The sequence below is a fragment of the Rhinopithecus roxellana genome, chromosome 10 (genome assembly GCF_007565055.1).
Source record: "Rhinopithecus roxellana isolate Shanxi Qingling chromosome 10, ASM756505v1, whole genome shotgun sequence".
Classification (NCBI taxonomy): Eukaryota; Metazoa; Chordata; class Mammalia; order Primates; family Cercopithecidae; genus Rhinopithecus; species Rhinopithecus roxellana.
Window position 1 is genome coordinate 84721641 of NC_044558.1, and position 263362 is coordinate 84985002.

General features: G+C 44.8%; 4 protein-coding genes and 1 pseudogene across 7 annotated transcripts; 1 reads left to right on the forward strand and 4 right to left on the reverse strand.

Annotated features, from left to right (window-relative positions):
- Window positions 1–11512: 11512 nt before the first annotated feature.
- On the reverse strand, window positions 11513–12198 carry LOC104666357 (annotated as a pseudogene). Its single transcript, XR_004059707.1, has one exon. The product of XR_004059707.1 is annotated as a chloride intracellular channel protein 1 pseudogene (transcript).
- An 8125-nt stretch (window positions 12199–20323) lies between these two features.
- Window positions 20324–159574, forward strand: SPPL3 (signal peptide peptidase like 3). The gene is made up of 11 exons (XM_010368307.2): window positions 20324–20829; window positions 111644–111721; window positions 131995–132083; window positions 138518–138637; window positions 139374–139452; window positions 140359–140471; window positions 154399–154505; window positions 154973–155136; window positions 155862–156061; window positions 157073–157182; window positions 158312–159574. The coding sequence occupies exons 1-11, from the start codon at window positions 20807–20809 to the stop codon at window positions 158381–158383; spliced, it is 1155 nt and encodes a 384-aa protein (XP_010366609.1). The 5' UTR covers window positions 20324–20806; the 3' UTR covers window positions 158384–159574.
- Window positions 159575–189180: 29606 nt separating this feature from the next.
- Window positions 189181–201871, reverse strand: ACADS (acyl-CoA dehydrogenase short chain). 2 transcript variants are annotated; one of them, XM_030939735.1, is made up of 10 exons: window positions 201715–201871; window positions 200445–200608; window positions 192084–192233; window positions 191749–191860; window positions 191027–191166; window positions 190749–190919; window positions 190529–190666; window positions 190288–190383; window positions 190008–190064; window positions 189181–189908 (listed from the first exon to the last, which is right to left on the reverse strand). In XM_030939735.1, the coding sequence occupies exons 1-10, from the start codon at window positions 201758–201760 to the stop codon at window positions 189756–189758; spliced, it is 1227 nt and encodes a 408-aa protein (XP_030795595.1). In that variant the 5' UTR covers window positions 201761–201871; the 3' UTR covers window positions 189181–189755. The 2 variants fall into 2 exon arrangements, with proteins under 2 accessions (XP_030795595.1, XP_030795593.1); XM_030939733.1 differs by lacking the exon at window positions 191027–191166 and adding an exon at window positions 191226–191377.
- Window positions 201872–203962: 2091 nt separating this feature from the next.
- On the reverse strand, window positions 203963–217229 carry UNC119B (unc-119 lipid binding chaperone B). Its single transcript, XM_030938399.1, has 5 exons — window positions 216952–217229; window positions 214210–214323; window positions 210841–210952; window positions 210538–210710; window positions 203963–207718 (listed from the first exon to the last, which is right to left on the reverse strand). Exons 1-5 carry the CDS (start codon window positions 217193–217195, stop codon window positions 207606–207608), a joined length of 756 nt encoding a protein of 251 aa, XP_030794259.1. The 5' UTR covers window positions 217196–217229; the 3' UTR covers window positions 203963–207605.
- Window positions 217230–227031: 9802 nt separating this feature from the next.
- Window positions 227032–242896, reverse strand: MLEC (malectin). Of its 2 annotated transcripts, XM_010368304.2 has the most exons (6): window positions 242244–242896; window positions 234883–235061; window positions 233830–234006; window positions 233678–233735; window positions 232291–232516; window positions 227032–228425 (listed from the first exon to the last, which is right to left on the reverse strand). In XM_010368304.2, exons 1-6 carry the CDS (start codon window positions 242473–242475, stop codon window positions 228092–228094), a joined length of 1206 nt encoding a protein of 401 aa, XP_010366606.1. In that variant the 5' UTR covers window positions 242476–242896; the 3' UTR covers window positions 227032–228091. The 2 variants fall into 2 exon arrangements, with proteins under 2 accessions (XP_010366606.1, XP_010366607.1); XM_010368305.2 differs by having other exon boundaries at window positions 227032–232516.
- Window positions 242897–263362: the final 20466 nt, after the last annotated feature.

The window sequence follows — 263362 nt, forward strand, 5'->3', positions numbered from 1 at the left end:
CCTCAGCCTCCTAAGTAGCTGGAATTACAGCCATGTGCCACCACACCTGGCTAATTTTTATATTTTTAGTAGAGATGGGGTTTTACCATGTTGGCCAGGCTGGTCTCAAATTCCTGGCCTCAAGTGATCTGCGTGTCTTGGCCTCCCGAAGTGCTGGGATTGCAGGCATGAGCCAGTAAACTGGGTCCCTTTATATTCACAGCTCATCCATACCTGTTCTGCACCTGCTCTGTGCCAAGCTCTGTGCCAAGCTCCGTGCCAGGTAGGCAGCGAGGAGCAACAGGGTAGAGCTTCCAGGGTAGCAAGGGAGATAATAGCCAAGTAATCAGTTGAGTCAAGGTAAACTCAGTAGTGATACATGAACGGCCGAGATGCTGGAGCTGAGCGGCCAGGGAAGACTCGGTTATTTGAGTCACCATGGAATGTGCTAGGAGTGGAAGGGTCACATCTGTTTCCTTTTCTTGGGTAGCATTCCCAGGCCTCGCCTTGTTGGGGTCCTTGTCTCACCTGAGAAGTCAGGTTCTCCCAACCGCTGACCCAGGATAGCAGATCAGTTCTGTTTTTCCCCCGGCAAGCCAATGCCAGGGGTTTCTCAGTTGCGGAATGAGGCTGTTCAGAGGACAGGATCCTCTGAACCACTGGCAGGGCCAGAGGGGTTTGAGACTTGCTTCTACCTGCCCAGGTAGGCCCAGGCTCTAGGGCAGGGGCGTTACCTGTGACTCATCTCAGGCAACGCTAGGAAGCCTATTGTCGTTCTACCCTAGTTCTACGCCTCTGGGACAGGATCTGAGTAGAGACGTTCATGAAAATAAGGGCTTGTGATCACTGGGACAACCTCCACCCCCATCCCCCAGCAGGGACCTTGGTGAAATTTGAGATTCATTTCCAACTCCTCCTGTGGGAAGGAGGTGTGGACCTTGATGTCAGTATTTCTTAGGGAGTGGCTGGACCTCAGAGGCAGCATCTGAGACACTGGCTCAAGGGGGCAGCTACGGGGCAGTAATTCCCCCCCAAATACTCACCAGCCATGTGTTTGTTTGTTTGTTTGGAGACCGGGTCTCACTTTGTCATCCAGGCTGGAGTACAGTGGTATAATCATAGCTCACTAAAGTCTTCACCTCCTGGGCTCAAGTGACCCACCCACCTCAGCCTTCCCATAGGTGGGACTGCAGTGTGTGCCACCATGTCTGGCTAATTAAAAAATATATATCCTTATCATGGCACTGGCTAATACTTTTATTTTTTGTAGAGACAGGGTCTGGCTATGTTGCCCAGGTTGGAATGCAGTTGCGTGATTATAGCTCACCCCAGCCTTGAATTCCTAGGTTCAAGCGATCATCCTGCCTCAGCCTTCCAAGTAGCTGGGACTACATGAGACTACAGGTGTGCACCACCACATCTGTTTTTTGTTCTGTTTTGTTTTGTTTTTTGATAGAGACGGGGTCTTGTTACGGTGCCCAGACTTGTCTCGACCTCCTGGCCTCAAGCGATCCTCCTGCCTTGGCCTCCCAAAGTGCTAGGATTACAAGTGTGAGCCACTGTGCCTGGCTGCCCTTTGCTCCTTCTTCCTTAGAATCACCTCCTTCAATGCCCACTCAGTTCCTCTCTTTGTGCCCCCATCTCAGTCACTCAAATCCAGACCCTTCCACTTCCTGGGGTACCACATGGCCCTGCATTCAAAGCCTAACCCCACCATCCACCTGTGACCTGTCTGCCCTTCCACCATCTCTTTACCTTCTCTATGTGTCCATTTCAAGTTTTTGTTTTGTTTTGCTTTTGTTTTTTGAGACGGAGTCTCACTCTGTCGCCCAGGCTGTAGTGCAGTGGCGCGATCTCGGCTCACTGCAACCTCTGTCTCTCAGGTGCAAGCAATTCTCCTGCCTCAGCTTCCCAAGTAGCTGGGATTACAGGTGCACACCACCACACCTGGCTAATTTTTTGTATTTTTTAGTAGATACAGGATTTCACCATATTGCCCAGGCTGGTCTCAAACTCCTGAGCTTAAATGATCTGCCCACCCTATCCTCCCAAAGTGCTGGGATTACCAGGCATGAGCCACCACACCTCGTCTAGTTTCATGTTATATAAAACAGGAACAAAGAGTGCAGCTTTAGCTGGGTGTGGTGGCTCCCACATATAATCCTAGCACTTTGGGAGGCTGAGGTGGAATGACTGCTTGAGCTCAGGAGTTCGAGACCAGCCTGGGCAACATGGTGAGACCTCATCTTTACTTATAAAAAATAAAATAAAATAGGCCGGGCACGGAGGCTCATGCATGTAATCCCAGCACTTTGGGGGGCTGAGGCAGGCAGATCACCTGAGGTCATGAGTTTGAGACCAGCCTGGCCAACATGGCAAAACCCCGTCTCTATTAAAAATACAAAAAAATGGCCGGGTGCAGTGGCTCACGCCTGTAATCCCAGCACTTTGGGAGGCCGAGGCGGGTGGATCATGAGGTCAGGAGATCGAGACCATCCTGGCTAACACCGTGAAACCTGGTCTCTACTAAAAATACAAAAAATTAGCCGGGCGTGGTGGTGGGCGCCTGTAGTCCCAGCAACTAGGGAGGCTGAGGCAGGAGAATGGCCTGAGCCTGGGAGGCGGAGCTGCCGTGAGCTGAGATGGCGCCACTGCACTCCAGCCTGGGTGATAGAGCGAGACTCCATCTCAAAAAAGAAAAAATTAGCCAGGGGTGGTGGTGGGCACCTGCAATCCCAGCTATTCAGGAGGCTGAGGCAGGAGAATTACTTAAACCCGGGAGGCAGAGGTTCCAGTGAGCCAAGATTGTGCCACCGCACTCCAGCCTGGGTGACAGAGCAAGACTCTGTCTCAAAAAATAAAACAAAACAAAACAAAACAAAAGAGTCCAGCCGTATAGGGTTATTATCAAAATTTTCACCCAGCAAATATTATATGAGTTAAGAGATATAAGGCACTTTGAAGAGTCCCTGACAGACAGTAAGCACTCAATAAATGGTAGCTGTTTTACTGTTACCATGGTTAAATAGTTAGCAAGTACCTATTCTACTAGATGTTGGGGATGTGATGAGGAAAGCAGACACTGTTGCAGTGATGAAGTAAGATAAAGGATGTATAGCACCTGTCACCTAGGGGTCCCCCAATCAATGGTGGGTCCTCCTCTCTTCCTTCCCAGCTCTGAGGCCCCTCCATTGTTCTCATTGTCCATGGAAACCTACAGATCTGACATGTGCTGGAGGCTGAGTGAACACTGCTAGGCGCAGAGGAGCCCCAAGGACTGTTCCAGGTGCTAGTCATCTTGGGGTGTGCTACTTAGGAAAGGTTTCCCTGGGGAGGAGTCCTGAAGAGAAATTTGCCAGATGGGAGGATGGGAGCAAGCTTCGAGGATGTTGACTGAGTCCTCTTCTATCCACCAACCTGTTCATCCAGCATCTAGAAATAGGGCGTTTGACTTAGGCTGGGGGCAGTGGCTCATGCCTGTGATCCCAGCAGTTTGGGAGGCCAAGGCAGGCGGATCACTTGAGGTCAGGAGTTTAAGACAAGCCTGGCCAACATGGCAAAACCCAGTCTCTAATAAAAATACAAAAATTAGCTGGAAGTGGTGGCAGGTCCTATAGTCCCAGCTAATCAGGAGGCTGAGGCAGGAGAATCACTTGAGGTAGAGGTTGCAGTGAGCCAAGATCGTGCCACTGCACTCCAGCCTGGGCGACAGAGCAAGACTCTGTCTCAAAAAAAAAACAAACAAATAAAAAGAAAAAATAAAAAGAAAAATCAACTACACTATGATGAATAACACAATCTTTATTTAAAAAAAAAAAAAAAAAAAAAAAGGCCAGGCACGGTGGCTCATGCCTATAATCCCAGCACTTTGGGAGGCTGAGGCAGGCGGATCACGAGGTCAGGAGATCGAGACCATCCTGGCTAACATGGTGAAACCCCGTCTCTATTAAAATACAAAAAATTAGCTGGGCATGGTGGCCGGCGCCTGTAGTCCCAGCTACTCGGGAGGCTGAGGAACCCGGGAGGCGGAGCTTGCAGTGAGCCGAGATCCAGCCACTGCACTTCAGCCTGACTCCATCTCAAAAAAACAAAAAAAAAAGTAGAGTTTGACTTAGCCTGGGCAACGTGGCGAAACCTTGTGTCTACAGCAAATATAAAAATTAGCCAGGCGGCCGGGCGCGGTGGCTCAAGCCTGTAATCCCAGCACTTTGGGAGGCCGAGACGGGCGGATCACGAGGTCAGGAGATCGAGACCATCCTGGCTAACATGGTGAAACCCTGTCTCTACGAAAAATACAAAAAACTAGCCGGGCGACGTGGCGGGCGCCTGTAGTCCCAGCTACTCGGGAGGCTGAGGCAGGAGAATGGCGTGAACCCGGGAGGCGGAGCTTGCAGTGAGCTGAGATCCGGCCACTGTACTCCAGCCTGGGCGGCAGAGCGAAACTCCGTCTCAAAAAAAAAAAAAAAAAAAAATTAGCCAGGCATGGTGGCATGTGCCTGTAGTCCCAGCTACTTGGGAGGCTGAGGTGGGAAGATGGCTTGAGCCCAGGAGGTTAAGGCTGCAGTGAGCCATGATTCTGCCATTGCACTCCAGCCTGGGTGACAGAGTGAGACAAAAAATAAAATAAAATAAAAATTTAAGAAGAACTTGCCTTTCTGGGGTCCTCTTAGTTAAGCCTGGTTTCCCTTAGAATCCTCTCTCAGGCCCAAGTCTTGGGAACAGAGGTGGGCATTTTCGGCTTTGTGATTTTAACATCCCATTCTGGCATTCAAAGTTGCCCTCAGGGTGTCACTGAAGGTATGGCCTCTAACAGGCAAGAAGGGGTAGAGCCCGAGGCTGGGGAAATCTGAACCACCCCTAAGAAGTTCTTTGAGGCTTTGGGCTAGATTTAAAATGCTTCCTGTTTACGAAAGAGGGACCCAGCGTGGGGGATGGATCCGTTGCAAGAATAGAGGTTGGGAGAGGGGAATTCTGAAATAATTTAGATGACCTAGGCCGGGTGTAGTGTCTCTTGCCTGTAATCCCAGCACTTTGGGAGGCCAAGGCGGGTGGATCACTTGAGGTCTGGAGCTCGACACCAGCCATGGCTAACGTGGTGAAACTTCGTCTCTACTAAAATTACAAAAATTAGCCAGGTGCCTGTAATCTCAGCTACTTGGGTAAGGTAAGTAGGATCTTACCCAAGTAGGTAAGGCAGGAGGATCGCTTGAACCCAGGAGGCGGAAGTTGCAGTGAGCTGAGATCGCGCCACTGCACTCCAGTCTGGATGACAGAGCAAGATTCCGTCTCAAAAAAAAAAGAAAAAAGAAAAAAAAACACAGAAAGCTTAAGTATAGTTTAACTCTAGAAGCTGGATTTAAATAGGACATATAACAGTTCACGACTGCAGAAAAACAGAGAGAATATGAATAGTTACAATCTATTGAGTGCTTATCAGGTGCCAGGCACTGTGCTAAACACTTCACATGCGTTATCTCATGAAGTGGCAGAACAACCTTGTAAGGCTGGTGTTATTATCTCCAGTTAGGAGATAAGAAAACAGGAGGGTCACAGAGGTGGAGCCACCTGCCCAAGGTCACACAGCTAACAAGCAACAGAGGCAGAATTTGAACCTACATGGAGTGACTCCAGAACCCGCAGCATTAACCTCAGCACCAGTGTCACCATCTAGGCTAGGCATGATGGAAAAGTTGGTCTTGAGCTACAGTAGACAGAAGAATATCGGTGTAGATACTTTGCCTTTACCACAGAAGTTCTCAACCCTGACTGGACATTAGAATCAGCAGAGAAACAGGAAAAAAAAAAAAAAAAAAGCCAGACTGCCACTTAATTACAGGAATTGAGGCTGCAGTGACCTATGATTGTGCCATTGCACTCCAGCCTAGGCAACAGAGCAAGATCCTGTCTCTAAAAAAAAAAAAAAGACTGGATACAGTGGCTCACACCTGTACTCCAGCACTTTGGGAGGCCAAGGCAGGAGGATTGCTTGAGTCCAGGAGTTTGAAACCAGACTGGGCAACATAGTGATACCCTGTCTCTACAAAAAAACTAAAAGATTAGCTGGATGTGGTGACACATGCCTCTAGTCCCAGCTACTTAGGAGGCTGAGGTGGGAAGATTGCTTGAGCCTAGGAGGTCGAGGCTGCAGTGAGCCAAGACTGTGCCACTGTGTTCCAGCCTGGGCCACAGAGCAAGACTCTGTCCTCTGCCCCCCTCCAAAAAAAATGTTGGCCAGGCACAGTGGCTCATGCTTGTAATCCCAGCACTTTGGGGGGCTGAGGCAGGCAGATCACTTGAGGCCAAGAGTTCGAGATCAACCTGGCCAACATTGTGAAACCCTGTCTCTACTAAAACTGCAAAAATTAGCTGGGCTTGGTGGTGTATGCCTGTAATCCCAGCTACTCAGGAGGCTCAGGCAGGAGAATTGCTTGATCCTGGGAGGCAGAGGTTGCAGGGAGCCAAGATTGCACCACTGCACTCCAGCCTGGGCAAAAGAGCGAGGCTCTGTCTCAAAAAAAAAAAAAAAAAAAAAAAAGTAGATTCCCAGTCTCTACCACTAGAGCTACTGATTCAGTAGATGGGGTCTAGCATCTCTATTTTTCATAGTTTCTCAAATGACTCTGATGCTCTGGGTTGAAAGCTACTGCCCTAGCCTGAATAGGAGTTTTGAGGGCTCTTATCTCCTGCCAGCCCCAAATACTTTCCAGAGGGCTCTAGGCTGGAATCCAAATCACCTTGAGGTGTTTAGGAATCGTGGTGAAGTGGAGCAAGCATAGGATTATGTGATCTGACTAGTTTTACATCTTGGCTCTTCCATAAACTAGCTGTGTGACCTTCAGCAAATGGTTTCCCTTGCAGTGCCTCTGTCTCCTCAGCTTCAAAATGGGGGATAGGCGGGGCACAGAGGCTCATGCCTGTAATCCCAGCACTTTGGGAGGCCGAGGCAGGCGGATCACCTGAGGTCAGGAGTTTGAGATTAGCCTGGGCAACATGGAGAAACCCCGTCTCTACTAAAAATACAAAATTAGCCGGGTATGGTGACACATGCCTGTAATCCCAGCTACTTGGGAAGCTGAGGCAAGTGAATCACTTGAAATTGGGAAGAGGAGGATGTGGTGAGTCGAGATTGCGCCATTGCACTCCAGCCTGGGCAACAAGAGTAAATCTCTGTCTCACCAAAAAATAAAAGGGGGGGGCTCATTATACTAATCTTAAAGAGGCGCTCTGAGGAATAAAACAGTTAAAAAATATAAGGGGGTTATAATAGCACAATAATTTGGTCAGAATAGTCAAGCCTCAGATAACAATTATAAAACCGAAACAAGGGCCAGGTGCGGTGGCTCACGCCTATAATCCCAGCACTTAGGGAGGCTGAGGAAGATAGATCATCCGAGGTCAGGAGTTTGAGACCAGCCTGGCCAACATGAAGAAACACCATCTCTACTAAAAATACACAAAAAATTAGCCAGGCTTGTGGTGCACACCTGTCATCCCAGCGGCTCAAGAGGCTGAGGCAGGAGAATCACTTGAACCCAGGAAGTGGAGGTTGCAGTGAGCCAAGATCGCGCCACTGCACTACTCCAGCCTGGGCGACAGAGCAAGAGTCTGTCTCAAAAAACAAAAAAACAAAAAAACCAAAAAACTGAAACAAGGCCAGGTACAGTGGCTCATGCCTGTAATCTTAGCACCTTTGGAGACTTAGGTGAGACTTAGGTCTCACCTAAGCTGGAGACTTAGGTGAGAGGATCACTTGAGGCCAGGAGTTCAAGACAAGCCTAGGCAACATAGCAAGACTCCATCTCTATCAAAATAGATTTTTAAAAAATTAGCTAGGCATGGTGATATGCACTGGTAGTCCCAGCTACTTGAGAGGCTGAGGCAGGAGGATTGCTTGAGCTCAGAAGTTCAAGGCTGCAGTTTGCTATGATCACATCACTGTGCTCCAGCCTGGGCAACAAAGCAAGATCCTGTCTCTTAAAAACAAAACAACAACAACAACAACAAAAACCTGGCCGGGTTCAGTGGCTCACACCTGTAATCACAGCACTTTAAGAGACCGAGGCAGGTGGATCACCTCAGGTCAGGAGTTCAAGACCAGCCTGGTCAACATGGTGAAACCCTTGTCTCTATTAAAAATACAGAAATTACCCAGGTGTGGTGGTGCACACCTGTGTTCCCAGCTACTCAGAAGGCTGAGGCAGGAGGATCGCTTGAACCTGGGAGGCAGAGGTTGCAGTGAGCTCAGATCGTGCCATTGCACTCTAGCCTGGGCAACAAGAGCAAAACTCCATCTCAAAACAAAAACCAGCCAAACCAAAATGAAACAAAAAACAAAAAACCTGAATAAAATAAACAACAACCAAACCTAAATATTTGAAGGTACTGGAGAATGTCTAACAGCAATTAGAAATGTGAGGAAAACCAACTCTTGAAAGGTGGGAGCTGCCCTGTACTAGATTTATATTTTTGTGATCATTCGTGTGAGGGCACTCTGTAATTTGTGTGGGAGGTGGAAAGGAATAGAAACCTGCGGTCTTACTGGTTCGAGGTGCCAAGTGAACAGAGTTATAGGCGAGTAGTGTGGCTGGAAAATTAAGAGGCAACTCACAGAAAGAAATTCTACAGAGCAAACAAGTCCCAAAATCTGGACACAAACTCTGTCCAAATCCTTGGTTGTCCAACTGCACATATGCACAGGAGTCCCAGTAAAATCAGTAGTTGGGAGCAAGAACTGAGTAGAAATTCCAGCTACTGCCTTTCACAAGGGAAAAAAGATAGGAGATTTGGTCCAACCAAGTTAATTGCCTATTAGAACAAAATTAACACTCTTGAGAGGAACATAACAAAATCCATAGTCTTGACAATGTCCAGCTACAATAAACAAATACTAGGCATATGAAGAAACAGAAAACTGAATCATACTCAAAACTCACTCTCGCTGGGTGCAGTGGCTCACACCTGTAATTCCAGCACTTTGGGAGGCTGAGATGGGCGGATCATGAGGTCAGGAGATTGAGACCATCTGGCTAACAACGTGAAACCCCATCTCTACTAAAAATACAAAGAATTAGCTGGGCGAGGTGGTGGGCGCCTGTAGTCCCAGCTACTCGGGAGGCTGAGGCGGGAGAATGGCGTGAACCTGGGAGGCGGGGCTTGCAGCAAGCCAAGATCACACCACTGCACTCCAGCCTGGATGACAGTGCAAGACTACGTCTCAAAAAACAAAACAAAACAAAACAAAACAAAACAAAACAAAACAAAAAACCTCACTCTCAGAGAGAAAAGGTTATGACCCAAATGTTGGAATTCCTAATCTTGAGAATTGGCAGCAAGGATTTTAAAGCAACTTTTATAATTATTTTCTCTTTTTGAGATGGAGTCTCCCTCTGTTGCCCAGGCTGGATTGCAGTGGTGTGATCTCAGCTCACTACACCCTCTGCCTCCCAGGTTCAAGCAATTCTACTGCTTCAGTTTCCCAAGTAGCTTGGATTACAAGTGTGTGCCACCACGTCCAGCTAATTTTTGTATTTTTAGTAGAGATGGGGTTTCACAATGTTGGCCAGGCTGGTCTTGAACTCCTGACCTCAGATGATCTGCCCTCCTTGGCCTCCCAAAGTCTGCGGATCACAGGCATAAGCCACCATGCCCAGTCTCATTTTCAAGGCCTTACAGGAAAATGTAGTCATAATGAAAGAACAGATATGGAACTTCAGAAGCGAAATTTTAATTATAAAAAAGAACCAAATGGAAATTCTAGAAGTGAAAAGTACAATAACTGAAATGAAAAATCAACTTGATATATTTAACAGCAGAATGAAGATTACAAAGGAAGGAGTTAGTGAATATAAAGATAAAGCAATACAAATTATTTATTCTAAAGACCAGAGAGTTTAAAAAAAACTGAAAAAATTAAACAGAGTTTTATGGATTTGGGAGGCAACATTAAAAGTTCTATATACCCAGCCTGGCCAACATGGTGAAACTCCATCTCTACTAACAACACAAAAATTGCTGGGCACAGTGGCTCACTCCTGTAATCCCAGCACTTTGGAAGGACGAGGCAAGCAGATCACATGAGGTTGAGAGTTCGAGACCAGCCTGACCAACACAGAGAAACCCTGTCTCTACTAAAAATACAAAAATTAGCCTGGTGTGGTGGTACATGCCTGTAATCCCAGCTACTCAGGAAGCTAATGCAAAAGAATTGCTTGAACCCAGGAGGCGGAGGTTACAGTGAGCCAAGATCACACCATTGTACTCCAGATTAGTGGACAAGAGTGAAACTCCATCTTTTCTAAATGTTAAAAATAAAAATTAAAAAATTATGTATACCATATGTAATTTGAATTTTAGAAAAATAGAAGAGGTAGAAAGGAGCATTAAAATATTTGACAAAGTATGTGCTGATTTCTCAAATTTATTCAAAGACAAATTTATAGATTCAAAAATCTCAGTGAAGCCCAAGCAACCTGAATACAAAACAATCTGCCAAGGCATGGCATAGTCAACTTTCTAAAACCTAAAGGTAAAGAGAAAAATATTGAAAACAGCCAGAGAAAAATGATACGTTAAAAATAAGAACTATGATTCAAATGACAGCTGACTACTCATTGCCAACAGTGGACGTTTGAACCCAATGGATCAACATCTTTAAAGTACAGAGGGAGAAAGAGAAGAAAGAGAAAGAATGAAAACAGACACTCAAATTAGATTTCTATATCCAGTAACACTATCCTTCAAAAATGAAGACAAAATAGAGACATTATCAGATAAACAAAAACTGAGTTTGTCACCAGCAGACCTGTATTATAAGGAACATCAGCAGGGCATGGAGGCTCATGCCTGTTATCCCAATACTTTGAGAGGCTGAGAAGGGCGGATCATTTGAGGTCAGGAGTTTGAGACCAGCCTGGCAAACATGGTGAAACCCTATCTCTACCAAAAACACAAAAATTAGCCAGGCATGCTGGTAGGCACCTGTAATCCCAGCTACTCAGGGGGCTGAGCCAGGAGAATCCCTTGAATCCAGGAGGCGGAGGCTGCAGTGAGCCGAGATCATGCCACCACACTCCAGCCTGGGCAGCAGAATGAGACTCCGTCTCAGAAAAAAAAAAAAAAAAAGAAACACCAAAGAAAGCTCATCTGGCTGAAGGAGATGGTATCGGATAAAAACTCAGAAATATAGAGAGGAATAAAAAATACTTGAGATGATAAACAGGTGAGTAAATGTTTTTAAATTGTATTTAAAATTTTTTCTTTATTTCTTAGGTGGCTGCTTATTTATTTTTTCATTTTTTTCTCTATTTTGTTACTGAAATATGTTGTCCTGCCCATGCCACCCCACAATAAAAATCGTACCCAGCTCCCCCATTTCTTTCCCTCATCCCCTCTTCCACCACACCATCCCAGAACAAGGGCTCCAGGATTTCCTGCCCACTGGCCATTTTGGAGTGTGTCCCTTGGGTAGCAATGTGGAAACCACCGGGGCCTTTGTGGAGAAAACGGAGGGCGTTGAGGAAGTCCCAGGAGGGGCTTATTTGAAGGCCTTGGCCCCTTGCTCATAGGCAAGCTTGATCTCCTCGCCACCTGGGCAGGTGGAGGCAGATTCTTCCACGCATAAGCATTGCTCAAGTGCCTAGGCACTCCGGGGAAGGCCTCGGGGATGGTAAATCCCCAGTACTTCTTACATACCACCTGTACTATGTGTAGCTTTGGCAACAGGTTGCAGTCAGCCAGGGTGAGTTCGTTGCCATTCAGAAACTTCCTCTGAGAGATGCCCTCATCTTCAGCACTAGTTCCATCCACTTCTTCTGGGAGCGGGGATGTTAAGTAATTGTCTAAAACCTGCAGGGCTTCCAGGAGTCCCTTCTCCAGATTATCATTGAGTGCTGAGTTTGAATTCTTGATGTAGGCAGAAAATTTGGCAAATATGTCCAGCCCAGCTGTGTTGGACTCAGGGTTCAGAGCTGCCAGCTTGGGGTATCTGGGAGGGCACAGCACTGCCTCCGGAAATTCCTCCATCTCGTTGGTGTCTGTGTGCACTTCAGTGCCATACAGCAGGAATGGGAGCTGCCCTCCTGGGCACAGCTTCTGCACTCTCTCGGTCCATCTCTTGGTGTCAATGGTGGTAACATTGAAGGTGACTCCCTTGACCCACAGCACCCACTTCTCTCGGGGAGAAGGGGCAGTTCCCAATCTCGGCCCCATCACTGCCAGCCTTCACGAACAGTTCAATTGGCGGTTGTTCTTCAGCCGTGTTTGCGTCCCTTTTTTTTTTTTTGAGACAGAGTGTCGCTCTGTAGCCCAGGCTAGACACAGGCTGGAGTGCAGTGGTGCGATCTTGGCTCACTGCAACCTCTGCCTCCCAGGTTCAAGCAATTATCCTGCTTCAGTTTCTTGAGTAGCTGGAGCCACAGGCATGCGCCACCATGCCTGGATAATTTTTTTGTGTGTTTTAGTAGAGGCGGGATTTCACCGTGCTGCCCAGGCTGGTCTTGAACTCCTAAGCTCAGACAATCCACCCGCCTCAGCCTCCCAAACTGCTAGGTTTACAGGCGTGAGCCACTGCGCTCAGCCGGCACACACTTTTTATTTATTTATTTATTTGTTTGTTTGTTTGTTTATTTATTTATTTATTTATTTTTTGAGATGGAGTCTTGCTCTGTCTCCCAGGCTGAAGTGCAGTGGCGCGATCTTGGCTCACTGCAAACTCTGCCTCCCGGGTTCACGCCAGTCTCCTGCCTCAGCCTCCCGAGTACCGGTGACTACAGGCACCCACCACGCCTGGCTAATTTTTTTTTTTTTTAAGTAGAGAAGGGGCTTCACCATGTTAGCCAGGATGGTCTCTATCTCCTGACCTCATGATCCACACGCCCCGGCCTCCCAAAGTGCTGCGATTACAGGCATGAGCCACCGCGCCTGGCTGGCACACACTTTAAATACAAACCCACACTGAGGTTGAGAGTAAAAGGTTGGAAAAATGACCTAAAATAAAAACACACGTCATAAGAAAGCTATATTAATATCAGATAAAGTAGACTTCAAAACTAAGAACCTAAGAGAGGTGTTTCATAATGATAAAAGGGGCACTTCATTAAGAAGATATAACAATTTTAAAGTCTCAACCTAATCATAGTTCCAAATACATAAAGGAAAATGGATATAATTAAATGAAGAAGTAAACAAATTCATAATTAGAAATTTAATTATCTGTTAATAATTGATTGAGCTGCTAGACAAAAAAATCAGTAAGGACATAGAATACCTGAACAACATTATCAGCCACCTTGAATTAGTTGACTATTATAGAACACCGCACCCCAAAATAATAGAATTCTTCTAAAGTGCATCTGGAATAGTCACTAAAATAAACCATATGTTGGCTATAAACAAGTTTCAATAAGCTTCAGAAGACTGAAATCTTACAGAATATATTCTCTGACCACAACATAATTAAATTAGACATCAATAACAAAGAAGATATCCAGGAAAGCCCCAAGTATTTGGAAATTAAACAAGATTCTTTCAAAAAATCCATAGTATCCATGGTATACCCAAATAAATTGAAAACACATCCACACAAAACCTACACACAGGCCAGGCGCGGTGGCTCACGCCTGTAATCCCAGCACTTTGGGAGGCCGAGACGGGCAGATCATGAGGTCAGGAGATCGAGACCATCCTGGCTAACACGGTGAAACCCCGTCTCTACTAAAAAAATACAAAAAACTAGCCGGGGGAGGTGGTGGGCGCCTGTAGTCCCAGCTACTTGGGAGGTTGAGGCAGGAGAATGGCGCAAACCTGGGAGGCGGAGCTTGCAGTGAGCTGAGATCCAGCCACTGTACTCCAGCCTGGGCGACAGAGCCAGACTCCGTCTAAAAAAAAAAAAAAAAAAAAAACCTACACACAAATATTGAGAGCTGCTTTATTCATACTTGCCAAAAGTTGGAAGCAACCAAAGTGTCCTTCAATAGGTGAAGGGATGAACAAACTCTGGTACATTCATACAACGGAATATTATTCAGCAATAAAGAGAAATGAGCTATCAAAACACGAAAAGACACGGAAAAATATCAAAAGTATACTGCTAAGTGAAAAGCCAGCCTGAAAAGGCTACATGCTGTAAGACTCCAATGATAGGACATTCTGGAATAGGCAAAACTATGGAGACAATAAAAAGATTCGTGGTTGCCAGAATTTGATGGGGAGGGAGGGATGAATGGGCAGAGGGTGGGAGATTTTTGGGGCTGTGAAACTATTCCGTATAACATTATAGTGGTGGTTACATACCATAGTATATTTGTCAAAGCCCATAGACTGTACAACATGAAGAGTAAAACCTAATCTCATTATTGGCTCATCAACTGTAACAAATGTACTACACTAATATACCATGTGATTAATAGGGGAGATTTACTGGAGGGAGAGGCCTATATGGGAACTCTCTGTACTTTCCCATCAATTTTTCTGTAAACCTGAAACTTCTCTAAAAAACGTTTTCTGAAAACCCGTGTTCAAAGAACTCAAGTGACCCTGCGTCTAATAAGCTCACCATATACCTCACTTCTGATCTGCCTTCCCGTATCTCTCTTCCCTTAAGAACTCTCACTCTTAGTCAAGGAGGGAGTGGCGGAGGACAGAAGTGGATGTTGAGTATGACATCAGGCAAAACAAGTTGTTCTAGATCCTGGCTTGCTTTCCCCTTCACTCAAACGTTCATTCTACAGACATCGCACTTCTATTCTGGGCTAACCTCTCTGCTGGGCACATAGGCTATAACTGGCAACAAGTTACAATCCCTTCCCAAGAAGCATTCACAAGGTAAGGGAGAAACTGACAAGTAAACGGTCGATGACAGTTCATTATGCCAAGTGTCATGTGGGCAAATTCAGAGGACGATGAGAATGCAGAGAAGTATCTAACCCAGCCCAGGTTTTGGTCAAGTAAGATTTCCTGGAGGATGTGACATTGCAGTCAAGCCCCCAAAACTATAAGCAGCAGTTCAGAGGCAATGGGAGGCCAGGCACCGTGGCTCACACCTGTGATTCCAGCACTTTGGGAGGCAAAGGCGGGTAGATCACTTGAGGTCAGCAGTTTGAGACCAGCCTGGGCAACATGGCCAAACCCGTCTCCACTAAAAATACAAAAAACAATTAGCCGGGCATGGTGGTGGTGGGCAACTGTAATCCCAGCTACTCGGGAGGCTGAAGCAGGAGAATCACTTGAACCCAGGAGGCGAAAGTTGCAGTGAGCTTAGATGGCACCACTGCACAGCAGCCTTGGCGACAGAGTGAGACTTTGTCTTAAAACAAACAAACAAAAAAAAGCCAATGAGAAACCTCCTGGACTTGATCAGAGGTTCAGAAGCAAAAAAGACAATAGCCCATGGGGAAGCTGCAAGCAGGTCATTAAGGAATACAAACAAAGTGCGCATGCATGTGTGTGGGGGCGAGGGGTAGATGACAGAGGGGAGAAATGGGCTGGAGGGACAGGTAGAGCCAGGTCAGACCTGAGCCTTGATGTTCTCAGAAACAATGCTTAGGCAGCCCAGACAGACCTGGTAATGCCAGCTCCCTGGAGTCTGTGCCTAAGGCAGAGGACCCATCCTGGGGGAGACTCCCCAAGTCTCTTTTGAACATACTTGGTAGAAGAAGCTATCCTATAATTACTGTGTTGATAATTAGAGGCACCTCCATAGCCTCTTTCTTTCTTTTTGTTTTTTTGAGATGGAGTCTCGCCCAGTCGCTCAGGCTGCAGTACAATGGCACGATCTCGGCTCACTGCAACCTCCGCCTCCCAGGTTCAAGCGATTCTCCTGCCTTAGCCTCCCTAGCAGCTGGGTTTACAGGCATGTGCCACTACCACTCAGCTAATTTTTGTATTTTTAGTAGGGACGGGGTTTCTCCATGTTGGCCAGGCTGGTCTTGAACTCCCAACCTCAGGTGATCTGGCCGCCTAGGCCTCCCAAAGTGCTGGGATTACAGGCGTGAGCCACCGCACCAAGCCTCCATGGCTTCTTTTAACAAACACTGCACACGTTGTAGCGCTCTCACCTGCAGTGGGGTGCAGAGAGACAAAGCACTCCTCCTGGGGGGAGCCTAATGTCTGAGTCTCTTGCCAAGCACACCTGCCTGATACAACTGGGAGTTTGAGACCAGCCTGGCCAACATGGTGAAACCCCGTCTCTACTAAAAATACAAAAAGTGGCGGGTCATGGTGATGGGTGCATATTAATCCCAGCTACTTGGGAGGCTGAGGCAGTAGAATGGCTTGAACCCAGGAGGTGGAGGTTTCAGTGAGCTGAGATTACGCCACTGCATTCCAACCCATATGACAGAGCAAGCCTCTGTCTCAAAATAAAATGCAAATTTAAAAAAATTAAAAAGTCTCTCCCCAGATGCCATAGTCTGGGCAGTTCACAGCCAAGCCACAGGCTTCAATTTATTCCAACCTTGCCCTCTGGGGCGACTTCAAACCTGTAGAGATGTTGACTAGGATCTGGAGGTGCCATCTACTAAGGCAACCTTAGCCTGAGATGCTCAAGCCATTAGTCTCTGGGCCCACACTTCATCTTCCTGGGACCAGCTACACGGTATTTCCATGGCCTGAACACCATCCCGGCCCTGGCAAGTGCTTGTGGGTTCTTATAGGGTCTGTAGCCACACTTCCTCAAGAAACACTTCGGAGGTCTCTGGTTCAGACAGAGAGAAGAAAACCTCTCCTCATTCACTGTACCTTCACCAAACCCCTTCTCCCTCCTTTCTTCCACCAGATGTTTTCCCACTGAAAAGAATGGCCCCTTTGCTTCTGGGAAGGCCTCGACTTTCCTACTCCAGCAGCTCCCGTTTCATTCATCCAGCACCAACTTTCCACTTGGCTTTGACTTCTGTGACTCACTGGGAACCAAAGCCCGAGTGAATCGCCCAGAGGCTCAGCGTGGCATTTTTATTTCAAAAGTGTCATGTCTGATCTGTTTTGTTCTTAGCTCTCCAAAGAAAAAGCTTCTGCATCACCCAAAGCCACTTCCAACGGCTTCTGGCCTCTTCCATGGGACCTAAAGCCTCACTCTGTGCCCCTTCGAGACTCAGAATGACTGTGTCACGTTCAAGGACACAGTTGGCTTTCTGTAAAATCACTTGGCAACGTTGTAAGAGCTAAATGAATGTCAAGAATTTAGGCCCTGGTTGGGCGTGGTGGCTCATGTCTGTAATCCCAGCACTTTGGGAGGCTGAGGTGGGCGGATCATTTGAGGCCAGGGGTTCGAGATCAGTTTAGCCAACAGGGTGAAACTCCATCTCTACTAAAAATAAAAAATAAGTTAGATGTGGTAGTGCACGCTTATAATCCCTGCTACTCGGGAGGCTAAGGCAAGAGAATCACTCGAACCTGGGAGGCAGAGGTTGCAGTGAGCGGAGATCACACCACTGCACTCCAGCCTGAGTGACAGAGCAAGACTCTGTCTCAAAAACAAACAAACAAAAACATTAATTAAATTAAAAAGAATTTAGCCCCTTTGTCTTCTCATCTCCCCTTAATATCCCTACATCTGGTGGGTTTATGGCTGGACAGGTCTTTGCAGGCTGGTGTCTTCCTGTGAATAGCGAGAATAAGGGTCCCTGATGATCTCATATTTTCTTGTTGCCCTGCCTCAAACCCTCCCCTGGACCTTGATCTTTTTTTTTTTATTGAGACGGAGTCTCACTCTGTCGCCAGGTTGGAGTGCAGTGGCACGATCTCGGCTCACTGCAACCTCCACTCCCCGGTTCAAGCAATTCTACTGCCTCAGGTCTCCCAAGTAGCTGGCACTATAGCCATGGGCCACCACGCCCAGCTAATGTTTGTATTTTTAGTAGAGACAGGGTTTCACCATGTTGGCCAGGATAGTCACGATCTCTTGACCTCCTGATCCACCTTCCTTGGCCTCCCAAAGAGCTGGGATTACAGGCGTGAGCCATTGAGCCCAGCCTGGACCCAATCTTACCAGTGAGCCTTTTCCCAGGGCTCTCTGACAGAGCTTTGGAGGAAACACTTGGAACCTAACTGGTCCTGGCACCTGGCAGTGGGGGAATAAGGAAGGAGCGCTTGCTTCTGAAGGGAAAGTGTACTTGGCTTTCTCTTTAAAGGGTTTCCCTTGGGGAACAAGCAAGTAGCAGATGTATGGGCAATGGCCAGCTGATCCATTTGGAGATAGATTCAGGGTGTGGTGTTCCCTGTATGCCTGGGCAGGCCCTGGGAAACTGGAGCAGAGCTCAATTCTGGCCTAAAGTTGGGCAAGCTGCAGAGAAGCTTGAGTACGTTGGTTTCAGGTGTGTGAGTTTCGCCTTCTGCAGAGAAACTGGGGGGTGAAGGGTGGGGGTGGAGGGGTGTCCAGGAGGGTTAGTGTTATCTGTTGCCCAGGCATGTTTCTAGATTCTGAAGCTGCACTGGTTAATCACTTTTATTCACGAACACAGTAACTGGCAGGGAGGCTTAGCTGGACCCTCAAAGTCTGGCCTCAGTGCATCTCTTCAGTATCTTCTCCCAACACTCCAGCACAAATCACCCATTCGACTCTTGGATTCAAGCTCACCTTGAATTGGGCCTTACTTCACGCCACTCTATCTTCCTAGAATGTCTTTTCTTTCTTTCTTTCTCTCTTTCTCTCTTTCTCTCCTCTTTCTCTCTTTCTCTCCTCTTTCTCTCTTTCTCTCTTTCTCTCTCTCTCTCTCTCTCTCTCTCTTTCTTTCTTTTTTTTTCTTTTGAGATGGAGTCTTGCTCTGTCGCCCAGGCTGTAGTGCAGTGGCCTGATCTCGGCTCACTGCAAGTTCCGCCTCCCGGGTTCAAGCCATTCTCCTGCCTCAGCCTCCCGAGTAGCTGGAATTACAGGCGCCCGCCACCATGCCCGGCTAATTTTTTGTATTTTTAGTAGAGACTGGGTTCACTGTGTTAACCAGGATGGTCTCGATCTCCTGACCTCATGATCCGCCCGCCTTGGCCTCCCAAAGTGCTGGGATTACAGGTGTGAGCCCCTGCACCCGGCCCAAAGAATGCCTTTTCTTTGATAAGCCTCTCACCCTTTCAGAGGGCTTCACCGCTTCTGGGGAAGCATTCCCCAGTACCTGGGGCCTCAATTAATTTCTCCCTCCAAGTCCCAGATTCACGCTGTTGGTCTCTGGTCTAGCTCTACTGTGTCTACTTCTGTGTCTGCTTCCAGTCCTCCAAATGGACGGTTTCCTGAGCTTTCTGCCCTTGCTGTTCCCTCTGCCAGGAACTCTTTTCCTGTGGATCTTTGCAAGGCCAGCTCTCTGCCATCATTTAATATCAGCTCAAATGTCACGTCCTAAGCGAGGCCTTCCTTGACCACCCTATCTAAAGTAACCCACACTTCTACTCACTCTCTGTCCCCTCACTTTGTGTTAGTGGTGGCTCACGCTTGTAATCCCAGCACTTTGGGAGGCCGAGGCCGGCGGATCACGAGGTCAGGAGATCGAGACCATCCTGGCTAACACGGTGAAACCCCGTCTCTACTAAAAATAGAAAAAATTAGCCGGGCGTGGTGGTGGGCGCCTGTAGTCCCAGCTACTCGGGAGGCTGAGGAAGGAGAATGGCGTGAACCTGGGAGGCAGAGCTTGCAGTGAGCCGAGATCGCGCCACTGCACTCCAGCCTGGGCGACAGAGCGAGATTTCATCTCAAAAAACAAAAAACAAAACAAAACAAAACACAACGTGTTTTCGTAAAACTTAGCAGCATCTGAAATTATCTTATTTTATTTGTGGGCTTGGACTATGTCTCTTCCTCTAGAATGTAAGCTCTAGGAAGGCAGAGTGGGTTGACACATGGTTGGCACCCAACAAATAGCTGTTGATTGATTCAGTTAAGGCAAGCGTGGGGTATCCGACTTGGTCCCGGGCCTGGGCGCAATAAAGGTTGGCTGCCTGGAATATTTGCTACCTGAATGAATGAACCAAGGAATATACGAACGAAGGAATGCAGCCCTCTGCCTGCTGACTGACAGGTTGACTGACAGTTGGGGCGCCTGTGGCCAGCAGACTGTTGACTGACGGTTGACAGCTGAGTGGTAGCCAACAGACGCGCATCGGGGTTCCCGATTGGCTGGTGCAGCAGCCCCTCGGAAAGCGGCGGAAGAGGGTACCCGAGGCGACATCTCCGCCTGGGGAGGGGGGCGGCACCAGGCAGCGGGAGGCGGCCCAACAGCTCGGGCTGCGAGAGCAGCAGCCGCCTAGAACCCACTGGCCGAAGTCTCCGCGCATGGGCCCGGCTCGAGGGGCGTGGCGCGCGTCACGTGAGCGTGTTTTGGGCACGTGACCCGCGCAGGGCCAAGGCTCGCCCCCGCCTCCGCCCCTCCTCCCCTTGGCGGGTGTGATCGAGTGGCCTCGCCTCATCGCCTAGCGCCCCCCTCAGCTGCCGCCGCCTCCGCCCGCCGGCCATGTCCCCCGGCCGCCGCCGCCGCCGCCCGAGCGCGGCGCTCCTGCGGCCCGGCGCGCAGTGAGCACGGGCCCATCTTCCCGTTCCCCCGCACCGGGGCCCCCTTGTTCTCCGCGCCGCCGCCGCCGCCGCCATGTTGGGTTTGGAGCTGCAGCGGAGCCGCCGCCGCCGCCGCGGGTGAGGGAGGCCGAGAGCGGAGCCCGCCCCGCCCCGGGGCCCAGGGAGCGGGGCCGCCTCGGAGCCCGGCCTCTCCCCGCCAGTCGCCTTCCCGGCCTGCCGTGCAACCAGCGAGCCAGCGAGCGAGCAAGCGCCGGACCCCGGCCGCGCCTTCAGCTACGGCCCGAGCGAACCCGCCGCCGGGCCCGGCCACAGCCTGCAGCGGAGCCCACGAGAGGCAGCGCCATGGCGGAGCAGACCTACTCATGGTGAGTGCGGGGCTCCAGGAGGCCGGGGCGCGGCGAGGGTGGGGGTCGGGGCGCCGGCGCGGCCCGCCGGGGGGAGGAGGAGGAACAGGTGCGTGTCGTGGGGGCGGCGCGGGTTGGGGTGCACGCCCCCCTCCTCCCCACCGGAGGGGGCAGCTGGCGCGCGCGGAAGGCGGTGAGTGGCCGGGGACCCGGCATCCAAGAAGGGGGATGGAGGAGGAGGCAGCGGCGGATGTCATCTGGCTATGGGCGGAGCAGGTGATGGAGAAGGGGAGCACGACCCCGGGGGTGGGAATCCCACGGATGGGAAGTTGAATCCGACCGGCACCCCGGAACTGACTCTTGGGGTGTTTCCTGGGCAGGAGGACTCGAAAGGGTGGAGAGAGGCAGGCCAGGGCAAAGGTGGGCCGCTGAGATGAGAGGAAGCTCTAGTGAGAACAGGTGATAGAGGCAGAACTTCCTAAGTTGGGAGAGTGGAGCAGCCGCCGCAGCTGCGGGGCCGCTGCTTAGCTCTGGGACAGGGAGCCCAGGGAGAGTTGGTGAGGTGGGCAGAGGCCCGGGAGTGAGGGGAGGAAAACTGCGCGGGGAGAGTCCGCGAACCTTGGAGGGGAGTCACTGGTCTTCGAAGAGGTTGGAAGAGGAGCCTGTTTGAAGAACCTGTTTAGGAATTCGTTGGTGACAGTGGGGCATGGGCAGAGTCTTTGTAAGGGTTAGTACTATTATTTTAAGAGGAATGGCGCCCAGGGCCAAGTATGGAGGTGGAGGACCTGCAAGTTAAGTTCATTTCTGTGGGGCTTTTAAAGTTAGTAAGTAGCTCGTTAAGGGCCGAGAAGCTAGAAGCTACTATGTAGTTTATTAAGGGCCGAGAAGTAAGAAGCTGCTATGTAGCTTATGGGGTGACAACCTGCATTTCCGGAGAAGGGAGTGCCAGGGTTTGGGAGAAGGATCGTAAGAGGTCTTTAGCATGCAGAGGTGGGATATTTGGATGACGGGTTGAAGGAATGATGGCAGATTCCATGAAGAGTGGAAATCGGGTAGTGAGAAGGAAGTCATAGCTGGAGAGTGAGGAAGCAAGAAATGGCATGATTGTAGGAGTGGGGGACCTGGCTGCAGTCTAGAGAAATGGTTTGAAATGGTTTACTCTTGAAGCAAGTGTGGTTTGGGACAGAACTGTAGACATTCCCTTCTTAGAAAAGAGCATAATAGAATGAGAAGAGCATGGCGTGTGAAGTTGGAAGACCTATTTCGGAGGTCCGGTTTGCCATCAACTTGCTTTGTTGATACGACATGATTGTGAGTTCTTCGGTCCTTTTTCCTTACCTATAAAGTAGAGGGAATTACCTTTTCCACAGCCTGTAAGGATTGAGTACGTTTAGAAAGCACTTGGCAAACTGTGAAGTGCCGCAGATCTTACTATATTAATTTTAATTATCCTAGAGAAACATCCAAGAAATGGATAATACCTGAAAATAAGGAATGGTTTTAGGTAGAAGAGTTTGAGTGGATTATTTATAGTGTTAGAGGTTATAAGTCAGTAACTCATTGTGTCTTCACATAGAGAAAGGGAGTTGGGGATGGAAGATGATAATTCTTTTTTTTTTTTTTTGAGACGGAGTCTCGCTCTGTCGCCCTGGCTGGAGTGCAGTGGCCGGATCTCAGCTCACTGCAAGCTCCGCCTCCCGGGTTCACGCCATTCTCCTGCCTCAGCCTCCCGAGTAGCTAGGACTACAAGTGCCCGCCACCTCGCCCGGCTATTTTTTGTATTTTTAGTAGAGACGGGGTTTCACCATGTTAGCCAGGATGGTCTCGATCTCCTGACCTCGTGATCCGCCCGTCTCGGTCTCCCAAAGTGCTGGGATTACAGGCTTGAGCCACCGTGCCCGGCCGAAGATGATAATTCTTAAGGGAACTTCAGTGATGTATATGCAATCTCAAGAAGGTAACTGAGAGACAAAGTAACCCCAAAGGAAGAACTAAAATCTTGGTGAACACGTGCTCTAAGAAGAGGTTTAAGCTAATTTCATAGTTTTGAGTGACAGCTGCCCTTCAGTAGCAGGTCATAGGGAACACAAGATTACAGTTTCAGCTTCCTTCTGGACAGAGTAAGAAATGAAGGTGAAGGTGTTTTTGTCATGCCTTGTGGTTACTCATCTTGAGCTTCGCATACTCTGGCCCTAATGGCTGTGGCCCTGACAGTCCTAATGGCTGCTTTGCTGTTTTTACTGTGCTGTACAAAGGCCACGGATGGTTGAAAGAATAGAAAACTCAGTGCTCAAGAAATGGGGAAAATGAAAATGTTTTACAAGGTAGGTTGGACGCACACTACCTCTCTCTGACATTAGTTGGCACTATTAAGGAGGGATTACTTTGTGAAGTTTGACAATTTACACATTTATTCTACTAAAATACTTCCTTCAGGGTCCGCTCTGTTTGCTTTGCAGGCAAAGAAATTCCTTGAAATCAGGGAGCTTAGCCCCTCACCTTTAGCAGGTTTTTGAGATGGAGAAAATTTTTACATGATCTAGAGAGAGGGTGGCATACAAGCGGAGACTGGGGAAACCGGGCAGTTTGCTTTTTTTTTTTTTTTTTTAAGACAGAGTCTCGCTCTGTCACCCGGGCTGGAGTGCAGTGGCGCCATCTTGGCTCACTGCAGCCTCCGCCTCCCAGGTGCAAGCAGTTCATGTGCCTCAGCCTCTCGAGTAGCTGGGACTACAGGCATGTGCCACCATGCCCAGCTTTTATTGTAATTTTAGTATAGATGAGGTTTCACCATGTTGGCCAGGCTGGTCTCGAACTCCTGACCCTGTGATCTGTCCGCCTCGGCTTCCCAGAGTGCTGGGATTGCAGGCATGAACCACCGTGCCCGGCCGCAGCTTCCTATTTAATAGTTGTTCCTGAGTCAACTGACTAATAATGTAATAAAATAAGGAGCTATACACATGGCATTAAATATACACATTTAATTCTCACAAGTTTCTGAGGTAGGTGATACTTCCCTATTTTATAGAGGAAGAAACAGGCTTGGGAGGCCAAGTGATATGTTTTAAGTACTTCACTTGTGATGCTCTATTTTGTCTGACATGAATTCTCCCATCATTTTACTCATTCTTATTGAAATATAAGTATGGAAAAGGTATTCCAGTAGTCTGTGTAAACTGATTTTTGGATTATCCGTCATTTTGCAGTTATCTTTGTCTCTCTTCCTTTGGCTTGTGCAAACAATCAAGAGTTGATTACTTTTTGTGTGTGTGTGAGAGACAGGTCTCACTCTTTCGCCCAGGCTGGAATGCAGTGGCCCGATCTAAGCTCATTGCTCACTGCAGTCTCTGCCTCCCAGGTTCAGATGATCCTCCTGCCTCAGCCCCCCGCAGGTGGCTGGGACCACAGACGTGCGCAACCACGTCTGCTAGTTGTTTTTTTTTTTTTTTTTTTTTTTTTTGTATTTTTACTAGAGAGAAGGTTTTGCCATGTTGCCTAGGCTGGTCTTGAACTCCTGACCTCAAGCAATCTGCCTGCCTTGGCCTCCCAAAATGCTGGGCTTACAGGCGTGAGCCTCCATGCCCGGCAATTGATCTCTTTTTTTTTCCCCCTTGAGATGGGGTCTCACTTTGTCATGCAGGCTGGAGTGCAGTGGCAAGGTCACAGCAGCGCCTCCAGGGCTTAAGCGATCCTCCCACCTCGGTTTCCTGAGTAGCTGGAACTACAGGCGTGCCCCACCACGCCCGGCTGATTATTGCATTTTTTTGTTTCGCCATGTTGCGCTTGCTGGTCTTGAACTCAGCCCAAGTGATCTGCCTGCTTTGGCCTCCCAAAGTGCTGGGATTATAGGCATGAGCAACCCTGCCCGGCCCCGCTTTATTTTTTTAAACAGACTTGTGCTTTTTATTTGTATGCGACCTTTGGAAAAACCAAACTGTGGAGACTGTTGTGCCACTATCGATTTGTCTGAGGATGGAATCAGTGAAGAATGTAAAGGCGTATGCAGATGGGCTCCTTTAGGATTTTCATATAATAAGACATGTAAATTATTAGTAATGAGTTGATCATTACTGGAGCTGGGTGATGAGTACGTGGAGGTTTATTGTTCTGTTGACTTTTACATGTTTAAATTTTTTCAGGATAAAAAGTTTTTTCAAAAAGCCCTTATATGTAAGTTCATGTGTGCTTGCTATCTTCCTAGCAAATTCCATCAAAATTCTGTACTCAAGGGTTCAACTCAAATTCTGCTTAGCTGTGAAGCATTTTCTGACCACCCCATATGAAAATGATATAGTTTTTTTTTTGAGGCAGGGTCTTGCTGTGTCGCCCAGGCTGGAGTGCAGTGGTGCCATCTCGGCTCACTGCAACCTCCGCCTCCCAGGTTCAAGTGACTCTCCTGCCTCAGCCTCCCCAGTAGCTGGGATTACAGGCACCCGCCACCACGCCTGGCTAATTTTTTGTAGTTTAGTAGAGAAGAGGTTTCACCGAGTTAGCCAGGATGGTCTTGATCTCCTGACCTCAGGTCATCCGCCGGCCTCAGCCTCCCGAAGTGCTGGGATTATAGGCGTGACCCACCGCTCCCAGCGATCTTTTAATTTTTAATACTTACAGTTTTGTCTGCATCATTCCTTCCTTATCTCATGTAAATACCTAATCTCCTAACTAGATTGTAAACTCCTTGAGTGTAAGGACCATGTAACACTAACCTTGGTTCTCCCATAGTGCCTAGCACATTGTAGTACACATAGCCCCTGCTTAGTAAATACCGAGTGGTAAATAGGACACTGAATTTCAGGATGCTTCATTCTTTGTTGAAAGAATAGTAAACATAAGGAGAATGCTACTGAATGAAAGGTAATTGTTTATCACCCATGTACTTATCAAAGAGGGCTTTTGGTAACTTGGTTTCCTGATGTACCAGTGCTGCAAGAATGAGGAATGCCATCCTTTATTAAAGTCCTAAATAAAAGCTATTGACAAAATAAATGGAAATAATTCGTAACACCAGAATCTTTATCACAATTTAACTACAAGATTCTGCGTATAGCCTTTTTTCTCACATGCACTGAGGAAGTAAAAGAATGCGTGTGAAAACATAGATTGAGTGTGCTAACTGGACTTTTATTAATTTGAGAAAAACACCTTGCTTCCTGTATATTTATGAGCAGTTTTAGTGTAAGTTCTGTGAGAAACAGGAACTCGTCTCTTGATGAAGCAAAATGTGATACTTATATATAACTGCTATTGAGCCCTGCTAAACATTACTAATGTTGGTGTGAGGGAAAAGGAAGTCAATTTATTTGAACTCCTTCAAGTGAGTTTTGTTACCAAAGTACTATCGTAATAACTTGTGTATTTTCTATGTGATAGAGTTTTACAAGCATTGCTAAGTAAGGAAATTGAGACTCAAAGCGTATAAGTAACTTGCCCAAGGGTGTAAATCGTAAAGGGCTCAAAGTGAAGATTATCTAACACCAAAATTCTGACATTGAATCTGTCCACTTAATGTTTCCACAGTCTTTACTGTAAGCCAGCCCTCTTGCTTGAGTTCCTATATTGGCCTCTTTGCTGGGTTTCTTGCATTATCTACCTGTTGGTACCTTCTTGGCCTTCTAACAGCCTAAGTCAAATCTTGCCAGTTCTCTGCTTAAAAGTATGGGTTTTGGCCACACTTAGAATAAAACCCAGATTCTTTAGTGTGGTTCTTCATGGTCTGATCTCGTATGTGTCTCTGAGGGATAACAGACAATAAACAAAATAAGCTACATAAGGATAAAACCCTTTCTGTTCTGGTACTCTCTCCAGTGCTTGGCATTTAATAGATACAAGTAGGTGGCTGCTCTGTGCTGCCCATCTTTTTTTCTTTTTTTTTTTTTTTTTTGACGGAGTCTCGCTCTGTCGCCCAGGCTGGAGTGCAGTGGCCGGATCTCAGCTTACTGCAAGCTCCGCCTCCCGGGTTTACACCATTCTCCTGCCTCAGCCTCCCGAGTAGCTGGGACTACAGGCGCCCGCCACCACGCCCGGCTAGTTTTTTTTTGTATTTTTTTTAGTAGAGACGGGGTTTCACTGTGTTAGTCAGGATGGTCTCGATCTGACCTCGTGATCTGCCCGTCTCGGTCTCCCAAAGTGCTGGGATTACAGGCTTGAGCCACCGTGCCCGGCCTTTTTTCTTTTTTTTTTTAAAGACAGAGTCTTGCTCTGTCCAGGCTGGAGTGTGGTGGCGCGATCTCGGCTTACTGCAACCTCCACTTCCCAGGTTTGAGCAATTCTCGTGCCTCAGCCTCCCGAGTAGATGGGACTACAGGCACGCTCCACCGTGCCCAGCTAATTTTTTGTTGTAGACATGAGGTTTTGCCATATTGGCCAGGTTGGTCTCAAACTCCTGACCTCAAGCAATCCACCCACCTTGGCCTCCCAAAGTGCTGGGATTACAGGCATGAGCCACCATGCCTGGCCCATGCTACTAATTTTAAGTTCTGATCTCAGGGCTATATTATATTGAGGTGATGTATTGTTGTGATAATGGACATTACATGTCAGGTATTTACAAATATTACTAAACCTGAGAATGACCAATAACACAGGTCTCCGTATCTAGTAGAAGTCAGTTCTACTTTTGGATTACGGTTGTGTATTGTTGTATCTGGTATGATCATATCCGACTGTAGCTGATGGAAGTTTTTCAGAGAGAAAGTAGTTGAAAATGTGTATCTAGCATTATAGACTTTAGAAGATTTGCTCATTATTATTATTATTTTTTGAGACGGAGTCTCACTGTGTAGCCCAGGCTGGAGTGCAGTGGCGTAATCTTGGCTCACTGCAACCTCCGCCTCCCGGATTCAAGCGATTCTGCTGCCTCAGCCTCGCAAGTAGCTGGGACTACAGGCGCTTGCCACCATGTCCGGCTAATTTTTGTAATTTTAGTAGAGTTGGGGTTTCACTGTGTTAGCCAGGATGGTCTCCATCTCCTGACCTCATGATCTACCCGCCTCGGCCTCCCAAAGTGCTGGAATTACAGGCGTGAGCCTCCACGCCTGGCCCTTGCTCATTATTTTAAAAACGTATTTTGCCTACTATAGTTAAAGTGCTATGATAATGTTGTTTGGGTGATGTGTGATTTAAACTAAAATTAGCCAAAGTTAACACCATGAATTTATATTTAAATCATTTTCCTCAAGGTTTGTTATAAAGCGTTCAGGGGGTAAAGAAAGCTGGAGAGTGTAACCATATCAACCTGTAAGTATCAGGTAGTACTGTGAATTTAAATGCTTAATGATCTGGCCGGGCACGGTGGCTCAAGCCTGTAATCCCAGCACTTTGGGAGGCCGAGACGGGCGGATCACGAGGTCAGGAGATCGAGACCATCCTGGCTAACATGGTGAAACCCCGTCTCTACTAAAAATACAAAAAATTAGCCGGGCAAGGTGGCGGGCGCCTGTAGTCCCAGCTACTCGGGAGGCTGAGGCAGGAGAATGGCGTGAACCCGGGAGTCAGAGCTTGCAGTGAGCTGAGATCCGGCCACTGCACTCCAGCCCGGGCGACAGAGCGAGACTCCGTCTCAAAAAAAAAAAATAATAATAATAATAAATAAATAAATAAATGCTTAATGATCATGCATTTCTCAAAAAGATTTTTACATGATCATTTATTTTAGAGATGACAAATGCCATTGGATTGTGACGTGTAGATCTATATATTTGTATTTTATTTCAACATTAATAATTATTTCATTCTCATCGTTCATATCTGTTTTATCAAACCATCTCTTGAAAATTTAGAGATGGCTTAAGAAGAGAGAGTGTTAATAACCAAGTGCCGTTTTATTTAGTTGGCTGCTTTTGGCATCTGAAACTTTTTGTGACTGCTGTCATGACAGTAAAGCTATAAGTATAATTTGATTTTTAAAATTCAATAATCTATTTTTGATGTTTCTAGAGTTTAATGGTTCCTTCTTAGGAATTTAAAATGCTGATTGTATGTGATGTATGTATAAATTGTTTGCAACTTTCACTTTCTTTTCTTTTTTTTTTTTTTTTTTTTTTTTGAGACGGAGTCTCACCCTGTGACCCAGGCTGGAGTGCAGTCGTGCGATCTCGGCTCACTGCAACCTCCACCTCCCAGGTTCAAGCAATTCTCCTGCTTTGGCCTCCCAAGAAGCTGGGATTACAGGTGCGCACCACCTCGCCCGGCTAATTTTTTTTTAATGTATCTTTAGTAGAGACGGGGTTTCACCATGTTGGTTAGGCTGGTCTCGAACTCCTGACCTCATGATGCCTGCCTCAGCCTCCCAAAGTGTTGGGATTACAGGCATGAGGCACCACGCCCAGCTAACTTTCACTTTCTGTAATGTATTTTCTTATCCTCACTTAAAGAGTTAGAGGCAGAATATTTGTCTTCTGGAATTTTAAGCTCTGAGGAGCTCAGAGGGGCTCCAAATGATCAAGTTCAGTTTTACAGGGAAAAATCGACAGTTAGTCCCTATGATCCTCTCAATGAATTGTTACCTCTCACATTTTATTAATAAGTCAAACTAGGGCCACAGCTTAAAATGAAACAGTCCCACTTCATTGTTGTGGTATGACTAGGTTGAGCCCCTAAGAAAAAGTTTTTGTAGGTATCTTCAAGGTATTAGACCAAGGAATATACCTTAGCCTAATGGAGACCTTATGGGAAAATCCCATTTCTTGGTTTGTAGAGTTTTCCTTAACCTGGTAGGAAAACTTAATTATCTCTCTTTTGGAGTTCCAGCATGTATAGTGAGGAACCACCAAAGGATTTGTTTTTTAAGTGCTCTGAAGTGGAGGTGTGTCCTAGTTGTTTTTACATATTTTGAATTGTATTGAGTGTAAGTGATTATTCAAAAAGTATTCAGTTGTGTTATGCCACTCATTAAATTTTCATTTGAAATCTTGAGATATGAGCACCTCATTCTGTTATGGTTTCTTCTAATCGGGAAATGTTTAATGTGAGGGTGGTTTTCATCTCTAGTTAACTGTGACCTAGCCATGTCTTAGTCCTGGTGTTGTATTTGGTACAATAGTTATACCTGTTGTACTCCACAGGTACACCTCGTTGTGAGGATTTAGTGAGATGATGTACATAAAAATGCTTCGTACATTGCAAAGTGCTCCCTGAAGCATGCTGTTTGTTCTGTACATTATTTGTTAGAGCCAGATAGGTTCCAGATAGAGTTCCTCACTATAGAAATGACTTCTTGTTTCACAGTTTAGCCAGCACTTATGTCCTTTGTATTGAGAATGTCACATAATGTTATATACAAAGAAGTAATGGTCTCCAAGTTGTCACTGGTTTATAAGTTTCATAGTCCATGGCTACGTTCCACAAGAAGAAAGATAAAGAGTAAAGCTGTTTCTTTTTTTTTTTTTTTTTTTTTTGAGATGGAGTTTTGCTTTTGTCACCCAGGCTGGAGTACAGTGGCACAATCTTGGCTCACTGCAACCTCCACCTCCTAGGTTCAAGCGATTCTCCTGCCTCAGCCTCCTGAGTAGCTGGGATTATAGCTGTGCGCCAACACACTCGGCAATTTCTGCATTTTTCGTAGAGAAAGAGTTTCACCATGTTGGCCAGGCTGATCTCAAACTCCTGATCTCAGGTGATCCACCCACCTCTGCCTCCCAAAGTGCTGGGATTACATGTGTGAGCCACCACGCCCAACCTGTTTTTTCATGTTAGTTTTATCTTAATTTTGAAGACATTTTCCTTCATAATCTGCTTAAATGAAGAAAGAACAGCAGAGTGGATAGTTCTCATCTTTCCCTGCTTTTCTTTGGAATGCATGGTACGGTTTTCTACCCTTCTTTTTTTTTTTTTTTTTTTTTGGTTTCTGCCCTTCTAAAATGCCTGAGGAGGAGCTGCTAGCAGGTTTTTTTTTTTTTTTTTTTTTTTTTTTTTTTTTTTTTTTTAAGAGGGGCTCTCGCTCTGCTGTCTGGGCTGGAGACTAGTAGCTGAGATTATAGGCATGTGCCACCACACCCAGCTAATTTTTTATATTTTTAGTAGAGACAGGTTTTCTCCATATTAGTGAGGCTGGTTTTTAGTCAGGCTAAGTCTTGAACGTGTGACCTCAGGTGATCCACCCACCTCAGCCTCCCAAAGTGCTGGGATTACAGGCGTGAGCCACTGCGCCTGGCCAGCAGTTTATCTGTTTCCTTATCCCACATCATGCCTGACAAGCACACCCACTTCCCTTCATCTGAGGCCTCAGGCTTGGGCTTCACTCTTGACCTAGATAGGGCAGGTGTAGCAAATAAAGTTTTGCTCATTGTTTCTTCAAGCTACTTGTACAGTCATTGAGACCAACGTACAGTGCCTGACTTTGCTTTGTTTTGTTGTTTCTTTAAGTTCTATCTAGACCTTGTTTAGCTTCCAAACGTGACTAAATCTTCAAGCTTTGCCTGATAGCCTTTGACTATATACTCTGACTTTATAAACTTTTGAAATTTACACTCATTTCTTTGTTTTGTTTTGTTTTGTTGTTGTTGTTGAGATGGAGTTTTGCTCTTGTTGCCCAGGCTGGAGTGCAGTGGCACCATCTTGGCTCAAGCAATTCTTCTGCCTTAGCTTCCTGAGTAGCTGGGATTACAGGCATGCACCACCACGCCCAGCTAATTTTGTATTTTTAGTAGAGACGGGGTTTCTCCATGTTGGTCAGGCTGGTTGTGAACTCCTGACCTCCGGCTGATTTGCGTGCCTTGCCCTCCCAAAGTGCTGGGATTACAGACAGGTGTGACTCACTGTACCCAGCCCCCTACTTGCAAAAATACTACTTTTAGAAGTAAAGATTAGTTGTGAAAAACAAATACCTTTGCCATTGATTAGTGCAAATGTTTCTAGAAATGCCACCTGGGACCGTGGCTAGGCTGGCTAGAACTAGTTGAAGATATGAGGTAAGAACAATTAACCAAAAGGTAAGAGTATGTAGAGGAAAGAATGGAAGACCAGAAATTGAGGCTTGGGAAACTCACAAATAAGAAATGGCAGGAAGAAGAGGAGTCAGAAGAGGCTCCATCAGAGGTAGGATAATTAGGAAAGTGCAGTGGCGATGAAAAGGCACAAGATGATTTTTAGGGGCAGGAGTGTAAAATGCTACAGGATTCAGAGAGAGTGAAGAAAAGCAGGCTATTGAATTTGTAAAGGAAGTCATTATTGAGAGTGCACTAATAAAGATCAGAATAGTAGGGTGGAAGCCCAATCAGGAGTAGGTCATAAAGAAATAAAGGCATCTTCTGGGTACTGGCCATTTGAGAAGATGTGAAAGATTTGAGGAAAGAGAATGGTATAGACAGCAGGGTCTAAAGGTCTTTTGTTTTTGTTTTTTATAAATAAGGGAGATAATTGTATATTTGCAGGCAGGGAGAGGAAATTGATCTCAGAAAAAATATATACATATTTTTTCACGCCATTCTCCTGCCTCAGCCTCCCGAGTAGCTGGGACTACACGTGCCCGCCGCCTCGCCCAGCTAATCTTTTGTATTTTTAGTAGAGATGGGGTTTCACCATGTTAGTCAGGATGATCTCGATCTCCTGACCTCGTGATCTGCCCACCTCGGCCTCCCAAAGTGCTGGGATTACAGGCATGAGCCACCATGCCCGGCCCAATATATATATATTTTTTACTGTAGTTTCAGTTTAGAGATTTCTACCTTTTAAAAAATTGTTATGGATTTCAGTTAGAAGTTGTAAAGAGACTTTCAGAGGAGTCCTTAGTGTGTACATTTAGTTTTTGTCTTTCTTGGTTTGTATGTTGTCCACTGAATTTTGGATTGTATTGTATTTTAATAGCGTTTGGGTTTTTTATTGATAGAATATAAAATCCAGCCTCTTCAATCTGACTTTCAAAACAATCTGGTCTTATAACCCTGCTTCCCTATATTTCCTTTAAATATTACTTGTTACTTCAGTCAAACTGGGTTACTTCTGTTTCCTCTTTTATGTAAGGTGACTCTTCTGCTGTGTTTGCCGTTCTTCCAAGTCTCTTAAACATGTTGACTCCTACCCATTGTTCAAGATCCAACTGCAATGCTTTCCCTTTGCTGTGGAGCCTTCCGATTGGCCCAGGAGAAATGTTTTTCTGATGCCTACACCTCTTTTCTTTTCTTTTTTTTTTTTTTTTTTTTTTTTTTTTTTTTGAGATGGAGTCTCACTATGTCGCCGGGGCTGGAGTGCAGTGGCCGGATCTCAGCTCACTGTAAGCTCTGCCTCCCGAGTTCACGCCATTCTCCTGCCTCAGCCTCCCGAGTAGCTGGGACTACAGGCGCCCGCCACCTCGCCCGGCCAGTTTTTTGTATTTTTTAGTAGAGACGGGGTTTCACCATGTTAGCCAGGATGGTCTCGATCTCCTGACCTCGTGATCCGCCCGTCTCGGCCTCCCAAAGTGCTGGGATTACAGGCTTGAGCCACCGCGCCCGGCCCTACAGCTCTTTTCTATCATATGGGCAGCACTCAGGATTTTCTGACCTTGTATTGAATGTATTTAATGTGACCATCTTCCCATTTTGACAATGAACTCTGTGAGGGTAGGTTCAACGCCGTTAATTTCATGGTGCAAAAACCTACAGATAGTTTTTGTAGTCAGATTCTCTTTGTAAAGGAATGAATATTTTAGGGGTGAAATTTGTTAGATGCTGGATTTTAGAATAGAATATCTCCCTAAAAATACGGTGACAAGGCACATGGAAGAGAGGAGAGAACATCTTACTGCTCTTTGAAGGGAATACAGAAATAAAATGGTTACTGTCAAGTTCGTTCAAGTGTTATGGCCAGATTTGTCTAACTTCCTAATATCCTGACAACATCTAGAGAAAGAAAGGGGCGCAGCTATGAGACATTTACAAAGGGCCACAAGCCCTTTAGAGTGTCATCTTCATTTAGCTCGGTCTTCTTGAACTTGACCACTGACTCACTTACAAAAGTGTGAGTAAAATATAAGTTTATTTATACTTTGTATTTCCCAGACAGCCACTTGTTAAGTATGTGGCATATATTAACTTGTTTTCTAAAGTGGAGATGCTCTGCCTTTTTTTTTTTAAGAATTTGCAAAACAGTCTTAGGGAAAAAAATTTCAATAACATACTCGTGAAAATATTTTGCAGGAAACATCTCTTGAGATATGAGTAACTATAAGCTGTATGTAAACTAGCTTTTGAACAATGTAATATTTCTCTCTCTCTTTTGCCACTATATCTGGAATTCATAGTCTTCATATTACGCTGTTGTGTAAAAACCTAAAAAAAGTTTTTAATAGAATCTTATTTTACCATTTTTTTCTCCTTTTTCTAAAAGTCTTTTCTTTTTCAGCTCATTTCTTGTCCTTTGTTTTATAATTACTTGGAAAAGGCAATTGAAAAAAATCTCTTGGCCTGATGTGTGCATATTTTAAAGTTAATAGATATAGCAGTGCCTCAATCTTAGGTCAGAATTAAATAACACCGTCGTCTGGAATAGGCATAAACCAGACATTTGGGGGATTAGGAGTTAGTTTTGTTTTTGAACCTTTGTATGCTTTGCAGTGGTGAAAACTTACAGGCCTAAGGCTGATGTATTAGGCTGGATTCCTAGATAGCAAAGGTCATACAACCATGGGCACATGTTATCAACCAGCTCAGGAAAAAGGGAATAACAAGTAGAAGTAGGGAAGAAGTGTGCAGGGCAAATGTAATTGAGCAATAGAAGCAGAGGCGAAGGTTAGAGAAGAAGTGGAAAAAGGAGGCAGCTACCAAAAAGTAGACAGCTAAACCAGAGTCATTGTGTAGCAAAGGTGCAAATAGCCCAAGACATCTCTGGAAATCACCTTTGTGTTCAGGTTAGATTTACCAAGTTGATAATGAGTCAACCTTTAGTGATATAGGGTAGATAGTCTTAGCTTGTCCTGTTAGCTGTTGAGAGCATCAGGTTTGGGCTTCACAGCTAGAGACCTCAGAGACACTCTTGATTCTCATCAAGTAAGTCGGTAAGGCCTATTGACTTTTTGCTCCATGTTTGTGTGTATATGTAGAATATTATTTAATATATTTTAAATTTGCTTTCTCTCCCTTCCCCTAAATTTTTGTTCCAAGATGACCCTTCCCTTTGTTCCCTTAAAGTTTTGAGGACATGAATAATGTTCATGTGTTTATCGTCAGTGGTCTGGCACATAGTTTATTAAAGTGAAGATTATTCTGGATTTAATTTTTGTTTTTTGTTTTTTTTGAGACGGAGTCTTGCTGTGTCGCCCAGGCTGGGGTGCAGTGGCCGGATCTCAGCTCACTGCAAGCTCCGCCTCCCGGGTTCAGGCCATTCTCCTGCCTCAGCCTCCCAAGTAGCTGGGACTACAGGCGCCCGCCACCTCGCCCGGCTAGTTTTTTGTATTTTTTAGTAGAGATGGGGTTTCACCGTGTGAGCCAGGATGGTCTCGATCTCCTGACCTTGTGATTCGCCCGTCTCGGCCTCCCAAAGTGCTGGGATTACAGGCTTGAGCCACCGCGCCCGGCCTTTTTTTTTTTTTTTGAGACGGAGTCTGGCTCTGTTGCCCAGGCTGGAGTGCAGTGGTGCGATCTCACCTCACTGCAACCTTTGCCTCTTGGGTTCAAGCGATTCTCCTGCCTCAGCCTCCCGAGTAGCTGGGACTACAGGCGCCCACCACCATGCTCAGCTAATTTTTTGTATTTTTAGTAGAGATGGGATTTCACCATTTTGGTCAGGATGATTTTGATCTCCTGACCTCGTGATCCGCCTGCCTTGGCCTCCCAAAGTGCTGGGATTACAGGTGTGAGCCACCACGCCCAGCCCTGGATTTGATTTTTTAAAAATACCCTGAAAAAGTAAAATTGTTTATTTTTTTGAGAAGGAATTTTGCTTTTGTTGTCTAGGCTGGAGTGCAGTGGCGCGATCTTGGCTCACCACAACCTCTGCCTCCCAGGTTCAAGCGACTCTCCTACCTCAGCCTTCCCCAGTAGCTGGGATTACAGGCATGCACCACCACACCCGGCTAATTTTTTTGTAGTTTTGATAGAGACAGGGTTTCTCCATGTTGCTCAGGCTGGTCTCAAACTCTCAACCTCAGGTGATCCACCCACCTTGGCCTCCCAAAGTGCTGGGATTACAGGCGTGAGCCACCACGCCTGGCCTTTTTTTTTTTTTTAAAGTAAAGTGGAAGAATATATGATGTCTTAAATTGCTATCAGTCCTCAGTTAAGAGCTTAAAGGGCAGGCATCAAACATAATTTATGCTTGTCTTATGTTAAGTGAAAAACTACTATTCAAGGTGTTAGGCTGGACCTACCTTGATAATCACTGTTTAATTTATAGGACCTCTTCATAACACAGTGGGAGAATTGGTGACTATATCAGTTAGTTATTGCCACAATAACAGTGCATGACAAATTATACCAAAACTCAGTGGATTAAATAACAATACGATATTCTTATGCATCTACAGATTGGCTGGTGCAACTCTGCTTCTTCCGATCTGTAAGTTGGTTGAGATGACTCTGCTTCAAGTGCATTCAGTTTAGACCCAGAGTGAATGGGCAGCAGCCACATAGGGGAAGCTCTTCTCTAGGCAGTGCCAGGGGCACAAGAGGGCAAGTGGAAACCTGCAAGACCTCTTAAGGTTTAGGCTTATAACTGGCACACTGCCATTTCTGCTCCATTCTTTTGGCCAAAGCAACTCATATGGTTGAAACCAAAGTCAAGGAACCAGAAAAATAAATCTTACCCACATGAGTGGGAGGAACTGCAAAATCATATGGCTAAGGAGTAGATCCTGGGAAGGATGAGGAATTAGGGGCCGTAATGCAGTCTACCATAGGTAAAGTTCCCTCTTCTGTTTCAATAGGGCTAGTTATCGCTTTTTCATTCTCTTCTAAAATGAAGCATTTCATATAGGCACATTTCATAGAAGTCCTTTCTATGGCATTCTGTTTTTCATTCTAATGTTTATATTTTATAAATAGCTTTTGAAAGATATAATTCACGGACCGGGTGCAGTGGCTCATACCTGTAATCTCAGCACTTTGGGAGGCCGAGGTGGGAAGTTCACCCGAGGTCAGGGGTTCAAGACAGCCTGGCCAACATGGCGAAACCCCATCTCTACTAAAAGTGCAAAAATTAGCTAGGTGAGGTGGTGTGAACCTGTAATCCCAGCTATTTACTCGGAAGGCTGAGGCAGGAGAATCACCTGAGCCCAGAAGGTTGAGGTTGCAGTGAGCTGAGATTGCACCCACTCTACTCAGCCCTGGGTGACAAAGCAAGACCCAGTCTCAAAAAATAAAATATAAGATATAATTCACATACTGTACAATTCAGTCATTTAAAGTGTACAATTCAATGGTTTTTATTGTATCTGCAGAGTTGGGCAGTCATCACCACCATCATTTTTATAACATTTTCTTCATCTCAAAACAAACTGTACATATTAGCAGTTACTGCTCATTACCCTTCTCCCCAGCCCTTGGCAGCCACTAGTCTACTTTTGGCCTCTATGGATTTGCTATTTTTCTGTTAATTGAATAATACATAGCTTTTGTTTTGTTTCTGGCTTCTTGCACTTAGCACAATGTTTTTAAGGCTCATCCATGTTGTAGCATGTGTCAGTGCTTCATTCTCTTTATTGCCAAATCATTTTCCTTTGTTTAAACCACATTCAGCTTATGCATTCGTTAGTTGACAGGCATTTGGGTAGTTTCCACATTTTGGCTAATATGGATAATGTGGGGCCGGGTGTGGTGGCTCATGCCTGTAATCCCAGCACTTTGAGAGGCCGAGGCAGGTGGATCACCTGAGATCAGGAGTTTGAGACCATCCTGCCCAACATGGTGAAACCCCGTCTCTACTAAAAATACAAAAATTAACTGGGCACGGTGGCGGGTGCCTGTAGTCCCAGCTACTCGGGAGGCTGAGGTAGGAGAATCGCTTGAACATAAGAGGCGGAGGTTGCAGTGAGCAGAGGTGGTGCCACTGCACTCTAGCCTGGGCAACAGAGCAAGACTCTGTCTAAAAAAAACAAAAAAATAATAATAATAGTAATGTGATGAACATGTGTATACAAGTTTTTGTGCAGATGTATGTTTTTATTTCTCTTGGGTGAATACTTTGGAGGAAAAGTTGCCAGCTCATAGTTTCTCTGTTTTTAACATTTTGATAAACTGCCAAACAGCTTTCCAAAACAACTGCACCATTTTACGTTACCACCAGCGATGTGTGAGATTCTAATTTCTCCACATCTTCACCAATACTTGTTACTGTCTTTTAAATTATAGCCATCCTAGTGAGTCTAAAGTCATATCTCATTGTGGTTTTATTTGTGTAGTGTTTATATTTAATTAAGGGTTTGCAGAGGAAAAAAGCAGTAGTTTAAAATGTTAGGTCTGATTGTTTTTAGACATGTAGTACCAAAGTTGAACCTCTGTTTTAGTTAACTAAAAATCGTGTATCAAGAACAAAAATTTAATAGACCTTTGGTTCACAGATTTTTCTTCAGGCTACTTCTTATTTCTTTTGCATGCTAGAATCATTTAGGAAGAAATTAGCTTCAGATAATTGTTAAACTAGTTTCTTCCCTTTGGTTAAGTGATTAACCAAATTACTCTGGCAACCTGCTGCATCATCAGTAAGCCTGGGACTAGGACTGGTTTAATGACTGAAGGTTTGGTGGGTGGAAATGGGGGTGAGGGGTGCCTTAATGTGTCAGTTCTTTGCCAGGAAGATAATCACTGGAGGAGTTAGTTGTAAAATACTACCTTTTCTAGAGCAGCACTGCCCAATAGAAGTATAATGTATAGTACATAATGTAATGTAAAGTTTTCTAGTAGCCACATTAAAAAGTTTTTTTACAATGGTGATACTAATTTACATAAAATTATTTATTTCACACCTGTAATCCCAGCACTTTGAGAGGCCGAGACAGGTGGATCACGAGGTCAGGAGTTCAAGACCAGACAGGCGAATATGGTGAAACCCCGTCTCTACTAAAAATATAAAAATTAGCCAGGCGTGGTGGCACACACCTGTAGTCCCAGCTACTCAGGAGGGTGAGGCAGGAGAATTGCTTAAACCTGGGAGGCAGAGGTTGCAGTGAGCTGAGATCGTGCCACTGCACTCCAGCCTGGGTGACAGAGTAAGACTCCGTCTCAAAAAAAAAAAAATTATTATATCACTGATGGTATGTAATCAGTGTACAAATTAATGAGACATTTTAACTCTTTTTAGTACAAGATCTTCTCAATTCAGACTAGCGACATTTCAAGTGCTCAGTAGGTACGTGTGGCTAGCAGCTCCTATATTTAACAGTGCGATTCTAAAGGTGGTAAATACTTAAGATCTAGATTCTTGCTCACATGTGTAATCTGTGTATCTTGAGGAAAAATAGATGAGTGTGATCACTCTGTATTTCTAGTTCTTTAATTTTATATTGTTACTGCCGGGTTTTCTTTCAGTGTGGAAGAGGTTGTTTAGAGGGTTGCAGAGAGGAAGCTCCTCATAGCTCAGATTTTTGGTTGCGAGCAGATAAATTCGCAGGAGGAAGAAAATTGCCTCCCTCCTCATTAGAGATGTACCAGATTCTGTAGTTCTCAGCACGTAATTCTGTTGAAACTTTTATTGTTTGGTCCTTGTTCTAATTGTTCTAGATGTTCAAGGTCTGCTTTGGCCTGTTGTGTATCAGTTATATACTACTTGTACTGCCTAACCACACAGCTCACTTGGTTAGACAGAATAAGGTTATGAATTTAATCTCTGTATATAATGAATGACTTTATGCTTTTTGGGGCTCTGCTATAGTAACTAAAATAGAATAAAGCAGATCCTCTTTCATCAGAAGTTTATATAGTGTTGTTAGAGACTGGGTGTCAAATGCCAGCAGATGTAATTAAGACAATTTAGAGACAAGGAGATTTCAGAGTGGGCCATTGTATAGATTGTGTCTCCCAGTCAGTCAATTGATTACTAGGACTGAATTTGGGAAAAAAAAAATATATATATATATATATATTTTTGGCCGGGCATAATGGTTCACGCCTGTAATCCCAGCACATGGAGAGGCTGAGGTGGGTGGATCACCTGAGGTCAGGAGTTCAGGACCAGCCTGACCAACATGGACAAATCCCGTCTCTACTAAAAATACAAAATTAGCTGGGCGTGGTGGCACATGCCTGTAATCCCAGCTACTCCAGAGGCTGAGGCAGGAGAATCGCTTGAACCTGGGAGCTGGAGGTTGAGGTGAGCTGAGATCGTGCCATTGCACTCCAGCCTGGGCAACAAGAGCAAAACTCTGTCTCAAAAAAAAAAAAAAAAAAAAAAAAAAAAAAAAAAAGGTTTTAATATTTGAATGGCTTTACTCACAGCTTACGTTTTCTAATTTGCCTCAGTCCCCATCACTTTCTGTTGTTGTACACTGAATCTCTACCTCACTAATTTATGCTATTTACCCAGTGTCTGGAGGCAATTGAGTTGTGATCCCTTAGCATAGTTGTAGCTGTTTGCCTTAAGGATGGTTGGAGAGAGGGATAGCTGATCAGTGCTCCAGTGACAGGATTAAAAAAACAACTTTGTTATGGGCATTTGCATGTTTATATACAGATACTTTCACAGAATTTGACCATTGCATTAAGTATTACTACTGGATGCCTTAAGTACATGTAGTTATTCTAAGTGGTATTCACATGCTTTTGAGTTGGAGTCCATGAATGGTATTCTGACCAAGAGAACAAGGATCATGACTTAATTTACATGCTATATTCTGGCATTTGTGATAGTATGGACCCAGGGCCCATTTGTGAGTTCACTGATTTGTTTGAATTTGAAGGCCATGTGAAATACTTACGTGTTGTAGGTCCAGTGCACAATTATAGAATTAAAAAACACCGTAAGTGGTATTATCTTTTTAATTGCCAGTTTATTTGGTGGTTATGTTGAGTTTTTGTATACATTATTATTTTGATAATTTCCAAATATTTTATACTTTGACACTTGTTGATTAACTTCATTTTTGAAATGTGTTTGAAAGCCTTACCCTTAGTAAGAAAGAAATGCCTTTTAGTTGAGTTTGAAAGGCTTTGATTTGTTGGTATTACAAATTATTAATGTAAGGGTTTTTTATTTGTTCCCAGCTGAGTGCAGTCTGCAGTGATTAAGCTCCAACTTAGTTGGGCCATTAGGGGCAGAATTAGAAGTCTTACTTACGCTAAATAATTCCATTCCTTTAGGGGATAAAATCTGGTTTAGACCTCTTTGGTAACAAAACAAGACCTTAACTGAAGTTATTTATAATGTCTATTTATTGAGTATGTGTGACTTGTCACCCACTTTACACACCATTGTTACCTTTCTGAAAGCCAAAAAAAAAAAAAGAGAGAGAGAAAATCAGAATTTTGAAACATCTCCAGCCATAAGGGTGTCAGATAAGGAATTATAGAACTGTAATACCATGTTTTATTGGTGAAAATATTGAAAAGTGCAGAAAAACACAAAAAGAATAGAAAGACTACCCACAATTCTACCAACACAGAGAGATCTTTCATTACGTTTGTTGCACATCTTTCAGGTTTAAAAAAATGCATATATTGTGACAGTTTTTTTTTTAAATTACACAAAACAAGTTATTGAAACCCAGAAATCCCAAATAGTAAGAAAAGAAAAATTATAATTACCTAATATTTAACTTAGAAAATTTATGGTAACACATTTCATGTTACCCTTTTGGGAATTACATATAGAAACTATAGATCATTTTTTACACAAAAGCAGGGACAGGTTTATACTGTGTTTTCATTTTTATGTGATATTTAATATCTACAGAAGAATGTATGTTTTGTATGTGTAACATAATGAATGCTCATGAACTTCACCAGTTAAACTGTAGGATTACCAATGTTCTGGAAGCCCCGTGTGTACTCTCCTTTGTCCTTCCTCCTGCCTCTGTCCCCTGCCCCGTTTAAGTGTAACCACTGTCGTGAATTTTGTTTACCATCCCTTTGCTTTTTAGAAATATCAGATTTACACCTGCATTTTTTTTTTTTTTTTTTTTTTAATTGAGACATAGTTCTGCTCTTGTCGCTCAGGCTGCAGTGCAACGGCGCAGTCTCAGCTCATCGCAACCTCCGCCTCCCGGGTTCAAGCGATTCTCCTGCCTCAGCCTCCTGAGTAGCTGGGATTACAGGCATGTGCCACCACACCCAGCTAATTTTGTATTTTTAGTAGAGACCGGGTTTGTCCATGTTGGTCAGGCTGGTCTTGAACTCCCGACCTCAGGTAATCCGCCCACCTTGGCCTCCCAAAGTGTTGGGATTACAGCCGTGAGCCACCGCTCCTGGCGTCCATCTACATTTTAATGTTTTACTGTACAACATGTTTAGTTTTGCTTTTTTAAATAAGTTTATAGAGATGATATATATTGTCTTTTATAATGTTTTTTTCAGTCAGTATTTTTTCTAAGATTTGTCCCAGTTGTTGCACTCCTTTCCAGTGCTATATAATGTTCCATCCTATGAATATATAATCACATTATTTATCTCTTCTCTTGCTGATGAATATTTAGGTTTAAGTTTGAGGCTATTTCAGAGGAGTCTTGTGAACATTCTTATATATTTTCCTGGTATTCATGTTTCAGAGTTTTCCTCGGGTTTCTATGCCTGGGAGTAGAATCTACCATTCTCTTTTATGGTGAGTGCTTTTTGTGTCCTAAGAAATTCTTCTAGCCTGAAGTCTTGAAGATAGTCTCCTATTTATTCTTCTAAATAGGAATAGATTAGTGTTAGGGTTCAAGCTTTGCTTTTCACATAGAAGTTTTTAATCCATCTGTAATTAAGTTTTATATAATCTATATATGGATTAGTTAGGAATCCAGTTGTCCCAGAACTATATGTTGATAAAATAGTCCCTTCTATCCTCAGCGATCTGTAGCATTACCTCTGTGATTGGTTTTAAAGAGCCAGGGTCTAGCTCTGTTGCCCAGGCTGGAGTGCAGTGGTGCCATTTATAGTTCACTGTAACCTTGAACTCCTAGCCTCAAACAGTCCTTTGCTTTGGCCTCTCACAGCACTGGGTTTACGGATGTGAGCCCCTGTGCCCAGGTGGAGATTGTTTTTGTATGTGTGTGTCTGAAATAATGTTAAAATGGTAAATAGCGTTTTGTTATATGCTTTTTAAAATTTAATGTATCTTGAATGTCTTTTGATACCATTTAATATATAATCAGTTTTTGTGAATACGTAGGGGACCACTGTATTCAATCCCTCTAGTTTTTATTATATCACTTTCATTCCTGATCTTCCAGTCACCCTCTCCAAGAAAGCTTGTAACCGCTTTTTTTCTATCTTTCTAGAAATGTGTGCATGAAAACACATGTGTATACAAAGTCCTATGCAGTTACCCTGTTACATTGCAGTAGAATATACATAGCATAAAATTGAACATTTTTAAGTGTCACTGAACTCAATGGCATTAAGTACATGCACGTTTTTGTGAAACCATCACCACCATCCATTTCCAGAACTTTTTAATCTTCCCAGATTGACACTGTATACAGTAGTCCCCTCTTATCCACATCCCAAGACTCCCAGTGGATACCTTGAAACCGCAGATAGTACTGAACCCTGTATATACTGTTTATTCAATCTGATAACCAAGGTGGTACCAAATGTCTTTAACTGGTGGGTAGGGGTAGTGTATATATAAAGCATGAAGATGCTGGACAAAGGGATGAGTCACATTCCAGGCAGGAGGGAGCAGGACAGCATGAGACTTCATCATACTGCTCAGAATGGTCCACAGTTTAAAACTTATGAATTACTCTTTTCTGGAAATTTCCATTTAATATTTTCAGACTATGGTTGACTGCGTGGAAGGCGAAACCATAGATAAGTTTAATGGGAGCTGCTGTACCCATTACACGGTTAACTCCTCATTCTCCTCTCCCCACACCTTGGCAACCTTTGTTCTCCTGTCTGTCTCTGTGATTTGATTATGCTAGGTACCTAATCTAAATGGAATCTAACTAACTATATATATATATATATATTGTTGTTGTTACTGGCTTTTTCAATTACAGTAATGCCCCCCAAGGTTCATCTATATTTAGGGTGTGTCAGAATTTTCTTCCTTTTAAAGGCTGGATAATACTTCACTGTATGGGTAAGACTACATTTTGTGTATCTATTCATTTGTTGATGGGCGGTAGTTGCTTCCACCTTGTAGTTACTACAAGTAATGCAGTGAGTATTGGTGTACAAATATCTGAGATCCTGCTTTCATTTCTTTTGGATATAAATCTAGAAGTGGGATTGCTCAGTCGTATGGCAATTCAACGTTTAATTTTTTTTTTTTTTTTTTTTTGGAGACAGAGTCTCGCTCTGTTACCCAAACTGGAGTGCAGTGACCGGATCTCAGCTCACTGCAAGCTCCGCCTCCCGGGTTTACGCCATTCTCCTGCCTCAGCCTCCCGAGTAGCTGGGACTATAGGCGCCCGACACCTCGCCCGGCTAGTTTTTTGTATTTTTTAGTAGAGACGGGGTTTCACCGGGTTAGCCAGGATGGTCTCAATCTCCTGACCTTGTGATCCGCCCATCTCGGCCTCCCAAAGTGCTGGGATTACAGGCTTGAGTCACTGCGCCCGGCCTCAACGTTTAATTTTTTTCCTCCCTTCCCTTCCCTCCGTTCCCCTCTCCTCTCCCTTTTTTTTTTTTTTTTTTTTTTTTGAGACAGAGTCTCACTCTTTTGCCCAGGCTGTTCTGTGGCACCATCTTGGTTCACTGCAACCTCTGCCTCCTGGTTCAAGTGATTCTCTCGCCTCAGCCTCCCAAGTAGCTGGGATTATAGGCACATGCTAACACACTCGGCTAATTTTTGTATTTTTAGTAGAAACGGGGTTTCACCATGTTGGTTAGGCTAGTCTTGAATTCCTGACCTCAGGTAATCCTACTGCCTCAGCCTCCCAAAGTGCTGGGATTACAGGTGGGAGCCGCCATGCCTGGCCAACGTTTTAATTTTTTGAGGGTCCACTGTTACCATTTTCCATAGTGACTGCAACATTTTACATTCCCACCAGCAGTGCATAAGGGTTTCAGTTTTTCCACATCCTTGCCAACACTAGTTGAATTTTGTGTGTGTATGTTTTCTTTCAATAGCTATCCTAGTGGACATGAAGTGGTATCTCATTGTGGTTTTTATTTATATTTCCCTAGTGATTAGTGATGCTGAGCCTCTGTTCACATGTTTATTGACCATTTGTGTATCTTTGGAGTAGTGTTTATTCAAGTGCTTTGTCCGTTTTTTTGGCTAGGTTGATTGTTGTTGAGCTGTAGTTCTGAGTATATTCTGGATATCAATCCCTTATCAGTTATATGATTTGCAAATACTCCCCCCCCCCCCGGGACAGAGTCTCTCTCTGTCACCCAGGCTAGAGTGCAGTGGAGCAATCTTGGCTCACTGCAACTTCTGCCTCCCAGGTTCAAGTGATTCTCCTGCCTCAGCCTCCGTAGTAGCTGGGACTACAGGCATGTGCCGCCACACTTGGCTAATTTTTTGTATTTTTAGTAGAGTTGGGGTTTCACTATGTTAGCCAGGATGGTCTTGACCTCGTGATCCGCAAGCCTCAGCCTCCCAAAGTGCTGGGATTACAGGCATGAGCCACCACACCCGGCTGATTTGCAAATGATTTCTCCCATAATATGGGTTGTCTTTTGATTTTGTTAGTCTTTTGATTTTATTAATAGTGGCCTTTGGTGCACAGGTTTTTACTTTTGATGAGGTTCAATTTTTCTGTCTTTTGTTGTGTGTGCTCTGGTGTCACATTCGTGAAATCTGCTAAATCCAATGTCACGAAGCCCTTCTCCTTTTTCTTCTAAGGGTTTTTAGTTTTAGCTCTTATTTGTATGTCTTTGATCCATTTTTGAGACCATTTTTGTGTAATAATAAGGGTCCAACTTCATTCTTTTGTGTAATTCATTTTTAATAGGGTAGTAGTGTACCATATACGCTGAGATTCGTTATCTGGCTTTTTTCACTCAATAGCATGTCTCAACTCCCGTGTTTTCTTTTTTTTTTTTTTTTTTGAGACGGAGTCTCGCTCTGTCGCCCAGGCTGGAGTGCTGTGTCCGGTTCTCAGCTCACTGCAAGTTCCACCTCCCGGGTTTATGCCATTCTTCTGCCTCAGCCTCCGAGTAGCTGGGACTACAGGCGCCCGCCACCTTGCCCGGCTAGTTTTTTGTATTTTTTAGTAGAGACGGGGGTTTCACCGTGTTAGCCAGGATGGTCTCGATCTCCTGACCTCGTGATCCACCCGTCTCGGCCTCCCAAAGTGCTGGGATTACAGGCTTGAGCCACCGCACCCGGCCAACTCCCATGTTTTCTTTTCATCCTGTCCTCCAGTATCCTGTTGAGTGGTGTGAGTTAATATGTAGGAAAGCTTTTGAACATGACTCCCTTCACTAACAGTTGAAATTAAAAGAAAATCAAGTAGGATTGTTAAACCTAGGAATGAAAAGTGAAGAAAAAAAAGACAAAAGCAGGGAAGAGAGGTGGAGAGTGGGAATTCCAAGTATCACCAACTTCTCCTTTTAGGGCAAATTGCAACTTTATTGAAAATTTGTGAGGCACATTATTAAGCTTGGTAAAAAATCACATTTGATTACATATGTGTGTATATATATAACTTTCATCTTTAAATCAGCCCCTGAAATGTAGGGTTTTTTTTCTCATTTTACAGATGAAAAACTGATTACTTACCCAAGATTTTGTAGTTGAGTGGCACAGGTCGCATTTGAACACAGGTGTTTTTGACTCTGCAGTTGATGGTTCTCTGTGATAGTGAGAACCTTTAATCAAGTAAGCTTGAAAAAGGTTGCATATTAAATCCCTCTTTTGGGAATTTGGTCTGACTTAGCATATTATGAGCTCTGAGATGTTGGGCAGGAAAAAACCCTGTTTAATTTGCTTTAAATGTTAAGACGCTTACTTGCTTAAGGGAAGAGTTTGCTCAGCATCTTAACAATACCTGGAACAGTTTTCCCTTAACATTATTTTGGGAAGTACCACTCACACTCACCATTCTATTTTCTTGTATCAAATCAAAGGACAGTAAGTTAAATCCTAACTACGTGAAGAAGAGAATCAGTCCGTAGAATTCTCTAACATGGACCAGGGGTGCAGCTTTTGGAGCGGGGTAGATCAGTTTATGCTTCAAAGTCTACTGCGACGTAACTCAAAAGTAATGTGCTTTTCCAGAGGTAAATTGCATGTGACTACAGCTTCCCTTGTCCACATCACAGGTTTTAAGCTGTAGCTTTATTTATTTTGGTTTTATCATCTTATTCTTAACCCTACAAGGAATGCAATGTTGTAGTTTTATTTCAGTGTGTATGATAGGTAAAATAACACAACAGAAGGATTTAAGACATAGATACTTAAGAAAAAATAATTTTTGACCAACAATACTTCTTACATATGGGCTTCGAGTTAAGGATTTTATCTTGGTCATGAATTGTTCATTTTAGCTCTGCCACTGATAAACATAAGCTGTGATTTAGGAAATGAAAGATTGTCTCTATTATGGGTGTGTTATTTAAATATTGAACAGAAACTTGTGTCAGAGATGGTCAGCAAATGAATGAATCAGCAGCCCATTAGCATTTAGCTTGTAAGAGAAAATCATTTATCAGCTGAATTGAGACCCAGTCCCTTGATTAGGCATTGCTTTTAGTGTTCAGTAGGGCTAATCCTAGCTTTGTTTTTACAGAATATTCTTTGATATTTTTGCCCACTTATATTTCCAAGTTTTCCCAAGTTCTGTAAAGTATCTTGTTAATGATTGCGTTGGAAGTACGTTACAGCTGCTATTTAACTGGGACAAAATCTTCATGATATTCTGGTGTATTCCTTCTCTGCAACTAAGTTTTTGGTTTTTTTAGTACTACGTTAATTACCAAATATTGTATACTTTTTGTTGTTTTGGTGAAGATATTTCTTCATTTTTTTCCTAGCTGGTCATTACTGGTATGTAGAAATACATTTTATTTTGGCTTTTACGATTCCTTTCTGATTTCTCACTCTGAGATTTTTATTTTCCTGTTTTTTTGTTTGTTTGTTTGAGACGGAGTCTCGCTCTGTCGCCCAGGCTGGAGTGCAGTGGCATGATCTCGGCTCACTACAAGCTCCGTCTTCCAGGTTCACACCATTCTCCTGCCTCAGCCTCCTCAGTAGCTGGGACTACAGGCGCCCACCACTGCACAGCTAATTTTTTATTATTTTTTTATTTTTACTGGAGACGGCGTTTCACCATGTTCGCCAGGATGGTGTGGATCTCCTGACCTCGTGCTCTGCTCACCTCGGCCTCCCAAAGTGCTGGGATTACAGGCGTGAGCCACTGTGCCCGCCCTATTTTTCTGTTTAATTAAAAAAATTTTTTTTTCTCTTTAAGGCAGAGTTTTCCCTCTGTTGCCCAGGCTGGAGTGCAGTGGTGCAATCTTGGCTCACTGCAGCCACCGTGCCTGGCCTACACTGATTGCTTTTCAAATGTTAAACCAGCCCAGAATTCCTGAAATGATAATGTGTTATGCTTTTTTTTTTTTTTTTAAGATGGAGTTTTGCTCTTGTTGCCCAGGCTGGAGTGCAATGGCACGATCTCAGCTCACTGCAGCCTCCGCCTCCTGGGTTCAAAGAATTCTCCTGCCTCAGCCTCCAAAGTAGTTGGGATTACAGGTGCCCGCCACCATGCTTGGCTAATTTTTTGCATTCTTAGTAGAGATGGGGTTTCACCATGTTGGCCAGGCTGGTCTATTCTTGATTTACTGGCTTCACATCTTTGTTTTATATTTTTAGTAGTTGATATAAGGTGTACAGTATGCATCTTTATCACCATCTATGTTGAAATAATGTTACACTGTTTCACCTTAACTTAACTTAAACATAATTCTAAAAATTTAAAATTTTTTCTATTTTTATTTTTTTCTGTTTTAGTTATTTTAATGGCATAAAAGGCCACCGGTAATTAGTGCTTTCAAACAACACTATAGCCAACTTAGTCTGTGGGTTAGGCATTTGGATGGAGCACAGCAGAGAAGTTCCGTCTCTGCTTCATGATGTCTGTGTCTTCTGCGGAGGCAGCTCAAAACTGGGGGCTGGGATTATCTGAAGGTTTACCCACTTGCATGTCAAGCAGTTGATGCTGGCTCAGACCTTAGCTTAGTCTGTTGACCGGAACCCACGCACATGACCTTTTTATGTGGTCTAAATTTTCTTACAATCTGATAGTTGGGTTCCAAAGGCAAATGTCCTAGGAGAAGAGAGCCAAAAAGAAACTATATTGGCTGTTGTGACCCAGCCTTGACTGGTGTCACTTCTGCTATATTTTTTAGGTGGAGGCAGTTACAGAGGTTTGCCTGAATTCAAGGAGAAGGTGCATAACCACCTCCTACCCCACCAACACACACACACACACACACACACACACACACACCCACACACACACACACACACACCCTCCTATCCCAAACTCTCCCTCACATCACAAACACCCTCTCGTATCCCAACTCACATGCTCTGCTTCCAATGTGACATTGACAGGAATATTGATGTCCTATTGGAAGCAGGGCATGTGGGCTGGAATAGGGGGCAAGTCTTTGGAAAATACAGTCTACCACACTGCTACCTTTGTGCTGCTATTATCAGGCATTTTAATTCTTTGTATGTTATGTTACACAATACATTATTATTTTTGTTTTAAACATGTATTTTACATTTACTCACTTATTTACCATTTCTTATTTTTTTTATTTTTTATTTTTTGCAACAGGTTCTTGCTCTGTCATCCAGGCTGGAGTGCAGTGGCGCAATCTCGGCTCACTGTAACCTCCGCCTCCCAGGTTCAAGTGATTCTCCTGCCTCAGCCTCCTGAGTAGCTGGGATTACAGGCACCTACGTCCACGCCCAGCTAATTTTTATATTTTTAGTAGAGACGGGGTTTCACTATATTGACCAGGTTGGTCTTGAACTCCTGGCCTCAGGTGATTCGCCTTCCTCGGTCTTCGTAAGTGCGAGGATTACAGGCATGAGCCACCACACCTGGCCATATGTACCATTTCTTTCACTCTTCATTTATTTTTGTACATCCACATTTCCATCTGGTATTTTTCTTCTGTGTGGAGAAATTCCTTTAACATTAGTTGTTGTGGGGTTCTGCTGATAATGAATTATCTCAGCTTTTGTTGGTCTAAAGTATTTTGTCTCCATATTTGAAAACTGTATCAGTGGGTGTAGAAATTTATATTGACTTTTTTTCTTCAGTACTTCAAAGATCTCCCATTTTCTTCTTGTTGCATGATTTCTAGTTTCATATTTTAATTAATTAATTAATTTTTTTTTTTTTGAGATGGAGTCTAGCTCTGTCGCCCAGGTTGGAGTGCAGTGGCATGATCTTGGCTCACTGCAGCCTCTGCCTCCTGGGTTCAAGCGATTCTTCTGCCTCAACCTCCTGAGTAACTGGGATTATAGGCACATGCCACCACGCCTGGCTAATTTTTGTATTTTTAGTAGAGACGGGATTTCACATGTTGGTCAGGCTGGTCTCGAACTCCTGACCTCGTGATCCACCCACCTCAGGCTCCCAAAGTGCTGGGATTACAGGCGTGAGCCACTGTGCCTGGCCTCTTTTTTGTTTTTGTTTTTCTGTGAATAATACAGCCTTTTCCTTCTGATGCTTGAAGTTTTTCGTTTTACCACTGATTTTTAGCACTTTGGTTATAATGTGCCTTGATGTGGTTTTATGTATGTGTCTTTTGTTTGGGGCTTTTTGAGTTTCTTAGGTCTGTGAGTTTATGGTTTTCATCATATGTATGAAATTTGCAGCCGTTACATCTTCAGATTTTTTTTGTGCTTTCCCTTTTGCCCTTCCTGTATTCTAGTTCAGCTGTGTTAGACCACTTGGTTGTGTTCCACAGGTTACCGAGGCTTTGTTAATATTTTTTCAGTCTTTTCACTGTAGGTACTTTTTATTGCTGTGCCTTCAAGTTAAACCATCTTTCCTTCTGCAGGGTCTCATCTGCTGTTATTTTCAGCCAATGTGTTTTTCATTTGAGATACTGTACTTTTAAAATCTTTACAATTTCCATTTGGGTCAGAAAAACTATTTCTCTCCTTTCCACGTCAAATTCATATGAACTATATATTGTTTGTTTTAACGTCCTTGTATTCTGATTCCATTATTTCTATCATTTGTAGATTTATTTCAATTAATTTTTCATCTGGGATATGGGTCATCTTTTTCATTTCTTTGTATGCTTGGCCATTGTGAATTTTATATTTTATATTGCTGGACACTGGATTTGTTATATTCCTCTAAAGACTGTCAGATTGTATTTGGTCACACAGATAAGTAATGTTTGGCTCAGTTTGATCCTTGTGAAGCTTACTTTTAAGGTTTTTGTGGCTAGTCATAGCAGCCTTTATCCGTGGACTAACTTAGCCACCCCTCTACTAAGGTATTGATCCTTTTAGGGACCCCATGTTTTTTTCATGGTCAGAGTGACCAGCCCTGTGGGAGCTCTGGGAAGTGTTGGGCCTGTTACTTTCCAGTAGATTGTTCCCTGAACTTGGGGAGACTTCCTCTCAAGCACTTGGAAATCCAAGACCAAAAGGAACCCTTCTGCCAGACCTCCAGAGCCCTCTGCATGCAGCCCCCGCTTCTCCAGTACTGGGTCCTGAAAATTGTAGCTGCCTCAGCTTCCCCTAGCTCTGTTGGCTCCTCGTTGCACTGAGACCCTTGGATTTGATTTCAGTGTTCTGTCCCTGAAGTGAAGCCTAGGAGTTGACTCCAGGCTGTAAGTTTGGTTAATCATAAAATTTACTTTCTTTTTTCCTTTCCCTGGAGGAGGATCACAGTCTTGTGCTACTTTTTGCCCTGTGTCTAAAAGCTGTTACTTCATGTGTGTTGTCTGGTTTTCTAGCTGTTTATAGTGGGAGGACAGTTCTTGTACCAGTTACAACTTTCATGTTCCAAATTGAGAGTCCTCCTGTTTAAATTTTGTTAATACAGTCAGCCCTCTATATCTGTGGGTTTCTCATATTGTTGGATTCAGCCAACCTTGGATCAGAATATTTGGAAAAGAAAATAATAACAATACAATGATAAAACAACACACATTCTTTAAAAATACAGCATAACAACAACAGGTTGAGTATCCCTAATCCAGAAATCTGAAGTGCTCTGAATTCTGAAACTTTTTGAGTGCCATGATGCTCAAAGGACATACTCATTTGAGCATTTCAGATTTTCAAATTAGGGATGTTGAACCAGTAAATATGTAATGCAAATATTCCAAAATCTGGAAAATCCCAAATCCAACACTTCTGGTCTCAAGCATTTCAGATAAGGAATATTCAACTATATTAATATGACATTTACATTGTATTAGCTGTTATAAATAATGTAGAGATGATTTAAAGTAGGAAGGATGTGTGTAGGTTATATGCAAATACTGTGCCCTTTTTTTCCCCCACGAGACAGAGTTTCACTCTTGTCACCCAGGCTGGAGTGCAGTGGCACAATCTCAGCTCACTGCAACCTCCGCCTCGCAGGTTCAAGCGATTCTCCTGCCTTAACCTGCTGAGTAGCTGGGATTACAGGCATGCACCACCATGCCCAGCTAATTTTTGTATTTTTAGTAGAGACAGGGTTTCACCATGTTGGCCAGCCAGGCTTGTCTCGAACTCCTACCTCAAGTGGTCCACCCATCTCAGCCTCCCAAAGTGCTGGGATTACAGCTGTGAGCCACTGCACCTGGCCATTTTACATAAAGGACTTCAGCATATGTGGATTTTGTTATCTGAGGGGGATCCTGGAATCAGTCCCCCATGGATACCGGGATACCAAGGGATGATTATGCTTTCAGTGATTTATCAGTTTCATTTGCCAACAGATTTTATGTCAGTTCTACTTTCTACTTTGCCAGCTTTTTTTCTTTTTACTCTTTTTTAAAAACTGTGATAAAATGTATATATAACATAAAATTTGCCATTTTAATCATTTTTAAATGTACCATCTTGTAGTATTATGTACATTCACATTGTTGTGTAGTCATCATCACTCTTTACCTCCAGAACTTTTTCATTCTTTCTTTTTTTTTTTTTTTTTTGAGACGAGTCTTGCTTTGTCGGCCAGGCTGGAGTGCAGTGGCATGATCTCAGCTCACTGCAACTTCCACCTCCTGGGTTCCAGCGATTCTCCTGTCTCAGCTTCCTGAGTAACTGGGACTATAGGCCCCTGGTGCCCTGCCCGGCTATTTTTTTTTTTTTTTGTATTTTAGTAGAGATAGGGTCTCACCATATTGCCCAGGCTGGTCTTGAACTTCTGAGCTCAGGCAGTCTGCCCACCTCTGCCTCCCAAAGTTCGTATTCTTTTTTTTTTTGAGACGGAGTCTCGCTCTGTCACCCAGGCTGGAGTGCAGTGGCCGGATCTCAGCTCACTGCAAGCTCCGCCTCCCGGGTTCACGCTATTCTCCTGCCTCAGCCTCCGGAATAGCTGGGACTACAGGCGCCCGCCCCCTCGCCCTGCTAGTTTTTTTTTTTTTTTTTTTTGTAAGTAGAGACGGAGTTTCACCGTGTTAGCCAGGATGGTCTCGATCTCCTGACCTCGTGATCCGCCCGTCTTGGCCTCCCAAAGTGCTGGGATTACAGGCTTGAGCCACCGTGCCCGGCCTAAAGTTCGTATTCTTAAACTGAAACTCTGTACTTACTAAACAGCAGCCCCCTTTTTCCTCTCCCTGAGCCCCTGGCAGCTACCATTCAACTGTCTATGAATTTGACTGCTCTAGGTATGTCACATCAATGGAATCCTGTATTTGTCTTGTGACTGGCATACTTCACTTAGCATGTCTTCAAGGTTCATCCCTGTTGTCGCATGTATCAGGATTTATGAATTAACCTTCTCTTTTTAAAAGCTGAATAATACTTGAATGTGTAAATAGGCCACATTTTTGTTGCCCATTCTTTCATCGCTGGGCATGGGTTGCTTCCACCCTTTGGCTGTTGTGTGAATAATGCTGCTGTGAACATTGCTGTACAGACGTCTCTTCAAGACTCTGCTTTCTTTTCTTCCCAGCTTGATTTTTATATTTATCTTTGTATCTTTTTTTCTTTTTTCTTTCTTTTTTTCTGTTTTTTGAGACCGAGTTTCACTCTTATTGCCCAGGCTGGAGTGCAGTGGTGCAATCTCGGCTCACTGCAACCTCCGCCTCCCGGGTTCAAGCGATTCTCCTTCCTCAGCCTCCCAAGAAGCTGGGATTACAGGCATGCGCCACCACGCCAAGCTAATTTCGTATTTTTAGTAGAGTTTCTCCATGTTGGTCAGGCTGGTCTCGAACTCCCAACCTCAGGTGATCCAACTGCCTCAGCCTCCCATAGTGCTGGGATTACAGGCATCAGCCACCGCACCCGGGCCTTTTTTTCTTTATTACTTAGCTTTTATTCTGAATCTGAAGATACGTCCTTTTTTCCATATCGACAATACAATAATTTAAAATGTAAACGTTTCTTTTACAGTCTACATCCTTTACAGCAAAGTAAACATTTTTGGTTACAGTTGTTGAAAACAGTATGAAAGATTCAGTGACTTTATGTCACTGACAAATTTTCATTTTGGACAACATGCTAGTGTGAGTAGTTTCTGGTCCAGTGAAATCCAGTTTTCGGGTTTTCCTATTTTTGGATTCTCAGCTGCATATTTGAAATCATCACATTTGAAATTCGTTTGTTCCAGAACATATATGTTCTCATTCTTGTTTGTACTTGAGTCATGTTTAATCACATATTTGTAGTATGCTTAGATGTAGTAGTTTCTATTTTCATAACTACTTTTCTATTGATCCATTATGGTGAATTGCAGCTACAAAGTCATGCTGGGTAGTAGCGAAAATGCTAACATAAGAAGTAAATAGTAGCAAGCAAAGGATTTTTAAAATATCCAACCTAGTCATATATACCCATTTAGCTCAGTAGTTTTCAGCTGTGGTAATACCATTCTCTGGGGTGCGTTTTTGAAATTTGTGAGAACATTTTTGTTTGGCACCATAGTAGAGGTCATTACAGGCATTTGATGGACAGTGTTTAGGTCTGCTAGATGTCTTGGAGTGTGCAGGAAAGTCTATACAACGAATAACTATTCTGTCTCATACGGTGTTTGAAGCTCCTTTACTCACATCTAAAATATTTTACATGTAAACACAGATCATTTTTTACATGATACACTACATTTTCTATGAAAGGCACTGCTGTGTAAATCAAGGAGTGAGTAATGTTTTTTCATTTAAGGCTTTACCAAGAGTTTGCCATTTTGGTAAAATGTATCACCTACAGCAGTACTCCTCATGGTATCATAGTCACCATTCGACATACCTGATTCAGTTTGCATTCAGGTTGCGGTGAGCTGAGATCATGCCTCTCTGCACTTTAGCCTGGGCAACACAGAGCGAGACTCCATCTGAAAAAAAAGTTTTTTTTTTTTAATACATGAATTTTCTAATACCATAGTTGTTCAACTGTAAGATAAACTTCTCAACACCATTACAATTTTTTTTTTTTTTTTTTTTTTTAAGACAGAGTCTTGCTCTACAGCCAGGCTGGAGTGCAGTGGCACGATCTCGGCTCACTACAGCTTCCGCCTCCTGGGTTCAAGCAATTCCCCTGCCTCAGCCTCCCAAGTAGCTGGGACTACAGGCATGCACCACCACACTCAGCTAGTTTTTTGTATTTTAGTAGAGATGGGGGTGTCCCCATTTTCGCCAGGATGGTCTCGATCTCCTGACCTTGTGATCTACCCACCTCGGCCTTCCAAAGTGCTGGGATTACAGGCATGAGCCACTGCGCCTGGCTACACTGTTAAATATTTTTGATGGTCCTTTGTAGTTCTTAATGTCAAAAGAAATTCACCAAGTGCTGTTGCAGATGTCATTGCCTGCATATATATAAACTTTGCCGTGCATGGAGGTGTCTTCAACCATTTATCATCAGATTAAAGTTATTTGCACTGACATTACACATGACTGAATTTTAAGTTAAATTTAGATATGTAGTTACTTTCTATATCTTTCTCAAAAAGAGTATGGTACGAGGATTATTTTTATATATAGGAAATACCCTGTGCCAAGATAAAGAATACAGTTAAAAGCAATGGAAATTGCTAAATCTTAGGAGTACATTGTAGAGTTTGAGAGTTAGTGGAGGTTACCTGTGACTGATTTGTGACTTGGGATGGATTATCACTCAAGCACTAATTTTTTTTTAAAAAGTTCCTTAATTTAAAGAGAAACCGCTTAATTTCTAGGGATGTTTATTGAAGAAAGGTGACACTGAGTTTAAATACAAAATTCAGGGGATTCTCAGATGTTTTTTTATCTGCCTCAGAATTATGCTGTCAGTTCCAAAGATGTTAAAAGAACAGAATTCTGACTTTTGAGAAGTGACATGTTTGATACTATTGCATAACTGGCGATGGCCAAAAGTTCAGAAAAATCATTAGACTTTGAATGTGAAGAAAGTTTCAGTTCAAACTTTGATCAGATTCTGAAGAGGAAAGTGGTATGTAATTGTTTTTGAGAAATGTATGCTATTATTTTGCAATCCATTGTGTCTTAGAAGAAATGCATTATTTCTCTGTTTTAAATTCTTTCATTTTTTTGAACATGCCTTTTTCAAGATAAACTTTGCCAGGTGTCTTTTCAAGGTAAATTATACTTTACTATTTCAATTAATTCAGAAAATGACTTTTGATGATTGATTATCTTTTAGTAGTTATAAAGTCCTCAAATATAATGTTGTCTCTAGAGGTATATGTCCCAACATTGCATAATAATAGGAATTTCCTAACATGTTGTTTCATGGATTCTCAGGCTCTTTCCCTTAAGTTTATGATGTATAGTCTAGGGTGGAACCCAGTAATCTAGATTTGGTGGAGGTACTTTAGGTCACAGGCCTCCAACATTTTTGGCACCAGGGACTGGTTTTGTGGAAGACAGTTTTTCTATGAATGGGGAGGAGGGGGAGGACGTTTTGGGGATGATTCAAGCACATTACTTTATGTTGCATTTTGTTTCTGTTACTATATTATAATATATAATGAAATGTAATTATGCAGCTCACCATAGTGTAGAATCAGTGGGAGCCCCGAGCTTGTTTTCCTGCAACTAGACAGTTCCATCTGAGGGTGATGGGAATCAGTGACAGATCATCAGGCATTAGATTCTCAGAAGGAGCACGCAACCTAGATCCCTCGCATGCAGTTCACAATAGGGTTCTCACTCCTATGCGAATCTAATGCCACTGCTGATCTAACAGGAGGTGGAGCTCAGGCGTTATTGCGAGCCATGGGGAGCGGCTGTAAATACAGATGATTTTGCTCACTTGCCTGCCTGTCTCCTCCTGCAGTGTGGCCCAGTTTCTAACAGGCTACTAACCGCTGGCAGTCTGTGGCCTGGGGATTGGAGACCCCTGCCTTAGGTGATTTTTCCAGGCTAGCTTGGGAAATACTGCTGTAGAGCGTAGGCTCCTTCCTGGGGATCCTGCCTAGTCTTGACTACTGTATGAAATTGCTTTGCTACAAAGTAGAATACATCTACTATCCCAGGATTATAGTAATATAATATATACTAATAAATACAGTAATGTTTAGAATATTGGTAACAGGTTGTGAGCACTTACTGTGTGTAAAGACCCATGCCAAACACTGAATAGGTTGTTGAATCCTCACAAGTTTCATGGATAGATACTATTATACTCATTTTGCAAATAAGGTTAAATAATCTGTATAAGGCCTTTAGCTAGTCAGTGGTAGACCCAGGATTGGAACCCAAGCAAACTGACTTTAGAGCCTGTGTTCCTAAACCACACTGTACTGGCTATTGCAGATCAGATGCTGAGCTGAGCTGATTGCGCAGTGCATTGTAGAGCAGTGTACAGTTCACTATGAGTGTGAGGTAACATCTGGTAAGACATGAAACAGTGGCAGTTTCCTGTAGGAGGGCGTCAGAGCAGTCAGCAGTTCTATTAAAACAGTAACCAATCTTGAAGGGCCACAGAGTGATCAACTGGATAACTGTTGATGCTTCTCTAGATGAGCACTTCTCAAAGCGTGGCCCCTGTTACCCTGGAAATCCCTGAAAATCGCTCATAGGATCCTCAAGGTCAAACCTTTATGTAGTATTTCTGAGAAGCTATCTTTTTCTCTTTGTTAACATTTGTATTGATGGTACTGGTGGTGCCTAAGCATGAATTAAGGCAGTGGCACCAAAGTGTGCTCATAGACATTGTATTCCACACACTCTACAGTTTTGTTTTGTTTTGTTTTTTTAATCCAGTTTCACTTAAGAATGCCCTTAATGAATCAAAAAATACTCCTTTGATTAACTCTTAACACTAGATCGCACATCTTTTTCATGCTTTGTGTGATGTAGTGGGAAGGTCACACAGAGCACTTCTGCCACATGTTGAAGTACTGTGGTGGTTTTAAGGAAGAGAACCTGTAGGGTTGAGTTACATGCTGACCTAGCATCTTTTTTCACGGACAACATTTTTACTTGTAAGAATAACTGATAAACTATAGTTATTCAGATTTGAGTATTTGGCAGATTTTGTCAAAAATGAAAGGACTGATAATATTTGTTGCCAGTGATAAGATCTTTGGGCTTGACGACCTCCTAGTATTTGTTTTTGTTATTTGAGATGGGTTTTCATTCTTGTTGTCTGGGCTGGAGTGCAATAGCATGATCTCGGCTCACTGCAACCTCCACCTCCCAGGTTCAAGCAATTTTCCTGCCTCAGCCTCCCAAGTAGCTGGGATTATAGGCATATGCCACCACGCCAGGCTAATTTTCGTATTTTTAGTAGAGACAGGGCTTCACCATGTTGACCAGGCTGGTCTTGAACTCCTGACCTCTGGTGATCCACCTGCCTCAGCCTCCCAAAGTGCTGAGCCACACAGGCATGAGCCACCAGGCTTGACCTACAACTTCCCAGTATTTAAAGACTTCTGTGATGAGATCAGTGGTAATAGTAACAAATGGAATTTTTAGTATTGGATAACGAAATACATAAGCATTTTGAATAGCTCACAACTCAGGAAACAAATATCTATTAACTTACCAATGCATGATGTACAGAATTATGCATGGGTAAAGATCCATTCAAAGTGAAGGCAGACATGGATTTTAATGTAACAGAGTACGGAAAGTTCATTGATAGGGTGTTAGATTTTACATTGGAGGTAACCTTTAGGAAACGATCATCTAGGCTGTGTGTGGTGGCTCATGCCCAGGATCCCAGCACTTGGGGAGGCCAAGGTGGGAGGATTGTTGGAGGCCAGGAGTTCAAAACCAGCCTGGGGAACAAGCAAGGCTCCATCTCTACAAGAAAAAATAAAAATAAAAAATAAAAAAAATTTAAAAAACTAAGTGTGGTGGCTTGACCCTGTGGGCCTAGCTACTTGGGAGGTTGAAGCAGGAGGATAGCTTCAGCCCAGGAGTTCGAGGCTATAGTCAGCTGTGATCACTCCAGCCTGAGCAATAAAGCGAGAATACAGTTCAGAAAGAAAAAAAAAATCTGCCGTCTGTAGAATTTCATTTCAGTATTGAAGAATAAGGTCTACGATTATCTGAAAGGCTCTTAAAATACTCCTCACATTTTAAACTATAGATATACTTGCAGTTGAATTTTCTTCATGTACTTGAACCAAACTATGTATCACAATACAGATTAAATGCAGAAGCAGATACGAGAATACTGCTGACTTCGATTAAGCCAGACATTAAAGATATTTGCAGAATGTAAAATGGTACCATTCCTCTCACTAATTTTTATTTTCAAAAGAGTTATTTTTCATTAAAACATGTTTAGTTTTTGTTTTTTTTTTTTTTGAGTTTCACTGTCACCCAGGCTGGAGTGCAGTGGTGTGATCTCAGCTCACTGCAACCTCTGCCTCCCGAGTTTAAGTGATTCTCCTGGCTCAGCCTCCTGAGTAGCTGGGATTACAAGCATGCACCACCACACTCAGCTAATTTTTGCATTTTTAGTAGAGACGAGGTTTCACCATCTCTTGTTGGCCAGGCTCGTCTCCTGACCTCAGGTGATCCACCCACCTCAGCCTCCCAAAGTGCTGGGATTACAGGTATGTGCCACCACGCCTGACCTAGATATTGTGATATAATAAGAAATATATATTAGGTCTTCATCCCAGGTTCCTGGCATAATAGCTTTTATAATAAAGCCCTTAGAATTTTCTGATAGAGGAGAGAGGAGCATCTTTTGTTATAAATGAGAAGTCCCTTTCAACCCTACCTTAGTTTATGCTAATGAACTGAGTGTTGGTGGGCCCCTCAGTAGCTTCTGGATCATGACTGGTTGCCACAAGAACCAACAGAGGGTTGGAAATACAACCTCTTCCCTCAACCTCTGCAGAGGGGAGAGGGGCTGAAGATTGAGCTCAGCCACAAATGACCGGTGATTTAATCAATCATGCCGGTGTAATGGAACCTCCAAAAAATCCTTCAAATTTTGAGTTCCGAGAGCTTCCAGACTTGTGAAACTGGTGCTGGGAGGACAGTGCACCCACAGAGGGCATGGAAACTTTGCACACTCCTCTCCGCCCTCCATACCTTGCCCTGTGCATGTCTTTTATTTTTCTGCTCCTAAGTTGTATCTTTTATAATAAACCAGCAATAATAAGTAAATTGTTTTCCTGAGTTCAGTGAGCCATCCTAGCAAATGATCAAACCTAAGAAAGGGGTTGTGGAAACCCCTAGCTTTGTAGCTGATCAGTCAGAAGTACGGGTGACCTGGACTTGAGATTCGCACCTGAAGTAGAGGCAATCTCATGATTGCCTTAACATGCAGGGCCTGTGCCACCTCTGAGTAATAGTGTCAGAATTGAATTGATGAACATCCAATTATTGTTGGAAAATTGATTATTGACATGGAAAAAACCCACACATTTGGTGTCAGAAGTGTTAAGAGTAGAAACAGATCATAGAAATATGTGTAATTTATGTTAATGTATAGTGAGTTTTTTTAAATGAGTAAATATTTTTCATATTCACAGTTTCAATGTCTAATATGGTAAATATCAGGAAGTATAATCTATATAAACAAATGCCTTTTGGGGTCCTCAACTAGAGTCCTGAACCAAAAAGTTTAAAAACTACTTCCCTGGACACTGTGGACATTATTTTCTGTAGTACTGCCTACATTGTAATTCATGTTGACTTATTTACTATTGTTTTGGAATCGTAATCTCTTCAAGTATGTTGCTCAAAATTCTAGAATTGAAGACATGAAGATGTTGAGCACTACAGCCCAAAGGGATATTCCCAATCCTTTGAGTTCCCAGTCCCTCACTTACCCCCAACTCCCTCACAGCCCTTCTGTTCTCTCCTTTTGGTATCTCAGAAATCTTGGGTATCAGAAGTCATTTCATAATACAAGTAACAAGGAATAGGATAACCTGTTAGAAGATTGGATTGGTTTTTATATGTTACGATTTCGAGCATATGATTTTTAAATCTGCCAGACAGGTGATTGTATACTGAGTGTAATATCAGTCAGTGTACTCCCCTGCCAGAAAAACCAGGACTCAGTCCACTGCTAGGATGCATTTCAATGAAGATATCTGACCTGTGTAGTATCTCTTCAGGGCATTGTAGTTAACAGTAATAATGCAGGGATCTACCACAACCTGGTTAAAATATGACTAGAAATGTGGCTGCTGGAATAGCTAGATGAAATATAGACCACACTGATAAAAAGCGAGACTCTGTCTCAAAAAAAAAAAATCTTATTCTTTTCCCATTCCTGTTATTTATTGCCAACACCCTTTTCAAGGGTCTGTCCCTTTGGAGAATTTTTGTACTTTGTCGCCTTCCTTTTTCTGTTTTTCTAGCATGTTCTTATATAAGAATAAGCAAACTATGGCCTGCAAGCCAAATCTGACTTGCAACCTGTTTTTGTAAATAAAGCTTTATTGTAACACAGCCATGCCCATTTGTTTACATATCATCTATGGCTGCTTTCATGCTAGAATGGCAGAGTTGATTTGAGTACAGTTGGCCCTGTTTCTATGGGTTCCACATTCATGATTTAATCAACCTCAGTTAAAAAATACTTGAGGGAGAAAAAAAAAGTGATACAAATGAAAACAATATGGTAAAACAAGTATTTATATAGTGTTTTCGTTGTACTATGTATCATAAGTAATGTAGCGATGATTTAAAGTTTATGGGAGTCCTGTGGAGCCCTGAAATGAGAGGGGAAAAAAAGTATACAGGTGGATGTGTGTAGGTTGTATGTAAATACTACACTGTTTTATAAGGGACTGAAGCATCCAAGGATTTTAGTATATGCAAGGGGAGTAGGGAGTTGTCCTGGAACCAGTCCCCCAAAGATACTGAGGGAGAACTGTAATTGCAATAGAGACCATATTACTTACAGTACCTGAAATATTTACTCTTTTACAGAAAAAGTTTGCCACCTTCTACTTCTCATCCTATTTCTGGCAAAGTGCAAGACTAGTTTCTCCTTCCTCCCTCCCTCCAATTTGTCACGAACAAACTTGTGTGTGTGCAAAATACAGTATACACAGATTACCAGGAAAAAGAACAAAAACTTACAAAATGCATGCCCAGATTTTTCATTATTAGAGTCAACAGACAGAAAATTACCAAATTGCTATAATGAGGTTTAAACATCCTCAGTTTTTGCACTTACCTTGATATGGATCCGTTACTAACAGTTCATGAAGCAATACCAGTGCTAAACCCACACTTTAAACAGTCTTGTTCTTGTAGTCTGTTACTGGACAACTTTTATATTCATACAACTTATTTACTTTCCTGTAAGTATTTTTATTGACTGAGTATATTATACATACATTTCTGGTTGAGTATGATGTATAGGCAATGATACACACTGAAAGTGATGTAGACGGACCTCCATTGGTGAGCCAGCCCTTTCTGGATAATGTGATACAATCTTTATTGCCTTAAAGACCCTGTTCAGTGACTGAGTAGACTTTATTTTTGAGGCAGGGGCTTGCTGTGTCACCCAGGCTGGAAGTGCACTGGCATGATCATGGCTCACTGCAGCCTTGATTTCCTGGGCTCAAGTGTTCCTCCCACCCAGCTGATTTTTTATTTTTTATTACTTTTAGAGATGGGGTCTCCCTATGTTGCCTAAGCTCTTCTTGAACTGTTAGCCTCAAGCAGTCCCTTCGCCTGGGCCTCCCAAAGTGCTGGGACTACAGGCATGAGCCTCTGCACCCAGCTAGACTTTCTGTTTGTTTGTTTGAGATGGAGTCTTGCTTTATCGCTTGGGCTGGAGTTGCAGTGGCGTGATCTTGGCTCACTGCAACATCTGCCTCCCGGGTTCAAGCAGTTCTCCTGCCTCAGCCTCCTGAGGAGCTGAGAGTACAGGTGCACACCACCATTCCCAGCTAATTTTTGTATTTTTAGTAGACACGGGGTTTCACCATGTTGGTCAGGCTGGCTTCGAACTCCTGACCTCAGGTGATCCACCCGCCTCGACCTCGCAAAGTGCTGGGAGCCACCGTGCCAGCCCCAGCTAGACTTTTTGAGTCTGTGTGTTTTCTGTTGTGTTTAGGTGTAGTGTAGCTTCCTTTTTAATGGGGATGATAATGGCTGTAGAGATACGTTTCAAAAAGAATTCTTCGATATCAGTGGTTTCCATAGGATTTGTGTTTCAAGTACTGTTTGAAAAAATGAAACTTTTTTTGTCAAAGTAATAATGCACACTGCTACCTACTGTCTCAATTCTTACCTCAGTTATTGCTTGAAAAGACTATTTACATAGATTCAGTCATCTTTATCTTATTAAGGAAGGCATGTAAGCATTTTTAATTGTTTCTCTTACAGCACACTACACGTTGAGCATCCCATATCCCAAAATCCAAAATTATCCAAAATGCAGAACTTTTTGAGCTCCAACATGATGCTGAAAGGAAATGATCATTGTAGCATTTTGGATTTTTGATTTTTGGATTTGCAGTGCTCAACCAGTAAGTATAATGCAAATATTCTGAACCCCCCCCCCCCAAAAAAGAAGAGGGAGATCTGAAACACTTCTGGTCTCAAGCATTTTGGATGAAGAATACTTAATCTGTATGTTTTCTTTATAGGAAAAAATTTAAAATTTACCCATAGAAGGATTTTCTTACTATGCCTTCAAGAAACACAATGAGGCAGAATAAAAATAGAAAACATAACCATCTCTTATACGGAACCTAGAGTGACTAAATAAGTAAATACTAATAGATTATAAAACGAAACTGATTTGTAAAAAGTTAAACAAATTTACCATATGACCATGCAGTTTCACTTTATAGTTTGGCTGCTTATAAATTCTCATTTCATTTTCTCTTACTATGTTTTTCCATAGAGTGTTGCTGTCAGAGACTAATGATATTTAAGTTACTGTTTTTAGTTTTTGTTGTGCTTCCTTGCTTTGATTTTCTTCGTTGAGGACTCCTATTATATACATTTTGGATCTTCTTTGCCTGTTTTTCTATAGATTGCTGCTCCCTAATCTTTTTATCCCTCTCTTAAGTTTTCCCTCCTATTTGTTTGCTAGTTTCCTTAAGGCACTATCTGTTACCTGTTGGTGGTTCATTCTTGTGTTTCTTTTAGTTTAGTGTTCATTTCTGAAATTTCTGAGTTTTATCACCCATTTTGAGTTGTTCGAATTCAGATTTATGTTCCTTCTTCATATGATGTCATTTTCTTTTTGTTGTTGAGATGGAGTCTTGTTCTTGTTACCCAGGCTGGAGTGCAATGGTGTGATCTTGGCTCACTGCAACCTCGGCTTCCCGGGTTCAAGCGATCCTCCTGCCTCAGACTCCTGAGTAGCTGGGATTTCAGGCGCCCGCCATCACACCTGGCTAATGTTTGTATTTTTGTAGAGATTGGGTTTCACCATGTTGGCCGAGCTGATATTGAACTTCTGACCACCTCAGCTTCCCAAAGTGCTGGGATTCATGCGTGAGTCACTGTGCCCAGCCATGATGTCATTTTCTTAAAAATTTTAAAATTTCAAAATAATAACTGTGTTACAGTTTTTACCTGTTTTAAAGGCACGTTTTTTTTTTTTTTTTCTGGTATGTTTTCATTATTTTTACAGATGCTATCTGCCCCCTTTTCTCTCTTTAAAATAATGACTTTGAGATAAAACCACAGTGCTTTCCTGTTGCTCATTTTTAATGAAAAGTAATTTTCTTTCTTTTAAAATATATATTAAGTTCCAGGATACATGTGCAGGACATGCAGGTTTGCTACATAGGTAAACATGTGCCATGGTGGTTTGCTGCACCTATCGACCCATCACCTAGGTATTAAGCCCCGCATGCATTAGCTGTTTATCCTGATGCTCTCCTTCCACTGACCCCCGTGACAGGCCCTGGTGTGTGTTGTTCCCCTCCCTGTGTCCATGTGTTCTCATTGTTCACCTCCCGCTTATGAGTGAGAATATGGGGTATTTGGTTTTCTGTTCCTGTATTAGTTTCCTGAGGATGATGGCTTCCAGCTCCGTCCATGCCCCTGCAAAGGACATGATCTAATTTCTTTTTATGGCTGCACAGTAGTGTATATGTACTACATTTTCTTTATCCAGTCTAGCATTGATGGGCATTTGGGTTGGTTCCATGTCTTTGCTATTATGAATAGTGCTGCAATAAACATACACATGCAGCTTTCTTTATAATAGAATGATTTGTATTCCTTTGGATATGTACCCAGTAATGGGATTGCTGGGTCAAATGGTATTTCTGCTTCTGGATCCTTGAGGAATCGCCACACTGTCTTCCACAATGGTTGAACTAATTTACATTCCCACCAGCAGTGTAAAAGCATTTCTATTTCTCCATAGCCTTGCCAGCGTCTGTTGTTTCTTGACTTTTTAATAATCGCCATTCTGACTGGTGTGAGATGGTATCACATTGTGGTTTTGATTTGCAGGAGATTAATTTTCATGAACTGAGAGAGAAGTGGGCAGGGATAACTTTAGCTTTCTGGCTCTAGAGCTCCCTCTTTTGACTTTTCTGGTAGAGGGGAGGAGGGAAGCCTAGCACTTTCAGACATCTGGTCATTACTCTTCCTGGTTCTTTATTTGGGCCATCTTCTCCTCTTCTACTGGATTCTGTTCCCAGTCGTTTCTCCTCAGTACAAGACTTTGTCCTGAAAGAGAGCTTCAGATGGTTAGCTTTCAGTTTAGATGGTCCCTATCACTCCATCCCCTTGAGACAGCCACAGGCCGTAAGTTGGAATGTACAGAGCTCCTTGAAGGTTCAACTGCTATTCGTAGTTCAGCTCACTGTGCTTGCCAGTACCTGTTGTCTCGTTTGGGGTTTTCCTAATTTCAGATTTATCAGATACCCTGTTGCTTCCCTTTGCTGCTTCTCACACAAATGGCAATTGCACACCAGTCTTTAGCAGTCAGTAGTTTGTCCGCATCTGCTTGTTTTTTGGGTTTTGTGAGGCTACCTTTTAGCTTTGTTGTAGGTGCAGATTTTCAGTTTTGCATCCAGATTGCTCAGTCTGTTTTTATGGGAAAATTCAGGAGAATTCAAACCAACTATGCCCTGGATGCTGCCATCGTTCCAGAATCTTGTCCCATAGTTAAAATTTTGTTGTTGTTTGAGATGGAGTCTCACTCTGTCACCCAGGCTGGAGTACAGTGCCACGATCTCGGCTCACTGCACGCTCTGCCTCCCGGGTTCACGACATTCCCCTGCCTCAGCCTCCCAAGTAGCTGGGACTACAGGCGCCCGCCACCACGCTCAGCTAATTTTTTTTTTGTATTTTTAATGGAGGCGGGGTTTCACCATGTTAGCCGGAATGGTCTCAATCTCCTGAGCTTGTGATTCACTTGCCTCGGCCTCCCAAAGTGCTGGGATTACAGGTGTGAGCCACCGCATCTGGCCAGTATTTTTTTTAAAGATGTATTTTGTTTAGTTTAAAGCAGTAGAGAGATAAATGGAGGAGATACAGGAAAAAAATGTATGTTCGTACCTGTACCTGAATAACGATATCTTTAAATGAATCCTTGGGTAGTGTACAGGTAGTTATTTTACTATAAACCATATTTATTTTTCTTAGTAGTCTGGCCTTAATATGTGCTAATAAAATGATATTTAGCTAAGTACTTATGACCCATCATTAGAATATATTTGTTCTGTAAGTATGTCCTTTGGAATTGATATCAAATCTGATCTTTAAATGCCTACATTCATTTCAGTTGTGTTCTAAGAAAAACAGCTTGCTTAATTTGCTTTTACTTTGTTTATCTTACAAATTGGCATCTTTTTTAGCTGCAAGTAACAAAATCCTGATTTGACTGAGTTAATAAGAACTTGTTTAATTCATGTGGACAGAGAGTTTCATCTATTGTGCTTGTTGCTGTATCCTCAGTCAGTGCTTCGGAAATATTTGAATAAGCAAAAATATCTGAAATATCAAGAATTACAGGCTCACACCTGTAATCCCAGCACTTTGGGAGGCCGAGGTGGGCGGATCACGAGATCAGGAGATTGAGACCATCGTGGCTAATACGGTGAAACCCCGTCTCTACTAAAAATACAAAAATTAGCCGGGAATGGTGGCGGGTGCCTGTAGTCCCAGCTACTCAGGAAGCTGAGGCAGGAGAATGGCGCGAACCCGGGAGGCGGAGCTTGCGGTGAGCCAAGATCGTGCCACTGCACTCCAGCCTGGGCGACAGAGCAAGACTCTGTCTCAAAAAAAAAAAAATAGATGATAGATGAAAATTGTTCATTTCCACCCCAGTGGCCGGGTGGCTCAGTGGAGTAGCAAGGGTCCATGTTCTGTGCATTCTTCTGTTCTGCTCTCCAGTATGTTAACCTCACTTGTAGGCTTGCTGCGCTGCCTGCAACATTTCCGAGATACCACATCCTCAAGACCACAAAAAAAGAACCTTCTCTTCCTTGTGTTTCTTTCGTTTTTTTTCTTCTTTCAGATCAAGGGAAATCTTCCCCTTCTGTCTCATTGACGAGAATTGCCATCGTAAGCCTAAGTAAGCCACAAGGGGAATGGAATCTGCATTTAGGTTTGTGCTGTCCAGTAAGATAGCCAATAGCCACATGGGGCTATTTGAATTTAAGTTCATTAAAATTAAGTACAACTACAGATTAAGTTCCTTGGTTGCACTCACCGCATTTCGAGTGCTCAGTAGTCCCATGTGGCTAGCGGCTACCTGATTGGACAGTGCAGTAATGTTACTAGAATGTTTTCATGATCACAGAGTTCTGATGAACAGTGCTGCCTTACATTAATCACGATTCACTCCCTGGGCCTTTTCAGAATTGCATTCAGTCTTGGAATTTTCTCAGGTGCCTTCCAGAAAGCATGTACATGGTGAACAGCCACAGAATCTGACGGTGAGACCACCCCTCTGGCTCTGGGGCTTCAGGTACACCCCCATTCGTTTGCATGACTGTAATAATTTCTCTCTGTAGGAGAAACAATAAGGTTGTTTTACTGCCAGAAAAAATACTGAACACATTTCTGAAGTAAGTACTGTTTTTCTTTTCTTTTTTCTTTTTTTTGAGGTGGCGTCTCATTCAGCTGCCCAGGCTGAAGTGCAGTGGTGCAGTGTTACGATCTCAGCTCACTGCAACTACCGTCTCCCGGGTTCAAGTGATTCTCCTGTCTCAGCCTCCCAAGTAGCTGGGATTACAGGCACCTGCCATCATGCCTGGCTAATTTTTGTATTTTAGTAGATACGGGGTTTCACCATGTTGGCCAGGCTGGTCTTGAACTCGTGACCTCATGTGACCCGCCCGCCTCGGCCTCCCAAAGTGTTAGGATTATAGGTGGGAGCCACAGCGCCCGGCATGTTTTTCTTGAAACCAGTAATTTTATTCGAAAATTAAGCTTTGAGGTCGTACTAAATAGCTGGGGCCTATAATTTACTTGAAAAAAATTGTTTTTTTATACATTTGTCAGTTTCTGATTGGTTAGTTGGAAAATGCCAGAAAACTGTTATTTCTGTTCATTTATTATGCTGTATGGAATCTCTTATATTGAGGGGGTATACTTTATTAGTACAAGGATTAATCACTAATAGTCCCTTCTCGTAATTCTTGCACTCTGTGGGATCCAGTGATCCATCCATGCAAAGAGAAGAAACGGTGGCTGGAGGGATACTGAGTTCCCTCTCCTCTTTCCTACACACTAGAAGTAGGGTCAGGTAAGCCCTGCATGCTTCTTCCTTCCCTCTCCCTTCCCTGCCCCTTGTGGAGGGTCATCATGAAACAGTTACATGCAGGTGTTATAAAAATCCTGATGTGTTGGCCGGGTGCGGTGGCTCAAGCCTGTAATCCCAGCACTTTGGGAGGCCGAGACGGGTGGATCACAAGGTCAGGAGATCAAGACCATCCTGGCTAACACGGTGAAACCCTGTCTCTACTAAAAACTACAAAAAACTAGCCGGGCGAGGTGGCGGGCGCCTGTAGTCCCTGCTACTCGGGAGGCTGAGGCAGGAGAATGGCGTAAACCCGGGAGGTGGAGCTTGCAGTGAGCTGAGATCCGGCCACTGCACTCCAGCCTGGGCGACAGAGCGAGACTCCGTCTCCGGGAAAAAAAAAAAATCCTGATGTGCTCTTAGGTCCAAATAGTGATCTTGAATGTCATAAATATAAGAATATTCTTATTGCACTGTTTGTCCTCAGTTGAGCGGGTTTTGATTATAACAAAACAAATGCCCCGCTTTGAAAACACTTGGTATTGACTGTTATTTAAAAGGAGTAGGAATAGGAAGTTAGCTTCTCATTGTTGACTTTTGCAAAGGTTTGTAACTTCGTGATGCTTCCTTAGACTTTGGGGCATACAGGCTGACTGAATTTTAGATAGACCCAGTTGACAGTCATTTTTGCTTGAGTCTTTTAGAAAATCTTTTTAGTATTGTTAAAATGGTTTCTTGCCCTAATAAAATATACAGAATATATAATTTAACATGTATTTGGCTTTGATAGCACCTCAGGCTCTTGCCCATCAATTATTGTTTTAGTGATGTATAGGTGTAACTGTTGCAAAAGGAAGGTGGTCACACACCACATAGCTGCCATGACTTAAAAAGAAAAAAAAAAAAAAACCTGTGCTGTCAGCTTGCTTACTTCTCTTTTGTATGTTGGCAAGGCTAGATTTACTCAACATCAGACTACTAGAGTATAATTCGACATGTATCACCAAACTTAGTTTCTTCAGCATTCTAAAATTGTTTAGGGGTGGACCATGTTTACCTCCCACTGAAAGTGGAGAATTTTTCTGGTGCTTCATGGTGAATCCTTGGCTTTTCTGACCGTTGTTTCCTCTGCCCACCTCACAGGAGGCTGCTACATGTGTTCTCACATTTACTCCTTGAAGAGCAGTCAATAAAGGGTACATTGATAACTTGCACAGTCATGAGTAATTCAGTTCGAGTAGCTAGGTTTATCCTGTCTCGGGAACTGTCTGTCACTGTGGGCTTTTCTCCTCCTCCTGGCCTTTGTTTTCCACTGTGTGTTTGTGTGTGTATATGTGTGCATGTGTGTGGTGGTGGTGGTGTTTGTTTTCACACGGTGGTTTTGGGGGTTGGGTTTTTTTTGTTTTCTCTTTTTTGTTTTTGCTATTCCAAATAATTCATCTCACCTGCTTTCATAATATATTCAGTAATTTTTCTGAATTGCTGTGAAAATGTGAATTTTATCTAAAACTAATTTTTAAGGTATGGTCTTTCGACTAGTAGTAGCATCTATATTGCCTGGGAGCTTTTTAGAAATTTATGAATGCTTGGCTCTGCCCCGGATTTGCTGAACCGGAAACTCTGGGGTAGGGACAGCAATCTGAGTTTTAACAAAACAGCAATCTGAGTTTTAGCAAATCCTCCAGGTTATTTGGATGCACCATCAGCTTTGAGAACCACTGGTCTAGAAGATCCATGAATTTACATCATTTTGAAGAAATGCTGAAACTTTCTATGTGCTTTGGTGCACATCATATCTTCTTTTTAGTCTTAAATTTATATCAAAAGAATTAGGAAATATGACGGTTTGTTACAGCTTCTTGTTTTGCTACTATTGTGTACATTTTTAGAAGTTACTACAGAAAAAATTTTATGTTTGGTGTCAGATGTTTGTCCATGTGACATTTGAATGAGTAAGTGCAATTCCTTTGGGCAGATAAAAATGTCAGCGTACTTTATTTGTCTAACAAGAATTCTCTGCTTGTAGATGTAATATAGTTCTATAGACTTAGAATCAAATATTTACCATATACAGACATTTTCCTTCATTTGCTTGCCTTAGGAAAAAAGTGGAAGAGCAGATAAGATGATGATAAAGAATATATCTTTAGGCCGGGCGTGATGGCTCATGCCTGTAATCACAGCACTTTGGGAGACTGAGGTGGGCACATCACCTAAGGTCAAGAGTTGAAGACCAGCCTGGCCAACATGGTCAAACCCTGTCTCTACTAAAAATACAAAAAAAAACTAGCCAGGTGTGTTAGCGGGCACCTGTAATCCCATCTACTTGAGAGACTGAGGCAGAATTGCTTGAACCCAAGAGGCGGAGGTTGTAGTGAGCCGAGAACGCGCCATTGCACTCCTGCCTGGGCAACAAGAGTGAAACTCCGTCTTAAAAAATAAATATATATATATATATATACACACACACACATTATATATATAAATTAATATATATAAATATTAAAGATATGTATCTTTACATATCATGTCAAATTGACATGTAAATATGTGCCATGACGAACTGGGAGTTTCCTACATTATTTGAGCCCATTATCTGGAGCTTCAGCTATGCATTTTGCATAATAGCACACTTTTGTCAAAACAGGTCTGTACAAGCAGTAATGTGAGGAGCACAGACCTGCAGGTTCAGACTCACATGGGTATCACAGAGTATTTTTAACCTTCAGTGAAACACAATGACATCTGTTAGATATCATACAAACTGGTAGCTTAAGGTAGTTCACAATTCAGCATTAAATCACCGAATTCCTTTTGATGATGCCATATCTTTGCAAAGCTGGGATTTTGGCCATTGCTCTGAAATAAAAGCAGTACTGTATGAAAATCAATGTGAAACGGGCCAGGTACGGTGGCTCACGCCTGTAATCCCACCACTTTGGGAGGCTGAGGCGGGCAGATCGCTCGAGCCCAGGAGTTCAAGTCCAGCCTTGGCGAAACCCTGTCTCTACAAAAAATACAAAAAATAGCCAGATGTGGTTGCGCTCACCTGTAGTCCCAGCTAATCAGGAGGATGAGCTGGGAGTATCACCTGAGCCGGGGAGGTCAAGGCTCCAGTCAGTCGTATTTGCGCCACTGCACTCCAGCCTGGGTGACAGGCTGTCTCAAAAACAAACAAACAAAAAAGAATGTGATACAGGAAATGAGAGTGGCAGTGTCCCATCTGATTCTAAGATTTGAGAAGTGGTGGAGTGCCCAGAAGCTCTGAAGCTGTTAGGACATAAATATTACTTCTACTGAACAGAGCTATTGGGCATTTTTTTGGCCTCAAGCATGCCATAAAAAAATGACTGAGATTTTAAGGGAGCCATGACCTGAGATCATTTGAGGAATCTCTGATGTGGGTTACTTTTTTTGGTAGATTGCAGTTTGGACTATGAGTATGATTTTAAAAAAAGAAAAAAAAAAGCTGTATAAGAAAATGAGAGGCCAAAGGCCAGTGATGAACAGGCAGCCTGGTGGAGTAGAAGTGGTGTGTGCTGCTGCTACATGGTCTCTAGGGCCATATGCTCTAGTTTGAGTTCTAGTTCTTTGACTATATCAGTGTGGCTAAGCAATGAAGTTTCTAGACCTGCGTTCTCGTTCATTAGGAATGATAACACCTCGTATCTAAACGAGATGCTGTAGGTAAGAGTACTTCATAGAATTTCAAATCTGATAAGTTTGTGGTAGGCTGAATAATGAACCCTAAAAGATGTCCATGTCCTGATCTCTAGAACCTATGAATATAGGAAAGGAGACTTTGCAGATGGCATAAAATTAAGATTTTTGAGATGAGGAGATTATCCTGGATTATCTGTGTTGGCCCAACATAATCACACAGGTCCTTGGAAGAGGTAGGCAGACCAGAGTGAGTGGTAGCAGATCTGATGATGGAAACAACCGATCGATGAAGGGAATGTGAGCCAAGGAAGGCAGGTGGTCCTCTAGAAGATGAAAAAGGCAAGGACACATTCTGCCTTCAGAGCCCTCACAGGGAACCAACCCTGTAAAACCGATTTCAGATTCATGACCTCCGGAACTATGAGAATAAGCTTGTGTAAAGTCAGTATTTGTGGTAATTTCTACAGCAGCAGTAGGAAACCAATATAGTGTGTTACTCACATTAAAAAGTGTTTGAGAAACCCTAAAGTCCACTGTCAAAGACCTAACATTCTTTCATTCTTTTTCACAGTATGAAGTCCAGAATAGCAGCATTTGGCTTTTTTTTTTTTTTTTTTTTTTAAAGGCTGGTCTTACTATGTTGTCCAGGCTGGTCTTGAACTCTTGGGCTCAAGCAATCCTCCCACTTCAGCCTCCCAAGTAGCTGTGGATTCATTTGGCTTTTTAGACATCCTTACAATGTGGCATAAACTTCTGTGGTGTAGACATGTTAAGAAGATTTCCTTTGGCCTTAACAGAAAGCTCTAGAGACTCTAAGTATTTAGATTTGAAAGGGGCAGCAGAGAGGACTCATAAACCTCTGGAACATCTAAGATGAGTGTCTCTGGAAAGCCTAATTTTATGGGAAGGGTTTTTGGAACTGAGTTCTCTTGGCAGCCCCTAGAGTTACCCTTTACCAACCATCCATTATATTTCTAATTCTAGCTGGTCCAACAAGTTGCTTTGGAACAGTTTCTCCAAGCCCTGTGTGTTTTATATTTGCACTCCAGAGGGTAGTATTTCAGAGCCTCTCAGGTGCAAACTTGGGGTTTTCCATGGCCCAGTGACTCAGCTGAGGAAAGCTTCTGACCAGTGACTGCCTGTTTGTATCTACATACTCTGTTAGGAATGGATATTTTTACTGAGTCCTTGTCAACATCCTGTCAATCCCAGATTTTCCAGTAGAAATACTTCACACTAGAATTATGTTTTTATAAAGCAGCAGCTGTCACAAAGAAGTGGTAAGGCCTGAGGACATGAGAATTGTAGGGGGAGGGTATGTGTGAGAAGATCCAAAACCTATAACCAAGAGTGGTTTTCAGGAGTCTCGGGTGATAGGATTTTTCTGGTCCCAAAAGGTAAAGACTGCATGCATTGTCCACTAGTCAGGCTTCCTCATCGCTAACTAGTATGCGTGATAGAAGCTAGAAATTTTCTTGGACATATTCTCAGATGCTACATGCAAAAATCACTTCATACAGAGTATATATTGATCTGTTTTTTTTAGAGCTATTTGGATTTTTAAGTAAAATTCATGATTTTACCTGTATTTGCTATATATTGGTAACCAGAAGCCATTGCTAGTGTAGACAGATCATCCTGTTTCACTTGCCTCTGTGGTGGCTCATTGACCTATTTGTATCTACTTAAACAATAGAATATCTTCGGAAATTGTGCTGCCAGTTGGCTACAACTTTGTAGAAGTTGGTACCAATGACCTGAAATTATGTTTTACCTTTAGAGTACTGATTTAGATGCTTGTTAGAGTTGAGCCCATCTCTAGTAAGTTTGTTAGAGGGAAAAGAGAGTATCAGGTAAAGTTTAGGTTTAGTTTTACTTTTTATTATTGTTGTTTTCTTTTTTTTTTTTTTTTTTCTGGTTTTAGAGAGAGGATCTCTTGCTCAGGCTGGAATTCAGGGGCGTTGACTTAGCTCACTGCAGCCTTAAATTCCTGGGCTCACGCAATCCTCCCATCTCAGCCTCCTTGAGCATGTCTAAGAATATAGACATGCGCCACCATGCCCAACTAATTTTTAAATTTTTTGTGGAGACGGATATTTACATAGTAATCAAGTTTGTATTACATCCTGGGCCTTGAAAGATGGCCCAAAAAAACAAACAAAATTGAATGTTACACAAGTCACCTGTAGCTTGCTCATTGATCATTAATGTTATTACACTAAAGTGATAAAAAGTAGTTTATTCACAAATTTTTAAGGAATTTTTTTTCTTACTATTTTCTTTCTTTTTTTTTTTTTTTGAGACGGAGTCTTGCTCTGTCACCCAGGCTGGAGTGCAGTGGCCGGATCTCAGCTCACTGCAAGCTCTGCCTCCCGGATTCACGCCATTCTCCTGCCTCAGCCTCCCGAGTAGCTGGGACTACAGGCGCCCGCCACGTCGCCCGGCTAGTTTTTTTTTTGTGTTTTTTTTTTAGTAGAGACGGGGTTTCACCATGTTAGCCAGGGTGGTCTCGATCTCCTGACCTCGTGATCCACCCGTCTCGGCCTCCCAAAGTGCTGGGATTACAGGCTTGAGCCACCGTGCCCGGCCTCTTACTATTTTCTTACACATTAGATATAATGAGCTATGGGAAAAGAGCAGTAATTTAAAGCACCTGTGAGAAATCTGACCTTTCCCTATGTAACCTTTTGGATTTAATTGTGATTTTTGAGAAATGGAACAATCAGAAGTAGTTATGAAAATTATAAATTTGGCTTGTATTAAATATATAGATTAATTTACAAGTCCATGGAAAATATGCAGATGACTAAAATAATACAGCAATTCTAAAATAATGCTTGTTAGCTAGACTAGCACTTTCTGGGGTGTGGAGGGGGCAAGTAAGTTAGTTAAAGTAAACCCTTGCCATTCTGTTAATGATACCACTATTCTCAGTCATTAGATTGGACAAGAAATAGCAGTTTTGGTATTCCACCCCTCTCGGGCTCCCTGCCATGTTCAAGCACTTGAACTTGAGGTCTTAGCTCTGTGATTGTAAGAATAACTCTAGTAGTCCTCAGTGCGATCTTATAGCTGCAGTTTGGCCCTTCTTCCCACTCCTTGAGATATATCCCGATCCTGGTATATTAGAAAGTGGCTGTTGGAGAACAACACTGCAAGTACAACTTGCTTATAGTGCCAATTAGAGCAGCCTTGAGATTCCTTCAGGGCAGTGCTAGTGAATTTCCTCTCCCTTTAATAGACTCTGCTGCCCAGTTCATCATAAGCTGGTAAGTAGTGCAGGTCAGAATCTGCTCTTGTGCACGTGCACCACCACCTTCTTACCTCACACACCAGTGTGTTGAACAATAAGACTAGATTTGAAGTTTTACGTAATGCCTGACTTCCCTTTTTCTGTCACCAGACATTCAGCCACTTATAAAAATTACTCTCTCCCAAACTTGTGATTATCTCCTTTATCTCAGTAGTTAAAATGAACACAGTTCAGATTCAGTGTGGCGTTTTGAAAGCCAGGCGACACACCCAGGGTGATGATGGTACCCAGGTACAGGAGAACAGAAGGACAGTTCTCTGCTATGGAATATTAATTATAAACATTAGCTCTCTTTTTACTAGATTCAAAGGCAGTTCAGTGGTTACTGAATCAGGGCCAGGTGTGGTGGCTCACACCTGTAATCCTAGCACTTTGGGAGGCCAAGGCGAGAGGATCATTTGAGCTCAGGAGTTTGAACCCATCCTGGGCAGCAGAGTGAGACCCCGCCTCTACTTAAAAAAATAAAAAATAAGGCCAGATGTGGTGACTCACACCTGTAATCCCAGCACTTTGGGAGGCCAAGGCAGGAAGATCGCCTTGAGCTCAGGAGTTCTAGGCCAGTTTGGGCAACATGGTGAAACCCCATCTCTACAAAAGATACAAAAATTAGCCAGGTGTGGTGGCGCACTGTGGTCCCAGCTGCTTGGGAGGCTGAGGCTGGAGAATTGCTTGAACCCAGGAGGCAGAGGTTGCAGTAAGACAAGATCATACCACTGCACTGCAGCCTGGGTGACAGAGTGAGACCCTGTCTTAAAAAATAAACAAATAAATAAGAAAAATGAATAAATAAAAATAAACTGAATTCATATTTCCACCCTCCCCAAAGAGACGCTAAAATCTTCTCCTTTTTTTTTCCTCTCTAGTGTTGAAATTGATGTTACATCTCCCTTTCTTCTGGTTTTTTGTTTGAATTTATTTTTCTCTTTTCCTTATGTTTGGTTTTATGCATAATGAAGTTTGAGGCTATTGGTGCAGGTATTCAGTAACATAAAATTTTGTTTATCTGTGTTTATAAGTCAGAATCCTATTTTACTTCTCCCTGAGCCTGAGGGGAAATCTTAGAAAAGTCTATTGAGATTTAGTTATAATAGACATAGTACTTAATTACTGCACAAGCTTAACCACAGAGTTTGCTGTCACAATATAAACACCCAGATGAGGGCCTGAGAGAAGCGTCCTCACTCCCACCCACATGAGCTCTGTTGGGTGTTTTCTTCCTGCCCTCTATCTGGCAAACAAAAATATGGAATCAGTTCCAAGAATTTCCATGAAACCAGTTTAGAAACTTTATAAATGGCTCAACTAAATGCTCAAAACATGACTACTTCCATTCCATTTTGCCAGCTTTCTCCAAACCATTTTTTTAAAAATTTTAAAAAAGTGATTTTTGTGGAGCCTTGTTATTCTTAAGAAATTTTATCTAATTTGTTGTTTCTAAAACTCCAATTTTGAGACTTCTCTTTCCACTCTTAAATAACATACACTAAGTAAGCGGATCAACCGTAGCTTACCATTTTACTCTCCATAGCTTTTATGGAATAAAACATGCTCAGGCTTTAAAATTCTAAGGTAACTATTTTAAATGGAAATACTAGCAGCTATGCAAGTAAACCAGACACTGTTGGTTATTTTGTCGATGTAAAACAATAAAATTCCATTGTTTTTAATATAATTGAAAATCTATTTAAAGAGGCCAGCATATATCTTTGACAAAATTTCCTTGCTAAACAAATATGTCATTACTGTGCATGTATTTGAAATGAATTTATGAAGTTAGAAAATTATTTTATTGATACTCTTGGAATGTCCCTACTTTTCAATTATTCAGTCACTTAAAATATTTAAGTGAGTAAACTCTTCTCCATATCTGTAGCCTCTTAGTGTATAGTATAATGTTCTGCCATTATCTTAGGTCGAGGAACAGGTTTTTAATACTTGTCTGTAGATGTCTTTAACTTTGTGGTGCTAGTTGTCATTATAACTTTTATGAATCAAGTACACCTTCAGGGGATGTTTATAACCCTGTTCCCTCTTCTTATCTACCTAAAAAATACCCGGTTTCTATGTGTGATTTTGGGCCACAATTTCAGATTTTGAGCCCTTCTTCTTGCCATCACAATTTTAAACCATTTATTTTCTATCTGAAATACTGTACACAGTCTATATTGGTGATCTAAAATAATTCAGTCTGCAGATCCTCAAATTTGCTATTCCAGATATCGACAAATATTGGGGCATGATGGAAGTTTTAGATGTAATAGTTTATTTAGTATCAAATTTTGCCTTAAATGCCTAATAGTACAGGTGCACACTTAAATATACGAGCCAGTAATCCTGTGACTCGCGCTATTGATCAGTGGGGAAAGCAGAAAGCTATGTTATATTGATGCTTATTTTGCTGTAAAGAAAGAAGTAATTGCTAGCTTGTCAGATATTGAGCCTCTCTAACCAAAAGAAATTGAGTTATCGCTCTGTGTTTGACCTTTCACTTTCCAAACTCAGAAACCGAATAGATTTGGATAACAAGGGATACTTGTTTTTGTAACATTGGGCTAATTGTATAAAGCACAGACTGGGACTTGCCCAATTAATACATTTTGTTTCATATTGCAGAACTTCTGACACAGTCAAGTAATTTTAACATAATTCACATGAATGAACAAACTCAGGCAATTTCTCTTTTCACCCTTTTACAGAAAATAATTATAACTTGGCCTTTATCATACTTCCATAACACGAAGGTTTCAGGAATCTATAATGAAAACCTCAGCTGGGATGGGGAGACTATCCAGATGTTTTGCGCATATATATAAAAAACTTTTTTTTTCACTTAAAAGTACACTAGCAAAGAAAACTGATGAATAATAAAGATTTTAATAGTTCAAAGTATTGTATATCTCTCTTTTTTTTTTTTTTGAGATGGAGTTTCGCTCTTGTTGCCCAGGCTGGAGTACAATGCCACGACATGGCTCACAGCAGCCTCCACCTCCCGCGTTCAAGCCATTCTCCCGCCTCAGCCTCCTGAGCAGCTGGGATTACAGGCATGCACCACCACACCTGGCTAATTTTGTATTTTTAGTAGAGACGGGTTTTCTCCATGTTGGTCAGGCTGGTCTCAAACTCCCGACCTCAGGTGATCTGCCTGTCTCAGCCTCCCAAAGAGGTGGGATTATAGGCATGAGCCACTGTGCCTGGCCTATTTCTTTTTTTAGTAAGTTTTTAACAGACCATAAGATTTATCCCTTCATAATGTAGAATTCTATGATTTGTTAATTTATTTGTGTGTGAAGGAATGAATGAGATGGAGTCTCACTCTCTTGCCCAGGCCGGAGTGCAGTGGCACAGTCTCGGCTCACTGCAACCCCCTGGGTTCAAGTGATGTTTTTATTTTTATTTTATTTTTTCAGACTGGTTCTCAGTCTGTTGCCCAGGCTGGGGTGTAGTGGCACAATCTCACCTCACTGCAACCTCTGCCTCCCAGGCTCAAGCCATCCTTCCGCCTCAGCCCACCAAGTAGCTTGGGACTACAGGTGCTCACCACCCCGCCCAGCTATTTTTGTATTTTTTGTAGAGATGGGTTTTTCCCATATTGCCCAGGCTGGTCTTGAACTCCTGAGCTCAAGCGATCCACCTGCCTCAGGCTCCCAAAGTGCTGCCACCGCATCTGGCCACAATTCTGTGGTTTTTAGTTGTGTAATCATCATCACTAATTTTTATCCCCCTCAAAGAGAAACCTGTACATATGAACATTTATTTTCCGTTCCCCTATTTCCCCACCCCAGCCCTGTGTAACTATTAATCTACTTGCCTGTTCTGGACATTTCATATAAATGGAATCATCCAATATATATGGCCTTTTATATCTGACTTCTTTCACTTAGCTTTCATGTTTTCAGAGTTCATCCATGCCAAGCAAGTATTCGTATTTTACTGCTTTTCTTTTTTTTTTTTTTTTTTGAGACAGAGTCTCACTCTGTCACCCAGGCTGGAGTACAGTGGCGCTATCTTGGCTCACTGCAACCTCCACCCGCTGGGTTCAAGCAGTTCTTCTGCTTCAGCCTCCCAAGTAACTGGGATTACAGGCGCTGCCACAAAGCCCGGATAATTTTTGTATTTTTAGTAGAGACGGGGTTCCACCATCTTGGCCAGGCTGGTCTTGAACTCCTGACCTCGTGAGCCACCATGCTCGGTCGTATTTTACTCCTTTTTTATGGCCCAAAATATTCCATTGCATGGATATATAGCACAATTGGTTTATTTCTCAGTGGTGGACATTTGGGTTATTTCTGCCTTTGGGTTATGAGTACTGCTGCTTTGAACATTTGTTTCATTTTTTTTGTAGATGTGTACATGTGTTTTCAGTTCCCTTGATTGTATACCTAGGAATGGGATTGCTGGGTCATATGGTAACTGTGCGTTTAACAATTTGAGGAGCTGAACTGTTTTCCAAAGTGACTGCACTGTTTTACCTTCTGTATCTTATTGTTTCTTAATATAGTTGTTGACTAGTCCAGTGAAAGAATGTGTTGTCACATATACATCCATACAGAAAAAATCATTTAGCTGCAGAGTTAGGAATTTCAGTATGCTATTTCCCACCTTTGGTTATTTAAAGAAAAAGACTTAAATTTAAGATGAGTTCAGGAAAGCTCATGAGGTTTTTTGAGTCTGACCACTCTCTTGGAATGGTAACTGTTATAGATACCAACAGGTACCTTGGCAATACCTCTAATTCTGACTTTACATATGCTCCTTGTTTACTCTAAAAATTTTATCTGTTGAATGTTTGGATGCAAATAACAGAGAGCCCAAATGGCTTAAGTGATTCCAATACAGTAACTGAAAAATCCAGGTAAAACTGGCTTCAGCCAAGACTTGATCCTCCACACTGACTAGGACAGCGTTCCCGGGAGGCTTAAATGGAAGTCCCCGAACCAAATCTTGGCCCTGCTTGATCTGCCTTGGCTGTGTGCTTGTTTTTGGTCGCAGTAAGCTGGAGCTGGGAGTGAATACAATCCAAATCAGGGTTCTCCTAGGAGAGGAAGGAAGAATGTATGCTGGAGAAGTATCCAACAAGGGTGTACTACAGAGTCACACCTCTCTTGTAGAGCTGATAAGGAAATAATAAATACACATTCCCTGCACTCGAGTCTGTATCTGATAAGCTACTGAATTCAGATAGCCATCTTTCAGGAGGCCAGTTATTTTTCTAGCCTTTCGCAAGGATCCTTTATATGTCTACGTCCTTTTATTCTTTCTTGTTTTGGTAAACCTTAGTATAGTTTTGTTTAAGACAGTTCCTTTGTTTTACGTAGTAAATGTGGGCTGTGTTTATAATCACTGTGTCTGAATTTTATTTTATTTTATTTTATTTTTTTGAGAGAAGTCTTGCTCAGTCGCCCAGGCTAGAGTGCAGTGGTGTGATCTCGTTTCACTGCAACCTCCACCTCCTGGGTTCAAGTGACTCTTCTGCCTCAGCCTCCCAGTAGCTGGGATTTCAGGCACCTATCAACACACTGGGATAGTAGAGACTATACCATTTTGATATTGTCAGAATTTAGGCACTAGTCATGTGTGTGTGTGTGTATATTTATAACAGCTACAGGAAAGGTAGGAAATGCATTATTTTAAAAATCAGGATTATTTTACCAAAAAGGAGGGAGAGAATAAATGTTGGAAGTAAGTTTGCAGTCTCTGCCATATTATAGTTTTTGTTTTTTCCTTTTTAGGTGGGTATTTTTAATTGCCTATTAAATTGTGGTAGTTGAAGTTATCTATTGACTTACAGGAATCACATTCCCTTCTGATAATAAATGGAAGGTTGCTGTATGATGTCAAGAGTAAGTACAAATACAGTGCTAAAAAGCATTATAGAAAATTCAGAAATCTTCAATGCCTTCAAATGCAGCTAAATACCAATTTGGATTCAGGAAGAACTAAGATTTTAATATCATGTATTTCAGCTAATTGAAGACTGTTGATTTAACATTATTTTTGTACCACCAATAAAAAAAATGCTGCCAGTTATAAAATGCGCTCCAATTTCAGAGTTGTTAAAATGTGAGGAAAGTACGTCTTTGACAATATTAACCTTTTTCATGTCTGCCTTTTGTCTCTTCACATTTCTCTCTAGCCAGTTGAAGGGACAGTTACTGCTTGTGATTGAGAACTGTTTGGTCAAATGCAGATAAACTAGGCAAAAATAATACACCATATTAAAAATATAGCTAGCACTTACTAACATCAGATATACAGCCAGTTAGTCTTTCCTTATAAATCTGAGCTAACAAGTTACATTAAAATATTACGGCTCTGTATCAGTTATCTATTATCTATTGCTATAAAACAGACTACCTCAAAACCTAGTAGCTTAATGTCACCATTTTGAAATTTTTATGACATAATTATAGATTCACATGCAGTTATTAAAAATAAAAACAATGCAGAGAGATCTCATGTTCTCTTTGCCTAGTTTCTCCCAATGGGCAGCATTTTGTAAAACTCTTAACAATACAACCAGGATATTGGCATTGATACAACCCATTTATCTTATTCAGATACCCCTGGTTACTTGCACTCATATTTGCACGTGTGTATGCACACGTATGTGCCTATTAAGTTGTGTACAGTTTTATCACCTGCCTATGTGTCTATGTGCACCACCACAGTCAAGATGGTGAAGGGAACTAACACTGGAAGTATCCCCTGGGTTGCCCTTTTGTAAGCATATCCCACACCTTCCCGGTGCTAACCCTCCATTCTCATTCTGGTCCCTGACACCTGGCAGCCACTAACCTGTTTACCATTTTAAAGTTTTGTCCATCCAGAAGTGTTGCATTTGCTCATGATTCTTCGGATCTGCATTTGGGCAGGGCTCAGTTGGGATGGTTTGTCTTTGTCCCGTGTGGTGTCTGCCGGACTCTACCAGCACTGAAGGATTCAGGATGGTCTCATTCACATTCTTAGAGCCTTGGTACTGGCTTTTGGGTTGAGGTGTCTAAGTGCTCCTCCCCACAACTTCTCTCATGTAGTTGCCTTCTGCTGGGCTTCTTTCTCTGTATGGCCTCTTTCCAACAGGAGAGCCTGGACTTCCTTACATGCCAGCTTCAGGTGCCAAGAAGTCAAAAGTAGAGCCTGCTAGATCACTTTTCAATCTAGGCCTAAAACTGGCACAGCCTGCTTTCTGTAGCAGTCTTTTGGTTGGCGAAAGTTGTAAGGATAGGCCAGATTCGGGGGAGGGGAAACAGACTCCCCTTCTTGGTGGGAAGAGTAGCAGATGTATGCAGAGACGAGAGGCATTCTTGGTGGCCAGCTTTACAGATAATGTGGTGCATACTCCAAAGTTACAGAAATGGTGGCACATGGATCTGCTTGGATTTGTTGTAAGTGCTCCCTTACTTCAATTTTGAAATGTGAATTCGTTTGAATTCCATAAAAAGTACAAAGGAGAATGTGATATGGTTACATAGTTTTCTGTTGCTAATGCCCATTTCAGATAGAACAGTTCTGTTGCAGGGAAAGTTGCCAGAATTTAAGTTATCAACCAAATCTAAGGATTCCCAAGAGGCCTGTGGTATTTGCAGAACAAGTGGTTGCTTGAAGTGGCTGTTAAGATGTTAGGAATGGTTCACCTCTCTCTCGTTTTCCCAGGCTAGCTGTTTCTTGTGATCCTAAAATAGCAGGGGCTTGTATACATAGTGCCAGAATTCTATAATACTGACTTGGAGAGACCACACAGATTTCTGTCTTTACATTAAGCTTTTTACATCAAGGCGTAAGGATATTGTTTTTCAAGATACTATTAACATAGAAGAGATATTTTAAGAGGGAGAAGAGTTTTTCCACCAAGGAAATGAAACCAGTAAAACATTTTAAGATTTTTCTGACTGTAAAATGTTAAACTTCCTTCGTTTTGTTGTAAGAGTGATAGCATAGTGGGTCAGAGGATAGATCTTAGATTTCATTGTCAGAATTATTCATCATCTATAACTGTATGTATAACATCATACATAGATGTATAACATCTGTGACTAACGAATAAGCTTGCCTAGATTTCTGGAAGGAGAGATAACTAAAGAACTATTGCTTAGCAAGGGCTACATGCTTAGAGAGTATTTCATAAATCATGAGGATGGTTAAGGGTAGGTGTGGTTTCAAAAATAAAATGCATTTTTCACTCTGAGTTTAGAATTATATGTTATTTGGCTAAGCTTCCTTCCTGCCTTCCTTTCTGAGTGATAACTGATTTTACAGACATTTAGTATGCACTGTCGATCTGTGTAGTATATTGTTAGATATCATTAAAAGGAAGTTAGAACAGGGTCCCTATTTTCCGGGAGACTGTGGTCTAACAGGACAAATAAGATGTATGCAGAGAGCTAATATAATACCAAGGTGATTAACAGAAGAGTTTCAAAATGAGGCAAGAATGTTACAACAAACTAAGCTTCCTGAACCACATTTTTCACCCCTATAAAATAGATTTGTACTATTTTTCTTCCATCTGTAAAGTATTAATAGTTCAGAAATGTATGTTTCAATTGTTAGTTGGAGGGTTAGTTTTTATAAGATGTATCAGATTCCATGTGATGATTTGAAAGATTATTGTATAGTTTTGGCACATTTTACCTACTATGTGCACACAGTTATGAACACTTGTTTTATTGTTGTTAATGAAAAGAGTACAGAAAGGGAAACACAAAAGGTTACTTTTAGCTCTGGTTAAACTAGAGTAGTATAGGACCTTCATTTACTGGTTTTCATACTAATGGTGAAAGTAGCACAGCTGGTCTCTGTTCACTAAGAAAGAAAAGGAGAATGAGTGTAAGACTGCAGAAGGAGTATTACCGTGATGGGAAAGGAAATGCCTTCCTTTGTTTTAGCAAAGATTTGTAACATCTCCTTAGTTGGCAGCATCCATGGTTCTCCTCTGCTTCCCACCTCCCGAATATGAAGGTGTTTACATGGAACCTGTTCATGGCCTGTCTCTCTTATGGGCAGTCTCTCAAACGGTACTTCAGAGGGCAGAGTCCCCATCAACCACCCCTACTCAGAGCCTACTCCAACCCCTGTTGGAGACAACCTAACAGACTTCATGGACCACTGATCGCACTTCACCACTCCATTGCCTGTTTGTTAGCCAGGGGCATGGTTGGCTTGGAACTGGTTAGCACATGATTGTGCTGCAGGGTCAGGCAGCTACAAGGAGTAAAAATGAACTGAAAGATTCTCATTCTATCTCAGTTGTCTGTTATAAACTGAATACTTAAAATTCCATCTGTGGTGGTTTCCTTTTTTCTGTATTCAGCAGAGGTGGTTAACATAAAACTAGTTCTAACTGTGAACTTGTTGGCTAGGAAGAACTTACAGGACAAATACTGTAATTTCAGGACATGATACTATTTCTCTCACAAGGTTGCTTCTTAAGGATTAAAGCAGAGCACATGTGAAAGTGTGTCACCCTGTATGCATGCTTATTCTCAAAGGTCAGTACTGCGCAAACTCACAGCTTCACGTGTGTATGTCAAGATGAGATCTCAGTTTTGAGCTGTAGCATCACATTTGCAGCCTACTTCAGTTATGTAAATTAAAAATGGATCTCGCCACTTAAATATTCCTCTGTCACTTGAAACTCAACACACACACACACTTTAAAACTCAACAACTCTCCTTTTTTCTCCCTACTTGTATGCATCTGTTTTTCCTCCTTTCTTTCTCTTTTTCCTTTCTTTTCTTTTCTTTTTTTTTTTTTTTTTTTGGAGAGATGGAGTCTCACTATGTTGCCCAGGCTGGTCTCCAACTCCTGGCCTCACGTGATCCTCCCACTTCAACTTCCCAGAGGGCTGGAATTATAGGCATGAGCCACTGTGTCTGGCTTGTTTCATGTTTTTATTACCCTGCTTCCATCCTCTCATTTACCCAGCTTCATTCCTATATGTCTGTTGCTCCTCATACTAAGTCATTCCCAAATGCTGTCCATCCTGCTTGTTAAAATGTTTCTGGTATCTGCCTTGATTCAGACATTCTTCCTAGAACATTATACTAGTTTCCTATCTAGGCTGTCTCCTTTTTAAGGCCTGCCGCAGACATTTAACCTCTCTGGACAATCTTGTTTTCCTCTATACCCTTTCTGGTACCCATGCTCCAAGTAAGCTCCAAGTACTTAACACATGCCCCACACTTCTTTGCCATTATGCCATCGTTCTTATTGTACCCTTTGCTTCTGAATCTTGTTCTCGCTAATCGATCTCACATTTTCACATCCTGCTTATTCTTCAAGAATAATTCGAATTTTACCTCTTCAGAAGGGGCTAATTTGACCTCCACTGTTGGAAGCAATCTCTTCTTCCTCTGAACTCCTATAGCTCTTATGTTCCTTTATTGAAATTTAGATTTCTTTGTAGTGCATTTAAAGTTATTTTATGCACATCTTATTACTTAGATTGTAATCTTGACTCAGAAGCAGTGAGTTATCACCAGATCCCCATAATGCTGATGTGGTGCCTAAAATAGTCTCTTTTACTTTGGAAGTGCTCAGTAAAACGTTTATCTGACACACTGGCTGTTTTTAAAGAGTCTTGCTGTGCAACTCAAATCTCTGATATTAAACTACAGTATGGAAACAGGCCTCCTGTATGATATAGTGAGCTTTGGGCCTGCTGTGAGGGCAACCTTGTGTTTCTTCCTTGGATATAAGGATTTCCAAGTAAAATAAGAAGAATTTCACTTTCATTTCCAGATAGTGTTTTGTTGTTGTTGTTGTTGTTGTTGTTGTTTCAAACGGAGTTTTGCTCTTGTTGCCCAGGCTGGAGTGCGATGGCGTGATCTCAGCGCACTGCAACCTCTATCTCCTGGGTTCAAGCAATTCTCCTGCCTCAGCCTCCTGAGTAGCTGGGATTACAGGCGTGCACCACCATGCCTGGCTAATTTTTTGTATTTTCAGTAGAGACGGGGTTTCTCCATGTTGGTCAGGCTGGTCTTGAACTCCCGACCTCAGGTGATCTGCCTGCCTCGGCCTCCCGAAGTGCTGGGATTACAGGTGTGAGCCACCATGCCCAACCCCAAATGGCTCATTTTCTTTAAGAGGTGGCACACCTGTTTTTTCCTTTCTCTTTTTTAATATTAGAGTCAGAAAATAATAATATAAGACAAAACCAATCTCTCATAATTCTTGGGGGGATTAATTAAATGTTATACTCCGCAGTACACAGCCTAAATGTTGCTTCTTACTTATCTCTAAGGTGTCCTGTTTTTATGGGTAGTAATAATGAAGCTTTATGGATTTCAGTTTCACATTTAAGCTTATGGTCTGTTTTTGCATACAGTGTGAGGTTTTTTGTTTGTTTTGCATATTTATATCCAGTTGTTCAAACACTATTTGTTGAAAAGACTATTCCTAGTCTGGACCCAGTAGCTCATGCCTCTAATCCCAGAACTTTGGGAGGCTTGAGGCAGGAGGATCACTTGAGCCTAGGAGCTCAAGACCAGCTTGGGCAACGTAGGGAGACCCTCATGTCTACAAAAAATAAAAAACTTCAGCCAGGAGTGGTGGCACATACCTGTAGTCCCAGCAACTCGGGAGGCTGAGGCAGAGGATCTCTTGAACCCAGGAATTCGAAGCTGCAGTGAGCTGTGATCACACCACTGCACCCCAGCCAAGGCAACAGAGCAAGCAAGACTCTATCTCTAAAACAAAAAAGACTGTTTCTTTCCTCTTGGCACTTTTGTTAGAAATTCATTGGTTATAAATTTGTGAATTTCTGGAATCTGTGTTCCAGTGAACACTACGTGTATTCCTCACCAATTCACACTATAAATACTGTAGTTTTACAGTAAGTCTTTAAATCAGTTAATGTGAATCCTCCAACTTTTTTTCCCTAAAATTGTTTTGGCTATTTTCCTTCCTTTGCTTTCATACAAATTGTAGAACTAGCTGATTGATTTCTGCAGAAAGGAATTTTGTAGTTTTCAGTCTCATTGATTTCTGCTCTGTATTACTTCCTTCCTTCTGTTTGCTTTGAGTTTAATTTGCCTTTTTTTTCTAGTTTTTTTTTTTTAAGGTGAAAACTTAAATCATTGATTTTTAAACCTTTTTTTATTTTCCAATATAATCACTTAATGCTGTAGATTTGCCTCTATAAACATTGCTTTAGCTGCCTTCCACATATTTTGATATGTTTTGTTTTCATCCTCATTCAGTTCAAGATATTTTCTAATTTTCCGTATGATCTCTTATTTGACCCATGGGTTATTTAGAAGTGTGTTTCATTTCCACATATTTGGGGATTTCACAGATTTTGCTTTGGGTGATTTCTAATTTAATTCCACTGTAGTTGGAGAGCATATTTTGTATAATATCAGTCCTTTTAAATTCTTTGAGACTTGGTGGCTCATGCTTGTAATCCCTACACTTTGGGAGGCTGAGACGGGCAGATCACTTGAGGTCAGGAGTTCGAGACCAGCCTGGCCAACATGGCAAAACCCCATCTCTACTAAAAATACAAAAATTAGCTAGGTTTGGTGGTGTGCACTGAAGTCCCAGCTCCTTGGGAGGCTGAGGCAGGAGAATCACTTGAACCCGAGAGGCGGCGAGTACAGTGAGCCAAGATGGCACCACTGCAATCCAGCCTGGGCGACAGAGTGAGACTCCAAAGTATGTGCTGTGGGACATAAGACCTGTTACCTGCTCTAAGAAAAAAGAGGAGGAAAGGATAAATTTTGTGGGAAAATGTATTATGAGCTTCGTGAAGCTCTCTACTCAAGGCCAGAAAAAAGTCAAGTGGTGAAATGCATTGTGCTTAGCTAATAAGCACTTACCAGACCTACTTGTCCATCACTGCTTTTAGTCATGTAAATCAGTTAAGTTCTTGAAGAGACTTTTGTTCCATAGAATCTGCTTGGGAAACACTAAGAATTTTTCATCGATATTAAAGTTTTCTAGATGTTTGCCTATTGGCACCTTTATGTTTGCTTTAAGGCATTAGCCCAGCCATGACTTCCTTTGTCTTAACCATTTCTTCCCTCTGAGTCACTAAATCCTTAGTGTAACCAAAGCACTTTAAGTCTGGCCTCCTTTAAAGAAGTTGGCCTGCTTTACAAATGAGGATGGATGGGAGCAAGGGGGAACTTGGAATTTAAATATGACCTTAGTGTAAACATGTGTTTATAACATTACGGAAAAACAGCAACAAAGTTTTTTTCAGGGGGTCGGGGCACTTGTATTACGTGACTGCTGCATGATAAATTGCCTTTTATATTGAGTTGATGAGTGGTGGCCATGTCTAACACGCTGTAACTAGATTAGTGTACAGATTCTGAAGTCAGTCTCCCCTATAGAATTAAAATAATTTTCTTTACTCTTCTCATTTAATCATTCCTCAGTTGAAGAATTTATAGTGATTCCCTTGACCATAGTAACGTTACTTGTTACTAACACTCTACCTACCAGATAACGTTCATTGAGGCTGGGTGGGGTGGCTCACACCTGTAATCCCAGCACTTTGGGAGGCTGAGGCGGGCAGATCACTTGAGGTCAGGAGTTCAAGACCAACCTGGCCAACATGGTGAAACCCCATCTCTACTAAAAATAATTAACCGGGTGTGGTGGCAGGTACTTGTAATCGCAGCTACTTGGAAGGCTGGGGCAGGAGAATCGCTTGAATCAGGGAGGCAGAGGTTGCATTGAGCCAAGATTGCGCCAGTGCACTCTACCCTGGGCAATAGAGCGAGACTCCATCTCAAAAAAAGGGAACATTGATTGAGAGCTTAACTCTGTAAGATACATATCATCACCCTCACTTTATAGGTAAGAACATTGAAGACTAGAGAGGCTAACTTGCCCAAGGTCACATGATTTGCAAAGGACAGAGTCGGGATTTGAACCCAGGCCATCTGCTACAGAGGCTGTGATCTTAACTGTTCTGTATCACAAGGCACTTCTCTGTCTGCTCTGCATGTTTCTTCATTCTCCCCATTCTCATTATTGCCTTAGGTGTTGCTCCCTCTCAAGCTGAGCCAATTTGGGGCATTTCCAACTTCTTACTATTATATGTGCCATTTCTTGTGCTTAAAATACACCCTTTTTTTTCAACCAATCTTCTGAGAAACCTTCTGTAGTTTACCTTGCCCAACTCTTGATGTCTTTCTTTGGCATCGTGACTCGTTTCCATAGTGCTTAGACAGTCATTATTCTTTGAAAGGAATTTAGGTCTCTCTCTCGCTCGCTCGCTCTCTCTGAGACAGAGTTTCGTTCTTGTTGCCCAGGCTCAAGATTTCGTTTTTCTTGCCCAGCCGAGATGGCAGTGGCACAATCTCAGCTCACTACAACCTCCACCTCCCAGGTTCAAGCAATTTTCCTGCCTCAGCCTCCTGAGTAACTGGGATTACAGGTGCCTGCCACCATGCCCGGCCAATTTTTTTTGGTATTTGGTATTTTGGGTAGAGACCGGGTTTCACCATTTTGGCCAGGCTGGTTTCAAACTCCTGACCTCAAGTGATCCGCCCGCCTCGGCCTCCCAAAGTGCTGGGATTACAGGCATGAGCCACTGCACCCAGCCTTAGGTGTCTCTTTTTATATGTTAACTCAATATAGAGAATTTCTACCTTATGAATTTTATTAAAGTAGGTGATTATTTTATGAAACCAATTCTTGAATTTAAGGACATTTCAGCTTAGGGTACTTTCCAGTCTTGCGTTTTCTTTGAACCTGCTGTACGTAGCTTCTTTACGTCATACTGAATAACCCTGCAGCTTGTTATATGGAGGTGATTGAGACCTGCTGGCATGAGTTTTTCATAAAGTCTCATCTCTGCTTCAGCTTGTTATTGCTTATCTGACCTTTCTGGTCTCAGTAGAGAAGGTGTTGTTTCTCTTTCCTGAAGCTGATCCTTTCTTTCTTGTTTTCTCTAGAATCTTGCCCGCATAGTCATTTCCCTCATTTGGTTATCATTAATCTTTTGCTCTCTAAGAGCTTCTATTTTTTCTGTCTTCGGAATGGCACAGGTACCCCCTGCCATCCTTAAAAACCCATAAACAAAGCCACTGTATTGACCTTTCACATTGTCATTCAATTTCTCTCCTATCTTCTACTGCTCAACTTCTATAGAAAATGACATAAACTCACTATTCCCACTTTCTCTTTCCCCACAATTCTATTGAAACTGCTGTAGGAGATCACGTGTAATAATCTCTATTAAAACATGTAATAATCTCTGTTTCAGATAGCCTACTCTTAACCCTTATGCTCTTCTGCTGATATTAAGAGGAGTAATGTGGTGTAATACAAGCATGGACTGTTGGAGCCATACTGACTGTTCACATTCTGTTTCTGTCACTTTCTGTCCATTTAACCTTGGACAGTTTTCTTGTATGTTGCTGCCCCAGTTTGCTCGGCACATGTACTCAGCATTTAACTCTTTCTTGTATCCCAAAATGATCTTTTCTCAGCTCTCGTCTCTCCTTGTAGTAACTCCTAATTTCCATTGAGGCAGCTGTTGAGGAAAATGAAACCGAAGATTTGAGTGCTGAGAGGAAACGTTTTACTATCAAAGAGAGATCCCAATCCAGCATAGAGTGGAGGCTCTGGGAGATGAGGTTTGAGGGAAGAAAAATGGGATAGGTCTTTTAAAAGTCAAAAGACAGCAGAACACCTCAGTTCCGTATTAGGAAGGTAGAGTGTCTGGATGTTGCTGATTGGTGGTGCTGTTTGGGCTTGTTTTTAGGTAAACTTTAGGCCAGGTGGAGGTGATCCCCGTCAAGGTTTCTGCCTTAAGTTGTGACCTCTAACTGTCTGTGCTACATACATGAGTGCCTAAATTGGGATTTTAGTGCACAGTCAGGTATCCACCACTGTTAGTAGGCAAGGTAGGTAGGTTGGTCTAGGTTTCAGTTTGTCATAACCTGTGGAAATTTTGACTCTTGCCGTGATTTCTTTTTTTTTTTCTTTTTTCTTTTCTTTTTTTAAGATGGAGTTTCACTCTTGTTGCCCAGGCTGGAGTGCAATGGTGTGATTTCGACTCACCGCAACCTCTGCATCCTGGGTTCAAGCGATTCTCCTGCCTCAGCCTCCCAAGTAGCTGGGATTACAGGCATGCGCCACCACGCCCGGCTAGTTTTGTATTTTTAGTAGAGACAGGGTTTCTCCATGTTGGTCAGGCTGGTGTCGAACTCCCAACCTCAGGTAATCGGCCTGTCTCAGCCTCCCAGAGTGCTGGGATTACAGACATGAGTCACCGTGCCCGGCCTAACTCTTGCCTTGCTTTCATTCTCTTTGTCCAGTGAATGTGTCACTGGAGATTGACACACTGGACAAAGAAAGGTCCCATTAGTTCTTTCAAAATGTAGTTTGTGACTATAGCACCTCCTCTTTCCACTTCTTACTAACCTAGACTTGGTCACCTTGTGCCTAGATTATCATAAGAACCTTACTTGGTCTCCTTGATTCTAGTCTATTCTGCCCAGTTTATCTACACTGAATATTTCTGCCTGATTAATTTTCCAAAAATATTATTATACAGTCTTAAGATTTTTACTCTACTAGTTGAATAAAAGTAATGTTTTCAGGTGACTTTAAAACTCCAGCAGCTAAAATCCTGCTAACAAACCTTGGCTTCAAGTACACCATAATTTAACCCCTCTGTAAACAGAAGCTGACCTTGCAGTGCGTCTCTCTGGAATTCCACTCTTCTGTAAGACAAGCGATACTTGCTCCTATTGATGATATTCCTGTGTACCTGTTCCCTGTTACTAGAGGGTTAAGATCATGACCTTTATTCTTTTGGGATTTGTTTTCTCGCCTCCACTCTATTTTCTGTCTACCAAGCCAAACTCCTTTGAGGTGCTCAGTAAACAGATGCTCTTTAGTGTTTCATAACTCACAGAAAAATTTTTCTGTGAATACATTAGGTCTGTTTGATAACAAATTCAGTTAACTGAACTGGGGCTGCTTTTGCCATAATTTCCTTTTTAGTGTGTTAGGCTTGTTTTTTCAAACTAAATAATTGGATTATGTAGTTTTTCAATTATTAATTTAGTAAAACTTTATTATTTTGGATTTAATGAATTAAAATTTGTGAACATTGTTCTGGATCAAACTGACGTTACATAAGTTTGGATCTGTCCTTTTTTTAAAATGAGTTTAAGGTGTTAGTAATTAAGATTCCATTTGTGTTATAAATACAATGACTATCCAGTAAACTTAAGGTAGTGTCATATGGGGAAGGGCACACTTTGAGAAAGGGACTGGGGGTGGGGGCATGTTTACCCTTTAACATTTGTTCCATTCATCTGCAATTAAGCTTTCTAGAAATGTATTGTCACAGTAGCTACTTAATTAAATTGTCTTTTCAAGTGAATAGGGCATGGAAGCTTGTTTCTGTTTCCTGTGTGAAAAACAATGTCAAAAGTTTAAGAAGGTCAGGCATGGTTCACGCTTATAATCCCAGCATGTTGGGAGGCCAAGGCTGACGGATCACTTGAGCCTAGGAGTTCAAGACCAACCTGGGCAATATGGCGAAACCCCATCTCTACAAAAATTGCAAACAAAAAAAAAATTAGCCTGGTGTGGTGGCATGTGCCTGTGGCCTCAGCTAATTGGGAGGCTGAGGTGGGAGGATCACTTGAGCCCAAGGAGGTCAAGGCTGCAGTGAGCCGTGATCATCCCACTGCTCTCCAGCCTGGATGACAAAGTGAGACCCTGTCTCAGGAAAAAAAAAAAAAAAGTTTAAGAAAACCGTTGTATTTAAATTGGGCTCTTTGAAAATTAAATTCTATAGAACTTACTCTGTAGTATTACTTGTTAAATTCTATATCGGACTGAAGAACACAAGCTTTTAGTATTTAGTATAAGTGAAAAATATAGCCAAATCAGACATCACTAACACTTCTTTGTCTTTTTTGCTAACGTGTCCACCAGAATCCTGTGTTCCATTAAAAAAAAAAAAATTACTGTTATTTTAAAAACTCAAATCACACAGAAATGTGAAGTAGTCCCATTTTTAATAAAAGTGGTTTTATGTAATACATAGGTCTTCAGCTTGCTTCTTCCTAACAATTCTTCATGCCATTCTTTTACATTTCTTTGTGGGCTGGGTGCGGTAGTTCACGCCTGTAATCCCAGCAGTTAGGGAGGCTGAGGCAGGCGGATCACGAGGTCAGGAGATCGAGACCATCCTGGCTAACACGGTAAAACCCTGTCTTTACTAAAAATACAAAAAATTAGCCGGGCGTGGTGGCTCCTATAGTCCCAGCTACTCGGGAGACTGAGGCAGGAGAATGGCGTGAACCTGGGAAGCAGAGCTTGCAGTGAGCCGAGATTGCGCCACTGCACTCCAGCCTGGGCGACAGAATGAGACTCCGTCTCAAAAACAAACAAACAAAATTTCTCTGTGAAAGAGTGAATTATACAAAACACAATGACTGTAGTAAAACCAACAGGCTAATTCACCCCACTATGTTTCAGGTTTTTCATCTGTACAAAATGGGGATCATAATGGGAAGCACTTAGGACAGTGCTGGGCACATGACTCAGTGAAAGGTCGCTGTTACTACTTGGAAAAGGGAATCGTCAGCATATACAGATGATAACCAAAGGCACGAGAGTAGCCAGTATCACCCAGAGATAAGGTGTGGAGGAAGAAGTAAAGAGAACCGATAACAGAGCCCTGATGGGCAGAGGAGGAGGAGAGAGTAAGGAGCCAGAGAGTGGGGAATAACTCCAGTAGGATGTCATGGGAGCTGGGATAAAATCGTTTCAAGAAAAGGAAGTGGCTACTGTTGTCAGATCCTGCAAGGGGAGGGAGGATATCAGGTAAGATACTGACTGAAGTGTTACTAGATTAAGTAACAAGATTGTTGATGATCTTGGGGAGAGCAAATTCCATAAAGTGCTGGGGATAGAAGGCACAGTATGACAAGGAGATACCAGCAAAGACAGCAAATACAGCCAGATCCCTAGGTTTGGTAGCCCTATGTGAACTGGCCTTTCTTCCTTTCGTTGCCTGTCCTCCCCACTCCCCCCCACCACACACATACTCTCCATCTCTCACAGGCACCTTTGTGGGAATATGCTCTAGCTCTTGCTTTTTCTTTCTGTCTCTTGCACGCATGATCACTCACTCTTGCTGTCTCCTCTCTAGCCCAACTGAATTGCTTGACTGCTTTGTGATCTCCCAGCAGGTCACACTGTCACATAGGCCTCCATGCTGAGTTCCTACACCTGTCTGTGCCATGGCATGATTTGGTAACCTGTTTACTTCTTTTTGTCTCCCTATTATGCAATTCTTGGTGGGTGGTAGGGTCTGAGTCTTCATCATGGAGTGCCAGTACCTCGCAGAGTACCATGCATGTGGTGATACATAAGATAGGACGGAACAGTGACCAGAGGCATTTATTCTAGTTGAAGCTTGCAGCAGATATGAGATACTGCAAGTTGATGGGTAGATTTGGTTTGACTTTTAGATATGTTGAATTTGAGGTGACTGCAGAATATGCAGGTAGAAGGGGAGATTTGCTACTGAAATTCAGTCTGTCTTAGAAATCCCTCCTTGCTCTGGGACCCAGGAGACTTTTCAACTTTTTCATCATCCCAGATAGAAACTCTAGTTTGTCCTGATAGAAGTAATGGATGAACTGTGATTTAAACTCTTAGGCTGCTGTTTGCTTGTCCACAGAATTTGTCACTAGGAGAGGTTAGCCCCTAGGAAATAACTAAATGTCAATCTGTAGCATTCATTTTTATAAGTCATTGGAAATTTTCTTCTTGAAGTCTAGATTTTGGAATTGTACAGATGCTTTTAAGACTTCATTTCTAGAATCATTTCTAAAACTATTATCAGCATTAAATGGCAGGGAATAATCTTTTAATGAAACTGATATGGTGAAAAACCAGTTCCTTTAGAGGTTAAGACCAGTTGTTAAAAATTTCCTAAAGTTTTATAAAAGTTGTTATTGTAAAATATACATAACATACAATTTAAAATTTACCATTGAACTGTTTCTAAGTGTACAGTTAAGTGGCATTAAGTACATTCACTTGTGTTTTGTGCAACAGTCACCACTATCCATTTCCAGATCTTTTTCATCATCCCAAACAGAAACTCTGTATGCATCAAACAAAAACTCCCCATTCCCCTTCTCTCCAGTCCTGGTATCCGCTATTCTGCTTTCTCTTTCTATGAATTTGCCTAATCTAGGTCTGTCATGTGAGGTGAATCATAACAATATTTGTCTTTTTGTTTCTGGTTTATTTCACATAGCATCATGTTTTTGAAGTTGATTTATGTTGTAGCATGTATCAGAATTTTCTTCTTTTGTAAGGCTGAATAATATTTGATTGGATGGCTGTACCACATTTTGTTTATCCATTCCTTCACCGGTAGACACTTGGGTTACTTCCACCCAACCCAACCCAACCCATTATTCACAGCCAAGCCATTGTGAAAATTGGTGTACAAGTATCTGTTTGAGTCCCTGCTTTCAATTATTTCAATTTTCAATAATTTCAATTATTGAAAATTATTATTTCAAGTATCAAGCAGATACTTAGGCTTTATTAAGTTTTATGAGCACATATCCTGAGAGGGTATTTAGATATTCAGTAACATTTTTCTTATGAAATAGTAATTTCGACCAGCTTGTTAACACAGATTTTGGCGAGTTTTTAAGGAGATTTATTTTGTACAAGTTCTAAAGCAGTCTTGGATTGTGATATACAAAGATACCTTCAAAAGCTGCATTATAATTTTTTTTTCTGTAAATGAGTCCCTTGGCCAAATAAAAATGCAAAACTGCTTTATCCAGCTTGTACCTATTGGCATTGTCTGAGGAAACCAGTTGCCTAATTTTTTTCCCTTGCCTTATGTTTGTTACAGCCAGTACAGGGCTGTTTCTGGCTGCAGTGTTGAACACAGGAACTGCAGTGTGTTGCTGGTTGTATGCTCAAATCACGATAAAATGCACATGCTTTTGAAACTATGATGTGAGGACCTATCTTAGAGGATAATTCATAGGAAAAAGTTGAAGCATATTGCCATCGAAGCCTTTAATGTAGGGTCTTCTTTCTGTTTCACCCCTGCCCCCGCAATAAATCGTTTCTTATCTATCCTAGGCAGTAAGATGTATTTGAAAACAAAATTACTCCAGATCATCTTGACTGCCTTGAAGAGTAATACCTTTCTTTCATATGAATTTGCTCAGTCAGCAGGTTTTATATCTCCGGTGGAAGCAATCATTTTTTCTTTGTACTAGTCTTGGTAAAATATAAAATATCAACATATAGTATATTTCATATATGTCTTTCCATGAAATATTTTGTGATAATGCAGGGATAGTATTTTGATACTTTTGCAAAGATGGGGGTCTCCCTGTGTTTTTCACGTTGGTCTTAAACTACTAGGCTCAAGCAATCCTCCTGCCTCAGCCTCCCAAAGTGTTGGGATTACAGGCGTGAGCCACTGCGCCCAGCCTTAAGTAACTGTTTTATTTACGACTTGTACCTTGCACGTAAATGGTTAAATTTAATGTATTAAATTTTTATTTGATAAGTACCTATTCTGTTATTAAGCTTATAATACATACTTGGTTTTTTCCTTTAAAATATGGGGAAATGTGGAAAAGAATTATTTCCAACATTATATTAGACTAATATTTTTAGATAAAGATACAAATTAAGTCTTATTTCAGCATATTTCCATAAAGGGAAAAATGAACATTTCCTTAGGCATGGAATACAAGTCATTTTTTGCATATAATTTTTAAATTTGAAATTTTGGATAGCAAAAAAATCGTAACAACTTTTGGTGTTTTGTAATCTGTAACAATTACATGTGAGAAGGTGTTGGCAGTTTGCATAGCCAGAACTTTTGTGGGTAAAGGCAGAAGGCAGCAATTCCCGAAATGTGGCTCATGGACCATGGGAGATTCCTGAGAACCTATCATGGGGGTCCATAGGGTCAAAGTGTTTTCATAATAATACTAACATTACTTGTCTTTTTCATTTTTGCACCTTTTTTCTCATGGTGGCAAAGCAATGGCGGGTAAAGCCTCTGGTGCGCCCTCACCTGAATCAAGGTGGTGGCACCAGGCGGTACTGGTAATCTTGGTATTCTCCACCACCAGGCACACAGGTTATCTTCTGAAATGCCATTTACACTTAGAATGGTCTTGACGAAGCAGTAAGTTTATTTTATTAAATTTCAACCCTTGAGTACACTAAGTGATAAAATGGAAATTTTTAATGATAAAATGGAAAATTTCCACAAAGCACTTCCGCTATATACCAAAGTACTATCGGTTATCTTGAGGAAACCGCTTGTGCAGTCATTTGAGATGCTAACTGAACTTTGGGAGGCCGAGACGGGCGGATCACGAGGTCAGGAGATCAAGACCATCCTGGCTAACATGGTGAAACCCCGTCTCTACTAAAAATACAAAAACTAGCCGGGCGAGGTGGCGGGCGCCTGTAGTCCCAGCTACTCGGGAGGCTGAGGCAGGAGAATGGCGTAAACCCGGGAGGCGGAGCTTGCAGTGAGCTGAGATCTGGCTGCTGCACTCCAGTCCGGGCAACAGAGCGAGACTCTGCCTAAAAAAAAAAAAAATTGAAATAGCATTTTAACTTGAAAGAATGACTGATGGGCATATTTGGCAGATAGTTTCTCAAAAACAGATCAAGTGAGCCTATCACTGAAAGGGAAAAAAAATGTTTTTATCAGTGATAAAATTTGAGCTTCCAAGTGAAAACAGAATTTTTGAAAATTTGTATTTGCTACCATGAGCCCCAAGAATGATACTAACAAATATGATTTTTCAGATATTGTATAATGAAAAGAGACAACATCTGGAAGAGCAGCATAACTCAGCGAATCAGTGTCTTCCAGATTACCAATGCATGATGTTACAAAATCATCCATGGGTAAAAAGGTTCACACAAAGTTTAGGATAGTCCAGTGGATTTTAATGTAATATAGTAAAATCCAAAAAAATCCCCTGAGATAGTTTCAAATTCAACATTGCAGTAAACCTTTAAGAAATTACCACTTGTTGAATTTTAGTGTAGTATCAAAGAAGAATATTGATAGTTATCCAAAGAGGCTATTAAGTACTCCTTCTTTTCCAACTATCTGTGTAAAGCTGGATTTTTTCCTCCATAGAGTTCAGTTCAAACAACATATGGCAATAGATGGAATGCAGAAGCCGATATGAGAATCCAACTATCTTCCATTTAAGCTAGACATTAAAGAGGTTTGCAAACATGTAAAGAATGTCCCTTGTCTCGCTTAATTGTTTTGTTCTGTTTTGGAAAAGAGATATTTGCCCTTTAAAAAATGTTATTTATGTTAACATGTAATGGTTTTATTATGTATAAATAAATATTTTAACTTTTTCTCAGCTTTAATTTCTATTACGGTAAATACTACTAACCCACATGTACTAAAGCTCTTTGGGAGTCCTCAATTTTAAGAGTGTAAATTGTTCTGCAACCACAAAGTTTGAGAAGTGCTGGTCTAAGGCAATGTCTGTGCAGTGTTAGAATAGTAGTTGCCTGGTTTTGGGGAGGACAAGAATGCTTTCATTGTATAGCTGGAAGGCTGACACATAGAACACGTTATAGAACAGTACTCTCTGTGTCTCAGTTTGGCATGATTTTTAGCAGGATATGTGTTATAAGCACTTGCTGGTAAAGCAGCTAGAAATAGATTTTTGACCGTAGAGCAGTTACTAAAATCCAGCATGGCTCTAAAAATCTTAGGGTTTAGAGTTTAGTCTTGTATATGAGAGACATTTCTGGTAACTCTTTGTCTATTAAGGTAAAGGCTTGGAATGTAGTTAAAGAATTAGTGGTCTTCATAATGAATATATAAAATATTTCAACTCAACAGCTGGCCTATATTGATACGTCAGTTGACAAAGTATTCAAGACTGTTTTCAATACATTTGGCTAACCTGATTTTGGCATGTCTCAAATGCATGTATTTAGTTTCTTTCTGTGTTTCAGTAAGAGTTCCTTTATCTCAGAATAGAGTAGTTGCTGTCTTTCATGTCCATCCAGAACCTCTGGGAACAGACACCTCAGTAGGAGGGCCTGAAGAATGACACGTTTCTGTTGATGCTTTGGTAGAGTCTGAAATGTAGGATAGGGAGAGACTGTAAAATAAGATTGTGGGCTTTGATTTCCTGTTATTGGCCAGACTTACCCACCCTTTTTCCTTGGAATACCTTTTCTTCCCTGCCTGCTCCATTTATCATAGTCTTACCCCAGTTCCCCAAACTGCAGTTCCTTTAGTAAAATCTGTGTCTGTTTCTGAAATGCTGATGAAGGCTTTCATTCTTTGTGTGGGCAAAGAGCAGAACAGAGGATGATACAGGAGGGGCCTTCCTCCTCCCTGTCGTTACCAGCAGTGAAAACCTTTAGACATTTTTGAAACCGCTCTGTGCTCATTTTTATGAGCTTGTTGAGTAGGTGAAAATTGAGCCTACTTCAGGAGACCAAGGGCATAAACAAATATTGGATAAAGCAGTCTAGCAGAAGGAAAATGAAGAGTTTGTAAGTTAGCCTTAGGGCTGGCCACATTTTTAAAAAAGACCCTAGAGAAGAATTTCCCATGGGTTGAATAAATGAACCAGAGTTGCTACCCAAGGTAAGATGATGGCTTACCTTCATATATCTCTACTGGAGTAAGGTAAGATTTATATTAAGCCATTTTTAAATCTGTAAATATTGGGTGATTAAAAGAGGAAAATACCAGTTTTAGTCACCTGGAAACAGGGTCATCTTTGGCAGTGCTGATTTACCTATGTCAATGATGGGCAAAATGAAAGATGGAAAGAGTATTTCAGGTAATATTTCTATTTTTTGAAAGCAAAACAATATAAATACAGACTTTAAATTTTTTTGAGACCGGATTTCGCTCTGTCCCCCAGGCGAAAGTGCAGTGGCATGCTCATAGCTCATTGCAGCCTCAAACTTGTGGGCTCAAGGGATCCTCCTACCTCAGCCTCCCAAGTAGCTGGAACTACAGGCATGCCCCACCATGCCTGGATAATTTTTTTTTTTTTAATTTTTCATAGAGTCACATCTAATTTTGTTGCCCAAGCTGGTCTTGAACTCTTGGGCTCAAGCAGTCCTCCCACCTCGGACTCTCAGAGGGTCAGAATTGCAGGTGTGAGCCACACGCCCAGCCAGAACCTAGACCCTTGAAAAATAAAAATTAATTGGGCTTTCAAGTTTATCTGGGCCCAAAGAGGATTTTATAGATAATAGAAAGATATAAAGGATTGCCCAGGGAGGGTTACATAGCTAATTACTATATGATTACAGATAGAAACTTCAGTTTGTCATCCAGTTTTGGGCAGATACTGAAGTCAATTTGGGAGACTCTGGAATTAGGCCACCTAAGATCAGAAGTGCATCTGGCTCTTGATTTTAAAAAACCCTAATAATCACAGAGATTCACAGTTCTCCAAACCCCAAAATGAAAACCCAGAAGTTTTCTCTGATTCGTTTGGCAGTAAAACCTGACCTAAATTGATAATGAAGCTATTTATAACCTTTATGCTATTTAGTGTGAATATTCATGTTTCACTACAGAAATATTAGTATTTGATTACAGATTACTGCTCCAGACTGCAGTAATGGGGGTGTTTTCTTTGTAAAACTCCAGAAAATTCTGAATCAATTTGTTCTCGAGGCATTTTTTTGGATAAGGACTTCTAGACATGTAGTACTTGTAGAGTGATGTGAGAATTTAAAGTGTTAGATGTTGTTGCTATTACCACTAATAAAAGCCCAGAACCCTAGTTTTGAAATATAACGTATCTTTCTTTTTTTTTTTTTTTTTGAGACAGAGTCTCGCTCTGTCATCCAGGCTGGAGTGCAGTGGCGCAATCTTGGCTCACTGCAAGCTCTGCCTACCGGGTTCACACCATTCTCCTGCCTCAGCCTCCCAAGTAACTGGGACTACAGGCGCCTGCCACCACGCCTGGCTAATTTTTTGTATTTTTAGTAGAGACGGGTTTCACCGTGTTAGCCAGGATGGTCTCGATCTCCTGACCTCCTGATCCGCCTGTCTCTGCCTCCCAAAGTGCTGGGATTACAGGCTTGAGCCACCGCGCCCGGCCCTATTAATCTATCTTTCTATAGAGATGCATGTCATTGCAGTCCACTAGAACTTTTCACGATGATACAAATGTTCTTTATCTGGCCATCCAATACAGTAGCCACTAGCTATAGAACACTTGGAAATGCAACTGGTGCAACTTAAGAAATTTTAATTGTATTTAAATTTAAATAGCCACATGTGGCTAGTGGCTGCTGTATTGAACAGCACAGCTCTGTGTAATTCGAGCTCATGTTCCATTCAAACTTTAGTTTTGCTGTCTTTGTAATCATCTCCTTCTACTGATTAAGAATACAGTGCAGACCCAGCAGATTATTTATTAGCCAAGACAGCTATTAACAGTAAGAGAGCAAGAACTGGTTTCTTTCTTTTTTTTTTGTTGATGGAAGTCTTGGTCTGTCGCCCAGGCTGGAGTGCAATGGCACGATCTCGGCTCACTGCAACGTCCGCCTCCTGGGTTCAAGCGATTCTCCTGTCTCAGCCTCCCTAGTAGCTGGGTTTACAGGCGTGTACGTAACACCACACCCCAGCTAATTTTTTAATATTTTGTAATTTTGTATTGTAATTTTTTGTAGAAACGGGGTTTCACCGTGTTGGCGAGACTGGTGTCCGAACTCCTGACCTGGAGTGATCCACCTGCCTCCAAAGTACTGGGATTACAGGCATGAGCCACCGTGCCTGGCCACAAGAACTTGTTTCTAAGTACATCCTGGGCTTAGCATCAGCTAATATTTCCTTCTGTCTCCAGGGCTTTTTAAAGACTTTATAGTAAAGGGTACGTATTTCTACTTGAACTTCACTAAGGCAACCTCTAATGACCTCAACTTGGGTGATTAATAAAATATAATCCATCTATGCTAAGAAGTCCCTAGCCTTAGAGAATTCAAGTGGCAGAAATTTCCCTGGTAAATAGGGAAAAAGAGAACTTCATTATGAAGTTGTTGTAGGATAGCAAAATATTTCTGCTAACATGTTCACATTTGTTAAACAAATGTTATTTTCCAAAAGTGATTTCTGTATACATCTAAAATGTAATATTTAATGGGCAATATGAGTGTTTTTGTAATTCCCTTAGACTAGATAGGAGTTGTTAGGGCACATCTGCTAAAGTGCAAGATGCATTTTTTTTAAATATTATTTTCACAAGAGATTTGAATGTTCACTAGCACAGTGTCTATATTATCTTTACCTGTTGGATTCCATGGTTTTGCCTTTGATAAAAGGTTGTTAGAAATGTCCCTATCTTCATTAAATATTAAATTGACTAAAAAGAGAGGCATAGAGCCGTGTGCCATGGTTCACACCTATAATCCTAGCACTTTGGGAGGACAAGGCTGGAGGATCACTTGAAGCCAGGAGTTCGAGACTAGTCTGGGCAACATAGTGAGCCCCTTGTCTCTATGAAATTTAAAACTAAAAAAAATTAGCCAGGCATGATGATACACACCTGTAGTCCTAGCTGCTGGGAAGGCTGAAGTGGGAGGTTTGCTTAAGCTAGGAGTTCAAGGCTGCGGTGAGCTGTGATCGCGCAGCTGGGCTCCAGCATGGGAGACAGAAGTCTCTTAAAAAAAAAAAAAGAAAGAAAGAAAACAGGCCGGCATGGTGGCTCACACCTGTAATACCAACACTTTGGGAGGCCGAGGTGGGTGGACCATGAGGTCAGGAGATTGAGACCATCCTAGCCAACACGGTGAAACCTTGTCTCTACTAAAAGATACAAAAAAATTAGCTGGGTGTGGTGGCGGACACCTGTAGTCCTAGCTACTCGGGAGGCTGAGGTGGGAGAATGGCATGAACCCAGGAGGCAGAGCTTGCAGTGAGCCAAGATAGTGCCACTGACGATAGAGCAAGACTCCGTCTCAAAAAAAAAAAAAAAAAAAAAGAGAGAGGCAGGCCAGCACAGTGGCCCATGCCTGTAATCCCAGCACTTTGGGATGCTGAGATGGGCGGATCACGAGGTCAGGAAATCGAGACCATCCTGGCCAACATGGTGAAACCCTATCTCTATTAAAAATACAAAAATTAGCTGGGTGTGGCAGCGTGTGCCTGTAATCCCAGCTACTCGTGAGGCTGAGGCAGGAGAATCGCTTGAACCTGGGAGGTGGAGGTTGCAGTGAGCCGAGATTGCGCCAACGTACTCCACCTTGGGGACAGAGCTAGACTGCGTCTCAAAAAAACAAAAGAGAGAGAGAGGCAGAGAGGCATGGGCCAAGGCATCCGTTTGTTTCTACTGAGGTTAGAAACAACAATCTAACTTACTAGTTCAGGTTACATAAGATGAAAACATGTGAAACATTGAGAGACTGCTTTTGTTAAGGACTCAAAATGAGAATGCTGAGACAATTAGTAGTTAAAAGTTGTGCTCGTTGAACCTGGAAGTTTTCTATTTATTTTAAAAGAGAGTGGTTTCTGTACTTGTGAAGTTTTCACGTCTTAATTTTGCAGTAAAAGGCCAGTAAGGGAAGGCAGCAGGAAAGAGTAGTTCCTGGGTACATAGTTGAATTTTTAAAAAGAGCAAGTTTTAAAAGAACATGTATGCTTCCTGTTTTTGTAATGTGTATACATTCTGTACACAATTTGTATGGAAGGATACACATACCAAATTGTAAACAATGTCTCCTCCTAGGGAATAGAAGTACAGAGAGGAAGGAGGAGGCACTTGTGCTTTTTGCTTTATATACTTACCCATTTTTGAGTTTTCACAATGAACATGAATTTTTGTAACTTTGAAAAAGAAAATTGATAGTTCTAAAAATGCAAATTAGCTATAATTTATTTAAATCCATTTTCTGTATTTTATAATAAAAGCTTTTTGTTAAAAGCTTTTTTGTTAAAAGGCTTTTTGTAAAACTTTTATAACGCCAGGCACATAGTGGCTCATGCCTGTAATCCCAGCACTTTTGGAGGCTGAGGCGGGTGGATTGCTTGAGCCCAGGAGTTCAAGACCAGCCCTGGGCAACGTGGTGAAACCCCATCTCTACAAAAAATACAAAAAATTAGCTGGCTGTGGTGGCACACACCTGCAGTCCTAGCTACTTGGGAGGCTGAGGTGGGAGGATTGCTTGAGTCCAGGAGGTGGAGGTTTCACTGAGCCAAGACCGTGCCACTGCACTCCAGCTTAAGCAACAGGTGAAACCCTGTCTCCAAAAAGAAACAACAACAACAAAAACTTTTATAATGATAGTTTGAATTGAAAATAGTATATGAAATTTCAAATAACATCATAAAATAAGCTATAACTTCTAGTTACATGATATTTGGTATGGTTTGCAAAATTGTTAGAACTTTTTAAGATCTTAGTATAAATTATAAAATACCATGTACAATATTAGGGGTGAACTTTAATCAGATTTTCTTGTATAGGTTTATTTGAAAGCTAAAACGAAACTTAAGTTAGAAGAAACCATTAAACATCTGAACACTTTTTTGAAATCAGGCATTTAGTTCTGCAGTGGGGGACATGCTGCCTGCCAGGATATGGAGGTGAGATCTGGCAACCTTAGTCACACTCTTATATTTTGCATGTGGTCAAACCTTCATCTAGAAAAACAGACTATGAAGAAAGTCAGTAACTATGGCTACTCAGAGGCTAGAGCACAGCACAGAAGATCTGTCAGAGAGGAGGAGCTGGTTTTTGAAAATTTAATCCAGGCCAGGTGTGGTGGCTCACGCCTGTAATCCTGGCACTTTGGGAGGCTGATGTGGGTGGATCACCTGAGGTCAGGAGTTTGAGACCAGCCTGGGCAACATGACAAAACCTCGTCTCTAATAAAAATACCAAAAATTAGCCGGGCATGGTGGCAAACTCCTGTGATCCCAGCTACTTGGGAGGCTGAGGCAGGAGAATTGATTGAACCCAGGAGGCGGAGGTTGAAGTGAGCCGAGATCACACCATTGCACTCCAAACTGGGCGACAGGGAAAAAAAAAAAAATCCAGACTTCCGGAAGTCTGAGGTTAAGAGTTTCTAGAGAGTCTCCATTGATTTGAGAGATGTAGCAAAATAATTAAACAATAGTATCAGACTTTCAGGCAGTGAATTTGGGAAGTGTGGATATTTAATCTGCCTTGAGAATAGTGACAATATGCTTCAAAATACAAAGCATACAAAAACAAAGTCATCCAAGTAAGACACCATCAGAAGAAAAGTTCCTCAAAAGATAGCCGCCCTTGTTTTTTTATAGCTCTGGAGTCTGCAGAAAACTTTAAATTGCCTTTTAAAAATACCTACTGGCCTTTAATCATACAAAAAAGCTGTTCAATCTCACTTTAATTTTAAAATTTGAATTACAATTTTAATTAATACAAATAAAAACCATACTGAGATACCAGTTTTCATCTCTCAGATGGGTAAAAATTCAAAAGTTAGACAATACTCACTTTGGAAAGTGGGAACATCTAGTTCATTACTGATGAGAGTGTGAAATGGTGTAACTTCCTCACTGTAGGGCACATTGGCAACATCTATCATATTGCCAGTGCATTTCCTCTTTGAGCCAGCAATCTGACTTTAGGAATGTTATATAAATATGTCGTTTCATGTGTGTTCAATGCAGGTATAATTTACAAAGCCCGTTAGTACAGAATTACTTGTTAACAGCAGAGTTTTTGGAAACAACCCCAGTGTCCACCTGTAAAGGACTTATTCTTTAAAAAAAAAAAAAAAAAAAAAAAAAAAAAAACTGTGGTGCATCTGTACAGTGGAATACCATGCTGCTGTTTAAAAGAAAATTTTAAAAAGGAAGTTCTCCACATCCTGTTACAGCAAGATTTCTAAGCTATATTGTAAAAGGGGGGTAGAGGGAGATACTGGGCAGTATATTTAATATTCCACCTGTTTCATAAGAAGTGGTGAGAGGGTCGGGCGCGGTGGCTCACGCCTGTAATCCCAGCACTTTGGGAGGCCGAGACGGGCGGATCACGAGGTCAGAAGATCAAGACCATCCTGGCTAACACAATGAAACCCCGTCTCTACTAAAAAATACAAAAATCTAGCCGGGCGAGGTAGCGGGCGCCTGTAGTCCCAGCTACTTGGGAGGCTGAGGCAGGAGAATGGCGGAAACCCGGGAGGCGGAGCTTGCAGTGAGCTGAGATCCGGCCACTGCACTCCAGCCTGGGCGACAGAGTAAGACTCTGTCTCAAAAAAAAAAAAAAAAAAGAAGTAGTGAGAAATAATGTTCTTATATTGTATATTTACTCCAAAAGACTAGATAAGAAACGAAAAAATGTGGTTATTTAAAAGTTATCTAAAAATGACTGAGAGGGTGGGGGTTGGGGGATGACTAGATGGGCGTAAGACCTCTATGTATGTACTTTTTTTTTTTTTTTTTTTGAGACGGAGTCTCGCTCTGCCGCCCAGGCTGGAGTGCAGTGGCCGGATCTCAGCTCACTGCAAGCTCCGCCTCCCGGGTTTACGCCATTCTCCTGCCTCAGCCTCCCGAGTAGCTGGGACTACAGACGCCCGCCATCTCGCCCGGCTAGTTTTTTGTATTTTTTAGTAGAGGTGGGGTTTCACCGTGTTAGCCAGGATGGTCTCGATCTCCTGACCTCGTGATCCGCCCGTCTCGGCCTCCCAAAGTGCTGGGATTACAGGCTTGAGCCACCGCGCCCGGCCTGTGTGTACTTTTTAACATACTTTTGATTTTTGTATGACTATATAAATAACCTAGTCATAATTTTTTCAATTTTAAGAAAATGTTCCTTCTTGATTTTGGAATTTTGAAAGATGTGTGCAAAGATTATCTCATACAGCAAGAAACGTAAGTTTAGAATAAAGAGAAATTGTTGAAGTTCATTTTCCTAATACATATACATGATAGCTTAGATATCTCTTGGTGTGTGAGCCTTGTCTACATAATCTGGTTGTTCAAAAGAGGACCCTGGACAGCCACAGCTGGGTCGTTGCTGGATGGGACCCAAGAGAGAGGCTCGAGTGGCCCTCATGTCTGGTACCTTCCCTTTCTCCACTCCCCGGCTGACTGAAATTTAGGAAAAGGTAGCACCCCTGTGAGGTGTGGTGAAACAGAATTCATGGTCCAAAACGTAAATTCTTGTATTCATCTGCCTCTAGTAGTTTTAGTTGTGTTCAAATTGTTGTGCCATCTCAAAGACTGGTGTGGGGGGAAGAGAGAAGAATACAATGTACCTATCATTCCAGCTTCGTAATTTGAAAAAATTTGCCTTTTCTTTGGTGTATCCCTCCCATGTTTTATTCTCTTAGAGTATTTTTTTTTTTTTTTTTTTTTTTTTTTGAGACGGAGTCTCGCTCTGTCGCCCAGGCTGGAGTGCAGTGGCCGGATCTCAGCTCACGGCAAGCTCCGCCTCCCGGGTTCACGCCATTCTCCTGCCTCAGCCTCCCGAGTAGCTGGGACTACAGGCGCCCGCCACCTCGCCCAGCTAGGTTTTTGTATTTTTTAGTAGAGGTGGAGTTTCACCGTGTTAGCCAGGATGGTCTCGATCTCCTGACCTCGTGATCCGCCCGTCTCGGCCTCCCAAAGTGCTGGGATTACAGGCTTGAGCCACCGCGCCCGGCCTCTCTTAGAGTATTTTAAAGCAAATCTTAAATCATGTTATTTGAGCTGTTAAAAGATAAACTTATGTTTAACTTTTGGAGAGGTTTTCTTTTGAGCAGTGTGTCATGAATCAGGCAGTACCAGATCACAAGTGGATCACAGTTCCATGGAGGGTGCCTGAGGGCAAAACTTTTATAAGGCTTTTGCAGAAGCAAAAGAAAGACAATACTTGATTGGTTAAAGGAGAAAGTCTCTGGTAGAGATTAGTCGGCAGTTTCTGATTGGTAAAGCCCCTGGTTAGGTTTGATTGGCAGTTTCTGATGGGTTGAGTTGGACTTCAGTTGGCTTCCTTAGGAACCCAAGACACTGGAGCCATTTCAGCCTAATGGACTCCCCAGTTCATTTTTTTTTTTTAACATACCCATAAATATTTCAGGATGTATCTGTAGTAACTAAGGATCCATGCCAGGTGCAGTGGATCTTTAGCCTGTAATCCCAGCACTTTGGGAGGCCGAGGCAGGTGGATCACCTGAGGTCAGGAGTTTGAGACCAGCGTGGCCAACATGATGAAACCCCATCTCTACTAAAAATACAAAAAAAAATTAGCTGGGCGTGGTGGCGGGCGCCTGTAACCTCAGCTTCTCAGGAGGCTGATGCAGGAGAATCACTTGAACCCAGTAGGTGGAGATTGCAGTGAGCCGAGATCATGCCATTGCACTCCAGCCTGGGCAACAAGAGTAAAACTCCATCTCCAAAAAGAAAAGAAAAGAAAACTAAGGAACCAAAAGCATGCCATTATAGACCACAGCAGTGTATCATGCAAGTTTACAACAATTAAAGGAAATGTAATGTCCTCCTCTGTATGCATCAGTCTTTCTCTCCTCATGGGGTTCATTTCCAGTCAGCATCAGAAAAGGTTGAGCATCTTTCACCTTAAAAAAAGGAAAATGTTTTAGATCTCCCTTATCCTTATATTTACCCTCCAGCTGCCATTCTTTTCCCTGCACTTTTCAAAATACTGTCTTCATTTCCTTAGCTTTAAATTCTCAGCTAATTTCAGTCTGACTCCATCCTCACCACTTTACCCAGTGGTCACTCCAGTTGTCTGTCTTGACCTCTCAGCAGCATTCATGGTTGGCAACGTCTCCCTCCTAATGCAGTGAGTATGAATTGAGTATTTGATGTGTAATATTCTTTATATGAATTCCTCATTTAATCCTTTAACAACTCTTTGAGGTTGTCATTATCCCCATTTTACAGATGAAAAGCTGAAGCTTAGAGAGGCTAAGTAACTGGCCTAACTACTAGTAAGTGGTAGAGCAAGGGATTAAATTCAGGCCCCATTCAATTCTGCTACCTTTCTGAAATAATCTGCTATTCTGGGTTTTCCTTATCTGTCTCTGTTTCATCTTGGTTTTCTTTGCAGTTCCTTCTTCTACCTGATCTTTACATTTGGAGATTTCCCAGGCCTTGATCCTAGGTCCTCTTTTCACTGCTGTGAGGCATTCACACACACCTATGGCTTCAGTTACCATGTGGAAGGTGATGAGCTCTCAGTATATATACATCTTCAGCTCAGAATGGTTTCAGTATCCAGCTGTCTCCTCAGTACATTCAAACCTTAGCTTATAATCTGTTCCTCCGGCCAGGCGCAGTGGCTCACGCCTGTAATCCCAGCACTTTGGGAGGCCAAGGTGGGTGGATTGCTTGAAGTCAGGAGTTTGAGACCAGCCTGAGCAACATGGTAAAACCCCATCTCTACTAAAAATACAAAAATTAGCCAGTCGTGGTGGTACCCCCTAAATGGTACAAACCCAGCTAAGCAGAAACCTAGGGATCACTGCAATTCTTCCCCCTCTTGGCTCCCATAAACGATCACTGGGTCCTATTTATTGTGTCCTGTATCTCTCTAAATCATCTTCCTCCCTAAGGAAAGCTCCCCTGTTCTTGGACTGCATCCACCTAATATACATTATCATAGTACCCTGTACTTCTCTTTCTCTCCTTTGTAATGTTATTCATGATTATATTCATTCAGTTATGTTCATTTTTTTTTTTTATTTCTTTAGAGTGAAATTGTTCATTTCTTTAGAAAAGACATTTAGGCAGAGATCAAGGCATTCTTATTTATTACTGTATATCCCAGTGGCTAGCAGAGTGCCTGGCATGTAGGCAGTATTAAATACTTAGCTGAATGGAAATTAAACAACAACAACCAAAATCCCGCAAAGATTTGTTTTAGGAAAATCCCTGACAAATAAGAATGGGTAATATGGAGGGTGAATTCATGGAGACAGCCTTTAAAACAAGATTTCCAATAGCCAAGCCATAGAAGGGAGCTAACAAATTGGCAGTGGGGTTAGGAGAAGTAGTTGGGGATGTGGAAGTAAGAGAAAGAAAGGGCTGTCAAGAATGCAACAGATTTTTAACTTTGGCAGCTGAGGGGATGGTGATACCATTCCTTGAGAGGATCAGCTAAGATGGAGAGAATATTTGTGGTGGACTTGTTGACTTTGAAGAACCTCCTGTAGGCCATCTAGATGGAGAAAATCAGTAGGCAATTAGAAAAATGGAAACGGGGAATTCATGAGATGCAGGCTTTACTTCATCACTGAGTAAAACCAGTAAAATACTATTAGTGATTCAAATGTGATTGGATAAAAGTCTGATCATTGAGACTTTTGCCATTGGCACAGATTTGGTAGATATTTTGATACTTTTAAAATTGGGGGTGGATATTGTAAACATATACAGAGATGGGATTTTTACATTGATGTCATTTTACATGCTGTAAATATTAACTAATAATAGCTGTAAACCTATCCATTTATTCTTCATGTTAAACTAGCAAATCTCATTTTAATTGTGTTATTTTGTTAATGCTAATTTACACCTTTTTTCCTTCTTAAGATAAAAACAAAGCTTAGTGGGGTATATAGAACTCATTAGACTGTAAGCTCCATTAATGGACTCACTGCATGTGATTTACATTTTTTTCCTCTTATTTCTCTAGGGCCTATTCCCTGGTGGATTCCAGTCAAGTGTCTACATTTCTGATTTCCATTCTTCTTATAGTCTATGGTAGTTTCAGGTAAGATGTTCTCAAATGGGGTTGATTTAAGTTGGAGGTGGAAGAAGGAACCATTGCTCTGGAAGTGCTGGTACCAAAACTTTGTGAAGAAAAACAGGACTTTGGCCGGGCGCGGTGGCTCAAGCCTGTAATCCCAGCACTTTGGGAGGCCGAGACGGGCGGATCACGAGGTCAGAAGATCGAGACCATCCCGGCTAACACCGTGAAACCCCGTCTCTACTAAAAAATACAAAAAACTAGCCGGGCGAGGTGGTGGGCGCCTGTAGTCCCAGCTACTCGGGAGGCTGAGGCAGGAGAATGGCGTGAACCCAGGAGGCGGAGCTTGCAGTGAGCTGAGATCCGGCCACTGCACTCCAGCCCGGGAGATAGAGCGAGACTCCGTCTCAAAACAACAACAACAACAACAACAACAACAACAACAACAACAACAACAACAAAAACAGGACTTCGGCAGAAATTGACTCAGAATACAGAGTTCTGCTATTTGCTTTTTAATTGGCTGCTGTTAAACACTTCTTGGTTGTGCTTATGAGTTTAGCATGTTAATGCTAATATGTAAAAACTAATTGCTTAAAATGCTGGTTCTGAAATTAATCACCTAATGCACTCTTTATTGAGAAGGTTAAGGAGAGAGTCTTTGACAATGATTCTAGAGTCTCAAAGGGAACAAAGAGTTTAAATGGAAGGACAGTGAAATATGAAATATGAAAAATTGAAATACAAAAAAAAAGGGGCCAGGCGCGGTGGCTCAAGCCTGTAATCCCAGCACTTTGGGAGGCCGAGACGGGCGGATCACGAGGTCAGGAGATCGAGACCATCCTGGCTAACACGGTGAAATCCTGTCTCTACTAAAAAATACAAAAAACTAGCCGGGCGAGGTGGCGGGCGCCTGTAGTCCCAGCTACTCGGGAGGCTGAGGCAGGAGAATGGCGTAAACCCGGGAGGCGGAGCTTGCAGTGAGCTGAGATCCGACCACTGCACTCCAGCCTGGGTGGCAGAGCGAGACTCCGTCTCAAAAAAAAAAAAAAAAAAAGAAAAAGAAAAAAAATTACTGAATATCCATGTAATAAAATGACAAAGAGAACATTTCATGTTTTTTTTTTCCCCAACCAAAAATCAAAGTATAGTTGCAAACCTCTAGTAGGGAAACCGAAGTAAAACTATACCCAGGATGCTAATAAAGTTCTTAATCTTTGGCCGGGCACAGTGCTGTATGCCTATATCCAGCACTTTGGGAAGCTGAGACAGGAGGATTGCTTGAGCCCAGGAGTTCAAAACTAGCCTGGGCAACATAGCAAGACCCGTCTCTACAAAAAAATTTTTTTTTTTTTTTTTTTTTGAGATGGAGTCTCGCTCTGTCGCCCAGGCTGGAGTGCAATGGCCAGATCTCAGCTCACTGCAAGCTCCGCCTCCCGGGTTCACGCCATTCTCCTGCCTCAGCCTCCCGAGTAGCTGGGACTACAGGCGCCGCCACCTCGCCCGGCTAGTTTTTTGTATTTTTAGTAGAGACGGGGTTTCACTGTGTTAGCCAGGATGGTCTCGATCTCCTGACCTCGTGATCCGCCTGTCTCGGCCTCCCAAAGTGCTGGGATTACAGGCTTGAGCCACCGCGCCCGGCCAAAAAATATTTTTTAAAGACATTAATCAGGCTTGGTGGTAGTGCCTGTGGTCCCAGCTACTCAGGAGGCTGCGGCAGAAGAAGGAGCACTTCTCCTTCATCTGGAGATTGAGGATACAATGAGTTATGATCACACTGCTGTACTCCAGCCTGGGCAATGGTGCCAGACTATGTCTCAAAAAAACACACACACAAAAATTTATGTTGTCCTAAAATGCTTGTAAGTAGATTATGTCCTTATGGAAATTTACATCATATTTTTCTTAATCCGAAGGCTTGACATCCAAGGTTGAGCCATACAGAATTGCTGATGGTTGACTATTAATATTTTGGCCCACAGAAACAATTTCATATGGTTCATCTTACAATTATTAGGGTTGTGTGTTGTAGCATTACCAGGTATTCTCTCTGATAACCTTGGAGATGCTGAGACTAGATCCTGCTGAGGTTCTCATCCCAGCAGGCAGCCATAGGAATAGGAGGGAAAATATAGACACTAGATACACACTCCTCTTTTCCACTATTTTCAGTCGAGAGGAACTTTAATGGTTGTATAACTCAAATAGGTTAGTGGTTGATGAACCTACCAAAAAATGCTGCTTGAGGAATTATAAGTTGAGAACTTCAAAGGTAGTAATAGGGATAAGTGAAATACCCAGGCATAAAGATTTTGAACTATGCAGTATTGTATCTGAATTTTAATAGCTACTTTATAAAATCACAGACTTGCAGTCTTTACCTCGATACTGAGTAAAACAAGTAAAATATTGTGGGTAATTTCACTATACACCGACCAAAGTTTTAATCACTGAGATGTCTACTGAGAACTCCAGATTCATAACCACTCTCAGGAAGCATTAATCAAACCAGAGGAACTTAGAACCTTATCAATGTGATCTTGATATTTTTCATCTCTACCCTGTGGACAAGTATCTGATTTTTTCCCCTTTGAGTATATAATGCATTAACATTTCAAAAGACTTTGCAATTAAACACAGAAGAAGCCATCTTTAGACTCACAACCCTAATACTACTTTGAGTAGTGCAGACTACCTTCCATTTGGTGTATGTTTATATACTGTATACATTTTCATAGTTGAAATCATTTATATTCTGATTATTTGCACCAGACAAATATTTTCTACAAATTATCTTCATACTGTTTTAGTAATTTGGCATTTCTTTGTGTTACTCATCTTATTCCACTCTTGTTGGACAAGTGGGCTCTTACAGTGATGATAGCTTTATGGATTATTTGCTTTTATTGAATTATATCACCAAGATAAATATCCAGAAGTGGAAATACTTCAACAGAGTATGAAATGCCTCTTACTGCATATTATTGTTTTCTGAAGGGCTGTATCATTTTAGGATTGAGCAAGTTTTAAACCAAATTTTATGTAGTAAGTGTATCATAGAATTATATAGGAAGAAAGGATTTATCTGGTGAACCTCCCTGTTTACAAATGAGGAAACTGGCCAGGCGTGGTTCCTCACACCTGTAATCCAGCACTTTGGGAGGCTGAAGCAGGCAGATGCCCTGAGTCCGGGAGTTCAAGACCAGGCTGGGTAACATGGTGAAACCCCATCTACTAAATATGCAAAAATTAGCTGGGCGTAGTGGCGCATGCCTGTCATCACACTTACCCAGGAGGCTGGGAGGAATACTTGAGCCCAGGAGGTGGAGGTTGCAGTGAGCGGTGATCATACCACTGCACTCCAGCCTGGGTAATGGAGTGAGACCCTGGCAACAGCAACAACAAAAAAAAGAAACTAAGAAACCGAAGCCCAAAGTGAAAATGTTGATGTAACTTGACAACGATTACACAACCAATTGGTAACAAGTCTGGATTGAAACAGTTTTCAGGACCTCTAACTCAGAACCTTTTATCTTTTTTACTTTAATAAGGCATTTCTGCAAAAAGTAAATCATGATGCCTTTAATTATACATTTAAATTGAACTCACTGAATAAGTTGGTGTTTTATGGAAGAGATTTATGTAATTTTGTCTTTAAATGTTTGATAGGATTCACCAGTGAAGCCATCTAAAGCTGGGCTTCTCTTTGTGGGAAGATATTTTTTTTTTTTTTTTTTTTTTTTTTTTTTCCCTGCTGAGTTCACCACCTTTCCCTTTTTCTTTTCCTTTTTTTTTTTTTTTTTTTTTTTTTTTTTTTTTTTTTTTTTTTTTTTTTTTTTTTGAGTCGGAGTTTCGCTCTTGTTGCCTAGGCTGGAGTGCAGTGGCGCCACCTCGGCTCAGCGCAACCTCTGCCTCCCAGATTCAAGCGATTCTCCTGCCTCAGCCTCCTGAGTAGTTGGGATTACAGGTATGTGCCACCATGCCCGGCTGATTTTTGTATGTTTAGTAGAGACGGTGTTTCTCCATGTTGGTCAGGGTGGTCCCGAACTCCTGACCTCGTGATCTGCCCGCCTCAGCCTCCCAAAGTGCTGAAATTCCAGGCATGAGCCACCGAGTCCGGCCTCCCTTTTTCTTTTCAATCGGTGAGGGCTATTTTTTATTAGGGTAAAATATATATAACACAAAATGTACCATTTAAACCATTTTTAGTGTACCCTTCAGTACACAGGTAAGGGCTTTCTGAAACACGTTGTCTTTTTATTATAGCCATAGTAGTAGTAAGGTGTGAAGTTGTATCTCATAGTGGTTTGGGTTGTATTATTTCCCTGATATTAGGATGTTGAAAAGTTGATGAGCATGTTTTCCTATGCTTATTAACCATCTGTTTATCTTCTTTGGTGAAATGTGTAGTCAAAAATTCTCTCTCAGTCATATGATTTGCAACTCTTAAATTTTTCCTATTCTCTGGCTTGCCTTCTCATTTTCTTAATAGTGTCAGTTGGAATATAAACATTTTAATTTTGTTAAAGCCAGTTTACCAATTTCACATTTTATGGATCATGCTTTTGGTGATGTGCCAAAAGCATGATCCATAAAATGTGAAACTGGTAAATTGGCACATGGGTACAAGGATTTTCTCCTATGTTTTCTTTTTTTTTTCTTTTTTCTTTCTTTTTTTTTTTTTTAAGATGGCATGATCTCGGCTCACTGCAAGCTCCACCTCCCGGGTTCACGCCATTCTCCTGCCTCAGCCTCCCAAGTAGCTGGAACTACAGGCACCTGCCACCATGCCCGGCTAATTTTTTGTAATTTTTAGTAGACATGGGTTTTCACCCTGTTAGCCAGGATGGCCTTGATCTCCTGACCTCGTGATCCGCCCGCCTCAGCCTCCCAAAATGCTGGGATTGCAGGCGTGAGCCACTGCGCCCGGCTCTCCTCCGTTTTCTTTAAGTTTTATAGTTTTGCTTCTTACATTTATGATTCATTTTGAGTTAAGTTTTGTGTATGGCATGAGGTACAAATTTAATTTCATCTTTATAAATGTGGTTATCCAGTTGTCCCAGTACCATTTGTTGAAAAGACTATACTTACCCATTGAATTACCTTGGCACCATTGTCAGAAATGCGTTGTTGACATGGTGGCATGCACCTGTAACCCCAGTGACTCGGGAGCTCAGGTGGGAGGATCACCTGAGTCCCAGATGTTTGGGGTTACAGTGAACTATGATCGCACCACTGCACTCAAGCCACGATAACATAGCAAGACACTTGTCTGTTTTTTTAAAAACAAAAAAAAATCGACCATAAAAGTATAGATAGTTACTAGGTCTGGTCTGTATGTGTCTTCTTATGCCAGTGCCAGTGTCTTGATTGTTGTAGCCTTTAAAGTAAGTGTTGTTCTTTTACAAATTTGTCTGGCTACTCTGGATCCTTTACATTTCCATATAAATTTTAGGTTCAGCTGGTCAGTTTCTACTCAGAAAAACAAAAAGCCCGCAGGGATTTCAGTAGGCATTGTGAATCTGTAGATCAGTTTGAGGAAAATTGCTGTCTTAATGATGATCACTTCCTATCCATGAATGTGGAATGTGTCTCTGTTTATTTAGATATTCTTTAATTTAGATACTTTAGATATTCTTTAATTTCTATTAATAGCGTTTTGTAATTTTCAATGTGCAAGGCTTCCACTATTTTGTTAAATTTATTCGTATTTTTTTACTTTTTGATGTTATTTTTGATGAATTTTTTTCTTCGTTTTCAATTGTTCATTGCTAAGTATATAGAACTACAATTGATGTGTATTCACCTCAAATACTGTAGCTTTGCTGAACTCATTTATTAGTGCTGGTAGTTTTTTGTCTATGATTCCTTAGAATTTTCTGCACATAGGATGATGTGGTCTGCAAATAAAGACAGTTTTGCTACTTGTTTCAATTCTGAAAGACTTTGTCTTTTTATCTTTTTCTCCCTTCTTGTACAATGTTGAATAGGAGTGTCAAAGGCACACATCCATCCTTGCCCTGTTCCTAATCTTCAGGGAAAGCATTTCCCATTAAGTATGTAGTTAGTTGTACATTTTTCATAAATGCCCTTTATCAGGTTGAGGAAATATCTTTTATTTCTAGTTTGTGGAGAGTTTTATTATGAATGGGTATTGGATTTTATCATGTGTTTTTATGCCTCTGTTGAGATGATCCTGTGGTTTTTGTCCATTCTGTTAATGTAGTATGTTTTAACAGCTTTATTGAGATATAAATACCATAAAGTTTGGTCACTTAAAGTATACAATTAAGTGGGTTTTAGTATATTTACAAAATTGTGCAGCCATCACTGTAATCCAATTTTAGCACATTATCCCAAAAGAAAATTTATACCAGTTAGCAGTCATTCCCATTCCTCTTTCCCTACCTACCAGCCCTAGGCAACCATGAATCTAGCTTTTATCTCTATAGATTTGCCTATTCTGGACCTCTCATATAAGTGGATTCGTACAGTATGTGACCTTTTGTTACTAGCTTCTTTCACTTAGCATAGTGTTTTTGAAGTTCATCCGTGTTGTGGCATGTTATCAGTATTTCATTCCTTTTTATTGCTGAATAATATTCTCTTTTGTTTTTCCATTCATTGGTTGATGGACATTTGGGTTGTTGCCCTTTTTTGGCTTTTATGAGTAATGTTACTGTGAACATTTGTGTACAAGTTTGTGTGGACATAACATATTTATTGCCCTCAAGCAGATACCTAGTAACAGAATTGCTGGGTCTAATGGTAACTCTTGTCTTAACATTTTAAGAAATGCTTCTGTTTTCCAAGGCAGCTATGCTGTTTTACATTCCCACTAGCAATGTATGAAGGTTCCAATTTCTCCACTTCTTCACCAACACTTGTTATTGTCTATCTTTATGATTATAGCTATTCTGCTGTTCTGGTGGGTATGAAGTGGTATCTCACTATAATTTTGGTTTGCATTTTCTTAATGCATACTGATGTTGAGCATCTTTTCATGTGCCCATTTACCATCTATGTCTCTTCTTCTTTGGTGTCTTTTCAACTCTTTTGCCCATTTTTAAATTGGATTTTCTTCTTGTTGTTGAATTTTGAGAGTTCTTTCTTTATTGTGAAAATAGGTTTTTTATAAGTGCCTCTGGGTTTGTCTTTTCACTTTCTGTATGTTTATAATTGTTATCTATTTCTTGAGGTACTGACTTTTATAAAATATTCCTCTTTAGTAACAGTTTCTGTCTTAACATTGTTCAAAAGAGGCTATTTAGATTTTCTTGAGTTAGTTTTGGTCATTTGTTTTATAACTCTAGAGTAACTATTTCCTTTTTTATAAAGGCAAGCACCTACCAATGCTTTCTTAGGTAGTGAGAGCAGTTCATTTACTTATAACCAAACCTACGCTAGGAAGACAACATCAGGTTAATAAGCCTCCAGAGATACTGAGTTCTTTACTTATACCCAAGCGTACTCTAGGAAGACAACATCGGGTTAATAAGCCTGCAGAGATACTGAGTTCTTTACTTATACCCAAGCCTGCCCTAGGAAGACAACATCAGGGTAGTAAGCCTGCAGAGATACTGACTGAGTTCTTTACTAAGAACTATACTTGATAGGATTGTGATGCCCTTCATTCTAAGTGCATATAATTGTAGTTAGACCAGGTTCACTAGAACAAGTGTCACTGTGGTTCACAAGTGTCATGATGTTCTAATTGTGTGTTATGTGTTTATCTTTTGAGCTACCCTTTTTGTCATTCCATCATACACAGAAGCCTGAACTTTTTAGATGATGTAGGAAATGATTTTGTCCATTGCAACATATGTAGACAAGTTTTTTTTTTTTTTTTTTTTTTTTTTTGAGGCAGAGTCTCGCTCTGTCGCCCAGGCTGGAGTGCAGTGGCCGGATCTCAGCTCACTGCAAGCTCCGCCTCCCGGGTTTACGCCATTCTCTTGCCTCAGCCTCCCGAGTAGCTGGGACTACAGGCGCCCGCCACTTCGCCCGGCTAGTTTTTGTATTTTTAGTAGAGACGGGGTTTCACCGTGTTAGCCAGGATGGTCTCGATCTCCTGACCTCGTGATCCGCCCGTCTCGGCCTCCCAAAGTGCTGGGATTACAGGCTTGAGCCACCGCGCCCGGCCAAGTTTTTTTTATATATTTAAGAATTTCATCAATTCACTATTAAATGTTCAATTTATAAAACCACTGTTAAGTTTTCTAGGAACACATATTTAACTTAACCTAAGTTTAACCATATAGTGTATACTTTGAATCAGTGAGTCCCCCCTTCATTGTACTCACTTCCAATAGTAGGATTATCAAAAAACACATTCTTTTCAAAATTTTTTATAAATATTTTTTTCTTATTTTCACTCCATTCTGGAGCTGAGAAAAAAATATTCTTAAAATATGAAGGGTAAAAATTTCCATTTGCCTTTCTCCTCCAGTATTCACAGTGTCCTCAGGTATCGGAATGCAAATGGATGAACAAGTATAGCTTTCAATAAACTGATATGCTCCCACCTCCATTTTGCTTCCTACAGTTGTTTATTTGTGCTCTGCACTGCCCTGTTCCAAAGATTTCAGAGCATGTACTAACTTTTGCAAGTTACTTCAAGGCAAATTAAATTGGGGCCAAAGAAAAGTAAAAGTATGAGTGGAGACAAAATAGAGCCAAAAAAGAAACATAAAAATGCATACCATAATGCCAGCACCCTTGTTGTTAGTGGTTCACAAGGACCACCATAAGGTTTGTAGCAGCCAGCTTTAAAAAGAAAGAATGTAAAACTCACTCAGCTTCCTTCAATCAGAAGAACCCAGTTATTCAGGTGAATTGCAACTGTTCTTGACCTTAAGATCAGACAGCTTTTATCCTAAAGACCTTCGTAAAGAGGATATAACGTTAAGTTTCATTCATTTCACAGTAAGCATTCAAATAAATGTTGAATAAATTATAATACCTTCAATATAAATTGGTGGTATTGCATGAAAATGTGTTTTAGCAAAAGCAGTTTTGCCAAAATTGAAGGTGCACAGTGGGCAACAGGATGTTGTGGTTTAGATAACCAGCTTATTGCTAAGCGTGATCTAAGGTTATATTTTGGGATATCTGGAGAAGTGAATGGGCTGTTAATTCTTAAACTGATTATTCTTGAATGTTGATCTGTTAATAAATATTGGTAGCAGACCAGGCACAGTGGCTCATGCCTGTAATCCCAGCACTTTTGGAGGCCAAGGTGGGAAGATCACGTGAGATCTGGAGTTCAAGACCAGCCTGGCCAACATGGCGAAACTCTGTCTCTACCCAAAATACAAAAATTAGCCAGGCGTGTTGGTGCATGCCTGTAATCCCAGCTACTCAGGAGGCTGAGGCAGGATAATCACTTGAACTGGGAGGCAAAGGTTGCAGTGAGCCGAGATTGCGCCACTGCACTCCAACCTGGGCCACAAACTGAGTGAGATTGCATCTCAAAAAAGAAAATACACACACACACACACACACACACACACACACACACACACACACACACACACACACACACACACACGCAGCAGCCCAGAAATGTACTCTGTTGCCAGCTAAATACAGACCTAGTTGTCTTAACAGCACTCATGGTGCATTTGTATTTTTATCAGAACCAAGGAACCTAACAATACCTAAATAGAAGCCCATGTTTCCCCTTTTCCTGAGGCAGGTGGTGGAAGTTCCCAAAGGCAGGCCTAGAATCTTCCTCAGAAAATCCTTTTTAATCCACCCTAGGACACAAAGAAATGAGTAGCTGATTTCCTAAAGTTCTGTTCGTTGCAACTGAATTCTACCCTGAAACAAATTTACGGCAAATATAACCAGATCTCTACCTCAGCCACTCTAAAACCTTATTAAGGCACTCACAGAATATTAACCTACTTCTTGATATAGTGTCTGTAATAAACTTCATGTGAAATGTACATCAAAGTGACCAAAACACCAAACTGGAATTTATACTTACACCCAATTGAAAGTTGAAGAATGTTGATGAGTTGTCATTCTATCTGACACTAATTAGCTGACAGGGTCCGTGGCCATCTGGACCTCACCCAGTTCAAGGCTAAACCGTATCATTCACCTGTAAAGGCTCCTGGTCTTAATATTTCTCTGTAGTAAGATGGCATATGTGCAGCTCATCTAAAAATGATACCAGATCAAGTTTACTTGGGGAGAAATAGGTTTTTTGGTTTGTTTTTATGGAAAAAGCAGTATGTACTGATGTGGAAAGATGTAGCGCATCAAGCAGTGAGCCCATTAGTTGTGTAACAGGGCCAAGAGAAAACTTCCTGTGTGCCCTCTGAATCCTCGCTGAAATATCAACTGACAAATAGCAGATTAATAGAAGAGGCACATAGATTTGTTAATGCACACAAAAGTCTTACAAAATATAAGATCTCAAAACAAGAAAAAATGGCCAGATGGCTGATGCTTTTATACCACCTTGAGGTTACAGAAAGAATGAGGGCTTGGAGTGTGGCAAGACAGATTGTGGTGGTAAATCAGGTTATGGTGGTGAGACAGGTTATGGGAGAGAGAAGAGGAGGCCCAGCTCGCACAGGTGGTCCTGTCATGTAGATGAAACCTCACAGGTCACAGCCCTGAGAGAGAATGGATGGAATATGTTTCTTTCTGACCTTCTAAGGTGTCAGACTCTCAATCTTTCCTATGTCTGGACAAGGTAGGGCCTCAGATAAATGCCTCAGCCGCATCAATGTATGTTTTCTCTACAGATGCAAACCTACCCCACACAGCTTCTCTCAGCTATTCTTGTATTTCCAGCCCTTCTGAAAGCCATCTGAAATATGTCAAAGAAATATATTTTTGGGTGAAATATTTTTGTTTCCTTCATAATTTTGCCAGGGCAGCAGGCATAAGTTGGGATTTGTGGTCACCCCACTCATGGAGTTTTTCTATGAATCAAAAGAAACCTTGCCTGTAAAGCACCTAACATAGTGCCTGACAGTATGAGCTCAATCAAGCTCAACTATTATCACTTTAACCCTCTGGACTCTCAGCTGCTGAGTCCGAGACTGTCTCTTCCTCCCCAGATTCTTAGTCTGTCTTTCTTAGTGTAGGTTCTATGTAAGTATCAATAATTGGACATTTGTTTACCTCCTACACCTTGACCCATAACTACTTCCTGTTGAGTCATAGTTGATGAAAAAGCATATAATATGCTATAATTTAGATGGATTTTTTTTCTGTGATGGTAAATGGTTGTCTGTGATGAAAAAGCCATAGCTCAAGTCCTGTTGATCATTTAATCATTGATTTCTTTTGTTTTGTTTTGTTTTTTGTTTTTTGTTTTGAGATCAAGTTTCGTTCTTTTGCCCAGGCTGGAGTGAAGTGGTGTGATCTCAGCTCACTGCAACCTCCACCTCCCAGGTTCAAGCAGTTCTCTTGCCTCAGCCTCCTGAGTAGCTGGGATTACAGGTGTGCGCCACCAGGCCCAGCTAACTTTTGTATTTTCAGTAGAGACAGGGTTTCGCCATGTTGGCCAGCCTGGTCTCGAACTTCTAACCTCAGGTGATCCACCAGCCTCAGCCTCCTAAAGTGCTAGGATTACAGACATGAGCCACCGCACCTGACCTAAACATTGATTTCAGTACCTAGACTTGCAAATATCCAGGATACAGTTTGGATGGAATGTATATTTATAACATTATATTAACATCATATTATATGTTACTGTATAGCAATAACAAGATTGTGAAGGCAGGTCAGGATGGAAGAGAATGAAGAGTAGTCTTCTATGAAGATGCAACAAACTGTTCCAGGTCCAGCCTAGCAATCTGATGTCTATGCACTTATTAAATTACCAAATAAGCTAAGTTAAAGGTCTATAATTGAAAATAGTCCTGGATAGCTCTAGAGGCAGAGTCCTCTGCAAAGACTTTATTTAAATAGTTTAAGTTTGCGGTCAGCTGTGCAGTGTGAGTAACATCACCAGACCCCAGTCATAGTGGCATGGGATCTGCTGAGCCCAGGCCCTTTAATCTTGTTTTATAAAACTGGAAGATATGAATCTTCCCAGCTTGAGCTAATAGGTAAGGCCCTACTGACTCATTTAGCCCCATTTCTGTTTTGTGCAGTGGTGACCCATGGTCTGCTTCTAACAACCAAACAAGGCTTGATTTTAGCTAAGCTTATTTGAGGCAGCAAGAAATTCAAGGTTTTCTGATTACACGGAGAACTAAGAAGAATGCTTGCTCTCCCTACCACTCCTCCACCCTGCCCCACCATCTGATAGTACCTCATTCCTGCCTAAGGCTTTCCTGCCCCTGCTACAGTTCTTGTCAGTTAGATGCTAAAAAAAAATGGACCAGCTAAAACTGGTTTGAAGTTGACCACTACTTTCTGCTACAGAAGGTCCCCAACTTACCAATGGTTTGACTTAATGATGGTTTGACTTAAGATTTTTCCATGTTATGATGGTACAAAGGCAGTATGATTTCAGTAGAAACCGTACTTCAAGTACCCATACAACCATTCTGTTTTTCACTCTCAGTGTACAGTATTCAGTAACTGGAAATATTCAGCACTATATTACAAAACAGGCCTTTGTGTTAGATGATTTTGCTCAACTGTACGCTAATGTACATGTTCTGAGCACGTTTAAGGTAGGCTGGGCTGAACTATGATGTTCATTAGGTTAGATGTATGAATATTAAATGCATTTTGAACTTGAGATTTTCAGCTTGCCTGGGTTCATTGGGATATAACCCCATCGTAAGTCAGGGAGCAGCTGTATTTGAAAAAACGGGGAAATCTTGCCTTAAAACATCCAGGATGGAGTTATAAATAGTTCTCAACTAATAACAAATTGAAATAGAGTTATATAACCCTTCATCCTGTCCCGCGGGGGGTTCTCAGCACCTATTCTCACTCACCCAGTCTCATGAGAGAGGCTCTGTACAGCTGTGCCTAGGGTTAAACCAAAGAGATGACTGGCAACCTTCCAATCCAGAATAGCAATATAATGCCAACAGAAAAAGTAAGAGAAGCTGGCAGTCTGTATAGCCCCAAGAGTAGAGATGTAGATAAAAATTCCTGCAAATTTAACCTGCTGTCACCAGATTCTGTGAAACAGAACATAACAAGTGTAGTTATTGTTACTCCATTCATAAGTGAATTTGAAAAACTCAGTTTAAATTAATACATTCTTTCCAAAGCATGCCCACAGGAAAGGAGCAGTCTTCACGTTCCATTGACTGCAGAAACTGCAGAGACGTTCCCATTAAATGCATCACCAACCCTAGAGTTTAGGTCCGTGCACATTGTTAGCTCTGCTGTGCGAAAACATGAATTAAAGCTTAAAAGATCATAGAAGTGAAACCATGTACTAGAAACTACCACAGGTGCCTTGGCAGGGGAAATATATGCAAAATATTACATCTAGTTTGTTGTGGAACTAATTAAAATTAATAGGAAAAAGTTTTTCAGGAGCCAGTTGCCATAGCTATTCCTCTAAGGGTGACTGAGGTATGAGCAGTAAGTGTATGTTTTAATCTCTGCTAATGTGTCTTCCTCTGATGACTGGAGAAATATAATGTCTCAAATACTATATATGAATAATCTAAAATCCAAGGCTTTTTAAAAATAAAAAAACCCAAAGGAAAGCCAACATGTCAGACCCCTGACCATATTTCAGAAGGAGTCTTAACCATGTTTCAGGGAGTCCACCACATCTAAAAGTCATCGTGTTTTGGTCCTGCTGGGGAACTGTCACCCACTGGGGCTGCCCTCCAGTGGAACAGTTTGTTAAACAGTTCATTGGCCAAATTTATATGAGAACAGGGTGACATGTAACTAACTAGTCCCTACTCCATAGATTATCCTACCAAGCCCTCCCATTTTAATTGAGGCTTCCTCAGTACCAGTAACAGATAAGGGAGTTTTAGACAGTGCCTGAAAGTACAGGAAACAAGAGTGGCAGCTAGAGTCAGGCTGTTAGTAGAGGGGCAAGTCTTTCGAATCCAGCAAGAAATTTTGAGTCATAGACGTGGGAAACTACGAAGGTAAGAGCATGATCAGTGTGACCTGAGCCCAATCATTTGGTTAAGTTTCTTCCAGGAAGAATTATGACCTACCTCTTCATTTTAGGATCCTCTCCTTTCCTAAAGACAGGGATAAAATTTATCAATGTTTTGTACCCCCAGGGACTTTTAAAGACATGAACAAATTTTAAAAGGCCTTTTCCTTCACTTAAAAATCTACCCAGTTCCGGACCTATTTAAAAGAACTACCTAGACCCACTTGTACTTCCAGCCAAGATAGAGGAACAGAGACTGAATTACCATCCCACCTGAAGCAACTTTAAAAACAATAAAAAACATGTAAACCTCATAACACAACAGTTTTCAAGATATTTTTCATCAGACAGCAAAGGACAGTATTTCTGAGAGTTGAGGAATAGTTTTCCCATCATGCTGTCTTAAGATAGTTTCCAATCATGGTGCAGAGAGAAAGATTTCCTAAGTTGAAGAGATGGAACTGAGAGTCCAAAGAGATGGCTAGAGGCAGCTAGAGATAATAGAACAGAGTACAAAAGAAAAGTGAGCTGCAAAATGAGAAAACACAGAGATCTATACAGACTCCTTGAACATTCATCACAGTTTTTTTGTTTGTTGTTTGTTTGTTTCTTTTGAGTTGGAGTCTCACTCTGTCGCCCAGGCAGGAGTGCAGTGGCACAATCTCGCCTCACTGCAACCTCCGCCTCCCAGGTTCAAGCGGTTCTCCTGCCTCAGCCTCCCGAGTAGCTAGGATTGCAGGTACCAACCATCACGCCTGGCTAATTTTTGTATTTTTAGTAGAGACAGGGTTTCACCATGTTGGCCAGGCTGGTCTCGAATTCCTGACCTCGTGATTTGCCTGCCTCGGCCTCTCAAAGTGCAGGGATTACAGGCGTGAACCACCGCACTCAGCCTCATCACAGTATTAATTAGTGTATGCATATGTGGAAATCACCTAAGGTGGAGGAAAGAATAATGTGAAAGGATTAGAAGGGAGAGTACCTGTTTCCAAAAGCCTGATTGGAAAAACTTACAATTCATTTGGCATTGGATAGAGTACTGAGATCTTGCCTCAATGATAGAGAGTAATTACCCTAGACTGAGCACTGCTTCAGACCCACCTAACAAATCATGGAAACAAAAATCAATTAAAGCCAGGTATCTAACAGCATCCCTGATCAAAGCTCAAAATTAATAGGAATAAAAAATATTTAGATAAGGTAAAATTCACAATGCCTAGCATGCATGCAGACATGATCAGACAGGCAAAAAAGAAGGAAAACATGACCCAGGATAAGGAAAATAATCCGTCAATCAAAACTGACCCAGAACTGCCACAGATGTTAGCATAACATCAAAACAGATATACTTGTATTCCATATGTACAAAAAGATACATGGAGGTTATTTTTATTTTATTTTATTTTTTGAGACAGAGTTGCTCTGTCATCCAGGCTGGAGTGCAGTGGCGTGATCTCAGCGCACTGCAACCTCCACCTCCCAGGTTCAAGCAATTCTCCGGCCTCCCAAGTAGCTGGGACTATAGGTGTGTGCCACCACGCCTGGCTAATTTTTGTATTTTCAGTAGAGATGGTCAGGCTGGTTTCAAACTCCTGGCCTCGAGAGATCCACCCACCTCAGCCTCCCAAAGTGCTGGGATTACAGTCATGAACCACTGCGCCTGGCCAATACGTGGAGATTATAAAGAAGAACCAAATCAAACTTTCAGAAATCAAGACAACAATGTCTGAGATGAAAAATACACTGGATGGGAATAACAGCAATTAGACATTGCAGAAGAAAAGATTAGTGAACTTGAAGGCACAGCAATAGAAATTATTCAAAATGAAGTACAGAAAAGAATAATTTTTTAAACATGAAAAGAGCATAATGAACATTGAACATTAGAGAGAAACCTCCAGTGGCCTACTATATGGGTAATGGAGTCCCTGAAAGAGGAGAAGAAAGGGAGGGACAGAATAATACATGAAGAAATAATGGCCAGGTTTTTTCTAAATTTGATGATAACTATAATCTGCAGATTCAAAAAGCTTAATGAACCCCAAGCACAAAAAACATGAAGAAAACTACACCAAGACACATAATCAGTAGCTCAAAATGAGCTGTGAAAGAAAATCCTCAAGGCAGCCAGAGGGGGCAAAAAAGCGTGTTAGGTACAGAGGAGAAAAGATGAGGATGATGTCAGATTTGAAAATACAAGTGAAAAGTCAGTGTTAACAGTAGCTTTAAAGTACAGGAAGAAAAAACTCACTGTAAAATTCTATAGCTAAAATATCTTTTAAAAATGAAGGCAAAGTGAAGATGTTTTCTGACACACCATACACTACCTGAAAGAATTCATCACGTCACCAGCCGTCTTACACTAAAAAAATGTTAAAGGAACTCTTTTGAGCAGAGCAAAAATGGTACCAGCTGTCAATCTGTATTTACCCAGGGAGTTAAGATCACCAGAAATGAAAATGCATCAATAAAAGTTTTTTTCTTATTTACCGCTATGTAAAAGATAATTGACTGGAGCTGGGCACAGTGGTATGTGCCTGTAATCCCAGCTACTTGGCAGGTTGAAACAGGATTGATTGCTCAAGCCCAGATGTTTGAGACCAGCCTGGGCAACATAGTGAGACAATGAATGAATGAATGAATGAATGAGTGAGTGAGTGAAAATTGATGACATAAAAATAATATATTGTGAGGTTTATGAGATAACATGTAAGAGTTAAATGCATGGCCACAGTAGCACAAAGGTTGAGGGAAGGAAATATAAACTATTGTAAGTTGTTTATACTATACATGAATGTTACAATGTAACTGGAAGGTAGACTGTGTCAAAGATGTATACTATAAACTCTACAGCAGCCACTAAAATTAAAGAGCAAAGAGTTACAGCTCATAAGACAACAAAGGGAGATCAAATTGGATCATAAAAAATACTATATTAATCCAAACGAAGTCAGGTTAAGGGGAAATAAGACAAGTAGGAAACAAATAGTAAGAGGATAGTCTCAAACCTAATTGTATCACTAATCACATTCAATGAAATTGTTCTACACACCTCTTTAAAACAGCAGTTGTCCAGGTGTGGTGGCTCACCCCTCTAATCCCAGCACTTTGGGAGGCCAAGGCAGGCGAATCATGAGGTCAGGAGTTCAAGACCAACCTGGCCAACATAGCGAAACCCCATCTCTACTAAAAATATAAATATTAGTGGGGTGTGGTGGCATGCGCCTGTAGTCCCAGCTACTTGGGAGGCTGAGGCAGGAGAATTGCTTGAACCCGGGAGGCGGAGGTTGCAGTGAGCCAAGACCATGCCATTGCAGTCCAGCCTGGGTGACAGAGTGAGACTCTGTCTAAAAGAAGTAAAAATAAGTAAAACAGCAATTGTGAGACTGAATAAAAAAGCAAGACCCAAATATATGCTGCTTACAAGAAGCACACTATAAATACAAAGCCAAAAAAGGTTAATCCCTGTTGTCTAGTGGTTAAAATTTTAAAAAAAAATTTTTTTTAAGTAAAAGGTTGGGAAAAGATACACACTGCTTATACTCATCTACAGAAAGCTGGAATGGCTGTATTAATATAAGACAAAGCAGCTTTCAGAGTAAAGAATACTGCCACAGACAAGAAAGTTATTTTGTAATGACAAAGGGGTCAATTAAGCAAGAGAATATAACAATCATAAATGTTTATGTATCTAATAAAAGATCTTCAAAATACATGAAGCAAAAACTGAGAGAACTCCAAGGAGAAATAAATCCACAAATATAGCTGAAGATTTTGGTTCCACTCTCAATAATTGATAGAATAAGTAGGCAGAAAATCAAAGATACAGTGGATTTCAACAATACTCTTAATCAATGTGACCTAATTGGCATTTATAGAACATTTCATCCAACAACAGAACACATGCTGTTCTCAAGTGTATGTGGAATATTTACTAATACAGACCATATATGGGGACTTAAAACAAATCTCAGTACATATAAAAGGATTCAAGTATGAAATCTGATCTGCATTAGCCCAGGCTGCCATGAAATACCCATAGACTGGGGCTTAAACAACAAATGTATTTTTTCAGAGTTCTGGAGATTGGAATTCTTAAGTCAGGGTGTCAACGTGGTTAGATTCTGTTTTCCAGAGTGTCTGCACCAGTTCACATTCCCACTAGTAGTGTATGAAGGTTCCAGTTTTACATCCTTGTGTCCTTGCCAACAGTTAGTTATCTGACTTTTTTATTATAGCCATCTTGCTATGTGGGAAGTGGTTTCTCATGGTAGTTTTTTTGTTTTTGTTTTGTTTTGTTTTGTTTTGTTTTCAGGAGACAATGTCTCACTTTGTTGCCCAGGCTGGAGTGCAGTGCCGCCATCAGCCTTCACCTCCTGGGCTCGAGTGATCTCCTACCTCAGCATCCTGAGTAGCTGAGACTGTAGGCACATGCCACCACACTCAGCTAATTCTTGTATTTTTTATAGAGATAAGGTCTCACTGTGTTGCCCACAGGGGTCTCAAGTGATCCTCTTGCCTCAGCCTCAAAGTCCTGGGATTCTAGGCGTGATGAGCACACTGCTCCCAGCCAGTTTCTCGTGGTTTTGATTTGTATTTCCCTAATGACTGATGGTGTTGAACATCTTTTCATGGGCTCATTGGCTATTTGTGTGTCTTCTTTGAAGAAATGTCTCTTCAGATCCTTTGTTCATTTTAAAATCAGGTTGTCCTTATTATTATTGAGGTGTAAGAGTTCTTTATATATCCTAGACACAAGTCTCTTATCAGATACATGATTTGCAAAGATTTTCTCCCATCCTGTGGGTTGTCTTTTGACTTTTTTGATAGTATCCTTTGAAGCACATAAGTTTTTAAGTTTTTCTGTTTTTTACTCGTGTTTTTGGCATCATATCCAAGAATCCACTCCAAATCCATGGTCACAAAGATTGACCATATGTTTTTATCTAAAAGTTTTGTAGTTTTAGAAGTCAGTTCCTCTGTCCTACCAGCCACATTTCAGTGAGCACATAATGTGGCTAATGTCCACAGCACTTGTCAGTGCAGATAAAGACCATCATAACAGAAAGTTCTTTTGGACAAACAAACACAACCCCTCTCCCCCCTTTTTTTGAGATGGACTCTCGCTCTGTCGCCAGGCTGGAGTGCAGTGGCACAATCTCGGCTCACTGCAACCTCCGCCTTCCAGGGTCAAGCAATTTTCCTGCCTCAGCCTCCCAAGTAGCTGGAACTACAGGCGTGCACCACCATGCCCAGCTAATTTTTGATTTTTAGTAGAGGCGGGGTTTCACCATGTTGGCCAGGCTGGTCTCTATCTTCTGACCTTGTGATCCACCCACCTCAGGCTCCCAAAGTGCTGGGATTAGAGGCATGAGCCACTGTGCCCGGCCCACAAACCCCTTCTTTACAGGAAAACACTAGTGGAAAATTAGCTAAGGACTTGGATAGATAGTTCACAAAAAAAGAAATAAATGAGCAAGCTTTTGTACACAACATTGTTCACTGGTTAAGGAACAATATGACATGCCATTTTTAGTTCCCCAGATTGACAGTGAGTACTTCCTTCAGGTCTTGACTCTGAAGTCATTGTCACTGAGGCCTTCCTGTCCATCCTGTCTAAAATTTCAAACCCTAAGTCCTGCATTTCCTACTTTTCCTCCTTAGCACCTGCCATTAACACACTATGTATTGAACTTATTTTTCTGGTCTATTATGTCTCCCTGCTTGAATATAAGATCCAGTCATGTGTGTGCTATTTATTGTCCTTCCAGTACCTAGAACAGCTCAAATTTGTTTTGTTGTTGAATTGCAGCTGACAGGGTGTAGGGAAATGAGGGCTCTCATACACTGCTGAGAGAGTAAATTGATGCAGCCTTTTTGCAGACAGTTGTGTGGTATGTAAAAGTCTCAAAATGTGCTTGCCCTTTGACATTTCTCCTTCTAGGTTTTTATCATAAGGAAGTAATTAAGGGTATGATATGCTCAGAGATAGGAGTGGAAGGCTCAGCTGCCTTGGAATGCTTTCATCTGCAGTCAGGAAAACTCTTGAACTGACACATCGGAAGGACTGAAGATTGTTTTTTAAAATGTGACGAGCTATTTTTCAGAGTTGTTCAAAAGAGACCTTCTTTTCTTTCCTAATTCCTTGGCATTTAAAAATATTGTCATATTACGACTTTTCTGACCTGCTTCTTTTGTAAGCAAAACTACAACTTAACTACAAAATTTTTTTCCACAGGTCCCTTAATATGGACTTTGAAAATCAAGATAAGGAGAAAGACAGTAATAGTTCTTCCGGGTCTTTCAATGGCAACAGCACCAATAATAGTAAGATATTTTATGTCAATTAACTTCTATGCATGTAGTTTTCTTAATTTGGCTATTTCTGTACCTCCAGTTAATAATTTACTGGGTTCAAGGACTTATGATTGGTATTAAAAAATCATTGAATTATACTTAAAATGAGTGAATTTTATGGTATGTAATTGTACCCCAATAGCATTAATAAAAATGTTTGATGCTTATTATGGAAAGACTTGAATTTGAAGTGACTTGATTTGATAATATTAATACATTTATATTGAGATTGAGATCTGCCATGTACTCGACATTCTGTTAGATCTTTTGAAAGATGCAAAAGTACAAGAGAAATTATTGCCAATATGTTTTTTAAAAAGTGCCAAGATATCCAGGCACAATGTTTCACGCCTGTAATCCTAGCACTTTGGGAGGCCAAGGCAGGCAGATCACTTGAGGTTGGGAGTTCAAGATCAGCCTGACCAACATGGAGAAACCTCGTCTCAAAAATACAAAATCAGCCGGGTGTGGTGGCGCATGCCTCTAATTCCAGCTACTTCTGAGGCTGAGGCAGGAGAATTGCTTGAACCCGGGAGGCGGAGGTTGCAGTGAGTCGACATCGTGCCATTGCACTCCAGCCTGGGCAACAAGAGCGAAACTCCATCTCAAAAAAAAAAAAAAAAAAAAGTGCCAAGATAGAGATGGCAAATACCTCTTCACCCCCTATATATGGGGCAAGTACCTTTTTTCAGTGACCCTTACCATAGCCTCAGAATCCTCCACATACAGCTGTTATCAGAGGAAGCTCTACAAATGAAATCATTTTGACATCCATGTAGAAGGAGAATAAAGAGATGGGCAAGTCAGGTGAGCAGCAACGGGTCAGATAAGGTTTCTTTACAACAGAAGGTGAGTTTGACTTAGTGAATGTAGATAGGTGGAGAAGTCGTCTTTTCAGGTTAGGGGAGCATATAATAACAGGCACAGAGATCACGACCTATAGAACAGGGTAAGGGCGCCACCTAAGAGAGAGGAAATGCTAGAGATCTAATAAAAAGGTAGATCAAATATTGATTGGAGGACCATGGATGTTAAATTGAAAAGAGATCATTTATTATGTATCTTGGTTTCTCTAGTTACTATAGTGCACTGTCAACCAAGTTGTATTTGCCCAGTTTTCACCGGGCACAGGCCGAGGCACATGTGTTTCATTGTCCCTGGCAGTGCCAAAGTGGGCATGATAAAGATGGTAAGTAGAATCATCTAAATATAATGAGTCTTTTTTTAAATTTATGACATGGATCCTTGTATGTTATAAAATTCCATACCAGTAGTTATTACCAGTGCTAGAAACCACATAAAACCCGGTGTAAAATCTGATTTTTAGATTAAATTATTACATAGCAGCTTACCTTCTATCAACGTGTTAAGCCAAATCACTTTATACTCCTGAAACTCTTTTTAAAAGTCCTGTATTATATAGCACATATGCAAGTGATGTTCTTAAACCAGATTATAAATCTGCTGTACGTTGCATCACAGAAAATCTACCTATATTATTACGTCTAAGTTTAATCCCAAAAACAAGAAGTGGTTGTATCAGTCTGTACACTGGAAAGAAGTTACCTGGTAATATAGCTCCTTTTTTTTTTTTTTTAAGACGGCATCTTGCTCTGTCATTCAGGCTGGAGTACAATGGTGCAATCTCAGCTCACTGCAACCTCTGCCACCTGGGTTCAAGCAATTCTCCAGCCTCAGCCCCCGAGTAGCTGGGATTACAGGCGCCTGCCACCATGCCTGGCTAATTTTTGTATTTTTAGTAGAGATGGGGTTTCGCAGTGTTAGCCAGGCTGGTCTCAAACTCCTGATCTCAAGTGATCCGCCTACCTTGGCCTCCCAACGTGCTGGGATTACAGGCATGAGCCACTGCACCCAGCCTAAATGGTATTTTTCTTAACTCTGCCAGCTATGTTGTACTAAATTATCCTTGACAACATTTCTTCAGTGCCTGCTCTGAGCAATGGATACCAGTGGGATAAGGACAGATTGGCATAGAATGCAAAATTCACTTCCTCAAAGAAGAACATAATGAAGAAGCCATTACAAAGATGGCCGACCAGTACTTGATTATGAAATATAAAATTATTACAGATCGAAAGGATGGCATGGAAAACAGGCTTCATTTATCAAGCATCAAATAAATAATAGAAAGATGGACAGAGAAACAGAGAGTTTGTAGTTGCTAAGGGGATGGAAGTCCTGAATGATTAACAGTGTAGAACAATTGGGGAGAAGGTTTTAAGAAAAAGAAAGTATAAATTTAGTGTTAAGATTTTTGTCAAGAGTGTTTCAGACTGATAGAAGGAGACAGTAATCAGAAGTTTTTAAAAGATTGTAGCTGCCAACTCCCAAAATAATAAGAAACAAGGAATTTGTAAAGAGACAGGAGAGTAGGAAAAGTTGTAGGTGTAGCCAGCATCATTGGTGGGGTATGGGGTGAAGGGTTACTCTATGATTACATGCTTTGAATATGTCAGAAATGATTCTACCATCCTTAATTATAATAGGAGCTAGAAGAAGGAGAAGCATTAAGTGAGACTCGACAGAGGGTTAGATGTGCCATGTGACTCATGCCCCAAAAAATCAGAACTTGAAAATGGAGAAATCTCTTTGTAATTGAATGTTTCTCCCTGCAGGGTGCCCTAGGGTATTTGACTGAAAAACTGGGTAATTATTACTTCGGATTATAATAATGTTCCACCTATCTGGGCAACTCGAAACACATGGAAGTAAGACAAAGAGTTGATCAGGCCTGCCAGGAATTACGGCACTCAACTCATTAGAAAGCAGAAAAGTAAAAGTGAAAAAGTGAAGACAGTAATGAAAGAGCACTACGTGCCCACCACCAGAATAACTAAAATTAAAAACCTTGACTATTCCCAGTGTCGATGAGGAGGCACAGCAACAACAAAGAACCCTCTCGCATTATTGGAGAGCATGCGTTAGTATAGTCACTTTGGAAGGCAGTTTGATGTTACCTACTAAAGGTGACAATGTAAACACTCTTGGACCTCGCAGTGTCACTCCTAGTTATATATGCAACAAATACAATCACATCTGCATCAAGTCATGTGCAAGAGTGCCTAGAGCAGCATTATTTGTAATAACCAAAAAATTGGAAACAATCCAAATGTCAGCCATAGAATGGATAAATAAATTTTACTGTATTCATACAGTGAAGGCAAGTGAACTTCTCTAGCTACATAAAACAGCATGGATGATTCTCACAAATAACATTGAGTGAAAGAAGCCAGACACAAAAAATTAACTACGTAACTCAGAGTATATAAAATTTAGGAAACAAACAAAATAGTATTTAAGGAATTGCTTGCTTGGGTGGAAAACGTGTCATAATTCAGGATAGCAGTTCCCTTCAGGAGAATGAGAGACACGGGGGGGGGCGGGGAGAGGGAGAGGTGAGAGGGGAAGATTTCTAGGGTTGGTTTGTTTCTTGACTTGAATTGTATTAAGTATGTAATAATTCACTGAACTCTACATTTTTGTGCTTTTCTGTGTGATGCTTCACAATAAAAAAGGTTAGAAAGAAAGTGACAGCAGTGGGGGTGGAGGGCAAGAGTTCCCTCCAGGTCCTCTATTTTCCCCTGACCTTGTTTTGATTTCTGTATCTGCCCCCAAGAAGCCAATATAGAAATTTATTTTCCCGTGGCACATCAGTCCTTCATTTAAGTAGTATTAAGTGTGATTTTAAAAAGAAGCCATGAACACCCCTGCCCAATTATCTGACATCTTAAAGTCTTTTACTAAACTGCGGTTATAATTTATTTGAGTTACAGAGATTGATGGAGATTTATAGTTGGGATTCTCATCTTTAGTAGAGATATACATTTTAATCTCCCTGCTTAGATTGTAAACTTCATGAGATCTGGAAATGACTTTCTTTTAATCCCTCCTGTTGCTTACTATATATATAATAAGTGTTCAGCAAATAGTCAAAAGCATCCTTCTTACAGGGAGGTACAAAATCAGTAATTTTCTTAACAGTTACTAGTTTATTGCTCAGTGTCTATTCCATACCAGACATGCATTTAGCCTGTAGCCATGTTCATTGAATGTTAAAAATAATGTTGCTGTACAAAATTTTTAATTCCATTACCAAGCCTATTTCCTATGTTGATTTTTGCCTTAAAGATAATGCAACTGCACTTGCGTATGTCCTCCCAATTATGGCTACTCTGTTTTTGCTTTGCTCAGTTTTGCTTTGTTTTTAGGTCACTGGAGTTTGGCTAAAATTTCTAATTACCTCCTTCCCCTTCAAGACCTTTATCTCCAGAACTTTAGGAGATGCAGTACTGAAGTCATGGACTTTGTTTTAGGTAGCATATTGTCAGGAACTAAAGGCATTTTGCTTGCCCTGTGACATTGCCTCCTGGTCAAAAATCTGTGGTTTAAAAAAAAAAAAAAATTCTGTGCATTCTAATATTCCAGGGAGGTCCTTTGTATTCAATTTTGCATTTAATTGCAGACTGAACTTTTAAAATTTAGCTTTATTATAAACAAATGCATCTCTTACATACCTCACCACTGCAGTCTTTATTGTAGCTAGCCATTAATTTTCTGATCATACTTTGAACCAGTATGATCTGTAGACTGCATGATGTTTTGTTGCTATGATAAACAGTTATATGAGAAACCATTATTTTATGTAGTGAAAGGCACTGAAAATCTGTAGCTTCCTCTAGCAGTTCTTTGAACTACTGTAGAGCACTTACATGTAAAAACTATTTAGGTAAAATTTAGTTAGAGATTTCATAGAGTTTTATCTAATGGATACACTTCCCAAAGTGATCCATGGGCCAAACTGGATGGATTTGACTAGAGTCAGGACAGACTGTTTCCAAGATAATTTGTGTTTGTCATGGCACATAGTTGACTTTTCCTAAATTGAACTGCCCTATTCCTAAGTGAATTACTTCACTCATCTACCTAGTCCCTGAGAAGCAATTTTGTTTTATAGATATAGTTAATCAAAAACCCTAAATAGCTCTTTTGGGGACAGGCAAATTTAAATACCTAAGAGAAATTTTATTGATCATTGCAACCCTTTGTGTCCTGCTATGTTTATCCTGGTTACATATTTTATTTGTAGCCTTAATATAATGAAGAGACTTTTTTTTTTTTTTTTTTTTTTTTTGCCTTTGACTCCTGAGCTCAAGTGATCCTCCCACTTCAGCCTCCCAAGTAGCTGGAACTACAGGCTCAAGATACCATGCCTATTTTTTTTTTTTTTTTTAATTTTCTGTAGAGATAGGGTCTCCTTATTTTGCCCAGGCTGGTCGTGAACTCCTGGCCTCAAGTGATTTTCCTGCCTTAGCCTCTCAAAGTGCTGGGATTACAGGCATGAGCCACTGCACCCAGCCTTTTTCTTCTATTATTTCATTATTATAGATCATACGAAGATTTCTTTGATTCCTTTGGTGCACTTTATGACATCTCAATAAGTTCATTTGGAAGTGGGGCAAGATAAAACTGGTAATTTTTTTTTCATTCAGTGGTTATTAGAGTTTGCCATGTTTTTCTTCTCTACCAAAAATACTCTATTAATGGTTCTCAATTCTAGATGCAAAATACAGTTTTGTGAGGAGTTTTTAGCTGGGCCTAACCCCTGTGATTTCATTTAATTTGTCTGGGTTTGGACATGGATCAAGACCATCCTGTGAATGGTGAAACCCCGTCTCTACTAAAAAATACAAAAAACTAGCCGGACGAGGTGGCGGGCGCCTGTAGTCCCAGCTACTTGGGAGGCTGAGGCAGGAGAATGGTGTGAACCCAGGAGGCGGAGCTTGCAGTGAGCTGAGATCCGGCCACTGCACTCCAGCCCGGGCAACAGAGCGAGACTCCGTCTCAAAAAAAAAAAAAAAAAAAAAAATTCTGATTTGCTGTTTTCAGTAATGGCTTGTTGTCCTCCTCTCCCCCTCTCAGCCAAGTCAGTTCTCAACTATTAGCAACAATTGGAAAGCGTGAAAATGAGGACATTAAACCCGCAGGTGATGAGAAGTCCTTTTAGTCAATGGGTTTAAACCACCTCTTTTACTAAACCTATATGCAAGACCACAGATTTACTCAAATTGACTAATCTGGGCTTTTACTACCTCATTTTTGTTCTTGGTGGTGGTTTGGATCCTGTCATCCAGATGGTTAACACCAGGAGGTAGTAGTTCGCTTCAACAAATATTCTTGAGCGTCTACTGTAATGAAAGCACCATGAAGAGAACAAGGAGCTCATAATCTCGTCAGGAAAGAAAGACGCGTAGGGCCTGGATAATCCATGTTTGACATATAATCCCTAGAACTGTCTGCATTTTCGCAAGTTAATGTATATGAAGTACATAGGCACAGTGCCTGTTGCATAGTAAGTTATTAATCTGTCTGTTTTTCTCTTTCAGGCATCCAAACAATTGACTCTACCCAGGCTCTGTTCCTTCCAATTGGAGCGTCTGTCTCTCTTTTAGTAATGTTCTTCTTCTTTGACTCAGTTCAAGTAGTTTTTACAATATGTACGGCAGGTAAATATGAGTTTCTCTGTCTAGTCTTAACATACTAAAAGGAAAATTTTTCACCTTTATCACTGTTCAAAAATTAAGATTTATATACCATGTCATGTAAGTTTTTCTTTATAAATCTTGACTTCATCTCTTCCCTCTCAACCGTGCCGCCCTTCCCTGACTCCTTCTTGAACCACTTAATCCACATCATCTGTTGAGACCTGCCCACACAATTTCAAAGAAAGGCTGGAGATGTGAAAATGCAGGAATTTTATCACACCAGAGCGATATTGCTCTGCTTTTGCTGTGGCGCCTTTTCTAGGTTACCAGTAGTTTACCAGATGGTTGAGCTTGGCATAGAGGTCATTGTCAGCCTCTACCCACTGTTCTTGCAGGTGGAAACATGGATAGCTAATCAAAGTGATTGGACTGTCAGCTCTTTGATGTGTTTTCAAGCTAAGCATTGATGGAAATGTTAAAAAAAAATCATCAGCAAAATGCTACAAGACTTGTTAGGAGGTCATCCCATGGCCTGCTGCTGTTTATCTTTTAGAAAACTTACCTATGCTTTCCCCTCCTTCAAATCAGGTACTTTTTTTATTGAAGAGGTTTTTTGTTCAGTATTAAAGGAAGATATTTTTCTTCTCTAGTCAGTTAACTGTTTCCACTTGTCTAGTGTTTTGGGGAATGAAATTTCTATAAGTTGTGCCATTTTTCTTACAGTTGTTTAAAAAAACTATACCTTTTCTTTCTCTAGTTCTTGCAACGATAGCTTTTGCTTTTCTTCTCCTCCCGATGTGCCAGTATTTAACAAGACCCTGCTCACCTCAGAACAAGTAAGGAATTGGGACTTTCCTCTTAAATTATAAACTTGTATATATTTTTCTGTCATATTTGATAGCATTATTAGGAGTCTCAATTTCTGGTATTGGCTGGAGCACAGAAATGCCAGAAGACCAGGAAGTGAGACATTTGATCTTTAAAACCAGAAGCTAGTACTTCCTTTTGTACCTTCTCATGTCAGAGGAAATACAAACAAAACTTAGGAAGTCTGAGTCATTGTAATGTGCTTCCTACTTAGATCTTTGAAAGATGAGCAGTTTTCTTTTGAAACAGTGCTTTCATTCCTTTACTGTGAGTTGATGAAATATGAGAATAGTGGTTGAACTCAAACATTCTTCTTTGCCTTTGGTCTTCAGTGGCCTGGATATGCTACCTACTTGCATTTAATCCTAGTATTCACACTTTAACTCAAAGTCATTGCTGCACAGAAACAAAATTCTGTGCTAATGGAGATGCTGAACGCACTTAGGAAACCAGTCACTGGTGGCAGCTGATGTTCCCAGGAATTAGTGATAACAAAAAGATTTACCATCTTCTAAATAGAGTAATACCATCTTTGGTAAATGAGTTGAATTGTTGGCATTTCTTCATTTTGTTTTCCTCATAAGAGTAGAATTTCCTCCATACTTACTGGCTTTTCCAGAGGTCGATATTGTCGCTTCAAACTTCTAAATGCCACTGTTGATAATTGGTCGCAAGAAGACATTATCAGATGGTGCAGAAGTATATTCCTGTGAGTTTTCCATAGGTTTCTCCAAAAAAGGATTGGGTATTTTGGATTGGGTATTGCCTGCTATTCTAATCCAGCCATCATGAACTCTGATCGTGAAATACCAAAGGAGAGTTTGGTTATTGAATAAAGTGTGCCCACTGTCCAATAAGTGTTGTGTGTTTTCCAGGATTTCCTTTGGTTGCTGTGGACGTTTCACTGCTGCTGAGTTGCTGTCATTCTCTCTGTCTGTCATGCTCGTCCTCATCTGGGTTCTCACTGGCCATTGGCTTCTCATGGATGGTGAGTGACTAATTTGTGACAAATTGTAATTTTCCTTTATAGAGTTTCATAGATGCTTTAGGATATTCACAGAGATGTACAGCTGTCACTACCATCAACTTTTAGAGCATTTTCACACCCACCCCCGCCAAAACCAATGAGCAGTCGTTCCCCTTACCCACCACCCCACCCCAGCCCCAGGTATCCACTCGTCTCTACTTTGTTTCTATGGATTTCTCCATTCTGGACATTTTCCATAAATGGAATCATACATTATGTGGCCTTTTGTGTCTGACTTGTTTCACTTAGCATGTTTTCAAGGTTCATCTATGCTGTAACCTGTATCAGCGCTTTTTATGGCTGAATACTGTTCCATTATATGGATGCACTAATTTTATTTATTCATTTACTGATTATTTCCACTTTTTAGGCTATTATGAATGATGCCTCTTTGAATATTAATGTACAATGTGCAGACTGTGCTTTCTTATATAAATGGAGGCTTGGCCCAGTGGCTAATGCCTGTAATCCCAGCACATTGGGAGTCTGAGGCAGGAGTATCACTTGAGACCAAGAGTTCAAGACCAGTCTGGACAACATAGCAGGATCCCATTTCTACAAAAATAAAAATCTTCTGGGCATGGTGCACCTATAGTCCCAGCTACTTGGGAGGCTGAGGTGGGAGGATCCCTTGAGCCCAGGAGTTCAAGATTACAGTGAGCTATGATCATGCTGCTGCACTCCTGGCTCAGCAACAGAGTGAGAACCTGTCTCTTTAAAAAGTAACAGTAAGGGCCGGGCCCGGTGGCTCATGCCTGTAATCCCAGCACTTTGGGAGGCTGAGGCAGGTGGATCACGAGGTCAGGAGATCGAGACCATCCTGGCTAACATGGTGAGACCCTGTCTCTACTAAAAATACAAAAAATTAGCCAGGCGTGGTGGTGGGTGCCTGTAGTCCCAGCTCCTTGAGTGGCTGAGTCAGGAGAATGGCATGAACCCGGGAGGCAGAGCCATGATCGCACCACTGCACTCCAGCCTGGGCAACAGAGCAAGACTCCATCTCAAAAAAAAAAAAAAACAAAGTAACAGTAAGGAAATGGGATTAGATTGTAATACAGTGTATCATATTATGCTGTATATTATATATAGTATATGTAATATAACGTGATATATAATCTGCATTATGTACATGATATATATTTTTATGTAATGATATAAATACATATCTATACCATATCTATATCATTACATAAAAGCATATCATATCCTTTTTATTAACTCCAGAGTATTAAGGATGAATACCTAGACATGAAATTCCTGGAACAGAATTCTTGCATTTAAAAAATCTATACCTATTATTATACTGCGTTTCAGATAGGCTATAGTAGTTATGCTCCAACCTGTAGCATATGAGAATTTCTCTTCATTGATGATAAGGATGAAATAATAATGACAATAAGACCTCAGATGAATTAAGTGCCTTTTATGGATTAGACAGTCCGCTAGGTGTTTTACATGGATTATCTCTTTTAATCCTCAGAACAACTCTTTGAAGTAGGTACTGCTGTTTGTTCCCACTTCAAAAGAGTAAACAAAGGTTCAGAGAAGTGGCTCATCCCAGCCACAGACCCCTTATATAGAATTCATACTTACCACCAAAGCGTCTTGGAGGCTGTTTCTGAAAATCACCCATAATTTTCCTAGTGTTTCCCTTAAAACCTTTTTTTTTGGGCAGGGAGTTTCACTTTGTTGCCCAAGCTGGAGTGCAATGGTGTGATCTTGGCTTGCTGCAACCTTCGTCTCCTGGATTCAAGCGATTCTCCTGCCTCAGCCTCCCAAGTAGCTGGGATTGCAGGCACATGCCACCACGCCCAGCAAATTTTTTTTTTTTTTTTTTTTTTAGTTTTTAGTTTCTGTATTTTTTAGTAGAGTTGGGTTTTCGCCATGTTGGTCCAGCTGGTCTTGAACCCCTGACCTCGGGTGATCCACCTGCCTTGGCCTCCCAAAGTGCTGGGACTACCGGCGTGAGCCACCACACCCAGCCTTTTTTTTTCTTTTTAAATAGAGACAGGGTCTCATGTTGCCCAAGCTGGTCTTGAACTCCTGGACCCAGGCGATCCTCCCACCTCGGCCTCCCAATGTGCACAGGCATGAGCCACTGTGCCTGGCCTCCCCCAGCTTTTTGTTTGTTTGGTTTTAAGACAGGACCTTACTCTGCTGCTCAGGCTGGAGCGCAGTGCATGGTCAGTGCTTACCCAACTCTTGAGCTCAAGCAGTTCTCCCACCTCTGCCTCTCAAGTAGGTGAGACTCCAGGCACAAGCCACCGTACCCAGCCCATTTTTTTATTATTATTTTATAAAGATGGGTCTCACTATGTTACCCAGGCTGGTCTTGAACTCCTGGCCTCAAGCAGTCCTCCCAAAGTGCTGGGATTGGGCCAGTGCGTTGGCTCAAACCTGTGATCCCCACACTTTGAGAGGCCAGATGGGAGGATCGCTTGAGGCCAGGAGTTAAAGACCAGCCCGGGCAATATAGTGAGACTGCATCTCTACAAAGCACTGGGATTACAAGCATGAGCCCCGAGGCCCAGCCCCTTGAGATGTTTTTAAACTTTTCTTTTAAACCATATCATTCTGTTTCCACCTTTTTTTTTTTTTTTTTTTTTGAGATGGAGTCTCACTCTGTTGCCCAGGCTGGAGCGCACTGGTGTGATCTCGGCTTACTGCAACCTCTGCCTCCTAGGTTCAAGTGATTCTCCTGCCTCAGCCTCCTGAGTAGCTGGGATTATAGGTGCCCGCCACCACATCTTGCTAATTTTTTTTTTTTTTTTTTTTTTTTGGTATTTTTAGTAGAGACGAGGTTTCACCATGTTGGCCAGGCTGGTCTTGAACTCCTGAGCTCAGGTGATCCACCCGCCTCAGCCTTCCAAGGTGCTGGGATTACAGGCATGAGCCCACTGCACCCAGCCTCCACTTCCTTTGTATACAGTCCTTACATTTCCACAGTTCACTTTCATAATCTCAGAAAATTTTTATCTAACTGCTCTGCCCCACAAAGTAAAATCCTTTAAAAGGGATTGTAAACTGTCCCCTTTTCCTTTCTTTTGGTGGTTCCAAAGGGAAGAAGGTTAAAATATAAAGACAGTCAATTTTATACTACTTGTAATTCTGAAGAATTTTTAAGGGAAAAATTTGAAAATCTGGGGTACAGGTATGGATTGCATCTATTCCTGTTACCTACTCCAAATAACCATAAAGCTATTCCAGACTTTGGAGACAGAGCTCTTCGGAACCAGTGCTAGGTCTGGGAGGCTCCTCTGCACTCCACCAGGCAGTGTTTCCCTGCAGCTCTGGGGCTGTGCTGGCTCAGAGATAATGGGGTTGATGTTCATCATTGTCTGAGCCCAGAGCCACCCAGAGTGATGCTTACTGTTACTGCCTCAAGTTCAGAGTAGCTAAGTTAGTCACACAGTTTCTAAGTACTGATCTTATAGGCTATATATACTTGGTATGACTGATGTTAAGTTTGCTGCATAGTATTTGGTCCATTGTTTGGGGTTTTTATTTTTAATTTGTTTTAGAGAAAGGTTCTTGCTCTTTTGTCCAGGCCGCAGTATGGTGACATGATCCTAACCCACTGTGACCTCAAGCTCCTGGACTCAAGTAATTGTTTGGATTTTTTTTTTAGAAGACATTTGCATCAAATATATGAATTAACTCAAAACCAAGGATGTTCTGTTAATGGTCAATTTGGATAGAATTTGACAAAAAGGATTGTCAGCTTTTTTTTTTCTGGATCCAGAATCAGAATCATCTTAATAAGAAAGAAATTTTAAACTTTAAGGAAAACAAAAAACTTGTCCTTCTGCACCTAGGAATTTTTTTTCCTCATGAGTGACTTTGACCAGTACAATGATTTGAAATGTCTGTGTGTCAAGTTAGTAAAATGCCGTAAGAAACAGTATTCTGTGGAAACAAACTAGCAAATGTATTGCAGATTGTAAAACATACAAATATAAGTTATACTTACAATTTTAAAATACATTTGTTCAAAAAGACAAGATTATAGTGATGGAGAACAGCTCAGTGGTTGGCAGGGTTTGTGTGGAGGAGTGGGGTGACTATAAAGGAAAAACACAGGGGTTTTGGTGGATGATGTGACCACTCTCTATGCTGAGCATGGTGGTGACTCTGTCAACACATGTGGGAACTTTCGTAGAACTGCTGCATTTAAAGAGAAACTGTCAATGTTACTGTTCAGGCTGGGCGTGGGCACAGTGGCTCACGCCTGTAATCCCAGCACTTTGGGAGGCCGAGGTGGGCAGATCGCCTGAGGTCAGGAATTCGAGACCAGCCTGGCCAATATGGTGAAACCCCGTCTCTACTAAAAGTTCAAAAATTAGCTGGGCGTGGTGTTGTGCACCTGTAATCCCAGCTACTCAGAACGGTGAGACAGGAGAATCGCTTCAACCCAGGAGGTGGAGGTTGCAGTCAGCTGAGATCACACCACTGCACTCCAGCCTGGGCGACGGAGTAAGACTCCATCTCAAAAAAAAAAAAAAAAAAAATTTACTGTTCAGTCATTTTAGAAATAAAATGTTAAATATGCTTTTGTTTTTTATAAATATGTAAATCTTTATAAAAGTTATTCAGTGTTTTTTTTTTTTTTTTTTTTTTTTTTTTTGAGTGTCTACCGTATACCAAGCTATTAAAACAGTTCCTTGAGTCTGCAGACCAAGTTACCCTCTAGACTATACAGACCTTTGATGACACAGACAGGGAAGGCAGAATCAAAATCATCCATGCCCGTCTGTGTAGTAATTCATCTTTGCTGATTCTGACAGGTTTGGTCGTGTGTTTAGCATCTTGTATTCCCTTATATAAACATGTGCTGTGATTGTTTGCTTCAGTACTACAGAACCCACTATGCATATAAGCAGTCTGAAGTGCAATGGCTACAATTTTTAAGTGGCTGTCAAACCTGATTTCCCAAATCAAGTATTAATTAGTGGTTTCAGTAGCTTGTGATTTATGTTACGATACTTCAGTGCTTCTGGAAGTTGATGAAATTACATTCAAAGTAATACAACAAGTTGCTTGCCAAGCTTATGGTAAAAGGCTGGGTAAGTGCTGATTCTATAAGGACTAGTTATTATTAAGAGTGATAAAGTGACAGCTGTGTGCATTAGACTTTTCCTGAGAGTAGCACTTGTTGAATTCTGCAAACAATGATTTGTTAATTTAAAGTAGGGAAGAAGTGATTCATGTATAAACTGAGCATGAAGGGGATTCTGAAAAACTTTAGTAAAACCTAATCTTTTAAAAATATATATTATACAGTATTAAGGAATCTTGATCATGATAATTATTGGAGCACAGAGAATAAATTTTAGTCCAAATCAATCTCATATCTTTTATGATTATATCCCTTAAATCTTACCTAGTCCAGTGGCTTCCTGATGAGGAAACAGGCAGATATCTCTCTTACTGTTACATCTGAACAGTAACTATTTAGAAATTCCGGTTAGTTGGTTAGAATCTAAACCACATGTTTTCAGTGCATGTAAGTTGGCTGTTTGGATGACTGAACCACATATTCCCAAGAGGAACTGTTTTATATTGGTGTCTTTAAATGACAGATTGAGAGACCACCCCCATAATGATGCACTTAAATCCACCTAAACAAATGTGGAATGAGACGCTGAAAGCACCAGATGCTGCTGGTTTAAAGTAATGTAAAGCAGTAATCACCTAAGCAGGATGATTAATCTCGATGCTAGCAGACGCAAAGCCCATATTATGACAAATGATACTTTAACTGCCTTGAAGTCTCATATGCCATGTGGTCTGAGTTTCTCGGTAATACCACTGCTAACTTTTTGATGGCTTTCCTTTCTTGAATCTCTTTATTCTTGTGTCCAGACACACATGATACTATTTACATGTTTTGCTGAGGGTTTAAAGTGCTTACTAAGCTGCTGACCCAAAAAAGGTGAGCTGTCTCTCAAAACAATAAGCAGTGTGGTCTTTCTACCCTCAGCTCTGCCCTACCTTAGCATTGCAGAGAACAGAAAAAAATGCCTGTTTACTAATAGTATGTTACCAAAAAAACAGTTTAGCTTGGTGGAAGGTGACATTCTTTTCACAGCCATTGGAAACACACACTTTAGAGCAAGTCGGGAGAATTTTCCTTGTTGTACTTCTGCAGACAGGTCTGGGACAGGTTTATCAGACTCACTAAGGGAGGAGTGGGGTGAGCACCTCCCTGGAAGACATACTAAAGGGTCTGTTTTACTATGCGAGTCTCTTCCTCTAGACTGTACAGTTGATAGAAAATTGGCCATAAAGGACAAACTTTTTGTTCCCAGTGGCCACTGTCAGAAGTACATTTCCATTGGAAAATTCACTTCACAGCTGAAAAGTTTTGCTGAGTGTTCAGTGAGGCTCCCCTAAACCCTAATTAGAATTTTACCCTGTTTTCTGTCATTACTGCAGTTTCCCAGTATTACTTATCCACGGATCTCTTCTTCCTACCAGTTTGCACTGGTTGAACTGCCCTTGTGACCAAGGATGGAATTTTTCCTCAAAGAGAGCCTTTGAGCTTTGCATTTGTTTCTTGTGTTTGACTTGTTTTCTGCTGTCACAGTAGTCTAGCTTTCTAGCTGTATTGTGTAATACACTGAAATGTGTTGCTCTCTGCCATGAATATTATCTTTCAGACTTCTCTGCAGAGTCTGAAATCATCTTGTAAGCAGTGATATGATATTTGGTGGCTAGGTTTTTTAAAATTAGTGTTTCTTAGTTAAAGTCTGTTCTTTGAAGTTAATTTAGAGTGAAAACAGGATGATAAATTATTTTCAGGGCTACACTAAGAAGTATTAACATTAAGAATGGGCTTCAGGATTTTCCCGAACTTAAGTGTAGGGCTGTTTTGTCTACTCTCAGTTTCATCTGGCAAATTAACCTTTCAGATTTGGGAAGACTTGAAAGAGTTCGACCTATGGGTGATGGCGTGTGAACTAAAAGCTGATGAATATTGAGCACGCACCCCTAGTGATCAAGGATCATAGAACCTGATTTACAGTCTATCCACTGCCTAGTTCAGGGACTAACAGAGTCTTGACAGATGTCTGATTCAGTCCCCTCGTTTTATAGCAGTTGCTGCTAACCTATGATTAGAACATGTTTAGGGCCAGAAATCTAACAATTGATACTTTGTTTTAAAATGCTACACAGGCGGTGGCTCATGCCTGTAATCCCAGCTATTTGGGAGGCTGAGGCGGGCAGATCACCTGAGGTCGGGAGTTGGAGACCAGCCTGGCCAACACGATGCAACCCCATCTCTAGCGAAAATACAAAAATTAACCAGGGCATGGTGGCATGCGCCTGTAGTCCCAGCTACTCGGGAGGCTGAGGCAGGAGAATCACTTGAACCTGGAAGGCAGGGGTTGCAGTGAGCTGAGATTGCACCACTGCACTCCAACCTGGGCAACAGAGTGAGACTCTGTCTCTAAATAAATAAATAAATAAAATGGTACACTCTTGGTGCGCTGAGTCCACACAGGGCATAGATATCTAGAGAGCCTGTATCGAGAACGGGAGCACTGCTTAGAAAACTTACAGGTTATGTCATCCTCGTAGAGAACATTTGAGCTCCGTTTGGTCTCACTGTCTTTGTCCCTGGCCCACTGGTTGTAGAAGACAGTGTGATACAGAGATATCAGTGATAAATTGAAAATAACTGTAGCTAAATGGCTAAAATTAATCATTTACTTCCCCCAACACTTTCGGTTAATATGCATTTAACCAAAAGTTAAGCATGTTGGTGAACCTATAAGAGAGTCTCAGGAGTGTCTAAAGCCACAAGGGAAAGAGAGCACCTCCCTTCACTTTAACCTTGAAAAGCTCTGAGAAGGTAAGATTTTTTAAGGGTTACTTGAATGACAGAATGAAAGGCAGGCAAACTAAATGACTGATTGAGAACACGTTCTGGGAATATGACATCGCTTGTGGCAGTATTCGCTGGTCAGAGTGGTATTAATTCCAAATACCTCTAAGAGCCTTCTTTCTCTGAGACAAAGGGATGCCTTCTGCGTCTTCATATATGAAACTTAGACTAGAGTGAGGAGGACCTAGATGGTCTAATTGGAAAGTGGGTGTTCAACTTAACACAGATGGAGAGAAGGGATAGGCTGAGGAATAGGAGGAACCCATTCAGACAGACGCCAAGGCAGAGCCAGCGTGGTGCTCAGCTCCATTCTGTGGAGGTTGTGCCTCCTGAGTTTATGCACTTTATAATTAGACTTGATTCGTCACAGAGAAGGGAACCTGGTGACCTGAAGGCAGGAAATTATGTGAACAGATGTTTGAGAGTGGCAGTGAACAGGACATGGGAAAGAGTAAGAGGGAGGGAGGGTAAGGAGACACAGCAAAGTAGAAAGTGGGCGGAGTTTTGAGCAAGGTCTGCAGTAACAGTAAAGGGTAACACCTCAGAATGGCTGCAGATTTCATGTGCATGATGAGAGACTGTGATGTGTTGAAGATGAACCCAGACTTTCTTATTTGGAAGGTTAGGATAGAATGACACTGTCTAGAGTCATGGAAAACCCAGTCACTGGGCAGTCTCACTGAGCAGTCTGTTCCATATTTAGTTTAGACCCAGGTAGAGGAGGATTAGCATGAGTTGAATGACAAAGCAGCAAGTGGCCCCTGCGCTGTTAGGATGAAGTGTTTCTATGGTAAATTGAGTAGAAAAGGTCAGGATGGGCCAGATGCGGTGGCCCATGCCTGTAATCCCAGCACTTTGGGAGGCTGAGGCAGGCGGATCACCTGAAGTCAGTAGTTCAAGACCAGCCTGACCAATATGATGAAACCCCATCTGTACTAAAAATACAAAAATTTGTTGGGCATGGTGGCGGGCGCCGGTATGCCCAGCTACTCGGGAGGCTGAGACAGAATTGCTTGAACCTGGGAGGCACAGGTTGCAGTGAGCCAAGATCATGCCACTGCAGTCCAGCCTGGGCGACAGAGCAAGACTCCATCTCCAAAAAAAGAAAAAAGGTCAGGAAGGGACAGGTCGTCTACATGTGTCACAGAGGCAAATAAACTTACCCCGAGGAGCCTGGCCTCCTGCTTCTCTGTCCAGTCTGTTTCCCCGCCCCTCCCTTGGTTACTGGTGAGCTGCATCATTCAGTCCTCTGACCCTCACTCCCCACAGACTCCTGTCTCTCATCTGTCCATTCTAGGCCTTCTGTTACTTTGTTTGTGCCCTTGATGCCTTGCATTCCATGTATTCACCTGTAAGTCCATGAACAGATCACCTCTAGCCAGTATCTATACACAAACCTGTGTTTCACCTGTGCTCTGGCCCAATGCGCTTCCCACCTACTGCTGACCACTGTTGTTCCTCCAGCCGCCTGAGCTGCTCCCTGAAAATGTCCTGTTGATTGACTCATGACACAACCAAATCTTTGTTTCCTGAAGATGATGACCATGGGAGGGCCCGTCCTTTCAGATATGCGTGTGAGTTGATCAGAGCAGGGGCTCTGGGTACGTCTCTCAGTGCCCTAAACATCATGCTTCAGTCATCCCTTTGCAGCTCTGAATGCTCTGAGCTTTGTCAAGCCTCACTGACTAATACATTTCATTGGGTTCATTTCAAATGACATGCATTTGTATACATTTTACCGGGTTGGTTGTGTTTTATGAATTTATTTAAAAATTAAAGGAGACCCTAGTATAATAAACATCCTATATGATTATAAAGTCAAGAATTAGGTCTTGACCACATCTCTCCAGAACTCACACTGCAGCTCACCCTGTAGCTCAGTGAGTGCTTGATAACAGTGATGACAGTGGAGATGAAGATACATATTTTGCTCTTCCTGGGTTGACTACTGTCTTTCCAACTCAGATTCTGAGTTGTAGGGATGAAGCAGCTTTTTCTCCTCTGTGTTCAGATAGCACCGTCCACACAGTAGGAACCCATGAAATAGTAATTTAGTTGATGTGTCCAGGGTCTGCCAAGCTGCTGTATTTACCCACTTGATTACATATATTGACAGTTTACCACCAGTTCTATGAAAATGAAATATATCTGCTCATGTGGCTTTTTACTTTCCTTAGAATAATTGGAAATTTGAAGTTAATAGAACAGTTTTGCATTCATTCAGCAGGTATTTATTGAATGTCTACTCTGTCAAGTGCTAGGAATCCACAGAAAGAATCAGACATGGTTTCTGTTTCTGAGGAGCACGTGGTCGGTTAGCTTAGGGAATAAACTCACCAGTGTGTGAATATTCACACAGTCATAGAATGGACGGAGTGAGTTGGGACACATTCAGCGTTCTGTGGCACATCACATAGAAGAAGCAACTGGGCCGGGTGTGGTGGCTCACGCCTGTAATCCCAGCACTTCGGGAGGCCGGGGCAGGCGGATCACCTGAGGTCAGGAGTTTGAGACCAGCCTGACCAACATGGTAAAACCCCATCTCTACTAAAAATGCAAAAATTAGCTGGGCGTAGTGGCGTGCGCCTGTAATCCCAGCTGAGGCAGGAGAATCACTTGATCCCAGGAAGTGGAAGCTGCAGTAAGCTGAGATTGCGCCATTGTACTACAGCCTGGGCAATAAGAGCAAAGCTCCATCTCAAAAAAAACAAAAAAGCAGCAGCAACTGACTGGTTGGATCAGGAAAGACTCTGAGAAAGGGCTCCTGACCTGGCTCTTTAAGAATGAGGATGGATTTTCCAGATCAAGGAGCCAGGGCAGGACCTTCTGTCTGGAGTGTGAAAAAACACAGTATGTGTGGAGAGGGGGGAATTGTGTTGAACTGGCTAGAAAACAGAGCCACAGGAATGCGTGTTGAGGGCTTGGGCTGTACGGTGGAGAGTGTCCTCCCTGGCCAGAGAGTTCCACGGTCATCCCACCACAAGACCCCATGAAGAATTCCTCAGTAGCTCTGTGTCCTCATCAAACCTGTGTTTGCAGAACAGTGGAGGAAGAGAGCTGAAGGAAGGGAGAGACCCTGCACCTGCCAGGCCCCGGCCTAGACTACAGGGGTGAGCAGTGAGCCATGCTCTCGGGGAACCTTCACTGGAGTTGAGGGGAGTGAGAATGTTGAAAAAAAGAAGAAGAAATTTTGTATATCACATGTTGAGAGATGAAAATAAGGCAAGGGCAGGAAGTGTAATAATCTTCAATATAATTGTAGGAAAGTCCGCCGGTCACTGAGAAGCTAGTACTTGAGTGAAGAACTGTGAAAGACGAGGAGGGAGCCAGCTGGGTTCTGGGAGGAGATTGTTCCAGGCAGAGGGCACAGTAAATGCAGAGCACTGAAGCGGCGGCATGGGGGACAGAGTGAGGAGGCTGCTGTGGCTGGCACAGGAAGTAGCAGGAGGTGACCTGAAGGGTCACAGTCACAGCAGGACCTTGTCAGCCAGTGTGAAGGCTGTGGCTTCTACTCTGTGAGAAGTTAAGAGTTTTGAGCCAGGGGACCCATAAAACCTGTCTTATGGTTTAAGAAGCTGCTTCTGTCTGCCCTGTGAAGAAGAGACTTGTTAGGGGTTAAATTGGAGGCAGAGAGGCCACGCAGGAGGTCATTGCAGCAATGCACACCAGGAGAGGATGACGGCTTATGCCAGGCAGGGTGTAAAAGAAAGAAAAAGGGGTCAAAAACAACATCACAGATTTCCATCTGCACAATTGGAAGCAAAGAGTAAATGCTTGGAGACGGAAGACTACACTGTTAAGAGCTGAGTTTGGACATGTTAGATTTGAGAAGCCAATTAGACAGCCAAGTATATATGTCCCTTAGGCCATAGGATGTATGAGTCTTTTTTTTTTTTTTTTTGAGACGGAGTCTTGCTCTGCTGCCCAGCCTGGAGTGCAGTGGCCGGCTCTCAGCTCACTGCAAGCTCCGCCTCCCGGGTTCACGCCATTTTCCTGTCTCAGCCTCCCGAGTAGCTGGGACTACAGGCGCCCGCCTCGTCGCCCGGCTAGTTTTTTGTATTTTTTAGTAGAGACGGGGTTTCACCGTATTAGCCAGGATGGTCTCGATCTCCTGACCTCATGATCCACCCGTCTCGGCCTCCCAAAGTGCTGGGATTACAGGCTTGAGCCACCGCGCCCGGCCGGATGTATGAGTCTTGAGCTCCAAGAAGAGATTCAGGCTGGAAATAAAAATGTGTGAGTTGATGACATATAGTCTCAAGAGCCTTGAGATTGGACGAGATCACTGAGAGAGGAAAAGATCTGAGGAAAGGACCATGGAATGCTGGGAATTGAGGAGGAGCTACAGAGAAGCCTGAAAAGGAGTGGCCAGCGAGAGGGGAGGAACAGGAGAGCACATTGTCCTGAGAACCAGGGGAGAAGGAGGGAGCCATCAGCTGGGCAGGTTGCTGCCCAAAGGTCGGGTAAGAGGAGGACAGAAGTCGATTACTATGGCTACCAATGAGGGGATGCTTGGCAAGCCCCCAGGAGCAGTGTCAGTGGAGTAGCAGGGATGAAAGCCCTGCTGGAAGTGATCAAGAGCTCAGATGACAACATCTAATTTATGGGAAATATATAGGATAGAGGAAAAGCCAACCACCCCAGTAGGGAAGCACCAGAAAATTCCAGATGACTCCACTTTCAGCAAGTCATTAAAAAAAGGACTGTAGGCTGGGCATGGTGGCTCATGCCTGTCATCCCAGCACTTTGGGAGACCAGGGTAAGATTATTGCTTGAGACCAGCCTGGGCCACATAGCAAGACCTCATCTCTACAAAAAATACAAAAATTTGCCAGGTGTGGTGGCATGTGCTGGTGGTCCTAGCTACTCAGGAGCCTAAGTATTGCTTGAGCCCAGGAAGCAGAGGCTGCAGTGAGCCAAGATCGCATGACTGCACTCCAGCCTGGGCGACAGAGCAAGACCCTGTCTCAGAAAAAAAAAAAAAAAAAATACATGATTGCAAATGGTGTAAATGGTGGCCTGGGTGACCACAGGTCGAGAATTCGAGACCAGGCTGGGCACAGTGGCTCACGCCTATAATCCCAGCACTTTGGGAGGCCAAGGCGGGCGGATCACAAGGTCAGGAGATTGAGATCTGAGATCATCCTGGCTAACACAGTGAAACCCCGTCTCTACTAAAAATACAAAAAAATTAGCCAGGCATGGTGGCGGGCGCCTGTAGTCCCAGCTACTCAGGAGGCTGAGGCAGGAGAATGGTGTGAACCCAGGAGGTGGAGCTTGCAGTGAGCTGAGATCTTGCCACTGCACTTCAGCTGGGGCGACAGAGCAAGACTCCATCTCAAAACAAAACAAAACAAGAATTCGAGACCAGCCTGGGAAACATGGTGAAACCCCATCTCTACTAAAAATACAAACATGAACTCAGGAGGCAGAGGTTGCAGTGAGTTGAGATTGCGCCATTACACTCCAGCCTGGGTGATTTTTCCATCTCAAAAAAAAAAAATTCTAGGAAGATATTTAACAGTGGTAATCTCTGAAAAGTGGCAATGTAATTTTTTTATTTTGCTTTACTGTATTCTCTAGTTTTCTATAATGCAGTTAATGAATTGCTGGGATGATGCCTCCAAGTGAATGAAAGGGAGGGGGTGTTATCTAGGATGTGAGTTCACTTTAAAGCAGGGAGCAAGGACAACACATCCGCAACACTGGAGGGAAGGCAGGAAAAGACAGCTGGGAGGTCTCAGACTGGTTTCCTGGGTCTCCAACAGCCGAGCACTGTGTCTAGCAGGAGGAAAGCAATCACCCCAAATTCTACAAGTCCAAACAGGCTGAAGAAATGGGTGCTTTGCATAAATTACGTGTAAGTTTCTGAAGCTGGAGCTTAGGGCTGCCTGATTTCTGAGGGAATTGCAAACTCTGTGAAGGGGCATAACTTGTGGAAAGAGGATGAGCCTGGAGTCCACACTGACTGCTACCTGCTGTATCTTGTCTCCTCCCCAGCACTGGCCATGGGCCTCTGTGTCGCCATGATCGCCTTTGTCCGCCTGCCGAGCCTCAAGGTCTCCTGCTTGCTTCTCTCAGGGCTTCTAATCTATGATGTCTTTTGGGTAAGCGTTTATGTCCTTGGAGCCCCTCCCCTTCTTTGTGTTGAAGTGAAGCATTCACTCCCGAAAACTATTAACTAGAAGTATCCAAAGTTGGGCTTGCCCTGCTGCCGATCACTCTCTCTCCAGAGTCCTTAACTGTAGTTGTTCATGGGTATGCAGTCTGATCCTTTTGTTTGCTGAGAAGTTGTACAGTAGGTAGTGTGTGTGTGTGACTCCTAGGATAGAAGAGGTAACAGGTTGACACGATTCGCTGCAGTGAGGGCCACCCTGTCACGGAGTAATCTCTGGGTGTGGAGAGTGCAGAAATTGGCAAGTACACAGGAAGAGCAAAGATTTTCTCAAATCATACAAAGAAAGCATTGCAGTCACAGCATTCTGAGACTCTCCTCTGAAAAGCAAGGAGGACTGATGCTGAAAGCAGGTTGCTTCCAGCTCCCTCTGTTAAAGGCATCTCTCCAACTCGGCAGGTATTTTTCTCAGCCTACATCTTCAATAGCAACGTCATGGTGAAGGTGGCCACTCAGCCGGCTGACAATCCCCTTGACGTTCTATCCCGGAAGCTCCACCTGGGGCCCAATGTTGGGCGTGATGTTCCTCGCCTGTCTCTGCCTGGAAAACTGGTCTTCCCAAGGTAGGACCTCATGCTATGACAGGACCACACTGTCTTCCTGTGCCTGTCTGTTCCCAGCCTTGGTCAGTCTCTTATGTCATCAGCATTCTGATCCCAACCTGGGGTCATTATCTCCATGCTGCAGAAGAGAATGAGATTCTTCGCTTGCCAAGAACGACCACTAAGTGATCCAGGCGCTGCCTTTTATTATTGATTAATGTCAGCAAACAGCCATGCCTTCCTGCTGTTTCCACTGTTTCGAGTTGGCTGGAGGGAGTTAGGAGAATCTGGATCCTTTTAACTTGTAAGATATTTGTAAAAATAGGTTCTAATGGTAGAATTATACAGCTCCTGGTAATATAATCTTGGCAGAATGAATGTACTGCTTTAATCTTCCACCTGTAATAGTAGCCAAGTGCTTATTTGAAGTCTCAACAGTGAATGTGTCACAAATGATGAATCGTTTGACATTTCTAGAGGAAGCAGCACTTACGCAAATCACTTCAGCAGTCACTTCCAGGGGCTCTCCTGAAACACGGGAGGGCCAGGTGGAGGTCTCTAGTGCCAGTACTGTTGCAGCTTTTTCTCTCTACACTCTTAAAACTGATGTTCCATCAGAGGAGATTTCCATCTACCATGCAGATAAGCTCTTTGACTCCTTAAAAAGCTAACAAACTTTGCACAAAAGGAAGAGAAACTGGATTGTGTAGAGTGTGATGTCGCTAACCTGTGAAACTGCATTCCAGCTCCACTGGCAGCCACTTCTCCATGTTGGGCATCGGAGACATCGTGATGCCTGGTCTCCTACTATGCTTTGTCCTTCGCTATGACAACTACAAAAAACAAGCCAGTGGGGACTCCTGTGGGGCCCCTGGACCTGCCAACATCTCCGGGCGCATGCAGAAGGTCTCCTACTTTCACTGCACCCTCATCGGATACTTTGTAGGTAAGAGAACCAGAGACTGCAGATGATCCTCGCTCTGGCTGACCTCCAACCCTTGGAATTAAATCAGGTCTTCTAGCTACAGATACTGGATAGAAGGAGAGCAGGAATTCTGTGTGCTGTAATAGACAACCTGGCCTGTGAGATGCTAAGTGTTCTGTGTACTGGATAGGCCAGTTCCCTCTCCAGCAGTGTATCTGAAGAACATTGTAGGAAAAGCATGTCAGTCTTCAAAGCCAAGGACACACAGCACACAGTGCAGTGGATTCGTCTGTGCTTAAATCTTCCTCTAGAGTTGAATGACTGTCGTATTTATTTCCTACTTTATTCAACAGATACTTACATTCATTAGTTGTATATTTCTGCCACTCTGACCTAAGTTTTGTAGCCAGCTCGTGTAGGCAGACAGGAGGTGGTTGTGATGGGGCTGAGAAAAGCAGTAACCTGCCTGCATATGTAACTGCTCCCGCACAGTGACTGGAAAGGAGCGTCTCTTGCACTCCGTGCCTCCTCCTCAAACCCAGCACTGTCCTCGTCCCAGAGCAGTTCATTCACATGGGTTCATTTCAGTCCACAAACTCAGAGGGGCAAGGCAAGTGGCATTATTCCCATTAGACAGATGAGCAGGCTGAGGCTCGGAGAGGTGGAAGGTCTGAACTACGGTTATGTTAGCTATTGTGAGTAACAGAGTTGGAACTTAAACCCAGGTCTTCTGCCTCCCAAATCCAGCATCACAGGAGACAGAGGCACACTTGGGGCTGGCGGGAGGGTTTGAACCCAGGAACCAGAGCAAGGAATTAGACCTGGGTCAGTCATGTGTCCTTGGAGTTGTAGGTGTTTTTTAAAGCTGTGCTGATCCACATTTCTTCAGCTGCCCAAGCTGGGCATTTCACACCCCAACCATAGAATGGACGACAGCACATTAGATCTGTGCAGTCGCAGGACTTTGCCAAGCAGCAGCCAGGTGACACGGGTTCCCTCTCTTGTCTCACAGATGCTTCTCTCTCCTCACAGGCCTGCTCACTGCTACTGTGGCGTCTCGCATTCACCGGGCCGCCCAGCCCGCCCTTCTCTATTTGGTGCCATTTACCTTATTGCCACTCCTCACGATGGCCTATTTAAAGGTGAGAGCAGCAGTTATAAACCTGTGACAGCAATAACTTGGATTGGCCCTGTGCCTGGGTTTGCACTCTCCTCGCTGGAGGTGATTCTGCTTAAGTCCCTGAGTGAGCTTTTGATCTCTGCTGTTTTGTGTGTGTGTGCGCTACCCTGGCATTAGCAAACGCTTGCAGACTCATGCAGCCACTGTCAGAAAATGCTCATGAGCTAGGCCACTACACCACCTGGGCGAGGAATAACTAATTGAAAGCCCTAGAGCCCAGCTGAGGGAACTTTCTGCTTCTGTTCAAAGCAGTGTCCTCCCGCCACCTAACAGCTTAACGCTACGTTCAAGTTTGGGAATAATTAAAATTGAATAGTGTTGAGGCAGCATATGATAAAACCAGAATTAGAGAGCATGTTATTTCCCAGGTGTCTATTCCCCGTTTTACAGATGAGGAAGCAGATTACAGAGGTCAACTCACTTGCCCAGGTCACCTGACTCACGACCTCTAGAGAGTTGCTAAAAGCCCTTTTCTTGCTCAAGGAGCCTAAAAGCACCCCTTCTAGGGAGTCCTCCTAAAAATAGTGGGTTATTTTTGAATGGGTAAGATTTAAATGCTCTTTGATTTTCCGCAGAAGCAATCTGATCTCAGATCAAGCATCAGAAAGGGGGCATGGCGCATGGTGGCTCACGCCTGTAACCCCAGCATTTTGGGAGGCTGAGGCAGGCAGGTCACGAGTTCAGGACCAGCCTGGCCAACACGGTAAAACCCTGTCTCTACTAAAACACAAAAATGAGCCAGGCATGGTGGTGAGCACCTGTAATCCCAACTACTTGGGAAGCTGAGGCAAGAGGAGTTGGAGGTTGCAGTGAGCTGAGATCTCACCACTGCACTCCAGCCTAGGTGACAGAGCAAGAACCCATCCAAGAAAAATCAGAACGAGGCCAAGCGCAGTGGCTCATGCCTGTAATCCTAGCACTTTGGAAGGTCAAGGCAGGAGAGTTGTCTGAGCCCAGGAGTTTGAGACCAGCCTGGCCAATATAGAAAGACTTCATATCTTAAAAAAAAATTTTTTTTTAAAGAATCAGAAAAGACAGCTGTGTGTGCCTTGTGTTTAAATCTGTAACTTACAAAGTTCCTTGTTTCTCAGGGCGACCTCCGGCGGATGTGGTCTGAGCCTTTCCACTCCAAGTCCAGCAGCTCCCGATTCCTGGAAGTATGATGGATCACGTAGAAAGTGACCAGATGGCCATCATAGTCCTTTTCTCTCAACTCATGGTTTGTTTCCTCTTAGAGCTGGCCTGGTACTCAGAAATGTACCTGTGTTTAAGGAACTGCCGTGTGACTGGATTTGGCATTTAAAGGGAGCTTGTTTGCAGGAGAGAGGTGCTGGAGCCCCGTCTGGTTCCTTCTCTTCCTGCGGATGTAGAGGTGGGGCCCCTTCCAAGAGAGACAGGCCTCTCCCCGCCGCTCCTTCCTCCCACGTTTTTATGGATCTGCACCAGACTGTTACCTTGTTGGGGAGATGGAGATTTGACTGTTTAAAAACTGAAAACAGCGAGGAGTCTTTCTAGAACTTTTGAACACTAAAAGGATGGAAAAAATTAGCAAACCGAAGTTTCTTCAATGACCCCTCAAGAACTTTGGGACCAGTTTCCTATGGGGGACTCAGTTTCAGAGAACTGAGACAGAAGCTCTTCTGTCGCTATATTCTTCTTTCCTTTTTTTGGATTTATTAAATATTTTCTGTGGTGTGAAGTGACTTATTAAATCCACAGACATTGAGTGACTTCTTACAACATCCACATAAGAATTTGTTGTAATGAGTTCATGTCCACCCAGATGTTGTGTTGGCAGTGAACAAGGGCACGGTTTTTATACATACGTACATATATATATATATATACACACACACATAGATATATATGAATAAACAAAAATGAAATCCTGCTAAGATCACGCTGTGTAGCTGACAGGGGCTTGCTGTCGTTTTGAGCATGTCGAGCAGCTTACTGTGGCTTCCTTGTATATGGATAAGCTGCTGTCCTTCCCCTTCACAACTGACTCCGCAGTTACAAACCAGTATAGCATTTGTGCTGATAGACTCATGGACTTTAGGAGCCCTAACTTGGATTAGGGATGAAGAGTTCAAACCTTTCGGCCCTTTCTTTCTTTTCTTGGCTTCTCCCTTGCAGGGTGTTCCGTAGTTTCTTCTCGAGCCAATGCATGTATTATAGCAGCAGGTGTCTTTGTGCTTTCTCATCATAGTAATGTACTACTTGTAAATACATTTTTCTATTTTCTATTTTTTTGTATTTTTTTTTGACATTTTGTTTCATTGGTGTGCTGTATATTTTCCATGCCCTCACTCCTTTAAGAAAAAAAAAAAAAAAAAAAAGGAAAAAAGCAACACGATCCTGTCCTTGCTGTTGTGATTATAGTCTTGGTTTACCTGTGGTGACAGATGGGTGTGGGGGACACATGTCAAATGCCCCTCTGAGGTGGGCCCTAAATTCCAGGAACTGGGGAAAGAACCAGCTGCTCTGTCCTGAGAGCCTGGCCCTGTGCTGTGGTCTCTGCTGCACGCCCAGAGTTCTGGGAGTAACTAGTGTTAGGTCTGCTGGCCTTTACCTAAGCAGCCCCTGCCTGGTAAGGCGGCACCCATTGTTCAGAGGCAGAGTTGGCATGAGGATGCCTGACGACAAAGGCTGGAGAAGGGCCCTGAGTCCCAGCCTCTCCCCAAGGGTCCCCGCCCCAGTGGCTGCCTCTGTCTTGACCTGTGTAATGAACTGGTGTGCTGTGTCACTGTGGCTTGAGCTCACAGGGGGCACCCATCCTGCTGTCAACAGAGCCTGAAGCAGTCAGGGTGTTGGATTCCTCTGTTGTTCTCATCAAATCCTGCTGAGGGGTTTCTGGGGTTTTGTTTTTAATAAATGATTCCTTTGTAGCCTTTGTCACATCATCTTCACTTTGGTTGTTGGTACCAAACAGAGCTCCCAGCCATCTCCTCCCTGTTCTGGAAGACTGATGGGAAGTCCTGTCTGTCCCCAGACCTGGCCACCTGCACCTCCGGCCCAGTCATAGGTACGTCAGAGAACTGGAGCTTCTGCTGTCCACAAAACTCAAAACCGCCTCTGCATTGGGCCAAGACCAAAAATCCACTCACAGACTCTCCTTCCTTCCTTCACAGCCATCAAGGATGCAAAGAGCTAATTAAACAGGCCCAGGGACAGGGAGGGGCTCCAAAATGACTCGCATTAAGGGCAAGTGCCAGTGATGGGTAGAAATAATGTTATCCTTCATGCCTGTAATCCCAGCACTTTGGGAGGCCGAGGAGGGCGAATCACAAGGTCAGGAGATCGAGACCAGCCTGGCCAACATGGCGAAACCCCGTCTCTACTAAAAATACAAAAATTAGCCAGGTGTGGTGGCAGGCGCCTGTAATCCCAGCTTTTTGGGAGGCTGAGGCAGGAGAATTGCTTGAACTCGGAAGGCGGAGGTTATAGTGAGCAGAGATCACGCCATGGCACTCCAGCCTGGGCGACGGTGCAAAATGTTATCCTGGCAGTGGGTCATTTTAATTTTTCTGTCTTTGTTTTCATAAGAAAATTAAATTCCAGACAGAAGGAACGTCATGATTTTGTCATTCTCACTTCTGTGCAGGTTTTGGGGGGAAATACCCACACAGAGCTGTGAATGCGCCCTGGATTCCAGTTCCTAATCTTCAAAGCCCTTGAAACTCTGGCAGAGAAACAGCAAATGCTCTGCTTGTCTTGAGTTCCCCACAGTAGACACGCTGGACTCCCTCCCAGTTCTGGAAGTCGTGCCCTTTTGTTGGAGGTTGACTGGGTGGGCTGCAGTTAAAGCACACATGGGACTTCCCTTCCAGTCTCCCTTTGCTCCCCGCTGCCTGAAGTCTGCTGCATTAGGTAGGGCATGTTTATGAAATTTCAGCAGACTCCTTCCTCACTGATCTGAAGTCCTTTTTCCTCACAAAGAGACTGTATGTTATTAGAACTCCCACTTTTTAATAACTTTTTTCTAGATTGAGCTAATGAAGATATGACAGTAAAGGCTGTCCAAAGCCTAGTGTGTTCCATTGCTGTCATTACAGTGCATACCCTCTCTGAATGTGACAGTGACAGCTCCCTGCCTAGGAATGGTTCCAACCAAGGCAGCTTGGGACTAAGCTACTGTCTGAATTACTTTTGTAGCAGGCTCACAGGCCTTCAGTAAACAGGTAAGTTAGGTCACCCACAAGAAAAAAGCACTCGTTCTCTGTGAGGATGGAGGGGAAAGGAGTTCCATTTTGCTAGTCAAGTGTTAAAAATAGAACCTGCTGTGTCTGCTTAGCAGCTCTCACATTACTGCTCACCAGATCCCGTGTTGTGTGTACGCGTCTGTTTTGTAAAGCCTAGCGTTTACCTCAGAGTGCATGGAGTACATGCCTTAGAGACATCATTTGTGCAACCCCATTCTCTACAGAGCTATGTCAGCGGTACAGGCTCAGAAGGAAGCCATCTCGGTTCCCTTCTGGTCTTCAGTGCACAGCGGCCGGGACAGCCTACCCCACCTCACCGAATCACATTTCTTCAGCAGTTTCAAACAGTGAAATCATTTCTAGAACAATGGCTGCTAACACGTGTCAGCTGAAGCACTGCAGATCGAGTCATCCAGCTCAAGCTTCTTCCTCTTTCTGGAAGGTATAAACCAGGTAAGACTTTTTAATCCAGAAATTATTCCTATTCCCTGCAATGTATAGGGTGCTTTCTATCTGCAAAACTCTAAACTCAAATTTCTGCAAGTTCAGATTCCAACTGTCTCATGTGCAGAGCCTCTGCCATCACAAAACTCTTCCCTCTCCTTTCTTTGACTGTTTCAGTCATCATCTGTTTCCTCCTCAGCCTTTCCCTTGGAATCCAGAGCCCTTTCCTGTCTGTTAGAGGCAATCAGTCATGCTTCAGTAAAGTTTGAGGCACTGGGCCTGCCAGTGAACAAAACCAGACATCTTGACCCCCTACTCCTGCGGTCTGTGCAGGGCTGGCTTTAGCAAGCTTGACTTGTGGGGAGGGGGTGTGGCAGTCATCCCCACACAAGGTCACACAGGGATGCTACAGTGCATTCAAGAGTAGAATCCGTAGCCTTCTGTCCGTAACTCTGGGCCTTGCTGTAAATAGCAAAGGCTCGGGCTGGGGATCTTGTATCACTGGACTGGATGTGCCAGTGAAGAGAAGACTGAAAAGCAGGTTGGCACAGGAGAAGCCCAGTGTCCTGGTGGACACGGGCCTGCATTCAACCGCATGTCTGAAGAACGCGAAAGCCTTCTACAGCCCCAAGCGCACTGGTCTTTCATCACTACAGGTTTTGAAAGTCTTACCGCACGGAGCCAGTGGTTGGCAGGCGCTTGCTACAAACATCCTGCAGGGAGGCTGTGAAGATTGTAACTCCGCAGCACTTACAGAGGAGTGCTTGAGCGTGCAGTAGAGCTCCTAGGTACCTGAGTTCTTAAGAATTCATGCAGCAGACTCCGCTTTGCTTATGGTTCCTTTCATTTGGAGTCTGCCTAATCAGTTTTTCTCTTAAGTTCCAAGAAATCTTTTTCAGTTGAGTAGAACCTGTAAAACATGCCACCTGTCTGCAGGTGAACAGAGGCCCTGAAGGTTCCAAAATAGCTGAGCCCACGAGCTGTCTCCAGCCCCAGTGGAGTCCTGGGATTCTCACCAGATCCAAAGATGACAGAGGAATGGGAACCAGTTAGGCAGAGGAAACAAGACTTGAGAGACTGGGAGTGGGGAAGCCGCCAGGCAGTGGGCGGCAGGCCTGCGCTTATGAGGAATGGAAGACAGGAAGTGGGTGTCCATAGGAGAGAGATGGAGGGGGCCAGCACGACGGTCACTGCATTCAACCAAATGTCTGAAGACAAGCGATCCAGCCCCAGGGTCCTGACACCAGTTACTGTGTCTCACCACAGAGCTTCGCTCCAGGCGGACCACCTGTCAGCCTTCCACTGCCACCTTTCACTGCCCACCTGGAGCTGCTGGAATGTAGCCACCAAGTGAGCTTCTAGCTTTTGTGTTTGAGCCTTTGCCATTGGAGATTGAATTTCCTCACACTTTCAGTTGCTGTCGTGCCTTGACAGGGTTTTTATCCCCAGGTAGACAGTAACACATCCTGTGCCAGCTTCCTAGGGAAGGCAGAAACCAATTTCAGAACAAGAGGCTGAGGGCTTGGTAGTGCAGGGAGGAACTAAGATGACGAAGCATCGCACGGATGAGTCATAGCCTTGCCGGCCTGATGGCGGGTAGATTGCAGTGCCACCCTCCCTAAGACCGCCATCCAATCAGGAGCCCCAGCCCCACCTTTCCTCCTTCCCTCGTGCCTGCTTGGCACTTCCTGCAGCTCTCCCCTGTTGAGTGCAGGCATTCTGCCCACGGCAGTCGCTGTGAGAGAGGCCATGGCCTGGACCAGGGTGATGCGAAGAACAGAACTTGCTACCAGATTGGATGCAGCGGGTGGGGACCCCACACTTCTTAACCTGAACAATTAATTGCTGAAACAGATACAGAAGAAATTGGAGAAGAGTTGTTCTAGCCAGTAGAGCACTAAAGCCAAAAAAAAAAAAAAAAAAAAAAAAAACACCCAGAGTCTTCAGTGATGTAAAGCCTTGCAGAGTATGCGAGATGACCTAGACAGTGAGAGGCAGGAGGAAGACTACTCCGTGGTGCTCAAAGTGTGAAGGTGTTGTCAGCGCACATCCCCCACACAGCCACCATGGGGCTGTGGTTAGGGACGGAGCCCCCGAGTCTGAGCTGCTTCATCTGAAATGGGGATGAAGGTGCCTCATAGAAAGTATGAGTAAATATGAGGCACTCTTCTGGTTTACTGTGTTCTCATGTATTGCACGCACAGTGCTCGCGGAGTTGGAATACAGTTAAAATCATTAGATCTGTATGCTGTCATTGTTCAAACCGCCACAGCTCCTGGTTCATTGTTAGGAACACTGCTTCTCTCCCCACTGCTGAGGGTGATCCCCCACCTAGCGTCCTGATATTTTCTTCTGCACAATGAAAGGCTTGGCACAAAGCTCCATACACAGAGAGGGAGAGTGGGTGACCCTGCCCATGCAGTTCCTCATTTTTGCTTCTTAAGGCCAAGAAGATCAACCTCTACCCACATTCTGCACACAAACCAGTGTTGACGTTTTTATTTTTCTATATACCGTTTTTTCCCCATAATAAACACTACATGTGCCCTCTTTGACTTCAGTGTACTTTAAAGTCTTACTGCTTGTTTTGAGGGAAAGTTTACTACACTGCGAAGCTCCCATTCTGTCAGTCTTTTGTCGGCCTGTATTAGTTGTTCATAAATCTTTAGGTTTTTCTTGAACACCCTTGGAATAGAAGACTCATGGGTCAGGGCCAGGCGCGGTGGCTCACGCCTGTAATCCCAGCACTTTGGGAGGCCGGGGCGGATGGATCACCTGAGGTCGGGAGTTCAAGACCAGCCTGACCAACATGGAGAAACCCCATCTCTACTAAAAATACAAAATTAGCTGGGTGTGATGGTGCATGGCTGTAGTCCCAGCTACTCGGGAGGCTGCGGCAGGAGAATCGCTTGAACCGGGGAGGTGGAGGTTGCAGTGAGCCGAGATTGCACCACTGCACTCCAGCCTGGGTAACAGAGCGAGACTCCGTCTAAAAAAAAAAAAAGACTCATGGGCCAAACTCCTATCCTGTGTTAAAATAAAACAGTGTCATTCTAAGCCATGGCTCAAGTCAGTCCACTGAATAGGGGAGGGACAGTAGCCAGACTAGAGAGAGTGTAAGAGGAGATTCCAGCCGTGCGTTTGGAAAATTCTCAGTTCTCCAGGACACAGTGAAGGAATCAGGACTGAGGCACCATCTGATGAAGCAGATGAATAACTGGTGGGATGACCTATGACCCTCTCCAAAAGGAGCTGACGCTACCGTGAAGGGATGGGCCTGCACTTTGTCCTCAGCCCTGCCCCACATCCCTCTTGATCATTTGGCCAGGGACACAGTTGCCAGGCTTCATACTCATGACCGAAAGAAAGCTCAGAGGCCTGGGGTGTCAAAGCAGATCTGGGGAGATATGCTGAAGAGAGCCCCAGCCAATGATGGCCACACAGCGGGTGTCAGTCCTGCCTCCCAAGAGCCCTTTAAGACAGGTGCCATTACTGTCACCACTGTCACAAAGGAACTCGCCAAGACCCCAAGATCACCAGTGGGTAAGTGGCAGAATATCAGCATAAGCCCTAAACACTGTCCCTAACCATTATGTTCCGTCCTCATCCCAGGATTAGAAACGGTCTGCCTCCCAGGAATACAGGTAAGGCATAAACACTGATGGCTCAAGGGCCTACTCTTAGTTCCAAATAAGTTTAAATCCATCCACTGCCTGTAGCAAATAAAGATTCTTGGAACAGCCTCTGCCTGGGTCTCCCTAACTGCAGAGTGTGTTCCATACTGTGGGCCAGAATGGTGGCCGGTCGTCTCAGCTCTTCAGTCTCGTTATATAACAGCAGATTTTATCATCCATTTTATGTACCCAAAGTTTCAAAGGCAGCTAATTTGCCCCAGATCTTCCTGCTTCCAGAGACTGAGCTCATTGCCCAGATGATGACAAGATAATCACAGCCAGGTATCGTAGACACAACTTGCTCGGCATGCACACTGAACTGTGGGGGAGTTTCTGTAAACGGGGAAGGACCATGCAAACAGCATTGTATTGGAGATGGAGATCCACCAACCCTGGTAGGGGCAGGAAAGAGCTGGGGTTTTGGCTGCCTAGCCCTGGGGCTGACCCAGCTGCTGTCCAGAGGGGGCGTGCCGACACCTTCCTCTCCAATACTGCTGCAGCAGTGTTGACCATTACTCAGGAGAGGGTATCACCTCACACAAACCAGGAGTCCCCAGGAGGAGGGGACCAGGATGCATGCCTCCTAGCAAGCCAGGGTCAAACTAGAATCTTTGAGGCATTCAAAGCAACTGAATTTCACTGTTAAGATTAGGACTACCCTATTGCAGATTGTTTTGTTTTGTTTTGTTTGAGGCAGGGTCTTCCTGTGTTGCCTAGGCTGCAATGCACTCGTGCAGCCATAGCTTACTGCAACCTCCAACTCTTGAGCTCAAGCAATCCTACTGCCTCCCAAAGTGCTGAGATTACAGGCAAGAGCCACCACACCCAACCCATTGCTGACATTAAAACAAGCCATAAAAACATAAAAACAACTGTCAGCTGCTGTTCTGATCCCCAGTAATACTGGGTGGTTCTTCAAACCAATCCTCTGGCTAAAAACAACTTTAAAATACACACATGAAATCCAGAAAAGACCATGTAGAAGCCCTGCCTAAATCTGATTTCTGAAATACAGAGGGCAGACTCTAAACAGCCCAGCTGAGGCCAAAAGAAATAAAGACGAATTTCGGCTGCTGCCCCCCAGAGGAGGATCAAAGGGTTTTTTTGCTTGTGTTTTGCCTTCCTTTTTCTTAAATTTGAGACAAGGCCTGTGTCCGTCTCCATGCTGCAGTGCAGTGGTACAATCATAGCTCACTGCAGCCTTGCTCTCCTAAGCTCAAGCAATCCTCAACTCAGCCTCCCAAGTGTTAATAGCTGAGACTACAGGCACACACCAACTACTTGGGAGGTTTTTATTTGTAGAGATGGGGTCTTGCTATGTTGCCCAGACTGGCCTCAAGCCATCCTCTCGCCTTGGCCTCCCAAAGTGCTAGGATTACAGGCATGAGCCACTGTCCCTGGCTGGAATCAAAGTTTTAAATCTTGAGTTCAACCATTAATTGCCTGCTTCAAAAAAAAAAAATCTTCACCAGAATTTCTGCAATTGTATAATTCAAAACTGCTATACATATGAACAAGAAAATGTGATCCATGCTCAAGAAGCAATTGACAGAAACTGATATGACTGACACGTTGGAATTAACATTCAAGATGTTTAAAGTAATTATAACCATGCTCCAGGACATAAAGGAAAATATGCTCAGAATGAGCAAATAGGAATTGTCAGCAGATAAACCGTGACAAAAAGAACCAAATAAAAATTCTAGAACTTAAAATACAACATACGAAGTAAATTCACTAGATAGAATTAACAGCACATTGACAGATTAAAGAATCATTAAACTTGCAATAGAACCAGGATTAGTAAACCTCTTCTGTGAAGGGTCAGATAATATTTTTAGCTTTGTGGGTCAAAAATCACCTTTATAACTACTCATTTCTGCCATCATAGTGTGAAAACAAGCAGCCACTGTACATGAGAATAAACAGATTCCACCTGTGGCCAGTTTCCCAAATCCTGAAATATCCAATCTAAAAAGCAGAAAAGATACAGAAAAAATGATCAGAGCCCCAGTTATCTGTGAACAGTGTCAAGCAGTCTAACATATATATGTTGGAGTCACAATGAGGGAAGAGAATGAGGCAGAAAGGTTTTTTTTTTTTTTTTTTGAGACGGAGTCTCGCTGTGTTGCCCAGGCTGGAGTGCAGTGGCCGGATCTCAGCTCACTGCAAGCTCCGCCTCCCGGGTTCACGCCATTCTCCTGCCTCAGCCTCCCGAGTAGCTGGGACTACAGGCGCCCGCCAGGTCGCCCAGCTAGTTTTTTGTATTTTTAGTAGAGACGGGGTTTCACCATGTTAGCCAGGATGGTCTTGATCTCCTGACCTCGTGATCCGCCCGTCTCGGCCTCCCAAAGTGCTGGGATTACAGGCTTGAGCCAACGCGCCCGGCCAGAAAGATTTTTTAAAAAATAAAACAGTGGCCAAATTTGGGGAAAGAGTCAAGAAACATGGGAAATCCCAAGCAAAATAAAGGAACATCACACCCAGGGACTTTATAATCTAAAAACTAAATATAGAAAGTCTTGAAAGCAACGAGAAATAAAATGACATACTGCATAGGGGAACAACAATAGATTTACATGAATTTCAGCAAAATTCTCATCAGAAATCATGGAGACTATAGGACAATGGAATGACATCTTTAAAAACATAAAAAGTAGGCCGGGCGCGGTGGCTCAAGCCTGTAATCCCAGCACTTTGGGAGGCCGAGGCGGGTGGATCACGAGGTCAGGAGATCGAGACCATCCTGGCTAACATGGTGAAACCCCGTCTCTACTAAAAATACAAAAAAACTAGCCGGGCGTAGTGGCGGGCGCCTGTAGTCCCAGCTACTCGGAGGCTGAGGCGGGAGAATGGCGTGAACCTGGGAAGCGGAGCTTGCAGTGAGCCGAGATCGCGCCACTGCACTCCAGCCTGGGCGACACAGCGAGACTCCGTCTCAAAAAAAAAAAACAAAACAAAACAAAACAAAAAAAACATAAAAAGTAAAAATGTGTCAACCCAGAATTCTATATCCAGTGACAATATCCTCAGGAATGAAAGTGAAGGCCAGGTGCAGTGGCTCATGGCTGTAATCCCAACACTTGGGGAGACCAGGGCAGGAGGATTGCTTGAGCTCAGGAGTTTAAGACCAGCCTGGGCAACATAGTGAGAACTGATCTCTACAAAAACTACAAAAAAGCTGAGTATGGAGGCATGCACCTGTAGTCCTAGCTACTTGAGAGGCTGAGATGGGAGGATGGCTTGAGCCCAGGGGTTTGAGAGTGCAGTGAACTACAGTCACCACTGCAATCCAGGCTAGGCAACAGAGCAAGACTGTCTAAAAAAAAAAAAAAAAAAAAAAAAAAAAAGCCCAAAAATGGGAGGAAGTATTTGTAAATAATATCTGCTAAGGATTTAGTATTCAGAATATATCAAGAATTCTTACAACTCAACAATAAAAAAGACAATCCAGTTATTTAAGTGGGCAAAAGATATGAATAGAAATTTATCCAAAAAAGATATACAAATGGGCCTGGCATGGTGGCTCATGCCTGTGATCCCAGCACTTTGGGAAGCTGAGGCAGGCAGATCACAAGGTCAGGAGATCGAGACCATCCTGGCCAACCTGGTGAAACCCCGTCTCTACTAAAAATACAAAAATTAGCTGGACGTGGTGGTGTGTGCCTGTAATCCCAGCTACTCGGGAGGCTAAGGTAGGAAAATCGCTTGAACCAGGGAGTCAGAGGTTGCACTGAGCTGAGATGGCGCCACAGCACGCCAGCCTGGCAACAGAGCCAGAATGCATCTCAAAAAAGAAAAAATATATATATATATATTTATATTTTTATATATGTATATTTATACATGCACACACACACAAATGACCAATAAGCACACGAAATGGATGTTCAGCACCATTAGTCAGAGAAATACAAATCAAAACCACAGTGAGATATCACTTCACACCCACTAGGATGACAATAACTTTTTAAAGACAGTAACAAGAGTTAGCAAAGATGTACAGAAAACAGATCCCTCGTAACATTGTTGGGGTTGGGCAGGGTGGCTCACACCTGTAATCCCAGCACTTTGGGAGGCCAGGTGGGCAGATCACTTAAGGCCAGGAGTTCGAGAGCAGCCTGGCCAACATGGTGAAACCCCCATCTCTACTAAAAATATAAACATTAGCCAGGAGTGGTGGCAGGTACCTGTAATCCCAGCTACTAGGGAGGCTGAGGCATGAGACTCACTTGAACCAGGGAGGTGGAAGTGCAGTGAGCCAAGATCGCACCACCACACTCCAGCCTGGATGACAGAATGAGACTTCGTCTCAAAAAAAAAAAAAAAAAAAAAAAAAAAAAAAAAAAAAAACACCGTGGCTGGTGGGATTATAAAATGGTGCGGCTGCTTTGGAAAATGGCTCCATAGTTCCACCAAAGGTATCATAGTTATCATATGATCTAGCAGTTTCATTCATAGTTATAGTTTACAAGAATTGAAAATCTATATCTACTAAAAACTTATACATACATGTGCATAGCAGTATTAATAATCAAAAAGAAGAAACCAAAATTGTCATTAACTGATGAACAAAATGTGTATGTATATAGAATATTATTCAGGAATAAAATGAATAAAGATGAGGACCATAGCCCATACTGCATATTTTCTTTTTTTTATTATTATTATACTTTAAGTTCTAGGGTACATGTGCATAATGTGCAGGTTTGTTACATATGTATACTTGTGCCATGTTGGTGTGCTGCACCCATCAACTCGTCAGCACCCATCAACTCGTCAATTACATCAGGTATAACTCCCAATGCAATCCTTCCCCCCCTCCCCCCTCCCTGTGATAGGCCCCGGTGTGTGATGTTCCCCTTCCCGAGTCCAAGTGATCTCACTGTTCAGTTCCCACCTATGAGTGAGAACATCATACCGCATATTTTCTTATCCATCCTAAGCTAGAACCCAGGGTTACCTTTGGAGAGGGAATTGGGAGTCATAGAGGTTGCCTATAATTTTGAATACACAACAATATTTTTATTCAATAATTAAAAATTAAAATCTGGCCGGGCGCGGTGGCTCATGCCTGTAATCCCAGCACTTTGGGAGGCCGAGGCGGGCGGATCACGAGGTCACGAGATCGAGACCATCCTGGCAAACACGGTGAAACCCTGTCTCTACTAAAAATAGAAAAAGAAATTAGCCGGGCGTGGTGGCAGGTGCCTGTAGTCCCAGCTTCTCGGGAGGCTGAGGCAGGAGAATGGTGTGAACCTGGGAGGCGGCGGAGCTTGCAGTGAGCCAAGATCACACCACTGCACTCCAGCCTGGGTGACAGAGCGAGACTCTGTCTCAAAAGAAAAAAAAAGGCCGGGCGCGGTGGCTCAAGCCTGTAATCCCAGCACTTTGGGAGGCTGAGACGGGCGGATCACGAGGTCAGGAGATCGAGACCATCCTGGCTAACACGGTGAAACCCCATCTCTACTAAAAAACACAAAAAACCAGCCAGGCGAGGTGGCGGGCGCCTATAGTCCCAGCTACTCGGGAGGCTGAGGCAGGAGAATGGCATAAATCCGGGAGGCGGAGCTTGCAGTGAGCCAAGATCACAACACTGCACTCCAGCCTGGGCGACAGAGTGAGTGAGACTCTGTCTCAAAAAAAAAAAAAAATTCTTTAAAATGTAACATTGTTACATCAAACATATCAAACTAGATAAGCAAAACTGCAACACAGGAAATCGATAGAAATAAAAAAGTAATTGAAGAATAACACAATTTCTTTCAGTCTCTGACAATGCAAGGAGAAAAAGAATGTGTATAGAGAGAAAAAGTTTATAGTGCCTAAGACAGATCGATCATCTGTTCTCCCCAGCACCACTAATGAAGTTCTCCCTTTTCTTCCAGAGTGATACCACCAGTCATCCCGCTGGGCAGGTCAGAGCCCTTCTCCCTCCAGCCCCGTGACCAGGAAATGCGTCACTGACTCTTGTCCGTGTAACCTGCCTGCCATTCCAGGGATCCATCCATTTCTGTCCATCTCCTCTGTCTCCACCCAGAGATCCAAGGTATCATCATCTCCCTCTTGGATCATTACAGGAGCCTTCTAACTCACTACTCTGACCAACCTCTTTCCACACCTCCTCACTGCGCTGCACACCACAGCCAGGGGGGATCTTTTCAAAACTTTTTTTTTTTTTTTTTGAGACGGAGTTTCACTTGTCACCCAGGCTGGAGTGCAGTGGTGCAGTTTCAGCTCACTGCAACTTCCGCCTCCCGAGTTCAAGTGATTCTCCTGCCTCAACCTCCTGAGTAGCTGGGACTACAGGTATGTGCCACCACACCCGGCTAATTTTTTGTATTTTAGTAGAGGCCATGTTTTCACCACATGGGCCAGGCTGGTCTCAAACTCCTGACCTCAGATGACCCACCCGCCTTGGCCTTCTAAAGTGCTGGGATTACAGGCCACTGCACCTGGCCTCAAAACATTTTCAGACCAGGTATGGTGGCTCGTGCCTGTAATCCCAGTGCTTTGGGAGGCTGAGACAGGAGGATCACTTGAGGCCAGGAGTTTGAGGTTGCGGAGAGCTATGATTGTGCCACTACATTCTAGCTTGGGTGACAGAGCAAGACTCTGTAAAAACAAACAAACCAAAACATTTGTACACCATCTCTCTGAGTCAAGTGGGCCAAAGGCTTTCTGTCACTTCCAGGACAAGGCAGAAATCTATGTGACCCATGGGACTGTGCCCGATATGGCTGTCCGCCTCTCCAGCTCATCTCAAGCCGTGTTCCACGTTCCCACTCTGTCCTCTAGCCATTCTTCCATTCCTTAAAGACCATGCCTCTCCCACCACAGGGCATCTGCACAAGCCATTTCCCAGGCCTGGGCTGTCCACCTCTAGGCTCTCTGTCTCATTCATGCCAACTCATCCCTCAGATCTCAGCTCAGCTGTCACCTGGCCAGGGAAGCCTTTTGTGACCCAGCCTTCCGGCTCACGTTCCTCTATTTCAGTCTCTCCTAGAACTCTGCTCCTCTCCTGCGTTGCACACATCCCACTGAGGCTGCGATGGGATTAGTGTCTGCCACTGGCACCACCACCACTAGCTTGCCTACAAGGACTGTGAAAAAAAGAATTGTTTCTGCTCACCCACTATTTCTGCCAATGGCTTGCACAGTATCTTAGATACAGTAGCTGCTGCAATATGAATGAATGAATCAGAATAAAATTATCAGCATTAGTTCAATTTTACTAATCTCTACCATCATACAACACATAACCTTTTCAGTTCTCATAGACTCTTGATGGAAACAGACCATGTGTTCGATTCTCACAAGGCCTCATATTCAGAAAAGTGAAAACAACTGACCACCTTCTCTCACTACCGCACAATGTGACTGGAAAGAATTATGAAAACAAGGAACTGCCAGGTGCAGTGGCCCATGCCTATCATCTCAGTATCTGGGAGGCCAAGTGGGGAGAAACTCTTGAGGCTAGGAGTTTGAGATCAGCTTGGGCAACATAGCAAGACCCCGTCTCTACAAAATAAATAAGCGGGTCACGGTGGCACCACCTGTAGCTACAGAGAGGTTGAGGCAGGAGGATCTTGAGCCCAGGAACTGGAGGCTACAGTGAGCAACGGTCACGTCCCTACACTCCAGCCTGGATGATAGAGTGAGACCCCATCGTTTAAAGAAGAAAAAACAAACAAAAAAAACCTGGAATCCAAAATCAACAAGGGTTCAGGCATAGTGGCTCATCCCTATAACCCCAGCACTTCAGGATTACAGGAGGATCACTTGAGCTCAGGAGTTTGAGATCAGCCTGGGCAACACAGTAAAGACCTTCATCTTTACTAAAATTTTTTAAAAGGCCAGGTGCAGTGACTCAGGCCTGTAATCCCAGCACTTTGGGAGGCTGAGGCGGGTGGATTGTCTGAGGTCAGGAGTTGGAGACCAGCCTGGCCAACATAGTGAAACCCCACATCTACTAAAAATACAAAAAATTAGCTGGACATGGTAGCAGATGCCTGTAGTCCCAGCTACTCGGGAGGCTGAGGCAGGAGAATGGCATGAACCTGGGAGGTGGAGCTTGCAGTGAGCCAAGATCACGCCACTGCACTCTAGGCAACAGAGTGAGACTCGATCTCAAAAACAAAACCAAAACAAAAAAACCTCCACCTTTAAAAAAAAAATTTTTTTAAAAATTAGCTGGCTGTGGTGGTGTGCACCTGTAGTCCCAGCTATGTGGGAGGCTGAGGCAGAGGATCCCTTGAGTCCAGCACTTTGAGGCTGCAGCGAGCTATGATCATGCCACTGCACTCCAGCCTGGGTGACAGAGCAAGGCCTCATCTTAAAAAAAAAAAAAAAAAAAAAAAAAAAACCACAAGGGCTTTGTCTTTTTCTCTGGTGTATCTCCAGCACCTACAATAGGTGCTCAATACACATTTTTGAACAAACAAATAGGAATAGAAAAATAAAATTGACCTGCTCAAACATAGGAGTGACAAGGAAAATAGGAGAGAAAAGAAAATTAGAGGTTCTACCAAGAAGGTACATTAGACCTCTAGGAATTTAGAAAGCAAACCAAAAAAAGAGTGAATCAAGCTGGGTACAGTGGCTCACACCCACAATCCCTGCACTTTAGGAGGCCAAGATGGGAGGATCACTTGAGCCCAGGAGTTTGAGACCAGCCTGGCAACATAGCAAGACCCCGTTTCTACTAAAAATAAAAAAATTAGCCAGGTCTGGTAGCAAATGCCTGTAATCCCAGCTACTCAGGAGGCTGAGGTGGGAGGATTGCTTGAGCCCAGAAGCCTGAGGCTGCAGTGAGCCATAATTGTACCACAACAGAGCGAGACCCCATCTCAAAAAAAAAAAAAAAAAAGTGAATCAAATTATCAAATAATGTGATTTTCCAAGAATTAAAGAACACGGAGGAAAAAACATGACTCTAGATGGAGAGACCCACCAGGTGCCCAGCAAAATGAATGAAACATACCCACACCAAGCCACATAACCTTGAAACCTCAGAACACCCGAGACGAGAGGATGCTGCCACTTTCAGAGAGGAAAGTCAGATCACCTGCAAAGACTCAAGAATCAGAATAGCTTTAGACTTCTAAAGAGCAACACTGGACACTAAAAGACAACTGATGCCTTCAAAACTCTGAAGAAACAGAATTTCCAAACTAGAATTCTTCACCGTGACAGACTACCAAGGGCCTGATAAAAATTAGAATAAAAATATTTAAGATATGCAGTATCTTTTGTAAATTGCCTTCCATGCACCTTTTCTCAGAAAGCCACTAAACGAAATACTCCACCAAAACTAGGTAATAAGACAAAAAAAGATCCAGGATTCAAGGACTATAACACAGGAAAGATGGAAAGGTCCAGAATGACACTGGGTCTGAGCCAGTGTAGTAAGTCCAGATTGGTATGAAGATTAAGTATGGGCCAGGTGCAGTGGCTCACACCTGTAATCCCTGCACTTTGGGAGGCCAAGGCAGGTGGATCACTTGAGGTCAGGAGTTCGAGACCAGCCTGGCCAACATGGCAAAACGCTGTCTCTACTAAAAATACAAAAATTAGCTGGGCATGGTGGTGGGTGGCTGTAATCCCGGCTACTCAGGAGGCTGAGGCAGGAGAATCACTTGAACCTGGGAGGTGGAGGTTGCAGTGAACTGAGATCGCCCCACTGAACTCCAGCCTGGGCAACAGTGAGACTCCCTCTCAAAACAAAACAAAACAAAACAAAAAAAGATGTAAGTATGGTAGCCATGAAAATGCACCTCTCAGATCTCAGATCTCCAAGCACAGGGAACCACACTTGGCCAAGGACCTCAGCTGCTGTCCTCTAAAACCCATGCTCAAGTTTGAACCATGGACATCCTTCCCACAAGTTGCTCTGGGTTAGTGACCAAGTGCAACAAGGATCCTAAGGGAGAGCCATGCCTGGGACTCCTCTGATGGCTGAATTTGGCTGGAGACTCTCCATGGCTTTGCTGAACCCTTCTCACACTGTCAGTCCAGGATGTTCCACTCAACCCTCTCTCCTTCACTTGGGGTCTGATGCTCCCCCGGCCTCCTCTAGCTCCTCCCTGTGGTTTCTCCCAGAAGCATGTCTCCCACATTCTTATGTGTTCAATTTCATCTTGGTGTCTGTCTCTCCAAAGACCCAGACTACCACAAGTGGAACCAGGAGTGGTCTGAGGAAATGGGAGGTAAGATAGGGATTGGAATGGTCTCACCGACTGCCCAATGTGGGAAGAGGACACAGTCCTGGTCAGTAGGTGGCATAAATAGATCCCAGTCCAACGTGGTGGCTCCATTGCTAAAGACCTGATCAGTGGTGACTTGGGGAATGTCCTGGAGGAGGGAATGCTGTGGCAGCTGTGATGATGCAGAATTTGGAGATTATCAAGGGTGGAGGTGGGACAATGCCAGGGAAACTGCCGAGGTGGCTTCTCACTGCTAAATTGTCCTGATGCTCTGTCTGCAGCAAGTAAGAAACTAAGAACTGTGAACAAGCAGTTCATGGCTAAGTGTGAGCACCAGAGAGCCTTGGTATTGCGGAGTGTAAAAAAAGGATTTTTTTTTTTTTTTTTTTTTTTGAGACAGAGTCTTGCTCTGTCACCCAGGCTGGAGTGCAGTGGCACCGCACCATTCCACTGCAACCTCCACCTCCCGGGTTCAAGAGATTCTCCAGCCTCAGCCTCCCAAGTAGCTGGGATTACAGGTGCCCACCACCACGCCTGGCTAATTTTTGTAGTTTTAGTAGAGTCAGGGTTTCACCATGTTGGCCAGGCTGGTCTCGAACTCCTGACCTCAAGTGATTCACCTGCTTTGGCCTCCCAAAGTGCTGGGATTAAAGGCGTGAGCCACCGCACCCAACTGAGTTTCCTGTCTTGTTGGCTAGCAGAAGATTCTTACAGTCTACATTTTGATAATTCCTGTTGGTTTTAGACATTGGAGGCATCTTCACCTGGTCTATGATCTCCCTGTTAACTTCACTCCAAGGAAAACCGATCAGTTGTGTCCTTTATTTCTCTGTCCTTCAGTGGTAACGAGCAGCTCACCATCCACCTAGAACAACGTGGTGGAGAGAGAAGAGCAGTGCCTAAGAGTTATGTGCAGGGACAATTGTTTTTGTTTTTCCAAGTGAACTTTTTTTTTTTTGAGACAGAGTTTCACTCTTGTTGCCTAGGCTGGAGTGCAATGGCACGATCTCGACTCACCGCAACCTCCGCCTCCCAAGTTCAAGCGATTCTCCTGCCTCAGCTTCCCGAGTAGCTGAGATCACAGGCATGCACCACCACGCCCGGCTAATTTTGTATTTTTAGTATAGACAGGGTTTCTCCATGTTGGTCAGGCTGGTCTCAAATTCCCGACCTCAGGTGATCCACCCGCCTTGGCCTCCCAAAGTGCTGGGATTACAGGCATGAGTCACTGCGCCTGGCTAATTTTTGTATTTTTAGTAGAGACAGGGTTTCACCATGTTGGCCAGACTGGTCTTGAACTCCTGACCTCAGGTAATCTACCCACCTGGGCCTCCCAAAGTGCTGGGATTACAGGCGTGCGTGAGCCACCGCGCCTGGCCTGAGTGGATAACCTATTGAAAGAACTAATGAAATTCTTCAACATAACCAGATAAACACAGAAATAAAAACGAAATATGTCAGCAATAAACAATTTTTCTTAAAAGTGGGTGACTTCTGGTTTGCCCTAGGATGGTGAGCTAGCATACAGGTTGTTGGCTTCCTTCCTTAGCCGAACCCTGAGTGCTAAAGAGATTAAAAGAAAGCATAGTGATTCAAGGAACTAAAGATCAGAAGAAAATTCTAGGGAGAGAAGGCGGTTGTGAGCAAATGTAGAGGGGAGCACAGCAGCCCAGAGCGGGGCAGAGCTGGGGGCTGTGGCGGATGAATCAGGACCCCTTGCCTACTTCACTTATTAACTAGAAGGATTCACATGGCCTGATGAGGTTATACCACAGCTAAGGCTGACTAAGCAAAGGATACAACACGGGACCAGAGAGAGATACACATAGACAAAGTCCAGGGAGGCCAAGAGCAGGTTGCAGGGTGCGCTTCCTTTCCAGGTGTGGGCCACAGAGGTGTGAGATGTCTCTGCCCAGCGAAACTCACCCAGGTCTCGAAATCCATTGCTCTAAGAAGATGGTCACACAGGCACTTTCCTGCCACATGACCAGCCATAGTAACCAAAACACAGCACTCCAAAACAGATGCCAGATGCACATCCTAAGTCTTGATGTTAAACGTTCTGACATCTGACAGGCTGCTCATCCTGCCTCAGTGCCCCAGGACTACAGATTAACATTCATCAGTAACTACATGCACATTCCAAGAGTTTCCTTCTCAGCTTGTCCCAGGTCAGTGCCATAGCTCCAGGCACTCCCAGAGACCAGCAAAGACTGAGTAAGCCAGGCCTGCTCGCAACAGAAACGCAGACTGTGGAAACCCTTGGCCTCTCCTCTTGCCTCTTTTAGAACTCTCAACAAAGCCATCTGGACCAGATACCGTGGGGGTTTTTTGTTTTTTTCATTAAAAAAAAAAAAAATACTGAGCTACAACCAGTAACATTCACCTATTTTAAGTGTACAGCCTTCGTGAACCCTTCCACATGACTATGCCTGAACCACCACCACTCGGATCAGAGTGTAAAACCTTTCCAGCACCCAGCAAGCTTCTCTTGTGCCTCTTGTCAGTGGCCCCCAAGGTAACCACTGTTCTAATTTCAATCACCACAGATTCGTTTTGCTTGCATTTGAAATTCATGTAATACAGTGAATACATTATGAAGTCTTGAGTATAAACTTTTTTGAGACAGAGTCTCCCTCTGTCCCCCAGGCTGGAGTGCAGTGGTGCGATCTCGGCTCACTGCAACCTCCACCTCCTGTGTTCAAGTGAGTCTCCTCCTGAGTAGCTGGGATTACACGCACACCCACCACGCCCAGCTAATTTTTGTATTTTTAGTAGAGATGGGGTTTCACCAGTTTGGCCAGGCTGGTCTCAAACTCCTAGCCTCAAGTGATTCACCTGCCTCAGCCTCCCAAAGCGCTGCATTACAAGCATGAGCCTGTATTCCCCAGCCTGAGTATTACCTTTTTTTTTTGAAACAGTCTCGCTCTGTCGCCCAGGCTGGAGCGCAGTGGCGCAATCTCAGCTCACTGCAACCTCCGCCTCCCAGGTTCAAGCGATTCTTCTGACTCAGCCTCCTGAGTAGCTGGGACTACAGGCACGTGCCACCACGCCCAGCTAATTTTTGTATTTTTAGTAGAGACAGGGTTTCACTGTGTTAGCCAGGATGGTCTCGATCTCCTGACCTCATGATCCACCTGCCTCGGCCTCCCAAAGTGCCAGGATTACAGGCATGAGCCACCGCATCTGGCCTACCTATTTTTAAATTTAACTTTTATTGCTTGTTTTGAGATGGGGGTCTCCTTATGTTTCCCAGGTTGGTCTCCAACTGCTAGAGCATCCTCAAGCGATCCTACCTCAGGCTCCAAGTAGCTAGGGTTATAGGTGCATGCCACTGTGCCCAGCTTTGAGCCTAACCTTTTTTGCTTAATGTTACATTTGTAAGATTCAGCCATGTTAGCAATTTATGGTCAGTAGTTCATTCTTTTTTATAGTTGTATGTATACTCATTGTTGGAATACAGCATTTCTCCTCAATAATTTTACCAATTTACCCTTCCGCCTGCTCTGAGAGGCAATTCCAGTTGAGTTACATTTCCACTGACACTGTTAGGAGATGCCTTTTGGGAGGGCAAACTTTTAACTCCTTTTCAATTTGTTCTAGTTTTACTCATCTCTTCTGTTTTTTTTTTTTTGTTTGTTTTGTTTTTTTTTTTGCTTTGTTTTGTTTTGTTTTGCTTTGCTTTGTTTTGTTTTTCTGCCTTCTCTAGAATCAATTCTGTGTATTTGTTTTCCTGGAAGATAAATCATTTACATAGATTTTAAATTTCATCAGCATGAGTATGATAGTTTTGTTGTTGCTGTTGTTTTTGAGACGGAGTCTTGCTCTGTCGCACAGGCTGGAGTGGAGTGGTGTGATCTCGGCTCACTGCCACCTCTGCCTCCCTGGTTCAAGAGCTTCTCCTGCCTCAGCTTCCTGAGTAGCTGGGCCTACAGGTGCGCACCACCACGCCTGGCTAATTTTTGTATTTTTAGTAGAGATAGTGTTTCACCATGTTGGCCAGGATGCTCTCAATCTCTTGACCTTGTGATAGGATTTGATATGCCATGTTTTCATTTTGTGTATTACATATAAAATACACAAAAATCAAATTGTATTAAAATCTTGTACCAAAAACATGAGTCCCCTGACTCCCTTGTCAGGGTGACTCACTTGTTATAAATAACAAGTATTTATATGTTTTTTTTTTAATTTTTATTTTTTTAAGATGGGGCCTTGCTATGTTGCACAGGCTGGTCTTGAACTCCTGGCCTCAAGTGGTACACTGACCTCAACCTCCCAAAGTGCTGCGATTACAGGTGTGAGCCACTGTGCCTAGCCCATTTATGCTTTTTTAAAATATATGAATTTGAGGCAGGGCGCAGTGGCTCACGCCTGTAATCCCAGCACTTTGGGAGGTCAAGGCTAGCCGATCGCCTGAGGTCAGGCGTTCGAGACAAGCCTGAACATGGAGAAACCTTGTCTCTACTAAAAATACAAAATTAGCCGGGTGTGGTGGTACAGGCCTGTAATCCCAGCTCTTCGGAATGCTGAGGCAGGAGGATTGATTGAACCCAGGAGGCAGAGGTTGCAGTGAGCTGAGATCACGACATTGCACTCCAGCCTGGGCAACAGGAGTGAAACTCCATCTCAAAAAATACATATAGATACGGCTTATGTCTGTAATCCCAGCATTTTGGAAAGCCAAGGCAGGCAGATCACTTGAGGTCAGGAGTTCAAGACCAGCCTGGCTAACATAGTGAAACTGTCTCTACTAAAAATATAAAAATTAGTCAGGCATGGTGGTGGGCGCCTGTAATCCCAGCTACTCAGGAGGCTGAGGCCGCGTCACTTAAACCTGGGAGGCAGCGAGCCGAGATCACGCCACTGCACTCCAGTCTGGGGGACAGAGTGAGACTCTGTCTCAAAAACAAAAACAAAAAAAAACAGAGCTGTCAGGGAACCCCCCGGCCAGCACTGGCTATGAGACCTGCCTTCATGTTTTTGCTGCGCTGCCTCCTTGGTGGGCAGGGCCCTGCTGGAGGTGTGGCCTCAGCACAAACGCAAGGTGGATTTCTTTTTTTTTCTTTTTTTTTGAGATAGAGTTTTGCTCTTGCTGCCCAGGCTGGAGTGCAATGGCATGATCTCGGCTCACCGCAACCACCACCTCCAGGTTCAAGCGATTCTCCTGCCTCAGCCTCCGGAGTAGCTGGGATTACAGGCACATGCCACCATGCCTGGCTCATTTTTGTATTTTTTTTTTTAGTAGAGACGGGGTTTCTCCACGTTGGTCGGGCTGGTCTCGAACTCCTGACCTCAGGTGATCCGCCTGCCTTGGCCTCCCAAAGTGCTAGGATTATAAGCATGAGCCACCACACCCGGCCTGCAAGGTGGATTTCAAAGCTCAGCAGCGTGGACACCTGGTCAGTCATGCTCCTTGCCGTTGGAGGTCTGCGAGGCGCACTGTCACACCTATTTCTCTACACCTATTGCGGAAACAGCAATTCTGGGATTTCTGTGAGCCTTGCTTCCTCGGGGAACTGGGAGGGAGGAGGCAGTGAGGTGAAAGGCAGCCTCCTTCGCCGGTGTTGACCCTGGGATTAGACTGGGTGCAGTGGCTCACGCCTGTAATCACAGCATTTGGGGAGGCCAAGGCAGGAGGTTGGTTGGAGGTCAGGAGTTCAAGATCAGCCCAGGCAACATATCGAGACTCCCATCTCTATTAAAAAACAAAACAAAAAAAAATAGGCACCTCTGTTCCCAGTTACTCTGGAGGATGAGGATGGAGGATGTCTTGAGCCTGGGAGGTCAAGGCTGCAGTGAGCCATGATCATGTCACTGCACTCCAGCCTGGGCGACAGAATGAGACCCTGTCTCAAAACAGAAACCAAAACTCTTGTGATTGCAGACTGTACTCATCTTCCCCCTCCTCCAGTACCCATTCTAAATGCCTCTCCCCCAGCAATTGTGGCAGGTGTCACCAGACTGCCTGGTGGAGTGACCCACACCTTCGTTTCTGAAGGGTCTGAGCACTTACGGATGGGTACCCCCTTCTCAGTCTGGGGTTGCTGCAGATGCCTGTGCACAGATACAGTGGGGGAGGGGAGTTCCCGAAGGCATCCCAGTGATCACGCAGGGCTGGAGATGCTGCTCCCGTCCCCACTGTAGGAAAGCAGCCCCACCTTCTGCTCATCAGTGACCTCTGCCAACGTGCTGATTCCTTTTTCCTCCTGCTGGCCTGGCAGCAGCTGGAATTGTAGTTCAGTAGGATTCTTGCTGATCCCTTTGGTGACCAGGACATCCAACCACGTGGAGCCCAGAGCTGTGGCACAGGAAGCACAAGATGGCAAGCGGGGCCACTCCTGTTTTCACCCCTTGTTTCAATCAAAAGTCATGTGTCTTGGCCGGGCGCGGTGGCTCACGCTTGTAATCTCAGCACTTTGGGAGGCCGAGGCAGGTGGATTGCTTGAGGCCAGGAGTTGAACACCAACTTGGGCAACATGGCAAAATCCCAAGTTTACAAAAAATTAGCTGGATGGTGGCATGTGCCTGTAGTCCCAACTATTCAGAAGGCTGAAGCAGGAAGATTGCTTGAGCCCAGGAGGCTGAGGCAGCTGTGAGCCATGATCACACCACTGCACCCCAGCCTGGATGACAGAATGAGACACTGTCTCAAAAAAAATAAAAGTTGAGGACCTTTCCAGGCTGTAGTCAGAGAGAGAAAGGTGCCCATGGGAGAATGGTCAGAGTCGCAACATTGATGGCTTTGAAACTGGAGGAGGGAGCCACGAGCCAAGGAATGTGAGCAGCCTCTAGAACTTAGAATAAGTGAGGAAATGGATTCTCCCCAAGAGCTCCGGAAAGGAATGCAGCCCTCCCGACCCCAAGCTTTGAGCCCAGTGAGACCAGTGTCACACTTCTGAGCTACAGAACCGTGAGATCATACATTTGTACTTTTTATTTATTTTCTGAGATGGAGTCTCACTTTGTTGCCCAGGCTGGAGTACAGTGGGGCCATCTCAGTTCACTACAGCCTCCATCTCCCAAGTTCAAGCGATTCTTCTGCCTCAGCCTCCCAAGTAGCTGGGATTACAAACATGAACCACCATGCCTGGCTAATTTTTGTATTTTTAGTAGAGATGGGGTTTCACCACGTGGGTCAGGCTGGTCTCCAACTCCCAACTTCAAGTGATCTGCCCACTTCAGCCTCCCAAAGTGCTGGGATTATAGGCATGAGCCACTGCACCCGGCCCATTTGTACTTTTAGAGCCACTACATATGTAGTGGTTTGTTATAGCAGAAGTAGAAAAACAGTCGATCACATTCCTTAACCATCTCTACAACCTCAAGCTCCCTGGGAACCTCCCTTCAGCTCGTTGGTCTTTCCAGTAATTGTGGTCTCCTGGCTTCTTGCAATTAAGTGCTGTCACTTGGAATACATAACTGGTAATGAATCCAGCTCTGTGACTGCTTCCCCTGCTGTCAGCTCTGGCCTGCAGAGGGGAGTCACCACCGACCTGCTTAGCAAGGTGTGCCTCTCTCACCAGCCTTGCTGATGGCGCCAGTGGAGGGGGACTCCTCTGATGGGCCTTCTACCTCACACAGCACGTTCATTCCAGCGTGCCCCCTTCACTTACTGTCTTTAGTCTTCAACTCGATCATTTCACCTCCACTGATAACTGGGTATCATTTTTTCCAGACTTTTTCTTGAGATGGAGTCTCCTTCTGTCACCCCGGCTGGAGTGTAGTGGTGCGATCTCGTCTCACTGCAACCTCCACCTCCCAGGTTCAAGCAATTCTCCTGCCTTAGCCTCCTGAGTAGCTGGGATTACAGGCACCTGCCACCACACCTGGCTAATTTTTTTTTTTTTTTTTGTATTTTTAGAAGAGACGGGGTTTCATCATGTTGGCCAGGCTGGTCTCAAACTCCTAGCCTCAAGTGATCCGCCTGCCTTGGCCTCCCAAAGTGCTGGGATTACAGGCCTGAGCCACCACACTGGGCCTTTTCCAAGCTTCTAACAGCTACCTGAGCAGTAAGTTTGCTCCATCTCCTGGGTTTGCGGTTTGACTGTTAAATCCCATGTCCCAGGAAAGTGCCCAAAGTCAACGAAGTATTGCATATCCAAGTTGCAGTCTTCTTTTTTTATTTTTTTTGAGATAGAGTCTTGCTCTGTTGCCCAGGATGGAGTGCAATGGCGCAATCTCGGCTCACTGCAACCTCCGCCTCCCAGGTTCAGGTTCCTCCCAAGCAGCTGAGACCACAGGCACACGCCACCACGCCTGGCTAATTTTTGTATTTTTTAATAGAGATGGGTTTTTACCATGTTAGCCAGGCTGTTCTCGAACTTCTGACCTCAGGTGATCCACCCGCCTCAGCCTCCCAAAGTGGGAGCTGGGATTATAAGCGTGAGCCACCACACGTGGCTGCACCCATTTTAAAAAAGGGAAGACTGGGCGCGGTGGTTCACGCCTGTAATCCCAGCACTTTGGGAGGCTGAGGCGGGTGAATCACAAGGTCAGGAGATGGAGACCATCCTGGCTAACATGGTGAGACCCCATCTCTATTAAAAATACAAAAAATTAGCCAGGCATGGTGGTGGGCGCCTGTAGTCCCAGCTATTTGGGAGGCTGAGGCAGGAGAATGGCGTGAACCCAGGAGGCAGAGCTTGCAGTGAGCCGAGATTGCCCCACTGCACTCCAGCCTGGGTGACAGAGCAAGACTCCGTCTCAAAAAAAAAAAAAAAATAGTAAATAACTAAATAAAGGGAAAACCACACACTGTATGAGTCCTTTTGCAACCAGTTATCTGACAAATGATTAGTAGCAAGAATAAACACACGGGAGAATTACAAATCAATTACAGCCCAGAAGAAACAGACAACGGCGATTCGCAGCAGAAACCAGAACGACCAAGTGCCATGTGAAAAGATGGGCAGTTTCTCAAGCAACCAGGGAGATGCAAGTTAAAATCACAACTATATTGAAGAACATTTGTAAAATCTGTGGGTGCCAAGGAACAGGAAGAATGCGCGTCATCGACCCTCGCGTATGCACAGAGGGGGATCTGACCACTGATCCCACGGCTGGAGGGCCATTTGGCAATATCTAGTGGAGCTGAAGAAATAAACAGCCTTAAGGCCCAGCAAGCCCACTTCGATTTAAATGCTCACAAGTTCTCACACTAGAACAACAAGGACACACGTGCCAGAATGTCCGCTGCATCATGGTTTATAAGAGTAAAAAGCAGGAAACTACCCCAGTATAGTTTATCCCACAGGACACCACGCAGCAGCAATCCAAATAAATGAGCTAGAACTTCACTTACGAACATGGAAAAACCAAATTGCTAATATTCAATCTTTATAAAAAGTAACTTAGTGCCATGAAGCACATCTCAACAGATTTCAAAAAATTTAAATAATGCAGAAAATGTGCTGAGACCACAATGCAATTAAGTTATAAACCAACAACAGTAGGTATGGAGTTTCCTGTTAATGGGGTGATGAGAATGTTCTGGAACTAGATGGTGGTGATGGTTGCATAGCATTATGAATGTCCTAAATGCCAGAGTGTACACTTTAAAATGGCTAAAACTGTAAACTCCATCAGTTTTTAAAAATCATTAACAAAAAATACCTTAGAAAACCCCGTATTAGTAAAATAATACTCTGTGGCCAGGCATGGTGACTCACACCTGTAATCCCAGCACTCTGGGAGGCTGAGGTGGCCTCCCAGATCACTTGAGCCCAAGAGTTTGAGACTAGCCTGGGCTGGTCACATCTTTAGCAGAGATGGTGAAACTCCATCTCTACGAAAAATACAAAAAATAGCTAGGTGTGGTGGTGCCTGTAGTCCCATCTACTTGGGAGGCTGAGGTAGGAGGATCACCTGAGCCTGGGAGGTCAAAGCTGTGGTGAGCTGTGATTATACCACTACACTCCAGCCCAAGCGATAAGAGACCCCATCTCAAAAACTACTACTAGTCTTCTAAATAACTGGTAAGTCGGCCGGGCGCGGTGGCTCAAGCCTGTAATCCCAGCACTTTGGGAGGCCGAAGCGGGTGGATCACGAGGTCAGGAAATCAAGACCATCCTGACTAACATGGTGAAACCCCGTCTCCACTAAAAATACAAAAAAATTAGCCGCACGTGGTGGCGGGCGCCTGTAGTCCCAGCTACTCGGAGGCCGAGGGGGGAGAATGGTGGGAACCCGGGAGGCGGAGCTTGCAGTGAGCTGAGATCCGGCCACTGCACTCCAGCCTGGGCGACACAGCGAGACTCCGTCTCAAAAAACAAACCAATAAACAAAAAAACTGGTAAGTCAAAATAGAAAGCATAATGGGCTTCAGAAAGCTAATAAGGAAAATATGACATTAAAATGTATCAGATGAAGCAAAAGCCACACTTAGAAACGTATGATTTCAGGCCAGGCGTGGTGGCCCATGCCTGGAATCCCAGCACTTTGGGAGGGTGAGGTGGGTGGATCACCTGAGGTCAGGAGTTCCAGACCAGCCTGGCTAACATGGTGAAAGCCCGCCTCTACTAAAAATACAAAAATTAGCCGGGCGTGGTGGCACACACCTGTAATCTCAGCTACTTGGGAGGCTGAGGCAGGAGAATCGCTTGATCGCTTGAAACCGGGATGTGGAGGTTGCAGTGAGCCGAGGTTGTGCCACTGCACTCCAGCCTGGCAACAGAGCGAGACTCCATCTCCAAAAAAAAAAAAAAAAAGAACCAAAGTAAGGAGAACTTGTCCCAGAGGGCTAGAGGGAAGGAAACAGGTGGCCTCTCAGCTACATGCAACGCAGGCCCCTGCACCTTGAGAAAAGCTGATCTCGCAGACACGGAGGCGGCTGGCACAATCCGAGTGGAGTGTGGAGATGCGCAAGTTGACTAGGATTCAGTGTCCCAACTGGAAAACAGTCCTGTCGTTATGTAAGTGACCTTAGGAAATCTACACTGAGAAATTCATATCCAAAGGGGCATGGGCTCTAGGACAGTTCAGGTCCAGTGCTCCTGGGGGCAGAGTCCAGATTCAGTTCCAAGCTAGGAGGAGCTTCCACGAATGGGCAGCACCCTGTCAAAGCCAAGGGTTTGTGCTGATTCTCCCTCACTGAAGGGAAGCCCCCAAGTGCACAGACTGGCTCTTGGTTCAGAGCCTGGATTGCTTCATCTGACATGGAGGACCCCAGGCCTCCGAGGCTGCGCTTCCTGGAAAGGCTCCTTGTGGCCATCTGAATGAGCCCTGAGCAGGTCTGAGAAGCAGAAACCCTTCCAGGGCTGCGACTTGGGAAACGCAGGCCTGTTTCTTGGCCTGTGCTGACTCCAGCCCTCCGCCCTGCTGGGAGCAGTGTGACTCCAGTCGGCAGCCTTTGACCCTCCAGGGCCCAGACCCTTCTTAGAGAGTAGAGCAGGGGATCTGAGGGGCCTGAACTCCAAGCTGGGTGGGGCCAAAGTCCTCAGCCAAGACGCCGGGTCCCCAGCCTGGGACGAATGCTGTTTGCGTTCCTCTCTCCCATCACCTAGAGGAAGGGCCCAAAAACAACCTCAACCCCGCACCGCATCTGTGCCAGGAGCAGCGCTGCCTCGCTGAGGGGGAGCACAGAACCTCCAAACACCCCCTCCCCACTGTTCCCGGGTCGTGGGGACAGGCAATGACAGGCCTTCATCTACCCCCAGGTGGAAGGGCTCAAACGCGCTGCTTCTGGAGGCGTCCTGGGTCCCCTCTGCTCTGATACCTTTGGCTTACCCGAGCCCAGGGCAGGCCCAGGAGCAGATCCAGGAGACCCCGAGAGTGTGAGCCAGGAGCCAAGACCCTGCGGCACTTACCTGGAGCCAGGAGGAAAGCCCAGGGGACCCAAACTTCTGCGGGCTGCGCAGGACGCCGCTGACCTCGGGAGCCCGGGAGGACGCGCTTCCCAGGAGCCACAGGTGTGCCTCGTTAGCAGGAAACACAGTCCCCGTGGGCCCTGCGCACACCCCGCCCACGGGGTAAATCAGGACCTAAATTCGGTCAAGGAAGCGCACTCCCATTCACCCTGGACCAGACCCCGGTCAGGGCAGGCCGAGGGCAGAGCTGCCCCGCAGGGCGTCATCCTTCGGCTGTGGGGCATCGGCGCCTGGCACAGAAACCCCACTTGGGAGGCTGAGCTGGAAGGATCACTTGGGCCCAGGAGTTCAAGACCAGCCTGGGCAACAAAGCAAGACCCCATCTCTCTCTTTTTTTTTTTTTTTTTTTTTTTTTTTTGAGGCGGAGTCTCGCTCTGTCGCCCAGGCTGGAGTGCAGTGGCCGGATCTCAGCTCACTGCAAGCTCCGCCTCCCGGGTTTACGCCATTCTCCCGCCTCAGCCTCCCGAGTAGCTGGGACTACAGGCGCCCACCACCGCGCCCGGCTAATTTTTTTGTATTTTTAGTAGAGACGGGGTTTCACCGTGTTAGCCAGGATGGTCTCGAACTCTTGACCTCGTGATCCGCCCATCTCGGCCTCCCAAAGTGCTGGGATTACAGGCTTGAGCCACCGCGCCCGGCCCACAAGACCCCATCTCTACAAAAAACTTAAAAATTAGCTGGCCATGGTGGTGTGCACCTGTAGTCCCAATTACCTGGGAGGCTGAGACAGGAGGATCACTTGAGCCTGGGAGGTTGAAGTTTTGATGAGCTGTGGTCATGCCACTGCACTCCTGCCTGGGTGACAGAGTGAGACTCTGTCTCTTAAAAAAAAAAAAAATTCCACCCGCAGCAGGGGCTCTGGTTTCCTGGGTGCCCCTTTGATGACAGCTCCTAAAGTCACCTGTCTCCCTCCCATTTCCCTCCAGAGACCTCCCAGCAATGCCAGTTTGACTCTCTGCCCTGCCTGCCCGGCAGAGGACTGTCCCCACCTCCTTTGAAATCTTTCTTTGCTCACTGTTTTCTCTTCCAGCTGCTTAGATCGACACTGGCCCAAAGGGTTAAGAGCTTGGACCTCGGCTTCAGGGGCACCTCTGCCCAGAACCAGCCCCGCAGGCCCCAGGACCAGGGCAAGCCCCTGCACTGGCTGGCCAGGGCTACCCTCGGCGCGCTAGTGAGCAGATGGTTGCTTTTCAAGGTTCTATGTTCTCCTACCTGGGGCTCGGGGTCTCCACAGCTTTGCTCCCTGACTCTGGCAATCTGGGGCCTTCCTTCCTCCTGCCTGGAGGCTGGTCCTGCCTAGAGAACCCCTTCTAGCCCACTGGCCCTGCCTGGCCCACCCTCCCTGCCTAGGGGTCACTCCCTGAGGCCTGCAGGACCCAGTTCCTATTCCTGAACTGCCTCCTTGGCCAACCTGGACTCCTGCTGGAACTCAGGAACCTCCCAGGTGGCCAGGCCCCTCCCCAAAACCCCCAACACTCATAGGGTGAGGCTGTCAGAGAGTGGGCCTCTGTGCAGACAAGAGACCACCACCCCTCCCCAGAGCACCCCGGAGAGGTGAGGACACAGACTGGGGGACAGGTGTGTTTATTACCCACGGTCAGTCACAAGACATGAATCACCACCCCTGCCTTCATCAGACTTTACGAAGAGCTGAGGGGCCTCCGGGCCAGCTCCATGGCCCAGCCCCACCGCCTGCCCAACACCAGGACCCTGGGCCTCGTCATTCTGACCCCAGCCCTGCTCCTGACCTCTGACCTCAAGGAAAAGACAGACCCCACCAAGGGCCTGTCCCACTGGGTCCTCATGCCGGGGCACCAGGGCCCCCGGGAGCACAACTGAAGTGTCCCTGAGTGTCACTCAGCTCCCACCACAACCCCGCCCCCAGGAGGCCAGGGCCACTCAGGTGAGGAACATGAGGCACAGTGGTGAGGAGGCAGAAAGGCCCAGAGGCGGAGCTGCCAGTGGTCGGAGGGCCTCATTCCCTTGCGGTCTGATCCGGGTGGCAGCACTGAGCCCATCGGCCAGTCCAGGGGACCGGGGCCCCAGGGAGCCCCCGCAGGGCCGCCCAGTCTCTGAGCCGGGGTCAGGGTGGAGGCCCTGGCTCCCACGCCTTCCCGCAGTCCTCGGGCAGCCCGCCACGGGCTCAGCTCCGGTAGCTCCTGAGCAGGTGCCCAGCGATCACCAGCCGCTGGATTTCGCTGGTGCCCTCGTAGATCTCAGTGATACGGGCATCGCGGTAGTGCCGTTCTGCTGGCATCTCTGTCACATAGCCCATGCCACCCAGGATCTGGATGGCCTGAGACAAGAACAGGGGCTCAGGAGGGAGAAGAACCTGGCGTGGGGAAAGCTGGAGAAGGGGCAGCTGGCCCCCTCAGGGCTCACCGCGGACACTCACCTGGTGGCTGATGGCGGTCGCAGCCTCCGAGGCGGCCAGCTTGGCCATGGCTGCCTCCTACACATGGGGGTACAGTCAGAGCCTTCCCTTGAGGGGACCCCCCCAACCCCTGCTCACAGCACCTCCGCAGGGGAGGCCTGTAGAACCTCCCCATGGGGCAGTAAACCCCAGGCCCACACCTCTAACCCACGGGGCCGAGGGGCAGAGACCCGCCCCAACCTCTCCCCTGTCCCTGGGCCCACCACATTCTGGGCCATGGCTCGGGGACCCCTGTGGGCACCTTGATGAAAGGCTTCTTGTTATCCTTCAGCATGGCAGCACGCCAGGTCAGCAGCCGGGCACTCTCCAGGGCCAGGGCCATGTCTGCCAACTTGAACTGCAACAGCCCCACCCCACACCACAGGTCAGCAGCTGCCCCTCCAGGGACAGGAGGGAGGGGAAGGAGGACGGAGAGCCGTCAGGAGGCCACACTTCCTGGCCGCTGTCCAGCCTCTAGGCCCAGTTCCTAAAGCTGCCATTACCTGGATGACCTGGAGCTTGGTGAGGGGCGCCCCGAAGGCCATGCGATTCTCAGCGTAGTTCACAGCACAATCGAGAGCAGTCTGGGCAATGCCCAGGGCCTGGGAGGCGATGCCGATGCGGCCCATGTCCAGGGTTTGCTGTGGGAACTGCCCTGGTCAGTGGCCCGCCAGCTGGGGGGCGAGCCTGGCCCCAAGGTGCCACCCCCACTGCCGGGCTCACCATGGCTATCTTGAAGCCCATCCCGGGCTCCCCCAGGATGCTGTCCTTGGGGATGCGACAGTCCTCAAAGATGAGGTTGGCCGTGGATGAGCCCCGGATGCCCAGCTTGTCTTCCTTCTTCCCCAACGTGAGCCCCGGCGTTGGCATGGGGACCAGGAAGGCACTGATGCCCTGAACGGAGGGGCGGGTGGTTTTCTCAGAGCTGCCCCTCAGCCACACCCTCACACCAGCACACGCTCACACCAGCACATCCAACACCAACCCGGTCCCCTCCCAACCTCCCTCGGAAACTCAAGCCCTGACACCCTCTGCCAGCTTCTGGGGAAGGTGCAGACTTCAGTGGCAGCTGGGGAGGGACAGGGACAGCCCACTTGCCCTAGAGCAAAAATAGGCCCAGTCAGGCCAAGGAGAGAAGGCTCTAGGAACTGAAATGACGGCAGCCCAGGATCTGGCTGAACCCCTCTCTGGGATGCCCACCTTGTTTTGCAGGCCTCTGTCTGTGCTGGCAAAGACCACAGCAGCCGAGGCCTCCCAGGCATTGGTGATCCAGGCTTTGGTGCCATTCAGGACCCACGAGTCGCCCTCGGCCCGGGCGGTGGTGGATGCGGCTCCTGCATCGCTACCGTTTCCTGCCCACAGACTCAGGGCTCAGCGCAGGCCCCACCCCACACAACCTGAGGGCACCAGCCTCACTCGCTCCACACCCTCTGCTGGTGGGCAGGAAACCCTATGACTCGGGCTCCAAAGATGAGGGTCCCAAAGCTCTCAGTGACGGGCCCAGAGGGCAAAGGGGGTGTGCAGGAGTTGGGCGTCTTAAACCAGGGGACCCCGAAGGCAATTTTCCTCCCAGCGCCGTGGTGGCAACAGTGCTCACCCCACCAACCACACGGGGAGCCTCCCCTCTGGCCTCTGAAGCAGTGGGCAGTTGGCCCAGCACCTTCCTCTCCTACCCCTCTGGGCCTGTCACCCTAAGGACAGGGTGAGAGGACAGAGCAGGTACCTGGTTCGCTGAGGGCAAAGCAGCCAATTTTGTCACCACTGGTGAAAGGCGTGACCCACTTCTGCTTCTGCTCCTTGGAGCCAAACTTCAAGATGGGCCCCAGGTAGAGAGACTAGGGGGACAGCAGGGAGCGGTCGGAGGCCCCAGGCCCAGGTGCATCCTGCCCGCCTGCGGGCTGCACCTCAGGGCCTGTTCTCTCCAGGGCCTAGCCAGTAGGACCAAGGCCTGTGACGTCTCCAGAGAGATCAGGCCTGGGAGCCGAGGCCAGAGTCTGCCCGCTCACAGGAGCCTCCCTCCACCCATGTGTCCCAGGGGCCTGGGGCGGGGGGGCTCACGTTGTTGACACTCATGATGACTCCAGTGGAGGCGCAGCCGCGGCTGATCTCCTCCATGGCGATGGCGTAGGCCAGGTAATCCAGGCCGGCACCGCCAAGCTCCTCGGGCACGTCCATGGCCAGAAGCCCGAGCCCGCCCATCTTCTTCACCTGGGCACAGGGAAGGACAGCATGGCATGGGCAGCTGCTGGGGGTGAGTCCACCCTCCCCAAGCCCAAACCCTCCTGCCCCCGAGGCAGTGCCTGCAGAAATTCAGGCCATGTGACCCCAGCCACCCACAGGGGATCCCCAAGTCCAGACGCTGAAGACCCATTTCCACTGAGGTCTGTATGACGGCACTACTCATTCAAGCTGTCCTGCCCCCACCTGACGCCTGTTCCCCACTCCGTCCACAGCCACAGCAGCGAGCAGGCAGAAGGCACAGGATGCTTTCAGGGAACTCAGAGGTAAGGAGCAGGACAGCGTAAGCCACACTGACCTTCATCCAGTCCCCTGTGCACATCCACACACACACACCCTCCCTACCACAGGGCCTCTGCACATGCCGCCTCCTATCCATCAGCTGGCTATCGCCCCTCCTCTCCTTCTGATCGCAGCTCAGGCCTCACTGCTTTGGACTGCCACCCCCAGCCTTGCTGAGTCAAATCCTTCAGTCCCTCTCCTGCAGCACCTCTGTGACTGGAATTTCTCAGGGATGAACGTGCCTCTCTGGATTAAGGTTTTTTGCCCTCACCACGAGGGCAGAGACTGTGTGGACTCTTGCTCACTGCTACATGCCCAAGGCCAGTGAGAGAATGGATGAACGCTAAGAGCTTGGGACTCTGAATTATGAGGAATAACAATATTAAGAGCGGGCCAAGAACAGTGATCACACCTGTAATCCCAGCACTTTGGGAGGCCAAGGTGAGGGGATTGCTTGAGGCCAGGAGTTCCAGACCAGTCTGCGCAACATAGCAAGACCCCATCTCTACCAAAAACAAAATAGTATTATTACTCTCAGGTGAGTAATATGGGAAATGTGGGCCACAACAGAGTCTACCTAACTTCAAAAAGGAACAAGTAAAACCACTTACCTCTGGGAGAGCAGGGAGAGGGACGGGGACAGGGAGGGGAACCGTTGCTTTTCACCAGCCCTTTTATACAATTTCACTCCTGCAACCATGTTATTTTATTTTATTTTATTTTATTTTTTATTTTATTTTTGTGACAGAGTCTCGCTCTGTTGCCCAGGCTGGAGTGCAATGGTGTGATCTCAGCTCACTGCAACCTCTTCCTCCCAGGTTCAAGCAATTCTCTGCCTCAGCCTCCTGAGTAGCTGGGATTACAGACGCCCAGCACCATGCCCAGCTAATTTTTGTATTTTTAGTAGACACAGGTTTTCACTATCTTGGCCAGGCTGGTCTTGAACTCCTGACCTCGTGATCCACCCACCTTGGCCTCCCAAAGTGCTGGGATTATAGGTGTGAGCCACCACACCTGGCCTCAACCATGTTCTTATACTACAGTGACTTACATAAATAAGAAGGTTTGCTAATATGTTCTTGTTTTTCTACAATGAATGTTACTCCTGTGAATATAAAAGTTTTACCTTCTTCTTCCCCAAAACGGTACTCATCTCAGAGGACTATTCGGAGGCCTGACTGAGATAATATACATGAAACGCAGAGCTCAGCACCTGGCTCAGGCTGAGTTATTAGTGGACAGCATTTATCATCAAGTGGCTGCCAAGTTCCTTTTTTTTTTTTTTAGGACTGAGCGCGGTGGATTACACCTGTAATCCCAGCACCTTGTTTTGTTTTGTTTTCTTTTTTTTTTTTTTTTGAGACAGTCTCGCTTTGTCACCCAGGCTGGAGTGCAGTGGCGTGCTCTCAGCTCACTGCAACCTCCACCTCCTGGATTCAAGCAATTCTCCTGCCTCAGCCTCCCAAGTAGCTGGGATTACAGGCGCCCGCCACCACGCCCGGCTAGTTTTTATATTTTTGGTCGAGACTGGGTTTCACCACGTTAGCCAGGCTGTTCTCGAACTCCTGACCTCAGGTGATTCACCTGCCTCAGCCTCCCAAAGAATCTCAGCACTTTGGAAAGCCAAGATGGGTAGATCATTTGAAGCCAGGAGTTCGAGAACAGCCTGGCCAACGTGGTGAAAACCATGTCTCTACAAAAAATATAAAAATTAGCCAGGCGTCGTGGCAGGCGCCTGTAATCCCAGCTACTCAGGAGGCTGAGGCAGGAGAATTGCTTGAACCTGGGAGGAAGAGGTTGCAGTGAGCTGAGAGCACGCCACTGCACTCCAGCCTGGGTGACACAGCGAGACCATCTCAAAAAAAAAAAAAAAAAATTATTGTTTTTTAGAGACAGGGTCTCACTATGTTGCCCAAGCTGGTATCGAAATCCTGGCTTAAGTGATCCTCCTGCCTCAGCCTCCCTCATGCTATTAGAGGCACGAACCACCACACCAAGCCTGGTTCTTACTTTGATAATAACATATGGAAAAGAGGGGGCACCTAGGAGCCTGCGGCACTTCCGTGACAATCCGTGTGTCCCTCTGTAAAACTGCTTGATTCCTCCTTGAACTGTCCCCATAGGAAACTCGCCTGTGAGACTCTAAGCACGGGGCAGGCCATCCTCATCTCTGAGTCTCCCACGCGTACCACATGTGGGGCATAAACGTGTATGCTGAGAGGCTTGAGCTATGACCCCCGCAAGTGCACATCAAGCTCTGTGGCCCCCAGGCAGACGCTGTGCTGCAGTCAGAGGGCAGAGAAGCTGGGAAGGAGACGGCCAGTGTGTGGAAGGCAGCATGACAGCAACCCCTCAAGATGTCCCCATCCCAATCCCAGGCCCCGTGAGTATGTTCCCTTCCGTGGCAACAGGGACTTTCTGCACGTAAGTGAAGCATCTGGAGATGTGAGGGTTATTCTGGATGATCAGAGTAGCCCAGTGTCATCACAGCGTCTTTGTAAGGGAAAGACAGACACAGACTCAGAGAAGGAGAGGTGACGACGGAAGCAGAGCCAGGAACTCTGGCAGGAAGGAATGCAGGCAGCCTCTAGAACTGGAAAAGACAGGAGCGGATTACCCCAGAGCCTCCAGAAGGAACTCAGTCCTGCCAATGCCTTGATTTAGCACTGTGGGACCCACACTGGATTCCTGACTCAGGTTGAGTAACTGGTGAACGGCATTTATCATCAAGTGGCTGCCATGATTTTGTTTTGTTTTTTCCATTTTATTTTTGATAGAGATGGGGTCTTGCTATGTTGCCCAGGCTGGTCTTGAACTGTCAGAGAATATATCTGTATTGCTTTAAGCCACAGGGTTTGTGGTTATTTGTTACAGCAGCAATAGGAAACTCATCCACAGTGACAAATGGGAACTCAGAGCTACCAGGGAGGTATCATTTTGAGAATTACTAACAAGAAGATCATTCTGTGGCCACCACACACCTGGGGAGAAGGGGGCCTGCTCAGAATAGGCACCATTTCAGCAGGCAGGAAACAACTAGGGAAGGGGGAAGTCCAAGGGAGAGAGTGCTTTCTGCTGCATTTCACTAAGAAGAGGACCTGGAGACGCAGACCTGCGGCAGTACAAACGTGGCCTCTGAACAGAAGACTTTTCTAGCCCACACTTCAGAGTACTTTGCCAGGCACGGTGGCTCACGCTTGTATTCCCAGCACTTTGGGAGCTGAGGTGGGTGGATCACCTGAGGTCAGGAGTTCGAGACCATCCTGGCCAACATGGCAAAACCCCGTCTCTACTAAAAATACAAAACATTAGCTGGGGGTGGTGGTGGATGCCTATAATCCCAGCTACTTGGGAGGCTGAGGCAGGGGAATCACTTGAATCTGGGAGGCAGACGTTGCAGTGAGCTGAGATCGCACAGTGCACTCCAGCCTGGGCAACAGAGCGAGACTCTGCCTCAAAAAAAAAAAAAAAAAAAAAAAAAAAAAAAAAAAAAAAAAAACTATTTTATTAAGGAACACCTCTGCTGCCGGACAGTCCTCTACCAAGTGCTAGAAATGCGCAGGTCTGCAGCCACTCAGGAGGAGGATGGGGCAGGAGAATCACCTGAGTACCAAGTGCTAGAAATACGCAGGTCTGCAGCCACTCAGGAGGAGGATGGGGCAGGAGAATCACCTGAGTACCAAGTGCTAGAAATACGCAGGTCTGCAGCCACTCAGGAGGAGGATGGGGCAGGAGAATCACCTGAGCCCAGGCATTCAAATCCAGCCTGGCCAACATGGTGATGACACCCTTGTTTTTAAAAGAAAATTTTTTAATTAAAAAAAATTTTTAAAAAGGGTGTGGTAGCTCAGGCCTGTAATCCCACCACTTTGGGAGACAGAGGTAGGAGGATCACCTGAGTCCAGGCGTTTGAGACCAGCTTCACCAACATGGTGAGACCCCATCTCCACAAAAAATTAATAAAAATAAAAATAAATGAGCCAGGCATGGTGGTGGACACCTGTGGTCCCAGCTACTGCAGGAGCTGAGGCATGAGGATCACTTGAGCCCAGGAGGTCGAGGTTGCAGTGAGCCGTGCTTGTGTCACTGCACTCCAGCCTGGGTGACAGTGAGGCCCTGTCTCAAAAAAACAAAAACAAAACAAAAATGAATATGCAGGTGTCCAAGACTCACGGTCAGGCCTGCGCATGAACCTCACCAAAAGCCTCTTTCTCTAGCCTGCCAGCGAGACAGAATGAGGCTAAACGAGCTCAAGCCGCCCCACCCTCCAAGAACCTTCAGATCTCCCTGGACACAGAGACATGCCCTCCTTTTCACCCCAGAGCTTGTTGGTATAAAACCCTGCAATAAATGGCGCATGAGCCAATCGCTTTGTAACTCCATCTCATCCCCAGAAACACAGTGGGAACCCAAATTCCCAGAAGGAGAGTAAAAGGATGAAACTCTCCTAGGTGCATTCAGTTCCTCATACTCACCTAAAATGCTTGGTCACACATCCCGACAGGTAGCAAAGTGAGGATGACCCCGTATTCCTCTTACAAATGAGGGAATTCACACAGAAAGGGTGTGTGGCATCAGTGGCTAGGTCTAGGCCACCAGGAGGCAAGACAGAACCCCAGCCTCCTCCTTTCTACATAGCACCGCCTCCCTCTGGCTAACGCAACACTTCTCAACGAGCTAGAATCAAAAGTTGTAGGAATTCACAATTCCCGCACCCAAAGGACCTCACTAGCGTATACCATCACCCTCAATTTTCACCCAGCTCCTGTCCTCCCTCCTTTCTCACCATCAGCATTTTCTTTTACAGCATCTACCAGCCGGGCGTGGTGGCTCACACCTGTAATCCTAGAACTTTGGGAGGCCCAGGCGGGCGAATCACAAAATCAAGAGTTCGAGACCAACCTGGCCAACATGGTGAAACCCCGTCTCTACTAAAAATACAAAAATTAGCTGGGTATGGTGGTGCGTGCCTGTAATCCCAGCTACTTGGGAGGCTGAAGCAGGAAAATTGCTTGAACCCGGGAGGCAGAGGCTGCAGTGAACCGAGATCGCACCACTGTACTCCAGCCTGGGGACAGAGCGAGATGCCGTCACACACACAAAAAAATAATTTAAAAAATAAAGCATCTACCTTTGTCTGTGAAAGACATGGCAGTTCTGCTCACTCCCACTCCAGTGTTGAGACAGCAAATTTCAAAAGAGAGGAGCGCCGCTCTGGGGCAGCACATGAGAGCACAGCCTTCTCCACCCCATCCCAGAGCCTGGACACAGTCACCTCACCCCATTTTATCAGCGGTGACAGGGGCTGTTTCCCAGGCTTTCTCACTCTGAAATTCATCTCTAGATTTCAGGCAACATACTGTGGCCAGTCACAGCAACATTCTAGAAAAAAAACTGGGGACAAAAGCAGTAACTGTGGTAATGTGCACTCCTTAAACGGCCTCCTGAAAAAGAGACAGGGAGACCAGCCCGAGGGAAGGAAAAAGGGGTGGCAGGAGATGGAAGACACAAGATAGGCAAAAAGAAGAAACCCAAAATATAATTAAGCAGTGGCTCACGCCTGTAATCCCAGCACTTCGGGAGGCCGAGGCAGCCAGGTCACCTGAGGTCAGGAGTTCAAGACCAGCCTGGCCAACATGGTGGAACCCAGCCTCTACTAAAAATACAAAAATTAGCTGGGCGTGGTGGCGGGCGCCTATAGTCCCAGCTACCTGAGAGGTTGAGGCAGGAGAATAGCTTGAACCTAGGAGACAGAGGCTGCAGTGAGCCAAGATTATACCACTGCATTCCAGCCTGGGGGGCAGAGTGAGACTCCATCTCAAAAAAAAAAAGAAAAGAAGAAAAGCAGCCCAGGGAAAAAAAAAAAAATGCGTTCGAGTTTGTCCGTCGTTTCTGACCTGTGTAAATTGATGGTAATTGACTAACAGCAGCCAGGCTCACCCCAGTCCCAATATTTTAGTATTTTCTACAGAGGGAGGCCTGACCTTCAGAGCTATATCAAGGGGTGGCCTCCTAGAGCCCCCTGCAATGGTCACTCTTGGTTCCTAGTGTCTGTGACCCAGCAATCCGGACCTGCACCCTGACAAGAGGCAGCAGCACTGACGAGGCTGAGCCTGGTGGTCTCCAGACTTCCAAGAGAAACCATAAGAAAGGGTATAAGACCCCTTTCCCAGCAGTGACAGACAAAGCAAGCCTGCAGCACCTACTGCCTTCATATCTGGGAAACAGTTAGTGGGTTCCTCATATAAAAACAATGTTTTAAGTCCCTTTTAAAACTCATTTTTCAGGCCGGGCACGGTGGCTCACACCTGTAATCCCAGCACTTTGGGAGGCCGAGGCGGGCAGATTGCCTGAGCTCAGGAGTTTGAGATTAGCCTGGGCAACATGGTGAAACCCCATCTCTACTGAAATACAAAAAATTAGCCAGGCGTGGCAGCATGCTACTCAGGAGGCTGAGGCAGGAGAATTGCTTGAACCCAGGAGGCGGAGGCTGCGGTGAGCCAAGAACGCGCCACTGCACTCCAGCCTGGCAACAGAGCAAGACTGTCTCAAAAAAAATTTTAAATAAAAAATAAATTAAAATTAAAATAAAATAAATAAAAACAGACAAGAAGAGGCCAGAGAGGTCTGACTTTTCACAAAACATTAACTAAACAGCTATCTACTACTGAGTGTTTACACCAAGTGCTGGATATCTTACTAGGTCAGAGTGTACGGCAGTAACGTCTCCAATGCGTAGCTGCAGACAGACTGAATGCAAATGGGAGAACACAATGGCATGGGAGGGAGTGCGCTCATGGGAAACTCAGGGCAGAAAACAGTTCAAGCAGGCTGGGCGCGGTGGCTCACGCCTGTAATCCCAGCACTTTGGGAAGCCAAGGCAGGCAGATCACCTAAGGTCAGGAGTTCAAGAGCAGCCTGGCCAACATGGAGAAACCCCGTCTCTACTAAAAGTACAAAAACTAGCTGGGTGTGGTGGCAGCCGCCGGTAATCCCAGCTACTGGGGGCTGAGGCAGGAGAATCACTTGAACTCAGAATCCTGGCAGAGGGTGCAGTGAGCCGAGATTGCGTCACTGCCCTCCAGCCTGAGCAACAGAGCGAGAGTCCATCTAAAAATAAATAAATAAATAATAAGTAAATAAAAAAGAAAACAAATCAAGCAGGCTGCAGCTGATGAGCTCCATGACCTTGGGTACATTATTTACCTTGTTCACCAGTCTGAGTCCATGGGGTATATAATAATAGTACCTTTGGCTGGGCATGGTGTCTCACACCTGTAATCCCAGCACTTTGGGAGGCCGAGGCAGGCAGACTACCTTAGATCAGGTGTTTGAGACCAGCCTGGCCAACGTGGTGAAACCCCATCTCTACTAAAAATACAAAATTAGCTGGGCATAGTGGTGCACGCCTGTAATCCCAGCTACTTGGGAGGCTGAGGCATTAGAATCACCTGAACTCAGGAGGCGGAGGCTGCAGTGAGGCGAGGTCGCACCACTGCACTCCAGCCTGAGCCAAAAGAGTGCAACTCCGTCTCAAAAACATTATTAAATAAGAATAGTACCTTCACCTCACAGGACTGTTGTGAGGAACAGATGGGATAACCCATCTCAAGAACAGAGGCTAGCGCATGCCAAGCACCCTAAAAGCACTATTAGAATGAGCACAGTGGCTGGCACACAGCAAGCAACTGACCATCCACCACATATTACTATTGTTCCAGAAGTTAAGTACTGGCTACTGGCCACAGGCTGGACAAGGGAAACTTCCAGAGCATTTTCTGGGTTCCAGGCCCTGCTTTGGGGTTCCTCTACCGGAGTCCAAGTGCCGCTGTCCCTGTCACCACTCATCCAGGAGCAGAGGCAGACCGCCATCATGGGCTGCTGAGGTTGCATTCTCACCTGAGCAGCCGGGAAGAGATGCTCCTTATCCACCTGAGCTGCAATGGGAAACAACTCCTTCTCTGCAAAGTCCCGGCATGTCTGGAGCAACATCTGGTGTGTCTCAGGCAGTTCCACAGACTGGTAGATGGTGTGTAACTGCCGCCAGGCCCTAGGACAGAGAGCTGCCAGCAAGGGCAGAAGTGAGTGGAAGGAGGCAGGGTCAAAGAATCCTAGTGACCCACTAACTCAGTGGTTCTCCACCAGGGAGGATTTTGCCCTCCAAGGGACATCTGGCAATGTCTGGAGCCAGTTTTAGTAGTCTCACCTAGAGGAGGGGAATGCTATTGGGACCCAGTGGATAGGGGTCCGGGATCCCTGCTGAACATCCTACAGGGCAGAGGACAGCCCCCACAACAAAGAACTGTCAGCCCAAAATGTCCATGGCTGCCACTGAAAACCCCCTACTAACTGAATGCTTAGTATACTCACTAGACATTTCCATACACGACATCCTTCAGTCCTCAGTATAATACCAATAGTAATAAGACCTCAGCTCTGTGACCTTAGGCAAGGGTTTTAAACGTCACTGAGCCTTCGTTTCTATAACAAGTGGAGGAAAATAGTATTCCGCTCCTGGGAGTGCAAAGATTAAAGAAAGCCTAACTAGCACTTAACACAGTTCTCAGTAGCGTTCATCTTGTAATTCAGGCCAGGCAAAGGAAGCTCTGGCTATATGTGTCACGGCTGCTACAGCTGGAGACATGTAAGATGGGAAAGGTACTGTATCAACCAGCAAGAACGAGCATTTGTGGAGCACCTGTTAGACGCCAGGCATGAAGTACTTTACATACCCTGTGATTTAATCCTTCCAACAACTCTGATATTCTCTGTGGGCATTTTACACAAGGGCCAACTGAGGCTGAGAGGGGCTGTCTCGCCCAAGGTCACAGATGCGGGTCTGGTTCAATCCCAGGCCTGGCTCCGGAAGGGCGCACCCTGAACCTCTAGTGCGGGTGAAATGAGGGGAGGGAGATATGGATGCAGCCCTGAGAATTGGGCTGGCGGCTGGGGTCAATCGGGGGGCTAGGGGTCTGCGCAGGAACCGGGGACGCCCAAAGGGCCGGGCTGGTCCGGCGCGAGGAGCGGCAGAACTGGGGCAAAGGCCGTGAACGCTCCCGGAGCGGGACTCCGCCTGCCAGCGGCTCGGATAGAGCTGGCCACCAGGACCTCCGCCCGCTGGGCCAGGCGCGGGCCGCAGCCCCGCCGTGCGGAGCCCGAGCGCACTCACCTCTGCGGACAGGGCCAGAGGCCCGTGCGAGCAGCGCGGCGGCCATGGGCGGCAAATACTGCCCCAGGCTTCACGACCTCCCGCGGCGAGCGAGCTGTTCCGGACGGCTGGGGGGCGGGACTCGGGGCAGAGGCCACGCCCGTAGGGCCTCGGGGGCGGGGCCTCCAGTGGGTCCCTCCCAAGGCAATGAACCGACGCTCGACTGCGCGCGCGGTTGGTCAGCTGGCTGTTCGTGCCCTCATTCGTTAATCAAAATACTAACAAGACAAAGCTAAGGATAGAGCTTCGCAGAAAGGCCAGAGGTCTTTTTAAAGAATAAATAAGATAGCGATCTTCAGCTTAAAACTTTGTTGGCTTTGTCGGCGGGCCCATCCCTCCTAAAATCCAATTCTATGGCTTAAAAAGCCAAGACCTGCCTTGGCTATCAGGGCCCATGCCCACCGTTCCCTGGTTATTGTTGCTCAGCTTTACGAGGCAGCTCTTCTCTAAGACCCTTAGCTGGTTCCTCTGTGCTCTTCTATAAGACCCTTAGCTGGGCCTCTGTGATCACTGTTCCCTTTGTCTGGAATGCCCCCTCTTCATTCAGGTCTCATGGAGGCCTGCCCTGACCACACCAGGCCATTTCTCCCCCACTGGCTCTCTTTCGTCCTGTTTATTCAAGGCACTTTGCACCTGAAATTATCTGCTTCCCCCACTTGCTCCAAGAAGCTCAAGGACCTTGTCTTGTGTCTTGCTGCTACCCCTCTGTTCCACTTTAGTCCTGTCTGTCTGATTCCTGATTGGGGCAGAGCCCAGCCACACATTTGACCCCTAGCATCCTCATCAGGATGCCTTTGCCCCGCCCAAGAAACTACACTGATTTTACTTGTCCCATAAGGGTCTTCTCCTTTGCAAGTGTGATTCTGACTCCCATAGCCTCCTGGACACCACCCACGCCCTCCCAGGAACCCAAATATCCCTCCAACTGCCTTTCTTTCCCAATACTCAGCCAGTCAGGATGTTCCCAGCATTGACCTATTTGCCAAAAATTCTGTCTCTTCCTCTTGGAGGAAAGTGGAAACCTCGGTCACTACTTCCTAGAGGAAAGCCAATCAAAAGATGCAGCAAAGTCCTTAATGTGTTACCTTTTTAAATAATGCATTTAAAAGAATGCCTCTAAATTCTCAGTACTTTTAAAGTCAAATGAATGGCTCCCATTGGCAAATGCTCTAAGGGCTTCCTCACCTTTCAGTCATCCCACCTGGGCACCAGCCCTGGGTGGAAGAAACGATGAAAAAGCAGGAGAAAAGGGAGAAATGAGTGAGTTGTGTTTGTGAGCAAAGGCCAATAATTGCTTCAGTTGCCACAGAGCATCTAAATGAGACTCTTGAGAATTGTGACTGTAAATATGAATGTGAAATTTCATTTTAAAAGCATCCAAGTTTTCCAATAGAGACAGAATCAGATAGTGGTTGCAAGAGGCTAAGGTGGGAGAAGGCACCTGGCTGCAAACACAAGGAACTCAGGAACTTTCTAAATGGGTACGATGGAAATGTCCTATATCATGATTGTGATGGGTAATAAGAGTCTTCATTCATCAAAATGCATCAGTACCCTTAAGTGAGGTAAATTTTACTGTAAAGTATTCCTTATAAGCCTACCTTTATGGCCAGGCACAGTGGCTCACACCTGTAATCCCAGCACTTTGGGAGGCCGAGGCGGGTTGGTCACCTGAGGTCAGGAGTTCGAGACCAGCCTGGCCAACATGGGGAAACCCTGTCTCTACCAAAAATACAGAATAAGCCGGGTGTGGTGGCACATGCCTGTAACCCCAGCTACTTGGGATGCTGAGGCAGGAGAATAACTTGAACCCGAGAGGCGAAGGATGCAGTAAGCCACCACTGCACTCTTTTTGCCCAGGCTGGAGTGCGATGCTACCATCGTGCCATCACACTCCAGCCTGGGCAAAAAGAATGAAACACCATCTCAAAAAAAAAAAAAAAAAAAAAAAAAAGCCTACCTTTAAAATGTGCATGTAAACTTTCAATTTACAAAGCCACTCACCCTGGAAAAATACAAAGCAAAAATATTAAGCCTCAAGTCCAGTACAATTCCTCAATCACCCTAGAAGCCAGCTATACTCTAGTTAAACTACTTACAGAAGGGCCACATAATAGCCAAAGTAAGAGAAACCTGGAGGCCCCACCCGCCCCTGCTCCCCTCAGCAACACAAGTGGCCCAACAATCAGGAGACAGGATGAGGGAGAAGTACTGTGAAAATCTTTATTACTGTCTCTTGTGGCAAAATAACATTTTATACAAATAAGTCACCTAGTTTACTTTGGACACAGACAATAAAAACTGGAATGTGATTTTGGGGAAGCGGGAAGGAGGAGGAAGGACAGATCAGGTCACTAATGTTTCTTATATTCTGTAAAAAATAGATTTACAGGAAAAAAATAGACTTTCACAACTTCAATGACTTTACATGGTCCTTTGTAAAACAAGGGGTAAATCCACCTCCACCAAATTCTTCTTGAGGCTGAGATGTTCTGTGACATGGAATGTAACACAATGGTTCAATGATTAGGCTCCTACACTAGGTACAACAGCACCTTATGCCACAGGAATCCTCGTGCACTGGGGTGAGGAGTCAGTCCTGTGAATTTCAGGACACACTGTCCTCATCCCCAAACCTGGCATCACAGTGACAATGGCCATCAGAAGAAAGTGACTTTACAGAGGGGAAAAGAAGAGTATCCTGGACACGTACCGGTGGGGCAGGACACACTAAGGCAGGACTCACCCAGTTTGTACATTAGACACGGCCTATTAAATCCATTCCAGAAATGAGTTCCAGTTCAACTGAAAAAATAAACTGAAGATCGCCCAATCACTGCCATTTCACAAATTTCCAGTTTATGGTCAGCCCCAAATCACATTCTTCCACCCTATGTATTGGAAATCAAATGGCCCAAAGACTGACATGTCTTCAGGAAGTACATGCTTGAAAAATGTTTTCTCTGCAAAACAGTATTGGGCTAATACATAAGGAGACATACCCTACTTTAGCCCAAAACTTCTTTTACTTGTTATGTCCTGTTTACCTTTTAAAACATAAAATGAAATAAACTAGGATCTTCTTTGGAGAAGCTAGAAGGGCATTTTGGCCCAAAGGCTGTACAGGAAGAGGCTCTCTCTAGGAGATTGCAAGGCAAAGGAACAGAAGCAGGAAGGGCAGGCCCTGTGGCACCAGGTGGGCCTGCTACTCTGATGAAATGTGCTCCCAGCTCTTGATAGAGGGCAGGGTCTCCTATGCAGGTAGTTTTTTTGCCCCCTCCCATTGTATCACCCACAAGATAACTGCTATCAACAGTTCAGATTCCTTAATAACATGGCAGCCTGACTGGTTCTGTTACTTTCAGAGAAAGTACGCCTTGCAATTCTCTCCCCAACTCAAGTACAAAGGCTTGAATTTCAAACTCATACTGGTTAACATCCCAGAGTGGAATGCTTCTCAAGATTGCCTGAGCAGCTAGACACAGGCATCCACAGCCCCAGACAGAGAACACCAGACTTTCAGAAGCAGCAAAGCCCTGTCCTGCTGGGCATGGACCAAGCACTATCCGCACATGGTCTCCAGTGAGACTAAGGCAAGCTAACAAGGTAGAGGATACAGCACAACTCAAGCCAGACTGCCCACCTCCTCCTTCCTCTACATCCTCTTCCTAGCAAAAGCAAACACTGCAGATAAGAGATAGCCCACCAGTGTACTAGATACAGTCTGCCCAGGGGCACGTTCCAAGACACACTCTACTGAGCACAGCTCTGGGCAGCTCTAGAACCACATCCCAGATAATACTCAAATATCAAATAGTAGAAACTCTCCCACCTGGGCCTCTGTCAAAGAGAGAAGGGATTGTTGTTAAGCTTGACAGGAACATGCAAATCCTATTTGAGGAGCCACAATGAGAAACAAAAGGTGAGGAGACAGTGCTAACAGTGCTGGCATCTATCTGCCAATGAGGAGGTGGGAACAATGGCAATGCAGCTTTCCCCAGCAGCATAAGGGACAGAGCCACACGTAAGGCACCTGGATTTACAGTGGACGCCAGTTCTGAGAGTGGCCAGTCTGGTGATAAGGAACCCACTCCACAGGAGGCATGGTCTCTTCCCTCCCTCAGGGCTGAATCCAAGACCAGCACACAGGGGTAAGCTAGGACCTTCTCAGTGGGAAAGCTGCCAGCACGTGGCATCACCAAGACTCTGGCCTGGTACAAAGCACTGGGCCAAGGTTTGGGGCCACTTTCTCTAGGGCCCACACAGGGGGCAGCACTGGTGGTGGATGCACAGGAACTTCTGTGGCCACACACTGTCTTTTCTGTCCCTGGCCCCCATACAGCCTTTCTCCCAAGCACTTCGGGACACTCTCCTGTCACAGGTACTGTGACACCTCACAGTCACTTACCAGATACCTGGTCCTTTCCTAGTGACATCCTTCTACTGATGCTAATTGGACCCTGGCCACATCAATCATCTCATCAGAGGGTTTGTGGAGTCTGTCCACTAAGGGTCAAAAAAATCAGAGGGTTTGTGGAGTCTGTCACTAAGGGACAAAAGCAGCCCACAGATGTGCGGGTAAACTTTTTTGAGAACACATCACTCTGACAGGCCACCTCAGCCTATTTTACCCTTTCTGAACACCTAAAACAATTCTAACTAGCAGTATGAAGGATCAGACTGCATTACTTAACTCTGATCCACCAGGATAGTTCCAGAAACTACTTCAGTAGAAAGGTAGATAGGAAAACCCTCCTAAAAAAGAAATCTACAAAGAGCTTCGGAGCCAAATCCCCATCAAAAGCCGATCCTCCAGGCTGCACAGTGCAGAGAAAAGTCACATCTCTCCTTTAGAAAGCTGTTGCTGATTCGTAAGCATATCCTCCCAACGTAAGCCACATTAGCCCCAGGAAGCTGATTAATACTATCAGAAGTCTAACCGCATATCACATATGCTGGGAACACCACTGTCATTTTATAAAACCTTCCTAAAAGAAGTCTGGAAATAAAAAAACAAAATACAAGACCTGCTCTGGCCTCAAGAGATACTACTGTTCTGTGAGCAGAGCTGACACATTCTATTTCATGAGACTCAGAAGGGAGGAGCCAGGAGAGGCAGAGCAAGCTTGTCTGTCCTCCAAACTGAGAATAGAAGGTACTGCCAGGCTGAAACCTTGGTCTATTCCCAGGGTGGCTGGCTGAGACCCTGGAAGTCAGACAGAGCAGCAGCCTCTCCACAAAGTAGATCCTTCAGCTTGGGAGCATCATTCATTCCCTGGTGCCTCCACTCTTGGCACCTCTCCTCCCTCCCCACCCTTTCAAGTTTCTTCCAGTTGGTTTAAGACTTCACACAGACCGAGGGCAGACTGCACTGATGGCAATGCCAGAGGTGAGAGGAGGAGCTACCTGGAAGAGGCCTACCTTTCCACTTCCCAGAGCACTCAGGAACCTTAAAAGCTGCTGAACTTCTGGTGGGCCTGGACGGAGCCTTCTCACCAGGCACAGCTATGCCTGGAGACACAAAGGCTTGTCAAGACAACCAACAGGCAGCCAGACTACAGGAAAATAAACTTTTTTATCTGGATTCCAGGAGCCTTATCCTAACCTTTTACTTTACTATAGTACCTCTGCAACCTAAGGGGCAGGAAAAAAAAAAAGGGAAGAAAAAATACTGGGGAAGAAAACACAGCACAGTTTGGCAGCTCCTTTGGCGCACAGGAAACTGCCACCCCAGCCTTGGCTTCCTGGGGCCAGGTTCCAGATGTGTGTTGACAAATTGCAGCTTCAATCGCCTCCATGTGCCAGATCTTGTGGCCGCGGCAAAGCACCTCCCGTATCTACTACTGCAGCATTTACTGGCCTCCATTATAGGCATAATCAGCCTTGTTGTGCATTATCAGCTTGTTGTCAACAAAGTAGAAGCTGTCAGAGCGGGTCTCGTAAGGATTTTCAATCATCAGACGAACTGCAAGTCAGGCAAAGGGGGAAAAAAAAGCAAAGAATTATGTTTGAGTCTGCCCCACAGGGTAGGTGGGAGAAAACTTTGTATCCCCTCCAAAATAAGCCAGCGCTTCAGAGTATACTCTGCCAGAATAATGATGAGGTCAGAACACAGGGAGGCAGTCCTTGACAGCTGGAGAGACCACAGAGGCCCCCAAACTGAACATGATCTCCATTTCAATGTAAGGATGCAGTCAACTCTCCACCATGGCCTCGTCTGTCATCTCCAGCCTGGATTCTTCAGCCAAGATACCAGGGAAATGTGTTCACCCTCTTCCCAACATGGATCCCACCAACCTATTTACTCAGGGCTCTCAGCTGACCAAAGTCAGCCCTGGCCTCTGGTCAGTGGCTCACCTCTAGACATTCCAGTCCAAATTCAGAAATCTGAGCCTCACTGTGCCCACCTCTACACACACCCCTGACAACCCAAGGAATCCTAAGTGGGAATGAGTGCAAGGAACACAGGGCAGGGAGCCTTCTCTGTAGACCTTTTGGGTATCAACTCGCAAATGATCCAGCAATGGGTCTGCCTGTCTTGGGATCTAAAGTTTTGTTTGTTCAAGCAACTGCCCAGACCTCTTTAACCATACTGGAAAGATAATTAACAGTCACTACCTCTTATCAGTTGTGAGTTAATGATTACATGCCATTTTGAGTCTTTAACCATACTGGAGAGTAAAGATAATACTACCTCTGATCAGTTGTGAGTTAATGATTACATGCCATTCAGAGTCCCCTGGAGGAAGTGCTGTTGCTCACCACAGTTCTCAAAAAGTGAAACTGATTTTTTAAAGTTCTTTGAACCCACCAATGCCAAAACTACTTGGTTTATATGCAGAATATTGCCCTCCAGGCTGATTTGGCTTCATGGGTAAAACTTATCACTATACATCATCTTTTCTTGCAAGTATCTACATATTCCAGCCAGCTTGGGAGGAGGGGTTCAAGTCTGAATCAGATGCTGTCGTCAACACCCTGCCCCACATCTCAGCAATCCTGATGTTACCTGGGAACTGCACTGCCACACGAGTAAAGGGTATCTGGTTTTCAGAATATGACAATTCCTAAGGACCTGGGATTCTGAGAAGAACAATCAGTGATGCCGACAAAGCAACTTAAGGCATCATTAGTCACAAGATTCCATTCACACCCTATAAATGCCTTGATTTTTCCCTACGTATTCACAAAGGATGTGGTCCTGAGGTGGGTAGGCCAAAGTCGCAGAAACTGACAAGGCCTGTTCTTTCTCTCGTTTGGTCCCCATCTTCCCTTGCCGAGGCTACAGGGCAGCAGCCTTCTCCCTCTGGTGCTCTCCCCAGGTTTAGGCCACTCTTCCTCAGACAGTACTTCCACCACCTTACTCCTGCCCCAAAATCTGCAACAGCCCCATTCCCTCCTGCTAGATCTATCTCAACACTTTATCCAATCAACTCTCTATCCTGCAGGGAATGGAAAAGAAGTCCTCAGGCCTTGATTCTATTTAGCCTGCAGTTTCACATCTAGCTCTGATTAAGAAAAAAGGGAAGGGCCAATGACTAAAACAATGGAAAACCATGACTAACGGTGCACAGGAGAGGTGCTTTATCTGATCAGAGTCCCAGGGATGGTCACAGGCCTCCTTTTATCTCCCTTAGGCACTGTCTTCCCACAGGAGGCATCTAAAAGGATGGCCTGTAATATTAAAACCTTCGGGCTGGCCGGGCGCAGGCACAGTGGCTCATGCCTGTAATCCCAGCACTTTGGGAGGCCAAGGCGGGTGGATCACGAGGTCAGGAGATCGGGACCGTACTGGCTAACATGGTGAAACCCCATCTCTGCTAAAAATACAAAAAATTAGCCGGGCATAGTGGTGGGCACCTGTAGTCCCAGCTACTCAGGAGGCTGAGGCAGGAGAATGGCATGAACCCAGGAGGCAGAGCTTACAATGAGCCGAGATTGCGCCACTGTACTCCAGCCTGGGCGTCAAGATCAAGACTCCATCTCAAAACAAAAAAAAAAAAGAAAAACCTTCAGGCCTAGCACAGTGGCTCACGCCTGTAATCCCCAGAACTTTGGGAGGCCGAGGCAGGCGGATCACGAGGTCAGGAGTTCGAGACCAGCTTGGCTAACATGGTGAAACCCCGTCTCTACAAAAAATTAGCCGGGCATGGTGGCAGGCACCTGTAATCCCAGCTACTCGAGAGGCTGAGGCAAGAGAATCACCTGAACCCAGGAGGCGGAGGATGCAGTGAGCCAAGACTGCGCCACTGCACTCCAGCCTGGGCGATAGGGCAAGGGGGCGGTGGCTCATACCTGTAATCCCAGCATTTTGGGAGGCCGAGGTGGGTGGATCATGAGGTCAAGAGTTTGAGACCAGCCTGGCCAACATGGTGAAAATCCGTCTCTACTGAAAATACAAAAACTAGCCAGGTGTGGTATAATCCCAGCTACTCAGGAGGCTGAGGCAGGAGAATCGCTTGAACCTGGGAGACGGAGGTTGCAGTGAGCCGAGATTATGCCACTGCACTCCAGCCTGGGCGACAGAGCAAGACTCTCTGTCTCGGGGGAAGAAAAAAAACAAAAACAAACAAACCCTTCATTGCTCCCATATGGGGCCGAGTTAGAGTTTGGAACAGGAGCCAGGAGCAATAGGAAATGAGAAGCCTGAAGTCAAATGACTAGATACGCATCATGTCAGCACTGCCATGAGACAAAGCCAGGGCGCTGGACCAGATGGGTTTCAAGGTTTGTTCCTTGTAGCCCTCAGAATCTAGAGTGCTGTAAGAGTCAGGGGATACATACTGACATCCTCCGAAAGCTGGGGAAACTCATAGATATGTTCACAAGTGTTCCTACTGCTGGGGATGCAGAAGCCAAAATCAAAGTCAAAGTTTTTCAGCAAGTGTTCCCGGAAATAGTGCCGTTCGATCATCCGGAAGTTTGACACAGGTTTGTCTCCCACTGTGAACTCCACCCTGGAAAATAAATCTCTGTAAGCCTGACTTTGCCTCCTCCCTCCTCTAAAGCCATCCCAAAACCCAACAGAAAACACTCTTCTCTGTGAACAAACAGAACATTCTTCCCTCAAGTAGTAATGGTACTCACGTAGCCCCGACTGTCCGGAGGCGGAGAAATGCCGGTGTGAACTGATAGCGGACAAAACGTCCTGCGCTGATGTCCACGTCTCCACCTCCCTCCTCCTCATCCTCCTCCTGGTCTGAAAGAGCACAGAATCTTCAGTGCACCATCTCAGCATTCTCAATCCAAGAGTTCCATCACCAGTCCCAACATCACAATGGCAACCAGTTCCCAGTAATCACACCAACAAGAAGAATGGCCAGTGTTTACTGCTCACTTGCTATATGGCAGGACGCTTGCTATAGGGCAGGCTCCTCCCCTCACAACAACCCTGTGAGGTGTTACTGTCTCCATTTTACAGATCAGGAAGCTCAAGTTCAGAGAAGTCAAGTAATATGTCCAAAGTCCCTCAAGCAGTAAGAGGGGGGAACAAGGATTTGAATCCAGCTCCCTCTGACTCAAGGCCTATTCTTCAACACTAAGCGATTAGCCTTTTTTAATAGTTTGAGAGCTTACACCATATCCTAAGGGTGAAGCCTGAAACACAAGCTGGGAAATGGGCCCCTGACATGGTCTATATTATACAGCCTAGGTCTGTAGCTAAACAAGTTGAAGCGCTAGCACCAACCTAAAAGAATGAGGCTACAAAAGTTGACACTTATCAAGAAAGTTATTTCAATGAATACAGAAATTTCTGACAGGCTGCAAAGATAAACCACTAAAAATACTTTTGCTATTTAAATAGGAGACATCGACCTACAGCCTTGAGATACTATAGTTCCTTAACTGATGTCTACTTCTAGGTCATACCAGGCCTAACCCTTTGACCACCTGGGAAAGGGTGAAGCAGATGTGGGGGCCTCCGCCTCTACAAAGTTAATGCTGGTCTCCGGCCTAGTCCACTCCTGAACCCAGGAGATGAAAGATTTGTAAAATTAATCAGAGGGCTGGGCGCAGTGGCTCACGCCTGTAATCCCAGCACTTTCAGAGACCGAGGCGGGTGGATCCCCTGAGGTCAGAAGTTTGAGACCAGCCTGACCAACATGGAGAAACCCTGTCTCTACAAAAAATACAAAATTAGCCGGGCGTGGTGGTGCATGCCTGTAATCCCTGCTACTCGGAAGGCTGAGACAGGAGAATCGCTTGAACCCGTGAGACGGAGGTTGCAGTGAGCCAAGATTGCGCCATTGCACCCTAACCTGGGCAACAAGAGTGAAACACCGTCTCAAAAAAAAAGAATCAGAGAATAAGCATTCTAATTCTAATGTGAATAGGAGTTAGTACCCCCCAGTGTCCAGTGAGGACATTTTCTCCAGGTCTAAGCCGTACATGGGTACAACATAAGAGAAGTCTTTTTCAGCATCAAACATCTCTGCCTTTGACAAGCCCAAGAGCAACTGGGCAACCAGGCTGAGTAGGGGTTCAACCCCAGAGACTCTAAAACCCCGGCTCCAACAATGTCATTCAGAGAGAGTTAGAGCAAATCTTGGGGATTCAAATTCATCAGAACAAGTGCTGCAGAAAGGTACTGATTCAGTGTGAGGATATTCTATTGTTTATATTTACTGCTTTATTTTAAGATAGGGTCTCACTCTGTTGCCTTCGCTGGAGTGCAACAAAGTGATCACAGCTCACTGCAGCCTTGATCTCCCAGGCTCAAGCTATCCTTCCACCTCAGCCTCCTGAGTAGCTGGGACCACAGGCGTGTGCCACCACGCCTGGCTAATTTTTTTGTACTTTGTACAGATAGGGTTTCACCGTGTTGCCCAGGCTGGTCTCAAACTCCTGGGGCTCAAGTGATCCGCCTGCCTCAGCCTCCCGAAGTGCTGGGATTACAGGTGTAAGCCACCGCACCCAGCCTCAATGTGGGGAATATTCCAAGTGAATCAAGATCCTTAAATGTAAAAACTAAAGAGACTGAAAACCAAGATACTTTACAGTATCTTTAGCTGACCTTCTTGAAACAGTTCTGTCTTATACTGAAATGACAACTGAGTCTAATCCAAAACCACATACCTGTAGTAGGCCTGGAGTCCTTGAAATGTCCCAGGTACTGTGATATGTGGCTTAGGGATGAGAACACCATAGACCCAGGAAGCTAGCTGGTCTTGATGTGACCATCCCAATAAAAAACCACCCATGAGCAACCAGGCGCAGTGGCGCACGCCTATAATCCCAGCACTTTGGGAGACCAAAGCAGGTGAATCACAAGGTCAGGGGTTCAATACCAGCCTGACCAACATGGTGAAATCTTGTCTCTACTAAAAATACAAAAAGTAGCTAGGCGTGGTGGCAGGCACCTGTATTCTCAGCTACTTGGAAGGCTGAGGCAGGAGAATCTCTTGAACCAAGGAGGCGGAGGTTCCAGTGAGCCAAGATCATGCCACTGCACTCCAGCCTGGGTGATAGAGAAAGACTCTGTCTCAAAACAACACACAAAAAAAACCCCACAAAACAACAACAACAACAACAACAACAACAACTACCCATGAACTTGAGCATTTAGGTGCCTTGGTCAGTATTAGATTATGATAGCATAAATACCACCAGGTAGGGGTGAAATTGGGGCCTTATCAAATTTGCAGGCTCTAAGTAGCAAATCAGATGAGAAACACTGCAAAGTAAGTTTAGAAACCACACTGATACTATGAGTATCTGTACCAGTATTCTAACAAATGACTAACTCCAGGGGGCGCTAAACCTCCAGTGAGGTGCTCCAAAGGCTCTGTGGTCTCTTGGATAGAATGAATAACCCCCACACTTTTTATCACAAGCACAGGAAGCAGCTATCAGAGGCTAATTTAAGGAACCCCAAGTAGTTGAGTTCCTGGGTCTGTTCTTCCAGAAAATGGTTGAGATTAAAATCCAAAACAGGTCTGGGAAATCCAAGGCACTACGTAAAGGAGAGTGAGAAGATGGCTCAAACTGCCTCGTGTCTGGACCAGAATCCTCCCTATCATCCTCCAAGAGGGCTCTAAGCTCAGGTGAGTTTTCCTCATTATAGTTTAATTTCAAGGATTCCTTTCCCAACTGGAAGCAACATAAGATGAACCAGCACAGGGCCTTAGGAAAGTGCCGCTTGGGAATTCTAGGCCTCAGATGCTTCACTGTAAAATGAAGATAACAGTAATTCCTCACAGAAGTGTGAGGATTACATACACTGATGTGCATAAAGATGTGGAACACAGTGACCAGCATAGAATAGACATTCAACAAACATCAGCCTCTGAACACAGCTTCAAACCACCATGCCTGGCAGGCCAGGCCACGGGAAGAGGTCACAGAAGAGGGACACACTGGAGTCCAAGAAACAGGATGCAGTGGCACACCAAGATTTGAGTTTCAAAGACCTTTGGCTCAAAACTGTCTACTGGTCACTACAACGTTGAGGCCTACCTGAAACGCAAGGTTTGGCAATCTCAAAAAGTACTGTCCCTGTCTCCAAATCTCGAATTTTGAAGCGGGTGAAATCAATACTGTAGATGTTGTCTTCGGGTTTACATAAATAATCTGAAAACGAGAGAGAAACCAACACTGTTAAATAATCCTCCAAAACTACCATTTATTTAATTCTCAAGTTTTGAAGCAAACTCAGATTTTTTCTTACACAATACACTTAAAATACTCCCAAAAATTTTGTCATGTGTTATCACCAGCAGAAGTTGTATGGACAGAAATAGGGGATCCAACAAAGAAAAAAAAGAACAAGGACTTGCTTTGGATGAAAAATGACAAAACTTTTAGAAACTAGGATAGAAAAGTGGATTTCTTTGGAAACACCTAAAAATCTTTCATTATCTATCAAGTTGGATGTCACAACAGGGCAGAGAACTTTTTATAGAATTCCAATCTAAGACATTTAAACCGACTTAGCGGATAATACAATGCTAGTTTGCCAACTGTCAGTGTAAAAAAGCCGAGATCAGCAAACTTTTCTGTAAAGAGCCAGATTTGAAATAATTAAGCTTTGCCGCCACATGGTCTCTGTCACAACCATTCAACTCTATTATTGTAGCCACAAAAGCATCCAGACAATACGCAAATGAATGAATGTGGCTATATTCCAGTAAAACTGTATTTATGGACACTGAAATATGAATTTTACATAACCACGTGTCTCAAGATTTTAAAGTTTTTTTCAACCATTTAAAAATGTACAAACCATTCTTAGTTTGTGGGTTACACAAAATCATACAGTAGACCATACATATTATACATATCCAGGCAAGAGGATACATCTGCCGGTGAAGGCATTAGGCCCAAATGACTAGAACCTGAGCAGCAAATTCGAATAATTCTAATCACAGCAAATTTCATTGATTTCTTTCTAGGATTATTCCGGATAGCACCTTCTCCACAACTCATTTTGATACTTGATCTTTTATTGAGTTAGTTGTTTTCGTGTTTTACAAGTTGTCTCTTTAGTAAGATGGCAAACTTGACAACTACTGATTATTCTGTAACTGCTAAAAAGGCTAACATCGGCTTTGGACCCTTAGAGGGTACTCAAATATCTGCTGGACAGAATGAACAAGACGTTAAGCAGAGTAACAAAGAGGTTGCCAGGCTCTCTCTAAGAAGCTGCACAGGTGGGTTTGGACAATGAGCAACAATCCCAAGCCCCCAGATAGGATCTGAGTGCCCACTGAGAATCCTGCTTAGGGCCAGGCACAGAATACCCTAACTCACTTGGGTGGCAAGAGAGGGCATGAGGTTACCAAGACCAGGTGCTGAGCATGTGTGTACTTTCAGAGCCCCAAATGAAAACTGGTTCAGAAAAAAAGCAGCTTTTTCACACAGTTTCAATAAAACTAGCAGGGATGTCTAAATAGCAAGAATGTCTAAAGATACACTCAGGCCTGCTAAAGACAGTCCCAACCCAAACAGTGTTGGGAAATGGGGGCATCCAAATATCTAGAATCAAATTAAAACTCTTTTAGGAGATGGAAATTCCCTTTCGCAGGGTGGACCAAGGCCCACTCCCCACAAACTTCCATTCCCAAATTACTAGAGCTGCCATCAGCAATCTGAGGTGAACCTGAACAGCCCTGGGCTGCCTGCTGTAGCAGTTCAGCAGACACCATGGCAGCCTTCCATCCATCCAGGGAATGCTGCTGCTGCCACAGGGTTAGGAGACTGCAAGCCAGGAGTGATGGGCAGGCCAAGATGGGCCTAACCAGGTGAGTGCACACTCCTGCAGGGAAAACAGCAGTAAGAGAAAAGACGTCAAGTCAGGGACTGACTTGGGAAAAAGGGAGATCACCAGATCACCCAGAGCAGGGACTGGGCAACATTTTTCTTCCCACCCATCCTCCCATCAACGAAGAAGCTTAGGATGGCTGCCTTTTGTGCAGGAAACGCAATTCTGAAACCCTGAAATCATTCTTAATTCAAGAGAATGTCAAAAGCAGGATTCACACGTCGGAGTTTGTACACACACTGAAACTTTATTTTTGTTTTAATGTGGCACAGTTTTAAATGAGCAGGAAATGCCACGGCTATGTGTCTGAGGAAAAACCCACCTGCACACTACGGGGCAACGCTCCGGACCCAAAGCGGGAGGGAAGCCCGGCAGGCTGCAATGGGGGAGGGCTGCAATGGGGGAGGGCTGCAATGGGGGAGGGCTGCAATGGGGGAGGGCTGCAATGGGGGAGGGCTGCAATGGGGGAGGGCTGCAATGGGGCCGGCGGAGGAAGCAGGTAAGGCTTCTGGCCTGCCAGAGGGCTGGGGGCGCCCGGCTGAGCGGTAACTTCACTGATGGCCGGGGGTTCCAGGCTGAGGGTCCAAGGGCCCATTTATGAGGGGACCTCGGCCCCCGGCCGGCTCAGGAGGGTCCAGTTCCGCTGAACGGGGCCCTCTACCCAAACAGGTCCGGCAGAGCTGGGGAGCCGACCGGCCGAGGGGCATCCTAGCGTGGCCGGACTCACAGGAATGAGGTCAAGCCCAGGAGAGTCCTTCCCCACCAGAGCAACGTGACCAGGGAGGGGCAGAGCCCGGCCGGCGGGGCAGCGGGAAGTGCAGCCCGGCCGGCCAAGGGGGTCTGGGGGTACCCGCGAGCTGGTCGAGTGGCCGGGTCCGCTGAAGGCTCCGGGAGCCGGGCACGGCGCGAGGGGAGGGCGCGGCCCGCGCGGCACTCACTCTCGGTGACACGGCTGAGGCGCAGGACGTGCTCGGGCCGGATGGTGTCCAGCGCCAGCAGCTCCTGCTCCGTGACCGCTGCCCCGACGCCGTCGTCGGCCGCGTGGTGGGGCGCCTGCCGCCGCGCCTTCAGACGGTTCAGGACGCCGCCGCCCGCTTTTTTCTTCTCCTCCTTGCCAGCCACCAGCCCCCCGGGCCCAGCCGCCGAAGCCGCGGCCGCAGCCTTCGGGTTAGACCCGCTCATCGCTCCGCAGCCAAGATGGCCGCCGCCTCCACAGCGCGGTAACTATGGAGAGCGGGGGCGGGGCCCGGGGCCGGGGCCCGGGGCCCGGGGCCGGGCGGGGAGGGGGCGGGGCCCGGGGGCCGGGCGGGGAGGGGGCGGGGCGGGGAGGGGGCGGGAGCGGGGGCCCGGTGGGCGGTGGTATTCCCTTTCGCACAGGGTGGACCAAGGCCCACTCCTCCCAAACTTCCATCCCCAGATAACTAGAGCTGCCATCAGCAACCTGAGGTGCACGTGAGCAGCCCTGGGCTGACTCCTATAGCAATTCAGCAGACGACACCAAGGCAGCCTTTGATCCATTCAGGGAATGCTGCTGCTGCCGCCACAGGGTTGGGAGACTGCAGGCCAGGAGTGATGGGCAAGCCAACATAGGCCTAACAAGGTGACTGCACACTCCTGCGGGGCCCAGGGGGCGGTGCTGCGGGTACCGCCCCAACTTTGGTCCTGCCAGGTGGAGGGCCTAGGGGTGGCTGGAGCCTTAGCACCCCCACTCCCCATCAGGCCCCCAAGGTCGTCCACGATGTTTAAATATATATGTTACGGTCAAATGAATTTACGTTATATAAACTTCCCTCCTACTCATCCTCCTCCTGGTCTGAAAGAGCACACAGCATCTTCAGTGCACCATCTCGGCATTCTCAATCCAAGAGTTCCATCACCAGTCCCAACATCACAATGGCAACCAGTTCCCAGTAATCACACCAACAAGAAGAATGGCCAGTGTTTACTGCTCACTTGCTATATGGCAGGACACTTGCTATAGGGCAGGCTCCTCCCCTCACAACAACCTTGTGAGGTGTTACTGTCTCCATTTTACAGATCAGGAAGCTCAAGTTCAGAGAAGTCAAGTAATATGTCCAAAGTCCCTCAAGCAGTAAGAGGAGGGAACAAGGATTTGAATCCAGGTCCATCTGACCCAAGGCCTGTTCTTCAACACTAAACTATTAGTGGACAATGCATCTTGAGAAAATGTTTATTAATATATTTAGCATAGAAGGTAAGTTAAAGCAGTGCTTGTTTTGCAAAGGCAGTTTCAAAACAAACTTTCCAATGAGATTGCCATCCGTAAGCCCCACTGTGCCAGGTCCTAGGCTAGACATTGGGCTAGGCTGTACAGGAGATGTAAGAGTGAGGGCAGGGATTGGGTCTGCCTCACCCCTGAATTCCCAGCAGTTCAGCTAATGCCTGACAAGTGGTAGGTGCTCAGTAATGACTGAATGAGAGCCTGAACAGTATCCCACTATGGAGGAGCTCCCACTTTTGTTAGAGAAGACTGTGAAGTACACAATTCATTATGTGACCCTTCCTCTTCACAAGGCAGGTTAGTATGAACTGGAAGACAAACTAGACTCACTGACTGCACTAAGCGATGCAGCAAAGGTGCTAGGAGAACACACAGGAGTGGTTTATACTGACCTGGCTGTAACAGCCTGAGGGCTTGGGAAGGTTTCGCAGAGGCAACATCTACACTGAGTTTTGGAAGTTAGCCATGACCTCACCAGTTGGCCAGAAGTGTGTCAACAGGGGGTTATGGTCTACCCTCTTCCACCCCAAGGGGCTCCTTCTCTAGGGATTCTAGATCTGTGCTGTTCTGTGTTGGAGGCCTGGGCCTGATGGATGCAGTGTGTCTGCTAGGTCTGACATCACCTCTCAGCTAGGCTAGAGTAAAATTGCAACCCTCCCCCAGAGCCTCCTGACGTTCTAGCCAGGCCTTCCTTGCTGAATCCCTCTCACCAAAGCCACCAAGACAGGCATCTCTTGGTTCCTGGACAAAGTCCACACTTGACCCCACCCCAGCTGCCCAACTGGGTGGCACAGTGTGTGGCCAAGTTCCTACCCAAATGCTGTACTGTCTTTGAGAGATTAGCATATGGTGGCATTTAACTAACTGTTCAGGGAGACTTTAATAAATGTGTACAAAGAATTAAAGTCTTTCCTTTTGCAAACAACTCTTGTTAAACCACTCAACAGAGTGGTTACTGAAGAATTTCCAGAACTTTTAATATGCTCCTTGATTGTGAATGACCAAGAGGGTGGTTTAGCATGTGGCCATTTCCCATATACTTGTTTATGGAAACGTTGTTCTCATAGCACCAAGATTAGTTACTTGGACCCTGGCTTTTCTCTTTCTAGGGATGATGGCAAATGTAACCTCCTCACCTGCAATTCCACATCCAGGAATATACCCTACACGTACACACAGAGATTTATAATATTGACAAATTTCAATACATTACATTTGTATCCATTCATGTTACATAGAACTGTTTTTAAAAAATGAGATATATATATATATATGTATGGAAAGATCTCAAACATATACTAAGTGGGGCAAAAAGCAAGGCACAGAATCCTATTTATTTATTTATTTATTTAAGACAGGGTCTCGGCCGAGCACGGTGGCTCACGCCTGCAATCCCAGCACTTTGGGAGGCCGAGGCGGGCGGATCACGAGGTCAGGAGATCGAGACCATCCTGGCTAACACGGTGAAACCCCGTCTCTAGTAAAAATACAAAAAAATCAGCCGGGTGTGGTGGCGGGCGCCTGTAGTCCCAGCTCCTCGGGAGGCTGAGGCAGGAGAATGGCGTGTACCTGGGAGGCGATGGAGCTTGCAGTGAGCAGAGATCGCGCCACTGCACTCCAGCCTGAGAGACAGAGCGAGACTCCGTCTCAAAAAAAAAAAAAAAAAAACAGACAGGGTCTCACTCTTGTCACCCAGGCTGGAGTGCAGTGGCACAATCACAGCTCACTGCATCCAGCCGAGAATCCCATTTATTTAACATAAAAAGTATATAAATATTTAGATGTGGGCTGAGTGTGGCGGCTCATGCCTGTAATCCCAGCACTTTGGGAGGCCAAGGTAAGCAGATTGCTTGAGCCCAGGAGTTCGAGACCAGCCTGGGCAACATGGCAAAACCCCGTCGCTACTAAAAATACAAAAATTAGCTGGGCGTGGTGGTGCATTCCAGTAGTCCCAGCTACTCAGGAGGCTGAGGTGGGAGAATCACCAGAGCCCAGGAAGTCGAGGCTGTGTGAGCTGTGATCACACCACTGCACTTTAGTCTGGGCCATGGGAGTCAGACCATCTCAAAAAAAAAAAAAAAAAAACTAGACAGATAGACAGAGATATAGATATAAATATGTATTTGTAATTGTAAAGGAAGAGGTCTGGATATACATTAAACATTAACCTTGATTACCTCTGGGGAGGAGAGTATCAGAAGAAGCTAAAGGAAATATATTCACTTTTGACATATTTAGAACTACTTCTGTACTGTTTTCTTCTGTACTGTTTTATCTCAAGCATATAATCATGGGCTGCTTGTATACTTTTTTTTTTTTTTTTGAGACAGAGTCTTACTCTGTCACCTAGGCTGGAGTGCAGTGGCGCAATCTCGGCTCACTGCAAGCTCCACCTCCCAGGTTCGCGCCATTCTCCTGTCTCAGCCTCCCAAGTAGCTGGGACTATAGGCACCCGCCACCATGCCCAGCTAATTTTTTGTATTTTTAGTAGAGACGGGGTTTCACCGTGTTAGCCAGGATGGTCTCAATCTCCTGACCTCGTGATCCGCCCGCCTCAGCCTCCCAAAGTGCTAGGATTATAGGCTTGAGCCACCGCGCCTGGCCTTGTGTACTTTTTTAAAAAGAAAATACCAGCCAGGTGCAGTGGCTCACGGCTATAATCCCAGCACTTTGGGAGGCCGAGGCGGGCAGATCACAAGATCGGTAGTTCGAGACCAGCCTGACCAATATGGTAAAACTCCGTCTCTACTAAAAATACAAAAATTAGCCAGGCGTGGTGGCACACGCCTATAGTCCTGGCTACTCGGGAGGCTGAGGCAGGAGAATTGCTTGAACCTGGGAGGCGGAGGTTGCAGTAAGCTGAGATCACGCCACTGCACTCCAGCCTGGCAACAGAGCAAGACTCTGTCTCAAAAAGAAAAAAAAGAAAGAATGAAAAAAGAAAATACCTTTGGATCTGTGTCTGGAAGGCAAACTCTATGCCAAAGTTGTCTTACTTCCTTTTAAAATTTAAAAGCAACCTCAAACTTAATCATTTTTTTTTTTTTTTTTTCTGACGGGTCTCACTCTGTCGCCCGGGCTGGAGTGCAGTGGCGCAATCTCAGCTTACTGCAACCTCCACCTCCTGGGTTCAAGCGATTCTCCTGCCTCTTCATCCCAAGTAGCTAGGATTACAGGCATGCGCCACCATACCCAGCTCATTTTTGTATTTTTAGTAGAGACAGGGTTTTACCATGTTGGACAGGCTGGTCTCAATCTTCTGACCTTGTGATCACCTGCCTTGGCCTCCCAAAGTGTTGGGATTACAGATGTGAGCCACCGCACCTGGCCTTTTTTTTTTTAATTTAATTTAATTAATTAATTAATTTATTTATTTATTTAAGACAGAGTCTCACTCTGTCACCCAGGCTGGAGTACAGTGGCACAATCTCGGCTCACTGCAACCTCTACCTCCCAGGTTTAAGTGATTCTCCTGCCTCAGCCTCCCGATTAGCTGGGATTACAGGTGCCCACCAGCACACCTAGCTTATTTTTGTATTTTTAGTAGAGACGGTGTTTCACCATGTTGGTCAGGCTTGCCTCGAACTCCTGACCTCAGGTGATCCACCTGCCTCGGCCTCCCAAAGTGCTGGGATTACAGGCGTGAGCCACCACGGCTAGCTTTTTTTTTTTTTTTTTTAATTAAATACTGCCACGTGAGTCAGAACTTGTACTCTCTCTGGGCACTACCTATGAATTTTGGTTAAAAGGAATAGACGGGCTGGGCACAGTGGCTCATACCTGTAATACCAACACTTTGGGAGGCCAAGGTCAGAGGATCACTTGAGGCCAGGAGTTCGAGGGGTGACAGAGTGAGATTGTAAGAAAGCGGGGGTGGGGGAGGGTGGGGGGGGAGAGGGGCGGTGTGGGGAAAGGAATGAAATAAGAAAAGAAGGAAATAAAGAAAGAAAGGAAAGGTAAAGGGAAGAAAATATAAATAATTTCTTTTTTTTTTTTTTTTTTTGAGACGGAGTCTCACTCAGTCGCCCAGGCTGGAGTACAGTGGCGCGATCTCAGCTCACTGCAAGCTCCGCCTCCCGGGTTTACACCATTCTCCTGCCTCAGCCTCCCGAGTAGCTGGGACTACAGGCGCCCGCCGCCACGCCCGGCTAATTTTTTGTATTTTTAGTAGAGACGGGGTTTCACCGTGTTAGCCAGGATGGTCTCGATCTCCCGACCTCGTGAGCTGCCCGCCTCGGCCTCCCAAAGTGCTGGGATTGCAGGCGTGAGCCACCGCGCCCGGCCTATAATTTCATTTTTTAAAGGGATAGGAAAAATTAGGGGTGTAACCTCCAATCTGTCTTTCCACATCAAATTTTTTGAGGTGTGGGGAAAGGCTCTTTTAAAATGTCTTTTGAAAATTACATATACTCACACTTTATTTGGGGGAAGAAGGAAAACAGAGGACTACAGCATTAAATAGTAATCCCGACACCAAAAGCAGAAGGGCCAGCCTTCCTTTCCCCCCAGCTCAGGGCTGACTCCCTCCAGCTGGCTGTTTTCCTCCCTGTAAGAGGTATGACAGTGGCTGTTTTCCAGGGCAGTCCCAGAGTAGCCAGGCAGTTTGCCTTCAAATCAGGCCAGGCAGGTGGGGCCCAGAGCTGGTATAACCAAGGTAAGCAAGACATCATCAGCTGGCATTTTTCTGCCAAGACTGAAAGTTCAGTCCTGCTTTCTGCTGCCTCCCTAGAGATGGCATGCATTGAATTAGCAAGTCATGGCTGGGATTGCAGGTATGCCCTGTGGTCTGGGACTAAGAGCTAGTAATTTCTTTAGTACCAAGTGACTCCACTATCTGGATGAGGGCTGTTTTTTTTTTAAAGATGGAGTCTTGCTCTGTTGCCAGGGTGGAGTGCAATGGCATGATCTTGGCTCACTGCAACCTCTGCCCTCCCAGGTTCAAGTGATTCTCCAGCCTCAGCCTCCCGAATAGCTAGGATTATAGGTGTGCACTACCATACCTGGCTAATTTTATATTTTTAGTAGGGACGAGATTTCACTACGTTGGATCTCAAACTCCTGACCTCACGTGATCCACTTGCTTCAGCCTTCCAAAGTGCTGGGATTATAGGTGTGAGCTACTGCGCCCAGCCAGAGGGCTGTGTTTTTTTTTTTTTTTTTTTTTTTTTTTGAGACGGAGTCTTGCTCTGTCACCCAGGCTGGAGTGCAGTGGCCAGATCTCAGCTCACTGCGAGCTCCGCCTCCTGGGTTTACGCCATTCTCCTGCCTCAGCCTCGCCAGTAGCTGGGACTACAGGCGCCCGCCACCTCGCCCGGCTAGTTTTTTGTGTTTTTTTAGTAGAGATGGGGTTTCACCGCGTTAGTCAGGATGGTCTTGATCTCCTGATCTCGTGATCCACCCATCTCGGCCTCCCTAAGTGCTGGGATTACAGGCTTGAGCCACCATGCCTGGCCCAGAGGGCTGTTTTTAAAAAGCATTATTTATTATTTATATTCCACCTGTTTCCAAAAGAGATTGCTGGCATATTCCAAAGTCACAGCACAAGATTGGTGAGTAAAAATTCATATAGCCTCATGGAGGGCAGTACCTTCAAATTTTTAAATGCATACATTGTTTGATCCAGTAATTCCTTAAAGGAATTCCCTAAAGAAACACCTGCACATATGCACAAAGACGTATGCATAAGCATGTTCACTGCAGCAGTTTGTACTGGCAAAAAATGGGGAGTATCTTAATGTTCATCTACAGGGGACTGGTAAAATCAATTACAATATAACCATAAGATACTGTACAGCCCTTGAGAGTGAGAAAAATCTCTATGTACTGACCCATCTATATGAACTAACTCTCTAAGACATATTAAGTAAAAAAAAGGCACTGAATGGTATGTATAGTATATTCCCACTTGTTTAAAAAGACTGTGTGTGTATATACATATATATATATGTAAATACATTTAAAATGAAAGATACACACCAGACTGTTCTCTGTATTATCCTTTAGGGATTAGAGGGATAGGGAAGAAAATGATTTTTCAGGCCTGGTACGGTGGCTCACACCTCTGATCCCAGCACTCTGGGAGGCCAAAGTGAGCGGACCACTTGAGCCCAAGAGTTTGAGACCAGCCTGGGCAACATGGCAAAACCCTGTCTTTACCAAAAATATAAAAATTAGCTGGGTGTGCTGGCTACACACCTGTACTAGTTCCAGCTGCTCAGGAGGCTGAGGTGGGAGGATTGCTTGAGCCTGGGAGGTCAAGGCTGTAGTGAGCCAAGATCTTGCCACTGCACACCAGCCTGGGAGACAGAGCAAAACCCTGCCTCAAAAAAAAAAAAAAAGAAAGAAAAGAAAATGATTTTTCACATTTTGCACTCCACTTTTTTAAAAATTTATTTCTGTATATATTTACAGATCCTTATATCACCAAGTCTTAAAAGTTAACTTTTTCAGAGAAATAATGAAACCTCCATGTAAACATAGATTCATCAGTTATCAATACTCAAAAGGTTCCTCTTTAAAACTAATACATCATAGCACTAAAAGCACAGATTTTGGGGTCAAACAGCATTGGGTTCCAGTCTCTGCTCTACCACTTAGCAGCTATGTGACTCTGTCCAGGTCGTTTCTCTCCTGAGGCCTTTGTGCCTTCGTTTACAAGTAAGGCTACTCACAGGTCTTTCCTAGGATTGTTATGAAGAGGAGACACAAATTGGCACCAAAAAGCACTATGCTGGTGCCAGGAAGAGTATCCCATGAATGGTCGCTATAGCATTATATACAAGTGGCCTCTTTCTCCAGGCCCCCTCTGTTGAGAGCAGGCACACAGGGCAGGCGCACAGGGCAGGGAGAAGCCCGTGGAGCCAGGTGGAAGAGTGTAGTGAGAAAGCACGTGGAGTTATTTCCTACTAATGTTAAGTGGTGAGGAACAAACAAAACTGAGACTCTTGGGCCAGAGCGCTGCAGCGAGATGCCTGTGGCCTTAGGTTGTTGGAGAGCAGAGGCAAGCGCGCTCCAGGACCTCCATGCTCCGCCTCCTTTCTGCCTTGACCCCTCACCACTGTGATAGCAATGAGCTTTCCAGTAAGTACTGGAAAAACTCATCTCTCTTCCTTTATGGGGGATGGGGGGTACTAAGTATGGAGAAAGTCTCACCGGCTCCAGCCAACCGGGAGCCTGATTTCCTTAGTAAGATTAAGATCTGAACCCACAGAGTGGTCCAACCCAACCCCGGTACTTGGCCCAAGATCTTCTGTCAGACAATTTCCCTCCCTGCAACTCCCTAGAGCGGGAATTCTTCAGGTCTCTTCCCCATTTGGCAGCTCATGCAAAGCTACTTGAAATAGTAACAATGAAATCTGAATTAGGAAAGAACTCCAGTTCTGGGGGGCTCAGCCTAAGAAAGAGGCTCTGCGGGCCTCCTGGCTTGTTTGGGCCCTGAGAACAGACTCCATCAACACTGGCCTCCCTCTTGGAGCTGTACACTGAATTCTGCCCTTCACGGGATAACCGACGGAAGTCGGCCAAACTCCTGTCCCTCCACCTCCACCCCTCCCCAGCCCTGCAAGCCAGCAGTCTCCATTCCCACTCGGAGAAATCCCACAAGTAGGCTCTGGAGCCATGCCACCCAGTACCATGAAGAAATGGATGGCAGCAGAGGGTAATCATTAAGAGCAGGAGTCCTGGTTTAAAACCCCAGCTCCACCTTTTGTTGGTTGTGCTACCTTGTGCAAGTCACTTCATCTCTTAAGGGGAATACCAACTGGTTTGCTGAAGATAAAAGAGAGACAACATCTGTAACAAATGCTGGGCATTGTGCCCAGCCCGTTCCAAGAACTCAATAATGGACAGCTGTAATTATCCTCACAGCTTTAAAGAGCTTGGGCTTTGATGGCAGACAGACTGGACTTGAACCCAGGCTTGACCATTTACTAAATAAGTCTGGGGTATGTTACTGAACTTTTCTGAGCTTCAGTGTTTCTTTTTGTGTGTGTGAGAGAGGCTCTCTGTCACCCAGGCTGGAGTGCAGTGGCAAAATCTCAGCTCACTGCAGTACTGACCTCCTGGGTTCAAGTGATCCTCCCACCTCAGCCTCCTGAGTAGCTGGGACTACACGCATGCACCACCATGCCCAGCTAATTTTTGTATTTTTAGTAGAGACAGGGTTTCGCCATGTTGCCCAGGCTGGTCTTGAACTCCTGGGCTCAAGCGATCTGCCGTCCTCAGCCTCCCAAAGTGCTAGGATAACAGGCGTAAGCCACCACGCATGGCTTAACGTTCCTCACCTGTAAAATGTGGCTTATAAATTATAGGAAAAAAAATCCCTCCTCCATTCTGCTCTTCCTAATGTGTAGTCAACAATGACAAAACACCAGAAAAGGAGCCAGCAGAGAAAAGTCTCCTATGGCTTAGGTGAGCTTAGCTTGTCCGTGGGCTATCACAGAGGCTAAGGGAATGGAGAGGAGAGGCAGCAATGGGCCCAGTGTGCCTTTAGAGTGGGGCAGTCCGTGCCCAGTTGTTCCAGTGAAAATGAAAACAAATTTTTTTGTCCTTAAATGTGCTGCTAGTTGAAATGACCAGGAAGGGTTTTACAGAATGATTCCCCTAAGCAAACATCCCAGAGAGAAGAAAAGCAAAAGACACACAGCTAAATGGACAACAGTCCCCAGCCTCATCACAAGAGAACTCTTCAGAGCCAAGTGAACCCCTGGGTCTTCTTTTTCCCACCCCATCACTTCAGCGCTTTGTAATCCAGTTCAAATTCAGTCCCAACACAGAGTGTCACTGCAAATTGTTTATTAAAACACAAAGCAATGGACAGTGAAAAACATCCTGATTTTGTACTTTTTGGTGGGAATGGGGTGGGACATGGAAGGGGTAGGGTCAGATGGAGACAGCCCAGAAGGAAAGCCAGCTCTATCCACCCCTACAGCCTCCCCGGCCAACCAGGTTCAAAGTTCGTCAATTATATCTCACTGTGCCGCTGTCAACACATGTTGTGGCTACTGACAAAGAGTTGGTTTGGCCTCCACAGAGAGAGGATGGGAAACTAGAAGAGAAGCTGCAAGGGCTAAGAACTTGACGCTTTCTCTCCAGTACGTGGTACACAATAGAACAGCCAGGCCCAATGTGGAAGGGTGGGGTTGGTTTCCTGACAAGCCAGGTTAGGTCAGTAATGGTTGAAGAGGCTGCCCTGAGCTCAGAATGGGCAGCTGGTCCTAGCCTGGGAGAACTTCGTGGAAGGAAAAGGTAACATTCCTTAAGTTCAAGGAGAGAACCAATCCAGGGTCAAATTTCTTTTCATTCCCTGGATCACAACACACCAGGGAAGAGAGGAGTCAAGAATGTCTCTCCCTGCCAGTGCTCCCCTCCTACCTCCCAACTCGGCTCTCCCTTCCCAACAGTTGTCCTTTGAAAGGACGGAAAGCGCACTTCAGTTTGTTGTTGTTTTTCCTCATACTGAAATAAAGCACTGAAGCTCAAAATAGAGGTGAGAATGGAGTTCTGCTTTCCCCAGTGCTATGTGCCCCCATCTCACAAGACTGCCTGGATGCAAGAGGTGCCAAGGCCCTCTCTGCCAACTCAAACAGGCGCTACTGTTTCCCTGGCTGCCAGCACAATCCTGGCTCCTTGTGTTTATACTCCTGGGGGAACTCGTCCCAGGAGATCCATCCTGCTCTTTTCCTGCCAACCTAGCTAGTCCCCAAATCACCTGCTCTTATCAAGATGATCTGGCCCCCCACAGTAAGCCAGACAGAAGGCAGCTGGAAAGGACAGGCCAGACTGGAAGCAAGCCACACAGATGCAAAGAAGAAACCCGCCTTCACTAGGCAGCAGATCTATTGGTACCAATCTAGTCTTATAACAAAATGAGGAAATCTAGCCCTCTTGCCCCAGGAGAGGTTTAAATACAGAGAGTCATAGCTTGGACTGAAAGAGAAAAATTGCTCTGATCTTTCTAAATCTTGAACATTAAGGCTTCTTTGCAATTTTCTTAGAGTTCTTTGATCATTAATTATATCTTTCCATCGAAGAGAAGCAGATTTCTTCTGAGATTTCTGATCGGTTCCTGGGTGTTTCTGGTTCTGCTTCAGTGTACTATCACTTTGCCTTGCCTCAGTCTCTCCTTCCTCCGGGGCCACAGAAGAAGGCCCAAAGCATACCCATCCTGCCCTTGGAAAAAAAAAAAAAAAAGAAAGATTCGTCTCTCACTTTGGAAAGCTCACCTACTCTCCTAGGTCATTTTGGAGAGGCATGGAGGACAATATTCCATGTTGCCATTTGATGCCATTAAGGATCCTCAAGGCAAGAAGACACTTGAATTATGCCAGAGTAGGCCAGTAAAGGGGAGGGAAGGGACAGGGAAGCAGCCCCATGGCAGGGACTATAGGACCCCTGCCCAGACCTGAATCTAGAGGGAATGCCCCACCCTGGCTCAGAGCAGGAGAGGAAAAGGCACTGTGCTGACCGGGGTAGGTCCTCCCCCGACCCCCAGGGAGGGCAGAGAACCTGCTCATTCTTTCCCTGGGTTTCCCAAGGTGAGCCAGTTTCTAGGGAAAGGGATGTTAGCACAAGGAAAAGGAAAATACTGCTGCTGTTTTCCGAAGTTCTCAGCTGAGGTTTTAGAAACCATAGCCAGGCCTTTCCTAGAGGCAGGATAAGAAGGAAGAGAAATTCCTTACAACAGAAGCTTCTCCCAAGAGATAAGTCAAAACCACAGTTTAAAGCTGGACCAAACAGTTCCCAGGCACAGAAAGGGGGAGGTAAACCTAACTCAAACTTTGCCCTCTCATCAAAGCCTAAGTGTCCGCTAACGTGATCCCAGTAGCTCTTAGGCAGTGACAGCAAGAGAACACGAACACACTTTCAAACCACCAGGTGGCCCTGTAGGCAGGGCTAGTCTTCCTGGGAGTCTAACGCCATTGACACCTGAAGAAACTATCTTCGCAGTGATAAGAACTCAGGGTGTCCACTGAGCAGCCTCTCCTCAACAATGGAGATTTTTCAGAAAAATGAATCTGGTTTAAGGGACACAAATCCCACAGAGTTTCTTGGCACGATGTTTCAGTAAGCATGAGTGAGACCCAAAAAAGTCCGATTAGAGACCAACTGGCCTCAAAGCTAGACTGCAGAACTCTCAGCCAATCTCTGCAGCAGACATCTGCATCATCCTCCCAGAAATTCAACTCAGGCCACACTTCTGGCAAAAGAAGTTTCACCCTGACTGTCCTAGTTTTCAGCCAGCTGGGCTCAGTGGGGTCTAAAAACCTAGGACAGAGTGTAGATCCAGTAGAGGAGCCCAGGCCTCTCCTCCACCCACCCCTCACTGGTACCCCTCACCACCTCCCATGCATTCCCTATGGTGCAGCCTCTCAGTCCTAGCACTAAGCTCAAAATGCAGATAGGGGAACAAACAGTGCAAAAAGCAAAAGGTGAACAACAGAGTAATTCTTGACACATACAGTACAAAAATAAAAATAATCCCACCCCTTTAACCTAAACTTCATGTACCTGTATCTTGGAGGAGCCACAAAACAAAAACAAAAACAAAAACACTTTCAAGTTCAGCATCATGAGCCAGCTGTGGCCAGCCCCAGGCAGCTCTTGTTAACTGGATAGACTTGGCTCCAGGGGAGTCTACCCCAGCCCCCACCATACTTCTTCCTGTTTCCTCACTTCCCCTTTAGTTTTTGTTAACCATAGAAAGATGTTCCTTCCTTTCGGACACAACCAGAGAGGAAAGCGCCCATCCCTAACCCTGAGCTCAGGGGAAAAGGGTGGGCTTGGAAACAGAGGCAGAAGCAAGGCTGCTTGGCTTACAGTACCATTAGGAAATGGCCCCAGGAGTCAGGGCTTCCTTCTGAGACTCTGAGTCACTGAAGGGATGTGTTGAGGTGGAAGGCGGGACCCCCTCCTTCCTCAGACAGACCCAGGCAAACTAACAAACAAGGCAAAATGGAGGCAGCCAGTCCTCCTCCTTCATCTTGACTAATCCAATGACAGTGGCCCAGGGCTTTGGGGAATTTCGATGCGACAGGAACCAAAGCTACTGCCAGAAAACTAGTTAGGATGTCAACTGCCGCAGGCAGGTGGTCCCCAAGACCAAGGCTACAGTACCTTATCCTTTAGAAGCAGGGGAGCTGTGTGAAGCACTACGGGAAGTGTACCTCTGACTGCAGCCTCAGGCCACAACCCTCCAGCTGCCTGACTCAATACCCTAGCACTGAGACCCAAGTCACAGCAAAAACAACAGGCTACAATTCTCAAATGACTAAATGCTGGCCTGGAGTAATCATTAAAGAGCAAAAACCCAGGACATGAGCCAAAGAGCTACCTATTTTGTCACACAAGGAGCAGTTCAAATATATAGAGCTCTTTAAAAACATATCTAATAAAGCAAACTCAAAATTAAACACATTCTAGAAAAATGGGCCTGGCCTGAGATCCTATATTGACTGCTCCAGCCCAAGCTGAAGCTAATCCTGCTGTCTCCCATCCACAAAATTCCTTTTAGCTTGGCTGGGTCCTCCTTCATTGTTGCCCTAACTGGGAAATGGACGAAGGTGACCGGAAAGGAGGGGACCAGGGAAGCTTCATTTCCTATAGAAATTTTTTCAGGGAATTCAAGACCGACACTTAGATGCTAAGGTTAGCTTCAGAGCTGCCAAGGCTCTGGCTGACTGGAATTCTTTCAGTCCCATCACACCAAGAACCTGACTGCTACTTGGACAGGGAAATGAAAGGACAGGGGAGGGAGGGGCATACTATTAAGATCAATAAGAAGCGTCACTGGGCCTATATAGCTAATTAGTCTAGTTCCTTGAAGTAGCTCTAGGCATAAACCAAAACTGGCTGAACTGTGACACACAAGAACATGGGAATAAATGAACATCAGATACCAGACACTCTGAACAGTGGTCAGTCACTTAGTAGGGCTCAAGTCTCTGAGGTTGCTCTTAAGCTATGCTAACATAAGCCTTTTCTAATCCAAAGACCAGAAGAGACTTTTAAGGTCAAGTGTTCTGTTGCTGCAGGCTGGAAAGCATCCCTGCCCCCTGGCAGCAAGACCCTACAAAGGGGCCAGTAAAGAACTGCTGGGTCAGGTCCTCCTGGCTGCTGGCTCAGAGATCCAGGGAGGGAGGTACCAACAAGGTGAGGTGGTAAAGGAGAAGACATTCAAGCAGAGAACCCCAAATCCCCGTGTCTCCTTCCCTTCTTGGCTATAACTTAGTGGGATGGTTGAGAGGGAGAAGAAATTTCAAATGAGCCAGATTAAGGAAACAAACAAACAAACAAACTGAGAAGAAATCAAGTCCCCAACAGGCACTGAAATCAAAATGATTTGTTGTGGTAACAAGTCAGAGGCGATCTGAGGACCCAACATAACCTAATCGTCTTGGATGCCGGACAGTCTATAACTAGCACATGCCAGGGAGACAAGCAATGACAAAGCTCAACACTAAAGGTGGGACCATCACTGGATTAATCCAGAAAGGCTTCCAGATAAGGAAGCATTTTCTTTCTTTTTTTTTTAAATCTCCCTACTTTTCCACCCCTTCACACACGTTCTTTCAATCCCAGGACATCTGAAGTCTTATCTAGACATAACTTCAGAACATACCTAACTCCCAGTGCTGGTCGTCTCAGGTAATAAGATGGCATTTCCCTGCTGTTAATTTCTAACCTAAAAGAAGGAACAGTGACTCCTCTGAGTTCAGAGTCCTTTCTACTAGGTGTACAAATGAGGATCCTTGAGCAGGAAGGATCCAGTTTATCCTAAATATCCTCAAGAGGAAAGAGACGGCTGGGGGCCAGCCATAAAGAGAGGACGAGGACCTAAGCAGGTCTGGGACCAGGTGGTGAATGAGGGCTGCTCTCTACTCGCTCTGCCTCTTTTTGTCTCCTTTAATTGGTGTTTTGTTTTTTGTCTTTGTTTTTTTCTCATTAATCATTGTGAAAAATATAGAAACCAAAACCAATATGGCTGGTTTCTTTCCCACACCCCTCCACCCTGTTCAGGATGGTCATTTGTTCTCACAACCGGCAGAGGCAGAAGAGGGTTGGAATGAAGACTCCGAAGGCCACCAGGATGGGAAACATGAGGCTGCTGTTGTCCGAGGCATAGGGGTTGGGTGTGCGGGGGCCTGACTGCACCCGGTTCTTATTGGTCTGTTTTTTGAGATTAGACCCTTCATCATATTCTTCTTCTTCTTCTTCCTCTTCTTTCTTCTCCAATCCCGGATGAGGCTGAAGCTTTGGTACATCTAACACAAGGAAGAAAACACTGTTAAGACCCATAGCATGTAAGTAAGAGAGACCCTTAAAAGCAGCAAATAAGCCACAATAAAGAGATTCCTGTGATTGAGCCCAGGTCCAGAGAAAAGACCAGAAGTAGCAGAAATAGCCTCTGGTCTACAGAACAGTAGAGTCCTGCAAAAGCCTGAGATTTAACTAGGAAGTAGAAAAAGCCCTGCTCATAGGGAGGCTCACTGTCTCACCTTCTGCTCTACTTTGACAGAGCCCCAAGATGACCAGACTGAACAGGGACAATGACCCGATGCCTAAACTTGAACTTCTCCAAATCCCGCCTCCTCCCACAAGCCCACATTCCCTTTTGATTCACACCACAACTGAAGAAAAGGTGACCCAGAGAGTTCTGGGTTCCCAGCACACACTGTCCCTCTGTCCTGCCTCCTCCTCAGGGACTTAAACACAGATCTGTTTGGTGGTAAGACATCCATCCTCCTAGATGTCATAATATCAGCATTTGGAGGACATCAAGACAACAGGATGAAATCCTCAGTGCATTCAAGATAAGTTGGGAAAAGTTACAGAGGTGGAATGGGGGAGAGATGTCACAAAGACACAGCTTTCTCTGCAAAAATCAGCCTGAGATGCTGGCAGCCAGGAGAATCTAAACCCTGAGAAAGAGATACACTTTAAGACTTGATCCCAAGGATAAGGAGACATAAATAAAGGAAGTTTTGTCCCAGTGCAGTCCAGCAACGCTGGAATCTTTCCGAGTATACCAAAACCCTACAGGACTCCTTCTTTTACCTTTTTTTCCCCTAGGAAAGAGATGTCAAACAAACAAAATAAGGACAAGTTTTAGATGATCCCAAATGACTGCAAAGGTCAGGGTACACCAATAGGTACCATTATTAATCCCAATTTATAGGGAAATTAGAAACATCCATCCAAGACAAACATCTGATTAAATGGCAGCAACAAGATATATGTAGACCTGACTCCAAAGCTTGTGGCTAGTACCATGTTATACTTCATCCTCATGCAACTGACTCTCAATCCCCTACAATTTAGCTTTAAGTGTTTCCAAAATAGTGATCAGCTCAATTACTTCCCAAGGGTTTCCTCAACCATATCCTTCCACCCAAGTCAAAAAATCAGGTCAAAACACAACTTACCATCCACCGTCCCAGCCATGATGTAGAGTGCACAGACTTTGGGATTGTCATAGTACCCCTAGGAAAAGGGAAACAGTAGTCAACCCCACACAGCAGCAAACAACTTCCCGTGTACCCACTCTCTTCAGCAATGGGCAGAATAGGGGAATTACCTTGACAAACTCAATGTAGAGTTTCCCTGTGAAGGTGGACACCTCCCCCTGGACACTCAGCTTCCCCTTTCTGATGCTCATAGGTATAATTTCATCGTGAGCTGTGCTATGGCCAACACGATCAAAGATATCCAAGTCCTTCACCACGACGTGGCCATTCAATCGTACATCAAATACCTTCCAGGATAAGAAAAGGAAACAATGTCAAAACCATCAGCTTTACATCCTTTCAAGCAGTTGGGCATCGTGCACCTTTTTGGGCTTCAAGTTCAAAAATAATTTAAGAAATGATGGGTCTGGGCCGGGCGCGGTGGCTCAAGCCTGTAATCCCAGCACTTTGGGAGGCCGAGATGGGTGGATCACAAGGTCAGGAGATCGAGACCATCCTGGCTAACACCATGAAACCCCCGTCTCTACTAAAAAATACAAAAAACTAGCCGGGCGAGGTGGCGGGCGCCTATAGTCCCAGCTACTCGGGAGGCTGAGGCAGGAGAATGGCGTAAACCCGGGAGGCGGAGCTTGCAGTGAGCTGAGATCCGGCCACTGCACTCCAGCCTGGGTGATAGAGCGAGACTCCATTTCAAAAAAAAAAAAAAAAAAAAAAAAGAAATGATGGGTCTGGATATCCAGGGTGGCTAGCATCCTTAACCCGGGTCAAATCAAAGCCATATTCCTTCGCTGCCCAGGAGGTCTTATACTGGCTTTAAGGAACAAAGAATACAAACAAAAAGCTTAGCATAGGAAGAAGGAAATTCACAGGAAGGGACAGAGGAAAAATAAGGCTAAAAGTAAGAAAGTGCAGCAAACCATGGAGGGAAGTAGCCAGGAGGGCCTTAACAGGATCCGTTAGTTGCCAAAACAAGGATTCTGGCTTTGCTTTCTGTCACTAACCCCCAAGGCAAGTGCAGCCTTGTGGACTATGGAACGTGCTTCTCTAGAGCTCATCTGTTCTTCCTTTCTGGAGAGGCTCTCACACTCTCTATCCCCACAATAGTGGATTGTCCAATAGCAGCAATGTCCCACTGGTCAAGCAGCAGCCTGACTAGGCCTCACCTTTTGCTGGGACTGTGCAAAGTAGACCTCGGCAAATTTCAAGACCAGCACGTAGTCCCCCTCCTCTTTGATGGGCACTTCATAGCCAAAGGTCTCCTCATTGTACCGCTCAGTTTGATACAGGATCTGGTCCTCAGGGTTGGAACGCAGGATTGGCAGTTTCATGCCATAGTCTGAGGCTGAGGACAAAAGACAAAGAGAAAGCACATCAGAGGCAAGACACAAAAGAAGAGCAAAGACCTCAGAACAGCCAGAGGCATTTCCAGGGCAATGCTAATAACCCTCTCCATATAAGGGGCCACCCACTCTGCACCTGGCTCCAAACAGAGCTCCAACAAAGGCAGGAATCGTACAGCCATTACTATGGAAGAGTAAAATGAAAGAAACTAAACACTAATCAGGCCAACAGCTCCTATAAACCTCAGAGCAGAACTTTCTTTTTTTTTTTTTTTTTGAGACAGAGTCTCGCTCTGTCGCCCAGGCTGGAGTGCAGTGGCGCGATCTCGGCTCACTGCAACCTCTGCCTCCCAGGCTCACGCCATTCTCTGCCTCAGCCTCCCGAGTAGCTGGGACTACAGGCGCCTGCCACCACGCCCGGCAATTTTTTTTTTTTTTTTTTGTATTTTTAGTAGAGACGGGGTTTCACCGTGTTAGCCAAGATGGTCTCGATCTCCTGACGTCATGATCCGCCCGCCTCGGCCTCCCAAAGTGCTGGGATTACAGGCGTGAGCCACCACGCCCGGCCTCAGAGCAGAACTTTCTAAAAGCACATTAAAATGATTTTTTCCCCCAACTCTATGGAGAACAAGTCTAACTCATTATCAGAAGAAAGTGCTGTGTTGCAGCTGCCTGGTTCCCCAAGAGGGAGGGCTTCAGAGAAACCTCCTAAAACAAGGAGGATGGCCAGGAACTCCATACAAGATGATCAAGTTCAAAGAATGTTTTCTCTCATTCAGAAAAGCCCAGAGTCTAAAACAAACAGGATATCTGCTTCGGAAAGTCATTCTTCATTGTCCTTACTAATAAAATTCCAGCTTCAGTTGCGCATTTTTTTTTATAATTTTCATTCAAAAAGTTCCAAAGCTGGTAAAAACAGGCATACAAAAGAAAGGTGTGATGCTAATTTCCTTACTTCCCACAGACTCACAAAACTCTACCTCACCTACTCACTTGAACATTCACTTAGATAAACCAACAGTAGAGAAAAAAGTTACTACTGCACCTCCAGTGCCTAGCACGGGACCTGGCACACAGTCACCACTCATACAGTTTGCTGAATGAACAAATGACAATGAAGGAGGTGCCTGCAAAGCAGTGAAGTCATGCCATTCTGTCCACAAGGCCAGAGCATCCTGCAGGGAAAAACAATCGGCCTAAGATGTCCAAGTCCTAGGGGAGCCACCTTTCACATTTCACAAACTGACAAGGAAAGAGAGAGGGTAAAAGTAAAAAGTTACTTACCTCGGGTCAGTATCAGAAGAGTAGAAAACCTCTCTTGCCCTGGCCCTCTCCCAACCTTGGTATAAGACAGTTGTATATATGTTTTCTTCTTCCTCTCGCACAACAAACTAAACTCCTGACCTCAGGTGATCCACCCTCATCAGCCTCCCAAAGCGCTAGGATTACAGGCATGAGCCACCGTGCCAGGCCAAATCTTTTTTGTGCAAATATAAGATATCACATTTCAGTCTCAGAGATAAATAGTTCTGCTTCCTCCAGAGAGTAGCCTGACTCCTTTATCCTATAAACACAGCAAGGCTTTCCAGTGCTCCATAAATATACTTTCCCAGCTACAGATGTAGCAGTCATGTAGTCTCTCCTCCCGCATGAAATTAAGATTTCAAGACTGCCTATGACCATGAAGACATCTGGCAACTCGATCCTTCGGGAGACGGCCAGGGGCTGTCATCCCCAGAGCTTTATCTTCTGAATCACCAACAAGGGAGAGGACATGGCAAAAGGTAAAAGATTAACAAAAAGACCCAGTGGCTGAGGTCAAGACCTCAAAAAAAATAAACATAACTGTTAACGGTTCCTGTAAGTGACATTAGCCACGAGATCAGATGGACCGATGAGACAATGGAACAGGAAACTCATTGCACTTTTGTCTTCAGACTTTTTTCTTCCTATTTCTCCTCAAGAAATCAAAGAAGAGTAACTGAGCAATGCATACAAAGGATGTACTGCTAACATGCTCCCCCTCCTTTCCAGCCTCGAAAAACCACTGCCCTGGGATACAAACCTATGAAGACTGAAAGACTGCTATTTCTCTTCCAACTGAGCTCTAAGAATTTCCTTCTTCCATAAGGACCGTGATCCTCACACATCTGGAACATTAACTACATTTGATTTATAGATACACAGAAAATTGTATGCATGTGCGGAGAGTTTTTTTTGTTTGTTTGTTTGTTTTTTTTGAGACAGAGTTTCGCTCTTGTTGTCCAAGCTGGAGTGCAATGGCACAATCTCGGCTCACTGCAACCTCCACCTACCAGTTTGAAGGGATTCTCCTACCTCAGTCTCCCGAGTAGCTAGAATTACAGGTGCACACCACCACGCCTGGCTAATTTTTTGTATTTTTAGTAGAAATGGGGTTTCGCTATGTTAGCTAAGCTGGTCTTGAACTCCTGACCTCAGGTGATCCACCCACGTCAGTCTCCCAAAGTGCTAGGATTACAGGCATGAGCCACCACGCCAGGCCGAATCTTTCTTTCTCTTGCCAAGTGGAAAAAGTGAGAAACTGACAATAATGTAATCTGTGGCAGTCTCAGTCCCACAGCGAAGAAAACTCAACCATGTGAATAAAAATTACTTAACAACCTTGGAATTACCTTTAAAATATTTCCCTTTAAAGCCCAAGTGGCTTTCCCAAGAGATCTGCCACATGCAAAGTTGAATTTGCCCGAGTCCCAAGAGATGCAGCAGCAAATAAGGATTTTTCTTCCCTCCTTAGCCTTTATGCATTCACAGAAAACACATTGTATTTCTCTAAAATACAATGAAGTAGACAGTCAGAATACTGCTGCAATTGGCATAATATAACTCAGTTAACCAAAAAGGAAGGGGGCCGAACGGCCTACATTATGTCTGCTCTTTCTTAGTTTTAGACAATGTAGTGACTAGACTCCTTGGAAAATTCAGCACAGGGTTCAGGAAAAGACAGACACAAAGTGTCGCTGAACAAGTTGTTTTCTCTAGGTCTGTTTTCTCACCTATAAAATGGGGACACCACCTATCCCACAGCATTGTGGTAAGGATAAAACAATCCGTATAAAGAGCTCAATACAATGCCTCACACAGAGAGAGACACAGAAACAAGGGTGTGCTAGCCAGGCAAGAATATGCACGTGATAAGCACTAAATAAATGCCTCCACTTAAGGGAGTTTAGGGAATGGATCAAAAGAAAGGGAAGTAATAAAACTAACTGGAAAACTGCAACTGGGAACCACAAGAGCGGGAAAGCCAGAATGAGCAGAAGCCTGTCCTCCATAACACAGCTGTAGAGCTCCCCTTGGTGCTCTAGCGTCACTCCCCACCCCACCCTCAGATCTCCTGGTCACCAGACTGTTCTTCTGGATCACTTCTTTCTCAAGTGAGGCCAGTACCTAAAGAATTGTTCTGAATGGGCTGAGACAGGGAACCCAGTCAGGGACCTGAATTTTCTCCCTGTGAACTTCCACTACTTGGAGGACCTGCAGATGAAGCCTGCCTGTTAGGTGACAGTAGAGGTAGAGAATTCTAAACAAATCCCATGGCTTTGAGCAAATCAGAGGCAGCAGTGACTCCTCTCTCATCCCATCTTTCAAGCTCTTATCTCCCCAAAGCCAAATCCTTCCCTGGCTGAAAGGAAGGCAGCCCAGGAAAGGGTCTTCCTTACGGTTACAGCATTAGCAACCTGATAGGCTCTGGTACCCAGCCAGCTTTTTCCCCCTCTGGAGCCATGTTCTGCCCTATTTTTAATTCCATGTAAAAGGTCATCAAGGAAAAAAAAAGTGACAGACACTTTAACCTACTCTGGACAGGAGCGTTTATAGCCTTATCAGAGATTTCTAAAGCATGAGAAGTTTTTTTTTTTTTTTTTTTTTGAGAAGGAAAACAAGGCTTAGAGATGCAAAGCAAGTTTCTCAAGGCTGAGCAACTTTAGCAGGTATCTTTCTGTGAAGAGGAAATAGCCTTCCCTAAATTCAAGCAAAATTCTATGCCCTTGGGTCAAATAACGAGGTCCTTTCCTAGTCAGAGTGAAGAGGAACTCAGAATGACCAAGTTACAAATCTGGAACATGGTCAGGCGCGATGGGTCACGCCTGTAATCCCAGCACTTTGGGAGGCCAAGGTGGAAAGATCATTTGAGGACAGGAGTTCAAGACCAGCCTGGGCAGCATAGAGAGACCCCTGTGTCTACAATAAAAAGCAAAATAAAAAATTTTAAGTAAATAAATAAAACCCCTGGAATGTGCCTGATACCAAAACCCCAATGTGAACGCTTCTAAACCACCACTTTCTGTAGTGGTGCTCCCATCTGTGGAAGCACACAGGCTGAAAAAGCCTTTCCCAGGCTGTAAGCACTAGTTATCCTCAAAGCAAAAATGAAATTCAATAAATATTTTGAACTGCTTTTGAAAGCATAAGCCACTACGTGCCCTGGGCCACACACAATTACAAGAATGTTGAACTACAAAGAAACTATACAGAAACAGCAAGTTCAAAAGAAAGCCAAACCCTTATCTGGACTAACTTGGTAACAAATACCTGAATTCATTCAACATAAAATCAACTTTTCTCAGCATGCTGGTAACAATATCACAGGCAGGTGGGAAAAGAAATAAGGCATCCAGTTCCTATTGCAATCAGTGTAAATAGCTGCGCGAGGCGAGGGTCTCCAAATACCTGGCACACCCTTATCCAAGCAGGCCCAGAAGAAAGGCAGCGTGAACAGCTGGACTTTCCTTGGTGCGACTAACTCCTTAGTATAGAGAGAGCTGCCTCCTGAGAGTGCAAGCTTATGCACATCTCAGCCCTGATCTAAAGCCAGCAAAATGCTTTTCTCAGGAACCTGGTAAGTGCAATGTTGCAACAAGCTGGTCCAAACTGCAGCTGACAAGCACCACCTCCCATTCCCCATCCATGCCTTAATACTGCTCCAATTCTTACCCAGATTGGTAAAATGGAGAGGGGAACCTTAGCAGGGAACCTTCATTTATACAATGTCCCAAGGGCCAGTGTCCAAAATAGGACTCCAGTACACACGAGCTTTGGTAGGTCTCATGTAATTTTACCTGCTACAATAAACTCCTCCCAAGGAACTGCAACCACGAGCCAATAACCCAAGGACAGAGATCTTGGCTGACTGCTGACCAGGCCAAAGAAACACACACACACACCACCTGCATCAGCAAATTAAAACCAGAATTTCTGAGTAAGGTCAGTATCTGGGAACTAAACCTGTGTGGTCTTACTCAGCTTTATCCTCTGCACAACAGACCAAGTAGGACGATGTAACCAATGTAAGGCCTGGTATCTGCTAAGTGAAAAGAAACCATCCGCTCAGTGCCCTCACCACAGCTATCTCAAGAGACAAAGTCCACAAACAGTCTAGTTTCCTCAAGGGTTCCTTCCTCCCTGCCCACACTCGTGAAGAAAGAGGAAGGGTCCAGGATAGAGATAGTAATAACCTCCTGCTATGAAGTCTGGCTTTGGCTGCTGTTACTGCTGCTAAAGACTGGAGCCCTGAGTCAGCTGAACCTAGGCTACTGTGATCTACATTCCAGGGCTCAACAAATTCCAAGACAAACATAGAACTTCAGAAAACAGCCCTGTGTCCCAAGACCCTCACATGTGTGAAAGGCAATAAACTCCTTAGTATAACAAACTCCAGGACACTGCCATCGACTTGGAAAGAACTAACTCCTTTAGTAAAAGCAAGAGCCAAATCTGGGCATCGCAGAAAAAGAGGGAGAGAAAGTGAAGAGTGAGTCTGTCTCCTGGTTGTCTGCAGGTGGCATACTGCCAATCTGGCTGCCTCTGAACCCAGCATACAGCGTCGATCTCCTTCCAACACAAGAAGCAAAGAACTTCCTTCTGAAACCTGTTTTCCAATCCCTCCAACAGAAGAAACAAAGATTATAAAGTAGATCTTCCAAAACAGTGGTCTCGGGGCAACCTACATCAGAAGCCCCTGGTGCAGAAACCTGGGTCCCAGCAAAAAAGCTCAATCTACTATAATCGATTTCGAGTGGGGACTAGGAATCTGCATTTTTAAGCAGCTGCCCTGGCAATTCTGACACACACTAACTTTGGGAAGGGAACGGCTGTGTTAAAAACTACTGTTGCCGGCCGGGCGCGGTGGCTCAAGCCTGTAATCCCAGCACTTTGGGAGGCCGAGACGGGCGGATCACGACGTCAGGAGATCGAGACCATCCCGGCTAACACGGTGAAACCCCGTCTCTACTAAAAAAATACAAAAAACTAGCCGGGCGAGGTGGCGGGCGCCTGTAGTCTCAGCTACTCGGGAGGCTGAGGCAGGAGAATGGCGTAAACCCGGGAGGCGGAGTTTGCAGTGAGCTGAGATCTGGCCACTGCACTCCAGCCTGGGTGACAGAGCGAGACTCCTTCTCAAAAAAAAACTATTGTTGCCCAACAAATCACAATCATTTTCCCCCTAAGCTGGAATTAGAACTCTCAGGCTCACCTAGGGGAGGTTGTAAGCATTCTCTGAGAGACCATTCGGATTCTTACACTGGTTGACCCAGTTCACCCACAGCCACCAGCCTCACGTGCAGGATGGCTTCCATAGAACCACCCTCTGGGGGCGGCCTGCAGATTCTACTTTTAAGCACACATATTCTTCGCTCGAAAAGAGGGCGGGGGAGCAGGCTACAATCAAACTTTCCTGGCCCATCCTCTTCGAAGATTCCTTCCTATTCTGGCTAAGAAGCCCCGCTCCTGCAGAAGGGGCAAGGAAAGCGGCCGATTCCTGGGTCGACAAGAATCTCCCAAGAACTGTCTCGACAGGAGAGGCAGGGGCACCCATGACCTACAACCCGCGAGGCCTGGAGGTGGCAAAAGGCAGCCTTCGTCATTTCTCTCCCAGCTTGGATGGGAGTGACGGGTTGAGAAAATGCAGGATGAGAAATCCAAATATAACTAACTTCTAGCCAACTCTCTGCCTGTATGACTCTAGGTACCCTGGAGCCAGTGCCAGGCCCTGAGCTCAGAGCAGGGCCCCGAGGAAGCTGCAGAGAGAAACTTCGCTCCAGAGACGCGGCCCCAGGGTCGAAAGGGGCTCGGGGCCCGTGGCCCCCGGCCGGCTGCGCCCAACACAGCAGGCCCCGGATCCCGCGGCTCGGCAGGGGGACTCTCACCTCGGCCCACCCGGCCTTCCAAAGGGTCCTTGCGGAAGTGGATCCCGTGCACGTCCACATGCGCCTCTCCGCCCGCGTTGACCGCCCAAATGACGCTCTCGGGCAGCCCGGCCCCCGCCGCGCTAGCCACGCCGGCCACGCCGAGCCCCGGTCCCTGGATCGCTGGCAGCAGCAACAGCAGCAGTCGCAAGAGCGCCACAGCGGTTCCCTCAACCGTCCAGGCTCCCAGCATGGCGGCCACCACCACGGGGGCAGCCCCCGCCGACCCTCGTCCTCGGCCGGCTGCCAGGCCACCCCGGACTCAGAAAAACAGCGCCAGGAACCGCTCCGCTTGAGTCGCCGGGGACATGTCGCTCTCAGGCCTCCTTCTTCTCAGCCACGGGTACCGCCTCCCACCTCAGGGACAACCTACCCCGCCGCCCGCCCCCGGCCACGACCCTGCAGCCAATCAGCGCCCGGCCCTCATTAATTACCCACCACCCAGCCGGGAAGCGCCCGCTCATTGCCTGTCAGGCGCGGGAAAGGGCGTGGCTTCTCCCAGGCGCCGGCCCAGCAGCGGGCACGAGATGGAGCGCGCGCAGAGGGAGTGAGTTCGGTTGAAGCGGCGGTTCGATGCGGAAGTGGCGGGTGCAGCGCCCAGGCGGCCCCGGAATCCCACAGCTGAATGGGAAAGGTGGCCTGGGGAGGAAGGTTTAGGGTAGGGCGCACTGACACGTCGCCAGCACTTCCGGTGCCCCGGCTCTTGAGACCAAATAGGCTCTGGAGGGGGCGTGACCGACTTCCCGCCCCCTCTTTTCTCAGGGAGAAGCGTGAGCATAAATTCTAGTAGGAGAAGCAATGGACACTCTCCATACCTAAGAGACTCAGTCCTTTTCCCCGCGTGAGGGAGACGACTCATGCTTTCCCAGAGAGGCCGCGGACACAGTTCTCCAGGGAACGAGTCCCACGAGGATAAGGCCCCGCCCCCTCCCCTTAGCGGGCTCGGGGCGGGTGGTAGCGTCCAGACGGCCGTCCAATGAGAAGGCTCCAACGCAGCGGAAACGCGTGGCTTTGTGAGCGTGGGGGCGCCGGGCTGCTCGCGTCTCCATGGCGACAGCCTCTGGCCGGCCTCCCTGGCGTAGGGGGGGGACCGGGGCGCCCTAGGCGCTGGTGGGAGTGGCTGCCGGCGGTGCGCAGACTGCAGGCCCGGACCGGGACATACACGGCCCGGGCTCCCTCCGTGCACCTTCGCAGCCGGAGCTCTCCCACACTGGCGATCCCTGCGCTTCGGTCGCTGCTCAAATTCCCATTTTTCCGATGGGGAAACTGAGGCCCAGAAAGAGACTAAATGTTGTCAAAGGGTCGCACCGCAAGTGTAGGGCAGAGTCAAGGCAAAAAAAAAAAAAAAAAAAAAACCATAAATACTGGTCGCTTTAGAAATTCTCCCTAAAAGGAAAAAAATGTATCAAGTCCCTACTACTAGGGTGTCAGATTTGGCAGATAAAGTATGAGAAGCCCAGTTATATTTGAATTTCAGATAAGCAAATGGGACCCACTTACACTAAAATAAATGCACTGTTTATTAAAATTCAAACTTAACTAGACTTCTTGTATTTTATCTGACAATCCTACCTGCTACTTAGGCAACGAGCTTTGTGCAACTACATAAACAAAAAACACACCTGGGGTCCCGCATGAGAATCATAGACTTTGCACAACCCGTAATGAAATTGTTTAGTTAGAACAGTGATAAGTGCTATACAGGAACAAAACAGGGTGCCAAAATACAGACTATCAGTGGTGCATCTGAATGCACCCAAATTCCTTCCCCTGACCCCAAATTCAGACCCCTCGGGGGTAACTTTTGGAAGTGTTCCCTCCCGGTCTCACTTTCCCCCCTATTTTGCAAGCATCTGGCCTTGCTTCCTCCGGTAGACATGTTTCCTGTCAAAGGTGTTTCTTTTTTTTTTTTTTTTCCTTCTTTTTTGGAGACAGTCTTGCTCTGTCCACAGGTTGGAGTGCAGTGGTGCAATCTCCGCCTCCCGGGTTCAGGCGATTCTGCTGCCTCAGCCTCCTGAGTAGCTGGGACTACAGGCGCGTGCCCCCACGCCTAACTAGTTTTTAAGTTTTTATTAGAGACCAGATTTCACCATGTTGGCCAGGATGATCGCCATCTCCTGACCTTGTGATCAGCCGGCCTCAGCCTCCCAAAGTGCTGGGATTACAGGGGTGAGCCACCACACCTGGCCTCTTGGGGTTTTTAATTCTACTCTTCTCTCTCTCAAACTGTCATCTTCTTAGGATCTTGACAACTCAGAGGTTTCAGTTACCCTCAAAGGAGGGGTGTGGTGCAAATGGGGAACAGAAACACAAGTATTGGTGATGGGGCTTCCTCCCTCCCAGGCAGTTAGTCTGCAGAGCCCATGTACCACTCACCGATTGCATTGCCACCAGGAGCTCATGTTTATTTCGTCCTCAAGGCAGTCTAGTCCAGGAGAAACAATCACAAAAATTGATTAAATTTTGGGGGAGGCCTCTAAAGGCCTTCTCTTGGTCTGTCGTGTCTTTGGTCACCCCAGAGGGTGAAGAAGATACCCGGCTAGCTCCTGTTATTGGGCCTTTCAGATGCCATTCATGGTTGGGCCCATCTTTGTACCAAGGAACCTAGCTCTCTTTCTGAGATCCAGCTGCTCATGAATTAGGCTGTCCTTTCTGTAAAACATAAATTCTGAGACCCTGGAGACAGCACACGGGATCTGAGCATGGGATCTGAGACAGGCTGCCTGCATCCCATGCCCAGTCTCATTTACCCACTGTGTGGCCTTGGGCAAGTGATGTACTTCTCTGAGTTTCAGTTTCCTCAGTTGTGAAATAGAGATACAGTCACACATCACTTAATGACAGGGATGCGTTCTGAAAAATGCATCATTAGGCAATTTTGTCATTGTACAAAGATCACAGAGTGTACTTACACAAACCTGGGTGGGGATAACCTCCTATACACCTAGGCTATATGGTCTAGCCCATAGCTCCTACACTACAAACCTATACAGCATGTTACCTTACTGGATACTGTAGACAGTTGAACACAATGGTGAGTATTTGTGTATCTAAACAAAAATACAGTAGAAACACAGTATTGGCCAGGCCAGTGGCCCATGCCTGTAATCCCAGCACTTTGGGAGGCTGAGGTGGGTGGATCACTTGAGGCCAGGAGTTAGAGACCAGCCTGACCAACGTGGAAAAACCCTGTCTCTACTAAAAATACAAAAATTAGCCAGGCATGGTGGGGGCGCACCTGTAATCCCAGCTACTCAGAAGCCTGAGGCAGGGGAATCGCTTGAACCCGGGAGGCAGGGGTTATAGTGAGCTGAAATCACACCACTGCACTTCAGCCTAGGTGACAGAGTGAGACCCTGTCTCAAAAAAACAAAAAAAAAAAAAATATATATGTATACACATATATATATACCTATATATAGCCAATATTATCTTACAGGACCACCATCGTGTATGTGGCTCATCATTAACTGAAATGTTATGTGGCACATGACTGGAGTCATTTATTTTACTTACTTATTTTTCGAGACAGAGTCTCACTGTGTTGCCCAGGCTAGAGTGCAGTGGCATGATCCCGGCTCACTGCAACCTCTGCCTCCTGGGTTCAAGTAATTCTTGTGCCTCAGCCTCCCAAATAGCTGGGATTATAGGCATGCACCACCATGCACGGCTAAATTTTGTACTTTTAGTAGAGACGGGATTTCTCCATGTTGGCCAGCCTGGTCTTGAACTTCTGGCCTCAAGTAATCCACCCGCCTTGGCCTCCCAAAGTGCTGGGATTACAGGTGTGAGCGACTGCACCTGGCCTGGAATAGTTTCTATTTCAGAGGGCAGACGTGAGGATTAAAGAAGGTAATACAACCACATGAAGAAGAGGAGGAGAAGGTGGTAATGCATATAATAAAGTCATTAGAATTGATAAATAAGAGCTGAAACAATTGTTTAGATACTCTGAGAACAACCACCGTAGCCACATAACCAAAACTTGAGCACCTGATTTTCCAAAATGCTAACTCTAAACATAAAGCACAAGAATAAGTTTTCTTCCCTTATTAGCATGATTCCACAGAATTAAACCAATCAGCCATAGACAAATCAGCTTAAACAGCTCTATTTGTCTTTGAAAAAATATGTCAGCCAATCATGAAAAGGGTCAAAATAATTCCTCTTGTGCTACAACTGCTGTCAATTCCGACTTCTTGCCAATCTTGTAATCTCCCAATTCACAAACTCTTCCTTTGTATGCACAATTAACTCCTGAAATTTTAACTTGATCTGATTTTATTTTTGACAGATTCATGCCTGGCACAAGCCAAGGCACTCAACCGATTGTTATTCTGAAATGAAAGTCTCAGCCGGGCATGGTGGCTCATGCCTGTAATCCTAACACTTTGGAAGGCCGAGGCGGGTGGATCACCTGAGGTTGGGAGTTCGAGACCAGCCTGACCAACATGGAGAAACCCCATCTCTACTAAAAATACAAAATCAGCCAAGCATGGTGGCGCATGCCTGTAATCCCAGCTACTCAAGAGGCTGAGGCAGGAGAATCACTTGAACCCGGGAGGCGGAGGTTGCGGTGAGCCGGTATCGTGCCATTGCACTCCAGCCTGGGCAACAAAAGCGAAACTCCATCTCAAAATAAATAAATAAAAGAAAGTATCTTGAATTCTTGCCTTCTGAACTTGTATCACCATCTTGTACTGTAAGAGGCTGCTAGATCCATGCTTTTTTTTTTTTTTTTGAGACAGGATCTCCTTCCGTTGCCCAGGCTGGAGTACAATGGCACAATCATGGGTCACTGCAGCCTCTTCCTCCCAGGCTCAAGGGATCCTCCTACCTCAGCCACCCAAGTAACTGGAACTAGAGGCATGTGCCACCATGCCCCACTAATTTTTTTTTAATGTTTTTGTAGAGATAGGGTCTTTTGCTATGTTGCCCAAGCTGTTTCGAACTCCTGGGCTCAAGCAATCCTCACACCTCGGCCTCCCAGAGTGCTGGTATTACAGGCATGAGCCACAGCACCTGGTCCCAGATATATGCTTTTAGGAACTCTTGATAAAATTATTTGTAGCTGCAAATCCGTACGAGTCTGCAGCATCTCAATTCTTGGCTGGGCGTGATGGCTCACGCCTGTAATTCTGGCACTTTGGGAGGCCAAGGCGGGCGGATCACCTGAGGTCAGGAGTTTGAGACCAGCCTGGCCAACATGGAGACACCTTGTCTCTACTAAAAATACAAAAATTAGCCGACGTGGTGGTATGCACCTGTAGTCTCAGCTACTAAGGAGGCTGAGGCAGGAGAATCACTTGAACCTGGGAGGCAGGGGTTGCAGTGAGCTGAGATCACGCCACTGTACTCCAGCCTGGGCAACAGAGCAAGCATCGATCTCAAAAAAAAAAAAATTGCGCACCTGAGGTGGTATCAGGAGTAGGACCCCCATATTGTACTGTAAAAGGCTGTTAGAGCTATGCCTTTTTTTTTTTTTTTTTTTTTTTTTTTTTTTTTTTTGACTGAGTCTCTCTCTGTTGCCCAGGCTGGAGTGCAGTGGCACGATCTCAGCTCACTGCAACCTCTGCCTCCCGGGTTCAAGCAATTCTCCAGCCTCAGCCTCCTGAGTAGCTGGGACTACAGGCATGTTACCACATCCAGCTAATTTTTGAATTTTTAGTAGAGACAGGGTTTCACCACGTTGGCCAGGCTGGTCTCGAACTCTTGCCCTCAGGTGATCTGCCCGCCTTGGCCTCCCACATTGCTGGGATTACAGGCATGAGCCACTGCGCCCGGACCTTTTTTTTTTTTTTTTTTTTTTTGAGACAGAGTTTCACTCTGTTGCCCAGCCTGGAGTACATGGTATAATCATGGGTCACTGCAGCCTCTACCTCCCGGGCTGAAGGGATCCTCCCACCTTAGTCTCCCTAGTAATTGGAATTAGACGCATGTGCTACCATGCCCCCACTAAACTTCTTTTTTTTCTTTTTTTTTGTAGAGATGAGGTCTTTTGCTATATTGCCCAGGCTGGTCTCAAACTCCTGGGCTCTCCTCGTGCCTTGACCTTCTAAAGTGCTGGGATTACAGGCACGAGCCTCGATAGGGATGGGGGCAGAAGACAAAAAGGTCAAAGTCAGGCTAGAGGGCCCGAACCCAGGGTAGGATTATATCCAAAAGCACTGACCCAGAGGGGTCCCCAGACAGTCCCAGGTTTGCTCCCAGGACGGACCATGCAGAAGGCAGGGAGTCTGAGCCCTGCGAAAGCTAAGAAGAGTGTCAGTCCCTAGGTGGCCCTGGGCCCAGGCCATTTATCTGTAGGCAATAAGGAGTTTGGGCTCCAGCCTCCCATTTCCCCTCCCTGCTGTGGAAGGTCGTCCCCACCTGAGAGCCCAGAAACACTTGGGGTGGCATTTCCCCCTCCTTAAGCTGGGGCTGGTTTGATGCAAACATTTCTGCAAATCCTCCAGCACTCTCTCAGGATGGAGGACTTGCCCTCGGTAGAGTAACAGGAACCAAGATTTGGGGGACAGACAGAGCTGGGTTCAGTTCCTTCCTCAACGGCTTCCCGGTCACATCACTTCCTTTCTTGCTGAGTCTCCTTTCTCCTGAAATGCACGTCGCATTGATGTAAGGACTAAATAGGTAGTTCTTAAATGGGCAGCAGTTATTTTCCTCTGTGAAAGAAAGATACACTTTTTGTAGAAAATGCAGACGACATGGAAGAGATTTTTTTTTTTTTTTTTTTTCCATATAGAGTCTCACTTTGTTGCCCAGGCTGGAGTGTAGTGGTACGATTTCTGCTCACTGCCATCTCCGCCTACCGGGTTCAAGTGATTCTCCTGCCCCAGCCTCCTGAGTAGCTGGGATTACAGGTATGTGCCACCATGCCCGGCTAATTTTTTTTTTTTTTTTTTCTTTTTGAGACAGAGTCTCGCTCTCTCGCCCAGGCTGGAGTGCAGTGACCGGATCTCAGCTCACTGCAAGCTCCACCTCCCGGGTTTACGCCATTCTCGTGCCTCAGCCTCCTGAGTAGCTGGGACTACAGGCGCCCACCACCTCGCCCGGCTAGTTTTTTTTTTTTTTTGTATTTTTAAGTAGAGACCGGGTTTCACCGTGTTAGCCAGGATGGTCTTGATCTCCTGACCTCATGATCCACCTGTCTCAGCCTCCCAAAATGCTGGGATTACAGGCTTGAGCCACCGCGCCCGGCCTTTTTTTTGTACTTCTAGTAGAGATGGGGTTTCACCATGTTGGCCAGGCTGGTCACAAACTCCGAACCTCAGGCGATCCGCCCACCTCGGCTTCTCAAAGTGCTGGGATTACAGGCATGAGCCACAGTGCCTGGTCCAAAATTCACTAAAATTTCATCCAAAACTGAAATAAGGCATATAAACCCAGGCCCTGACGGAGCAGCTTCTCAATAATCCTTGGTTCCTACTTATCTGATGCTCTTAATGATCTCAAAACGTTGGAAAAATAGGTCATGTCCCCATTTTTGCAGATGAGAAGCTGAAGCTCAGAGGGTTGAGTAATTTGTCCAAAGTCACACAATGAACAGCCAGAATCCAATGTTTTGGCATCTAATATACTTCTTTTCCTTTGAGCCTGGCTATGTAGCAAATAGTTTGGTGCAAATCACAGCTCTGCTATTAATCACTGTGTAACTTTGGGTAAATGAATTTACCTCTCTGATCCTTAGTTTCTTCATCTGTGGGATGGAGAGAATAATTGTGCCCACCTTGTAGGATTGTTGAAAATAAGACATATTTTAAATGAACAAAAAATTGAAGGATTTTTTTTTTTTTTTTTTTTTTTTTTTTTTTGGAGATGGCGTCTCGCTCTGTCACCCAGGCTGGAGTGCAGTGGCGTGATCTCATCTCACTGCAACCTCAGCCTCCAGGGTTTAAGTGATTCTCCTGCCTCAACCTCCCAAGTAGCTGTGACTACAAGCATGCACCACCATGCCCGGCTAATTTTTGTATTTTCAGTAGAGACAAGGTTTCACCATGTTGGCCAGGCTGGTCTCGAACCCCTGACCTCAAGTGATCTGCCCCCCGCTCAGCGTCCCACAGTACTGGGATTACAGGCGTGTCCCCACGCCCGTCCAGGAAGTGGTTTGTAAAATTAGCATTGTGGGACCATTGAACGCGTAGCTAAATGATCAGTAAACCATAGTCATGGGTGTTTGGGGCATAGAGACCTGGATTTAAAGCCTAGCTCCACTTCTTAGAGCTGTATGGCCCTTGGAAAATCATTTCTTCTCTCTGGGCCTCAGTTGTCTCACTTGTACAATGGATATAATTAGAAAACCTGCCATGTGGGGCTGTTAGGAGCCATTCAGAGTGCCTGGCCCATCGAAGTCCTCAGTGCACAGAAGCTATTAATTATGTATGAAGAAATAATTATAACATGTACCGCTGACAATCTGATAAATAGAAAAGACCTTGATGAAGTGCTGAGGCAAAGGAGTGGGAAATATCCTCTCCCCAAGGGAGAAAAAACCAAAGGGAGCCAGAGTTCAAAAGGGGAAGATGAAGCAGCTGTGTTTGAGCCCTGAGAGGCAATTTCACCTTGACCATAAAACTGAAAAGGGTTGTGTCTTCCTGTCCAGATAAGGATCAGAAAAACAAAGAGTACTATTAATTAAGTCCTGCCTATTTTTAAGTTTATGGGATATTTTTCCCCCTTAAAAATAAGCTCACAATTAAAGTTCAAAAGGCAAACACAGGGCAGGGGTGGGAGCCAGTCCTGCCAGCCCTGAAACTGAGGTGGGTGGTCTGGTCCCAAGACCAAGTTTGCTCATCTTGGGTGTCTGGGAGTTAGACCACAGAGGGACCAGAGCCATCCAGAGAGGCGGGGAGCCAGCCCACCGTGTCTGCTGGTCCTGGCCCCCAGGGTGCAACTCGAACTGAGAAACCTGGCCGAGTCCCCAACTTTGCAGGAGAGAGAATGGAGTTGGCGTGTCTTCGCTTCCCCCAAGAGGATATGCGTCACAGTGAAAAAGCCAGCCAGCCCCAGGGTGGTCATGGTCTAGGCAGAGAACAGAAAAAGCAAGTGCCTGCCCATCTGGGTGGCCTTGGACAAGTCATTTCCCTTCTGCACCTTGGTTTCCTCATCTGTGAATGAGATGGTGATAACTTTCAGCCTCCTAGAGTTGCAACAAGTACAATAGAAAGCAACTTCAGCTGGGCACTGTGGCTCACGCCTGTGATTCCAACACTTTAGGAGGCTGAAGCAGGTGGATCGCTTGAGCCCAGGAGTTCAATACTAGCCTGGGCAACATCATGAGACCCCACCCCCCACCATCTCTACAAGAAATAAAAACAATAGCTGGGCATTGTGGCGCATGCCTGTAGTCCCAACTACTTGGGAGGCTGAGGTGGGAGGATCACTTGAGCCCAGGAGGCAGAGGTGGCAGTGAGCCAAGATCTTGTCACTGCACTCCAGCCTGGGCAACAGAGTGAGACTCTGTCTCAAAAAAAATAAATAGAAAAAAAAGAAGGCTGGGCACGGTGACTCATGCCTGTAATCCCAACACTTTGGGAGGCCAAGGTGGGCAGATCACTTGAGGTCAGGAGTTCAAGACCAGCCTGGCCAACATGGTGAAACTTTGTCTCTACCAAAAGTACAAAAATTAGCCAGGCATGGTGGCAGGCGCCTGTGGTCCCAGCTACTCGGGAGGCTGAGGCAGGAGAATCGCTTGAGCCCAGGAGGCGGAGGTTGCAATGAGCTGAGATCACGCCACTGCACTCCAGCCTGGGCAACAGAGTGAGACTCTATGTCAGGAAAAAAAAAAGAAAAAGAAAAAAACCCCACAAACTTCAAGAGAATGTCTTACAGACTTACAGAGTCTCACTATGTTGCCCAGGCCACACTCAAACTCCTGGCCTTAACTGATCCCAAGTAGCTAGGATTACGGACGTGTACCACTGCACTCGGCTTGTTAGCTGCCTATATCATCATTTCCCAGACTTTTTTCATTGTGTTAAGGACACAGTTGTTGAGTCAGGAATGCCAGGAGGGTCTTTACTACCCAATGTCAGTGTAAGCTTGGCAAGTCACATTCCTTCTCTGAACCTAAGTTTCCTCACCTGGAAATGAGGTGTACAGACAGAGTGAGATGGTGAATAAAAAGGACTAAAGTACACATACTGAGAAATAAAGCTGGCTGGGCACGGTGGCTCAGGCCTGTAATCTCAACACTTTGGGAGGCTGAGGCAGGCGGGTCACCTGAAGTCGGGAGTTCAAGACCAGCCTGACCAACATGGAGAGACCCCATCTTTACCAAAAATACAAAATTAGCCAGGTGTGGTGGTGCATGCCTGTAATCCCAGCTACTCGGGAGGCTGAGGCCAGAGAATCGCTTGAACCTGGAAGACGGAGGTTGTGATGAGCCGAGATCACATCATTACACTTCAGCCTGGACAACAAGAGCGAAACTCTGTCTCAAAAAAAAAAAAAGAAAAAAAGAAAGAAAGAAAAAAAAAAGAAAGCAGCTGTTTTATTTTTTTTCAGTTTCTTTCCTAGATCCGGACACATTGGCAGGTAACAAGGAGTCCTACAGCCAGCACCTGCACATTGGATTATAAATGGCCAGGTTACCTGTCAGCTGCCCCTGCAGACAACAGCATTCTGCTACGATGGGAAGGTAGTCTATCCACACCACATGTGCCTGTTGAACAGGTGAAATGTGAGTGGTGTGTCTGGGGAACTAATTATTTAATTCATTTAAATAGCCACATATGGCTAGTGGCTACCATATTGGACAGAGTAGTCTAGACAATTATCTCCATGAGACTAGGAATCAAGGCTTTTTTTTTGGTTTTTGAGATGGAGTCTCGCTCCCGTCACGCAGGCTGGAGTGCAGTGGTGCAGTCTCAGTTCACTGCAGCCTCCACCTCCCAGGTTCAAGCAATTCTCCTGTCTCAGCCTCCCAAGTAGCTGGGATTACAGGTGCCCACCACCATGCCCAGCTAATTTTTGTATTTTTAGTAGAGCTGGAGTTTCATCATGTTGGCCAGGCTGGTCTTGAACTCCTGACCTCAGGTGATCCGCCTGCCTCCACCTCCCAAAGTGCTAGGATTATAGGTATGAGCCACCGCGCTGGACCTTTTTTTTTTTTTTTTTCCCCTATATCCCTAACACCCAGCAGAGAACCTGGAAGATAGGTGCTCAGTGTATATTTGCTGAATGAAAGAATGAACAGAGACAGGAATTGATATGGTTTGGCTCTGTGTCCCCACCCAAATCTCATCTTGTAGCTTTCATAATTCCCATGTGTGTGGGAGAGACCAGTTGGGAGATGATTGAATCATGGCGGTTGGTATTTTTCATGCTGTTTTTGTAATAGTGAATGGGTCTCATGAGATCTGATGTTTTTAAAAATGGGAGTCTCTCTGCACAAGCTCTCTCTTTGCCTGCTGCCATCCACGTAAGATGTGACTTGCTCCTCCTTGCCTTACACCGTGATTGTGAGGCCTCCCTAGCCATGTGAAACTGTAAGTCCAATAAACCTCTTTCTTTTATAAAGTGCCTGGTCTTGGGTATGTCTTTATCAGCAGCATGAAAACAGACTGATACAGGGACTAAAAATAAAACATTTAAATTTTATGTTGGTTTTTGAAACAGGGTCTCACTGTCACCCAGGCTGGAGTACAGTGGCACAATCACTGCTTACCGCAGCCTTGACCTCCTGGGCACAAATAATCCTCCCAACTCAGCCTCCCGAGTAGCTGGGACTACAGTCACGTGCCACAGTGCTGAGCTAATGCTTTTATTTTTTATAGCGATGAAGTCTTGCTATGTTTCTCAGGCTGGTCTCAAACTCCTGGGCTTAAGCAGTCCTCCCACTTTGGCCTCTCAAAGTGCTGGGATTACAGATGTGAGCCACTGTCCCTGGCCTAGAAAACATTTTAAGAACTGTTTCCTTCCTCTTTCCATGAAATATCCAAGACTTACCTGTAAAATGGAGAAAATAGTGTTGCTAGCTCATAAAGTTATTATGATAATTGATGAGTTAATATTTGTAAAGGGCTTAATACAATGCCTGGCACATAGCTGGTAAGTCTTATGAAGAGTAATTTTGTTCTATTTAAGTTTGATTCCAAGTGCCAGAAAGATTCAAAGTAATAAGGGCTTAAATGATACAGAAGTGTCTTCTATTTTTCTTATAAAGGAATCTGAAGGGAGCACTGCAGGGCTTTTAGGGGGGCTTCCAGAAGCTGTCAGAGACTGGGGGTCCTTCAATTTGTTGTTCCCCCATCTTCAACACTGACTTCTTCCTCATGGTTAATGGCTGCTCAAGCTCCAGGCAACAAAACCACATTTCAGCCAGCAAGGAGGAAGGAAGGCAAAGGAGACCAGGTGTCTCCTTAAAGAGGATGCTTCCCGGAAGTTGCACACAACTGCTTCTATCCTGCTGTGGTTTGAATGTGTCCCCTAAAGTCTGTGTGTTGGAAACCTAATCCCCAATGCAACGATGTGGGAAAGTAGGGCCTGATAAGAGGTGATTAAGTCATGAGGGCTCTGCCCTTATGATTGGGTTAATGTCATCGTGGTGGGAGTGAGTGAGTTGTCATGAGAGTGGCTTTTTCATATACACAAGTTTGGACCCCCTCCTGCTCACTAGTTCTCACCCTCTCTTGCCTTTCCGCCTCCTGCCATAGGATGATGCAACATAAAGGCCCTTGCCATATGCCAGCACCATGCTCTTGGACTTCCCAGCCTCCAGAACCACGAGCCAAATAAACTTCCATTGTTATTTTCCAGTCATAAGTATTCTCTTATAGCAACACAAAACAGACTAAGACATATTCCATTAGCCAGAACATGGGCACGAGACCACGCCTAGCTCTACAGGAAGCTGAGAAATATAATCTTGATTCAAAATGTCATAGAAACTGAGAGTTGTTGTCACTAAGGAGGATGAGAAGAACAGATGTTGGGGGACACCTAACATTCCTTCCCTAAAACTCCAATTTTACCCTAGAATTTGGCTCCCAATGGCTGTTTCAGGAATCTGTAACTACTATACTAAAACATCATGTTGTACGCCTTAAATACATACAATTTTGAAAAAAGAATTTGTAGCTACTAATAACAGGGACAACACATGTGTATGAGACTGTTCAATGTGTATTGGGCTTTCATGTCTGTTACCCGATCTGATCACCAACACCTTATTTGGCAGATATATTGTTATTGTTATTTTGATTATTATCTCTCTTTGAACAGATAAGGAAACTGAGGCTTCAGCAACTGGCTCAAAGTCTCAGCGACTGTAAATGACTGAGAACTAGAATCTAGGCCAGGTGTTGAGGCTCATGCCTGTAATCCCAGAACTTTGGAAGGCCGAGGCAGGCAGATCACTTGATATCAGGAGTTCGAGACCAGCCTGGGCAACATGACGAAACCCTGTCTCTACAAAAAATACAAAAAAATTAGCCAGGCATGGTGGCACATGCCTATAGTCCCACCTATTCAGAAGGCTGAGGTGGGAGGATCCTTTGAGCCCAAGAGGTCGAGGCTGCACTGAGCCAACATCACACCAGTGCACTTCAGCCTTGGCAACAGAGTGAGACCCTGTCTCTAAAAACAAACAAACAAAAAACTAGAATCTAGGTCTGTCCAGTTCCCAATTCTTTACCTTTGCCCATTTCATGGCTCTGCCTGTGACTTTGAGGCCCGTGAGGCACAAGGAAATGATTTAGAAAGAGCCAGAATTGGAGCAGAGGGAGACCTGAGGCCAGGAGAGCCACCAGGGAGGGAGCCTGGAGCCCTTCCTATACCTGAGGGCCGTGGTCACAAATGTCATCGCCCTCATCCCGCTACCCCACCGCACCCTGAGCTTTGTATCCATGTGATGAGATTTACTGAGCACGTTATATGCACCTGGACAGTGCAAGGGCTTCAGGAGACACAGGAGAGAACAAGCCAGACAGGATTTGTGCCCTTGTGTTCCTCCTAAGCCAGCCTGGAGAGACACATTATACAGAAGTGAACAAATTATTTACATATTCATGGATTTTGTTCATTTATACAATAAATCTCTTTTCTTTTTCCTTTTCTTTTTCTTTTCTTTTTTTTTTTTTTTGAGATAGAGTTTCACTCTGTTGCCCAGGCTGGAGCACAGTGACACAACCTCAGCTCACTGCAACCTCTTCCTCCTGGCTCAAGCAATTCTCCTGCCTCAGCCTCCCAAGTGGCTGGGATTACAGGTGCCCACCACCACGCCCAGCTAATTTTTGTATTTTTAGTAGAGATGAGGTTTCATCATGTTGGCCAGGCTGCTCTCGAACTCCTGACCTCAGGTGATCAGCCTGCCTTGGTCTCCCAAAGTGGTGGGATTACAGGTGCGAGTCACTGTGCCTGCCTGATACAATAAATCATTGCTGAGTGCCTACTAGACACTGAAGATGCCATGCTGGACAAGGTAGAAATGGTCTCCGCCAACATGGAGCTTACATTCTAGTAAGTGGGAGGGAGCCTCAAACAATAAGCAAATACAAACATATTGTTGTATAATAAATATCTCAGGCCAGAGATTTCATATGTGCTCTGAAGAATACAAATGAACTGTGGTGGTGACTTCCTTCCTTCCTTCAATAGGTAAGTCAAGAAAAAGACATTTAAGTTCAACCCCAGAAATGAGAAGGATCTAGCTATTCAAAGAGTGCAGGGAAAAGCACTCTAGGCAGGGGGAACAGCGTGTGTGAGGGCCCTGAGCCAGGCCCTCCACTCAGCATTATGCAAGGGTTATTTCTTCATATCCACCCCGCAGGATAGATGATATTACTATCACTAATAACAGATAATGGCCGGACGCAGTGGCTTACGCCTGTAATCCCAATATTTTGGGAGGCCAAGGCGGGCAGATCACTTGAGGTCTGGAGTTTGAGTCCAGCCTGGCCAATAGGGTAAAACTCCGTCTCTATTAAAAATACAAAAAATCAGCTGGGCATGGTGGTGCACACCTGTAATCCCAGCTACTCAGGAGGCTGAGGCGGGAGAATCACTTGAACCCAGGAAGCAGAGGCTGCAGTGAGGCAAGATCATATCACTACACTCCAGCAGAAGTGACAGAGTGAGATTTTGCCTCAAAAAAAAAAAAATACTGATGTTTAAAAAAACTAAAACTAAAAATAAAGAAACGAACAGTGAGGGACTCCCTTCACACATACGTCCTATACGTGTACATCCCTTAACTCCCTTAAGTGGCAGAGTTGCAGTCAGAAGCCAGGTGCTTGGTATTTTTGGTGTTTTTTCTTTTCTTTTTCTTTTTTTTTTTTTTTTTTTTTTTTTGAGACAGAGTATCGCTCTGCCCCCAGGCTGGAGTGCAGTGGCCAGATCTCAGCTCACTGCAAGCTCCGCCTCCCGGGTTCACGCCATTCTCCTGCCTCAGCCTCCCAGTAGCTGGGACTACAGGCGCCCGCCACCTCGCCCAGCTAATTTTTTTGTATTTTTTAGTAGAGACGGGGTTTCACCGTGTTAGCCAGGATGGTTTCGATCTCCTGACCTTGTGATCCGCCCGTCTGGGCCTCCCAAAGTGCTGGGATTACAGGCTTGAGCCACCGCGCCCGGCCTCTTTTTTTTTTTTCTTTTTTTCTTGGAGGAGGGTGGCAGAGAGAGTCTCTCTCTGTCGTCCAGGCTGGAGTGCAGTGGCGAGATCTCAGCTTACTGCAACCTCTGCCTCCCAGGTTCAAGCGATTCTCCTACCTCAGCCTCCTGAGTAGCTGGGACTGCAGGTGCGCACCACCATGCCCTGCTAATTTTTGTTGTATTTTTAGTAGAGACGGGGTTTCACCATGTTGGCCAGGCTGGTCTTGAACTCCTGACCTCAGGTGATCCACCTGCCTTGACCTCCCAAAATGCTGAGATTACAGGCATGGCTACCCTGCCCTGCCAAAAACCATGTACTTGTTAACATCAAAGCTCATCCCTCAGTCATGATACTCAGACCCCGTCCCCTCTGTAGGAAAGGCAGCCATCAGCTGGAGTGCAGAAGCAGGCAGCAGGCACCTCCAGCGGGCATGAAGGGATACTCCAGCAAACACTCTTGTAATGACCTTACTTGTTAAGAAATAGAACTTCGTCAGACATCCCAGAAGCTCCTCTCTGTGCCCCTTCACAATCATAGCTTTTCCCCTCCTTCTCTCTAAAAGCAACCACTTTCCTGACTTTTATAGTAATAATTTCCTTAGGTCGCTTTTTTTTTTTTTTTTTTTTTGAGATAGAATCTCTCTGTGTCGTCCAGGCTGGAGTGTAATGGCATGATCTCAGCTCACTGTAACCTCTGCCTCCCAGGTTCAAGCTATTCTCGTGCCTCAGCTTCCTGAGTAGCTGAGATTGCAGGCACCCACCACCCTGCCTGGCTAGTTTTTGTGTTTTTAGTAGAGACGGGTTTTTGCCATGTTGGCCAGGCTGGTCTTGAACTCATGACCTCAAGTGATCCACCCACCTTGGCCTCCCAAAGTACTGGGATTACAGATGTGAGTCACTGCGCCCAGACTCATTTGGGTTTCTTTGTGTTTGGTTTGGTTTTTTTTTTTCACCCAAGTGCACATCCCTAGATACTGTCATTTAGTCAGGTCCACTTTTTAAAACACTATACTTTTTAGTCTCTTTTGATCTATAAGTTCTCTCTCTCCATCTTTTTTTTTTTTTTTTTTTTTTTTTTTTTTTGAGACAGAGTTTTGCTCTTGTTGCCTAGGCTGAGTGCAATGGTGCGATCTCAACTCACTGCAACCTCTGCCTCCTGGGTTCAAGCGATTCTCCTGCCTCAGCCTTCCGAGTAGCTGGGATTACAGGCATGTGCCACATACCCGACTAATTTTGTATTTTTAGTAGAGATGGGGTTTCTCCATGTTGGTCAGGCTGGTCTCGAACTCCCGACCTCAGGTGATCCACCCGCCTTGGCCTCCCAAAGTGCTGGGATTACAGGCATGAGCCACCACACCCAGCCCATCTCTTTCTTTTTCTTGTAATTTGCTTTGAAGAATGTGAGCCATTTGACCCGTATTGTTTTTCCAGTTTGGAGCTTGTGGATGTCAAAAACTGATGTCCTCCTCATGGTACAGCTCAACATGTTTCTCTGCCCCTGGATTTTTTGCAAATTGTCAGCTGGATCTCAAGGCATGATCAGATTCAGATTTGATCCCTTCAGCAACCCCAGGGGTTGATGTTGTGTTCTCTCATCCGTGGTCTCTAATGTCTGGCTTTCTGGTATTTTTGTTTGTTTGTTTTTGAGATGGGGTCTTGCTCAGTTGTCCAGGCTGGACTACAGTGGCATGATCATAGCTCACTGCAGACTCGAACTCCTGGGCTCCATCAGTTCTCCCACCTCAGCCTCCCAAGTAGCTGGGACTATAGGTACATGCGACCACACCTGCTAATTTTTAAAATTGTTTGTGGAGATGAGGTCTCACTACGTTGCCCAAGCGGGTCTTGAACCCCTGGCTTCAAGTGCTCCTCCCACCACAGCCTCCCAAAGCACTAGGATTGCAGGCGCAATCCACTGCACCCAGCCTGGCTCTGCTTTTTGATCAGAGCTAATGCTTTTAACCACACTGCTATGGGGACACCTCCCGGCTACCCTCAGCTGCCTGGGTTTTCTTCTATCTTCTGGACAGATTTGTCCCCAGAGATGAGCCCTTCATCGCACCAGTGCTTCTGTGGCCGTGGCCTGGCTAATGCCAGAAGGCAGCCCCTCAGAGTTCCCATCTGAGCCTCTCCACACTCCAAGGTCTGTGGAGGGATGGGGTCCTGCTTCCCTGTTGAGCGTCACCTCTCTCTCCTCCTCTCTCCAACCTAGTACCTCAGTTAGACAAACTTCCACTTCGTTTCCCAAAAGGGCCACATTCTCCCTTACCTCAGGGCCTTTGCATGTGCTGTTCCCAGACCAGAAATTGTGCCCCTGACCACCACTTCTTCTTCATTTTTTTTTTTTTTTTTTTTTTTGAGACAGAGTCTTGCTCTGTTTCCCAGGCTGGAGTGCAGTGGTGCAATCTCGGCTCACTGCAACCTCTGCCTCCCGGGTTCAAGTGATTCTCCTGCCTCAGCCTCCCGAGTAGCTGGGAATGCAGGTGCGCACCACCACGCCTGGCTAATTTTTGTATTTTTAGTAGAGATGGTGTTTCACCATGTTGGCCAGGCTGGTCTCGAACTCCTGACCTCAAGTGATCCGCACACCTTGGCCTCCCGAAGTGCTGGGACTACAGGCATGAGCCACCATGCCCACCCCACCTGCCCACCTCTCCTAACTAAGCACTGCTGATCCTTGAGGTCCTAGCAGATCTGTCCATTCCTCCCCACACCAGCCACCAGATTGAATTGGGTGCCTTTTATGTACCTCCAGGGCTCTAGGCTAACCTAGTGGGTACTACTAATAAGTAGCACTTAGGCCACTAGATTATATTTGTCTGGTTTCTGATCTATTTCCCCTGCTAGAGTCTGCACTCCTTGAGGATAGGAAGTCTTGCATGGGGCCTGGCACATAGTAGGAGCTCAATAAACATCAAGGGCATGTGTGCATGAATGAGCAGACAAATTGGCCTTTATGAGTCAGCAGGAGGCAAACCCAGGCACAATAGAAGAGCTTTTTTTTTTTTGGTTTTTGTTTTGAGACAAAATCTCACTCTGTCACCCAGGCTGAGTGCAGTGGTGCAATCTCTGCTCACTGCAACCTCTGCCTCCTGGGTTCAAGTGATTCTCATCCCTCAGTCTCCTGTGTAGCTGGGATTACAGGCATGCACCGCCACATCTGGCTAATTTTTGTATTTTTAGTAGAGAGGGAGTTTCACCATGTTGGCCAGGCTGGTCTCTAACTCCTGACCTCAAGTGATCCGCCCACCTCAGCCTCCCAAAATGCTAGGATTACAGGCGTGAGCCACCTCGCTCGGCCTTAGACAAAGAGCTTTTCTAAGATGACACACCCAGAGCTCCCTCCAGGAAAGGTAGTGGTGCAGGTTGCAGAAAGAACTCCTGCCTAGGAAAGTGCATGTCAGTCCTGGAAAAGTCTCAGAGCCCTTTCTTCAAACAATCATGCTAGGAACCCCCAAATATAAGACCAGTTGCTGGGCACTGTGGCTTACACTTGTAATCCCACCACTTTGGGAAGCTGAGGTGGAAGGATCCCTTGAGGCCAGGAGTTCAAGACCAGCCTGGGCAACAGATTGAGATCCTGTCTCTACAAGAAAATGTAAAAATCAGCTGGTGTGTCTCTGTAGTCCTAGTTATGCAGGAGGCTGTGGCAGGAGGATCGCTTGAGCCAAGGAGTTCAAGCCTGCAGTGAGCTATGATCTCACCACTGTACTCCAGCCTAGATGCCAGAGTGAAACCCTGTCTCTCAAATAAACAAAGAAACAAAGCAAACAAACAAACAAACAAAAGATCGTTTCCTGGCGGGAGCCAAAACAAAAAACAAAAGCAAACAAAAAGAATTTTAAAATGAATAAACCAACAAAAAGACAAATTAATGGGGAGGAGTCCTAGCTTCAGCATGGGAGAAGGCAGGAGGCCTGCCCTGGGCCCCCCTACCTTGAGCATGAAGGGGCCTCTGGACAGTAGCCTGGCTACATTCTCCACTTCCTTTATCACAACTGGCATATCTATGATTTTATTATTATTTTTTAGACAGAGTCTCACTGTGTCGCCCAGGCTAGGGTGAAGTGGTGTGATCTCGATTCACTGCAACCTCCGCCTCCCGTGTTCAAGCAATTCTCTTGCTTCAAACTCCCTAATAGCTGAGATTACAGTCAGGCACCACTATGCCTGGCTAATCTTTGTATTTTTAGTACCAACGGGGTTTCACCATGTTGGCCAGGCTTCCCACGTCTTTGATTTTAGGCAGCCACACAGTGGGGACAAAGGAGTCCTAGTTTATCCCTAAGTCTATCCGGAGTGGTGTTCCTGGGGGCTCACCCTGCCAGCTGATAGAGATGTCTGCAGAAGCCCTCTTCCTGCAAATTGCCCTACAAGTCCACTGTGTTTCTGAAACAGTGAAACTCTGGAGTCTCTGGTCAGAGCCAAGCCAGTACAGAGGCAGGCAGGGCTGCAGGCCTGCCTAGCAGGGCACAGAGCCAAGGGCTTAGTCTCAGAATTGGATTATTAAAGTGAATTTGGAGCTCCCAGCCCCACTGACCTCGGGGACATGAGGATTACCCGGGCCTCTGACTGGGGCCCACGATCCTCCACATTCCCTGCCAGGTCTGAGAATACGCATCCTCCCTCTGCAGCAGCACAGGGGGCAGGGGATGCTCTGCCCACCTCCCACCCCCAGCCGTCAGCCCCGCAGCCTCCCCTGGCTGCCTGGAGGCACACCAGCCTCCCTTGTGTCTAGGATTTATAGCAGTGCTGTTCAGCTTGTTGTCCACGGACTGGCAACATCAGCATCCTCTGGGAACTTGTAAGAAATGCACATTCATGGACCGCACCCCAGATATAGGATCAGAATCACTGCGGGGGTGGCCCAGATCTGGGCTTCACAAATGCTCCAGGCGATTCTGCTGTATGCTAAAGTTTGGGAACCAATGGCTTGAGGTACACCGGCCACCCCACACACCTGCCCAAGTATGCCCCAAGCCTGTCTAAGACTCTGAACAACTTCTACCCACAAATTTCTCCTTTGGGCTCCTTTAAGACTTCGCTTATAGAAATGAATTACAATGGGTCTTTTCAATTGCATGATTCCACTGCAGTCTGAATAGCAGTCCCTGGGGTGTGCGATGCCATGCAATGCCCTGAGGGCATTTGCTACGCACTGACCCCATCCTTTATCATCCCCACATTACACACATAAGGAAACTGAGGTTCAGAGAGGAGATGCGACTGGCCCTAAGTCACACAGCAAGCAAACCCTGGGCCTATCGGCTACACATCTTCCCACTTAGCAGAGAGAGGATGGCAGCTATTTCTTTCTTTTTTTAGACAGAGTCTCGCTCTGTCACCCAGTGGCGTGATCTTGGCTCACTGCAGCCTCCACCTCCTGGGTTCAAGCGATTCTCCTGACTCAGCCTCCCAAGTAGCTGGGACTCCAGGCACGTGCCACCACACCTGGCTAATTTTTCTATTTTGTAGAGACAGGGTTTTACCATTTG

Bases quoted from the DNA above. Each gene is read 5' to 3' on its own strand.
- SPPL3 (XM_010368307.2), top strand. From the start codon at position 20,807: ATGGCGGAGCAGACCTACTCATG. The intron at 20,830-111,643 runs GTGAGTGCGGGG...TTATTTCTCTAG, and splicing joins GCGGAGCAGACCTACTCATG to GGCCTATTCCCTGGTGGATT. The intron at 139,453-140,358 runs GTAAGGAATTGG...TGTGTTTTCCAG, and splicing joins CCCTGCTCACCTCAGAACAA to GATTTCCTTTGGTTGCTGTG.
- ACADS (XM_030939733.1), bottom strand. From the start codon at position 201,760: ATGGCCGCCGCGCTGCTCGCACGGGCCTCTGGCCCTGTCCGCAGAG. The intron at 190,920-191,225 runs GTGGGCATCCCA...CCCTCCGTTCAG, and splicing joins ACAGAGGCCTGCAAAACAAG to GGCATCAGTGCCTTCCTGGT. The intron at 190,384-190,528 runs GTAATGGCAGCT...GGGCTGTTGCAG, and splicing joins CCAAGCTCCAGGTCATCCAG to TTCAAGTTGGCAGACATGGC.
- UNC119B (XM_030938399.1), bottom strand. From the start codon at position 217,195: ATGAGCGGGTCTAACCCGAAGGCTGCGGCCGCGGCTTCGGCGGCTGGG. The intron at 214,324-216,951 runs GTGAGTGCCGCG...TCTCGTTTTCAG, and splicing joins CCTCAGCCGTGTCACCGAGA to ATTATTTATGTAAACCCGAA. The intron at 207,719-210,537 runs GTATGTATCCCC...CCTGACTTGCAG, and splicing joins CCAGCTTTCGGAGGATGTCA to TTCGTCTGATGATTGAAAAT.
- MLEC (XM_010368304.2), bottom strand. From the start codon at position 242,475: ATGCTGGGAGCCTGGACGGTTGAGGGAACCGCTGTGGCGCTCTTGCGA. The intron at 235,062-242,243 runs GTGAGAGTCCCC...TTTTGTCCTCAG, and splicing joins GGAAGGCCGGGTGGGCCGAG to CCTCAGACTATGGCATGAAA. The intron at 233,736-233,829 runs GTAATTCCCCTA...CCCTTTTCCTAG, and splicing joins TCTACATTGAGTTTGTCAAG to GGGTACTATGACAATCCCAA.